This window comes from Heptranchias perlo, unplaced genomic scaffold (assembly GCF_035084215.1).
Source record: "Heptranchias perlo isolate sHepPer1 unplaced genomic scaffold, sHepPer1.hap1 HAP1_SCAFFOLD_321, whole genome shotgun sequence".
NCBI lineage: Eukaryota > Metazoa > Chordata > Chondrichthyes > Hexanchiformes > Hexanchidae > Heptranchias > Heptranchias perlo.
The window spans coordinates 84,978-329,421 of record NW_027139333.1 but is presented as its reverse complement, the minus strand read 5'-3'; the positions used below and the strand labels follow the sequence as shown (position 1 = coordinate 329,421).

General features: G+C 47.7%; 3 protein-coding genes across 3 annotated transcripts; 2 read left to right on the top strand and 1 right to left on the bottom strand.

The window, feature by feature from the left end:
- The first annotated feature begins 1,176 nt into the window (after nucleotides 1–1,176).
- LOC137311295 (tetraspanin-2-like) lies at nucleotides 1,177–150,902 on the top strand. Its single transcript, XM_067978585.1, has 5 exons — nucleotides 1,177–1,239; nucleotides 3,774–3,869; nucleotides 122,113–122,184; nucleotides 123,825–123,908; nucleotides 150,652–150,902. The coding sequence occupies exons 1-5, from the start codon at nucleotides 1,177–1,179 to the stop codon at nucleotides 150,715–150,717; spliced, it is 381 nt and encodes a 126-aa protein (XP_067834686.1). The 3' UTR covers nucleotides 150,718–150,902.
- A 22,890-nt stretch (nucleotides 150,903–173,792) lies between these two features.
- LOC137311294 (potassium voltage-gated channel subfamily A member 10-like) lies at nucleotides 173,793–227,132 on the bottom strand. The gene is made up of 2 exons (XM_067978584.1): nucleotides 226,971–227,132; nucleotides 173,793–175,346 (listed from the first exon to the last, which is right to left on the bottom strand). The coding sequence occupies exons 1-2, from the start codon at nucleotides 227,130–227,132 to the stop codon at nucleotides 173,793–173,795; spliced, it is 1,716 nt and encodes a 571-aa protein (XP_067834685.1).
- LOC137311293 (uncharacterized) lies at nucleotides 227,131–230,556 on the top strand. Its single transcript, XM_067978583.1, has 4 exons — nucleotides 227,131–227,295; nucleotides 227,392–227,727; nucleotides 228,688–229,023; nucleotides 229,093–230,556. The coding sequence occupies exons 1-4, from the start codon at nucleotides 227,131–227,133 to the stop codon at nucleotides 230,554–230,556; spliced, it is 2,301 nt and encodes a 766-aa protein (XP_067834684.1).
- The last annotated feature ends 13,888 nt before the right edge of the window (nucleotides 230,557–244,444 follow it).

Sequence of the window (244,444 nt, the reverse complement as noted above, 5' to 3'; positions counted from 1 at the left end):
AGCAAATAACAGGTACCAGCTACCTTTAAGAGATTTCTAAGAAACATCCACCCTTTAAGAGATTGAGCTCCCCCCCTGGTGGTGGAAAGTGTGAATTGCATTGATTCCACTGCAAGGCCTGGAATGGAACGCTGATTGAAGGAGAGTCCTCGGGCCGGAGGAAACTCACGTCCTGCCTGCACAGGGTCACTGGGTGTGGGGTAAGAGTGCATCACGCTACCCGCGCCCAAAAACGGCCCTTATCCAATTCTTTCCCGTTGTGTTTTCGGATGATGTCGCCGAGGGGCAGCTTGTAGATGAGAAATAGGAGGGGGCCAAGGATAGATCCTTGGGGGACTCCAGAGGTAACGGTGCAGGAGCGGGAAGAGAAGCCATTGTAGGAGATTCTCTGGCTACGACTGGACAGATAGGAATGGAACCAGGCGAGGTCAGTCCTGCCCAGTTGGACGACGGAGGAGAGGTGATGGAGGAGGACGGTGTGGTCAATGGCTGCAGACAGGTGGAGAAGGATGAGGAGGGATAGTTTACCATCGTCACAGTCACAGAGGATGTCATTTGTGACTTTGATGAGGGTCGTTTCAGTACTGCGGCAGGGGCGGAAACCTGATTGGAGGGATTCAAACATGGCTTTGTGGGAAAGATGGGCACGGATTTGGGAGGCGACAACACATTGAAGGACTTTGGAGAGGAAAGGGAGGTTGGAGATGGGGGGGGTAGTTTGCAATGACAGAGGGGTTAAGGGTGGGTTTTCTGAGGAGGGGGTTGATGACGGCAGATTTGAAGGGGAGGGAGACCTGAGGAGAGAGAACCGTTGACAATATCAGCTAACATGGGGGCCAGGATGGGAAGTTGGGTGGTCAGCAGTTTAGCAGGAATAGGGTCGAGGGAGAAGGAGGTGGGTCTCGGGTCTCGGGAGCAGGAGGTTGGTCTCATTGTCAAGATGAGCTCGGAGAGGGCACGAGGGGAGATAGGAGAGAAACTAGAGAAAGATGCGAGTTCAGTGCTCGGACAGGGGGAACCGCATGGGAGGTTTGGCTCGGTGGGCTAGGGAAAGGGAGGAAGCAGCAGAGGCAGCTGAACGAATGATCTCAATCTTAGTGACAAAGAATCCACGAGCTCCTCGCACTTGTTGTTGGAAGTGAGGTTGGAGGGGTCAGGGGAGAGGGGTTTCAGAAGATGGCTTGGAGTGGAGAAGAGAGGCCGGGGGTTATCTTTGCATTCCAGGATGATCCTGGAATAGTGAGCAGTTTCGGAAGAGGAGAGCAGGACCCGATAGTGCTGTATGTGGTCCAGCCAGATCTGGCCCTGAATGGCTAAACCAGTTGTCTGCCATAAACGTTCAAGTCTGTGTCCCTTGGACTTAAGGGAGTGGAGATGAGAGCCAAACCAGGGGGAACGACCAGGGTGAGAGAGAGAAATGGTTTTAATGGGGACAAGGGCATCAGAGGTGGAGGTGAGGGTGTGATGGAGCAGAAATGTCGTGGTGAATGGAGGGCCAAAGATAGAGAGTCAGGAATTTGAAAGTGCCGTTGTAAGTGACCTGGGGGAGAGTTTTTTCCAGGGACGGACACAGAAGGAAGTGGGGTTGGGGGGAGGGGGGAGGGGGGAGGGGGATGTGGGTGGAGAGGGATACAAGGAAGTGATCAGAGATGGCCTTATCCGTGATTGACACGATGGGAGTAGAGAGGCCACGTGAGATGGCACGGTCGAGGGGGTGGCTGTGAATATGGGGAGGGGGGTTTATACGGAGGGAGAGATTAAGGGAGGATAGGAGGGCAGTGAACTCAGAGGAGAGAGAACATGATGAGTTGAGATGGAGGTTGAAATCACCGAGGATGAGAAGTCGCTCGGTGCAGAGGGTGAGGGAGGAAAACAGTGAAGATATCTCGGTGAGAAACTTGGCCTGGTCCTTGGGCGGGCGGCAGAGAACGAGGATTTTAAAGGAGAGGCGAGAGAGGTGGAACAAGCTGAGATTTGGTGATAACGGCCTCACCACCACCACGGCAGTCTGGGCAGGGCAGGTGGTGAAAGATATCGCCAGGTGGGAAGGCTTCATTTAGGGGGAGGGTGTCATCACTCCTCAGCCCAGGTTTCCATCGAGGCCATGATATCGATGTAATCACCCACAATAAGCTCATGGGCAGCAAGGACCTTGTTCACAAGTGAATGGCCATTCTGGAGAGAGGCGGAGAGAGGCGGTGAGAGCTGATCACAGGATCAGTGCTGGAAGGGGTGAGTGGGGCGGGAATGAGATTGGCAAGATTGGGCGGGCTGGGCTGGAAGGTTGGTGAGAAAGTACGATGGGGCAGTTGGGGTTGCTGTTCGTAAGATGATCCCACTTTCTGTCTCTCTCCCTCCCACTTCCACTCTCTCTATCAACTCCCTATCTCTCCCCCTTCCTGTCTCTCCCTCTCTCCCTCTTCCTGTCTCTCCCTCTCTCCCTCTTCCTGTCTCCCTTTCCCCTTCCTGTCTCTCTCTCTCCCTCTTCCTGTCTCTCTCTCTCCCTCTTCCTGTCACTCCCTCTCTCACCTCCTGCCTGCCTCTCCAGTTTTCTCTCTCTCTCTCTCCACCTACCCCTCTCTCTCTCTCTCTCTCTCCACCTACCCCCCTCTCTCTCTCTCCCCCCCACCTACCCCTCTCTCGCTCTCTCTCTCTCCACCTACCCCTCTCTCTCTCTCCACCTACCCCTCTCTCTCTCTCCACCTACCCCTCTCTCGCTCCCTCTCTCTCGACCTACCCCTCTCTCTCTCTCTCTCTCCACCTACCCCCCCTCTCTCTCTCTCTCTGCACCTACCTCTCTCTCGCTCCCTCTCTCTCCACCTACCCCCCCTCTCTCTCTCTCTCTCTCTCCACCTACCCCCCCTCTCTCTCTCTCTCTCTCTCTCCACCTACCCCTCTCTTGCTCTCTCTCTCTCTCCACCTACCCCTCTCTCGCTCCCTCTCTCTCGACCTACCCCTCTCTCTCTCTCTCTCTCCACCTACCCCCCCTCTCTCTCTCTCTCTCTCTCTCCACCTACCCCTCTCTCGCTCTCTCTCTCTCCACCTACCCCTCTCTCTCTCTCTCTCTCCACCTACCCCTCTCTCTCTCCCTCTCTCTCTCCACCTACCTCTCTCTCTCTCTCTCTCTCCACCTACTCCTCTCTCTCTCCCTCTCTCTCTCCACCTACCCCTCTCTCTCTCTCTCTCTCTCCACCTACCTCTCTCTCTCTCTCTCTCCACCTACCCCTCTCTCTCTCTCTCTCTCTCTCCACCTACCCCTCTCTCTCTCCCTCTCTCTCTCCACCTACCCCTCTCTCTCTCCCTCTCTCTCTCCACCTCCCCCTCTCTCTCTCCCTCTCTCTCTCCACCTACCCCTCTCTCGCTCCCTCTCTCTCTCCACCTACCCCTCTCTCTCTCTCTCTCTCCACCTACCCCTCTCTCTCTCTCTCTCTCCACCTACCCCTCTCTCTCTCCCTCTCTCTCTCCACCTACCCCTCTCTCTCTCCCTCTCTCTCTCCACCTACCCCTCTCTCTCTCCCTCTCTCTCTCCACCTACCCCTCTCTCGCTCCCTCTCTCTCTCCACCTACCCCTCTCTCTCTCTCTCTCTCCACCTACCCCTCTCTCTCTCTCTCTCTCCACCTACCCCTCTCTCTCTCCCTCTCTCTCTCCACCTACCCCTCTCTCTCTCTCTCTCTCTCTCCACCTACCCCTCTCTCTCTCTCTCTCTCTCCCCCCCATATTTGGTTGTGGAAATCCCTGTTTAAGGGATTTGTTTGTTCTGGTTCCTTGATAGATTCTGCAAGAGATGAGCGTGTACTACAGCAGCTCTCTGCACACCTATCGAACAACTGGCACTGGCAATAGGACGCTGCGTGCCATTCACAGTGTGGTGAGTACACACCTTACACACCCAGTCCCACAAACAGTCACAGTGTGGTGAGCACACACCTTACACACCCAGTCCCACAAACAGTCACAGTATGGTGAGCACACACCTTACACACCCAGTCCCACAAACAGTCACAGTATGGTGAGCACACACCTTACACACCCAGTCCCACAAACAGTCACAGTGTGGTGAGCACACACCTTACACACCCAGTCCCACAAACAGTCACAGTGTGGTGAGTACACACCTTACACACCCAGTCCCACAAACAGTCACAGTATGGTGAGCACACACCTTACACACCCAGTCCCACAAACAGTCACAGTGTGGTGAGTACACACCTTACACACCCAGTCCCACAAACAGTCACAGTGTGGTGAGTACACACCTTACACACCCAGTCCCACAAACAGTCACAGTGTGGTGAGCACACACCTTACACACCCAGTCCCACAAACAGTCACAGTGTGGTGAGCACACACCTTACACACCCAGTCCCACAAACAGTCACAGTGTGGTGAGCACACACCTTACACACCCAGTCCCACAAACAGTCACAGTGTGGTGAGTACACACCTTACACACCCAGTCCCACAAACAGTCACAGTGTGGTGAGCACACACCTTACACACCCAGTCCCACAAACAGTCACAGTGTGGTGAGTACACACCTTACACACCCAGTCCCACAAACAGTCACAGTATGGTGAGCACACACCTTACACACCCAGTCCCACAAACAGTCACAGTGTGGTGAGCACACACCTTACACACCCAGTCCCACAAACAGTCACAGTGTGGTGAGCACACACCTTACACACCCAGTCCCACAAACAGTCACAGTGTGGTGAGTACACACCTTACACACCCAGTCCCACAAACAGTCACAGTGTGGTGAGCACACACCTTACACACCCAGTCCCACAAACAGTCACAGTGTGGTGAGCACACACCTTACACACCCAGTCCCACAAACAGTCACAGTGTGGTGAGTGCACACCTTACACACCCAGTCCCACAAACAGTCACAGTGTGGTGAGCACACACCTTACCCCCTGCCCTGCCCTGTCCCCTTCAATGATTTGTGTACATACACCCCAGATCACTCTTTTCCTGTACCCCTTTTAGAGTGGTGCCCTCTAGTTTATCTAACTTGATAGAGTTTTTTGATGAGTAACACAGAGGGTAGATGAGGGCAGTGCAGTTGATGTGGTGTATATGGACTTTCAAAAGGCGTTTGATAAAGTGCTGCACGGTCGGCTTATCATCAAGATTGTGGCCCATGGAATAAAGGGGGCAGTAGCAACATGGATACAGAATTGACTAAATGACAGGAAACAGAGAGTAGTGGTGAACGGTTGTTTTTCGGACTGGAGGGAGGTGTACAGTGGTGTTCCCCAGGGGTCAGTGCTGGGACCACTGCTTTTCTTGATATATATTAATGACTTGGACTTGGGTGTACAGGGCACAATTTCAAAATTTACAAATGACACAAAACTTGGATGGGTAGTGAACAGTGAGGAGGATAGTGATAGACTTCAAGAGGAGAGACACAGGCTGGTGGAATGGGCGGACACGTGGCAGATGAAATTTAACGCAGAAAAATGCAAAGTGATACATTTCAGTAGGAGGATCGAGGAGAGGCAATATAAACTTGTGTGTAGAAATGTTTCCCAACTTCACTCCTGAAAGTCCTGACTCTAATTTTTACGCTCTCTCCCCTCGTCCTCGACTCCCCAACCAGCGGAAATAGTTTCTCTCTCTCTACCCTATCAGTTTCCCTTAGGATATTGAAAACTTTGATCAAATCAGCCCTTAATCTTCTAAATTCCAGGGAATACAACCCTAGTTTGTGTAATCTCTCCTCATAATTTAACCCTTGAAGTCCGGGTATCATTCCAGTAAATCTGGTGGTTAAGAAGTTATATGGAATGCTTTCCTTTATTAGCTGAGGCATAGAATATAAAAGCAGGGAGGTTATGCTGGAACTGTATAAAACACTAGTTAGGCCACAGCTTGAGTACTGTGTACAGTTCTGGTCACCACATTACAGGAAGGATGTAATTGTACGAGAGAGGGGACAGAGGAGATTTACGAGGATGTAAATCTCACCCCTGACCGAGCTGGCCGAGTCCTGAAGGACATAGCTGCTGGACTTGGGACTATGACAGGTGGTGAGCGAACCAACACGAGAGCAAAACTTACTTGACCTCGTCCTCACCAATCTACCTGTCACAAATGCATCTGTCCATGACAGTATTGGTAGGAGTGACCACCGCACAGTCCTCGTGGAGATGAAGTCCCGTCTTCGCACTGAGGACACCATCCAACGTGTTGTGTGGCACTATCACCGTGCTAAATGGGATAGATTCAGAACAGATCTAGCAGCTCAAAACTGGGCATCCATCAGGCGCTGTGGGCCATCAGCAGCAGCAGAATTGTATTCCAGCACAATCTGTAACCTCATGGCCCGGCATATTCCTCACTCTACCATTACCAACAAGCCAGGGGATCAACCCTGGTTCAATGAGGAGTGTAGAAGAGCATGCCAGGAGCAGCACCAGGCGTACCTAAAAATGAGGTGCCAACCTGGTGAAGCTACAACTCAGGACTACATGCATGCTAAACAGCGGAAGCAACATGCTACAGACAGAGCTAAGTGATTCCACAACCAACGGATCAGATCAAAGCTCTGCAGTCCTGCCACATCCAGTCGTGAATGGTGGTGGACAATGAAACAACTAACGGGAGGAGGAGGCTCCGTGAACATCCCCATTCTCAATGATGGCGGAGTCCAGCACGTGAGTGCAAAAGACAAGGCTGAAGCGTTTGCAACCATCTTCAGCAAGAAGTGCCGAGTGGATGATCCATCTCAGCCTCCTCCCGATATCCCCACTATCACAGAAGCCAGTCTTCAGCCAATTCGATTCACTCAACGTGATATCAAGAAACGGCTGAGTGCACTGGATACAGCAAAGGCTATGGGCCCCGACAACATCCCGGCTGTAGTGCTGAAGACTTCTGCTCCAGAACTAGCTGCCCCTCTAGCCAAGCTGTTCCAGTACAGCTACAACACTGGCATCTACCCGACAATGTGGAAAATTGCCCAGGTATGTCCTGTCCACAAAAAGCAGGACAAATCCAATCCGGCCAATTACCGCCCCATCAGTCTACTCTCAATCATCAGCAAAGTGATGGAAGGTGTCATCGACAGTGCTATCAAGTGGCACTTACTCACCAATAACCTAATCACCGATGCTCAGTTTGGGTTCCGCCAGAACCACTCGGCTCCAGACCTCATTACAGCCTTGGTCCAAACATGGACAAAAGAGCTGAATTCCAGAGGTGAGGTGAGAGTGACTGCCCTTGACATCAAGGCAGCATTTGACCGAGTGTGGCACCAAGGAGCCCTAGTAAAATTGAAGTCAATGGGAATCAGGGGGAAAACTCTCCAGTGGCTGGAGTCATACCGAGCACAAAGGAAGATGGTAGTGGTTGTTGGAGGCCAATCATCTCAGCCCCAGGCATTGCTGCAGGAGTTCCTCAAGGCAGTGTCCCAGGCCCAACCATCTTCAGCTGCTTCATCAATGACCTTCCCTCCATCATAAGGTCAGAAATGGGGATGTTCGCTGATGATTGCACAGTGTTCAGTTCCATTCGCAACCCCTCAGATAATGAAGCAGTCCGAGCCCGCATGCAGCAAGACCTGGACAACATCCAGGCTTGGGCTCATAAGTGGCAAGTAACATTCGCGCCAAACAAGTGCCAGGCAATGACCATCTCCAACAAGAGAGAGTCTGACCACCTCCCCTTGACATTCAACGGCATTACCATCGCCGAATCCCCCACCATCAACATCCTGGGGGTCACCATTGACCAGAAACTTAACTGGACCAGCCATATAAATACTGTGGCTACGAGAGCAGGTCAGAGGCTGGGTATTCTGTGGCGAGTAACTCACCTCCTGACTCCCCAAAGCCTTTCCACCATCTACAAGGCACAAGTCAGGAGTGTGATGGAATACTCTCCACTTGCCTGGATGAGTGCAGCTCCAACAACACTCAAGAAGCTCGACACCATCCAAGATAAAGCAGCCCGCTTGATTGGCACCCCATCCACCACCCTAAACATTCACTCCCTTCACCACCGGCGCACTGTGGCTGCAGTGTGCACCATCCACAGGATGCACTGCAGCAACTCGCCAAGGCTTCTTCGACAGCACCTCCCAAACCCACGACCTCTACCACCTAGAAGGACAAGAGCAGCAGGCGCATGGGAACAACACCACCTGCACGTTCCCCTCCAAGTCACACACCATCCCGACTTGGAAATATATCGCCGTTCCTTCATCGTCGCTGGGTCAAAATCCTGGAACTCCTTCCTAACAGCACTGTGGGAGAACCTTCACCACACGGACTGCAGCGGTTCAAGAAGGCGGCTCACCACCACCTTCTCAAGGGCAATTAGGGATGGGCAATAAATGCCGGCCTCGCCAGCGACACCCACTCCCCACACATTCACAGTACAGTGTGTACACACCTTACACACCCACTCCCCAAACAGTCACAGTGCAGCGAGTACACACCTTACACACTCACCTCAAACATTCATAGTGCGGGGCGTACCACCTGTGCACACTCACCCCAAACATTCACAGTACGATGAGTACACACCTTACACACTCACCCCAAACACTCAGTGTAATGAGTACATGCCTAACACACACACATCAAACATTCATAAGATGGCAGGGGGATGGGAACCTGAGCATTGGGACAGAGGAGGGGGAAACAAGGATAGAAACAAAAGACAGAAAGGGAAGAAGCAATAGTGGAAGGCAGAGAAAAGAAGGGTGAAAAGCAAATAGGGCCAGAGTGCAAAATAAAACTAAGACTAGCAATCTTAAAAAGACAAGTCTAAAGGCATTGTGTCTTAATGCGCGGAGCATTCGCAATAAGCTCGATGAATTAACAGCGCAGATAGATATTAACGGGTATGATATCGTTGCGATTACGGAGACATGGCTGCAGGGTGACCAAGGATGGGAACTGAACATCCAGAGGTATTCAATATTTAGGAAGGACAGGCAAAAAGGGAAAGGAGGTGGGGTAGCATTGTTAGTAAAGGAGGAAATCAATGCAATAGTGAGGAAGGATATTGGCTCGGAAAATCACCATGTGGAATCTGTATGGGTGGAGCTAAGAAACACCAAGGGGCAGAAAACATTGGTGGGGGTTGTCTATAGGCCCCCAAACAGTAATGGAGATGTAGGGGAGGGCGTTAAATAGGAAATTAGAGACGCATGCAAGAAGGGTACAACTATAATCATGGGTGACTTTAATCTACATATAGATTGGTCAAACCAAATTAGCAATAATACTGTGGGGGAGGAATTCCTGGAGTGTGTCCGTGATGGTTTTATAGAAAGGATATTATTAAACTAGAAAGAGTGCAGAAAAGATTTACTAGGATGCTACCGGGACTTGATGGTTTGACTTACAGGGAGAGGTTAGACAGACTGGGACTTTATTCCCTGGAGAGTAGGAGGTTAAGGGGTGATCTTATAGAAGTCTGTAAAATAATGAGAGGCATAGATAAGGTAGATAGTCAAAATCTTTTCCCAAAGGTAGGGGAGTCTATAACGAGGGGGCACAGATTTAAGGTGAGAGGGGAGAAATACAAAAGGATCCAGAGGGGCAATTTTTTCACTCAAAGGGTGGTGAGTGTCTGGAACGAGCTGCCAGAGGCAGTAGTAGAGGCGGGTACAATTTTGTCTTTTAAAAAGCATTTGGACAGTTACATGGGGAAGATGGGTATCGAGGGATATGGGCCAAGTGCAGGCAATTGGGACTAGCTTAGTGGTATAAACTGGGCGACATGGACATGTTGGGCCGAAGGGCCTGTTTCCATGTTGTAACTTCTATGATTCTATGATTCTATATTGAGGACCCAACTAGAGAACAGGCGATCCTAGACTGGGTATTGTGCAATGAGAAAGGATTAATTAACAATCTTGTTGTGCGGGGTCCCTTAGGGAAGAGTGACCATAACATGATAGAATTCCTCATTAAGATGGAGAGTGAAGTAGTTGTATCCGAAACTAGGGTCCTGAATCTAAATAAAGGAAATTATGAAAGTATGAGGTGTGAGTTGGCTATGATAGATTGGGGAACTTTACTGAAAGGGATGACAGTGGACAGGCAATGGCTAATATTTAAAGAACGTGTGCAGGAATTACAACAATTATTCATTCCTGTCTGGTGCAAAAATAAAACAGGAAAGGTAGCTCAACCGTGGCTTACAAAAGAAATTAGGGATAGTATTAGATCCAAAGAGGAGATATATAAAATTGCCAGAAAAAGCAGCAAGCCTGAGGATTGGGAGCAGTTCAGAATTCAGCAAAGGAGGACAAAGAGATTGATTAAGAGGGGGAAAATAGAGTATGTGAGTAAATTAGCAGGGAACATAAAAACTGACTGTAAAAGCTTCTATACATATGTCAAGAGAAAAAGATTAGTGAAGACAAATGTAGGTCTCTTGCAGTCAGAAATGGGGGAAATTATAATGGGGAACAAAGAAATGGCAGAACAATTAAAAACAATTAAACACATACTTTGGTTCTGTCTTCACAAAGGAGGACACAAATAACCTCCCAGAAATGTTAGGGAACCAAGGATCTAGTGAGAGGGAGGAACTGAAGGAAATCAGTATTAATAAATAAATAGCGCTAGGGAAATTAATGGGGCTAAAGGCTGACAAATCCCCAGGGCCTGATAATCTGCATCCCAGAGTACTAAAGGAAGTGGCCCTGGAAATAGTGGATGCATTGGTGATCATCTTCCAAAATTCTATAGATTATGGAACAGTTCCTACAGATTGGAGGGTGGCAAATGTAACCCCACTATTTAAAAAAGGAGGGAGAGAAAAAACAGGGAATTCCAGACCAGTTAGCCTAACATCAGTAGTGGGGAAAATGCTAGAGTCTATTTTAAAAGATGTGATAACAGAACACTTGGAAGGCATTAACGGGATTGGACCAAGTCAGCATGGGTTTATGAAAGGGAAATCATGCTTAACAAATCTACTGGAGCTTTTTGAGGATGTAACTAGTAGAATAGATTGGGGAGAACCAGTGGATGTGATGTATTTGGATTTTCAGAAGGCTTTTGATAAGGTCCCACACAAGAGGTTAGTGTGCAAAATTAAAGCACATGGGATTGGGGGGAATATACTGGCATGGATTGAGAATTGGTTGACAGGCAGGAAACAGAGAGTAGGAATAAACGGGTCTTTTTCCGGGTGGCAGGCAGTGACTAGTGGGGTACCGCAGGGATCAGTGCTTGGGCCCCAGCTATTCACAATATATATCAATGATTTGATGAGGGAACTGAAAGTAATATTTCCAAGTTTGCAGATGACACAAAGCTGGGGTGGAATGTGAGCTGTGAGGAGGATGCAAAGAGGCTCCAATGTGATTTAGACAAGTTGGGTGAGTGGGCAAGAACATGGCAGATGCAGTATAATGTGGATAAATGTGAGGTTATCCACTTTGGTTGTAAAAACAGAAAGGCAGATTATTATCTGAATGGTGATAGATTGGGAAAAGGGGAGGTGCAACGAGACCTGGGTGTCCTTGTACACCAGTCGCTGAAAGCGAGCATTCAGGTGCAGCAAGCAGTTAGGAAGGCGAATGGTATGTTGGCCTTCATTGCAAGAGGATTTGAGTACAGGAGCAGGGATGTCTTTCTGCAGTTATACAGGGCCTTGGTGAGACCACATCCGGAGTATTGTGTGCAGTTTTGGTCTCCTTATCTGAGGAAGGATGTCCTTGCCATGGAGGGAATACAACGAAGGTTTACCAGACTGATTCCTGGGATGGCAGGACTGACGTATGAGGAGAGATTGGGTCGACTAGGCCTATATTCACTAGAGTTTAGAAAAATGAGAGATGATCTCATCGAAACATATAAAATTCTAACAGGACGAGACAGACTAGATGCAGGGAGGATGTTCCCGATGGCTGGGGAGTCCAGAACCAGGGGTCACAGTCTCAGGATACGGGGTGTGCCAATTAGAACCGAGCTGAGGAGAAATTTCTTCACTCAGAGGGTGGTAAACCTGTGGAATTCTCTACCACAGAAGGCTGTGGAGGCCAAGTCATTAGATGTATTCAAGAAGGAGATAGAAATATTTTTTAACGCTAAAGGGATCAAGGGATATGGGGAAAAAGCTGGAACAGGGTACTGAGTTAGACGATCAGCCATGATCATTTTGAATGGCGGAGCAGTCCCGAAGGGCCGAATGGCCTACTCTTGCTCCGATTTTCAATGTTTTTAAGACTGCACACCTTCCAAACCCAACTCCCCCAAACATTCACACGTGGTGTGTACATAACTTGCACACTCATGGCCCCAAATATTCACAGTGCGGAGAGGACACACCTTACACACACAATCCCCCAAATATTCACAATGTGGTGAGTACACACCTTACACACACAATCCCCCAAATATTCACAATGTGGTGAGTACACACCTTGCACACACAATCCTCCAAACATTCACAATGTGGTGAGTACACACCTGACACACACAATCCTCCAAACATTCACAATGTGGTGAGTACACACCTTACACACACAATCCCCCAAACATTCACAATGTGGTGAGTACACACCTTACACACACAATCCCCCAAACATTCACAATGTGGTGACTCATTGAACACGGTCTCACACTCACTCAAAGTTTCACACACTGCACACGGCCTCACACTCACACAATGATTCACACACTGCACACGGTCTCACACTCACTCAATGATTCACACACTGCACAAGGTCTCACACTCACTCAATGATTAACACACTGCACACGGTCTCACACTCAATGATTCACACATTGCACACGATCTCACACTCACTCAATGATTCACACATTGCACACGGTCTCACACTCACTCAATGATTCATACACTGCACACGGTCTCACACTCATTCAATGATTCACACACTGCACACGGTCTCACACTCACTCAATGATTCACACACTGCACATGATCTCACATTCAATGATTCACACATTGCACACGGTCTCACAATCACTCAGTGATTCACACATTGCACACGGTCTCACACTCACTCAATGATTCACACATTGCACAAGGTCTCACACTCACTCAATGATTCGCACACTGCACATGGTCTCACACTCACTCAATGATTCACACACTGCACACGGCCTCACACTCACTCAATGATTCACACACTGCACATGGTCTCACACTCAATGATTCACACACTGAACACGGCCTCACACTCACTCAATGATTCACACACTGCACATGGTCTCACACTCAATGATTCACACACTGCACACGGTCTCACACTCACTCAATCATTCACACATTGCACACGGCCTCACACTCACTCAATGATTCACACATTTCACATGGTCTCACACTCACACAATGATTCACACACTGCACACAGTCTCACACTCACTCAATGATTCACACATTGCACACGGTCTCACACTCACTCAATGATTCACACACTGCACACTATCTCACACTCACTCAATGATTCACACGTTCCTCACGGCCTCACACTCACTCAATGATTCAAACACTGCACATGGTCTCACACTCAATGATTCACACATTGCACACGGCCTCACACTCACTCAATGATTCACACATTGCACACGGTCTCACACTCACTCAATGATTCACACATTGCACACGGTCTCACACTCACTCAATGATTCACACACTGCACACGGTCTCACACTCACTCAATGATTCACAAATTGCACACGGTCTCACACTCACTCAATGATTCACATACCGCACACGGTCTCACTCAATGATTTACACACTGCACACGGTCTCACACTCACTCAATGATTCACACATTGCACACGGCCTCACACTCAATGGTTCGCACATTGCACACGGTCTCACACTCACTCAATGATTCACACACTGCACACGGTCTCACACTCACTCAATGATTCACACATTGCACAAGGTCTCACACTCAATGGTTCGCACATTGCACACGGTCTCACACTCACTCAATGATTCACACACTGCACACGGTCTCACACTCACTCAATGATTCACACACTGCACATGGTCTCACACTCAATGATTCACACATTGCAGACGGTCTCACAATCACTCAGTGATTCACACATTGCACACGGTCTCACACTCACTCAATGATTCACACATTGCACACGGTCTCACAATCACTCAGTGATTCACACATTGCACACGGTCTCACACTCACTCAATGATTCACACATTGCACACGGTCTCACAATCAATGGTTCGCACATTGCACACGGTCTCACACTCACTCAATGATTCACACATTGCACACGGTCTCACACTCACTGAATGATTCACACACTGCACACGGTCTCACATTCACTAAATGATTCACACACTGCACATGGTCTCACACTCAATGATTCACACATTGCACACGGTCTCACAATCACTCAGTGATTCACACAATGCACACGGTCTCACACTCACTCAATGATTCACACATTGCACAAGGTCTCACACTCACTCAATGATTCGCACACTGCACATGGTCTCACACTCAATGATTCACAAACTGCACACGGCCTCACACTCACTCAATGATTCACACATTGCACACGGTCTCACACTCACTCAATGATTCACACACTGCACATGGTCTCACACTCACTCAATGATTCACACATTGCACACGGCCTCACACTCTCTCAATGATTCACACATTTCACACGGTCTCACACTCACTCAATGATTCACACACTGCACACGGTCTCACACTCACTCAATGATTCACACATTGCACACGGTCTCACACTCACACAATGATTTACACACTGCACACTATCTCACACTCACTCAATGATTCACACATTGCACACGGTCTCACACTCACTCAATGAGTCACACACTGCACACGGTCTCACACTCACTCAATGATTCACACACTGCACACTGTCTCACACTCACTCAATGATTCACACACTGCACATGGTCTCACACTCAATGATTCACACATTGCACACGGCCTCACACTCACTCAATGATTCACACACTGCACACGGTCTCACACTCACTCAATGATTCACGCACTGCACATGGTCTCACACTCACTCAATGATTCACACACTGCACACGGTCTCACACTCACTCAATGATTCACACACTGCACACGGCCTCACACTCACTCAATGATTCACTCATTGCACACGGTCTCACACTCAATGATTCACACATTGCACACGGCCTCACACTCACTCAATGATTCACACACTGCACACGGTCTCACACTCACTCAATGATTCACGCACTGCACATGGTCTCACACTCAATGATTCACACACTGCACACGGCCTCACACTCACTCAATGATTCACATACTGCACACGGTCTCACTCAATGATTCACACACTGCACACTGTCTCACACTCACTCAATGATTCACACATTGCACACGGTCTCACACTCAATGGTTCGCACATTGCACACGGTCTCACACACACTCAAAGATTCACACACTGCACACGGTCTCACACTCACTCAATGATTCACACACTGCACATGGTCTCACACTCAATGATTCACGCACTGCACACGGCCTCACAATCACTCAGTGATTCACACATTGCACACGGTCTCACACTCACTCAATGATTCACACACTGCACACGGTCTCACACTCACTCAATGATTCACACATTGCACACGGTCTCACTCTCAATGGTTCGCACATTGCACACGGTCTCACACTCATTCAATGATTCACACACTGCACACGGTCTCACACTCAATGATTCACACATTGCACACGGTCTCACAATCACTCAGTGATTCACACATTGCACACGGTCTCACACTCACTCAATGATTCACAAACTGCACACGGCCTCACACTCACTCAATGATTCACACATTGCACATGGTCTCACACTCACTCAATGATTCACACACTGCACACAGTCTCACACTCACTCAATGATTCACACATTGCACACGGCCTCACACTCACTCAATGATTCACACATTTCACACGGTCTCACACTCACTCAATGATTCACACACTGCACACGGTCTCACACTCACTCAATGATTCACACATTGCACATGGTCTCACACTCACTCAATGATTTACACACTGCACACTATCTCACACTCACTCAATGATTCACACATTGCACACGGTCTCACACTCACTCAATGAGTCACACACTGCACACGGTCTCACACTCACTCAATGATTCACACACTGCACACTGTCTCACACTCACTCAATGATTCACACACTGCACATGGTCTCACACTCAATGATTCACACATTGCACACGGCCTCACACTCACTCAATGATTCACACACTGCACACGGTCTCACACTCACTCAATGATTCACGCACTGCACATGGTCTCACACTCAATGATTCACACACTGCACACGGCCTCACACTCACTCAATGATTCACACACTGCACACGGTCTCACACTCAATGATTCACACATTGCACACGGCCTCACACTCACTCAATGCTTCACACACTGCACACGGTCTCACACGCAATGATTCACACATTGCACATGGTCTCACACTCACTCAATGATTCACACACTGCACACGGTCTCACACTCACTCAATGATTCACACACTGCACACGGTCTCACACTCAATGATTCACACATTGCACATGGTCTCACACTCACTCAATGATTCACACACTGCACACGGTCTCACACTCACTCAATGATTCACACACTGCACATGGTCTCACACTCAATGATTCACACATTGCACACGGTCTCACTCACTCAATGATTCACACACTGCACAAGGTCTCACACTCACTCAATGATTCACACACTGCACACGGTCTCACACTCACTCAATGATTCACACATTGCACACGGTCTCACACTCACTCAATGATTCACACATTGCACACGGTCTCACACTCACTCAATGATTCACACATTGCACACGGTCTCACACTCACTCAATGATTCACACATTGCACACGGTCTCACACTCACTCAATGATTCACACATTGCACACTGTCTCACACTCACTCAATGATTCACACATTGCACACGGTCTCACACTCACTCAATGATTCACACATTGCACACGGTCTCACAATCAATGGTTCGCACATTGCACACGGTCTCACACTCACTCAATGATTCACACATTGCACACGGTCTCACACTCACTCAATATATCACAAACTGCACACGGCCTCACATTCACTCAATGATTCACACATTGCACACGGTCTCACACTCACTCAATGATTCACACACTGCACATGGTCTCACACTCAATGATTCACACATTGCACACGGTCTCACACTCACTCAATGATTCACACATTGCACATGGTCTCACACTCACTCAATGATTCACACACTGCACACGGTCTCACACTCACTCAATGATTCACACATTGCACACGGTCTCACACTCACTCAATGATTCACACATTGCACAAGGTCTCACACTCACTCAAAGATTCACACACTGCACACGGTCTCACACTCATTCAATGATTCACACATTGCACACGGTCTCACACTCACTCGATGATTCACACACTGCACACGGTCTCACACTCACTCAATGATTCACACATTGCACACGGTCTCACACTCACTCAATGATTCACACATTGCACACTGTCTCACACTCGCTCAATGATTCACACACTGCACACGGTCTCACACTCACTCAATGATTCACACATTGCACACGGTCTCACAATCACTCAATGATTCACACATTGCACACAGTCTCACACTCACTCAATGATTCACACACTGCACACGGTCTCACTTAATGATTCACACATTGCACACGGTCTCACACTCACTCAATGATTCACACACTGCACACGGTCTCACACTCACTCAATGATTCACACACTGCACATGGTCTCACACTCAATGATTCGCACATTGCACACGGTCTCACACTCACTCAATGATTCACACACTGCACACGGTCTCACACTCACTCAATGATTCACACACTGCACACGGTCTCACACTCACTCAATAATTCAGACACTGCACACGGTCTCACACTCACTCAATGATTCACACATTGCACACGGCCTCACACTCACTCAATGATTCACACATTGCACACGGTCTCACACTCACTCAATGATTAACACACTGCACACGGTCTCACACTCACTCAATGATTCACACATTGCACACGGTCTCACACTCACTCAATGATTCACACATTGCACACTGTCTCACACTCGCTCAATGATTCACACACTGCACACGGTCTCACACTCACTCAATGATTCACACATTGCACACTGTCTCACACTCACTCAATGATTCACACATTGCACACGGTCTCACACTCACTCAATGATTCACACATTGCACACGGTCTCACACTCACACAATGATTTACACACTGCACACTGTCTCACACTCACTCAATGATTCACACACTGCACATGGTCTCACACTCAATGATTCACACATTGCACACGGCCTCACACTCACTCAATGATTCACACACTGCACACGGTCTCACACTCACTCAATGATTCACGCACTGCACATGGTCTCACACTCAATGATTCACACACTGCACACGGCCTCACACTCACTCAATGATTCACACATTGCACACGGTCTCACACTCAATGATTCACACATTGCACACGGCCTCACACTCACTCAATGATTCACACACTGCACACGGTCTCACACTCACTCAATGATTCACGCACTGCACATGGTCTCACACTCAATGATTCACACACTGCACACGGCCTCACACTCACTCAATGATTCACATACTGCACACGGTCTCACTCAATGATTCACACACTGCACACGGTCTCACACTCACTCAATGATTCACACATTGCACACGGTCTCACTCTCAATGGTTCGCACATTGCACACGGTCTCACACTCACTCAATGATTCACAAACTGCACACGGCCTCACACTCACTCAATGATTCACACATTGCACATGGTCTCACACTCACTCAATGATTCACACACTGCACACAGTCTCACACTCACTCAATGATTCACACATTGCACACGGCCTCACACTCACTCAATGATTCACACATTTCACACGGTCTCACACTCACTCAATGATTCACACACTGCACACGGTCTCACACTCACTCAATGATTCACACATTGCACATGGTCTCACACTCACTCAATGATTTACACACTGCACACTATCTCACACTCACTCAATGATTCACACATTGCACACGGTCTCACACTCACTCAATGAGTCACACACTGCACACGGTCTCACACTCACTCAATGATTCACACACTGCACACTGTCTCACACTCACTCAATGATTCACACACTGCACATGGTCTCACACTCAATGATTCACACATTGCACACGGCCTCACACTCACTCAATGATTCACACACTGCACACGGTCTCACACTCACTCAATGATTCACGCACTGCACATGGTCTCACACTCAATGATTCACACACTGCACACGGCCTCACACTCACTCAATGATTCACACACTGCACACGGTCTCACACTCAATGATTCACACATTGCACACGGCCTCACACTCACTCAATGCTTCACACACTGCACACGGTCTCACACGCAATGATACACACATTGCACATGGTCTCACACTCACTCAATGATTCACACACTGCACACGGTCTCACACTCACTCAATGATTCACACACTGCACACGGTCTCACACTCAATGATTCACACATTGCACATGGTCTCACACTCACTCAATGATTCACACACTGCACACGGTCTCACACTCACTCAATGATTCACACACTGCACATGGTCTCACACTCAATGATTCACACATTGCACACGGTCTCACTCACTCAATGATTCACACACTGCACAAGGTCTCACACTCACTCAATGATTCACACACTGCACACGGTCTCACACTCACTCAATGATTCACACATTGCACACGGTCTCACACTCACTCAATGATTCACACATTGCACACGGTCTCACACTCACTCAATGATTCACACATTGCACACGGTCTCACACTCACTCAATGATTCACACATTGCACACGCTCTCACACTCACTCAATGATTCACACATTGCACACTGTCTCACACTCACTCAATGATTCACACATTGCACACGGTCTCACACTCACTCAATGATTCACACATTGCACACGGTCTCACAATCAATGGTTCGCACATTGCACACGGTCTCACACTCACTCAATGATTCACACATTGCACACGGTCTCACACTCACTCAATATATCACAAACTGCACACGGCCTCACATTCACTCAATGATTCACACATTGCACACGGTCTCACACTCACTCAATGATTCACACACTGCACATGGTCTCACACTCACTCAATGATTCACACACTGCACACGGTCTCACACTCACTCAATGATTCACACATTGCACACGGTCTCACACTCACTCAATGATTCACACATTGCACAAGGTCTCACACTCACTCAAAGATTCACACACTGCACACGGTCTCACACTCATTCAATGATTCACACATTGCACACGGTCTCACACTCACTCGATGATTCACACACTGCACACGGTCTCACACTCACTCAATGATTCACACATTGCACACGGTCTCACACTCACTCAATGATTCACACATTGCACACTGTCTCACACTCGCTCAATGATTCACACACTGCACACGGTCTCACACTCACTCAATGATTCACACATTGCACACGGTCTCACAATCACTCAATGATTCACACATTGCACACAGTCTCACACTCACTCAATGATTCACACACTGCACACGGTCTCACTTAATGATTCACACATTGCACACGGTCTCACACTCACTCAATGATTCACACACTGCACACGGTCTCACACTCACTCACTGATTCACACACTGCACATGGTCTCACACTCAATGATTCGCACATTGCACACGGTCTCACAGTCACTCAATGATTCACACACTGCACACGGTCTCACACTCACTCAATGATTCACACACTGCACACGGTCTCACACTCACTCAATAATTCAGACACTGCACACGGTCTCACACTCACTCAATGATTCACACATTGCACACGGCCTCACACTCACTCAATGATTCACACATTGCACACGGTCTCACACTCACTCAATGATTAACACACTGCACACGGTCTCACACTCACTCAATGATTCACACATTGCACACGGTCTCACACTCACTCAATGATTCACACATTGCACACTGTCTCACACTCGCTCAATGATTCACACACTGCACACGGTCTCACACTCAATGATTCACACACTGCACATGGTCTCACACTCAATGATTCGCACATTGCACACGGTCTCACACTCACTCAATGATTCACACATTGCACACGGTCTCACACTCACTCAATGATTCACACACTGCACACGGTCTCACACTCAATGATTCACACATTGCACACGGTCTCACAATCACTCAGTGATTCACACATTGCACACGGTCTCACACTCACTCAATGATTCACACATTGCACACGGTCTCACACTCCCTCAATGATTCACAAACTGCACACGGCCTCACACTCACTCAATGATTCACACATTGCACACAGTCCCACACTCACTCAATGATTAACACACTGCACACGGTCTCACACTCAATGATTCACACACTGTACAAGGTCTCACACTCACTCAATGATTCACACAGTTCACACGGTCTCACACTCACTCAATGATTCACACACTGCACACGGTCTCACACTCACTCAATGATTGACACACTGCACACTATCTCACACTCACTCAATGATTCACACATTGCACACGGTCTCAGACTCACTCAATGATTAACACACTGCACACGGTCTCACACTCAATGATTCACACACTGCACACGGTCTCACACTCACTCAATGATTAACACACTGCACACGGTCTCACACTCAATGATTCACACACTGCACACTGTCTCACCCTCACTCAATAATTCACACACTGCACATGGTCTCACACTCAATGATTCACACATTGCACACGGCCTCACACTCACTCAATGATTCACACACTGCACACGGCCTCACACTCACTCAATGATTCACACACTGCACACGGTCTCACACTCACTCAATGATTCACGCACTGCACATGGTCTCACACTCAATGATTCATACACTGCACACGGCCTCACACTCAATCAATGATTCACACACTGCACATGGTCTCACACTCAATGATTCACACATTGCACACGGTCTCACACTCTCTCAATGATTCACACACTGCACAAGGTCTCACTCACTCAATGATTCACACACTGCACATGGTCTCACACTCACTCAATGATTCACACACTGCACACGGTCTCACACTCACTCAATGATTCACACACTGCACACGGTCTCACACTCACTCAATGATTCACACACTGCACACGGTCTCACACTCACTCAATGATTCACACACTGCACATGGACTCACACTCAATGATTCACACATTGCACACGGCCTCACACTCACTCAATGATTCACACACTGCACATGGTCTCACACTCACTCAATGATTCACACACTGCACATGGTCTCACACTCAATGATTCACACATTGCACACGGTCTCACACTCACTCAATGATTCACACATTGCACAAGGTCTCACACTCACTCAATGATTCGCACACTGCACATGGTCTCACACTCAATGATTCACACATTGCACACGGTCTCACACTCACTCAATGATTCACACACTGCACACGGCCTCACACTCACTCAATGATTCACACATTGCACACGGTCTCACACTCACTCAATGATTCGCACACTGCACATGGTCTCACACTCAATGATTCACATATTGCACATGGTCTCACAATCACTCAATGATTCACACACTGCACAAGGTCTCACACTCACTCAATGATTCACACACTGCACACGGTCTCACACTCACTCAATGATTCACACACTGCACACGGTCTCACACTCACTCAATGATTCACACACTGCACACGGACTCACACTCACTCAATGATTCACACATTGCACACGGCCTCACACTCACTCAATGATTCACACATTGCACATGGTCTCACACTCACTCAATGATTCACACATTGCACAAGGTCTCACACTCACTCAATGATTCACACACTGCACATGGTCTCACACTCAATGATTCACACACTGCACACGGTCTCACACTCACTCAATGATTCGCACATTGCACACGGTCTCACACTCACTCGATGATTCACACATTGCACACCGTCTCACACTCACTCAATGATTCACACACTGCCCACGGTCTCACACTCACTCAATGATTCACACACTGCACATGGTCTCACACTCAATGATTCACACATTGCACACGGCCTCACACTCACTCAATGATTCACACACTGCACACGGTCTCACACTCACTCAATGATTCACGCACTGCACATGGTCTCACACTCAATGATTCACACACTGCACACGGTCTCACACTCACTCAATGATTCACACACTGCACACGGTCTCACACTCACTCAATGATTCACACATTGCACATGGTCTCACACTCAATGATTCACACATTGCAGACGGTCTCATACTCACTCAATGATTCACACACTTCACAAGGTCTCACACTCACTCAATGATTCACACACTGCACACGGTCTCACACTCACTCAATGATTCACACACTGCACACGGTCTCACACTCACTCAATGATTCACCATGCACACGGTCTCACACTCACTCAATGATTCACACATTGCACACGGCCTCACACTCACTCAATGATTCACACATTGCACACGGTCTCACACTCACTCAATGATTCACACATTGCACAAGGTCTCACACTCACTCAATGATTCACACACTGCACACGGTCTCACACTCAATGACTCACACATTGCACACGGTCTCACACTCACTCAATGATTCACACACTGCACACGGTCTCACACTCACTCAATGATTCACACACTGCACACGGTCTCACACTCACTCAATGATTCACGCACTGCACATGGTCTCACACTCAATGATTCACACACTGCACACGGTCTCACACTCACTCAATGATTCACACACTGCACACGGTCTCACACTCACTCAATGATTCACACATTGCACATGGTCTCACACTCAATGATTCACACACTGCACACGGTCTCACACTCACTCAATGATTCACACACTGCACACGGTCTCACACTCACTCAATGATTCACCATGCACACGGTCTCACACTCACTCAATGATTCACACATTGCACACGGCCTCACACTCACTCAATGATTCACACATTGCACACGGTCTCACACTCACTCAATGATTCACACATTGCACAAGGTCTCACACTCACTCAATGATTCACACACTGCACACGGTCTCACACTCAATGACTCACACATTGCACACGGTCTCACACTCACTCAATGATTCACACACTGCACACGGTCTCACACTCACTCAATGATTCACACATTGCACACGTTCTCACACTCACTCAGTGATTCACACATTGTACACGGTCTCACACTCACTCAATGATTAACACACTGCACATGGTCTCACACTCAATGATTCACACATTGCACACGGTCTCACACTCACTCAATGATTCACACACTGCACACTGTCTCACACTCACTCAATGATTCACACACTGCAGACGATCTCACACTCACTCAATGATTCACACACTGCACACGGCCTCACACTCACTCAATGATTCACACACTGCACACGGACTCACACTCACTCAATGATTCACACATTGCACACGGCCTCACACTCACTCAATGATTCACACATTGCACATGGTCTCACACTCACTCAATGATTCACACATTGCACAAGGTCTCACACTCACTCAATGATTCACACACTGCACATGGTCTCACACTCAATGATTCACACACTGCACACGGTCTCACACTCACTCAATGATTCACACATTGCACACGGTCTCACACTCAATGATTCGCACATTGCACACGGTCTCACACTCACTCAATGATTCACACATTGCACACTGTCTCACACTCGCTCAATGATTCACACACTGCACACGGTCTCACACTCACTCAATGATTTACACATTGCACACTGTCTCACACTCACTCAATGATTCACACACTGCACACGGTCTCACACTCACTCAATGATTCACACATTGCACACGGTCTCACACTCACTCAATGATTCACACACTGCACACGGCCTCAATCTCACTCAATGATTCACACACTGCACACGGTCTCACACTCAATGATTCACACACTGCACACGGTCTCACACTCAATGATTCACACATTGCACACTGTCTCACACTCACTCAATGATTCACATATTGCACATGGTCTCAAACTCAATGATTCACACATTGCACACGGTCTCACACTCACTCAATGATTCACACACTGCACATGGACTCACACTCAATGATTCACACATTGCACACGGTCTCACACTCACTCAATGATTCACACACTGCACACGGTCTCACACTCGCTCAATGATTCACACATTGCACACTGTCTCACACTCGCTCAATGATTCATACACTGCACACGGTCTCACACTCACTCAATGATTCACACATTGCACACTGTCTCACACTCGCTCAATGATTCACACATTGCACACGGTCTCACACTCACTCAATGATTCACACATTGCACACTGTCTCACACTCACTCAATGATTCACATACTGCATACGGTCTCACACTCACTCAATGATTCACACATTGCACGCTGTCTCACACACAATGATTCACACACTGCACACGGTCTCACACTCACTCAATGATTCACACACTGCACACGGTCTCACACTCAATGATTCACACACTGCACACGGTCTCACACTCACTCAATGATTCACACACTGCACATGGTCTCACACTCAATGATTCACACATTGCACACGGTCTCACACTCACTCAATGATTCACACACTGCACACGGTCTCACACTCACTCAATGATTCACACACTGCACATGGTCTCACACTCAATGATTCACACATTGCACACGGTCTCACAATCACTCAGTGATTCACACATTGTACACGGTCTCACACTCACTCAATGATTAACACACTGCACATGGTCTCACACTCAATGATTCACACATTGCACACGGTCTCACACTCACTCAATGATTCACACACTGCACACTGTCTCACACTCACTCAATGATTCACACACTGCAGACGATCTCACACTCACTCAATGATTCACACACTGCACACGGTCTCACACTCACTCAATGATTCACACACTGCACACGGACTCACACTCACTCAATGATTCACACATTGCACACGGCCTCACACTCACTCAATGATTCACACATTGCACATGGTCTCACACTCACTCAATGATTCACACATTGCACAAGGTCTCACACTCACTCAATGATTCACACACTGCACATGGTCTCACACTCAATGATTCACACACTGCACACGGTCTCACACTCACTCAATGATTCACACACTGCACACGGTCTCACACTCACTCAATGATTCACACATTGCACACGGTCTCACACTCAATGATTCGCACATTGCACACGGTCTCACACTCACTCAATGATTCACACATTGCACACTGTCTCACACTCGCTCAATGATTCACACACTGCACACGGTCTCACACTCACTCAATGATTTACACATTGCACACTGTCTCACACTCGCTCAATGATTCACACACTGCACACGGTCTCACACTCACTCAATGATTCACACATTGCACACGGTCTCACACTCACTCAATTATTCACATATTGCACACGGTCTCACACTCATTGATTCACACATTGCACACTGTCTCACACTCACTCAATGATTCACACACTGCACATGGTCTCACACTCACTCAATGATTCACACACTGCACACGGTCTCACTCAATGATTCACACATTGCACACGGTCTCACACTCACTCAATGATTCACACTCTGCACACGGTCTCACACTCACTCAATGATTCACACATTGCACACGGTCTCACACTCAATGATTCGCACATTGCACACGGTCTCACACTCACTCGATGATTCACACATTGCACACGGTCTCACACTCACTCAATGATTCACACATTGCACACGGTCTCACACTCACTCAATGATTCACACACTGCACATGGTCTCACACTCAATGATTCACACATTGCACACGGCCTCACACTCACTCAATGATTCACACACTGCACACGGTCTCACACTCACTCAATGATTCACGCACTGCACATGGTCTCACACTCAATGATTCACACACTGCACACGGTCTCACACTCACTCAATGATTCACACACTGCACACGGTCTCACACTCACTCAATGATTCACACATTGCACATGGTCTCACACTCAATGATTCACACACTGCACACGGTCTCACACTCACTCAATGATTCACACACTGCACACGGTCTCACACTCACTCAATGATTCACCATGCACACGGTCTCACACTCACTCAATGATTCACACATTGCACACGGCCTCACACTCACTCAATGATTCACACATTGCACACGGTCTCACACTCACTCAATGATTCACACATTGCACAAGGTCTCACACTCACTCAATGATTCACACACTGCACACGGTCTCACACTCAATGACTCACACATTGCACACGGTCTCACACTCACTCAATGATTCACACACTGCACACGGTCTCACACTCACTCAATGATTCACACATTGCACACGTTCTCACACTCACTCAGTGATTCACACATTGTACACGGTCTCACACTCACTCAATGATTAACACACTGCACATGGTCTCACACTCAATGATTCACACATTGCACACGGTCTCACACTCACTCAATGATTCACACACTGCACACTGTCTCACACTCACTCAATGATTCACACACTGCAGACGATCTCACACTCACTCAATGATTCACACACTGCACACGGTCTCACACTCACTCAATGATTCACACACTGCACACGGACTCACACTCACTCAATGATTCACACATTGCACACGGCCTCACACTCACTCAATGATTCACACACTGCACACGGACTCACACTCACTCAATGATTCACACATTGCACACGGCCTCACACTCACTCAATGATTCACACATTGCACATGGTCTCACACTCACTCAATGATTCACACATTGCACAAGGTCTCACACTCACTCAATGATTCACACACTGCACATGGTCTCACACTCAATGATTCACACACTGCACACGGTCTCACACTCACTCAATGATTCACACATTGCACACGGTCTCACACTCAATGATTCGCACATTGCACACGGTCTCACACTCACTCAATGATTCACACATTGCACACTGTCTCACACTCGCTCAATGATTCACACACTGCACACGGTCTCACACTCACTCAATGATTTACACATTGCACACTGTCTCACACTCACTCAATGATTCACACACTGCACACGGTCTCACACTCACTCAATGATTCACACATTGCACACGGTCTCACACTCACTCAATGATTCACACACTGCACACGGCCTCAATCTCACTCAATGATTCACACACTGCACACGGTCTCACACTCAATGATTCACACACTGCACACGGTCTCACACTCAATGATTCACACATTGCACACTGTCTCACACTCACTCAATGATTCACATATTGCACATGGTCTCAAACTCAATGATTCACACATTGCACACGGTCTCACACTCACTCAATGATTCACACACTGCACATGGACTCACACTCAATGATTCACACATTGCACACGGTCTCACACTCACTCAATGATTCACACACTGCACACGGTCTCACACTCGCTCAATGATTCACACATTGCACACTGTCTCACACTCGCTCAATGATTCATACACTGCACACGGTCTCACACTCACTCAATGATTCACACATTGCACACTGTCTCACACTCGCTCAATGATTCACACATTGCACACGGTCTCACACTCACTCAATGATTCACACATTGCACACTGTCTCACACTCACTCAATGATTCACATACTGCATACGGTCTCACACTCACTCAATGATTCACACATTGCACGCTGTCTCACACACAATGATTCACACACTGCACACGGTCTCACACTCACTCAATGATTCACACACTGCACACGGTCTCACACTCAATGATTCACACACTGCACACGGTCTCACACTCACTCAATGATTCACACACTGCACATGGTCTCACACTCAATGATTCACACATTGCACACGGTCTCACACTCACTCAATGATTCACACACTGCACACGGTCTCACACTCACTCAATGATTCAAACACTGCACATGGTCTCACACTCAATGATTCACACATTGCACACGGTCTCACAATCACTCAGTGATTCACACATTGTACACGGTCTCACACTCACTCAATGATTAACACACTGCACATGGTCTCACACTCAATGATTCACACATTGCACACGGTCTCACACTCACTCAATGATTCACACACTGCACACTGTCTCACACTCACTCAATGATTCACACACTGCAGACGATCTCACACTCACTCAATGATTCACACACTGCACACGGTCTCACACTCACTCAATGATTCACACACTGCACACGGACTCACACTCACTCAATGATTCACACATTGCACACGGCCTCACACTCACTCAATGATTCACACATTGCACATGGTCTCACACTCACTCAATGATTCACACATTGCACAAGGTCTCACACTCACTCAATGATTCACACACTGCACATGGTCTCACACTCAATGATTCACACACTGCACACGGTCTCACACTCACTCAATGATTCACACACTGCACACGGTCTCACACTCACTCAATGATTCACACATTGCACACGGTCTCACACTCAATGATTCGCACATTGCACACGGTCTCACACTCACTCAATGATTCACACATTGCACACTGTCTCACACTCGCTCAATGATTCACACACTGCACACGGTCTCACACTCACTCAATGATTTACACATTGCACACTGTCTCACACTCGCTCAATGATTCACACACTGCACACGGTCTCACACTCACTCAATGATTCACACATTGCACACGGTCTCACACTCACTCAATTATTCACATATTGCACACGGTCTCACACTCATTGATTCACACATTGCACACTGTCTCACACTCACTCAATGATTCACACACTGCACATGGTCTCACACTCACTCAATGATTCACACACTGCACACGGTCTCACTCAATGATTCACACATTGCACACGGTCTCACACTCACTCAATGATTCACACTCTGCACACGGTCTCACACTCACTCAATGATTCACACATTGCACACGGTCTCACACTCAATGATTCGCACATTGCACACGGTCTCACACTCACTCGATGATTCACACATTGCACACGGTCTCACACTCACTCAATGATTCACACATTGCACACGGTCTCACACTCACTCAATGATTCACACACTGCACATGGTCTCACACTCAATGATTCACACATTGCACACGGCCTCACACTCACTCAATGATTCACACACTGCACACGGTCTCACACTCACTCAATGATTCACGCACTGCACATGGTCTCACACTCAATGATTCACACACTGCACACGGTCTCACACTCACTCAATGATTCACACACTGCACATGGTCTCACACTCAATGATTCACACATTGCAGACGGTCTCACACTCACTCAATGATTCACACACTTCACAATGTCTCACACTCACTCAATGATTCACACACTGCACACGGTCTCACACTCACTCAATGATTCACACACTGCACACGGTCTCACACTCACTCAATGATTCACCATGCACACGGTCTCACACTCACTCAATGATTCACACATTGCACACGGCCTCACACTCAATGATTCACACATTGCACACGGTCTCACACTCACTCAATGATTCACACACTGCACACGGTCTCACACTCAATGATTCACACATTGCACACGGTCTCACACTCACTCAATGATTCACACACTGCACACGGACTCACACTCACTCAATGATTCACACATTGCACATGGTCTCACACTCACTCAGTGATTCACACATTGCACACTGTCTCACACTCGCTCAATGATTCACACACTGCACACGGTCTCACACTCACTCAATGATTCACACACTGCACACGGTCTCATACTCACTCAATGATTCACACATTGCACACGGTCTCACACTCACTCAATGATTCACACATTGCACACTGTCTCACACTCACTCAATGATTCACATACTGCACACGGTCTCACACTCAATGATTCACACATTGCACACGGTCTCACACTCATTCAATGATTCACACACTGCACACGGTCTCACAATCACTCAATGATTCACACATTGCACGCTGTCTCACACTCACTCAATGATTCACACACTGCACATGGTCTCACACACAATGATTCACACACTGCACACGGTCTCACACTCACTCAATGATTCACACACTGCACATGGTCTCACACTCAATGATTCACACATTGCACACGGTCTCACACTCACTCAATGATTCACACACTGCACACGGTCTCACTCAATGATTCACACATTGCACACGGTCTCACACTCACTGAATGATTTGCACACTGCACACGGTCTCACACTCACTCAATGATTCACACACTGCACCTGGTCTCACACTCAATGATTCGCACATTGCACACGGTCTCACACTCACTCAATGATTCACACAGTGCACACTATCTCACACTCACTCAATGATTCACACATGGCACACGGTCTCACACTCACTCAATGATTCACACATGGCACACGGCCTCACACTCACTCAATGATTCACACATTGCACACGGTCTCACACTCACTCAATGATTTACACACTGCACACTATCTCACACTCACTCAATGATTCACACATTTCACACGGTCTCACACTCAATCAATGATTCACACACTGCACACGGCCTCAAACTCACTCAATGATTCACACACTGCACACGGTCTCACACTCAATGATTTACACACTGCACACTATCTCACACTCACTCAATGATTCACACATTGCACACGGTCTCACACTCAATCAATGATTCACGCACTGCACACTATCTCACACTCACTCAATGATTCACACATTGCACACGGTCTCACACTCACTCAATGATTCACACACTGCACACGGTCTCACACTCAATCAATGATTCACACACTGCACACGGCCTCAAACTCACTCAATGATTCACACACTGCACACGGTCTCATACTCAATGATTCACACATTGCACACTGTCTCACACTCACTCAATGATTCACATATTGCACATGGTCTCAAACTCAATGATTCACACATTGCACACGGTCTCACACTCACTCAATGATTCACACACTGCACACGGTCTCACACTCAATGATTCACACATTGCACATGGTCTCACACTCGCTCAATGATTCACACACTGCACACGGTCTCACACTCAATGATTCACACATTGCACATGGTCTCACACTCACTCAATGATTCACACACTGCACACGGTCTCACACTCAATGATTCACACATTGCACATGGTCTCACACTCACTCAATGATTCACACACTGCACACAGTCTCACACTCACTCAATGATTCACACATTGCACACTGTCTCACACTCACTCAATGATTCACACATTGCACACGGTCTCACACTCACTCAATGATTCACACATTGCACACTGTCTCACACTCACTCAGTGATTCACATACTGCATACGGTCTCACACTCAATGATTCACACACTGCACACGGTCTCACACTCACTCAATGATTCACACATTGCACGCTGTCTGACACTCACTCAATGATTCACATACTGCACACGGTCTCACACACAATGATTCACACACTGCACACGGTCTCACACTCACTCAATGATTCACACACTGCACACGGTCTCACACTCAATGATTCACACACTGCACACGGTCTCACACTCACTCAATGATTCACACACTGCACATGGTCTCACACGCAATGATTCACACATTGCACACGGTCTCACACTCACTCAATGATTCACACACTGCACACGGTCTCACACTCACTCAATGATTCACACACTGCACACGGTCTCAAACTCACTCAATGATTCACACACTGCACATGGTCTCGCACTCAATGATTCACACATTGCACACGGTCTCACAATCACTCAGTGATTCACACATTGCACACGGTCTCACACTCACTCAATGATTCACACACTGCACACGGTCTCATACTCAATGATTCACACATTGCACACTGTCTCACACTCACTCAATGATTCACATATTGCACATGGTCTCAAACTCAATGATTCACACATTGCACACGGTCTCACACTCACTCAATGATTCACACATTGCACAAGGTCTCACACTCACTCAATGATTCACACACTGCACACGGTCTCACACTCAATGATTCACACATTGCACACGGTCTCACACTCACTCAATGATTCACACACTGCACACGGTCTCACACTCACTCAATGATTCACACATTGCACACGGTCTCACACTCACTCAATGATTCACACATTGCACACTGTCTCACACTCGCTCAATGATTCACACACTGCACACGGTCTCACACTCACTCAATGATTCACACATTGCACACTGTCTCACACTCACTCAATGATTCACACATTGCACACGGTCTCACACTCACTCAATGATTCACACATTGCACACGGCCTCACACTCACTCAATGATTCACACACTGCACACGGTCTCACTCAATGATTCACACATTGCACACGGTCTCACACTCACTCAATGATTCACACTCTGCACACGGTCTCACACTCACTCAATGATTCACACATTGCACACGGTCTCACACTCAATGATTCGCACATTGCACACGGTCTCACACTCAATCAATGATTCACACACTGCACACGGTCTCACACTCACTCAATGATTCACACACTGCACACGGTCTCACACACACTCAATGATTCACACACTGCAAAACGCCTCACACTCACTCAATGATTCACACATTGCACACGGTCTCACACTCACTCAATGATTCACACACTGCACATGGTCTCACACTCAATGATTCACACACTGTACAAGGTCTCACACTCACTCAATGATTCACACATTGCACACGGCCTCACACTCACTCAATGATTCACACATTTCACACGGTCTCACACTCACTCAATGATTCAAACACTGCACACTGTCTCACACTCACTCAATGATTCACACACTGCACACGGTCTCACACTCACTCAATGAATCACACATTGCACACGGCCTCATACTCACTCAATGATTCACACATTGCACATGGTCTCACACTCACTCAATGATTCGCACATTGCACAAGGTCTCACACTCACTCAATGATTCACACACTGCACACGGTCTCACACTCAATGATTCACACATTGCACACGGTCTCACACTCACTCAATGATTCACACACTGCACACGGTCTCACACTCACTCAATGATTCACACATTGCAAACGGTCTCACACTCAATCAATGATTCACACATTGCACACTGTCTCACACTCGCTCAATGATTCACACACTGCACACGGTCTCACACTCACTCAATGATTCACACATTGCACACTGTCTCTCACTCACTCAATGATTCACACGTTGCACACGGTCTCACACTCACTCAATGATTCACACATTGCACATGGTCTCACACTCAATGATACACACACTGCACACGGTCTCACACTCACTCAATGATTCACACACTGCACACGGTCTCACACTCACTCAATGATTCACACACTGCACACGGTCTCACACTCAATGATTCACACACTGCACACGGTCTCACACTCACTCAATGATTCACATACTGCACACGGTCTCACACTCACTCAATGATTCACACACTGCACACGGTCTCACACTCAATGATTCACACACTGCACACGGTCTCACACTCACTCAATGATTCACACACTGCACACGGTCTCACACTCACTCAATGATTCACATACTGCACACGGTCTCACACTCACTCAATGATTCACACACTGCACACGGTCTCACACTCAATGATTCACACACTGCACACGGTCTCACACTCACTCAATGATTCACACATTGCACACGGCCTCACAATCACTCAATGATTCACACACTGCACACGGTCTCAAACTCACTCAATGATTCACACATTGCACACGGTCTCACACTCACTCAATGATTCACACTCTGCAGACGGTCTCACACTCACTCAATGATTCGCACATTGTACACGGTCTCATACTCACTCAATGATTCACACATTGCACACGGTCTCACACTCACTCAATGATTCACACACTGCACATGGTCTCACACTCACTCAATGATTCACACACTGCACAAGGTCTCACACTCAATGATTCACACATTGCACACGGTCTCACAATCACTCAATGATTCACACATTGCACACGGTCTCACACTCACTCAATGATTCACACACTGCACACGGTCTCACTCAATGATTCACACACTGCACACGGTCTCACACTCACTCAATGATTCACACACTGCACACGGTCTCACACTCACTCAATGATTCACACACTGCACACGGTCTCACACTCACTCAATGATTCGCACATTGCACACGGTCTCACACTCACTCAATGATTCACACATTGCACACGGTCTCACACTCACTCAATGACTCACACACTGCACATGGTCTCACACTCAATGATTCGCACATTGCACACGGTCTCACAATCACTCAGTGATTCACACATTGCACACGGTCTCACACTCACTCAATGATTCGCACACTGCACACGGTCTCACACACAATGATTCACACATTGCAGAAGGTCTCGCACTCACTCAATGATTCACACACTGCACACGGTCTCACACTCACTCAATGATTCACACACTGCACACGGTCTCACACTCAATGATTCACACATTGTACACTGTCTCACACTCACTCAATGATTCACACACTGCACATGGTCTCACACTGAATGATTCACACATTGCACACGGTCTCACAATCACTCAATGATTCACACATTGCACACGGTCTCACACTCACTCAATGATTCACACACTGCACACGGTCTCACTCAATGATTCACACATTGCACACGGTCTCACACTCACTCAATGATTCACACACTGCACATGGTCTCACACTCAATGATTCGCACATTGCACACGGTCTCACACTCAATCAATGATTCACACACTGCACACAGTCTCACACTCACTCAATGATTCACACACTGCACACGGTCTCACACTTCCTCAATGATTCACACACTGCACACAGCCTCACACTCACTCAATGATTCACACATTGCACACGGTCTCTCACTCAATGATTCACACACTGCACATGGTCTCACACTCAATGATTCACACACTGCACATGGTCTCACACTCACTCAATGATTCACACACTGCACACGGTCTCACACTCACTCACTGATTCACACATTGCACACGGCCTCACACTCAGTCAATGATTCACACATTTCACACGGTCTCACACTCACTCAATGATTCAAACACTGCACACGGTCTCACACTCACTCAATGATTCACACACTGTACACGGTCTCACACTCACTCAATGATTCACACATTGCACACGGCCTCACACTCACTCAATGATTCACACATTGCACATGGTCTCACACTCACTCAATGATTCACACACTGCACACGGTCTCACACTCAATGATTCACACATTGCACACGTTCTCACACTCACTCAATGATTCACAAACTGCACACGGTCTCACACTCACTCAATGACTCACACATTGCACACGGTCTCACACTCACTCAATGATTCACACATTGCACACTGTCTCACACTCGCTCAAAGATTCACACACTGCACACGGTCTCACACTCACTCAATGATTCACACGTTGCACACTGTCTCACACTCACTCAATGATTCACACATTGCACACGGTCTCACACTCACTCAATGATTCACACATTGCACACTGTCTCACACTCACTCAATGATGCACATACTGCACACGGTCTCACACTCAATGATTCACACACTGCAAACGGTCTCACACTCACTCAATGATTCACACATTGCACAAGGTCTCACACTCACTCAATGATTCACACACTGCACACGGTCTCACACTCAATGATTCACACACTGCACACGGTCTCACACTCACTCAATGATTCACACACTGCACACGGTCTCACACTCAATGATTCACACATTGCACACTGTCTCACACTCACTCAATGATGCACATACTGCACACGGTCTCACACTCAATGATTCACACACTGCAAACGGTCTCACACTCACTCAATGATTCACACATTGCACGCTGTCTCACACTCACTCAATGATTCACACACTGCACACGGTCTCACACTCAATGATTCAAACACTGCACAAGGTCTCACACTCACTCAATGATTCACACATTGCACACGGTCTCACACTCAATGATTCACACATTGCACACGGTCTCACACTCAATGATTCGCACATTGCACACGGTCTCACACTCACTCAATGATTCACACATGGCACACGGTCTCACACTCACTCAATGATTCACACATGGCACACGGCCTCACACTCACTCAATGATTCACACATTGCACACGGTCTCACACTCACTCAATGATTTACACACTGCACACTATCTCACACTCACTCAATGATTCACACATTGCACACGGTCTCACACTCAATCAATGATTCACGCACTGCACACTATCTCACACTCACTCAATGATTCACACATTGCACACGGTCTCACACTCAATCAATGATTCACACACTGCACACGGCCTCAAACTCACTCAATGATTCACACATTTCACACGGTCTCACACTCACTCAATGATTCAAACACTGCACACTGTCTCACACTCACTCAATGATTCACACACTGCACACGGTCTCACACTCACTCAATGAATCACACATTGCACACGGCCTCATACTCACTCAATGATTCACACATTGCACATGGTCTCACACTCACTCAATGATTCGCACATTGCACAAGGTCTCACACTCACTCAATGATTCACACACTGCACACGGTCTCACACTCAATGATTCACACATTGCACACGGTCTCACACTCACTCAATGATTCACACACTGCACACGGTCTCACACTCACTCAATGATTCACACATTGCAAACGGTCTCACACTCAATCAATGATTCACACATTGCACACTGTCTCACACTCGCTCAATGATTCACACACTGCACACGGTCTCACACTCACTCAATGATTCACACATTGCACACTGTCTCTCACTCACTCAATGATTCACACGTTGCACACGGTCTCACACTCACTCAATGATTCACACATTGCACATGGTCTCACACTCAATGATACACACACTGCACACGGTCTCACACTCACTCAATGATTCACACACTGCACACGGTCTCACACTCACTCAATGATTCACACACTGCACACGGTCTCACACTCAATGATTCACACACTGCACACGGTCTCACACTCACTCAATGATTCACATACTGCACACGGTCTCACACTCACTCAATGATTCACACACTGCACACGGTCTCACACTCAATGATTCACACACTGCACACGGTCTCACACTCACTCAATGATTCACACACTGCACACGGTCTCACACTCACTCAATGATTCACATACTGCACACGGTCTCACACTCACTCAATGATTCACACACTGCACACGGTCTCACACTCAATGATTCACACACTGCACACGGTCTCACACTCACTCAATGATTCACACATTGCACACGGCCTCACAATCACTCAATGATTCACACACTGCACACGGTCTCAAACTCACTCAATGATTCACACATTGCACACGGTCTCACACTCACTCAATGATTCACACTCTGCAGACGGTCTCACACTCACTCAATGATTCGCACATTGTACACGGTCTCATACTCACTCAATGATTCACACATTGCACACGGTCTCACACTCACTCAATGATTCACACACTGCACATGGTCTCACACTCACTCAATGATTCACACACTGCACAAGGTCTCACACTCAATGATTCACACATTGCACACGGTCTCACAATCACTCAATGATTCACACATTGCACACGGTCTCACACTCACTCAATGATTCACACACTGCACACGGTCTCACTCAATGATTCACACACTGCACACGGTCTCACACTCACTCAATGATTCACACACTGCACACGGTCTCACACTCACTCAATGATTCACACACTGCACACGGTCTCACACTCACTCAATGATTCGCACATTGCACACGGTCTCACACTCACTCAATGATTCACACATTGCACACGGTCTCACACTCACTCAATGACTCACACACTGCACATGGTCTCACACTCAATGATTCGCACATTGCACACGGTCTCACAATCACTCAGTGATTCACACATTGCACACGGTCTCACACTCACTCAATGATTCGCACACTGCACACGGTCTCACACACAATGATTCACACATTGCAGAAGGTCTCGCACTCACTCAATGATTCACACACTGCACACGGTCTCACACTCACTCAATGATTCACACACTGCACACGGTCTCACACTCAATGATTCACACATTGTACACTGTCTCACACTCACTCAATGATTCACACACTGCACATGGTCTCACACTGAATGATTCACACATTGCACACGGTCTCACAATCACTCAATGATTCACACATTGCACACGGTCTCACACTCACTCAATGATTCACACACTGCACACGGTCTCACTCAATGATTCACACATTGCACACGGTCTCACACTCACTCAATGATTCACACACTGCACATGGTCTCACACTCAATGATTCGCACATTGCACACGGTCTCACACTCAATCAATGATTCACACACTGCACACAGTCTCACACTCACTCAATGATTCACACACTGCACACGGTCTCACACTTCCTCAATGATTCACACACTGCACACAGCCTCACACTCACTCAATGATTCACACATTGCACACGGTCTCTCACTCAATGATTCACACACTGCACATGGTCTCACACTCAATGATTCACACACTGCACATGGTCTCACACTCACTCAATGATTCACACACTGCACACGGTCTCACACTCACTCACTGATTCACACATTGCACACGGCCTCACACTCAGTCAATGATTCACACATTTCACACGGTCTCACACTCACTCAATGATTCAAACACTGCACACGGTCTCACACTCACTCAATGATTCACACACTGTACACGGTCTCACACTCACTCAATGATTCACACATTGCACACGGCCTCACACTCACTCAATGATTCACACATTGCACATGGTCTCACACTCACTCAATGATTCACACTTTGCAAACGGTCTCACACTCACTCAATGATTCACACACTGCACACGGTCTCACACTCAATGATTCACACATTGCACACGTTCTCACACTCACTCAATGATTCACAAACTGCACACGGTCTCACACTCACTCAATGACTCACACATTGCACACGGTCTCACACTCACTCAATGATTCACACATTGCACACTGTCTCACACTCGCTCAAAGATTCACACACTGCACACGGTCTCACACTCACTCAATGATTCACACGTTGCACACTGTCTCACACTCACTCAATGATTCACACATTGCACACGGTCTCACACTCACTCAATGATTCACACATTGCACACTGTCTCACACTCACTCAATGATGCACATACTGCACACGGTCTCACACTCAATGATTCACACACTGCAAACGGTCTCACACTCACTCAATGATTCACACATTGCACAAGGTCTCACACTCACTCAATGATTCACACACTGCACACGGTCTCACACTCAATGATTCACACACTGCACACGGTCTCACACTCACTCAATGATTCACACACTGCACACGGTCTCACACTCAATGATTCACACATTGCACACTGTCTCACACTCACTCAATGATGCACATACTGCACACGGTCTCACACTCAATGATTCACACACTGCAAACGGTCTCACACTCACTCAATGATTCACACATTGCACGCTGTCTCACACTCACTCAATGATTCACACACTGCACACGGTCTCACACTCAATGATTCAAACACTGCACAAGGTCTCACACTCACTCAATGATTCACACATTGCACACGGTCTCACACTCAATGATTCACACATTGCACACGGTCTCACACTCAATGATTCGCACATTGCACACGGTCTCACACTCACTCAATGATTCACACATGGCACACGGTCTCACACTCACTCAATGATTCACACATGGCACACGGCCTCACACTCACTCAATGATTCACACATTGCACACGGTCTCACACTCACTCAATGATTTACACACTGCACACTATCTCACACTCACTCAATGATTCACACATTGCACACGGTCTCACACTCAATCAATGATTCACGCACTGCACACTATCTCACACTCACTCAATGATTCACACATTGCACACGGTCTCACACTCAATCAATGATTCACACACTGCACACGGCCTCAAACTCACTCAATGATTCACACACTGCACACGGTCTCACACTCAATGATTTACACACTGCACACTATCTCACACTCACTCAATGATTCACACATTGCACACGGTCTCACACTCAATCAATGATTCACGCACTGCACACTATCTCACACTCACTCAATGATTCACACATTGCACACGGTCTCACACTCACTCAATGATTCACACACTGCACACGGTCTCACACTCAATCAATGATTCACACACTGCACACGGTCTCATACTCAATGATTCACACATTGCACACTGTCTCACACTCACTCAATGATTCACATATTGCACATGGTCTCAAACTCAATGATTCACACATTGCACACGGTCTCACACTCACTCAATGATTCACACACTGCACACGGTCTCACACTCAATGATTCACACATTGCACATGGTCTCACACTCACTCAATGATTCACACACTGCACACGGTCTCACACTCACTCAATGATTCACACATTGCACACTGTCTCACACTCACTCAAAGATGCACACATTGCACACGGTCTCACACTCACTCAATGATTCACACATTGCACACTGTCTCACACTCACTCAATGATTCACATACTGCATACGGTCTCACACTCAATGATTCACACACTGCACACGGTCTCACACTCACTCAATGATTCACACATTGCACGCTGTCTCACACTCACTCAATGATTCACATACTGCACACGGTCTCACACACAATGATTCACACACTGCACACGGTCTCACACTCACTCAATGATTCACACACTGCACACGGTCTCACACTCAATGATTCACACACTGCACACGGTCTCACACTCACTCAATGATTCACACACTGCACATGGTCTCACACGCAATGATTCACACATTGCACACGGTCTCACACTCACTCAATGATTCACACACTGCACACGGTCTCACACTCACTCAATGATTCACACACTGCACACGGTCTCACACTCACTCAATGATTCACACACTGCACATGGTCTCGCACTCAATGATTCACACATTGCACACGGTCTCACAATCACTCAGTGATTCACACATTGCACACGGTCTCACACTCACTCAATGATTCACACATTGCACAAGGTCTCACACTCACTCAATGATTCACACACTGCACACGGTCTCACACTCAATGATTCACACATTGCACACGGTCTCACACTCACTCAATGATTCACACACTGCACACGGTCTCACACTCACTCAATGATTCACACATTGCACACGGTCTCACACTCACTCAATGATTCACACATTGCACACTGTCTCACACTCGCTCAATGATTCACACACTGCACACGGTCTCACACTCACTCAATGATTCACACATTGCACACTGTCTCACACTCACTCAATGATTCACACATTGCACACGGTCTCACACTCACTCAATGATTCACACATTGCACACGGCCTCACACTCACTCAATGATTCACACACTGCACACGGTCTCACTCAATGATTCACACATTGCACACGGTCTCACACTCACTCAATGATTCACACTCTGCACACGGTCTCACACTCACTCAATGATTCACACATTGCACACGGTCTCACACTCAATGATTCGCACATTGCACACGGTCTCACACTCAATCAATGATTCACACACTGCACACGGTCTCACACTCACTCAATGATTCACACATTGCACACGGTCTCACACTCACTCAATGATTCACACACTGCACATGGTCTCACACTCAATGATTCACACACTGTACAAGGTCTCACACTCACTCAATGATTCACACATTGCACACGGCCTCACACTCACTCAATGATTCACACATTTCACACGGTCTCACACTCACTCAATGATTCAAACACTGCACACTGTCTCACACTCACTCAATGATTCACACACTGCACACGGTCTCACACTCACTCAATGAATCACACATTGCACACGGCCTCATACTCACTCAATGATTCACACATTGCACATGGTCTCACACTCACTCAATGATTCACACATTGCACAAGGTCTCACACTCACTCAATGATTCACACACTGCACACGGTCTCACACTCAATGATTCACACATTGCACACGGTCTCACACTCACTCAATGATTCACACATTGCAAACGGTCTCACACTCAATCAATGATTCACACATTGCACACGGTCTCACAATCACTCAATGATTCACACACTGCACACGGTCTCACTCAATGATTCACACACTGCACACGGTCTCACACTCACTCAATGATTCACACACTGCACACGGTCTCACACTCACTCAATGATTCACACACTGCACACGGTCTCACACTCACTCAATGATTCGCACATTGCACACGGTCTCACACTCACTCAATGATTCACACATTGCACACGGTCTCACACTCACTCAATGACTCACACACTGCACATGGTCTCACACTCAATGATTCGCACATTGCACACGGTCTCACAATCACTCAGTGATTCACACATTGCACACGGTCTCACACTCACTCAATGATTCGCACACTGCACACGGTCTCACACACAATGATTCACACATTGCAGAAGGTCTCGCACTCACTCAATGATTCACACACTGCACACGGTCTCACACTCACTCAATGATTCACACACTGCACACGGTCTCACACTCAATGATTCACACATTGTACACTGTCTCACACTCACTCAATGATTCACACACTGCACATGGTCTCACACTGAATGATTCACACATTGCACACGGTCTCACAATCACTCAATGATTCACACATTGCACACGGTCTCACACTCACTCAATGATTCACACACTGCACACGGTCTCACTCAATGATTCACACATTGCACACGGTCTCACACTCACTCAATGATTTGCACACTGCACACGGTCTCACACTCACTCAATGATTCACACATTGCACACGGTCTCACACTCACTCAATGATTCACACACTGCACACGGTCTCACACTCACTCAATGATTCACACATTGCACACGGTCTCACACTCACTCAATGATTCACACATTGCACACTGTCTCACACTCGCTCAATGATTCACACACTGCACACGGTCTCACACTCACTCAATGATTCACACATTGCACACTGTCTCACACTCACTCAATGATTCACACATTGCACACGGTCTCACACTCACTCAATGATTCACACATTGCACACGGCCTCACACTCACTCAATGATTCACACACTGCACACGGTCTCACTCAATGATTCACACATTGCACACGGTCTCACACTCACTCAATGATTCACACTCTGCACACGGTCTCACACTCACTCAATGATTCACACATTGCACACGGTCTCACACTCAATGATTCGCACATTGCACACGGTCTCACACTCAATCAATGATTCACACACTGCACACGGTCTCACACTCACTCAATGATTCACACACTGCACACGGTCTCACACACACTCAATGATTCACACACTGCAAAACGCCTCACACTCACTCAATGATTCACACATTGCACACGGTCTCACACTCACTCAATGATTCACACACTGCACATGGTCTCACACTCAATGATTCACACACTGTACAAGGTCTCACACTCACTCAATGATTCACACATTGCACACGGCCTCACACTCACTCAATGATTCACACATTTCACACGGTCTCACACTCACTCAATGATTCAAACACTGCACACTGTCTCACACTCACTCAATGATTCACACACTGCACACGGTCTCACACTCACTCAATGAATCACACATTGCACACGGCCTCATACTCACTCAATGATTCACACATTGCACATGGTCTCACACTCACTCAATGATTCACACATTGCACAAGGTCTCACACTCACTCAATGATTCACACACTGCACACGGTCTCACACTCAATGATTCACACATTGCACACGGTCTCACACTCACTCAATGATTCACACATTGCAAACGGTCTCACACTCAATCAATGATTCACACATTGCACACGGTCTCACAATCACTCAATGATTCACACACTGCACACGGTCTCACTCAATGATTCACACACTGCACACGGTCTCACACTCACTCAATGATTCACACACTGCACACGGTCTCACACTCACTCAATGATTCACACACTGCACACGGTCTCACACTCACTCAATGATTCGCACATTGCACACGGTCTCACACTCACTCAATGATTCACACATTGCACACGGTCTCACACTCACTCAATGACTCACACACTGCACATGGTCTCACACTCAATGATTCGCACATTGCACACGGTCTCACAATCACTCAGTGATTCACACATTGCACACGGTCTCACACTCACTCAATGATTCGCACACTGCACACGGTCTCACACACAATGATTCACACATTGCAGAAGGTCTCGCACTCACTCAATGATTCACACACTGCACACGGTCTCACACTCACTCAATGATTCACACACTGCACACGGTCTCACACTCAATGATTCACACATTGTACACTGTCTCACACTCACTCAATGATTCACACACTGCACATGGTCTCACACTGAATGATTCACACATTGCACACGGTCTCACAATCACTCAATGATTCACACATTGCACACGGTCTCACACTCACTCAATGATTCACACACTGCACACGGTCTCACTCAATGATTCACACATTGCACACGGTCTCACACTCACTCAATGATTTGCACACTGCACACGGTCTCACACTCACTCAATGATTCACACACTGCACATGGTCTCACACTCAATGATTCGCACATTGCACACGGTCTCACACTCAATCAATGATTCACACACTGCACACAGTCTGAAACTCACTCAATGATTCACACACTGCACACGGTCTCACACTTACTCAATGATTCACACACTGCACACAGCCTCACACTCACTCAATGATTCACACATTGCACATGGTCTCACACTCACTCAATGATTCACACATTGCACAAGGTCTCACACTCACTCAATGATTCACACACTGCACACGGTCTCACACTCAATGATTCACACATTGCACACGGTCTCACACTCACTCAATGATTCACACACTGCACACGGTCTCACACTCACTCAATGATTCACACATTGCAAACGGTCTCACACTCAATCAATGATTCACACATTGCACACTGTCTCACACTCGCTCAATGATTCACACACTGCACACGGTCTCACACTCACTCAATGATTCACACATTGCACACTGTCTCTCACTCACTCAATGATTCACACGTTGCACACGGTCTCACACTCACTCAATGATTCACACATTGCACATGGTCTCACACTCAATGATACACACACTGCACACGGTCTCACACTCACTCAATGATTCACACACTGCACACGGTCTCACACTCACTCAATGATTCACACACTGCACACGGTCTCACACTCAATGATTCACACACTGCACACGGTCTACCACTCACTCAATGATTCACATACTGCACACGGTCTCACACTCACTCAATGATTCACACACTGCACACGGTCTCACACTCAATGATTCACACACTGCACACGGTCTCACACTCACTCAATGATTCACACACTGCACACGGTCTCACACTCACTCAATGATTCACATACTGCACACGGTCTCACACTCACTCAATGATTCACACACTGCACACGGTCTCACACTCAATGATTCACACACTGCACACGGTCTCACACTCACTCAATGATTCACACATTGCACACGGCCTCACAATCACTCAATGATTCACACACTGCACACGGTATCAAACTCACTCAATGATTCACACATTGCACACGGTCTCACACTCACTCAATGATTCACACTCTGCAGACGGTCTCACACTCACTCAATGATTCGCACATTGTACACGGTCTCATACTCACTCAATGATTCACACATTGCACACGGTCTCACACTCACTCAATGATTCACACACTGCACATGGTCTCACACTCACTCAATGATTCACACACTGCACATGGTCTCACAATCAATGATTCACACATTGCACACGGTCTCACAATCACTCAGTGATTCACACATTGCACACGGTCTCACACTCACTCAATGATTCACACACTGCACAAGGTCTCACACTCAATGATTCACACATTGCACACGGTCTCACAATCACTCAATGATTCACACATTGCACACGGTCTCACACTCACTCAATGATTCACACACTGCACACCGTCTCACTCAATGATTCACACACTGCACACGGTCTCACACTCACTCAATGATTCACACACTGCACACGGTCTCACACTCACTCAATGATTCACACACTGCACACGGTCTCACACTCACTCAATGATTCGCACATTGCACACGGTCTCACACTCACTCAATGATTCACACATTGCACACGGTCTCACACTCACTCAATGACTCACACACTGCACATGGTCTCACACTCAATGATTCGCACATTGCACACGGTCTCACAATCACTCAGTGATTCACACATTGCACACGGTCTCACACTCACTCAATGATTCACACACTGCACACGGTCTCACACTCAATGATTCACACATTGTACACTGTCTCACACTCACTCAATGATTCACACACTGCACATGGTCTCACACTGAATGATTCACACATTGCACACGGTCTCACAATCACTCAATGATTCACACATTGCACACGGTCTCACACTCACTCAATGATTCACACACTGCACACGGTCTCACTCAATGATTCACACATTGCACACGGTCTCACACTCACTCAATGATTTGCACACTGCACACGGTCTCACACTCACTCAATGATTCACACACTGCACATGGTCTCACACTCAATGATTCGCACATTGCACACGGTCTCACACTCAATCAATGATTCACACACTGCACACAGTCTCACACTCACTCAATGATTCACACACTGCACACGGTCTCACACTTACTCAATGATTCACACACTGCACACAGCCTCACACTCACTCAATGATTCACACATTGCACACGGTCTCTCACTCAATGATTCACACACTGCACATGGTCTCACACTCAATGATTCACACACTGCACATGGTCTCACACTCACTCAATGATTCACACACTGCACACGGTCTCACACTCACTCACTGATTCACACATTGCACACGGCCTCACACTCACTCAATGATTCACACATTTCACACGGTCTCACACTCACTCAATGATTCAAACACTGCACACGGTCTCACACTCACTCAATGATTCACACACTGCACACGGTCTCACACTCACTCAATGATTCACACATTGCACACGGCCTCACACTCACTCAATGATTCACACATTGCACATGGTCTCACACTCACTCAATGATTCACACATTGCAAACGGTCTCACACTCACTCAATGATTCACACACTGCACACGGTCTCACACTCAATGATTCACACATTGCACACGTTCTCACACTCACTCAATGATTCACACACTGCACACGGTCTCACACTCACTCAATGACTCACACATTGCACACGGTCTCACACTCACTCAATGATTCACACATTGCACACTGTCTCACACTCGCTCAAAGATTCACACACTGCACACGGTCTCACACTCAATGATTCACACATTGTACACGGTCTCACAATCACTCAATGATTCACACATTGCACACGGTCTCACACTCACTCAATGATTTGCACATTGCACACGGTCTCACACTCACTCAATGATTCACACACTGCACACGGTCTCACACTCACTCAATGATTCACACACTGCACACGGTCTCACACTCACTCAATGATTCACACACTGCACACGGTCTCACACTCACTCAATGATTCACACATTGCACACGGCCTCACACTCACTCAATGATTCACACATTGAACACGGTCTCACACTCACTCAATGATTCACACATTGCACAATGTCTCACACTCACTCAATGATGCACATACTGCACACGGTCTCACACTCAATGATTCACACACTGCAAACGGTCTCACACTCACTCAATGATTCACACACTGCACACGGTCTCACACTCAATGATTCACACACTGCACACGGTCTCACACTCACTCAATGATTCACACACTGCACACGGTCTCACACTCAATGATTCACACATTGCACACTGTCTCACACTCACTCAATGATGCACATACTGCACACGGTCTCACACTCAATGATTCACACACTGCAAACTGTCTCACACTCACTCAATGATTCACACATTGCACGCTGTCTCACACTCACTCAATGATTCACACACTGCACACGGTCTCACACTCAATGATTCACACACTGCACACGGTCTCACACTCACTCAATGATTCACACACTGCACACGGTCTCACACTCAATGATTCACACATTGCACACTGTCTCACACTCACTCAATGATTCACACACTGCACATGGTCTCACACTCAATGATTCACACATTTCACACGGCCTCACAATCACTCAATGATTCACACATTGCACACGGTCTCACACTCACTCAATGATTCACACACTGCACACGGTCTCACTCAATGATTCACAAATTGCACACGGTCTCACACTCACTCAATGATTCAAACACTGCACAAGGTCTCACACTCACTCAATGATTCACACATTGCACACGGTCTCACACTCAATGATTCGCACATTGCACACGGTCTCACACTCACTCAATGATTCACACATTGCACACGGTCTCACACTCACTCAATGATTCACACACTGCACACGGTCTCACTCAATGATTCACACACTGCACACGGTCTCACACTCACTCAATGATTCACACATTGCACAAGGTCTCACACTCAATGATTCACACATTGCACACGGTCTCACAATCACTCAATGAGTCACACATTGCACACGGTCTCACACTCACTCAATGATTCACACACTGCACACAGTCTCACTCAATGATTCACACATTGCACAAGGTCTCACACTCAATGATTCGCACATTGCACACGGTCTCACAATCACTCAATGATTCACACATTGCACACGGTCTCACACTCACTCAATGACACACACACTGCACATGGTCTCACACTCACTCAATGATTCACACATTGCACACGGTCTCACAATCACTCAGTGATTCACACATTGCACACGGTCTCACACTCACTCAATGATTCACACATTGCAGAAGGTCTCACACTCACTCAATGATTCACACACTGCACACGGTCTCACACACAATGATTCACACACTGCACACGGTCTCACACACAATGATTCACACACTGCACACGGTCTCACACTCACTCAATGATTCACACACTGCACACGGTCTCACACTCAATGATTCACACATTGTACACGGTCTCACAATCACTCAATGATTCACACATTGCACACGGTCTCACACTCACTCAATGATTTGCACATTGCACACGGTCTCACACTCACTCAATGATTCACACACTGCACACGGTCTCACACTCACTCAATGATTCACACACTGCACACGGTCTCACACTCACTCAATGATTCACACACTGCACACGGTCTCACACTCACTCAATGATTCACACATTGCACACGGCCTCACACTCACTCAATGATTCACACATTGCACACGGTCTCACACTCACTCAATGATTCACACACTGCACACGGTCTCACACTCAATGATTCACACATTGCACACGGTCTCACACTCACTCAATGATTCACACACTGCACACGGTCTCACACTCAATGATTCACACACTGCACACGGTCTCACACTCGCTCAATGATTCACACGCTGCACACGGTCTCACACTCAATGATTCACACACTGCACACGGTCTCACACTCAATGATTCACACATTGCACACTGTCTCACACTCACTCAATGATTCACACATTGCACACGGTCTCACACTCACTCAATGATTCACACATTGCACACTGTCTCACACTCACTCAATGATTCACACACTTCACATGGTCTCACACTCAATGATTCACACATTGCACACGGCCTCACAATCACTCAATGATTCACACATTGCACACGGTCTCACACTCACTCAATGATTCACACACTGCACACGGTCTCACTCAATGATTCACACATTGCACACGGTCTCACACTCACTCAATGATTCACACTCTGCACACGGTCTCACACTCACTCAATGATTCACACACTGCACATTTTCTCACACTCAATGATTCACACATTGCACACGGTCTCACAATCACTCAATGATTCACACATTGCACACGGTCTCACACTCACTCAATGATTCACACACTGCACACGGTCTCACTAAATGATTCACACACTGCACACGGTCTCACACTCATTCAATGATTCACACACTGCACATGGTCTCACACTCAATGATTCGCACATTGCACACGGTCTCACACTCACTCAATGACTCACACACTGCACATGGTCTCACACTCAATGATTCACACATTGCACACGGTCTCACAATCACTCAGTGATTCACACACTGCACACGGTCTCACACTCACTCAATGATTCACACACTGCACACGGTCTCACACTCACTCAATGATTCACACATTGCACACTGTCTCACACTCACTCAATGATTCACACACTGCACATGGTCTCACACTCAATGATTCACACATTGCACACGGTCTCACACTCACTCAATGATTTGCACACTGCACACGGTCTCACACTCACTCAATGATTCACACACTGCACACGGTCTCACACTCAATGATTCACACATTGCACACGGTCTCACACTCACTCAATGATTCACACAGTGCACACGGTCTCACACTCACTCAATGATTCACACATTGCACACGGTCTCACACTCACTCAATGATTCACACATTGCACACTGTCTCACACTCGCTCAATGATTCACACACTGCACACGGTCTTACACTCACTCAATGATTCACACATTGCACACTGTCTCACACTCACTCAATGATTCACACATTTCACACGGTCTCACACTCACTCAATGATTCACACATTGCACACGGTCTCACACTCACTCAATGATTCACACACTGCACACGGTCTCACACTCAATGATTCACACATTGCACACGGCCTCACACTCACTCAATGATTCACACATTTCACACGGTCTCACACTCACTCAATGATTCACACATTGCACACGGTCTCACACTCACTCAATGATTCACACACTGCACACGGTCTCACACTCAATGATTCACACATTGCACACGGTCTCACACTCACTCAATGATTCACACAGTGCACACGGTCTCACACTCACTCAATGATTCACACATTGCACACGGTCTCACACTCACTCAATGATTCACACATTGCACACTGTCTCACACTCGCTCAATGATTCACACACTGCACACGGTCTTACACTCACTCAATGATTCACACATTGCACACTGTCTCACACTCACTCAATGATTCACACATTGCACACGGTCTCACACTCACTCAATGATTCACACATTGCACACTGTCTCACACTCACTCAATGATTCACATACTGCACACGGTCTCACACTCAATGATTCACACACTGCACACGGTCTCACACTCACTCAATGATTCACACATTGCACACTGTCTCACACTCACTCAATGATTCACACACTGCACACGGTCTCACACACAATGATTCACACACTGCACACTGTCTCACACTCACTCAATGATTCACAAATTGCACATGGTCTCACACTCAATAATTCACACATTCCACACGTTCTCACAATCACTCAGTGATTCTCACATTGCACACGGTCTCACACTCACTCAATGATTCACACACTGCACACGGTCTCACACTCACTGAATGATTCACACATTGCACAAGGTCTCACACGCACTCAATGATTCGCACACTGCACATGGTCTCACACTCAATGATTCACACATTGCACACGGTCTAACACTCACTCACTCAATGATTCACACATTGCACACGGTCTCACACTCACTCAATGATTCACACATTGCACACTGTCTCACACTCGCTCAATGATTCACACACTGCACACGGTCTCACACTCACTCAATGATTCACACATTGCACACTGTCTCACACTCACTCAATGATTCACACATTGCACACGGTCTCACACTCACTCAATGATTCACACATTGCACACTGTCTCACACTCACTCAATGATTCACATACTGCACACGGTCTCACACTCAATGATTCACACACTGCACACGGTCTCAAACTCACTCAGTGATTCACACATTGCACACGGTCTCACACTCACTCAATGATTCACACACTGCACACGGTCTCACTAAATGATTCACACACTGCACACGGTCTCACACTCACTCAATGATTCACACACTGCACATGGTCTCACACTCAATGATTCGCACATTGCACACGGTCTCACACTCACTCAATGACTCACACACTGCACATGGTCTCACACTCAATGATTCACACATTGCACACGGTCTCACAATCACTCAGTGCTTCACACACTGTACACGGTCTCACACTCACTCAATGATTCACACACTGCACACGGTCTCACACTCAATGATTCACACATTGCACACTGTCTCACACTCACTCAATGATTCACACACTGCACATGGTCTCACACTCAATGATTCACACATTGCACACCGTCTCACAATCACTCAATGATTCACAAATTGCACACGGTCTCACACTCACTCAATGATTTGCACACTGCACACGGTCTCACACTCACTCAATGATTCACACACTGCACACGGTCTCACACTCACTCAATGATTCACACACTGCACACGGCCTCACACTCACTCAATGATTCACACATTGCACACGGTCTCACACTCACTCAATGATTCACACACTGCACACGGTCTAACACTCACTCAATGATTCACACATTGCACACGGCCTCACACTCACTCAATGATTCACACATTTCACACGGTCTCACACTCACTCAATGATTCACACATTGCACACGGTCTCACACTCACTCAATGATTCACACACTGCACACGGTCTCACACTCAATGATTCACACATTGCACACGGTCTCACACTCACTCAATGATTCACACAGTGCACACGGTCTCACACTCACTCAATGATTCACACATTGCACACGGTCTCACACTCACTCAATGATTCACACATTGCACACTGTCTCACACTCGCTCAATGATTCACACACTGCACACGGTCTTACACTCACTCAATGATTCACACATTGCACACTGTCTCACACTCACTCAATGATTCACACATTGCACACGGTCTCACACTCACTCAATGATTCACACATTGCACACTGTCTCACACTCACTCAATGATTCACATACTGCACACGGTCTCACACTCAATGATTCACACACTGCACAAGGTCTCACACTCACTCAATGATTCACACATTGCACACTGTCTCACACTCACTCAATGATTCACACACTGCACACGGTCTCACACACAATGATTCACACACTGCACACTGTCTCACACTCACTCAATGATTCACAAATTGCACATGGTCTCACACTCAATAATTCACACATTGCACACGTTCTCACAATCAGTCAGTGATTCTCACATTGCACACGGTCTCACACTCACTCAATGATTCACACACTGCACACGGTCTCACACTCACTCAATGATTCACACATTGCACAAGGTCTCACACGCACTCAATGATTCGCACACTGCACATGGTCTCACACTCAATGATTCACACATTGCACACGGTCTCACACTCACTCAATGATTCACACATTGCACACGGTCTCATACTCACTCAATGATTCACACATTGCACACGGTCTCACACTCACTCAATGATTCACACATTGCACACTGTCTCACACTCACTCAATGATTCACACATTGCACACGGTCTCACACTCACTCAATGATTCACACATTGCACACTGTCTCACACTCACTCAATGATTCACATACTGCACACTGTCTCACACTCAATGATTCACACACTGCACACGGTCTCAAACTCACTCAATGATTCACACATTGCACACGGTCTCACACTCACTCAATGATTTGCACACTGCACACTATCTCACACTCACTCAATGATTCACACATTGCACATGGTCTCACACTCACTCAATGATTAACACACTGCACACGGTCTCACACTCAATGATTCACAAACTGCACACGGTCTCACACTCACTCAATGATTCACACACTGCACACTGTCTCACACTCACTCAATGATTCACACACTGCACATGGTCTCACACTCAATGATTCACACATTGCACACGGCCTCACACTCACTCAATGATTTACACACTGCACACTGTCTCACACTCACTCAATGATTCACACATTGCACATGGTCTCACACTCACTCAATGATTAACACACTGCACACGGTCTCACACTCAATGATTCACAAACTGCACACGGTCTCACACTCACTCAATGATTCACACACTGCACACTGTCTCACACTCACTCAATGATTCACACACTGCACATGGTCTCACACTCAATGATTCACACACTGCACACGGCCTCACACTCACTCAATGATTCACACACTGCACACGGTCTCACACTCACTCAATGATTCACGCACTGCACATGGTCTCACACTCAATGATTCACACACTGCACACGGCCTCACACTCACTCAATGATTCACACACTGCACACGGTCTCACACTCAATGATTCACACATTGCACACTGTCTCACACTCACTCAATGATTCACACATTGCACATGGTCTCACACTCACTCAATGATTCACACATTGCACACGGTCTCACACTCACTCAATGATTCACACACTGCACATGGTCTCACACTCAATGATTCACACATTGCAAACTGTCTCACACTCACTCAATGATTCACAGACTGCACAAGGTCTCACACTCACTCAATGATTCACACACTGCACACGGTCTCACACTTACTCAATGGTTCACACACTGCACACGGTCTCACACTCAATGATTCACAAACTGCACACGGTCTCACACTCACTCAATGATTCACACACTGCACACTGTCTCACACTCACTCAATGATTCACACACTGCACATGGTCTCACACTCAATGATTCACACACTGCACACGGTCTCACACTCACTCAATGATTCACGCACTGCACATGGTCTCACACTCAATGATGCACACACTGCACACGGCCTCACACTCACTCAATGATTCACACACTGCACACGGTCTCACACTCAATGATTCACACATTGCACACTGTCACACACTCACTCAATGATTCACATACTGCACATGGTCTCACACTCACTCAATGATTCACACATTGCACACGGTCTCACACTCACTCAATGATTCACACATTGCACACGGTCTCACACTCACTCAATGATTCACACACTGCACATGGTCTCACACTCAATGATTCACACATTGCACACTGTCTCACACTCACTCAATGATTCACACACTGCACAAGGTCTCACACTCACTCAATGATTCACACACTGCACACGGTCTCACACTCACTCAATGATTCACACACTGCACACGGTCTCACACTCACTCAATGATTCACACATTGCACACGGCCTCACACTCACTCAATGATTCACACATTGCACATGGTCTCACACTCACTCAATGATTCACACATTGCACAAGGTCTCACACTCACTCAATGATTCACACACTGCACACGGTCTCACACTCAATGATTCACACATTGCACACGGTCTCACACTCACTCAATGATGCACACACTGCACACGGTCTCACACTCACTCAATGATGAACACATTGCACACGGTCTCACACTCACTCAATGATTCACACATTGCGCACTGTCTCACACTCGCTCAATGATTCACACACTGCACACGGTCTCACACTCACTCAATGATTCACACATTGCACACTGTCTCACACTCACTCAATGATTCACACATTGCACACGGTCTCACACTCACTCAATGATTCACACATTGCACAAGGTCTCACACTCACTCAATGATTCACACACTGCACACGGTCTCACACTCATTCAATGATTCACACACTGCACATGGTCTCACACTCAATGATTCGCACATTGCACACGGTCTCACACTCACTCAATGATTCACACATTGCACACGGTCTCACAATCACTCAGTGATTCACACATTGCACACGGTCTCACACTCACTCAATGATTCACACATTGCACACGGTCTCACAATCACTCAGTGATTCACACATTGCACACGGTCTCACACTCACTCAATGATTCACACATTGCACACGGTCTCACAATCACTCAGTGATTCACACATTGCACACGGTCTCACACTCACTCAATGATTCAAACACTGCACACGGTCTCACACTCACTCAATGATTCACACACTGCACATGGTCTCACACCCAATGATTCACACACTGCACAAGGTCTCACACTCACTCAAAGATTCACACACTGCACACGGTCTCACACTCACTCAATGATTCACGCACTGCACATGGTCTCACACTCAATGATTCACACACTGCACACGGCCTCACACTCACTCAATGATTCACACACTGCACACGGTCTCACACTCAATGATTCACACATTGCACACTGTCTCACACTCACTCAATGATTCACATACTGCAAATGGTCTCACACTCACTCAATGATTCACACATTGCACACGGTCTCACACTCACTCAATGATTCACACACTGCACACGGTCTCACACTCAATGATTCACACATTGCACACGGTCTCACACTCACTCAATGATTCACACATTGCACACGGTCTCACACTCACTCAATGATTCACACATTGCACACTGTCTCACACTCGCTCAATGATTCAAACACTGCACACTGTCTCACACTCACTCAATGATTCACACATTGCACACTGTCTCACACTCACTCAATGATTCACACATTGCACACTGTCTCACACTCGCTCAATGATTCACACACAGCACACGGTCTCACACTCACTCAATGATTCACACATTGCACACTGTCTCACACTCACTCAATGATTCACACACTGCACACGGTCTCACACTCGCTCAATGATTCACACACTGCACACGGTCTCACACTCACTCAATGATTCACACACTGCACACGGTCTCACACTCACTCAATGATTCACACACTGCACACGGTCTCACACTCACTCAATGATTCACACATTGCACACGGCCTCACACTCACTCAATGATTCACACATTGCACATGGTCTCACACTCACTCAATGATTCACACATTGCACAAGGTCTCACACTCACTCAATGATTCACACACTGCACACGGTCTCACACTCAATGATTCACACATTGCACACGGTCTCACACTCACTCAATGATGCACACACTGCACACGGTCTCACACTCACTCAATGATTAACACATTGCACACGGTCTCACACTCACTCAATGATTCACACATTGCACACTGTCTCACACTCGCTCAATGATTCACACACTGCACACGGTCTCACACTCACTCAATGATTCACACATTGCACACTGTCTCACACTCACTCAATGATTCACACATTGCACACGGTCTCACACTCACTCAATGATTCACACATTGCACAAGGTCTCACACTCACTCAATGATTCACACACTGCACACGGTCTCACACTCATTCAATGATTCACACACTGCACATGGTCTCACACTCAATGATTCGCACATTGCACACGGTCTCACACTCACTCAATGATTCACACATTGCACACGGTCTCACAATCACTCAGTGATTCACACATTGCACACGGTCTCACACTCACTCAATGACTCACACATTGCACACGGTCTCACAATCACTCAGTGATTCACACATTGCACACGGTCTCACACTCACTCAATGATTCACACATTGCACACGGTCTCACAATCACTCAGTGATTCACACATTGCACACGGTCTCACACTCAATGATTCACACATTGCACACGGTCTCACACTCACTCAATGATTCAAACACTGCACACGGTCTCACACTCACTCAATGATTCACACACTGCACATGGTCTCACACCCAATGATTCACACACTGCACAAGGTCTCACACTCACTCAAAGATTCACACACTGCACATGGTCTCACACTCACTCAATGATTCACGCACTGCACATGGTCTCACACTCAATGATTCACACACTGCACACGGCCTCACACTCACTCAATGATTCACACACTGCACATGGTCTCACACTCACTCAATGATTCACGCACTGCACATGGTCTCACACTCAATGATTCACACACTGCACTCGGTCTCACACTCACTCAATGATTCACACACTGCACACGGTCTCACACTCAATGATTCACACATTGCACACGGTCTCACACTCACTCAATGATTCACACATTGCACACGGTCTCACACTCACTCAATGATTCACACATTGCACACTGTCTCACACTCACTCAATGATTCACACATTGCACACTGTCTCACACTCGCTCAATGATTCACACACAGCACACGGTCTCACACTCACTCAATGATTCACACATTGCACACTGTCTCACACTCACTCAATGATTCACACATTGCACACGGTCTCACACTCGCTCAATGATTCACACACTGCACACGGTCTCACACTCACTCAATGATTCACACACTGCACACGGTCTCACACTCACTCAATGATTCACACACTGCACACGGTCTCACACTCACTCAATGATTCACGCATTGCACACGGCCTCACACTCACTCAATGATTCACACATTGCACATGGTCTCACACTCACTCAATGATTCACACATTGCACAAGGTCTCACACTCACTCAATGATTCACACACTGCACACGGTCTCACACTCAATGATTCACACATTGCACACGGTCTCACACTCACTCAATGATGCACACACTGCACACGGTCTCACACTCACTCAATGATTCACACATTGCACACTGTCTCACACTCACTCAATGATTCACACATTGCACACGGTCTCACACTCACTCAATGATTCACACATTGCACACTGTCTCACACTCGCTCAATGATTCACACACTGCACACGGTCTCACACTCACTCAATGATTCACACATTGCACACTGTCTCACACTCACTCAATGATTCACACATTGCACACGGTCTCACACTCACTCAATGATTCACACATTGCACAAGGTCTCACACTCACTCAATGATTCACACACTGCACACGGTCTCACACTCATTCAATGATTCACACACTGCACATGGTCTCACACTCAATGATTCGCACATTGCACACGGTCTCACACTCACTCAATGATTCACACATTGCACACGGTCTCACAATCACTCAGTGATTCACACATTGCACACGGTCTCACACTCACTCAATCATTCACACATTGCACACGGTCTCACAATCACTCAGTGATTCACACATTGCACACGGTCTCACACTCACTCAATGATTCACACATTGCACACGGTCTCACAATCACTCAGTGATTCACACATTGCACACGGTCTCACACTCACTCAATGATTCAAACACTGCACACGGTCTCACACTCACTCAATGATTCACACACTGCACATGGTCTCACACCCAATGATTCACACACTGCACAAGGTCTCACACTCACTCAAAGATTCACACACTGCACACGGTCTCACACTCACTCAATGATTCACGCACTGCACATGGTCTCACACTCAATGATTCACACACTGCACACGGCCTCACACTCACTCAATGATTCACACACTGCACACGGTCTCACACTCAATGATTCACACATTGCACACTGTCTCACACTCACTCAATGATTCACATACTGCAAATGGTCTCACACTCACTCAATGATTCACACATTGCACACGGTCTCACACTCACTCAATGATTCACACACTGCACACGGTCTCACACTCACTCAATGATTCACACACTGCACATGGTCTCACAGTCAATGATTCGCACATTGCACACGGTCTCACACTCACTCAATGATTCACACATTGCACACGGTCTCACACTCACTCAATGACTCACACACTGCACATGGTCTCACACTCAATGATTCACACATTGCACACGGTCTCACACTCACTCAATGACTCACACACTGCACATGGTCTCACACTCAATGATTCACACATTGCACACGGTCTCACACTCACTCAATGATTCACACATTGCAGAAGGTCTCACACTCACTCAATGACTCACACACTGCACATGGTCTCACACTCAATGATTCACACATTGCACACGGTCTCACAATCACTCAATGATTCACACACTGCACACGGTCTCACAATCACTCAGTGATTCACACATTGCACACGGCCTCACACTCACTCAATGATTCACACATTGCACACGGTCTCACACTCACTCAATGATTCAAACACTGCTCACGGTCTCACACTCACTCAATGATTCACACACTGCACATGGTCTCACACTCACTCAATGATTCACGCACTGCACATGGTCTCACACTCAATGATTCACACACTGCACACGGCCTCACACTCACTCAATGATTCACACACTGCACATGGTCTCACACTCACTCAATGATTCACGCACTGCACATGGTCTCACACTCAATGATTCACACACTGCACTCGGTCTCACACTCACTCAATGATTCACACACTGCACACGGTCTCACACTCAATGATTCACACATTGCACACGGTCTCACACTCACTCAATGATTCACACATTGCACACGGTCTCACACTCACTCAATGATTCACACATTGCACACTGTCTCACACTCGCTCAATGATTCAAACACTGCACACTGTCTCACACTCACTCAATGATTCACACATTGCACACTGTCTCACACTCACTCAATGATTCACACATTGCACACTGTCTCACACTCGCTCAATGATTCACACACAGCACACGGTCTCACACTCACTCAATGATTCACACATTGCACACTGTCTCACACTCACTCAATGATTCACACATTGCACACGGTCTCACACTCGCTCAATGATTCACACACTGCACACGGTCTCACACTCACTCAATGATTCACACACTGCACACGGTCTCACACTCACTCAATGATTCACACACTGCACACGGTCTCACACTCACTCAATGATTCACACATTGCACACGGCCTCACACTCACTCAATGATTCACACATTGCACATGGTCTCACACTCACTCAATGATTCACACATTGCACAAGGTCTCACACTCACTCAATGATTCACACACTGCACACGGTCTCACACTCAATGATTCACACATTGCACACGGTCTCACACTCACTCAATGATGCACACACTGCACACGGTCTCACACTCACTCAATGATTCACACATTGCACACGGTCTCACACTCACTCAATGATTCACACATTGCACACTGTCTCACACTCGCTCAATGATTCACACACTGCACACGGTCTCACACTCACTCAATGATTCACACATTGCACACTGTCTAACACTCACTCAATGATTCACACATTGCACACGGTCTCACACTCACTCAATGATTCACACATTGCACAAGGTCTCACACTCACTCAATGATTCACACACTGCACACGGTCTCACACTCATTCAATGATTCACACACTGCACATGGTCTCACACTCAATGATTCGCACATTGCACACGGTCTCACACTCACTCAATGATTCACACATTGCACACGGTCTCACAATCACTCAGTGATTCACACATTGCACACGGTCTCACACTCACTCAATGATTCACACATTGCACACGGTCTCACAATCACTCAGTGATTCACACATTGCACACGGTCTCACACTCACTCAATGATTCACACATTGCACACGGTCTCACAATCACTCAGTGATTCACACATTGCACACGGTCTCACACTCACTCAATGATTCAAACACTGCACACGGTCTCACACTCACTCAATGATTCACACACTGCACATGGTCTCACACCCAATGATTCACACACTGCACAAGGTCTCACACTCACTCAAAGATTCACACACTGCACACGGTCTCACACTCACTCAATGATTCACGCACTGCACATGGTCTCACACTCAATGATTCACACACTGCACACGGCCTCACACTCACTCAATGATTCACACACTGCACACGGTCTCACACTCAATGATTCACACATTGCACACTGTCTCACACTCACTCAATGATTCACATACTGCAAATGGTCTCACACTCACTCAATGATTCACACATTGCACACGGTCTCACACTCACTCAATGATTCACACACTGCACACGGTCTCACACTCAATGATTCACACATTGCACACGGTCTCACACTCACTCAATGATTCACACATTGCACACGGTCTCACACTCACTCAATGATTCACACATTGCACACTGTCTCACACTCGCTCAATGATTCAAACACTGCACACTGTCTCACACTCACTCAATGATTCACACATTGCACACTGTCTCACACTCACTCAATGATTCACACATTGCACACTGTCTCACACTCGCTCAATGATTCACACACAGCACACGGTCTCACACTCACTCAATGATTCACACATTGCACACTGTCTCACACTCACTCAATGATTCACACATTGCACACGGTCTCACACTCGCTCAATGATTCACACACTGCACACGGTCTCACACTCAATGATTCACACATTGCACACTGTCTCACACTCACTCAATGAATCACATACTGCACATGGTCTCACACTCACTCAATGATTCACACATTGCACACGGTCTCACACTCACTCAATGATTCACACATTGCACACGGTCTCACACTCACTCAATGATTCACACATTGCACACGTTCTCACACTCACTCAATGATTCACACACTGCACACGGTCTCACACTCACTCAATGATTCACACATTGCACACGGTCTCACACTCACTCAATGATTCACACATTGCACACGGTCTCACACTCACTCAATGATTCACACATTGCACACGGTCTCACACTCACTCAATGATTCACACATTGCACACGGTCTCACACTCACTCAATGATTCACACATTGCACACGGTCTCACACTCACTCAATGATTCACACATTGCACACGGTCTCACACTCACTCAATGATTCACACATTGCACACGGTCTCACACTCACTCAATGATTCACACACTGCACACGGTCTCACACTCACTCAATGATTCACACACTGCACACGGTCTCACACTCACTCAATGATTCACACATTCCACACGGCCTCACACTCACTCAATGATTCACACATTGCACATGGTCTCACACTCACTCAATGATTCACACATTGCACAAGGTCTCACTCACTCAATGATTGACACACTGAACACGGTCTCACACTCAATGATTCACACATTGCACACGGTCTCACACTCACTCAATGATGCACACACTGCACACGGTCTCACACTCAATGATTCTCACACTGCACACGGCCTCACACTCACTCAATGATTCACACACTGCACATGGTCTCACACTCAATGATTCACACATTGCACACGGTCTCACACTCACTCAATGATTCACACACTGCACACGGTCTCACACTCACTCAATGATTCACACACTGCACATGGTCTCACACTCAATGATTCACACATTGCACACGGTCTCACACTCACTCAATGATGCACACACTGCACACGGTCTCACACTCACTCAATGATTCACACATTGCACACGGTCTCACACTCACTCAATGATTCACACATTGCACACTGTCTCACACTCGCTCAATGATTCACACACTGCACACGGTCTCACATTCACTCAATGATTCACACATTGCACACTGTCTCACACTCACTCAATGATTCACACATTGCACACGGTCTCACACTCACTCAATGATTCACACATTGCACACTGTCTCACACTCACTCAATGATTCACACACTGCACACGGTCTCACACTCACTCAATGATTCACACACTGCACATGGTCTCACAGTCAATGATTCGCACATTGCACACGGTCTCACACTCACTCAATGATTCACACATTGCACACGGTCTCACACTCACTCAATGACTCACACACTGCACATGGTCTCACACTCAATGATTCACACATTGCACACGGTCTCACACTCACTCAATGACTCACACACTGCACATGGTCTCACACTCAATGATTCACACATTGCACACGGTCTCACACTCACTCAATGATTCACACATTGCAGAATGTCTCACACTCACTCAATGACTCACACACTGCACATGGTCTCACACTCAATGATTCACACATTGCACACGGTCTCACAATCACTCAATGATTCACACACTGCACACGGTCTCACAATCACTCAGTGATTCACACATTGCACACGGCCTCACACTCACTCAATGATTCACACATTGCACACGGTCTCACACTCACTCAATGATTCACACATTGCACACGGTCTCACACTCACTCAATGATTCACACATTGCACACTGTCTCACACTCGCTCAATGATTCACACACAGCACACGGTCTCACACTCACTCAATGATTCACACATTGCACACTGTCTCACACTCACTCAATGATTCACACATTGCACATGGTCTCACACTCGCTCAATGATTCACACACTGCACACGGTCTCACACTCAATGATTCACACATTGCACACTGTCTCACACTCACTCAATGAATCACATACTGCACATGGTCTCACACTCACTCAATGATTCACACATTGCACACGGTCTCACACTCACTCAATGATTCACACATTGCACACGGTCTCACACTCACTCAATGATTCACACATTGCACACGTTCTCACACTCACTCAATGATTCACACACTGCACATGGTCTCACACTCAATGATTCACACATTGCACACTGTCTCACACTCACTCAATGATTCACACACTGCACATGGTCTCACACTCAATGATTCACACATTGCACACGTTCTCACACTCACTCAATGATTCACACACTGCACATGGTCTCACACTCAATGATTCACACATTGCACACTGTCTCACACTCACTCAATGATTCACACATTGCACACGGTCTCACACTCACTCAATGATTCACACACTGCACACGGTCTCACACTCACTCAATGATTCACACACTGCACACGGTCTCACACTCACTCAATGATTCACACATTCCACACGGCCTCACACTCACTCAATGATTCACACATTGCACATGGTCTCACACTCACTCAATGATTCACACATTGCACAAGGTCTCACTCACTCAATGATTCACACACTGAACACGGTCTCACACTCAATGATTCACACATTGCACACGGTCTCACACTCACTCAATGATGCACACACTGCACACGGTTTCACACTCAATGATTCACACACTGCACACGGCCTCACACTCACTCAATGATTCACACACTGCACATGGTCTCACACTCAATGATTCACACATTGCACACGGTCTCACACTCACTCAATGATTCACACACTGCACACGGTCTCACACTCACTCAATGATTCACACACTGCACATGGTCTCACACTCAATGATTCACACATTGCACACGGTCTCACACTCACTCAATGATGCACACACTGCACACGGTCTCACACTCACTCAATGATTCACACATTGCACACGGTCTCACACTCACTCAATGATTCACACATTGCACACTGTCTCACACTCGCTCAATGATTCACACACTGCACACGGTCTCACACTCACTCAATGATTCACACATTGCACACTGTCTCACACTCACTCAATGATTCACACATTGCACACGGTCTCACACTCACTCAATGATTCACACATTGCACACTGTCTCACACTCACTCAATGATTCACACACTGCACACGGTCTCACACTCACTCAATGATTCACACACAGCACACGGTCTCACACTCACTCAATGATTCACACACTGCACATGGTCTCACACTCAATGATTCACACATTGCACACGGTCTCACACTCACTCAATGATGCACACACTGCACACGGTCTCACACTCACTCAATGATTCACACATTGCACACGGTCTCACACTCACTCAATGATTCACACATTGCACACTGTCTCACACTCGCTCAATGATTCACACACTGCACACGGTCTCACACTCACTCAATGATTCACACATTGCACACTGTCTCACACTCACTCAATGATTCACACATTGCACACGGTCTCACACTCACTCAATGATTCACACATTGCACACTGTCTCACACTCACTCAATGATTCACACACTGCACATGGTCTCACAGTCAATGATTCGCACATTGCACACGGTCTCACACTCACTCAATGATTCACACATTGCACACGGTCTCACACTCACTCAATGACTCACACACTGCACATGGTCTCACACTCAATGATTCACACATTGCACACGGTCTCACACTCACTCAATGACTCACACACTGCACATGGTCTCACACTCAATGATTCACACATTGCACACGGTCTCACACTCACTCAATGATTCACACATTGCAGAAGGTCTCACACTCATTCAATGACTCACACACTGCACATGGTCTCACACTCAATGATTCACACATTGCACACGGTCTCACACTCACTCAATGATTCACACATTGCAGAAGGTCTCACAATCACTCAATGATTCACACACTGCACACGGTCTCACAATCACTCAGTGATTCACACATTGCACACGGCCTCACACTCACTCAATGATTCACACATTGCACACGGTCTCACACTCACTCAATGATTCACACATTGCACACGGTCTCACACTCACTCAATGATTTACAAACTGCACACGATCTCACACTCACTCAATGATTCACACACTGCACATGGTCTCACACTCAATGATTCACACACTGCACACGGTCTCACACTCACTCAATGATTCACACACTGCACACGGTCTCACACTCACTCAATGATTCACACACTGCACACGGTCTCACACTCACTGTAACACACACCGTACACAGTCTCACACTCACTGTAATAAACACTGTACACAGTCTCACACTCACTGTAACACACACCATGCACAGTCTCACTCACTGTAACACACACCGTACACAGTCTCACACTCACTGTAACACACACCGTACACAGTTTCACACTCACTGTAACACACACCGTACACAGTCTCACACTCACTGTAACACACACCGTACACAGTCTCACACTCACTGTAACACACACCGTACACAGTCTCACACTCACTGTAACACACACCGTACACAGTCTCACTCTCACTAACACAACCGTACACAGTCTCACACTCACTGTAACACACACCGTACAGAGTCTCACACTCACTGTAACGCACACAGTACACAGTCTCACACTCACTGTAACACACACCGTACAGAGTCTCACACTCACTGTAACACACACAGTACACAGTCTCACACTCACTGTAACACACACAATACACAGTCTCACACTCACTGTAAATCACACCGTACACAGTCTCACACTCTAAAATACACACACCGTTCACAGTCTCACACTCACTGTAACACACACCATACACAATCTCACACTCACTGCAACACACACTGTACAAAGTCTCACACTCACTGTAACACACACCATACAGAGTCTCACACTCACTGTAAGACACACTGTACACAGTCTCACACTCACTGTAACACACACTGTACACAGTCTCACACTCACTGTAACACACACCGTACACAGTCTCACACTCACTGTAACACACACAGTACACAGTCTCACACTCACTGTAACACACACCGTACAAAGTCACACACTCACTGTAACACACACTGTACACAGTCTCACACTCACTGTAACACACACCGTACACTGTCTCACACTGACTGTAACACACACTGTACACAGTCTCACACTGTAACACACACGGTACACAGTCACACACTCACTGTCACCACACTGTACACAGTCTCACACTTACTGTAACACACACCGTACACAGTCTCACACTCACTGTAACACACACCATGCACAGTCTCACACTCACTGTAACACACACTGTACACAGTCTCACACTCACTGTAACACACACCATGCACAGTCTCACACTCACTGTAACACACACCGTGCACAGTCTCACACTCTAAAATACACACACTGTCCACAGTCTCACACTCTAAAACACACACAGTACACAGTCTCACTCTCTAAAATACACACACCGTGCACAGTCTCACACTCAAAAATACACACAGTACACTGTCTCACACTCTAAAATACACACCGTGCACAGGCTCACACTCTAAAATACACACACCGTGCACAGGCTCACACACCAAAATACACACACCGTACACAGTCTCACACTCTAAAATACACATACAGTACACAGTCTCACACTCTAAAAGACACACACCGTACACAGTCTCACACTCTAAAATACACATACAGTACACAGTATCACACTCAAATGCACACACCGTACACAGTCTCACACTCTAAATTACACACACAGTACACTCACACTCTAAAATACACACACTGTGCACAGTCTCACACTCTAAAATACACACACCGTGCACAGTCTCACACTCTAAAATACACACACCATGCACAGTCTCAAACTCTAAAATACACAGACCGTGCACAGTCTCACACTCTAAAATACAAACACCGTACACAGTCTCCCACTCTAAAATACACACAGTACACAGTCTCACACTCTAAAATACACACACTGTGAACAGTCTCACACTCTAAAATACACACACCGTGCACAGTCTCACACTCTAAAATACACACACCGTGCACAGTCTCACACTCTAAAATACAAACACCGTACACAGTCTCAAACTCTAAAATACACACACCATGCACAGTCTCAAATTCTAAAATACACAGACCGTGCACAGTCTCACACTCTAAAATACAAACACCGTACACAGTCTCCCACTCTAAAATACACACAGTACACAGTCTCACACTCCAAAATACACACACCGTGCACAGTCTCAAACTCTAAAATACACACAACGTGCACAGTCTCACACACTAAAATACACACACCGTGCACAGTCTCAAACTCTAAAATACACACACCGTGCACAGTCTCACACTCTAAAATACACACACCGTGCACAGTCCCACACTCTAAAATACACACACCGTACACAGTCTCACACTCTAAAATACACACACTGTCCACTGTCTCACACTCTAAAACACACACCGTACACAGTCTCACACTCACTGTAACACACACCGTACACAGTCTCACACTCACTGTAACACACACCGTACACAGTCTCGCACTCACTGTAACACACACCGTACACAGTCTCACACTCACTGTAACACACACCGTACACAGTCTCACACTCACTAACACAACCATACACAGTCTCACACTCACTGTAACACACACCATACAGAGTCTCACACTCACTGTAACACACACAGTACACAGTCTCACACTCACTGTAACACACACCGTACAGAGTCTCACACTCACTGTAACACACACAGTACACAGTCTCACACTCACTGTAACACACACCGTACACGGTCTCACACTCACTGTAACACACACAGCACACAGTCTCACACTCACTGTAAATCACACCGTACACAGTCTCACACTCTAAAATACACACACCGTTCACAGTCTCACACTCACTGTAACACACACGGTACACAGTCTCACACTCAGTGTAACACACACCGTACACAGTCTCACACTCACTGTAACACACACCATACACAGTCTCACACTCACTGCAACACACACTGTACACAGTCTCACACTCACTGTAACACACACCATACAGAGTCTCACACTCACTGTAACACACACTGTACACAGTCTCACACTCACTGTAACACACACCGTACACAGTCTCACACTCACTGTAACACACACAGTACACAATCTCACACTCACTGTAACACACACCGTACAAAGTCACACACTCACTGTAACACACACTGTACACAGTCTCACACTCACTGTAACACACACCGTACACTGTCTCACACTGACTGTAACACACACTGTACACAGTCTCACACTGTAACACACACGGTACACAGTCACACACTCACTGTCACCACACTGTACACAGTCTCACACTCACTGTAACACACACCGTACACAGTCTCACACTCACTGTAACACACACCATGCACAGTCTCACACTCACTGTAACACACACTGTACACAGTCTCACACTCACTGTAACACACACCATGCACAGTCTCACACTCACTGTAACACACACCGTGCACAGTCTCACACTCTAAAATACACACACTGTCCACAGTCTCACACTCTAAAACACACACAGTACACAGTCTCACTCTCTAAAATACACACACCGTGCACAGTCTCACACTCAAAAATACACACAGTACACTGTCTCACACTCTAAAATACACACCGTGCACAGGCTCACACTCTAAAATACACACACCGTGCACAGGCTCACACTCACTGTAACACACACCATGCACAGTCTCACACTCACTGTAACACACACCGTGCACAGGCTCACACACCAAAATACACACACCGTACACAGTCTCACACTCTAAAATACACATACAGTACACAGTCTCACACTCTAAAATACACACACCGTACACAGTCTCACACTCTAAAATACACACACCGTGCACAGTCTCACACTCTAAAAAACACACACCGTGCACAGTCTCACACTCTAAAATACAGACACAGTACACAGTCTCACACTCTAAAATACACACACCGTGCACAGTCTCACACTCTAAAATACACAAAGTACACAGTCTGACACTCTAAAATACACACACTGTGCACAGTCTCACACTCTAAAATACACACAGTACACAGTCTGACACTCTAAAATACACACACCGTGCACAGTCTCACACTCTAAAATACACACAGTACACAGTCTGACACTCTAAAATACACACACAGTACACAGTCTCATACTCTAAAATACACACACCGTGCACAGTCTTAAACTCTAAAATACACACACCGTGCACAGTCTCACACTCTAAAATACACACACTGTCCACAGTCTCACACTCTAAAACACACACAGTACACAGTCTCACTCTCTAAAATACACACACCGTGCACAGTCTCACACTCAAAAATACACACAGTACACTGTCTCACACTCTAAAATACACACCGTGCACAGGCTCACACTCTAAAATACACACACCGTGCACAGGCTCACACTCTAAAATACACATACAGTACACAGTATCACACTCAAATGCACACACCGTACACAGTCTCACACTCTTAAAATACACACACAGTACACAGTCTCACACTCTAAAATGCACACACCGTGCACAGTCTCACACTCTAAAAAACACACACCGTGCACAGTCTCACACTCTAAAATACAGACACAGTACACAGTCTCACACTCTAAAATACACACACCGTGCACAGTCTCACACTCTAAAATACACAAAGTACACAGTCTGACACTCTAAAATACACACACTGTGCACAGTCTCACACTCTAAAATACACACAGTACACAGTCTGACACTCTAAAATACACACACCGTGCACAGTCTCACACTCTAAAATACACACACCGTGAACAGTCTCACACTCTAAAATACACACACCGTGCACAGTCTCACACTCTAAAATACACACACCATGCACAGTCTCACACTCTAAAATACACACAGCGTGCACAGTCTCACACTCTAAAATACGAACACCGTACACAGTCTCACACTCTAAAATACACACAGTACACAGTCTCACACTCCAAAATACACACACCGTGCACAGTCTTAAACTCTAAAATACACACACCGTGCACAGTCTCACACTCTAAAATACACACACCGTGCACAGTCTCAAACTCTAAAATACACACACCGTGCACAGTCTCAAACTCTAAAATACACACACCGTGCACAGTCTCACACTCTAAAATACACACACCGTGCACAGTCTCACACTCTAAAATACAAACACCGTACACAGTCTCACACTCTAAAATACACACACCATGCACAGTCTCACACTCTATAATACACACCGTGCACAGTCTCACACTCTAAAATACACAAACTGTCCACAGTCTCATACTCTAAAACACACACAGTACACAGTCTCACTCTCTAAAATACACACACCGTGCACAGTCTCACACTCTAAAATACACACAGTACACTGTCTCACACTCTAAAGTACACACCGTGCACAGGCTCACACTCTAAAATACACACACCGTGCACAGGCTCACACTCCAAAATACACACACCGTACACAGTCTCACACTCTAAAATACACATACAGTACACAGTCTCACATCTAAAATACACACACCGTACACAGTCTCACACTCTAAAATACACATACAGTACACAGTCTCACACTCTAAAATACACACACCGTACACAGTCTCACACTCTAAAATACACACACAGTACACAGTCTCACACTCTAAAATACACACACCGTGCACAGTCTCACACTCTAAAATACACACACCGTGCAAAGTCTCACACTCTAAAATACACACACCATGCACAGTCTCACACTCTAAAATATACACACCGTACACAGACTCACACTCTAAAATACACACAGTACACTGTCTCACACTCTAAAATACACACACCGTGCACAGTCTCACACTCTAAAATACACACAGTACACTGTCTCACACTCTAAAATACACACACCGTGCACAGGCTCACACTCCAAAATACACATACCGTGCACAAGCTCACACTCCACTCACACTCTAAAATACACATACAGTACACAGTTTCACACTCTAAAATACACACACCGTGCACAGTCTCACACTCTAAAATACACACAGTACACAGTCTGACACTCTAAAATACACACAGTGTGCACAGTCTCACACTCTAAAATACGAACACCGTACACAGACTCACACTCTAAAATACACACAGTACACTGTCTCACACTCTAAAATACACACACCGTGCACAGTCTCACACTCTAAAATACACACAGGACACTGTCTCACACTCTAAAATACACACACCGTGCACAGGCTCACACTCCAAAATACACATACCGTGCACAAGCTCACACTCCACTCACACTCTAAAATACACATACAGTACACAGTTTCACACTCTAAAATACACACACGGTGCACAGTCTCACACTCTAAAATACACACACCGTGCAGAGTCTCACACTCTAAAATACACACAGCGTGCACAGTCTCACACTCTAAAATACACACACCGTGCACAGTCTCACACTCTAAAATACACACACCGTACACAGTCTCACACTCTAAATTACACACACAGGACACTCACACTCTAAAATACACACACCGTGCAGAGTCTCACACTCTAAAATACACACACCGTGCACAGTCTCACACTCTAAAATACACACACGGTGCACAGTCTCACACTCTAAAATACACACACCGTGCACAGTATCACACTCTAAAATACACACACCGTACACAGTCTCACACTCTAAAATACACACACCGTAACCAGTCTCACACTCCAAAATACACACACTGTACACAGTCTCACACTCTAAATTACACACACAGTACACTCACACTCTAAAATACACACACTGTGCACAGTCTCACACTCTAAAATACACACACCGTGCACAGTCTCACACTCTAAAATACACACACTGTGAACAGTCTCACACTCTAAAATACACACACCGTGCACAGTCTCACACTCTAAAATACACACACCGTGCACAGTCTCACACTCTAAAATACAAACACCGTACACAGTCTCAAACTCTAAAATACACACACCGTGCACAGTCTCAAACTCTAAAATACACAGACCGTGCACAGTCTCACACTCTAAAATACAAACACCGTACACAGTCTCACACTCTAAAATACACACAGTACACAGTCTCACACTCCAAAATACACACACCGTGCACAGTCTCAAACTCTAAAATACACACACCGTGCACAGTCTCACACTCTAAAATACACACACCGTGCACAGTCCCACACTCTAAAATACACACACCGTGCACAGTCTCACACTCTAAAATACAAACACCGTACACAGTCTCACACTCTAAAATACACACACTGTCCACTGTCTCACACTCTAAAACACACTCAGTACACAGTCTCACTCTCTAAAATACACACACCGTGCACAGTCTCACACTCTAAAATATACACAGTACACTGTCTCACACTCTAAAATACACACCGTGCACAGTCTCACACTCTAAAATACACACACTGTGCACAGGCTCACACTCCAAAATACACACACCGTACACAGTCTCACACTCTAAAATACACATACAGTACACAGTCTCACACTCTAAAATACACACACCGTACACACACCGTACACAGTCTCACACTCTAAAATACACACACCGTACACAGTCTCACACTCTAAAATACACATACAGTACACAGTCTCACACTCTAAAATACACACACCGTACACAGTCTCACACTCTAAAATACACACACAGTACACAGTCTCACACTCTAAAATACACACACCCTGCACAGTCTCACACTCTAAAATACACACACCGTGCACAGTCTCACACTCTAAAATACACACACCGTGCACAGTCTCACACTCTAAAATACACACATCGTGCAGAGTATCACACTCTAAAATACACACACCGTACACAGTCTCACGCTCTAAAATACACACACCGTAACCAGTCTCACACTCCAAAATACACACACTGTACACAGTCTCACACTCTAAATTACACACACAGTACACTCACACTCTAAAATACACACACTGTGCACAGTCTCACACTCTAAAATACACACACCGTGCACAGTCTCACACTCTAAAATACACACACTGTGAACAGTCTCACACTCTAAAATACACACACCGTGCACAGTCTCACACTCTAAAATACACACACCGTGCACAGTCTCACACTCTAAAATACAAACACCGTACACAGTCTCAAACTCTAAAATACACACACCGTGCACAGTCTCACACTCTAAAATACAAACACCGTACACAGTCTCAAACTCTAAAATACACACACCGTGCACAGTCTCAAACTCTAAAATACACAGACCGTGCACAGTCTCACACTCTAAAATACAAACACCGTACACAGTCTCACACTCTAAAATACACACAGTACACAGTCTCACACTCCAAAATACACACACCGTGCACAGTCTCAAACTCTCAAATACACACACCATGCACAGTCTCACACTCTAAAATACACACACCGTGCACAGTCTCAAACTCTAAAATACACACACCGTGCACAGTCTCAAACTCTAAAATACACACACCGTGCACAGTCTCACACTCTAAAATACACACACCGTGCACAGTCCCACACTCTAAAATACACACACCGTGCACAGTCTCACACTCTAAAATACAAACACCGTACACAGTCTCACACTCTAAAATACACACACTGTCCACTGTCTCACACTCTAAAACACACACAGTACACAGTCTCACTCTCTAAAATACACACACCGTGCACAGTCTCACACTCTAAAATATACACAGTACACTGTCTCACACTCTAAAATACACACGGTGCAGAGTCTCACACTCTAAAATACACACACTGTTCACAGGCTCACACTCCAAAATACACACACCGTACACAGTCTCACACTCTAAAATACACATACAGTACACAGTCTCACACTCTAAAATACACACACCGTACACAGTCTCACACTCTAAAATACACACACCGTACACAGTCTCACACTCTAAAATACACATACAGTACACAGTCTCACACTCTAAAATACACACACCGTACACAGTCTCACACTCTAAAATACACACACAGTACACAGTCTCACACTGTAAAATACACACACCCTGCACAGTCTCACACTCTAAAATACACACACCGTGCACAGTCTCTCACTCTAAAATACACACACGGTGCACAGTCTCACACTCTAAAATACACACACCGTGCACAGTCTCACACTCTAAAATACACACACCGTGCACAGTCTCACACTCTAAAATACACACACCGTGCACAGTCTCACACTCTAAAATACACACAGCGTGCACTGTCTCACACTCTAAAATACGAACACCGTACACAGTCTCACACTCTAAATTACACACACAGTACACTCACACTCTAAAATACACACACGGTGCTCAGTCTCACACTCTAAAATACACACACCGTGCACAGTCTCACATTCTAAAATACACACACCGTGCACAGTCTCACACTCTAAAATACACACACCGTGCACAGTCTCACACTCTAAAATACACACCATGCACAGTCTCACACTCTAAAATACACACACCGTACACAGTCTCACACTCTAAAATACACACAGCGTGCACAGTCTCACACTCTAAAATACGAACACCGTACACAGTCTCACACTCTAAATTACACACACAGGACACTCACACTCTAAAATACACACACGATGCACAGTCTCACACTCTAAAATACACACACCGTGCACAGTCTCACACTTTAAAATACACACACCGTACACAGACTCACACTCTAAAATACACACAGTACACTGTCTCACACTCTAAAATACACACACCGTGCACAGTCTCACACTCTAAAATACACACAGTACACTGTCTCACACTCTAAAATACAGACACCGTGCACAGGCTCACACTCCAAAATACACACACCGTACACAGTCTCACACTCTAAAATACACGTACAGTACACAGTCTCACACTCTAAAATACACACACCGTGCACAGTCTCACACTCTAAAATACACACAGTACACAGTCTGACACTCTAAAATACGAACACCGTACACAGTCTCACACTCTAAATTACACACACAGTACACTCACACTCTAAAATACACACACGGTGCACAGTCTCACACTCTAAAATACACACACCGTACACAGTCTCACACTCGAAAATACACACACTGTGCACAGTCTGACACTCTAAAATACACACACCGTGCACAGTCTCACAGTCTAAAATACACACAACGTGCACAGTCTCACACTCTAAAATACACACACCGTGCACAGTCTCACACTCTAAAATACACACACCGTACACAGTCTCACACTCTAAAATAAACACACCGTAACCAGTCTCACACTCCAAAATACACACACTGTACACAGTCTCACACTCCAAAATACACACACCGTACACTGTCTCACACTCTAAATTACACACACAGTACACTCACACTCTAAAATACACACACTGTGCACATTCTCACACTCTAAAATACACACACCGTGCACAGTCTCACACTCTAAAATACACACACCGTGCACAGTCTCAAACTCTAAAATACACACACCGTGCACAGTCTCAAACTCTAAAATACACACACCGTGCACAGTCTCACACTCTAAAATACACACACCGTGCACAGTCCCACAATCTAAAATACACACACCGTGCACAGTCTCACACTCTAAAATACAAACACCGTACACAGTCTCACACTCTAAAATACACACACCTTGCACAGTCTCACACTCTATAATACACACCGTGCACAGTCTCACACTCTAAAATACACAAACTGTCCACAGTCTCATACTCTAAAACACACACAGTACACAGTCTCAAACTCTAAAATACACACACCGTGCACAGTCTCACACTCTAAAATACACACACCTTGCACAGTCCCACACTCTAAAATACACACACCGTGCACAGTCTCACACTCTAAAATACAAACACCGTAAACAGTCTCACGCTCTAAAGTACACACACTGTCCACTGTCTCACACTCTAAAACACACACAGTACACAGTCTCACTCTCTAAAATACACACACCGTGCACAGTCTCACACTCTAAAATATACACAGTACACTGTCTCACACTCTAAAATACACACCGTGCACAGTCTCACACTCTAAAATACACACACTGTGCACAGGCTCACACTCCAAAATACACACACCGTACACAGTCTCACACTCTAAAATACACATACAGTACACAGTCTCACACTCTAAAATACACACACCGTACACAGTCTCACACTCTAAAATACACACACCGTACACAGTCTCACACTCTAAAATACACATACAGTACATAATCTCACACTCTAAAATACACACACAGTACACAGTCTCACACTCTAAAATACACATACAGTACACAGTCTCACACTCTAAAATACACACACCGTGCACAGTCTCACACTCTAAAATACACACACGGTGCACAGTCTCACACTCTAAAATACACACACCGTGCACAGTCTCACACTCTAAAATACACACACCGTGCAGAGTATCACACTCTAAAATACACACACCGTAACCAGTCTCACACTCCAAAATACACACACTGTACACAGTCTCACACTCTAAATTACACACACAGTACACTCACACTCTAAAATACACACACTGTGCACAGTCTCACACTCTAAAATACACACACCGTGCACAGTCTCACACTCTAAAATAGAAACACTGTGAACAGTCTCACACTCTAAAATACACACACCGTGCACAGTCTCACACTCTAAAATACACACACCGTGCACAGTCTCACACTCTAAAATACAAACACCGTACACAGTCTCAAACTCTAAAATACACACACCGTGCACAGTCTCACACTCTAAAATACAAACACCGTACACAGTCTCAAACTCTAAAATACACACACCGTGCACAGTCTCAAACTCTAAAATACACAGACCGTGCACAGTCTCACACTCTAAAATACAAACACCGTACACAGTCTCACACTCTAAAATACACACAGTACACAGTCTCACACTCCAAAATACACACACCGTGCACAGTCTCAAACTCTAAAATACACACACCGTGCACAGTCTCACACTCTAAAATACACACACCGTGCACAGTCTCAAACTCTAAAATACACACACCGTGCACAGTCTCAAACTCTAAAATACACACACCGTGCACAGTCTCACACTCTAAAATACACACACCGTGCACAGTCTCACACTCTAAAATACACACACCGTGCACAGTCCCACACTCTAAAATACACACACCGTGCACAGTCTCACACTCTAAAATACAAACACCGTACACAGTCTCACACTCTAAAATACACACACTGTCCACTGTCTCACACTCTAAAACACACACAGTACACAGTCTCACTCTCTAAAATACACACACCGTGCACAGTCTCACACTCTAAAATATACACAGTACACTGTCTCACACTCTAAAATACACACCGTGCACAGTCTCACACTCTAAAATACACACACTGTTCACAGGCTCACACTCCAAAATACACACACCGTACACAGTCTCATACTCTAAAATACACATACAGTACACAGTCTCACACTCTAAAATACACACACCGTACACAGTATCACACTGTAAAATACACACACCGTACACAGTCTCACACTCTAAAATACACATACAGTACACAGTCTCACACTCTAAAATACACACACCGTACACAGTCTCACACTCTAAAATACACACACAGTACACAGTCTCACACTCTAAAATACACACACCCTGCACAGTCTCACACTCTAAAATACACACACCGTGCACAGTCTCACACTCTAAAATACACACACGGTGCACAGTCTCACACTCTAAAATACACACACCGTGCACAGTCTCACACTCTAAAATACACACACCGTGCACAGTCTCACACTCTAAAATACACACACCGTGCACAGTCTCACACTCTAAAATACACACAGCGTGCACTGTCTCACACTCTAAAATACGAACACCGTACACAGTCTCACACTCTAAATTACACACACAGTACACTCACACTCTAAAATACACACACGGTGCTCAGTCTCACACTCTAAAATACACACACCGTGCACAGTCTCACATTCTAAAATACACACACCGTGCACAGTCTCACACTCTAAAATACACACACCGTGCACAGTCTCACACTCTAAAATACACACCATGCACAGTCTCACACTCTAAAATACACACACCGTACACAGTCTCACACTCTAAAATACACACAGCGTGCACAGTCTGACACTCTAAAATACGAACACCGTACACAGTCTCACACTCTAAATTACACACACAGGACACTCACACTCTAAAATACACACACGATGCACAGTCTCACACTCTAAAATACACACACCGTGCACAGTCTCACACTTTAAAATACACACACCGTACACAGACTCACACTCTAAAATACACACAGTACACTGTCTCACACTCTAAAATACACACACCGTGCACAGGCTCACACTCCAAAATACACACACCGTACACAGTCTCACACTCTAAAATACACGTACAGTACACAGTCTCACACTCTAAAATACACACACCGTGCACAGTCTCACACTCTAAAATACACACAGTACACAGTCTGACACTCTAAAATACGAACACCGTACACAGTCTCACACTCTAAATAACACACACAGTACACTCACACTCTAAAATACACACACGGTGCACAGTCTCACACTCTAAAATACACACACCGTACACAGTCTCACACTCGAAAATACACACACTGTGCACAGTCTAACACTCTAAAATACACACACCGTGCACAGTCTCACAGTCTAAAATACACAAACCGTGCACAGTCTCACACTCTAAAATACACACACCGTGCACAGTCTCACACTCTAAAATACACACACTGTCCACTGTCTCACACTCTAAAACACACACAGTACACAGTCTCACTCTCTAAAATACACACACCGTGCACAGTCTCACACTCTAAAATATACACAGTACACTGTCTCACACTCTAAAATACACACCGTGCACAGTCTCACACTCTAAAATACACACACTGTGCACAGGCTCACACTCCAAAATACACACACCGTACACAGTCTCACACTCTAAAATACACACACCGTACACTGTCTCACACTCTAAAATACACACCGTGCACAGTCTCACACTCTAAAATACACACACTGTGCACAGGCTCACACTCCAAAATACACATACAGTACACAGTCTCACACTCTAAAATACACACACCGTACACAGTCTCACACTCTAAAATACACACACCGTACACAGTCTCACACTCTAAAATACACATACAGTACATAGTCTCACACTCTAAAATACACACACCGTACACAGTCTCACACTCTAAAATACACACACAGTACACAGTCTCACACTCTAAAATACACATACAGTACACAGTCTCACACTCTAAAATACACACACCGTGCACAGTCTCACACTCTAAAATACACACACGGTGCACAGTCTCACACTCTAAAATACACACACCGTGCACAGTCTCACACTCTAAAATACACACACCGTGCAGAGTATCACACTCTAAAATACACACACCGTAACCAGTCTCACACTCCAAAATACACACACTGTACAGAGTCTCACACTCTAAATTACACACACAGTACACTCACACTCTAAAATACACACACTGTGCACAGTCTCACACTCTAAAATACACACACCGTGCACAGTCTCACACTCTAAAATAGACACACTGTGAACAGTCTCACACTCTAAAATACACACACCGTGCACAGTCTCACACTCTAAAATACACACACCGTGCACAGTCTCACACTCTAAAATACAAACACCGTACACAGTCTCAAACTCTAAAATACACACACCGTGCACAGTCTCACACTCTAAAATACAAACACCGTACACAGTCTCAAACTCTAAAATACACACACCGTGCACAGTCTCAAACTCTAAAATACACACACCGTACACAGTCTCACACTCTAAAATACACACACCGTAACCAGTCTCACACTCCAAAATACACACACTGTACACAGTCACACACTCGAAAATACTCACAGCGTAAACAGTCTCACACTCCAAAATACACACACCGTGCCCAGTCTCACACTCTAAAATACACACAGTACACAATCTGACACTCTAATACACACACAGTACACAGTCTCACACTCTAAAATACACACACCGTGCACAGTCTCACACTCCAAAATACACACACCGTGCACAGTCTCAAACTCTAAAATACACACACCATGCACAGTCTCACACTCTAAAATACACACACCGTGCACAGTCTCACACTCACTGTAACACACACCGCATACAGTCTCACACTCACTGCAACACACACCGTACACAGTCGCACACTCTAAAATACACACACCATGCACAGTCCCACACTCTAAAATACACACACTGTACACAGTCTCACACTCTAAAATACACACACCATGCACAGTCCCACACTCTAAAATACACACACTGCACACAGTCTCACACTCACTGTAACACACACCGTCAACAGTCCCACACTCTAAAACACACACAGTACACAGTCTCACACTCTAAAATACACAAACCGTGCACAGTTTCACACTCTAAATTACACACACAGTACACAGTCTCACACTCTAAAATACACACACCGTGCACAGTCTCATACTCTAAAATACACACACTGCACACAGTCTTACACTCTAAAATACACACACCGTGCACAGTCTCACACTCTAAAATACACACACCGTGCACAGTCTCACACTCTAAAATACACACTCTGTACACAGTCTCACACTCACTGTAACACACACGGTACACAGTCTCACACTCACTGTAACACACACCGTACACATTCTCACACTCACTGTAACACACACAGTACACAGTCTCACTCTCTAAAATACACACACCGTGCACAGGCTCACACTCCAAAATACACACACCGTACACAGTCTCACACTCTGAAATACACATACAGTACACAGTCTCACACTCTAAAATACACACACCGTGCACAGTCTCACACTCTAAAATTAACACACCGTGCACAGTCTCACACTGTAAAATACACACAGTACACAGTCTGACACTCTAAAATACACACACCATGCACAGTCTCACACTCTAAAATACACACAGCGTGCACAGTCTCACACTCCAAAATATGAACACCGAACACAGTTTCACACTCTAAATTACACACACAGTACACATTCTCACACTCTAAAATACACACACGGTGCACAGTCTCACACTCTAAAATACACACACTGTGCACAGTCTCACACTCTAAAATACACACACCGTACACAGTCTCACACTCGAAAATACTCACAGCGTACACAGTCTCACACTCCAAAATACACACACCGTGCACAGTCTCACACTCTAAAATACACACAGTACACAATCTGACACTCTAAAACATGCAGTACACAGTCTCACACTCTAAAATACACATACCGTGCACAGTCTCACACTCTAAAATACACACACCGTGCACAGTCTCACACTCTAAAATACACACACGCTACACAGTCTCACTCTAAAATACACACACCGTGCACAGTCTCACACTCTAAAATACACACAGTACACAGTCTGACACTCTAAAATACACACACCGTACACAGTCTCACACTCTAAAATACACACAGCGTGCACAGTCTCACACTCTAAAATACACACACCGTGCACAGTCTCACACTCTAAAATACGCACACGGTGCACAGTCTCACACTCTAAAATACACACACCGTGCACAGTCTCACACTCTAAAATACACACACCGTACACAGTCTCACACTCTAATTTACACACACAGTACACAGTCTCACACTCTAAAATACGCACACGGTGCACAGTCTCACACTCTAAAATACACACACCGTGCACAGTCTCACACTCTAAAATACACACACCGTGCACAGTCTCACACTCTAAAATACACACACTGTACACAGTCTTACACTCCAAAATACACAGACCGTACACAGTCTCACACTCGAAAGTACTCACAGCGTACACAATCTCACACTCCAATATACACACACCGTGCACAGTCTCACACTCTAAAATACACACAGTACACAATCTGACACTCTAAAACACACAGTACACAGTCTCACACTCTAAAATACACACACCGTGCAGTCTCACAATCTAAAATAAACACAGTACACAGTCTCACACTCTAAAATACACACAGTACACTGTCTCACACTCTAAATTACACACACCGTACACAGTCTCACACTCTAAAATACACACACAGTACACAGTCTGACACTCTAAAATACACACAGTACACAGTCTCAAACTCTAAAATACACACACCGTGCACAGTCTCACACTCTAAAATACACACACCATGCACAGTCTCACACTCTAAAATACACACACCATGCACAGTCTCACACTCTAAAATGCTCACACAGTACACAATCTGACACTCTAAAACACACACAGTGCACAGTCTCACACTCTAAAATACACACACCGTGCACAGTCTCACACTCGAAAATACACACACCCTACGCAGTCTCATTCTGAAATACACACACCATACACAGTCTCACACTCTAAAATACACACAGTACACAGTCTGACACTCTAAAATACACACACCGTACACAGTCTCACACTCTAAAATACACATAGCGTGCACAGTCTCACACTCTAAAATACGAACACCGTACACAGTCTCACACTCTAAATTACACACACAGTACACAGTCTCACACTCTAAAATACACAAACTGTACACAGTCTTACACTCTAAAATACACACACCGTACACAGTCTCACACTCTAAAATACACACAGCGTGCACAGTCTCACACTCCAAAATACGAACACCGAACACAGTTTCACACTCTAAATTACACACACAGTACACATTCTCACACTCTAAAATACACACACGGTGCACAGTCTCACACTCTAAAATACACACACTGTGCACAGTCTCACACTCTAAAATACACACACCGTACACAGTCTCACACTCGAAAATACTCACAGCGTACACAGTCTCACACTCCAAAATACACACACCGTGCACAGTCTCACACTCTAAAATACACACAGTACACAATCTGACACTCTAAAACATGCAGTACACAGTCTCACACTCTAAAATACACATACCGTGCACAGTCTCACACTCTAAAATACACACACCGTGCACAGTCTCACACTCTAAAATACACACACGCTACACAGTCTCACTCTAAAATACACACACCGTGCACAGTCTCACACTCTAAAATACACACAGTACACAGTCTGACACTCTAAAATACACACACCGTACACAGTCTCACACTCTAAAATACACACAGCGTGCACAGTCTCACACTCTAAAATACGCACACCGTACACAGTCTCACACTCTAATTTACACACACAGTACACAGTCTCACACTCTAAAATACGCACACGGTGCACAGTCTCACACTCTAAAATACACACACCGTGCACAGTCTCACACTCTAAAATACACACACCGTGCACAGTCTCACACTCTAAAATACACACACTGTACACAGTCTTACACTCCAAAATACACACACCGTACACAGTCTCACACTCGAAAGTACTCACAGCGTACACAATCTCACACTCCAATATACACACACCGTGCACAGTCTCACACTCTAAAATACACACAGTACACAATCTGACACTCTAAAACACACAGTACACAGTCTCACACTCTAAAATACACACACCGTGCAGTCTCACAATCTAAAATAAACACAGTACACAGTCTCACACTCTAAAATACACACAGTACACTGTCTCACACTCTAAAATACACACACCGTACACAGTCTCACACTCTAAAATACACACACAGTACACAGTCTGACACTCTAAAATACACACAGTACACAGTCTCAAACTCTAAAATACACACACCATGCACAGTCTCACACTCTAAAATACACACACCGTGCACAGTCTCACACTCTAAAATACACACACCATGCACAGTCTCACACTCTAAAATGCTCACACAGTACACAATCTGACACTCTAAAACACACACAGTGCACAGTCTCACACTCTAAAATACACACACCGTGCACAGTCTCACACTCTAAAATACACACACCCTACGCAGTCTCATTCTGAAATACACACACCATACACAGTCTCACACTCTAAAATACACACAGTACACAGTCTGACACTCTAAAATACACACACCGTACACAGTCTCACACTCTAAAATACACATAGCGTGCACAGTCTCACACTCTAAAATACGAACATCGTACACAGTCTCACACTCTAAATTACACACACAGTACACAGTCTCACACTCTAAAATACACAAACTGTACACAGTCTTACACTCTAAAATACACACACCGTGCACAGTCTCACACTCTAAAATACACACACCGTGCACAGTCTCACACTCTAAAATACACACACCGTAACCAGTCTCACACTCCAAAATACACACACTGTACACAGTCTCACACTCGAAAATACTCACAGCGTACACAGTCTCACACTCCAAAATACACACACTGGACACAGTCTCACACTCTAAAATACACACACCGTGCACAGTCTCACACTCCAAAATACACACACTGTACACAGTCTCACACTCGAAAATACTCACAGCGTACACAGTCTCACACTCCAAAATACACACACTGGACACAGTCTCACACTCTAAAATACACACACCGTGCACAGTCTCACATTCCAAAATACACACACTGGACACAGTCTCACACTCTAAAATACACACAGCGTGCACAGTCTCACACTCCAAAATACACACACCGTACACAGTCTCAAACTCCAAAATACACACACTGTACACAGTCTCACACTCACTGTAACACACACCGTACACAGTCTCACACTCACAGTAACACACACCGTACACAGTCTCACACTCACTGTAACACACACCGTACACAGTCTCACACTCACTGTAACACACACCGTGCACAGTCTCACACTCACTGTAACACACACCATGTACAGTCTCACACTCACTGTAACACACACCGTGCACAGTCTCACATTCACTGTAACACACACCGTACACAGTCTCACACTCACTGTAACACACACCGTACACAGTCTCACAATCACTATAACACACACCGTACACAGTCTCACACTCACTGTAACACACACCGTACACAGTCTCACACTCTAAAATACACACACCGTAACCAGTCTCACACTCCAAAATACACACACAGTACACAGTCTCACACTCCAAAATACAAACACCGTATACAGTCTCATACTCTAAAATACACACACCGTAACCAGTCTCACACTCCAAAATACACACACAGTGCACAGTCTCACACTCTAAAATACACACACTGGACACAGTCTCACACTCCAAAATACACACCGTGCACAGTCTCACACTCCAAAATACACACACTGTACACAGTCTCACACTCTAAAATACACACACCGTGCACAGTCTCACACTCTAAAATACACACACCGTAACCAGTCTCACACTCCAAAATACACACACAGTACACAGTCTCAGACTCCAAAATACACACACCGTACACAGTCTCACACTCTAAAATACACACACCGTAACCAGTCTCACACTCCAAAATACACACACAGTACACAGTCTCACACTCACTGTAACACACACCGTGCACAGTCTCACACTCACTGTAACACACACCGTGCACAGTCTCACACTCACTGTAACACACACCGTGTACAGTCTCACACTCACTGTAACACACACCGTACACAGTCTCACACTCACTGTAACACACACCGTACACAGTCTCACACTCACTGTAAAACACACCGTACACAGTCTCACACTCACTGTAACACACACCGTACACAGTCTCACACTCACTGTAACACACACCGTACACAGTCTCACACTCTAAAATACACACACTGTACACAGTCTCACACTCACTGTAACACACACTGTACACAGTCTCACACTCACTGTAACACACACCGTGCACAGGCCCACACTCTAAAACACACACAGTACACAGTCTCACTCTCTAAAATACACACACCGTGCAGTCTCACACTCCAAAATACACACACCGTGCACAGTCTCACACTCTAAAATACACATAGAGTACACAGTCGCACACTCTAAAATACACACACTGTGCACATTCTCACACTCACTGTAACACACACAGTACACAGTCTCACTCTCTAAAATACACACACCGTGCACAGGCTCACACTCCAAAATACACACACCGTGCACAGTCTCACACTCTAAAATTAACACACCGTGCACAGTCTCACACTCTAAAATACACACAGTACACAGTCTGACACTCTAAAATACACACACCATGCACAGTCTCACACTCTAAAATACACACAGCGTGCACAGTCTCACACTCCAAAATACGAACACCGAACACAGTTTCACACTCTAAATTACACACACAGTACACAGTCTCACACTCTAAAATACACACACGGTGCACAGTCTCACACTCTAAAATACACACACTGTACACAGTCTCACACTCGAAAATACTCACAGCGTACACAGTCTCACACTCCAAAATACACACACTGGACACAGTCTCACACTCTAAAATACACACACCGTGCACAGTCTCACACTCCAAAATACACACACTGTACACAGTCTCACACTCGAAAATACTCACAGCGTACACAGTCTCACACTCCAAAATACACACACTGGACACAGTCTCACACTCTAAAATACACACACCGTGCACAGTCTCACATTCCAAAATACACACACTGGACACAGTCTCACACTCTAAAATACACACAGCGTGCACAGTCTCACACTCCAAAATACACACACCGTACACAGTCTCAAACTCCAAAATACACACACTGTACACAGTCTCACACTCACTGTAACACACACCGTACACAGTCTCACACTCACAGTAACACACACCGTACACAGTCTCACACTCACTGTAACACACACCGTACACAGTCTCACACTCACTGTAACACACACCGTGCACAGTCTCACACTCACTGTAACACACACCATGTACAGTCTCACACTCACTGTAACACACACCGTGCACAGTCTCACATTCACTGTAACACACACCGTACACAGTCTCACACTCACTGTAACACACACCGTACACAGTCTCACAATCACTATAACACACACCGTACACAGTCTCACACTCACTGTAACACACACCGTACACAGTCTCACACTCTAAAATACACACACCGTAACCAGTCTCACACTCCAAAATACACACACAGTACACAGTCTCACACTCCAAAATACAAACACCGTATACAGTCTCATACTCTAAAATACACACACCGTAACCAGTCTCACACTCCAAAATACACACACAGTGCACAGTCTCACACTCTAAAATACACACACTGGACACAGTCTCACACTCTAAAATACACACCGTGCACAGTCTCACACTCCAAAATACACACACTGTACACAGTCTCACACTCTAAAATACACACACCGTGCACAGTCTCACACTCTAAAATACACACACCGTAACCAGTCTCACACTCCAAAATACACACACAGTACACAGTCTCAGACTCCAAAATACACACACCGTACACAGTCTCACACTCTAAAATACACACACCGTAACCAGTCTCACACTCCAAAATACACACACAGTACACAGTCTCACACTCACTGTAACACACACCGTGCACAGTCTCACACTCACTGTAACACACACCGTGCACAGTCTCACACTCACTGTAACACACACCGTGTACAGTCTCACACTCACTGTAACACACACCGTACACAGTCTCACACTCACTGTAACACACACCGTACACAGTCTCACACTCACTGTAAAACACACCGTACACAGTCTCACACTCACTGTAACACACACCGTACACAGTCTCACACTCACTGTAACACACACCGTACACAGTCTCACACTCTAAAATACACACACTGTACACAGTCTCACACTCACTGTAACACACACTGTACACAGTCTCACACTCACTGTAACACACACCGTGCACAGGCCCACACTCTAAAACACACACAGTACACAGTCTCACTCTCTAAAATACACACACCGTGCAGTCTCACACTCCAAAATACACACACCGTGCACAGTCTCACACTCTAAAATACACATAGAGTACACAGTCGCACACTCTAAAATACACACACTGTGCACATTCTCACACTCACTGTAACACACACAGTACACAGTCTCACTCTCTAAAATACACACACCGTGCACAGGCTCACACTCCAAAATACACACACCGTACACAGTCTCACACTCTGAAATACACATACAGTACACAGTCTCACACTCTAAAATACACATAGAGTACACAGTCGCACACTCTAAAATACACACACTGTGCACATTCTCACACTCACTGTAACACACACAGTACACAGTCTCACTCTCTAAAATACACACACCGTGCACAGTCTCACACTCTAAAATTAACACACCGTGCACAGTCTCACACTCTAAAATACACACAGTCCACAGTCTGACACTCTAAAATACACACACCATGCACAGTCTCACACTCTAAAATACACACAGCGTGCACAGTCTCACACTCCAAAATACGAACACCGAACACAGTTTCACACTCTAAATTACACACACAGTACACAGTCTCACACTCTAAAATACACACACCGTGCACAGTCTCACACTCTAAAATACACACACTGTGCACAGTCTCACACTCTAAAATACACACATCGTACACAGTCTCACACTCGAAAATACTCACAGCGTACACAGTCTCACACTCCAAAATATACACACCGTGCACAGTCTCACACTCTAAAATACAAACAGTACACAATCTGACACTCTAAAACACACAGTACACAGTCTCACACTCCAAAATACACACACTGGACACAGTCTCACACTCTAAAATACACACACCGTGCACAGTCTCACACTCCAAAATACACACACTGTACACAGTCTCACACTCGAAAATACTCACAGCGTACACAGTCTCACACTCCAAAATACACACACTAGACACAGTCTCACACTCTAAAATACACACACCGTGCACAGTCTCACATTCCAAAATACACACACTGGACACAGTCTCACACTCTAAAATACACACAGCGTGCACAGTCTCACACTCCAAAATACACACACCGTACACAGTCTCAAACTCCAAAATACGCACACTATACACAGTCTCACACTCACTGTAACACACACCGTACACAGTCTCACACTCACAGTAACACACACCGTACACAGTCTCACACTCACTGTAACACACACCGTACACAGTCTCACACTCACTGTAACACACACCGTGCACAATCTCACACTCACTGTAACACACACCATGTACAGTCTCACACTCACTGTAACACACACCGTGCACAGTCTCACATTCACTGCAACACACACCGTACACAGTCTCACACTCTAAAATACACACACTGTCCACAGTCTCACACTCCAAAATACACACAGTACACAATCTGACACTCTAAAACACACAGTACACAGTCTCACACTCTAAAATACACACACCGTGCAGTCTCACACTCTAAAATAAACACAGTACACAGTCTCACACTCTAAAATACACACAGTACACTGTCTCACACTCTAAAATACACACACCGTACACAGTCTCACACTCTAAAATACACACAGTACACAGTCTCAAACTCTAAAATACACACACCATGCACAGTCTCACACTCTAAAATACACACAGCGTGCACAGTCTCACACTCCAAAATACGAACACCGAACACAGTTTCACACTCTAAATTACACACACAGTACACAGTCTCACACTCTAAAATACACACACGGTGCACAGTCTCACACTCTAAAATACACACACTGTGCACAGTCTCACAGTCTAAAATACACACACCGTGCACAGTCTCACACTCTAAAATACACACAGTACACAATCTGACACTCTAAAACACACAGTACACAGTCTCACACTCTAAAATACACACACCGTGCAGTCTCACACTCTAAAATAAACACAGTACACAGTCTCACACTCTAAAATACACACAGTACACTGTCTCACACTCTAAAATACACACACCGTGCACAGTCTCACACTCTAAAATACACACACCGTACACAGTCTCACTCTAAAATACACACACCGTGCACAGTCTCACACTCTAAAATACACACACCCTAAACAGTCTCACACTCTAAAATACACACAGTACAGAGTCTCACACTCTAAAATACACACACCATGCACAGTCTCACACTCTAAAATACACACACCGTGCACAGTCACACACTCTAAAATACACACACTGTCCACAGTCTCACACTCTAAAATACACACACAGTACACAGTCTCACACTTTAAAATACACACACAGTACACAGTCTGACACTCTAAAATACACACAGTACACAGTCTCACACTCTAAAATACACACACCATGCACAGTCTCACACTCTAAAATACACACACTGTCCACAGTCTGACACTCTAAAATACACACACCATGCACAGTCTCACACTCTAAAATACACACAGCGTGCACAGTCTCACACTCCAAAATACGAACACCGAACACAGTTTCACACTCTAAATTACACACACAGTACACATTCTCACACTCTAAAATACACACACGGTGCACAGTCTCACACTCTAAAATACACACACTGTGCACAGTCTCACACTCTAAAATACACACACCGTAAACAGTCTCACACTCGAAAATACTCACAGCGTACACAGTCTCACACTCCAAAATACACACACCGTGCACAGTCTCACACTCTAAAATACACACAGTACACAATCTGACACTCTAAAACATGCAGTACACAGTTTCACACTCTAAAATACACATACCGTGCACAGTCTCACACTCTAAAATACACACACCGTGCACAGTCTCACACTCTAAAATACACACACCCTACACAGTCTCACTCTAAAATACACACACCGTGCACAGTCTCACACTCTAAAATACACACACCGTACACAGTCTCACACTCTAAAATACACACACTATGCACAGTCTCACACTCTAAAATACTCACACAGTACACAATCTGACACTCTAAAACACACACAGTGCACAGTCTCACACTCTAAAATACACACACCGTGCACAGTCTCACACTCTAAAATACACACACCCTACGCAGTATCATTCTGAAATACACACACCATACACAGTCTCACACTCTAAATTACACACACAGTACACAGTCTCACACTCTAAAATACACACAGCGTACACAGTCTCACACTCTAAAATACACACAGCGTGCACAGTCTCACACTCTAAAATACGAACACCGTACACAGTCTCACACTCTAAATTACACACACAGTACACAGTCTCACACTCCAAAATACACACACTGTATACAGTCTTACACTCGAAAATACTCACAGCGTACACAGTCTCACACTCCAAAATACACACACTGGACACAGTCTCACACTCTAAAATACACACACCGTGCACAGTCTCACACTCCAAAATACACACACTGTACACAGTCTCACACTCGAAAATACTCACAGCGTACACAGTCTCACACTCCAAAATACACACACTGGACACAGTCTCACACTCTAAAATACACACACCGTGCACAGTCTCACATTCCAAAATACACACACTGGACACAGTCTCACACTCTAAAATACACACAGCGTGCACAGTCTCACACTCCAAAATACACACACCGTACACAGTCTCAAACTCCAAAATACACACACTGTACACAGTCTCACACTCACTGTAACACACACCGTACACAGTCTCACACTCACAGTAACACACACCGTACACAGTCTCACACTCACTGTAACACACACCGTACACAGTCTCACACTCACTGTAACACACACCGTGCACAGTCACACACTCACTGTAACACACACCATGTACAGTCTCACACTCACTGTAACACACACCGTGCACAGTCTCACATTCACTGTAACACACACCGTACACAGTCTCACACTCACTGTAACACACACCGTACACAGTCTCACACTCACTATAACACACACCGTACACAGTCTCACACTCACTGTAACACACACCGTACACAGTCTCACACTCTAAAATACACACACCGTAACCAGTCTCACACTCCAAAATACACACACAGTACACAGTCTCACACTCCAAAATTCAAACACCGTACACAGTCTCATACTCTAAAATACACACACCGTAACCAGTCTCACACTCCAAAATACACACACAGTACACAGTCTCACACTCTAAAATACACACACTGGACACAGTCTCACACTCTAAAATACACACCGTGCACAGTCTCACACTCCAAAATACACACACTGTACACAGTCTCACACTCTAAAATACACACACCGTGCACAGTCTCACACTCTAAAATACACACACCGTAACCAGTCTCACAGTCCAAAATACACACACAGTACACAGTCTCAGACTCCAAAATACACACACCGTACACTGTCTCACACTCTAAAATACACACACCGTAACCAGTCTCACACTCCAAAATACACACACAGTACACAGTCTCACACTCACTGTAACACACACCGTGCACAGTCTCACACTCACTGTAACACACACCGTGCACAGTCTCACACTCACTGTAACACACACCGTGTACAGTCTCACACTCACTGTAACACACACCGTACACAGTCTCACACTCACTGTAACACACACCGTACACAGTCTCACACTCACTGTAAAACACACCGTACACAGTCTCACACTCACTGTAACACACACCGTACACAGTCTCACACTCACTGTAACACACACCGTACACAGTCTCACACTCTAAAATACACACACTGTACACAGTCTCACACTCACTGTAACACACACTGTACACAGTCTCACACTCACTGTAACACACACCGTGCACAGGCCCACACTCTAAAACACACACAGTACACAGTCTCACTCTCTAAAATACACACACCGTGCACAGTCTCACACTCTAAAATACACACACCGTACACAGTCTCACTCTAAAATACACACACCGTGCACAGTCTCACACTCTAAAATACACACACCCTAAACAGTCTCACACTCTAAAATACACACAGTACAGAGTCTCACACTCTAAAATACACACACCATGCACAGTCTCACACTCTAAAATACACACACCGTGCACAGTCTCACACTCTAAAATACACACACTGTCCACAGTCTCACACTCTAAAATACACACACAGTACACAGTCTCACACTTTAAAATACACACACAGTACACAGTCTGACACTCTAAAATACACACAGTACACAGTCTCACACTCTAAAATACACACACCATGCACAGTCTCACACTCTAAAATACACACACTGTCCACAGTCTGACACTCTAAAATACACACACCGTGCACAGTCTCACACTCCAAAATACGAACACCGAACACAGTTTCACACTCTAAATTACACACACAGTACACAGTTTCACACTCTAAATTACACACACAGTACACAGTCTCACACTCTAAAATACACACACCGTGCACAGTCTCACACTCTAAAATACACACACTGTGCACAGTCTCACACTCTAAAATACACACACCGTACACGGTCTCACACTCGAAAATACTCACAGCGTACACAGTCTCACACTCCAAAATATACACACCGTGCACAGTCTCACACTCTAAAATACAAACAGTACACAATCTGACACTCTAAAACACACAGTACACAGTCTCACACTCCAAAATACACACACTGGACACAGTCTCACACTCTAAAATACACACACCGTGCACAGTCTCACACTCCAAAATACACACACTGTACACAGTCTCACACTCGAAAATACTCACAGCGTACACAGTCTCACACTCCAAAATACACACACTAGACACAGTCTCACACTCTAAAATACACACACCGTGCACAGTCTCACATTCCAAAATACACACACTGGACACAGTCTCACACTCTAAAATACACACAGCGTGCACAGTCTCACACTCCAAAATACACACACCGTACACAGTCTCAAACTCCAAAATACACACACTGTACACAGTCTCACACTCACTGTAACACACACCGTACACAGTCTCACACTCACAGTAACACACACCGTACACAGTCTCACACTCACTGTAACACACACCGTACACAGTCTCACACTCACTGTAACACACACCGTGCACAATCTCACACTCACTGTAACACACACCATGTACAGTCTCACACTCACTGTAACACACACCGTGCACAGTCTCACATTCACTGTAACACACACCGTACACAGTCTCACACTCTAAAATACACACACTGTCCACAGTCTCACACTCCAAAATACACACAGTACACAATCTGACACTCTAAAACACACAGTACACAGTCTCACACTCTAAAATACACACACCGTGCAGTCTCACACTCTAAAATAAACACAGTACACAGTCTCACACTCTAAAATACACACAGTACACTGTCTCACACTCTAAAATACACACACCGTACACAGTCTCACACTCTAAAATACACACAGTACACAGTCTCAAACTCTAAAATACACACACCATGCACAGTCTCACACTCTAAAATACACACACCGTGCACAGTCTCACACTCTAAAATACACACACCATGCACAGTCTCACACTCTAAAATACTCACACAGTACACAATCTGACACTCTAAAACACACACAGTGCACAGTCTCACACTCTAAAATGCACACACCGTGCACAGTCTCACACTCTAAAATACACACACCCTACGCAGTATCATTCTGAAATACACACACCATACACAGTCTCACACTCTAAAATACACACAGTACACAGTCTGACACTCTAAAATACACACACCGTACACAGTCTCACACTCTAAAATACACACAGCGTGCACAGTCTCACACTCTAAAATACGAACACCGTACACAGTCTCACACTCTAAATTACACACACAGTACACAGTCTCACACTCTAAAATACACAAACTGTACACAGTCTTACACTCTAAAATACACACACCGTGCACAGTCTCACACTCTAAAATACACACACCGTGCACAGTCTCACACTCTAAAATACACACACCGTAACCAGTCTCACACTCCAAAATACACACACTGTACACAGTCTTACACTCGAAAATACTCACAGCGTACACAGTCTCACACTCCAAAATACACACACTGGACACAGTCTCACACTCTAAAATACACACACCGTGCACAGTCTCACACTCCAAAATACACACACTGTACACAGTCTCACACTCGAAAATACTCACAGCGTACACAGTCTCACACTCCAAAATACACACACTGGACACAGTCTCACACTCTAAAATACACACACCGTGCACAGTCTCACATTCCAAAATACACACACTGGACACAGTCTCACACTCTAAAATACACACAGCGTGCACAGTCTCACACTGCAAAATACACACACCGTACACAGTCTCAAACTCCAAAATACACACACTGTACACAGTCTCACACTCACTGTAACACACACCGTACACAGTCTCACACTCACAGTAACACACACCGTGCACAGTCACACACTCACTGTAACACACACGATGTACAGTCTCACACTCACTGTAACACACACCGTGCACAGTCTCACATTCACTGTAACACACACCGTACACAGTCTCACACTCACTGTAACACACACCGTACACAGTCTCACACTCACTATAACACACACCGTACACAGTCTCACACTCACTGTAACACACACCGTACACAGTCTCACACTCTAAAATACACACACCGTAACCAGTCTCACACTCCAAAATACACACACAGTACACAGACTCACACTCCAAAATACAAACACCGTACACAGTCTCACACTCTAAAATACACACACCCTACACAGTCTCACTCTAAAATACACACACCGTGCACAGTCTCACACTCTAAAATACACACACCGTACACAGTCTCACACTCTAAAATACACACACCATGCACAGTCTCACACTCTAAAATACTCACACAGTACACAATCTGACACTCTAAAACACACACAGTGCACAGTCTCACACTCTAAAATACACACACCGTGCACAGTCTCACACTCTAAAATACACACACCCTACGCAGTATCATTCTGAAATACACACACCATACACAGTCTCACACTCTAAATTACACACACAGTACACAGTCTCACACTCTAAAATACACACAGCGTACACAGTCTCACACTCTAAAATACACACAGCGTGCACAGTCTCACACTCTAAAATACGAACACCGTACACAGTCTCACACTCTAAATTACACACACAGTACACAGTCTCACACTCCAAAATACACACACTGTATACAGTCTTACACTCGAAAATACTCACAGCGTACACAGTCTCACACTCCAAAATACACACACTGGACACAGTCTCACACTCTAAAATACACACACCGTGCACAGTCTCACACTCCAAAATACACACACTGTACACAGTCTCACACTCAAAAATACTCACAGCGTACACAGTCTCACACTCCAAAATACACACACTGGACACAGTCTCACACTCTAAAATACACACACCGTGCACAGTCTCACATTCCAAAATACACACACTGGACACAGTCTCACACTCTAAAATACACACAGCGTGCACAGTCTCACACTCCAAAATACACACACCGTACACAGTCTCAAACTCCAAAATACACACACTGTACACAGTCTCACACTCACTGTAACACACACCGTACACAGTCTCACACTCACAGTAACACACACCGTACACAGTCTCACACTCACTGTAACACACACCGTACACAGTCTCACACTCACTGTAACACACACCGTGCACAGTCACACACTCACTGTAACACACACCATGTACAGTCTCACACTCACTGTAACACACACCGTGCACAGTCTCACATTCACTGTAACACACACCGTACACAGTCTCACACTCACTGTAACACACACCGTACACAGTCTCACACTCACTATAACACACACCGTACACAGTCTCACACTCACTGTAACACACACCGTACACAGTCTCACACTCTAAAATACACACACCGTAACCAGTCTCACACTCCAAAATACACACACAGTACACAGTCTCACACTCCAAAATTCAAACACCGTACACAGTCTCATACTCTAAAATACACACACCGTAACCAGTCTCACACTCCAAAATACACACACAGTACACAGTCTCACACTCTAAAATACACACACTGGACACAGTCTCACACTCTAAAATACACACCGTGCACAGTCTCACACTCCAAAATACACACACTGTACACAGTCTCACACTCTAAAATACACACACCGTGCACAGTCTCACACTCTAAAATACACACACCGTAACCAGTCTCACAGTCCAAAATACACACACAGTACACAGTCTCAGACTCCAAAATACACACACCGTACACTGTCTCACACTCTAAAATACACACACCGTAACCAGTCTCACACTCCAAAATACACACACAGTACACAGTCTCACACTCACTGTAACACACACCGTGCACAGTCTCACACTCACTGTAACACACACCGTGCACAGTCTCACACTCACTGTAACACACACCGTGTACAGTCTCACACTCACTGTAACACACACCGTACACAGTCTCACACTCACTGTAACACACACCGTACACAGTCTCACACTCACTGTAAAACACACCGTACACAGTCTCACACTCACTGTAACACACACCGTACACAGTCTCACACTCACTGTAACACACACCGTACACAGTCTCACACTCTAAAATACACACACTGTACACAGTCTCACACTCACTGTAACACACACTGTACACAGTCTCACACTCACTGTAACACACACCGTGCACAGGCCCACACTCTAAAACACACACAGTACACAGTCTCACTCTCTAAAATACACACACCGTGCACAGTCTCACACTCTAAAATACACACACCGTACACAGTCTCACTCTAAAATACACACACCGTGCACAGTCTCACACTCTAAAATACACACACCCTAAACAGTCTCACACTCTAAAATACACACAGTACAGAGTCTCACACTCTAAAATACACACACCATGCACAGTCTCACACTCTAAAATACACACACCGTGCACAGTCTCACACTCTAAAATACACACACTGTCCACAGTCTCACACTCTAAAATACACACACAGTACACAGTCTCACACTTTAAAATACACACACAGTACACAGTCTGACACTCTAAAATACACACAGTACACAGTCTCACACTCTAAAATACACACACCATGCACAGTCTCACACTCTAAAATACACACACTGTCCACAGTCTGACACTCTAAAATACACACACCATGCACAGTCTCACACTCTAAAATACACACAGCGTGCACAGTCTCACACTCCAAAATACGAACACCGAACACAGTTTCACACTCTAAATTACACACACAGTACACAGTCTCACACTCTAAAATACACACACCGTGCACAGTCTCACACTCTAAAATACACACACTGTGCACAGTCTCACACTCTAAAATACACACACCGTACACAGTCTCACACTCGAAAATACTCACACCGTGCACAGTCTCACACTCTAAAATACAAACAGTACACAATCTGACACTCTAAAACACACAGTACACAGTCTCACACTCCAAAATACACACACTGGACACAGTCTCACACTCTAAAATACACACACCGTGCACAGTCTCACACTCCAAAATACACACACTGTACACAGTCTCACACTCGAAAATACTCACAGCGTACACAGTCTCACACTCCAAAATACACACACTAGACACAGTCTCACACTCTAAAATACACACACCGTGCACAGTCTCACATTCCAAAATACACACACTGGACACAGTCTCACACTCTAAAATACACACAGCGTGCACAGTCTCACACTCCAAAATACACACACCGTACACAGTCTCAAACTCCAAAATACACACACTGTACACAGTCTCACACTCACTGTAACACACACCGTACACAGTCTCACACTCACAGTAACACACACCGTACACAGTCTCACACTCACTGTAACACACACCGTACACAGTCTCACACTCACTGTAACACACACCGTGCACAATCTCACACTCACTGTAACACACACCATGTACAGTCTCACACTCACTGTAACACACACCGTGCACAGTCTCACATTCACTGTAACACACACCGTACACAGTCTCACACTCTAAAATACACACACTGTCCACAGTCTCACACTCCAAAATACACACAGTACACAATCTGACACTCTAAAACACACAGTACACAGTCTCACACTCTAAAATACACACACCGTGCAGTCTCACACTCTAAAATAAACACAGTACACAGTCTCACACTCTAAAATACACACAGTACACTGTCTCACACTCTAAAATACACACACCGTACACAGTCTCACACTCTAAAATACACACAGTACACAGTCTCAAACTCTAAAATACACACACCATGCACAGTCTCACACTCTAAAATACACACACCGTGCACAGTCTCACACTCTAAAATACACACACCATGCACAGTCTCACACTCTAAAATACTCACACAGTACACAATCTGACACTCTAAAACACACACAGTGCACAGTCTCACACTCTAAAATGCACACACCGTGCACAGTCTCACACTCTAAAATACACACACCCTACGCAGTATCATTCTGAAATACACACACCATACACAGTCTCACACTCTAAAATACACACAGTACACAGTCTGACACTCTAAAATACACACACCGTACACAGTCTCACACTCTAAAATACACACAGCGTGCACAGTCTCACACTCTAAAATACGAACACCGTACACAGTCTCACACTCTAAATTACACACACAGTACACAGTCTCACACTCTAAAATACACAAACTGTACACAGACTTACACTCTAAAATACACACACCGTGCACAGTCTCACACTCTAAAATACACACACCGTGCACAGTCTCACACTCTAAAATACACACACCGTAACCAGTCTCACACTCCAAAATACACACACTGTACACAGTCTTACACTCGAAAATACTCACAGCGTACACAGTCTCACACTCCAAAATACACACACTGGACACAGTCTCACACTCTAAAATACACACACCGTAACCAGTCTCACACTCCAAAATACACACACTGTACACAGTCTCACACTCGAAAATACTCACAGCGTACACAGTCTCACACTCCAAAATACACACACTGGACACAGTCTCACACTCTAAAATACACACACCGTGCACAGTCTCACATTCCAAAATACACACACTGGACACAGTCTCACACTCTAAAATACACACAGCGTGCACAGTCTCACACTGCAAAATACACACACCGTACACAGTCTCAAACTCCAAAATACACACACTGTACACAGTCTCACACTCACTGTAACACACACCGTACACAGTCTCACACTCACAGTAACACACACCGTGCACAGTCACACACTCACTGTAACACACACGATGTACAGTCTCACACTCACTGTAACACACACCGTGCACAGTCTCACATTCACTGTAACACACACCGTACACAGTCTCACACTCACTGTAACACACACCGTACACAGTCTCACACTCACTATAACACACACCGTACACAGTCTCACACTCACTGTAACACACACCGTACACAGTCTCACACTCTAAAATACACACACCGTAACCAGTCTCACACTCCAAAATACACACACAGTACACAGACTCACACTCCAAAATACAAACACCGTACACAGTCTCATACTCTAAAATACACACACCGTAACCAGTCTCACACTCCAAAATACACACACAGTACACAGTCTCACACTCTAAAATACACACACTGGACACAGTCTCACACTCTAAAATACACACCGTGCACAGTCTCACACTCCAAAATACACACACTGTACACAGTCTCACACTCTAAAATACACACACCGTGCACAGTCTCACACTCTAAAATACACACACCGTAACCAGTCTCACACTCCAAAATACACACACAGTACACAGTCTCAGACTCCAAAATACACACACCGTACACAGTCTCACACTCTAAAATACACACACCGTAACCAGTCTCACACTCCAAAATACACACACAGTACACAGTCTCACACTCACTGTAACACACACCGTGCACAGTCTCACACTCACTGTAACACACACCGTGCACAGTCTCACACTCACTGTAACACACACCGTGTACAGTCTCACACTCACTGTAACACACACCGTACACAGTCTCACACTCACTGTAACACACACCGTACACAGTCTCACACTCACTGTAAAACACACCGTACACAGTCTCACACTCACTGTAACACACACTGTACACAGTCTCACACTCACTGTAACACACACCGTGCACAGGCCCACACTCTAAAACACACACAGTACACAGTCTCACTCTCTAAAATACACACACCGTACACAGTCTCACTCTAAAATACACACACCGTGCACAGTCTCACACTCTAAAATACACACACCCTAAACAGTCTCACACTCTAAAATACACACAGTACAGAGTCTCACACTCTAAAATACACACACCATGCACAGTCTCACACTCTAAAATACACACACCGTGCACAGTCTCACACTCTAAAATACACACACTGTCCACAGTCTCACACTCTAAAATACACACACAGGACACAGTCTCACACTTTAAAATACACACACAGTACACAGTCTGACACTCTAAAATACACACAGTACACAGTCTCACACTCTAAAATACACACACCATGCACAGTCTCACACTCTAAAATACACACACTGTCCACAGTCTGACACTCTAAAATACACACACCATGCACAGTCTCACACTCTAAAATACACACAGCGTGCACAGTCTCACACTCCAAAATACGAACACCGAACACAGTTTCACACTCTAAATTACACACACAGTACACAGTCTCACACTCTAAAATACACACACGGTGCACAGTCTCACACTCTAAAATACACACACTGTGCACAGTCTCACACTCTAAAATACACACACCGTACACAGTCTCACACTCGAAAATACTCACAGCGTACACAGTCTCACACTCCAAAATATACACACCGTGCACAGTCTCACACTCCAAAATACACACACTGTACACAGTCTCACACTCGAAAATACTCACAGCGTACACAGTCTCACACTCCAAAATACACACACTAGACACAGTCTCACACTCTAAAATACACACAGCGTGCACAGTCTCACACTCCAAAATACACACACCGTGCACAGTCTCACATTCCAAAATACACACACTGGACACAGTCTCACACTCTAAAATACACACAGCGTGCACAGTCTCACACTCCAAAATACACACACCGTACACAGTCTCAAACTCCAAAATACACACACTGTACACAGTCTCACACTCACTGTAACACACACCGTACACAGTCTCACACTCACAGTAACACACACCATACACAGTCTCACACTCACTGTAACACACACCGTACACAGTCTCACACTCACTGTAACACACACCGTGCACAGTCTCACACTCACTGTAACACACACCATGTACAGTCTCACACTCACTGTAACACACACCGTGCACAGTCTCACATTCACTGTATCACACACCGTACACAGTCTCACACTCACTGTAACACACACCGTACACAGTCTCACACTCACTATAACACACACCGTACACAGTCTCACACTCACTGTAACACACACCGTACACAGTCTCACACTCTAAAATACACACACCGTAACCAGTCTCACACTCCAAAATACACACACAGCACACAGTCTCACACTCGAAAATACACACACTGGACACAGTCTCACACTCTAAAATACACACACTGTACACAGTCTCACACTCTAAAATACACACACCGTGCACAGTCTCACACTCTAAAATACACACACCGTAACCAGTCTCACACTCCAAAATACACACACAGCACACAGTCTCACACTCGAAAATACACACACTGGACACAGTCTCACACTCTAAAATACACACACAGCACACAGTCTCACACTCGAAAATACACACACTGGACACAGTCTCACACTCTAAAATACACACACTGTACACAGTCTCACACTCTAAAATACACACACCGTGCACAGTCACACACTCCAAAATACACACACTGTACACAGTCTCACACTCTAAAATACACACACCGTGCACAGTCTCACACTCTAAAATACACACACCGTAACCAGTCTCACACTCCAAAATACACACACAGTACACAGTCTCAGACTCCAAAATACACACACCGTACACAGTCTCACACTCTAAAATACACACACCGTAACCAGTCTCACAATCCAAAATACACACACAGTACACAGTCTCACACTCACTGCAACACACACCGTGCACAGTCTCACACTCACTGTAACACACACCGTGCACAGTCTCACACTCACTGTAACACACACCGTGTACAGTCTCACACTCACTGTAACACACACCGTACACAGTCTCACACTCACTGTAACACACACCGTACACAGTCTCACACTCACTGTAAAACACACCGTACACAGTCTCACACTCACTGTAACACACACCGTACACAGTCTCACACTCACTGTAACACACACCGTACACAGTCTCACACTCTAAAATACACACACTGTACACAGTCTCACACTCACTGTAACACACACTGTACACAGTCTCACACTCACTGTAACACACACCGTGCACAGGCCCACACTCTAAAACACACACAGTACACAGTCTCACTCTATAAATACACACACCGTGCAGTCTCACACTCCAAAATACACACACCGTGCACAGTCTCACACTCTAAAATACACATAGAGTACACAGTCGCACACTCTAAAATACACACACCGTGCACAGTCTCACACTCTAAAATACACACACCGTACACAGTCTCACTCTAAAATACACACACCGTGCACAGTCTCACACTCTAAAATACACACACCGTGCACAGTCTCACACTCTAAAATACACACACTGTCCACAGTCTCACACTCTAAAATACACACACAGTACACAGTCTCACACTTTAAAATACACACACCTTAAACAGTCTGACACTCTAAAATACACACAGTACACAGTCTCACACTCTAAAATACAGACACCATGCACAGTCTCACACTCTAAAATACACACACTGTCCACAGTCTGACACTCTAAAATACACACACCATGCACAGTCTCACACTCTAAAATACACACAGCGTGCACAGTCTCACACTCCAAAATACGAACACCGAACACAGTTTCACACTCTAAATTACACACACAGTACACAGTCTCACACTCTAAAATGCACACACGGTGCACAGTCTCACACTCTAAAATACACACACTGTGCACAGTCTCACACTCTAAAATACACACACCGTACACAGTCTCACACTCGAAAATACTCACAGCGTACACAGTCTCACACTCCAAAATACACACACCGTGCACAGTCTCACACTCTAAAATACACACAGTACGCAATCTGACACTCTAAAACACACAGCACACAGTCTCACACTCCAAAATACACACACTGGACACAGTCTCACACTCTAAAATACACACACCGTGCACAGTCTCACACTCCAAAATACACACACTGTACACAGTCTCACACTCGAAAATACTCACAGCGTACACAGTCTCACACTCCAAAATACACACACTGGACACAGTCTCACACTCTAAAATACACACACCGTGCACAGTCTCACATTCCAAAATACACACACTGGACACAGTCTCACACTCTAAAATACACACAGCGTGCACAGTCTCACACTCCAAAATACACACACCGTACACAGTCTCAAACTCCAAAATACACACACTGTACACAGTCTCACACTCACTGTAACACACACCGTACACAGTCTCACACTCACAGTAACACACACCGTACACAGTCTCACACTCACTGTAACACACACCGTACACAGTCTCACACTCACTGTAACACACACCGTGCACAGTCTCACACTCACTGTAACACACACCATGTACAGTCTCACACTCACTGTAACACACACCGTGCACAGTCTCACATTCACTGTAACACACACCGTACACAGTCTCACACTCACTGTAACACACACCGTACACAGTCTCACACTCACTATAACACACACCGTACACAGTCTCACACTCACTGTAACACACACCGTACACAGTCTCACACTCTAAAATACACACACCGTAACCAGTCTCACACTCCAAAATACACACACCGTAACCAGTCTCACACTCCAAAATACACACACAGTACACAGTCTCACACTCTAAAATACACACACAGTACACAGTCTCACACTCCAAAATACACACACTGTACACAGTCTCACACTCTAAAATACACACACCGTGCACAGTCTCACACTCTAAAATACACACACCGTAACCAGTCTCACACTCCAAAATACACACACAGTACACAGTCTCAGACTCCAAAATACACACACCGTACACAGTCTCACACTCTAAAATACACACACCGTAACCAGTCTCACACTCCAAAATACACACACAGTACACAGTCTCACACTCACTGTAACACACACCGTGCACAGTCTCACACTCACAGTAACACACACCGTACACAGTCTCACACTCACTGTAACACACACCGTGCACAGTCTCACACTCACTGTAACACACACTGTGCACACTCTCACACTCACTGTAACACACACCGTGCACAGTCTCACACTCACTGTAACACACACCGTGCACAGTCTCACACTCACTGTAACACACACCGTGTACAGTCTCACACTCACTGTAACACACACCGTGCACAGTCTCACACTCACTGTAACACACACCGTACACAGTCTCACACTCACTGTAAAACACACCGTACACAGTCTCACACTCACTGTAACACACACCGTACACAGTCTCACACTCACTGTAACACACACCGTACACAGTCTCACACTCTAAAATACACACACTGTACACAGTCTCACACTCACTGTAACACACACTGTACACAGTCTCACACTCACTGTAACACACACCGTGCACAGGCCCACACTCTAAAACACACACAGTACACAGTCTCACTCTCTAAAATACACACACCGTGCAGTCTCACACTCCAAAATACACACACCGTGCACAGTCTCACACTCTAAAATACACATAGAGTACACAGTCGCACACTCTAAAATACACACACCGTGCACAGTCTCACACTCTAAAATACACACACCGTACACAGTCTCACTCTAAAATACACACACCGTGCACAGTCTCACACTCTAAAATACACACACCCTAAACAGTCTCACACTCTAAAATACACACAGTACAGAGTCTCACACTCTAAAATACACACACCGTGCACAGTCTCACACTCTAAAATACACACACCGTGCACAGTCACACACTCTAAAATACACACACTGTCCACAGTCTCACACTCTAAAATACACACACAGTACACAGTCTCACACTTTAAAATACACACACAGTACACAGTCTGACACTCTAAAATACACACAGTACACAGTCTCACACTCTAAAATACACACACCATGCACAGTCTCACACTCTAAAATACACACACTGTCCACAGTCTGACACTCTAAAATACACACACCATGCACAGTCTCACACTCTAAAATACACACAGCGTGCACAGTCTCACACTCCAAAATACGAACACCGAACACAGTTTCACACTCTAAATTACACACACAGTACACAGTCTCACACTCTAAAATACACACACGGTGCACAGTCTCACACTCTAAAATACACACACTGTGCACAGTCTCACACTCTAAAATACACACACCGTACACAGTCTCACACTCGAAAATACTCACAGCGTACACAGTCTCACACTCCAAAATACACACACCGTGCACAGTCTCACACTCTAAAATACACACAGTACACAATCTGACACTCTAAAACACACAGTACACAGTCTCACACTCCAAAATACACACACTGGACACAGTCTCACACTCTAAAATACAAACACCGTACACAGTCTCACACTCTAAAATACACACACCTTGCACAGTCGCACACTCTAAAATACACACAGTACACTGTCTCACACTCTAAAATACACACACCGTACACAGTCTAACACTCTAAAATACACACACCATGCACAGTCTCACACTCTAAAATACACACTCCGTGCACAGTCTCACACTCTAAAATTCACAAACTGTCCACAGTCTCACACTCTAAAATACACACAGCGTGCACAGTCTCACACTCCAAAATACACACACCGTACACAGTCTCAAACTCCAAAATACACACACTGTACACAGTCTCACACTCACTGTAACACACACCGTACACAGTCTCACACTCACAGTAACACACACCATACACAGTCTCACACTCACTGTAACACACACCGTACACAGTCTCACACTCACTGTAACACAGACTGTGCACAGTCTCACACTCACTGTAACACACACCGTGTACAGTCTCACACTCACTGTAACACACACCGTGCACAGTCTCACATTCACTGTAACACACACCGTACACAGTCTCACACTCACTGTAACACACACCTTACACAGTCTCACACTCACTATAACACACACCGTACACAGTCTCACACTCACTGTAACACACACCGTACACAGTCTCACACTCTAAAATACACACACCGTAACCAGTCTCACACTCCAAAATACACACACAGTACACAGTCTCACACTCCAAAATACACACACCGTACACAGTCTGATACTCTAAAATACACACACCGTAGCCAGTCTCACACTCCAAAATACACACACAGTACACAGTCTCACACTCTAAAATATACACACTGGACACAGTCTCACACTCTAAAATACACACCGTGCACAGTCTCACACTCCAAAATACACACACTGTACACAGTCTCACACTCTAAAATACACACACCGTGCACAGTCTCACACTCTAAAATACACACACCGTAACCAGTCTCACACTCCATAATACACACACAGTACACAGTCTCACACTCACTGAAACACACACCGTGCACAGTCTCACACTCACTGCAACACACACAGTACACAGTCTCACACTCACTGTAACACACACCGTGCACAGTCTCACACTCACTGTAACACACACCGTGTACAGTCTCACACTCACTGTAACACACACCGTACACAGTCTCACACTCACTGTAACACACACCGTACACAGTCTCACACTCACTGTAACACACACCGTACACAGTCTCACACTCACTGTAACACACACCGTACACAGTCTCACACTCACTGTAACACACACCGTACACTGTCTCACACTCTAAAATACACACACTGTACACAGTCTCACACTCACTGTAACACACACTGTACACAGTCTCACACTCACTGTAACACACACCGTGCACAGGCCCACACTCTAAAACACACAGAGTACACAGTCTCACTCTCTAAAATACACACACCGTGCAGTCTCACACTCCAATATACACACACCGTGCACAGTTTCACACTCTAAAATACACATAAAGTACACAGTCGCACACTCTAAAATACACACACCGTGCACAGTCTCACACTCTAAAATACACACACCGTACACAGTCTCACTCTAAAATACACACACCGTGCACAGTCTCACACTCTAAAATACACAAACCGTGCACAGTCTCACACTCTAAAATACACACAGTACACTGTCTCACACTCTAAAATACACACACCGTACACAGTCTCAAACTCTAAAATACACACACCCTAAACAGTCTCACACTCTAAAATACACACAGTACACAGTCTCACACTCTAAAATACACACAGTACACAGTCTCACACTCTAAAATACACACACCATGCACAGTCTCACACTCTAAAATACACACACTGTCCACAGACTGACACTCTAAAATACACACACTGTACACAGTCTCACACTCTAAAATACACACACTGTCCACAGTCTCACACTCTAAAATACACACACCATGCACAGTCTCACACTCTAAAATACACACAGTACACAATCTGACACTCTAAAACACACACAGTACACAGTCTCACACTCTAAAATACACACACCATGCACAGTCTCACACTCGAAAATACTCACAGCGTACACAGTCTCACACTCCAAAATACACACAGTACACAGTCTCACACTCTAAAATACACACACAGTACAAAGTCTGACACTCTAAAATACACACACTGTACACAGTCTCACACTCTAAAATACACACACCGTGCACAGTCTCACACTCTAAAATACACACACTGTACACAGTCTTACACTCTAAAATACACACACCGTGCACAGTCTCACACTCTAAAATACACACAGCGTACACAGTCTCACACTCTAAAATACACACACGGTGCACAGTCTCACACTCTAAAATACACACACCGTGCACAGTCTCACACTCTAAGATACACACTCTGTACACAGTCTTACACTCTAAAATACACACACCGTGCACATTCTCACACTCTAAAATACACACACCGTGCACAGTCTCACACTCTAAAATACACACACCGTACACAGTCTCACACTCTAAAATACACACACCGTGCACAGTCTCACATTCTAAAATACACACACTGGACACAGTCTCACACTCTAAAATACACACACCGTGCACAGTCTCACACTCCAAAATACACACACTGGACACAGTCTCACACTCTAAAATACACACACCGTACACAGTCTCACACTCCAAAATACACACACTGGACACAGTCTCACACTCTAAAATACACACACCGTAACCAGTCTCACACTCCAAAATACACACACTGTACACAGTCTCACACTCTAAAATACACACACCGTACACAGTCTCACACTCCAAAATACACACACTGTACGCAGTCTCACACTCACTGTAACACACGACGTGCACAGTCTCACACTCACTGTAACACACACCGTACACAGTCTCACACTCACTGCAACACACACCGTGCACAGTCTCACACTCACTGTAACACACACCGTGTACAGTCTCACACTCACTGTAACACACACCGTACACAGTCTTACACTCACTGTAACACACACCGTACACAGTCTCACACTCTAAAATACACACACAGTACACAGTCTGACACTCTAAAATACACACATTACACAGTCTCACACTCTAAAATACACACACCGTGCACAGTCTCACACTCTAAAATACACACACTGTCCACAGTCTCACACTCTAAAATACACACACCGTGCACAGTCTCACACTCTAAAATACACACACCGTGCACAGTCTCACACTCTAAAATACATACACTGTCCACAGTCTCACACTCTAAAATACACACACCGTGCACAGTCTCACACTCTAAAATACACACACCGTACACAGTCTCACTCTCAAATACACACACAGTACAAAGTCTGACACTCTAAAATACACACAGTACACAGTCTCAAACTCTAAAATAAACACACCATGCACAGTCTCACACTCTAAAATACACACACGGTGCACAGTCTCGCACTCTAAAATACACACACCGTGCACAGTCTCACACTCTAAAATACACACACCGTGCACAGTCTCACACTCTAAAATACACACACCGTACACAGTCTCACACTCTAAAATACACACATGGTGCACAGTCTCACACTCTAAAATACACACACCGTGCACAGTCTCACACTCTAAAATACACACACCGTACACAGTCTCACACTCTAAAATAGACACACGGTGCACAGTCTCACACTCACTGTAACACACACCGTGCACAGTCTCACACTCACTGTAACACACACCGTACACAGTCTGACACTCACTGCAACACACACCGTGCACAGTCTCACACTCACTGTAACACACACCGTGTACAGTCTCACTCACTGTAACACACACCGTACACAGTCTGACACTCACTGTAACACACACCGTGCACAGTCTCACACTCACTGTAACACACACCGTACACAGGCTCACACTCACTGTAACACACACCGTGCACAGTCTCACACTCACTGTAACACACACCGTGTACAGTCTCACACTCACTGTAACACACACCGTACACAGTCTCACACTCACTGTAACACACACCGTACACAGTCTCACACTCACTGTAACACACACCGTACACAGTCTCACACTCACTGTAACACACACCGTACACAGTCTCACACTCTAAAATACACACACTGTACACAGTCTCACACTCACTGTAAAACACACTGTACACAGTCTCACACTCACTGTAACACACACCGTGCACAGTCCCACACTCTAAAACACACACAGTACACAGTCTCACTCTCTAAAATACACACACCGTGCAGTCTCACACTCCAAAATACACACACCTTGCACAGTCTCACACTCTAAAATACACACACAGTACACAGTCTCACACACTAAAATACACAAAGAGGACACAGTCGCACACTGTAAATTACACACACCGTGCACAGTCTCACACTCTAAAATACACACACCGTACACAGTCTGACACTCTAAAATACACACAGTACACAGTCTCACACTCTAAAATACACACACCATGCACAGTCTCACACTCTAAAATACACACACCGTGCACAGTCTCACACTCTAAAATTCACAAACTGTCCACAGTCTCACACTCTAAAATACACGCACCGTACACAGTCTCACACTTTAAAATACACACACAGTACACAGTCTGACAGTCTAAAATACACACAGTACACAGTCTCACACTCTAAAATACACACACCATGCACAGTCTCACACTCTAAAATACACACACTGTACACAGTCTCACACTCTAAATTACACACAGTACACAATCTGACACTCTAAAACACACACAGTACACAGTCTCACACTCTGAAATACACACACCGTACACAGTCTCACTCTCAAATACACACACAGTACAAAGTCTGACACTCTAAAATACACACAGTACACAGTCTCAAACTCTAAAATAAACACACCATGCACAGTCTCACACTCTAAAATACACACACGATGCACAGTCTCGCACTCTAAAATACACACACCGTGCACAGTCTCACACTCTAAAATACACACACTGTACACAGTCTTACACTCTAACACACACCGTGCACAGTCTCACACTCAACGTAACACACACCGTACACAGTCTCACACTCACTGTAACACACACCGTGCACAGTCTCACACTCACTGTAACACACACTGTGTACAGTCTCACACTCACTGTAACACACACCGTACACAGTCTCACACTCACTGTAAAACACACTGTACACAGTCTCACACTCACTGTAACACACACCGTGCACAGTCCCACACTCTAAAACACACACAGTACACAGTCTCACTCTCTAAAATACACACACCGTGCAGTCTCACACTCCAAAATACACACACCGTGCACAGTCTCACACTCTAAAATACACACACAGTACAGAGTCTCACACACTAAAATACACATAGAGGACACAGTCGCACACTCTAAATTACACACACCGTGCACAGTCTCATTCTAAAATACACACACCGTGCACAGTCTCACACTCTAAAATACACACACCGTACACAGTCTCACTCTAAAATACACACACCGTGCACAGTCTCACACTCTAAAATACAAACACCGTACACAGTCTCACACTCTAAAATACACACACCGTGCACAGTCTCACACTCTAAAATACACACAGTACACTGTCTCACACTCTAAAATACACACACCGTACACAGTCTAACACTCTAAAATACACACACCGTACACAGTCTGACACTCTAAAATACACACACAGTACACAGTCTGACACTCTAAATTACACACAGTACACAGTCTCACACTCTAAAACACACACAGTACACAGTCTCACTCTCTAAAATACACACACCGTGCACAGGCTCACACTCCAAAATACACACAGCACACAGTCTCACACTCTAAAATACACACACCGTGCACAGGCTCACACTACAAAATACACACACCGTACACAGTCTCACACTCTAAAATACACATACAGTACACAGTCTCACACTCTAAAATACACACACCGTGCACAGTCTCACACTCTAAAATACACACACCGTGCACAGTCTCACACTCTAAAATACACACACCGTGCACAGTCTCACACTCTAAAATACACACACTGTACACAGTCTGACACTCTAAAATACACACACCGTGCACAGTCCCACACTCTAAAACACACACAGTACACAGTCTCACTCTCTAAAATACACACACCGTGCACAGTCTCACACTCTAAAATACACACACTGTCCACAGTCTCACACTCTAAAATACACACACAGTACACAGTCTCACACACTAAAATACACATAGAGGACACAGTCGCAAACTCTAAATTACACACACCGTGCACAGTCTCACACTCTAAAATACACACACCGTACACAGTCTCACTCTAAAATACACACACCGTGCACAGTCTCACACTCTAAAATACACACACCATGCACAGTCTCACACTCTAAAATACACACACCGTGCACAGTCTCACACTCTAAAATACACACAGTACACTGTCTCACACTCTAAAATACACACACCGCACACAGTCTAACACTCTAAAATACACACACAGTACACAGTCTGACACTCTAAAATACACACAGTACACTGTCTCACACTCTAAAATACACACACCATGCACAGTCTCACACTCTAAAATACACACACCGTACAGAGTCTCACACTTTAAAATACACACACAGTACACAGTCTGACACTCTAAAATACACACAGTACACAGTCTCACACTCTAAAACACACACAGTACACAGTCTCACTCTCTAAAATACACACACCGTGCACAGGCTCACACTCCAAAATACACACAGTACACAGTCTCACTCTCTAAAATACACACACCGTGCACAGGCTCACACTCCAAAATACACACACCGTACACAGTCTCACACTCCAAAATACACATACAGTACACAGTCTCACACTCTAAAATACACACACCGTGCACAGTCTCACACTCTAAAATACACACACCGTGCACAGTCTCACACTCCAAAATACACACACCGTGCACAGTCTCACACTCTAAAACACACACAGTACACAGTCTCACTCTCTAAAATACACACACCGTGCACAGTCTCACACTCTAAAATACACACACTGTCCACAGTCTCACACTCTAAAATACACACACCGTGCACAGTCTCACACTCTAAAATACACACACTGTCCACAGTCTCACACTCTAAAATACACACACAGTACACAGTCTCACACACTAAAATACACATAGAGGACACAGTCGCAAACTCTAAATTACACACACCGTGCACAGTCTCACACTCTAAAATACACACACCGTACACAGTCTCACTCTAAAATACACACACCGTGCACAGTCTCACACTCTAAAATACACACACCATGCACAGTCTCACACTCTAAAATACACACACCGTGCACAGTCTCACACTCTAAAATACACACAGTACACTGTCTCACACTCTAAAATACACACACCGTACACAGTCTAACACTCTAAAATACACACACAGTACACAGTCTGACACTCTAAAATACACACAGTACACAGTCTCACACTCTAAAATACACACACCATGCACAGTCTCACACTCTAAAATACACACACCGTACAGAGTCTCACACTTTAAATACACACACAGTACACAGTCTGACACTCTAAAATACACACAGTACACAGTCTCACACTCTAAAACACACACAGTACACAGTCTCACTCTCTAAAATACACACACCGTGCACAGGCTCACACTCCAAAATACACACAGTACACAGTCTCACTCTCTAAAATACACACACCGTGCACAGGCTCACACTCCAAAATACACACACCGTACACAGTCTCACACTCCAAAATACACATACAGTACACAGTCTCACACTCTAAAATACACACACCGTGCACAGTCTCACACTCTAAAATACACACACCGTGCACAGTCTCACACTCCAAAATACACACACCGTGCACAGTCTCACACTCTAAAATACACACACTGTACACAGTCTGACACTCTAAAATACACACACCGTGCACAGTCCCACACTCTAAAACACACACAGTACACAGTCTCACTCTCTAAAATACACACACCGTGCACAGTCTCACACTCTAAAATACACACACTGTCCACAGTCTCACACTCTAAAATACACACACCGTGCACAGTCTCACACTCTAAAATACACACACTGTCCACAGTCTCACACTCTAAAATACACACACCATGCACAGTCTCACACTCTAAAATACACACAGCACACAATCTGACACTCTAAAACACACACAGTACACAGTCTCACACTCTGAAATACACACACCGTGCACAGTCTCACACTCTAAAATACACACACCGTACACAGTCTCACTCTCAAATACACACACAGTACAATGTCTGACACTCTAAAATACACACAGTGCACCGTCTCAAACTCTAAAATACACACACCATGCACAGTCTCACACTCTCAAATACACACACGGTGCACAGTCTCACACTCTAAAATACACACACCGTGCACAGTCTCACACTCTAAAATACACACACTGTACACAGTCTTACACTCTAAAATACACACACGGTGCACAGTCTCACACTCTAAAATACACACACCGTGCACAGTCTCACACTCCAAAATACACACACAGGACACAGTCTCACACTCTAAAATACACACACCGTGCACAGTCTCACACTCCAAAATACACACATTGTACACAGTCTCACACTCTAAAATACACACACCGTACACAGTCTCACACTCCAAAATACACACACTGTGCACAGTCTCACACTCACTGTAACACACACCGTACACAGTCTCACACTCACTGTAACACACACCGTGCACAGTCTCACACTCACTGTAACACACACCGTGTACAGTCTCACACTCACTGTAACACACACCGTACACAGTCTCACACTCACTGTAAAACACACTGTACACAGTCTCACACTCACTGTAACACACACCGTGCACAGTCCCACACTCTAAAACACACACAGTACACAGTCTCACTCTCTAAAATACACACACCGTGCAGTCTCACACTCCAAAATACACACACCGTGCACAGTCTCACACTCTAAAATACACACACAGTACACAGTCTCACACACTAAAATACACATAGAGGACACAGTCGCACACTCTAAATTACACACACCGTGCACAGTCTCACACTCTAAAATACACACACCGTACACAGTCTCACACTCTAAAATACACACACTGTACACAGTCTCACACTCTAAAATACACACACCGTGCACAGTCTTGCACTCACAGATACACACATCATACATGGCCTCACACGCACTGATAAGCACACTGCATGCAGACTCAGACTGACTCAGACACACACTGCACACAATCACATGCTCCCTGATACACACACTGCACATGATCTCGTACTCACTGTTTTGTACATTGCATACTGACACACACACGCTGATACACACACTGCACATGGTTTCACACTCACTGATACACGCACTGCACATTGTCTCACACACACTAATATGCCGACTGGATATGGTCTCTCACACTCAGTGCTTCATACACTGAAAATTCTCATACTGTCTGATACAAACACTGCACACAGTCGCACACTTACTGATACGAACATTGTGTCTGGTCTTATACTGTCATGCTCACTGCAGATGGTCTCACACTCACTGATACACACACTACACACATTTTCACACCTACTGATGCAGCCACTGCTCATGGTTTTGTACTCAGTGCTGCACACACTGCATGCAGTCTCACACTGCTGCACGCACTGTACACAGTTTCACACTCACTGCTATAAAACATGGTACACAGTCTCACACTCACTGATATACACACTGTACACAGTCTCACACTCACTGATACACACACTGCACACAGTCTCACACTCACTGCTGCACACACTGCACACAGTCTCACACCCACTGCTGCACACACTGCACACAGTCTCACACCCACTGCTGCACACACGCTCACACTCACTGCTGCACACACTGCACACAGTCTCACACACACTGATACACACACTGTACACAGTCTCACACCCACTGCTGCACACACTGTACACAGTCTCACACCCACTGCTGCACACACTGCACACAGTCTCACACCCACTGCTGCACACATGCTCACACTCACTGCTGCACACACTGCACACAGTCTCACACACACTGATGCACACACTGTACACAGTCTCACACTCACTGCTGCACACACTGCACACAGTCTCACACACACTGATACACACACTGTGCACAGTCTCACACTCACTGCTGCACACACTGCACACAGTCTCACACACACTGATACACACACTGCACACAGTCTCACACTCACTGCTGCACACACTGCACACAGTCTCACACTCACTGCTGCACACACTGCACACAGTCTCACACTCACTGCTGCACACACTGCACACAGTCTCACACCCACTGCTGCACACAGTCTCACACTCACTGCTGCACACACTGTACACAGTCTCACACTCACTGCTGCACACACTGCACACAGTCTCACATACACTGATACACACACTGCACACAGTCTCACACTCACTGCTGCACACACTGCACACAGTCTCACACCCACTGCTGCACACACGCTCACACTCACTGCTGCACACACTGTACACAGTCTCACACTCACTGCTGCACACACTGCACACAGTCTCACACTCACTGCTGCACACACTGCACACAGTCTCACACTCACTGTAACACACACTCCACACATTTTCACACTCATGTACAGTACATTCATAGTCTCACATTCACTGATACACAATCTACACGCAGTCGTACACACACTGTAACACAGTGCACATGGTCTCACACTCACTGATGCAATACTGTACACAATCTCACACTGATACACACACTGCACACAGTCTCACACTCACTGCTGCACACACTGCACACAGTCTCACACCCACTGCTGCACACACGCTCACACTCACTGCTGCACACACTGTACGCAGTCTCACACTCACTGCTGCACACACTGTACACAGTCTCACACTCACTGCTGCACACACTGCACACAGTCTCACACTCACTGCTGCACACACTGCACACAGTCTCACACTCACTGTAACACACACTCCACACATTTTCACACTCATGTACAGTACATTCATAGTCTCACATTCACTGATACACAATCTACACGCAGTCGTACACACACTGTAACACAGTGCACATGGTCTCACACTCACTGCTGCACACACTGTACACAGTCTCACACTCACTGCTGCGCACACTGCACACAGTTTCACACTCACTGCTGCACACACTGCACACAGTCTCACACTCACTGTAACACACACTCCACACATTTTCACACTCATGTACAGTACATTCATAGTCTCACATTCACTGATACACAATCTACACGCAGTCGTACACACACTGTAACACAGTGCACATGGTCTCACACTCACTGATGCAATACTGTACACAGTCTCACACTGATACACAAATTGTACGCATTCTCACACTCACTATAACGCACACTGCACATGGTCTCACATCCAATGCTGCAGGCACTGCACACAGTTTCACACTCAAAAATGCACACAATGTGCACAGTCTCACACTCACAGATACACACACTGCACATGGCCTCACACACACTGATAAGCACACTGCATGCAGATTCACACTGATTGATATACACACTGCACTCGATCTCGCACTCACTGTTTTGTACATTTCACACTGATTCACACTCACTCATACACGCACTGCACATTGTCTCACACACACTGACATGCCGACTGGATATGGTCTCTCACACTCAGTGCTACTTACACTGAAAACTGTCTCATACTGTCTGATACAAACACTGCACACAGTCGCACACTTACTGATACAAACATTGTGTCTGGTCTCATACTCACTGACACTACACTGCACTCTTTATCACACTGATTGATACACACACAGCACACAGTTTCACATTCACTGATACACACAATGCACACTTTCTCACACTCACTGACAGGTAGCGGGTGTGGTGAGTTGGGCAGATTTTGATGTGACCGTGTCTCTCTCTCTCTCTCTCTCTCTCACTAGCTGCAGTGTTGTGGAGACTCGTTCCCGGACCCTGTCATCCAGGTCCTCTGTCCCACAAGCCATTTATCTCCGGTGAGTTCCTAGTTTCTCACCTAATGTTACTTGTAATTCTGTCACACCCGTGTCAGCCTCATCACTCCTTGCACACTGACCCCAGCACCGATCCCGAGCCTGCCCTCTGACCTGGTGCTGACCCCAGCACCGATCCCGAGCCTGCCCTCTGACCTGGTGCTGACCCCAGCACTGATCCCGAGCCTGCCCTCTGACCTGGTGCTGACCCCAGCACTGATCCCGAGCCTGCCCTCTGACCTGGTGCTGACCCCAGCACTGATCCCGAGCCTGCCCTCTGACCTGGTGCTGACCCCAGCACTGATCCCGAGCCTGCCCTCTGACCTGGTGCTGACCCCAGCACTGATCCCGAGCCTGCCCTCTGACCTGGTGCTGACCCCAGCACTGATCCCGAGCCTGCCCTCTGACCTGGTGCTGACCCCAGCACTGATCCCGAGCCTGCCCTCTGACCTGGTGCTGACCCCAGCACTGATCCCGAGCCTGCCCTCTGACCTGGTGCTGACCCCAGCACTGATCCCGAGCCTGCCCTCTGACCTGGTGCTGACCCCAGCACTGATCCCGAGCCTGCCCTCAGTTTCACAAAGGTCAAAAAGACAAGGAATAATGAGGGAAGCCATTCAGCCCATCTATTTACAATCCACTCCATTTCAGAACCTAATTGACTCTTGATGATTCCACTTAGTATTCGAAAAAGCTCAATAAAAACCCTTAAATTTCACCGCCTTTTAAGAGTCAAATTGAACACTGTGTTCAAGATGGAGTCTGAGGGGAGAATTGTACAGTTTATAGACTCACACTTATACCCAACTGAGCTTCTAATATTCCCCCAACACCGATCTCTGGGACACCCCAATTTTACATCTCTCCACCACCGATCCCTGGGACTCAGTCCATCTCCTCACTCCGATCCCTGGGACTCAGTCCATCTCCTCGCTCCGATCCCTGGGACTCAGTCCATCTCCTCGCTCCGATCCCTGGGACTCAGTCCATCTCCACCACCGATCCCTGGGACTCAGTACATCTCCTCGCTCCGATCCCTGGGACTCAGTCCATCTCCTCGCTTCTATCCCTGGGACTCAGTCCATCTCCTCACTCCGATCCCTGGGACTCAGTCCATCTCCTCACTCCGATCCCTGGGACTCAGTCCATCTCCTCACTCCGATCCCTGGGACTCAGTCCATCTCCACCACCGATCCCTGGGACACCCCACAGCACTGACATTGACCACAATAATTGTTAGGTGTGACTCAGTGGGCAGCACTCTCCCCTCAGTCAGAAGGTCATTGGTAAAAACCCCACTCCAGAGACTTGATCTCATAATCCAGGCGGACACTCCAGCGCTGCACTGTGGGAGGTCCTGTCTTTCTGATAAGACATTAAATTGAGGCCCTGTCTGCACTGATGGGTGGGTGTAAAAGATCCCATCCCACTATTTGGAGAAGAGCAGGGGAGTTCTCCCCGGAGTCTTGACCGATATTTACCCCTCAACCAGGAAAGTGGGGAATACAGCGTTTGGGGGAATTGATTTTATATCATGAGTGCAGTGTACTCACCCTGTGGTTCATGAGAAAACACTGTACAGAATCTGAGACTTGACCCTGGACACTGACCCCCAAATTGCCTCCTGTTTACTGTCTCCACAGAACTGCACATCGAAATTAAAGGACTTCTTCAGTTGGAAGCTGTATATGATTGGAGTGGTGGGAATCGGCATTGCTGGAGTGATGGTGAGGGCACTGAGCTGACATGTCCTGGTGTGATGGTGAGGGCACTGAGCTGACATGTCCTGGTGTGATGGTGGGGACACTGAGCTGACATGTCCTGGTGTGATGGTGGGGGCACTGAGCTGACATGTCCTGGTGTGATGTGGAGAACAGCTCAGGTTAAATACTCCCCGGGGCCTGCAGTGCCCAAGGGTTTCTGGTACCAGACGCCCAGCCCAGAGGTGCTGACTTCAGATCCCACTGTCACACCTTGTTAAACTGATCATTAACTCATTATTCCAGGCCTGCACCAGGCATTGAATACTGACAGGATTAGTGAAGGGAGAGAGACTGCTGACTCTACCCAGTCTGCCCCATGTGACTCCAGTCCCACACTGAGTGTCTCACTGTCCTCAGGGCAATCAGCGACAAGGCATTAAACAATGCACACCCAAAGTCACCACATTAGGAGAAAAACTCATTTAAACACAAGCAGCTCGACCATGATAAAGTCCCAATCACAGGATGTGAGGGAACAGATTCTCTGTGAAGGTTCAACCCTTGATCGATGGGTGGGATAAATCCAGATTGCACACGGACTGTGGGTGATCAATGGGTGGGGGACACCCCTATTGTACATGGGCTGTGGATGGAGATTGATGGGTGGGGGACACCCCTATTGTACATGGGCTGTGGATGGAGATTGATGGGTGGGGGACACCCCTATTGTACATGGGCTGTGGATGGAGATTGATGGGTGGGGGACACCCCTATTGTACATGTGCGTAGATGGAAATTAATGGGTGGTGTAGATCCATATTGCACATTCCCTGAGCATATAGATGATTGGATATTCTGGATCCATATTGTACATGGACTGTGGACAGAGATTAATTGCTGGGGCAGATCCATATTTTACATTGAGCTGTGGGTGAAGGTTACTGAGTGCGAGAGATTGATGTTGTACACAGGCTTGGTGGAGATTAATGGGTGGGGTAGATCCATATTGTACAGTGACTGTGGGTGATTAATGTTTGGGTGGATCCATATTGTACACGGTCTGTGGGTGATTAATGATTGGGAGGATCCATATTGTACAGTGACTGTGGGTGATTAATGATTGGGAGGATCCATATTGTACAGTTACTGTGGGTGATTAATGATTGGGTGGATCCATATTGTACAGTGACTGTGGGTGATTAATGATTGGGTGGATCCATATTGTACACAGACTGTGGGTGATTAATGATTGGGAGGATCAATATTGTACAGTTACTGTGGATGATTAATGATTGGGTGGATCCATATTGTACAGTGACTGTGGGTGATTAATGATTGGGAGGATCCATATTGTACACGGACTGTGAATGATTAATGATTGGGAGGATCCATATTGTACAGTTACTGTGGGTGATTAATGATTGGGGAGGATCCATATTGTACACGGACTGTGGGTGATTAATGATTGGGAGGATCCATATTGTACACGGACTGTGGGTGATTAATGATTGGGAGGATCCATATTGTACAGTGACTGTGGGTGATTAATGATTGGGTGGATCCATATTGTACATGGACTGTGGGTGATTAATGATTGGGAGGATCCATATTGTACAGTGACTGTGGGTGATTAATGATTGGGAGGATCCATATTGTACACGGACTGCGGGTGATTAATGATTGGGTGGATCCATATTGTACACGGATTGTGGGTGATTAATTATTGGGAGGATCCATATTGTACACGGACTGTGGGTGATTAATGTTTGGGTGGATCCATATTGTACACGGACTGTGGGTGATTAATGATTGGGAGGATCCATATTGTACACGGACTGTGGATGATTAATGATTGGGAGGATCCATATTGTACAGTGACTGTGGGTGATTAATGATTGGGTGGATCCATATTGTACACGGACTGTGGGTGATTAATGATTGGGTAGATCCATATTGTACAGTGACTGTGGGTGATTAATGATTGGGAGGATCCATATTGTACAGTGACTGTGGGTGATCAATGATTGGGAGGATCCATTTTGTACAGTGACTGTGGGTGATTAATGATTGGGAGGATCCATATTGTACAGTGACTGTGGGTGATTAATGATTGGGAGGATCCATATTGTACAGTGACTGTGGGTGATCAATGATTGGGAGGATCCATATTGTACAGTGACTGTGGGTGATCAATGATTGGGAGGATCCATTTTGTACAGTGACTGTGGGTGATTAATGATTGGGAGGATCCATATTGTACAGTGACTGTGGGTGATCAATGATTGGGTGGATCCATATTGTACAGTGACTGTGGGTGATTAATGATTGGGTGGATCCATATTGTACAGTGACTGTGGGTGATTAATGATTGGGAGGATCCATATTGTACACGGACTATGGGTGATTAATGATTGGGTGGATCCATATTGTACAGTGACTGTGGGTGATTAATGATTGGGAGGATCCATATTGTACACGGTCTGTGGGTGATTAATGATTGGGTGGATCCATATTGTACACGGTCTGTGGGTGATTAATGAATGGGTGGATCCATATTGTACACGGTCTGTGGGTGATCAATGATTGGGTGGATCCATATTGTACAGTGACTGTGGGTGATTAATGATTGGGTGGATCCATATTGTACAGTGACTGTGGGTGATTAATGATTGGGTAGATCCATATTGTTCACGGTCTGTGGGTGATCAATGATTGGGTGGATCCATATTGTACAGTGACTGTGGGTGATTAATGATTGGGTGGATCCATATTGTACAGTGACTGTGGGTGATTAATGATTGGGTGGATCCATATTGTACAGTGACTGTGGGTGATTAATGATTGGGTGGATCCATATTGTACAGTGACTGGGTGATTAATGATTGGGTGGATCCATATTGTACACGGTCTGTGGGTGATTAATGATTGGGTGGATCCATATTGTACAGTGACTGGGTGATTAATGATTGGGTAGATCCATATTGTACACGGTCTGTGGGTGATTAATGATTGGGAGGATCCATATTGTACAGTGACTGTGGGTGATTAATGATTGGGTGGATCCATATTGTACAGTGACTGTGGGTGATTAATGATTGGGTGGATCCATATTGTACACGGACTGTGGGTGATCAATGATTGGGAGGATCCATATTGTACACGGTCTGTGGGTGATTAATGATTGGGAGGATCCATATTGTACAGTGACTGTGGGTGATCAATGATTGGGAGGATCCATATTGTACAGTGACTGTGGGTGATTAATGATTGGGAGGATCCATATTGTACAGTGACTGTGGGTGATTAATGATTGGGAGGATCCATATTGTACAGTGACTGTGGGTGATCAATGATTGGGAGGATCCATATTGTACAGTGACTGTGGGTGATTAATGATTGGGAGGATCCATATTGTACAGTGACTGTGGGTGATTAATGATTGGGTGGATCCATATTGTACAGTGACTGTGGGTGATTAATGATTGGGTGGATCCATATTGTACAGTGACTGTGGGTGATTAATGATTGGGTAGATCCATATTGTACACGGTCTGTGGGTGATTAATGATTGGGTGGATCCATATTGTACAGTGACTGTGGGTGATTAATGATTGGGTGGATCCATATTGTACAGTGACTGTGGGTGATTAATGATTGGGTAGATCCATATTGTACACGGTCTGTGGGTGATTAATGATTGGGTGGATACATATTGTACAGTGACTGTGGGTGATTAATGATTGGGAGGATCCATATTGTACACGGACTATGGGTGATTAATGATTGGGTGGATCCATATTGTACAGTGACTGTGGGTGATTAATGATTGGGAGGATCCATATTGTACACGGTCTGTGGGTGATTAATGATTGGGTGGATCCATATTGTACACGGTCTGTGGGTGATTAATGAATGGGTGGATCCATATTGTACACGGTCTGTGGGTGATCAATGATTGGGTGGATCCATATTGTACAGTGACTGTGGGTGATTAATGATTGGGTGGATCCATATTGTACAGTGACTGTGGGTGATTAATGATTGGGTAGATCCATATTGTTCACGGTCTGTGGGTGATCAATGATTGGGTGGATCCATATTGTACAGTGACTGTGGGTGATTAATGATTGGGTGGATCCATATTGTACAGTGACTGTGGGTGATTAATGATTGGGTAGATCCATATTGTTCACGGTCTGTGGGTGATTAATGATTGGGTGGATCCATATTGTACACGGTCTGTGGGTGATTAATGATTGGGTGGATCCATATTGTACAGTGACTGGGTGATTAATGATTGGGTAGATCCATATTGTACACGGTCTGTGGGTGATTAATGATTGGGAGGATCCATATTGTACAGTGACTGTGGGTGATTAATGATTGGGTGGATCCATATTGTACAGTGACTGTGGGTGATTAATGATTGGGTGGATCCATATTGTACACGGACTGTGGGTGATCAATGATTGGGAGGATCCATATTGTACACGGTCTGTGGGTGATTAATGATTGGGAGGATCCATATTGTACACGGTCTGTGGGTGATTAATGATTGGGAGGATCCATATTGTACAGTGACTGTGGGTGATCAATGATTGGGAGGATCCATATTGTACAGTGACTGTGGGTGATTAATGATTGGGAGGATCCATATTGTACAGTGACTGTGGGTGATTAATGATTGGGAGGATCCATATTGTACAGTGACTGTGGGTGATTAATGAATGGGAGGATCCATATTGTACAGTGACTGTGGGTGATCAATGATTGGGAGGATCCATATTGTACAGTGACTGTGGGTGATTAATGATTGGGTGGATCCATATTGTACAGTGACTGTGAGTGATTAATGATTGGGTGGATCCATATTGTACAGTGACTGTGGGTGATTAATGATTGGGTGGATCCATATTGTACAGTGACTGTGGGTGATTAATGATTGGGTAGATCCATATTGTACACGGTCTGTGGGTGATTAATGATTGGGTGGATCCATTTTGTACAGTGACTGTGGGTGATTAATGATTGGGTAGATCCATATTTTACACGGTCTGTGGGTGATTAATGATTGGGTGGATCCATATTGTACAGTGACTGTGGGTGATTAATGATTGGGTGGATCCATATTGTACAGTGACTGTGGGTGATTAATGATTGGGTGGATCCATATTGTACACGGACTGTGGGTGATCAATGATTGGGAGGATCCATATTGTACACGGTCTGTGGGTGATTAATGATTGGGAGGATCCATATTGTACACGGTCTGTGGCTGATTAATGATTGGGAGGATCCATATTGTACACGGTCTGTGGGTGATCAATGATTGGGAGGATCCATATTGTACAGTGACTGTGGGTGATTAATGATTGGGGAGGATCCATATTGTACAGTGACTGTGGGTGATTAATGATTGGGGAGGATCCATATTGTACAGTGACTGTGGGTGATTAATGATTGGGTGGATCCATATTGTACAGTGACTGTGGGTGATCAATGATTGGGAGGATCCATATTGTACAGTGACTGTGGGTGATTAATGATTGGGTGGATCCATATTGTACAGTGACTGTGGGTGATTAATGATTGGGTGGATCCATATTGTACAGTGACTGTGGGTGATTAATGATTGGGTGGATCCATATTGTACACGGTCTGTGGGTGATTAATGATTGGGTGGATCCATATTGTACACGGTCTGTGGGTGATTAATGATTGGGAGGATCCATATTGTACACGGACTGTGGGTGATTATTGATTGGGTGGATCCATATTGTACAGTGACTGTGGGTGATTAATGATTGGGAGGATCCATATTGTACACGGACTGTGGGTGATTATTGATTGGGTGGATCCATTTTGTACAGTGACTGTGGGTGATTAATGATTGGGTGGATCCATATTGTACAGTGACTGTGGGTGATTAATGATTGGGTGGCTCCATATTGTACATGGACTGTGGGTGATTAATGATTGGGAGGATCCATATTGTACAGTGACTGTGGGTGATTAATTATTGGGAGGATCCATATTGTACACGGACTGTGGGTGATTAATTATTGGAAGGATCCATATTGTACACGGCCTGTGGGTGATTAATGATTGGGAGGATCCATATTGTACACGGACTGTGGGTGATTAATGATTGGGAGGATCCATATTGCACACGGACTGTGGGTGATTAATGATTGGGAGGATCCATATTGTACACGGACTGTGGGTGATTAATAATTGGGAGGATCCATATTGTACAGTGACTGTGGGTGATTAATGATTGGGTAAATCCATATTGTACACGGTCTGTGGGTGATTAATGATTGGGAGGATCCATATTGTACAGTGACTGTGGATGATTAATGATTGGGAGGATCCATATTGTACAGTGACTGTGGGTGATTAATGATTGGGAGGATCCATATTGTACAGTGACTGTGGGTGATTAATGATTGGGAGGATCCATATTGTACACGGTCTGTGGGTGATTAATGATTGGGAGGATCCATATTGTACACGGACTGTGGGTGATTAATGATTGGGGAGGATCCATATTGTACAGTGACTGTGGGTGATTAATGATTGGGTGGATCCATATTGTACAGTGACTGTGGATGATTAATGATTGGGTGGATCCATATTGTACAGTGACTGTGGGTGATTAATGATTGGGAGGATCCATATTGTACACGGACTGTGGGTGATTAATGATTGGGGAGGATCCATATTGTACAGTGACTGTGGGTGATTAATGATTGGGTGGATCCATATTGTACAGTGACTGTGGATGATTAATGATTGGGTGGATCCATATTGTACAGTGACTGTGGGTGATTAATGATTGGGTGGATCCATATTGTACACGGTCTGTGGGTGATTAATGATTGGGTGGATCCATATTGTACACGGTCTGTGGGTGATTAATGATTGGGTGGATCCATATTGTACACGGTCTGTGGGTGATTAATGATTGGGTGGATCCATATTGTACAGTGACTTTGGGTGATTTCTGATTGGGTGGATCCATATTGTACAGTGACTGTGGATGATTAATGATTGGGTGGATCCATATTGTACAGTGACTGTGGGTGATTAATGATTGGGTGGATCCATATTGTACAGTGACTGTGGGTGATTAATGATTGGGTAGATCCATATTGTACACGGTCTGTGGGTGATTAATGATTGGGTGGATCCATATTGTACACGGTCTGTGGGTGATTAATGATTGGGTGGATCCATTTTGTACAGTGACTGTGGGTGATTAATGATTGGGTGGATCCATATTGTACACGGACTGTGGGTGATTAATGATTGGGTGGATCCATATTGTACAGTGACTGTGGGTGATTAATGATTGGGTAGATCCATATTGTACACGGTCTGTGGGTGATTAATGATTGGGAGGATCCATATTGTACAGTGACTGTGGGTGATTGATGATTGGGTGGATCCATATTGTACAGTGACTGTGGGTGATTAATGATTGGGTGGATCCATATTGTACACGGACTGTGGGTGATCAATGATTGGGAGGATCCATATTGTACACGGTCTGTGGGTGATTAATGATTGGGAGGATCCATATTGTACACGGTCTGTGGGTGATTAATGATTGGGAGGATCCATATTGTACAGTGACTGTGGGTGATCAATGATTGGGAGGATCCATATTGTACAGTGACTGTGGGTGATCAATGATTGGGAGGATCCATATTGTACAGTGACTGTGGGTGATTAATGATTGGGAGGATCCATATTGTACAGTGACTGTGGGTGATTAATGATTGGGAGGATCCATATTGTACAGTGACTGTGGGTGATCAATGATTGGGAGGATCCATATTGTACAGTGACTGTGGGTGATTAATGATTGGGAGGATCCATATTGTACAGTGACTGTGGGTGATTAATGATTGGGGAGGATCCATATTGTACACGGACTGTGGGTGATCAATGATTGGGAGGATCCATATTGTACAGTGACTGTGGGTGATTAATGATTGGGAGGATCCATATTGTACAGTGACTGTGGGTGATTAATGATTGGGTGGATCCATATTGTACAGTGACTGTGGGTGATTAATGATTGGGTGGATCCATATTGTAAAGTGACTGTGGGTGATTAATGATTGGGAGGATCCATATTGTACAGTGACTGTGGGTGATTAATGATTGGGAGGATCCATATTGTACACGGTCTGTGGGTGATTAATGATTGGGTGGATCCATATTGTACACGGTCTGTGGGTGATTAATGATTGGGTGGATCCATTTTGTACAGTGACTGTGGGTGATTAATGATTGGGAGGATCCATATTGTACAGTGACTGTGGGTGATTAATGATTGGGTGGATCCATATTGTACAGTGACTGTGGATGATTAATGATTGGGTGGATCCATATTGTACAGTGACTGTGGGAGATTAATGATTGGGTGGATCCATATTGTACAGTGACTGTGGGTGATTAATGATTGGGAGGATCCATATTGTACAGTGACTGTGGGTGATTAATGATTGGGTGGATCCATATTGTACAGTGACTGTGGATGATTAATGATTGGGTGGATCCATATTGTACAGTGACTGTGGGAGATTAATGATTGGGTAGATCCATATTGTTCACGGTCTGTGGGTGATTAATGATTGGGTGGATCCATTTTGTACAGTGACTGTGGGTGATTAATGATTGGGCAGATCCATATTGTACACGGTCTGTGGGTGATTAATGATTGGGTGGATCCATATTGTACAGTGACTGGGTGATTAATGATTGGGCAGATCCATATTGTACACGGTCTGTGGGTGATTAATGATTGGGAGGATCCATATTGTACAGTGACTGTGGGTGATTAATGATTGGGTGGATCCATATTGTACATTGACTGTGGGTGATTAATGATTGGGTGGATCCATATTGTAAAGTGACTGTGGGTGATTAATGATTGGGTGGATCCATATTGTACACGGTCTGTGGGTGATTAATGATTGGGTGGATCCATATTGTACACGGTCTGTGGGTGATTAATGATTGGGTGGATCCATTTTGTACAGTGACTGTGGGTGATTAATGATTGGGTGGATCCATATTGTACACGGTCTGTGGGTGATTAATGATTGGGTGGATCCATTTTGTACAGTGACTGTGGGTGATTAATGATTGGGTGGATCCATATTGTACACGGTCTGTGGGTGATTAATGATTGGGTGGATCCATATTGTACACGGTCTGTGGATGATTAATGATTGGGAGGATCCATATTGTACACGGACTGTGGATGATTAATGATTGGGTGGATCCATATTGTACAGTGACTGTGGGTGATTAATGATTGGGTGGATCCATATTGTACAGTGACTGTGGGTGATTAATGATTGGGTGGATCCATATTGTACACGGTCTGTGGATGATTAATGATTGGGTGGATCCATATTGTACAGTGACTGTGGGTGATTAATGATTGGGTGGATCCATATTGTACAGTGACTGTGGGTGATTTCTGATTGGGTGGATCCATATTGTACAGTGACTGTGGGTGATTAATGATTGGGTGGATCCATATTGTACAGTGACTGTGGGTGATTAATGATTGGGTAGATCCATATTGTACACGGTCTGTGGGTAATTAATGATTGGGTGGATCCATATTGTACAGTGACTGTGGGTGATTAATGATTGGGTAGATCCATATTGTACACGGTCTGTGGGTGATTAATGATTGGGAGGATCCATATTGTACAGTGACTGTGGGTGATTAATGATTGGGAGGATCCATATTGTACACAGACTGTGGGTGATTAATGATTGGGTGGATCCATATTGTACACGGACTGTGGGTGATCAATGATTGGGAGGATCCATATTGTACACGGTCTGTGGATGATTAATGATTGGGAGGATCCATATTGTACAGTGACTGTGGGTGATTAATGATTGGGAGGATCCATATTGTACACAGACTGTGGGTGATTAATGATTGGGTGGATCCATATTGTACAGTGACTTTGGGTGATTAATGATTGGGAGGATCCATATTGTACACAGACTGTGGGTGATTAATGATTGGGTGGATCCATATTGTACAGTGACTGTGGGTGATCAATGATTGGGTGGATCCATATTGTACACGGACTGTGGGTGATTAATGATTGGGTGGATCCATATTGTACAGTGACTGTGGGTGATCAATGATTGGGAGGATCCATATTGTACACGGTCTGTGGATGATTAATGATTGGGAGGATCCATATTGTACAGTGACTGTGGGTGATTAATGATTGGGAGGATCCATATTGTACACAGACTGTGGGTGATTAATGATTGGGTGGATCCATATTGTACAGTGACTGTGGGTGATTAATGATTGGGAGGATCCATATTGTACACAGACTGTGGGTGATTAATGATTGGGTGGATCCATATTGTACAGTGACTGTGGGTGATCAATGATTGGGTGGATCCATATTGTACACGGACTGTGGGTGATTAATGATTGGGTGGATCCATTTTGTACAGTGACTGTGGGTGATTAATGATTGGGTGGATCCATATTGTACACGGTCTGTGGGTGATTAATGATTGGGTGGATCCATTTTGTACAGTGACTGTGGGTGATTAATGATTGGGTGGATCCATATTGTACACGGTCTGTGGGTGATTAATGATTTGGAGGATCCATATTGTACAGTGACTGTGGGTGATTAATGATTGGGTGGATCCATATTGTACACGGTCTGTGGGTGATTAATGATTGGGTGGATCCATTTTGTACAGTGACTGTGGGTGATTAATGATTGGGTGGATCCATATTGTACACGGTCTGTGGGTGATTAATGATTGGGAGGATCCATATTGTACAGTGACTGTGGGTGATTAATGATTGGGAGGATCCATATTGTACACGGACTGTGGGTGATTAATGATTGGGAGGATTCATATTGTACATTGACTGTGGGTGATTAATGATTGGGTGGATCCATATTGTACACGGACTATGGGTGATTAATGATTAGGTGGATCCATATTGTACACGGACTGTGGGTGATTAATGATTGGGAGGATCCATATTGTACACGGACTGTGGGTGATTAATGATTGGGAGGATCCATATTGTACACGGTCTGTGGGTGATTAATGATTGGGAGGATCCATATTGTACACGGACTGTGGGTGATTAATGATTGGGAGGATCCATATTGTACACGGACTGTGGGTGATTAATGATTGGGAGGATCCATATTGTACACGGACTGTGGGTGATTAATGATTGGGTGGATCCATATTGTACACGGTCTGTGGGTGATTAATGATTGGGAGGATCCATATTGTACAGTGACTGTGGGTGATTAATGATTGGGAGGATCCATATTGTACAGTGACTGTGGGTGATTAATGATTGGGTGGATCCATATTGTACAGTGACTGTGGGTGATTAATGATTGGGTAGATCCATATTGTACACGGTCTGTGGGTGATTAATCATTGGGTGGATCCATATTGTACATTGACTGTGGGTGATTAATGATTGGGTGGATCCATATTGTACAGTGACTGTGGGTGATTAATGATTGGGTAGATCCATATTGTACACGGTCTGTGGGTGATTAATGATTGGGAGGATCCATATTGTACAGTGACTGTGGGTGATTAATGATTGGGTAGATCCATATTGTACACGGTCTGTGGGTGATTAATGATTGGGAGGATCCATATTGTACAGTGACTGTGGGTGATTCATGATTGGGAGGATCCATATTGTACAGTGACTGTGGGTGATTCATGATTGGGTGGATCCATATTGTACACGGACTGTGGGTGATTAATGATTTGGTGGATCCATATTGTACAGTGACTGTGGTGATTAATGATTGGGAGGATCCATATTGTACAGTGACTGTGGGTGATTAATGATTGGGAGGATCCATATTGTACAGTGACTGTGGGTGATTAATGATTGGGTGGATCCATATTGTACAGTGACTGTGGGTGATTAATGATTGGGAGGATCCATATTGTACAGTGACTGTGGGTGATTAATGATTGGGTGGATCCATATTGTACAGTGACTGTGGGTGATTAATGATTGGGTGGATCCATATTGTACAGTGACTGTGGGTGATTAATGATTGGGGAGGATCCATATTGTACAGTGACTGTGGGTGATTAATGATTGGGTGGATCCATATTGTACAGTGACTGTGGGTGATTAATGATTGGGTGGATCCATATTGTACACGGACTGTGGGTGATTAATGATTGGGTGGATCCATATTGTACAGTGACTGTGGGTGATTAATGATTGGGAGGATCCATATTGTACAGTGACTGTGGGTGATTAATGATTGGGTGGATCCATATTGTACAGTGACTGTGGGTGATTAATGATTGGGTGGATCCATATTGTACAGTGACTGTGGGTGATTAATGATTGGGAGGATCCATATTGTACAGTGACTGTGGGTGATTAATGATTGGGAGGATCCATATTGTACAGTGACTGGGTGATTAATGATTGGGAGGATCCATATTGTACAGTGACTGTGGGTGATTAATGATTGGGAGGATCCATATTGTACAGTGACTGTGGGTGATTAATGATTGGGAGGATCCATATTGTACAGTGACTGTGGGTGATTAATGATTGGGTGGATCCATATTGTACAGTGACTGTGGGTGATTAATGATTGGGTGGATCCATATTGTACAGTGACTGTGGGTGATTAATGATTGGGAGGATCCATATTGTACAGTGACTGTGGGTGATTAATGATTGGGAGGATCCATATTGTACAGTGACTGGGTGATTAATGATTGGGAGGATCCATATTGTACAGTGACTGTGGGTGATTAATGATTGGGAGGATCCATATTGTACAGTGACTGTGGGTGATCAATGATTGGGAGGATCCATATTGTACAGTGACTGTGGGTGATCAATGATTGGGAGGATCCATATTGTACAGTGACTGTGGGTGATTAATGATTGGGAGGATCCATATTGTACAGTGACTGTGGGTGATTAATGATTGGGTGGATCCATATTGTACAGTGACTGTGGGTGGTGAGTAATGGATGCAGTTTGAACATACAGACATACGAACAATGAGGTTCAGGAAACGACCCTCTGGTCCATCCAGCCTGTCCCACACAATCGTGATTCCTTGTGTGTCACAATATATACACTCCCCAGCCCACACCATGTGATCTCTTGGGAGAGGCGCAAAACCAGACAAAAACTCTGGCGAATTTGGGAGGAAATGTTCTGGGAAATTCCTCTCCGACCATTTTGGCGATTGGAACTCGTCCAGGAGCTCAGTCTGGCCCTGATAACTCGATACTTTGCCTACCTTGTGTGAGAGCTGATCTCCGGCCCAGCCAGAAACAGGCCCAGCTCTCGCTTCAAGGAATTCCGCCAATCAGTGTCCATCGCATGAGCCGGCAGCCTGTTCCAGAGGCCCACTATTCTCTGGGAAAAGAACCACCTCCTGACATCAAACCTCAATCTGGCCTCGTACAACTTCATATGGTGACCCTGCTCCTCCCCAATGTATTTAATTGGAACAAATTGTCATCTCAAGCACAATCCATTCCCTTTATCTTATAAACCTCGATCAGATCACCCATTAGTCTCCGTTTCTTTAAAGTGTACAGTCCCATCTCTTTTAGCCTATCTTGATCACTAAGATGCTTTAAGCTGGGAATTAGTCGAGTGGCCCTCCTCGGCACCCTTTCGAAAGCCTCGATATCACCCAACATGTGAGGAGACCAAAACTGGGCACTATTCTAACTGAGGCCTGACTGAGGTGTTGTACAAGGACAAAAGTCATCTTTGTCTTATAGAGAATTGTCCTATTCGACATGAACCTTTAGAGATCTATACACGAGAACAGCCAGATCTTGTTTTAATGCTTTTCCCTGAAGGGTGTGTGTATGTTCAACATTCATCCTTCCCACGTGTATAAAACTCCTCTTTTCCAAATTAAACCTCATTTGCCAGTCATGAGCCCAATCCCCCAACACATCAAGATCCACCTGAAACCTATGAGCATCGCATACAGACTCGCACAGACTCAAATCCATTCACAACTACTTTCTGCCTACGTCTAAGATGAGGACTGCATGAGTCTCCATCCAGCCCATGGGAAATGTCCCAGAGCCAATGAATTATTGAAAATATAGGAGAGGTCTCGCACAGCACGTGTCCCGTCTCCCTGAGTAGCCTCGTGTGGCGATCTTCTGGCCTGGCTACTCCATCTACTTTTAGGTTCTTAATTCTATCTAAAACAATATGTTCATCTATGTTAATATTATTAATTTTATTATTAACATCATGAAATTGTAACAGCTGAGTCAATCAACAAAACTCCCAGTTCAGGTGAGAGTTTATCAACAAAACTCCCAGTTCAGGAGAGAGTTTATCACCAACATTCCCAGTTCAGGTGAGAGTTTCTCACCAACATTCCCAGTTAAAGTGAGAGTTTCTCACCAACATTCCCAGTTCAGGTGAGAGTTTCTCACTAACATTCCCAGTTCAGGAGAGAGTTTATCACCAACATTCCCAGTTCAGGTGAGAATTTATCACCAACATTCCCAGTTCAGGTGAGAGTTTATCACCAACATTCCCAGTTCAGGAGAGAGTTTCTCATCAACATTCCCAGTTCAGGAGAGAGTTTATCACCAACATTCCCAGTTCAGGTGAGAGTTTCTCACCAACATTCCCAGTTCAGGAGAGAGTTTATCATCAACATTCCCAGTTAAAGTGAGAGTTCATCACCAGAACTTCCTGTTCAGGTGAGTGTTTATCCCGAACCATCCCAGTTGATCCGTGAGTTAATCACCAAATTTCCCACTTCAGTTGAGAGTTTATCAACAATATTCACAATTCAGGTAAGAGTTTATCACCAAAACTTCCTGTTCAGCTGAGAGTTCATCACCAACAATTACAGTTGAAGGAGAGTTTGTCACCAAAATTCCCAGTTCAGCTGAGAGTTCATCACCAAAACCATGGAACCAAAGAACCATAGAACCACAGAAAGAGATATAGCACAGAAGGGGCCATTCGGCCCATCGTGTCTGCGCTGGCTCGAAGAACAACCAATGCCCATTCTAATCCCACCTTCCAGCACCCGGTCCGGAGCCCTGCAGCTTACAGCACTTTAGGTGCTGGTCCAGGTACTTTTTAAAAGAGTTGAGGGTCCCTGCCTCGACCACCAATTCGGGCAGCGAATTCCATACACCCACCGCCCTCTGGGTAAAAAAGTTTTTCCTCATGTCCCCTCGAATCCTTCCGCCAATCAGCTTAAATCTATGTCCTCTAGTTCTTGAACTGTCTGCCAGGTGAAACAGGTACTTCCTGTCTACTCTATCTGGGCCCCTCATAATTTTGTACACCTCAATCCAGTCACCCCTCAGCCTCCTCTGCTCCAAGGAAAACAACCCCAGCCTATCCAATCTCTCCTCGTAGCTGCAATTTTCAAGCCTTGGCAACATTCTTGTAAATCTTCTCTGCACTCTCTCCAGAGCAATTACATCCTTCCTGTAATGTGGTGACCAGAACTGCGCACAATACTCCAGCTGTGGCCTTACCAGCGTTTTATACAGTTCCATCATTACATCCCTGCTTTTGTATTCTGTACCTCGGCTAATAACGGAGAGCATTCCGTATGCCTTCTTCACAACCTTATCTACCTACCTGTACTGCCACCTTCAGGGACCTGTGCACATGCACTCCAAGGTCTCTCACTTCCTCTACCCCCAGGAACAAAGGAACATAGGAACAGGAGTAGGCCATTCAGCCCCTCGTGCCTGCTCCACCATTTGATAAGATCATGGCTGATCTGTGATCTAACTCCATATACCCGCCTTTGGCCCATATCCCTTAATTGGCAAAAAGCTATCTATCTCAGATTTAAAATTAGCAATTGAGCTAGTATCAATTGCCATTTGCAGAAGAGAGTTCCAAACTTCAACCACCCTTTGTGTGTAGAAATGTTTTCTAATCTCACTCCTGAAAGGTCTGGCTCTAATTTTTAGTCTGTGCCCCCTACTCCTAGAATCCCCAACCAGCGGAAATAGTTTCTCTCTATCCACCCTATCTGTTCCCCTTAATATCTTATAAACTTCGATCAGATCACCCCTTAACCTTCGAAACTCTGGAGAATACAACCCCAATTTGTGTAATCTCTCCTCGTAACATAACCCTTGAAGTCCGGGTATCATTCCAGTAAACCTACGCTGCACTCCCTCCAAGGCCAATATGTCCTTCCGAAGGTGCGGTGCCCAGAACTGCTCACAGTACTCCAGGTGCGGTCTAACCAGAGTTTTGTATAGCTGCAGCATAACTTCTGCCCCCTTGTACTCTAGTCCTCTAGATATAAAGGCCAGCATTCCATTAGCCTTCTTGATTATTTTCTGCACCTGTTCATGACACTTCAATGATCGATGTACCTGAACCCTTAAGTCCCTTTGGACATCCACTGTTTTTAACTTTTTACCATTTAGAAAGTACCCTGTTCTATCCTTTTTTAATCCAAAGTGGATGACCTCACATTTGTCTGCATTAAATTCCATTTGCCACAGTTTTTCCCATTCACCTAATCTATCAATATCACTTTGTAATTTTATGTTTTCATCCACACTGCTTACAATGTCACCAATCTTTGTGTCATCAGCAAACTTAGATATGAGACTTTCTATGCCTTCATCTAAGTCGTTAATAAATATTGTGAATAATTGAGGCCCCAAGACAGATCCCTGCGGGACTCCACTAGTCACATCCTGCCAATGTGAGTACCGACCCATTATCCCTACTCTCTGTCGTCTTTCGCTCAGCCAACTTCCTAACCAAGTCCGTACTTTTCTCTCGATTCCATGGGCTTCTATCTTAGCTAACAGTCTCTTATGTGGGACCTTATCAAATGCCTTCTGGAAGTCCATATAAATAACATCCATTGACATTCCCCTGTCCACTACTTTAGTCACCTCTTCAAAAAATTCAATCAGGTTTGTCAGGCATGACCTACCTTTCCCAAATCCATGCTGGCTCTCTCTGATTAACTGAAAATTCTCGAGGTGTTCAGTCACCCTATCCTTAATTATAGACTCCAGCATTTTCCCCACAACAGATGTTCGGCTAACTGGTCTATAATTCCCCGGTTTCCCTCTCTCATCTTTCTTAAAAAGTGGAGTGACATGTGCAATTTTCCAATCTAGAGGGACAGTTCCTGAATCTAGAGAACTTTGAAAGATTATAGTTGGGGCATCTGCAATGTGCTCACCTACTTCCTTTAAAACCCTGGGATGGAAACCATCTGGTCCTGGGGATTTGTCACTCTTTAGTGCTATTATTTTGTTCATTACTGTTGTTTTACTTATGTTAATTTTATCGAGTCCCTGTCCCTGATTCAATATTAGTTTTCTTGGGATTTCCGGCATGCTATCCTCTTTTTCTTCTGTAAATACTGACGCAAAGTAATTGTTCAACATGTCCGTCATTTCCCCATTGTCAATGACAATATCCCCACTTTCAGTTTTTAAGGGGCCAACACTGCTCCTGACCACCCTCTTTTTCCTAATATAACTATAAAAGTTCTTCGTATTGGTTTTGATATCCCTGGCAAGTTTCTTTTCATACTCTCTTTTTGTAGCTCTTACTATCTGTTTTGTGACCCTTTGTTGATCTTTGTATCTTTCCCATTCGCCAGGATCTGTGCCATTTTTTGCCTTTTTGTATGCCCTTTCCTTATGTCTTATACTGTCCCTTACCTCTTTAGTTGTCCATGGCTGTGTTTTTTTTGGCAAGTAGAGTTCTTGCCCCTCAGGGGTATAAACCGATTCTGTATCACGTTAAATGTTTCTTTAAACATTTCCCACTGATCATCAGTCATTTTACCCATTAACAGATTTGCCCAGTTTACTGTGGACAGTCTCTGTCTCATCCCATTGAAGTCGGCCTTACCCAAGTCTAGAATCTTAGCAGCTGATTCACTTTTTTCCCTTTCAAACACTACATTGAACTCGATCATGTTATGATCACTATTGGATAGATGTTCACGCACAGTTAAGCCGTTAACTAAATTTGGTTCATTACTCATTACTAAATCTAGTATGGCTTGCCCCCTTGTTGCCTCTCGGACATACTGCTGTAGAAAACTATCCCGGACACACTCAAGAAATTCATTACCTTTCTGACAGTTGCTAGTCTGCTTTTCCCAATCTATGTGAGGGTTAAAGTCCCCCATTAAGACCACTATGCCTTTCTTACACACTTGTCTAATCTCTGCATTCATACAATCTAGCACTTCAGAGCTGCTGCCAGGGCTCCAATACACAACTCCCACTGTAGTCTTAGATCCTTTCCTATTTCTCAATTCAACCCATAAGGTCTCTGTTGGCTGCTTACCTCTCGTTATATCCTCCTTTATCATTGAATTGATTTCATCTCTAATCATTAAGGCGACTCCTCCCCCTCTTCCATTTTCCCTATCTCTCCTGTAGATCTTCTAACCTGGTATATTTATTCCCAATCCTGACCATCCTGCAGCCATGTCTCAGTAATAGCCATCATGTCATACCCTCCAATTTGAATTTGAACCTGTAGTTTATTTAATTTATTCCTTATACTCCGTGCATTTGTATATAGAACTCTTAGTTGGGCCACACACCCTCTCAATATATTCCCGTTTACTGCGTATTCCCTTTTACTGTTTGCCCTCCCTAAGTGCATTACCTCACACTTTTCCGGGTTGAACTCCATTTGCCACTTTTCCGCCCACTCCACCAACCCATTGATATCTTCTTGGAGTCTACAGCTATCCTCTTCACTATCAACTACACGGCCAATTCTTGTGTTGTCTGCAAATTTTCCAATCGTGCCCCCTATATTCAAGTCCAAATCATTAATATATACCACAAACAGCAAGGGACCCAACACTGAGCCCTGTGGCACACCACTGGAAACGGATTTCCATTCGCAAAGACATCCATTGACTTTTACCCTTTGTTTCCTGTTACTGAGCCAATTTTGGATCCAATTCACCACATTTCCCTGTATCCCATGGGCTTTTACCTTTCTGACCAGTCTGCCATGTGGGACCTTGTCAAATGCCTTACTAAAATCCATGTAGACAACATCCACTGCACTACCCTCATCAATCCTCCTCGTCACTTCCTCAAAGAATTCAATCAGATTTGTAAGGCATGACCTTCCCTGAACAAATCCATGCTGACTATCCCTGATTAAACCATGCCTTTCCAAGTGACAGTTTATCCTTTCTCTCAGTATTGATTCTAATAGTTTGCCCACCACCAGAGGTAAGACTGACCGGTCTATAATTGTTCGGCCTTTCCCTCGTACCCTTTTTAAACAATGGTATTATGTTTGCAGTCTTCCAGTCCTCCGGTACCTCCCCTGTATTTAGTGAGGATTGGAAAATGATCCTCAGAGCATCCGCTATTTCCTCCCTGGCCTCCTTCAATAGTCCAGGAAACAATCCATCCAGCCCTGGTGACTTATCAACTTTCAAGGATTCCAGTCTCTCCAGTACTTCCTCTCTCGTTATGTTTACCTTATCCAATATTTCACATCTCTCCTCTTTAACTACTACATTCGGATTTCCTTTGTGAATATGGAGACAAAATATTCATTTAAAACCCTACCCACATCCTCTGCTTCGACACACAAGTTACCCTTATCATCCCTGATAGGTCCCACCTTTTCCTTAGCTATCCTCTTGTTCAGGTGAGAGTTTCTCACCAATATTCCCAGTTCAGCTGAGAGTTTATCACCAACATTCCCAGTTCAGCTGGGAGTTTCTCACCAATATTCCCAGTTCAGCTGAGAGTTTCTAACCAAAACTTTCTGTTCAGCTGAGATTTGATCACCAACACTGAGATCTGGGGAGAGTTGTCACCAAAATGGCTATCAATTGGGGACTCTCTCATACCCATTTATAGGAGGGAGCTTATCTTGGGGATGCATGATGTTTAATGGGGAGCTCTGAGAATAAAGGTTTGGAAGCAACTGAAGACTGGGCTCTAATATACTACCGTTCAACAACTGGCTATCTGACTTTTTACAATCACCAGCAATCCCATTCAGGAGAGAATTTATCACCAACATTCCCAGTTCAGGTGAGAGTTGGGGGCCAATTTAAGGAATGGCCGAGCGGGTGCGTTGGGGGCGGGGAGCTCCTTTAATGGCGGAATCCCAGAGCGGCTTCGGAGCCCGGCTCCAACCCACTGACTTCCGGGTTCCCCAGTGACACTGGGTGTGCGCGCAGCTCCCGAATGCGGGACTCCCACCGGCAATTAAAGCCGTCGGGATGCTGCTCGAGACAGGTAGTCACATAATATTGTGCGCAGTTCTGGTCACCACATTGCAGGAAGGATGTAATTGCTCTGGAGAGAGGTCAGAGAAGATTTACAAGAATGTTGCCAGGGCTTGAAAATTGCAGCTACGAGGAGAGATTGGACAGGCTGGGGTTGTTTTCCTTGGAGCAGAGGAGGCTGAGGGGAGACTTGATTGAGGTGTACAAAATTATGAGGGGCCTAGATAGAGTAGACAGGAAGTACCTGTTTCCCCTAGCGGAGAGTTCAAGAACTAGATGACATAGATTTAAACTGATTGGCGGAAGCATTCGAGGGGACATGAGGAAAAACTTTTTTACCCAGAGGGCAGTGGGTGTATGGAATTTGCTGCCCGACTTGGTGGTAGAGGCAGGGACCCTCAACTCTTTTAAAAAGTACCTGGACCAGCACCTAAAGTGCTGTAAGCTGCAGGGCTACGGACCGGGTGCTGGAAGGTGGGATTAGAATGGGCACCTGGTTGTTCGTCGAGCCGGCGCGGACACGATGGGCCGAATGGCCCCCTTCTGTGCTATATCTTTTCTATAGGCACTGGACAGGTCTCTTTGAGTGGAGATTTTGGCAGGGGTGCAATTTTGAAGGATCCTCAGCATGTTCCCGTGCTGTGGGAAACACTCCCTGTTGGAGCAGATGCCTTTCAGCCAGCAGCCAGTGGGAGATGCAAAGGATTATTTGACAGTTGGGGGGAAAACCTCATTTATTGCAGCAGGGCACTCTGTCACTTCAGACAAAGTTTTGGCTGCAACACCTTTGTCTTTCCACTCAAAATTATTAATTTATACCCTAAACTCTGCTGTGCAAACACATTTACCTACTTTGCGCACCCCCTCAAACTCACACCGTCAGGTTGGGGGGTCACCATGGCTGCATTCATCACTTCATCCGAGGACGAGCAACATCACCAGCCTCGCCAGGCACGGTGTCCACCTCCGCCACGTGGAGCTCCACAACACAGTGCTGCACCACAGGCACCTGCACAAAACAGTCGTGCAACTTCACATACACCCACTGTAGAGTGACCCAATGGGTGGCATCAAGTGTGGGTGTTCATGGAGAACCTCATGAAAGGGACTTATTACACAAACCAGTCAAGAATGGCCAAGACGTTGCAGTAGTGGTGACAATATAATATTTAATATGCCATTAACAAAAATCAAATATAAATAAAAGACATGACCAACCATCAAACACCCTTGTGCATCCCCTTCGTGCTCACAAAACCTTCACCTTTCTCTTCCGACTACTCCTACGTGGTGCTTCCCCTGTGACTGCAGCAGAGGTAGTGACAGGTTACTCTTGTTCATGCCCTGACCCATTAGATGTTTTGGGCCGACATCCTCTGGGTTTCGGTGCCCGTGAGGGCCCCTTCAAAGACTCCTCCACCTGCACCTGTGCAGGTCAGACTCGGCCACCTGGAGAGGGGGCAGCATTGTAGGTACTGGTTGAGAGGGGGGCAACGGGTGAGACGTGGGAGCACTTTGAGTGGCGTCCCCACTTCCGTGTCCCCTTTCGCCATCATCCCTCTCCTGGGCCAGGCCCACACCACTCCCACCACTCTGCTGGATGACAGTTTGGAGAACATGTGTGAAGCCTTATAAGGCCAGTGCTAGTGTATCTGCCTGCCTGTTTAAGGCGGCAAAAGTTGCTCACCTCGAGTCTGAATGGCCGTTGTCAGGGCCTCAGTGGACTCATTTGTGAGCCGTGCTTGAAGCTCCATGTTGGCCATCCTTCCCTCCATCGCAGACATTCCCGCACTTACCCACGACACTATCTCAGAGATGCCCTCACGTCCCTGTGACAGTATCTCAGAGGTTCCCTCCTGTACCTGTGCCACCATTTCACTCATGCAGGAGTTGGACTCCTCCATCCTCTGCGCGATTGTGGAGACTGCGCGTGGCACCTGTTCCAGCACCTCGCAAATGTGCTGCTGCCCTTTGATCATTCTCCTTTAAAAGGATGGCCCCCAGGGTTCAGCATCTGTGTCCAGCCGAGCAGAGCCTGGAGAGGAGTGCTCCCACCTTCGCAGACTCTCCACAGCTGCCCCTACCACCAGTGTCTGCTCGTGCTCACGTGTGTGGTGACTCACCAGGTGCGACCCCAACTAACTGAGGACTGGGACCCACCGAGGTGTGAGTACCTGCGCTGGTGGATGGCTCGCTCAGATGTGACGGTGCCTCCTCAGAGGCCGGCAGGTCCTCTGAAGAATTGCCCTCCGTGGTCACGGCGGTCGCTGAAGGCCTTGTAAGAGAACAGAAGGCAATATTAAGCACCATCACAGATGTTGAGGTGCTGAAGATGGCAAGGCATGTTAACATCATTTTCTATTGTGAGTGCTGAATGTTAAAGTTCTGTCACCAGCCGTTTGTCGGGTGGCAGTCTCGGCGTCCCCGATGGACAGGCACTCGAGGGTGTGGCTCAATTCGAGAGCCTCCTGCTCCACATCTGTGAGGACGACCTGATGTTGCGGTCTCCCCTCCGGTCCCCGCCCTTTCCCGTGCATTCTGGGCTCTCCTCCTATAAGGGGAGAAAGTACAGACGCGTGAGTGAGGGACGGTGACGTGGCCAACCGATGAATGCATTGGTTTGGGTGAGGCTGACCGTGAAAGAGATGCATCAGAGGGTGAGTATGAGACAGAGCCATGACATTGGATGAGGATTGGGTTGAGTGGGAGTGGTGGGATGAGTACTGGGGAGGTGAGGAATTGCAGGTAAGTTGAGGATGAGCTTTGAGTGGGTGTGAGGGGTGATGTGATAGAGTTGTGTTGGCAGTGCAGAAGGAGTTGTGGGGTGGGGGCGGTGATGTGGAAGACAGAGTGTAGGAGAATGAGTAAGTGTACTCACTTTTGCTGACCTAGTTCGGTCATTAAAACCCTTCCTGCACTGGATCCAGGTGCGGGAGACGTTGCTGCTGCTGGTGACCTCCTCTGCCACCTCGAGCCAGGCCTTCTTGGTGGCAGAGGCAGGCCACTTCCTCCCGTCCGCTGGGTAGAAGACATCCCTCCTCCTCCTCACCCCATCCAGTAGGACCAGGAGTGAGGCATCACTAAATCTGGGAGCAGCCTTTTCCCTGGGCTGCTCCATTGTGCTGTGTGGTCATTGGAGGACTGCCCCTTTAAATAGAGCTCCTCCAGCTGGCAGCCTGTGATGCGGGTGCGCAGTCCGCCCGCTGCGCAGATTTCCAACGGCAAACCCGAAAGCCACGGTAAGTGGCACCAATTTACCCGCGATCACGTCTGGAATGGGCCAATTTCATTGGGCGGGTTACCCACCCCCCTTCTCCCGCTGCCATCCCGACTCCCTGGTAATATTGGGGCCTTTATCACCAACATTCCCAGTTCAGGAGAGAGTTTATCACCAACATTCCCAGTACAGGAGAGAATTTATCACCAACATTCCCAGTTCAGGAGAGAGTTTATCACCAACATTCCCAGTACAGGAGAGAATTTATCACCAACATTCCCAGTTCAGGAGAGAATTTATCACCAACATTCCCAGTACAGGAGAGAGTTTATCACCAACATTCCCAGTACAGGAGAGAATTTATCACCAACATTCCCAGTTCAGGAGAGAATTTATCACCAACATTCCCAGTTCAGGAGAGAATTTATCACCAACATTCCCAGTTCAGGAGAGAATTTATCACCAACATTCCCAGTTCAGGAGAGAGTTTATCACCAACATTCCCAGTTCAGGAGAGAATTTATCACCAACATTCCCAGTTCAGGAGAGAATTTATGACCAACATTCCCAGTTCAGGAGAGAGTTTATCACCAACATTCCCAGTACAGGAGAGAGTTTATCACCAACATTCCCAGTTCAGGAGAGAATTTATCAACAACATTCCCAGTTCAGGAGAGAATTTATGACCAACATTCCCAGTTCAGGAGAGAGTTTATCACCAACATTTCCAGTTAAGGAGAGAGTTTATCACCAACATTCCCAGTTCAGGAGAGAATTTATCACCAACATTCCCAGTTCAGGAGAGAATTTATCACCAACATTCCCAGTTCAGGTGAGAGTTTATCACCAACATTCCCAGTTGAAGTGGGAGTTATCACCAAAATTCCCAGTTCAGGAGAGAGTTTATCACCAAAATTCCCAGTTCAGGAGAGAATTTATCACCAACATTCCCAGTTCAGGAGAGAGTTTATCACCAAAATTCCCAGTTCAGGAGAGAATTTATCACCAACATTCCCAGTTCAGGAGAGAATTTATCACCAACATTCCCAGTTCAGGAGAGAATTTATCACCAACATTCCCAGTTCAGGAGAGAGTTTATCACCAAAATTCCCAGTTCAGGAGAGAATTTATCACCAACATTCCCAGTTCAGGAGAGAATTTATCACCAACATTCCCAGTTCAGGAGAGAGTTTATCACCAAAATTCCCAGTTCAGGAGAGAATTTATCACCAACATTCCCAGTTCAGGAGAGAATTTATCACCAACATTCCCAGTTCAGGAGAGAATTTATCACCAAAATTCCCAGTTCAGGAGAGAATTTATCACCAACATTCCCAGTTCAGGAGAGAATTTATCACCAACATTCCCAGTTCAGGAGAGAATTTATCACCAACATTCCCAGTTCAGGAGAGAATTTATCACCAACATTCCCAGTTCAGGAGAGAGTTTATCACCAACATTCCCAGTTAAGGAGAGAGTTTATCACCAACATTCCCAGTTCAGGAGAGAATTTATCACCAACATTCCCAGTTCAGGAGAGAATTTATCACCAACATTCCCAGTTCAGGTGAGAGTTTATCACCAACATTCCCAGTTGAAGTGGGAGTTATCACCAAAATTCCCAGTTCAGGAGAGAGTTTATCACCAAAATTCCCAGTTCAGGAGAGAATTTATCACCAACATTCCCAGTTCAGGAGAGAGTTTATCACCAAAATTCCCAGTTCAGGAGAGAATTTATCACCAACATTCCCAGTTCAGGAGAGAATTTATCACCAACATTCCCAGTTCAGGAGAGAATTTATCACCAACATTCCCAGTTCAGGAGAGAATTTATCACCAACATTCCCAGTTCAGGAGAGAGTTTATCACCAAAATTCCCAGTTCAGGAGAGAGTTTATCACCAACATTCCCAGTTCAGGAGAGAGTTTATCACCAACATTCCCAGTTCAGGAGAGAGTTTATCACCAACATTCCCAGTTCAGGAGAGAGTTTATCACCAACATTCCCAGTTCAGGAGAGAGTTTATCACCAACATTCCCAGTTCAGGAGAGAGTTTATCACCAACATTCCCAGTTCAGGTGAGAGTTTATCGCCAACATTCCCAGTTCAGGTGAGAATTTATCACCAACATTCCCAGTTCAGGAGAGAGTTTATCACCAACATTCCCAGTTCAGGTCAGAGTTTATCACCAACATTCCCAGTTCAGGTGAGAATTTATCACCAACATTCCCAGTTCAGGAGAGAGTTTATCACCAACATTCCCAGTTCAGGAGAGAATTTATCACCAAAATTCCCAGTTCAGGAGAGAGTTTATCACCAACATTCCCAGTTGAAGTGGGAGTTTATCACCAAAATTCCCAGTTCAGGAGAGAATTTATCACCAACATTCCCAGTTCAGGAGAGAGTTTATCACCAAAATTCCCAGTTCAGGAGAGAATTTATCACCAACATTCCCAGTTCAGGAGAGAATTTATCACCAACATTCCCAGTTCAGGAGAGTATTTATCACCAACATTCCCAGTTCAGGAGAGAATTTATCACCAACATTCCCAGTTCAGGAGAGAGTTTATCACCAAAATTCCCAGTTCAGGAGAGAATTTATCACCAACATTCCCAGTTCAGGAGAGAATTTATCACCAAAATTCCCAGTTCAGGAGAGAATTTATCACCAAAATTCCCAGTTCAGGAGAGAGTTTATCACCAACATTCCCAGTTCAGGAGAGAATTTATCACCAACATTCCCAGTTCAATGGAGAGTTTATCACCAACATTCCCAGTTCAGGAGAGAGTTTATCACCAACATTCCCAGTTCAGGAGAGAGTTTATCACCAACATTCCCAGTTCAGGAGAGAGTTTATCACCAACATTCCCAGTTCAGGAGAGAGTTTATCGCCAACATTCCCAGTTCAGGTGAGAATTTATCACCAACATTCCCAGTTCAGGTGAGAGTTTATCACCAACATTCCCAGTTCAGGTGAGAATTTATCACCAACATTCCCAGTTCAGGTGAGAATTTATCACCAACATTCCCAGTTCAGGAGAGAGTTTATCACCAACATTCCCAGTTGAAGTGGGAGTTTATCACCAACACATCGAGTTTTCCGATTCTGAGTGTTTTCACTCACAGTCTCCGGTGTTTTTAAGTTCCCAGTGTTGATTTTTCTAAGTCTTTCCTCTAAAATCTGCGATGTGTTTTTAAATCTGTTTTGTTTTTTCTTGGCAGATTTTCGGAATGATTTTCAGTCTGGTTTTATGTTGTGCAATTCGCAATTCCCCGGATGAGATGTGATGGGATGTGAGAATGTGACGATGTACCCAGACTCTCCCAGTGCTCTGCACACCTTTCAAACCGGAAATCTAGGAATTATCTGGTTGCTTGTTGGTTAATTTAATTAGATGCAAGTTATTTTTCTGTATTTTATAGAACCTGCTCTGGTTCACCACCTTGTAATGCTTCAGTTATTTCATATAAACTCGTGGAACTTCATTGAAAACTGGTTTTAAAAATTTGGTATCATTTTAGGAATCTGGTTGACTGTGTCGGAGGTGTGTGCTGACCTGGTGGTGATATCTGGTTACCGGTATGATGCGAACTAGTTACCGATACGGTGAGCTCTGGTTACCGGTACCGTAACGCCTGGTTACTGGTACAGTGAGGTCTTTTACCGGTACAGTGAGGTACTGTAACCCATACAGTGAGTTCTTGTTACTAACACTGTGAGGCCTGGTCATCGATACAGTGAGGTCTAGCTACCTGTTAGTTGACCTGGTTACCGGTACAGTGACGCCTGGTTCCCGGTACAGTGAGATCTGGTTATTGGTACATTGAGACTTGGCTACTGGTACGGTGAGCTCTCGTTACCAGTATGGTGCCATCGGGTTACAGGTATGGTGTGATCTGGTGCCCAGTACGGTGAGTTCTAGTTATCGGTGCAGTGCGGACTGGTAACTGGTAAGATGAGGTCTAATTCCAGGCACGGTGAGCTCTGGTTACTAGTACGGTGATGCCTGATTGGGCGAGGCCTGGTTACCTTTATGGTATGCTGTGGTTACTGGTATGGTGAGCTCGAGTTATAGTATGCTAAGGTATGGTTACCGGTATGGTGGGGTCTGGTTACCGGTATGGTGGGGTCTGGTTACCGGTAAGGTGAGGCCTGGTTACCGGTACAGTGAAGTCTGATTAATTGTATGGTATGGTCTGCTTATTGGTGCCATGAGTTCTGGTTATCGGTATGGTGAGCCTGGTCACCATATGGTGAGGTGTGGTTACTGGTACAGTGAACTCTGGCTATGGTATGCTGAGGCATGGCTACCAGTACAATAAGGTCTGGTTACTGATACTGTGAGCCCTGGTTACCGATATGCTGAGGTCTCATTGCTGGCACTGTGTGGACTGATTACTGTAATGGTGAACTCTGGTTACTGGCAAGTTGAGGCCTGGTTCAGGTACGGTGAGCTCTTGTTACTTGTGCAGTGAGGCCTGGTGACCAGTACTGTGATCTCTGGTTACGGGTACGGTGAGGTCTGGTAACCGGTAAAGTGAGGTCTAACTGCTGGTTTGAGGAGGCCTGGTTTCCGGTATGGTTAGGACTGGTTACCGGTACAGTAAGGCCTGGAAACCAGTAAGGTGAGGTCTGGTAACTGGTAAGGTGAGGACTGGTTACTGGTATGAAGAGGCCTGGTAACCGTACAGTGAGCTCTGGTTACTGGTAAAGTGATGCCTGGTTGCTGATACAGTGAGCTTTGGTTACTGGTATGGTGAGATCGGTTTACCAGTATGGTGTCATCGGGTTACTGGTACGGTGAGGCCTGATTACCTGTATGGTGAGATCTAGTTACCGGTTCTGTGAGGCCTGGTTACCATTATGCTGAAGTTTCATTACCGGTATTGTAAGGACTGGTTACCGGTACGGTGAATTCTGGTTACTGGCAAGGTGAGGCCTGGTAACTGGTACAGTGAGCTTTGGTTACCATATGGTGAGGTCTGGTTACCGGTACATTGAGGCCTGGTAACCGGTAAGGTGAGATCTAACTACCGGTTTGAGGAAGCCTAGTTTCCAGTATGGTTAGGACTGGTTACCGGTACATTAAGGCCTGGTAACCAGTAAGGTGAGCTCTGGTAACTAGAAAGGTGAGATTTGGTTATTGGTATGGTGAGGACTGATTAGCAGCGTAGAGTGCTCTGGTTACAGGTATGATGAGGCCTGGTAACCAATGCTGTGTACTGGTTATTGGTACGGGGATCTCTGGTTACTGGTATGGTGAAGCCTGTTTATTGGTACGCTGAGGTCTGGTTACTGCTATGTGAGCTCTGGTTTACGTTACAGTGAGGCCTGGTTACTGGTATGGTGATTACTGTTCAGTGAGATCTGGTTACCAGTACAATGAAACCTGGTAACCAGTAAGGTGAGTTCTAGTTACCAGTATGGAGAGGCCTAGTTACTGGTACTGTGAGCACCAGTTCCTGAGCTCTGGTTACTGGTACAGTGAGGCCTGGTTACTGGTGAGGTCTGATTACCGGGAGGATGAGCTCTTGTTAGCAGTACAACGAGACCTGGAATTGGTATGGTGAAGTCTGGTTACCTGTGAGATCTAGTATCATATCATAGTATCATAGTATGTTACAGCACAGGAGGAGGCCATTCGGCCCATTGTACCTGTGCTGGCTCTTTGTAAGATCTATCCAATTAGTCCCATCCCCCTGCTCTTTCCCCAGAGCCCTGTCAATGATTTCCCTTCAAGTTTTTATCCAATTCCCTTTTGAAAGTTACTATTCAATCTACTTCCACCGCCCTTTCAGGCAGTGAATTCCAGATCATAACAAATCGCTGCGTAAAAAAATGTTTCCTCATGTCGTCTCTGGCTCTTTTGCCGATCTCCTTAAATCTGTGCCCTCTGGTTATCGACCCTCCTGCCACTGGAAACAGTTTCTCCTTATTTACTCTATCAAAACTGTTCATGATTTTGAACACCTCGATCAAATCTCCCCTTAACCTTCTCTGCTCGAAGGAGAACAATCCCAGCTTCTCCAATCTCTCCACATAACTGAAGTCCCTCATCCCTGGTACCGTTCTAGTAAATCTCCTCTGTACCCTCTCTAAGGCCTTCACATCCTTCCTAAAGTGTGGTGCCCAGAATTGAACACAATACTCCAGCTGAGACCTAAGCAGTATTTATAAAGGTTTAGAATAACTCACTTGCTTTTGGACTCTATGCCTCTATTAATAAAGCCCAGGATCCCATGTGCTTTTTTTAACAGCCTTCTCAACTTGTCCTGCCACCTTCAATGATTTGTGTACATTCATTCCCCAGGTCTCTCTGTCCCTGAACCCCTTTAAAATTGTACCATTTAGTTTATTTTGCCTCTCCTCATTCTTCCTACCAAAATGCACCATTTCTCACTTCTGTGTTAAATTTCATCTGCCATGTGTCTGCCCATTTCACCAGTCTGTCTCTGTCCTCCTGAAGTCTGTTACTATCTCCACATTGTTCACTACATTTCCGAGTTTCGTGTCATTTTCAAATTTTGAAATTATTCCCTGTATATCCAAGTTCAGGTCATTAATATATATCAAAAAGAGCAGTGGTCCTAATCCTGACCCCTGGGGAACACCACTGTATACTTCCCTCCAGTCTGAAAAACAGCCGTTCACCACTACTCTCTGCTTTCTATCCTGTAGCCAATTTTGTATCCACTCTGCCACTGTCCCTTTAATCTCACGGGCTTTAATTCTGCTTACGAGTCTATTATGTGACACTTTATCAAATGCCTTTTGAAAGTCCATATACACAACATCAGCTGCACTACCCTCATCAACCCTCTCCGTTACTTCATCAAACAACTCAGTCTAGTTAACCAAACACAATCTTTCTTTTAACAAATCCGTGCTGACTTTCATCGACTATCCCAGACTTTTCCAAGTGCCAATTAATTTTGTCCTGGATTATTGTCTCTAAAAGTTTCCCCACCACCGACATTAGGCTGACTGGCCTGTAATTGCCGGATTTAGCCCTCTCCCCTTTTTTGAACAGGGGTGCAACATTTGCAATCCTCCAGTCCTCCGGCACCATCCCCATGTCGAAGGAGGATTGGAGGATCAGAGAATCATAGAATCATAGCAGGTTACAGCACAGAAGGAGGCCATTCAGCCCGTCAAGCCCATGCTGACTGCTTGCAAGAGCAATCCAGTTAGTCCCACTCCCCCGCCCTTTCCCTGCAACCCCACAAATTTTTTCCTTTCAAGTATTTATCCAGTTCCCTTTTGAAGGCCATGATTGAATCTGCCTCCACCACCCCCTCGGGCAGTGCATTCCAGATCCTAACCACTCGCTGGGTAAAAAAGTTTTGGTTCTTTTGCCAATCAGCTTAAATCTATGCCCTCTGGTTCTCGACCCCTCCACCAATGGGAACAGTTTCTCTCTATCTATTCTGTCTGGACCCTTCATGATTTTGAACACCTCGATCAAATCTCCTCTCAACCGTCTCTGTTCCAAGGAGAACAACCCCAGCTTCTCCAGTCTATCCACGTAACTAAAGTCCCTCATCCCTGGAATCATTCTAGTAAATCTCTTCTGCACCCTCTCTGAGGCCTTCACATCCAACACCAAATACCAGTTTGTGAGTGCCACACTCCCAGGGGACCTCTGCATTGCCTGCCTGTTTCTCCTAGTCTGTCCGGTGCTCACCCACTCCCTCTCTGCCTGAACTCTGCAGCTGCAGGATGACCACCTCCTGAAACTTGCTTTCCATGAGACTCTCAGCTTCCCGTATGCACTGTAGTGACACCAGCCGCTGCTCAAGCTCAGGAACTCTGAGCCCGTCACATGCACTTCCTGCACATGTGGTTTCCCCGGACACACAAAGTGTCATGGAGTTCCCACATGGTACAGGATGTGGATGTGACGGGCCCTGACTGTCCTGCCATGTTAGCTCACAGTTATTTCAACTGTTTGTTAGTGGTACAATGATGCCTGGTTACTGGTGAGGTGACTTCTAGTTACAGGTATGAGGAGGCCAGGTTACTGATGCCATGAGCTCTGGTTACCAATATGGTGAGGTCGGTTACATCTGGTTACCACAGTGACATCTGGTTACTGGTATGGTGACATCTGGTGAGGCCTGTGTGCTGGTACAGTGAGCTCTGGTTATTGGAATGATGAGGCCTGCTTACTGGTACAGTAAGGCCTGTTAACCCGTAAGGTGAGGTCTGGTAACTGATATGGTGAGATCTGTTTACCAGTGCAGTTCCATTGAGTTACTGGTACTGTAAGGCCTGGTTATCGGTAAGGTGAGTTCTAATTACTGGTATGGTGAGCTCTTGTTACTAGTACTCACTGGAAGTTATGATGAACCTTTATAAAACACTGGTTCAGCCACAACTGGAGTTTTGTGTCCAGTTCTGGGCACCGCACTTTAGGAAAGATGTGAAGGCCTTGGAGAGGGTGCAGAAGAGATTTACCAGAATGATTCCAGGGATGAGGGACTTTAGTTACGTGGATAGACTGGAGAAGCTGGGGTTGTTCTCCTTGGAACAGAGACGGTTGAGAGGAGATTTGATCGAGGTGTTCAAAATCATGAAGGTTCTAGACAGAGTAGATAGAGAGAAACTGTTCCCATTGGTGGAAGGTCAAGAACCAGTGGACAGAGATTTAAGTTGATTGGCAAAAGAACCAAAGGTGACATGAGGAAAATCTTTTTTACCCAGCGAGTGGTTAGGATCTGAAATTCACTGCCCGAGGGGGTGGTGGAGGCAGATTCAATCATGGCCTTCAAAAGGGAACTGGATAAATACTTGAAGGGAAAAAATTTGCAGGGTTACAGGGAAAGGGCGGAGGAGTGGGACTAACTGGATTGCTCTTGCAAAAAGCCTGGATGGGCTCGATGGGTCGAATGGCCTCTTTCTGTGCTGTAACCATTCTATGATCCTATGATTCTACAGTGAGATCTAGTGACCAGTACAGTGTGGCCTGGTAACCGGTAATGTGAGGTGTAATTACCATTGCAGTGAGCTGTGGTCACTGGTATAACATGGCCTGGTAACTGGTACGGTGAGATCTGTTTATTGGGTCGGTGAACTCTGGTTACTGGAACGGTAATGTCAGGTTACCAGAACGATGAGATCAGGTTAGCAGTACGCTGAGGCCTGGTTACCTGTAGGGTGAGGCCTGGTTACCAGTATGGTGAGCACTAGTTACCGGTATCTTGAGGCCTGGTTACTGTTACAGTGAGGCCTGGTCACGAGTACAGTGAAGTCTGTTACAGGTATGGTATCGCCTGGTCACCAGTACAGTTTGTCCTGATTACATGTTCAGCGAGGCCTTGTTACAGGTACAGAGAGTCCTGGTTACCAGTACAGTAAGCACTGGTTAACTGTACGGTGAGATCTAGTTACTGGTACAATGAGGCCTGGTAATTGGTAAGGTGATGTCTAATTACTGGTATGAGGAGGCCTGGTTACTGATGCAGTGAGCTCTGGTTACCAGTACAGTGAGTTCTGGTTACTGGAACGGTGAGGCCTGGTAACCGTAGGGTGAGCTCTGGTAACCAGTAAGGTGATATCTAGTTACCAATATGGTGAGATCTGTTTATCGATACTGTGCCATCAGGTTACTAGTGCTGTAAAACCTGCTTACTGGTAAGGTGAGTTAGAATTACCAGTACGGAGAACTGTGGTTATTCGGTACAGTGAGGCCTGGGATCGGTACGATGAGGTTTGATTACCGGTAAAGTAAGGTCTGGTTACTGGTACAGTGAGTGCTAGAGAAGAGGATGTTGCCAATATAACAGTAAAGGAGGAGGTAGTAACAATATTGGCACTTAGACATGTGTTAATGGACAGAAAGCAGAGAGTAGTGGTGAACGGTGTTTTTCAGACTGGAGGGAAGTATACAGTGGTGTTCCCCAGGGGTCAGGATTAGGACCACTGCTCTTTTTGATATATATTAATGACCTGAACTTGGATACAGAGGGAATAATCTCAAAATTTGCAGATAACACAAAGCTCGGAAATGTAGTGAACAATGTGGAGATAGTAACAGACTTCAGGAGGACAGAGACAGACTGGTGAAATGGGCAGACACATGGCAGATGAAATTCAACACAGAGAAGTGTAAAGGAGAAATAGAGATAAATGGGTTTGATCTAGTAAACATTACTGATACTTGGTTGCAGGGTGACCAAGGTTGGGAACTAAATATTCCAGGGTACTTGACTTTTAGAAAAGATAGGCAAAATGGAAAGGGGGGGCGGGTAGCCCTGATAATAAAGGATGAGATAAAGGCAGTAGTGAGAAAGGGTCTTAGCTCAGAAAATCAGGATGTGGAATTAGTATGGGTGGAGCTAAGAAATAAGAAGGGGCAGAAAACACTGGTGGGAGCAGTTTATAGGCCCCCGTAACAGTAGTTGTAGTGTTGGACAGAGTGTAAATCAGGAAATTAGAGGAGCATGTAACAAGGGTAATGCAATAATCGTGAGGGACGTTAATCTTGATATAGACTGGACAAACCAAATTGGCAAAAGTAGTTTGGAGGACGAATTCATGGAAAGCATTCGAGACAGTTTTCTAGAACAATATGTTGAGGAACCAACTAGGGAACAGGGTATTTTAGATCTAGTGTTGTGTAATGAGACAGGGTTAATTAGTAATCTTATAATAAAGGATCCTCTGGGGAAGATTGATCATAATATGATAGAATTTCATATTGAGTTTGAGAGTGATATAGTTATGTCCGAAACGAGGGTCTTAAATTTAAACAAAGCCAATTACATAGGTATGAGGGGTGAGTTGGCTCAGGTAGATTGGGAAATTAGATTAAAAGATATGATAGTAGATAACCAAGAAATAATTCTTAATTCTCAATTCATATACATTCCCTTGAGGAATAAAAGCTCCACTGGAAAAGCGATCCAACCGTGGCTAACTTGAGAAGTTAAGGATAGTATTACATAAAAACATAGAAAATTGGAGCAAGAGTAGGCCATTCGGCCCTTCGGGCCTGCTCTGCCATTCAAAATGATCATGGCTGATCGTCTAACTCAGTACCCTGTTCCCGCTTTTTCCCCATATCCCTTGATCCCTTTAGCATTAAGAAATATATCTATCTCCTTCTTGAATATATTTAATGACTTGGCCTCCACTGCCTTCTGTGGTAGAGAATTCCACAGGTTCACCACCCTCTGAGTGAAGAAATTTCTCCTCAGCTCGGTTCTAATTGGCACACCCCGTATCCTGAGACTGTGACCCCTGGTTCTGGACTCCCCAGCCATCGGGAACATCCTCCCTGCATCTAGTCTGTCTCGTCCTGTTAGAATTTTATATGTTTCGATGAGATCATCTCTCATTCTTCTAAACTCTAGTGAATATAGGCCTAGTCGACCCAATCTCTCCTCATACGTCAGTCCTGCCATCCCAGGAATCAGTCTGGTAAACCTTGATTGCACTCCCTCCATGGCAAGGATATCCCTCCTCAGATAAGGAGACCAAAACTGCACACAATACTCCAGATGTGGTCTCACCAAGGCCCTGTACAACTGCAGTAAGATATCCCTGCTCCTGTACTCAAATCCTCTTGCAATGAAGGCCAACATACCATTCGCCTTCCTAACTGCTTGCTGCACCTGAATGCTCGCTTTCAGCGACTGGTGTACAAGGACACCCAGGTCTCGTTGCACCTCCCCTTTTCCCAATCTATCACCATTCAGATAATAATCTGCCTTTCTGTTTTTACAACCAAAGTGGATAACCTCACATTTATCCACGTTATACTGCATCTGCCATGTTCTTGCCCACTCACCCAACTTGTGTAAATCACATTGGAGCCTCTTTGCATCCTCCTCACAGCTCACATTCCACCCCTGCTTTGTGTCGTCTTCCAACATTGGAAATATTACTTTCAGTTCCCTCATCAAATCATTGATATATATTGTGAATAGCTGGGGCCCAAGCACTGATCCCTGCGGTACCCCACTAGTCACTGCCTGCCACCCGGAAAAAGACCCGTTTATTCCTACTCTCTGTTTCCTGCCTGTCAACCAATTCTCAATCCATGCCAGTATATTCCCCCCAATCCCATGTGCTTTAATTTTGCACACTAACCTCTTGTGTGGGACCTTATCAAAAGCCTTCTGAAAATCCAAATACATCACATCCACTGGTTCTCCCCGATCTATTCTACTAGTTACATCCTCAAAAAGCTCCAGTAGATTTGTTAAGCATGATTTCCCTTTCATAAACCCATGCTGACTTGGTCCAATCCCGTTAATGCCTTCCAAGTGTTCTGTTATCACATCTTTTATAATAGACTCCAGCATTTTCCCCACTACTGATGTTAGGCTAACCGGTCTGTAATTCCCTGTTTTTTCTCTCCCTCCTTTTTTAAATAGTGGGGTTACATTTGCCACTCTCCAATCTGTAGGAACTGTTCCATAATCTATAGAATTTTGGAAGATGATCACCAATGTCTCCATTATTTCCAGGGCCACTTCCTTTAGTACTCTGGGATGTAGATTATCAGACCCTGGGGATTTGTCAGCCTTCAGCCCCATTAATTTCCCCAGCACTATTTATTTATTAATACTGATTTCCTTCAGTTGCTCCCTCTCACTGGATCCTTGGTTCCCTAACATTTCTGGCAGGTTATTTGTGTCCTCCTTTGTGAAGACAGAACCTAAATGGTAAAAAGTTAAAAACAGTGGATGTCCAAAGGGACTTAAGGGTTCAGGTACATCGATCATTGAAGTGTCATGAACAGGTGCAGAAAATAATCAAGAAGGCTAATGGAACGCTGGTCTTTATATCTAGAGGACTAGAGTACAAGGGGGCAGAAGTTATGCTGCAGTTATACAAAACCCTGGTTAGACCGCACCTGGAGTACTGTGAACAGTTCTGGACACCGCACCTTCGGAAGGACATATTGGCCTTGGAGGGAGTGCAGCGTAGGTTTACTAGAATGATACCCGGACTTCAAGGGTTAAGTTACGAGGAGAGATTACACAAATTGGGGTTGTATTCTCTAGAGTTTCGAAGGTTAAGGGGTGATCTAATCGAAGTTTATAAGATATTAAGGGGAACGGATAGGGTGGATAGAGAGAAACTATTTCCACTGGTTGGGGATTCTAGGAGTAGGGGGCACAGTCTAAAAATTAGAGCCAGACCTTTCAGGAGTGAGATTAGAAAACATTTCTACACACAAAGGTTGGTAGAAGTTTGGAACTCTCTTCCACAAACGGCAATTGATACTCGTTCAATTGCTAAATTTAAATCTGAGATAGATAGCTTTTTGGCAACCAAAGGTATTAAGGGATATGGGCCAAAGGCAGGTATATGGAGTTAGATCACAGATCAGCCATGATCTTATCAAATGGCGGAGCAGGCACGAGGGGCTGAATGGCCTCCTCCTGTTCCTATGTTCCTATGTTCCTAACCAAAGTATGTGTTTAATTGTTCTGCCATTTCTTTGTTCCCCATTATAATTTCCCCCATTTCTGACTGTAAGGGACCTACATTTGTCTTCACTAATCTTTTTCTCTTTACAGTCAGTTTTTATGTTCTCTGTTAGTTTACTCTCATACTCTATTTTCCCCTCTTAATCAATCTCTTTGTCCTCCTTTGCTGAATTCTGAACTGTTCCCAATCCTCAGGCTTGCCGCTTTTTCTGGCAATTTTATATGTCTCCTCTTTGGATCCAATACAATCCCTAATTTCTTTTGTAAGCCATGGTTGAGCTACCTTTCCTGTTTTATTTTTGCGCCAGACAGGAATGAATAATTGTTGTAATTCCTGCACACGTTCTTTAATTATTAGCCATCGCCTATCCACCGTCATCCCTTGTAGTAAAGTTCCCCAATCTATCATAGCCAACTCACACCTCATACTTTCATAATTTCCTTTATTTAGATTCAGGACCCTAGTTTCGGATACAACTACTTCACTCTCCATCTTAATGTGGAATTCTATCATGTTATGGTCGCTCTTCCCTAAGGGACCCCGCACAACAAGATTGTGAATTAATCCTTTCTCATTGCACAATACCCAGTCTAGGATCGCCTGTTCTCTAGTTGGGTCCTCAATATATTGGTCTCGAAAACTATCACGTACACACTCCAGGAATTCCTCCCCCACAGTATTATTGCTAATTTGGTTTGACCAATCTATATGTAGATTAAAGTCACCCATGATTATAGTTGTACCATTCTTGCATGCGTCTCTAATTTCCTGTTTAATGCCCTCCCCGACATCTCCATTACTGTTTGGGGGCCAATAGACAACCCCCACCAATGTTTTCTGCCCCTTGGTGTTTCTTAGCTCCACCCATACAGATTCCACATGGTGATTTTCCGAGCCAATATCCTTCCTCACTATTGCATTGATTTCCTCCTTTACTAACAACGCTACCCCACCTCCTTTCCCTATTTGAGTATAAGACGAGGCTTACAATGTTGCCAAAAAGAGTAGTAAACCTGAGAATTGGGAAGGTTTTAGAAATCAGCAAAGGATGACCAAAAAATTGACAAAGAGGGAGAAAATTGAATATGAGAGTAAACGAGCAAGAAATATAAAAACAGATTGTAAGAGCTTCTACAAGAATGTAAAAAGGAAGAGATTAGCGAAAGTAAATGTGGATCCCTGAGAGGCTGAGACAGGAGAAATTATAATGGGGAATGAGGAAATGGCAGAGACTTTAAACAAATATTTTGTATCAGTCTTCACAGTAGAAGACACAAAAAACATATCGGTAATAGTGGGGAACCGAAGGGCTAATGAGAGTGAGGAACATAAAGCAATTAATATCAGTAAAGAAAATGTACTGGAGAAATTAATGGGACTAAAAGCCGACAAATCCCCTGGACCGGATGGCCGACATCCTAAGGTTCTAAAAGAGGTGGCTGCAGAGACAGTGGATGCATTGGTTGTGATCTTCCAGAATTCTCTATATTCTAGAACGGTCCCAGTGGATTGGAAGGTAGCGAATGTAATCCTGCTATTCAAAAAAGGAGGGTGAGAGAAAACAGGGAATTACAGGCCAGTCAGCCTGACATCAGTCGTCAGGAAAATGCTAGAATCTATTATTGAGGCTGTAGTAACAGGGCACTTAGAAAATCAGAATATGATTAGGCGGAGTCAACATGGATTTACAAAAGGGAAATCGTGTTTGACAAATCTATTAGAGTTTTTTGAGGGTGTAACTAGCAGGGCAGGTAAAGGGGAACCAGTGGATGTAGTATATTTCGATTTTCAATAGGCATTCGATAAGGTGCCACACAAGAGGTTGTTACACAAGAGCTCATGGGGTTGGGGTGATATATTAGCATGGATTGAGGATTGGTAAACGGACAGAAAACAGAGAGTAGGGATAAACGGGTCATTCTCAGGTTGTCAGGCTGTAACTAGTGGGGTGCCACAAGGATCAGTGCTTGGGCCTCAGCTATTTACAATCTACATTAATGACTTAGATGAAGGGACCGAGTGTAATGTATCCAAGTTTGCTGATGATACAAAGCTAGGTGGGAAAGTAAGCTGTGAGGAGGACACAAAGAGTCTGCAAAGGGATTGACAGGTTAAGTGAGTGGGCAAGAAAGTGGCAGATGGAGTATAATGTGGGGAAATGTGAGGTTATTGGGGCTGATTTTCGGGTGAAGGAGTGGGTGCTTGGGGGCAGGTGGGCTCCGAAAATTGCTAAAATGCCGAGTGGGTTTGGAGCCCGGCTCCAACCCGCCAACTTCCGGATTCCCCAGTGACCCGTTCGGTGTGCGTGTGCCTCCCAAGTGTGGAAGTCCCACCGGCAATTAAAGCTGTCGGGGTGATAGTTTGACAGATAGTTAAAGTAGTTGAAGTACTCGACTGACCCAGCATTTTGGCAGGGGTGCGATTTTGAAGGATCCTCAGCGTGTTTCCCGTGCTGTGGGAAACACTCCCTGTTGGAGCAGACGTGTTTCATCCAGCAGCCAGTGGGAGATGCAAAGGATTATTTGACAGTTGGGGGGAAAACCTCATTTATTGCAGCAGGGCACTCTGTCACTTCAGACAAAGTTTTGTCTGCAACACCTTTGTGTTTTCACTCAAAATTCTTACTTTCCACCCAAAACTCTGCTGTTCAAACATATTTAACTACTTGGCGGACCCCCTCAGACTCACACCGTCAGGTTGGGGGGTCACCATGGCTGCATTCACCACTACATCCAAGGACGAGCAACATCATCAGCCTCACCAGGCACGGTGTCCACCTCCGCCACGTGGAGCTCCACAACACAGTGCTGCACCACAGGCACCTGCACAACAGCACGGAGGGCAACAACAGAGAGAGCGAAGTCGCAGGAGGCACTACCCTCGCCACAGGTTCTACAGACCGAGGCTCAGCTTCCTGGACCTCTCTGAGGAGCAGTGCATACGGAGGCTCAGAGTCAGTCACCAGGTAGTCGCAGACATCTGCAGCTTCCTTCATGCCGAGCTGTTCCCGGCTGGGCCGAGCAGCATTTCCCTACCTGTCGCTGTCAAAGTAACCACTGCCCTCAACTTCTTCGCCTCCGCATCATTCCAGGGTGCCACCGGGGACATCGCCGGGGTCTCTCAGTTGTCTGCACACAAGTGCATAAGGCTGGTCACCGACAGCTTGTTTCGCAGGGCCTCGCACTACGACCTCAGCCAGACGGAGAGGGCAGTGGGATTCCACACTGTGTCTGGCTTCCCACGGGTGCAGGGTGTAATCGATTGCACCCACATAGCAATACGAGCACCTCCACACGAGCCAGGACTGTTCATCAACAGGAAGGACTATCACTCCATCAACACTCAGCTCGTTTGAGACCACAAGAGATTCCTTCACGTGTGCCCCAGATTCCCTGGCAGCTGCCACAATTCCTTCATCCTCTGGGAGTCCAACATCCTGCCCCTCTTGTACGCACCGAACACCCGCAAGGGCTGGCTCTTCGGAGACAAGGGATACCCCCTGCACACATGGCTCATGACACCTCTGAGGAACCCCATCACTGAGCAACAGCGTCGATATAACGACAGCCACATCGTCACCAGGTCTACAATTGAGCATGTTATAGGGCTGCTCAAGATGCACTTCAGGCGCCTTGATCGTTCTGGGGGAGCGTTTCAATATGCACCAGACAGAGTGGGTCGCATTATAGTCATGTGTTGTGCCCTGCACAATATGGTAAAACATAAGAACATAAGAAATAGGAGCAGGAGTAGGCCAATCGGCCCCTCGAGCCTGCTCCGCCATTCAATAAGATCATGGCTGATCTGATCCTAACTTCAAATCTAAATTCATGTCCAATTTCCTGCCCACTCCCCGTAACCCCTAATTCCCTTTACTTCTAGGAAACTGTCTATTTCTGTTTTAAATTTATTTAATGATGTAGCTTCCACAGCTTCCTGGGGCAGCAAATTCCACAGACCTACTACCCTCTGAGTGAAGAAGTTTCTCCTCATCTCAGTTTTGAAAGAACAGCCCCTTATTCTAAGATTATGCCCCCTAGTTCTAGTTGCACCCATCCTTGGGAACATCCTTACCGCATCCACCCGATCAAGCCCCTTCACAATCTTATATGTTTCAATAAGATCGCCTCTCATTCTTCTGAACTCCAATGAGTAGAGTCCCAATCTCCTCAACCTCTCCTCATATGTCCGCCCCCTCATCCCCGGGATTAACCGAGTGAACCTTCTTTGTACTGCCTCGAGAGCAAGTATGTCTTTTCTTAAGTATGGAAACCAAAACTGTATGCAGTATTCCAGGTGCGGTCTCACCAATACCTTATATAACTGCAGCAATACCTCCTTGTTTTTATATTCTATCCCCCTAGCAATAAAAGCCAACATTCCGTTGGCTTTCTTGATCACCTGCTGCACCTGCATACCAACTTTTTGATTTTCTTGCACTCGGACCCCCAGATCCCTTTGTACTGCAGTACTTTCCAGTCTCTCGCCATTAAGATAATAACTTGCTCTCTGATTTTTCCTGCCAAAGTGCATAACCTCACATTTTCCAATATTATATTGTATCTGCCAAATCTCCGCCCACTCACCCAGCCTGTCCATATCCCCTTGTCGGTTTCTAATGTCCTCCTCACTCTCCACTTTCCCTCCCATCTTTCTATCATCTGCAAATTTTGATATGTTGCACTCGGTCCCCTCCTCCAAATCGTTAATATAGATTGTAAAGAGTTGGGGACCCAGCACCAACCCCTGCGGAACACCACTGGTTACTGGTTGCCAACAGAGAGGGGTGCCGCTGGAGGAGGCCGCACGCACATCTGCCATCAATATTGAGGAGGAGGAGGAGGAGGAGGAGGCAGAGGGGGAGGAGCAACCCATGGGCAGAACAGCGGCTCACCTGGCTGCTCGTGAGGCCAGGGAGTCACTGATATGTGAACAGTTCTCCTAACGTCAGACAGTGTGAAGAGTCCAGTCCTCACCACCTGGACAGAGCAGCGCCCACACCAGTGCCCCCACCCCGCACAAAACACTCCTTCAACTACACATACACCCACTCTAGAGTGACCCAATGGGTGGCATCAAGTGTCGCCGTTTATGGTGAACCTCATGAAAGGCCTTATTACAGAAGCCAGTCAAGAATGGGCAAGACGTGGCAGTAGTGGTGACAATAATAATATTTAATGTGAGTTTAACAAAAAGCAAATATAAATAAAAAACATGACCAACCATCAAACACCCTTGTGCATCCCCTTCGTGCTCACAAAACCTTCACCTTTCGCTTCCGACTACTCCTACGTGGTGCTTCCCCTGTGACTGCAGCAGAGGTAGTGGCAGGTTACTCTTGTTCATGCCCTGACCGATTAGATGTTTTGGGCTGACATCCTCTGGGTTTTGGTGCCCGTGAGGGCCCCTCCAAAGACTCCTCCACCTGCACCTGTGCAGGTCAGACTCGGCCACCTGGAGGGGAGGCAGCATTGCGGGTACTGATTGGACACTTCCATGTCCCCTTTCGCCATCATCCCTCCCCGGGGCCAGGCCCACACCACTCCTACCACTCTGCTGGACGACAGTTTAGAGGACATGTGTGAAGCCTTGTAAGGCCAGTGCCCGTGTATCTGCCTGCTTGTTTAAGGCGGCAAATGTTGCTCACGCTGAGTCTGAACGGCCGTTGTCAGGGCCTCAGTGGACTCGTTGTCGAGCCGTGCTTGAAGCTCCCTGGAGGCCATCCTTCCCTCCATCGCAGACATTCCCGCACTTACCCGCGACACTATCTCAGAGATTCCCTCAATTCCCTGTGACAGTATCTCAGAGATTCCCTCCTGTACCTGTGCCACCATTCCACTCATGCAGGAGTTGGACTCCTCCATCCTCTGCGCGATTGTGGAGACTGCGCGTGGCACCTGTTCCAGCACCTCGCAAATGTGCTGCTGCCCCTCGATCATTCTCCTTTTAAAGGATGGCCCCCAGGGTTCAGCATCTGTGTCCAGCCGAGCAGAGCCTGGAGAGGAGTGCTCCCACCGACACGGACTCTCCACAGCTGCCCCTACCACCAGTGTCTGCTCGTGCTCACGTGTGTGGTGACTCACCAGGTGCGACCCCAACTAACTGCGGACTGGGACCCACCGAGGTGTGAGTACCTGCGCTGGCGAATGGCTCGCTCAGATGTGACGGTGCCCCCTCAGAGGCCGGCAGGTCCTCTGAGGAATCGCCCTCTGCTGTCACAGTGGTCGCTGAAGGCCCTGTAAGAGAACAGAAGGCAATATTAAGCACCATCACAGATGTGTCATATTGCGATGAGCATACTGAGGTGCTGAAGATGGCAAGGCATGTTAACATCAATTCATATTGTGTCTGCTGAATGTTAAAGTTCTGTCACCAGACGTTTGTCGGGTGCCAATCTTAGCGTCCCAGACGGACAGGCACTCGAGGGTTCGGCTCAGCTCCAGCGTCTCCTGCTCCACGTCTGTGAGGATGGCGATTTGTTGTGGCCCTCCTCCGGTCCTCGCCCTCTCCAGTGTATTCTGGACTCTCTTCTCCTATTAGGGGAGAAAGTACAGACGCGTGAGTGAGTGATGGTGACATGGCCAACCGATGAATGCAATGGTTTGGGTGAGACTGACCGTGAAAGAGATGCATCAGAGGGTGAGTATGAGACAGAGCCATGACATTGTATGAGGATTGGGTTTGTTTCCGCCAGGGCCACTCGGCTCCAGACCTCATTACAGCCTTGGTCCAAACATGGACAAAAGAGCTGAATTCCAGAGGTGAGGTGAGAGTGACTGCCCTTGACATCAAGGCAGCATTTGACCGAGTGTGGCACCAAGGAGCCCTAGTAAAATTGAAGTCAATGGGAATCAGGGGGAAAACTCTCCAGTGGCTGGAGTCATACCTGACACAAAGGAAGATGGTAGTGGTTGTTGGTGGCCAATCATCTCAGCCCCAGGACATTGCTGCAGGAGTTCATCAGGGCAGTGTCCTAGGCCCAACCATCTTCAGCTGCTTCATCAATGACCTTCCCTCCATCATAAGGTCAGAAATGGGGATGTCCGCTGATGATTGCACAGTGTTCAGTTCCATTCGCAACCCCTCAGATAATGAAGCAGTCCGTGCCCGCATGCAGCAAGACCTGGACAACATCCAGGCTTGGGCTGATAAGTGGCAAATAACATTCGCGCCAGACAAGTGCCAGGCAATGACCATCTCCAACAAAAGAGAGTCTAACCACCTCCCCTTGACATTCAACGGCATTACCATCGCCGAATCCCCCACCATCAACATCCTGGGGGTCACCATTGACCAGAAACTTAACTGGACCAGCCATATAAATACTGTGGCTACGAGAGCAGGTCAGAGGCTGGGTATTCTGCGGCGAGTGACTCACCTCCTGACTCCCCAAAGCCTTTCCACCATCTACAAGGCACAAGTCAGGAGTGTGATGGAATACTCTCCACTTGCCTGGATGAGTGCAGCTCCAACAACACTCAAGAAGCTCGACACCATCCAGAACAAAGCAGCCCGCTTGATTGGCACCCCATCCACCACCCTAAACATTCACTCCCTTCACCACCGGCACACTGTGGCTGCAGTGTGCACCATCCACAGGATGCACTGCAGCAACTCGCCAAGGCTTCTTCGACAGCACCTCCCAAACCCGCGACCTCTACCACCTAGAAGGACAAGGGCAGCAGGCGCATGGGATCAACACCACCTGCACGTTCCCCTCCAAGTCACACACTATCCCGACTTGGAAATATATCGCCGTTCCTTCATTGTCGCTGGGTCAAAATCCTGGAACTCCCTTCCTAACAGCACTGTGGGAGAACCTTCACCACACAGACTGCAGCGGTTCAAGAAGGCGGCTCACCACCACCTTCTCAAGGGCAATTAGGGATGGGCAATAAATGCCGGCCTCGCCAGCGATGCCCACATCCCATGAACGAATTTAAAAAAATAGTTGAGGCCCCAGCACTGATCCCTGTGGCACTCCACTCGTTACATCCTGCCAACCTGAAAATGAAAGATGTGATGGCCTTGGAGAGGGTGCAGTAGAGATTTACTAGAATGGTACCAGGGATGTGGGACTTCAGTTATGTGGAGAGATTGGAGAAGCTGGGATTGTTCTCCTTAGAACAGAGAAGGTTAAGGGGAGATTTGATCGAGGTGTTCAAAATCATGATGTGGAGATGCCGGTGATGGACTGGGGTTGACAATTGTAAACAATTTTACAACACCGTTATAGTCCAGCAATTTTATTTAAAATTGCTGGACTATAACTTGGTGTTGTAAAATTGTTTACAATTCAAAATCATGAACAGTTTTGATAGAGTAAATAAGGAGAAACTGTTTCCAGTGGCAGGAGGGTCGATAACCAGAGGACACAGATTTAAGGAGATCGGCAAAAGAACCAGAGACGACATGAGGAAACATTTTTTTTACACTGTGAGTTGTTATGATCTGGAATTCACTGCCTGAAAGGGCGGTGGAAGCAGATTCAATAATAACTTTCAAAAGGGAATTGGAATATAAACTTGAAGGTAAAAAAATGACAGGGCTCTGGGGAAGGAGCGGGGGATGGGACTAATTGGATAGATCTTACAAAGAGCTGGCACAATGGGTCAAATGGCCTCCTACTGTTACTATGGTTACCAGTACAGTGAGGCCTGGTTACCAATATGGTGAAGCCTGGTTACTGATATGGTTAAGTCTGGTTACCAGAATAGTGATGTCTGGTTAAACAGTGAGGTCTGGTGGTGTCGCCACACTACAGGAAGGATGTGATCGCTTTGGAGAGGGTGCAGAGGAGATTCACCAGGATGTTACCAGGGCTGGAGCGCTTCAGCTATGAAGAGAGACTGGGAAGATTGGGTTTGTTTTCCTTGGAGCAGAGGAGGCTGAGGGGGGACATGATTGAGGTGTACAAAATTATGAGGGGCACAGATAGGATGGATACTAAGGAGCTTTTTCCCTTCGTTGAAGGTTCTATAACAAGGGGACATAGATTCAAGGTAAAAGGCGGGAGGTTTAGAGGGGATTTGAGAAAGAACTTTTTCACCCAGAGGGTGGTTGGAGTCTGGAACTCACTGCCTGAAAGGGTTGTGGAGGCAGGAACCCTCACAACATTCAAGAAGCATTTGGATGAGCACTTGAAATGCCATAGCATACAAGGCTACGGACCAAATGCTGGAATATGGGATTAGAGTAGACAGGGCTGATGGCCGGCGCGGACACGATGGGCCGAAGGGCCTCTATCCGTGCTGTATAACTCTATGACTCTATGACTCTATGCTTATGTGGTTCAATCTGTTTAACAAAACTGTGAGGTCTGGTTACTGATATGGTGAGACCTGGTTACCGGTACAGTGAGGCCTAGTTACTGGTACAGTGAGGTCTGTTTACAGGTTCAATAAGGCCTGGTTACCAGCATGATTTGGCCTGGTTACCAGTACAGCGAGGCCTGGTCACTGGTACAGTGAAGTCTAGTTACAGGTATGGTTTGACCTGGTTACACGTACAGTGAGGCCTGGTTACTGATATGATTAGTTCAGATTAGCAATACAGTAAAGTCCAGTTACTGATACAGTGACGTCTGGTTACTGAAATGGTGAGGTCTGGTGGCCATAGGGTGAGATCTGGTTACCGGTACGGTGAGGCCTGGTTATCGGTTCAATGAGGTCTTGTTACTGATATGGTGATACCTGGTTACTCGCACTATGAGGTCTGGTTACTTGTATAATGAGGCCTGGTTACCGGTATGGTTTGGCCTGGTTACAGCTACAGTGAGTCCTTGTTTCTTGTACAGTGATGTCTGGTTACTAATATAGTAAGGCCTGGTTACTGATATGGTGCGGCCTGATTACTTGTACAGTAAGGCCTGGTTACTGAGACGGTGAGGCCTGGTTACTGAGACGGTGAGGCCTGGTTACTGAGACGGTGAGGCCTGGTTACTGAGACGGTGCGGCCTGGTTACTGAGACGGTGAGGCCTGGTTACTGAGACGGTGAGGCCTGGTTACTGAGACGGTGCGGCCTGGTTACTGAGACGGTGCGGCCTGGTTACTGAGATGGTGAGGTCTGGTTGTCACGGTGAACTTTCTCTTTGGGTTCAGCATCATTCTGCACATCTGACGTCAGTTCCCAAAGCAGAATGTCCCTATTTATTTGGTAAATGGAATGAGACACAAGGGCTGAACAGTAAAACCATTCCAACTGTACTCGGTTAATGGAATAGACCATAAACTGCCAAATAATCCTCTTACTCTCAATAACCAGAATAGCCAAGGCTCAGACTCTAAATGAACAGTTTATTTAACATTAAACAGCTAAATCAACAATATTCAATACAAACAATATATTTAATCGGGACAAACTCCTCCCTGTCAAAATCAAAAACACTAAAATTGATCTTCAAAACACTCACTTGTCACGTGGCAAAATGTTCCCATGGAGCCACTTGTTGAACCGAGACTCTCCGCTGACTCCACACTGTCTCGTGGGCTGAGCACAGAGCGTCACAGAGCTGCCTGTTGAAGGGGGTATAAAGAATCATCATTCCTGCCCCCATCACAGACGTGACCCCAAACATCAACCCCGACCCCCAACTCCACCCCGACCACTGACCCTGAACACTGACCCCTGACCCCGACCCAGACATCGGCCCAGACCCCCAACTCCACCCCGAACACTGACCCTGAACACTGACCCTTGACCCCGACCCAGACATCGGCCCAGACCCCCAACTCCACCCCGAACACTGACCCTGAACACTGACCCCTGACCCCGACCCAGACATCGGCCCCGACCCCCAACTCCACCCCGACCACTGACCCTGAACACTGACCCCTGACCCCGACCCAGACATCGGCCCAGACCCCCAACTCCACCCCGACCACTGACCCTGAACACTGACCCCTGACCCCGACCCAGACAACGGCCCAGACCCCCAACTCCACCCCGAACACTGACCCTGAACACTGACCCCTGACCCCGACCCAGACATCGGCCCAGACCCCCAACTCCACCCCGAACACTGACCCTGAACACTGACCCCTGACCCCGACCCAGACATCGGCCCAGACCCCCAACTCCACCCCGAACACTGACCCTGAACACTGACCCCTGACCCCGACCCAGACATCGGCCCAGACCCCCAACTCCGATCCCGATCCCTGGCTCCTGACCCCGACCTGGACATCGGCTCCGACCCCGACCACTGACTACGACCCCCTACTCCATACCAATCACTGACCCTGAACACTGCCCCCTGACCCCGCTCTCAACCACCAACCCCGATCCTCGACCTTATCCCACGACCTCCGACCCCGAACTCAAGACTCTCACAGGCTCCAACCCCAGCCCCTGATTCCAAGCCATGACCCTCGACCCCCAACTCCGACCATCATCCGAACCTATCCCAACCTGACCCTCTCACAGGCTGACCCTGAACCCGATCTCAGACACGACCCATGACCCCCGAAACCGAGCAACTCACAGACCCTGACCCCGAACCCTGAACCCAACCACGAGCCTTGACATGACCCCTGACCCCGACCCCAACTCACGACCTCCGACCCTGAACTCGAGCCTCTCATGGACCCCAAACCCCTGATCCTGACCCACGATGTCCGACACTCAAACCCGAACCTAACCCCAACCCCAACCCCCAACTAACCCCCGAACCCAACCGTCACCCCTGACCCCTTGACCCCCCGACCCCAGCCCCACAAAATCTGACCCCGACCCCGACCCATGACCCTGAACCTGACCACGACCCCATCACCGATCCCTGATACCGAGTCCTTTCACAGATTCGACCCATAACCTGACCCCTGATTCCAATTCTGCCCCAGACCTCGACCCTTGACCCTGACCTCACCCTGACTCCACCCCGACCCCCTCATTTAGGTCAACCATTAATCTTCTATACTCAAGGGAATACAAGCTTAGTCTGTGCAACCTGTCCTCGTAATTTAACCCTTTTTAGCCCCAGTATCATTCTGGTGAATTTGCGCTGCCCCCCCTCCAAGGCCAATATATCCTTCCTGAGGTGTGGTGCCCAGAACTGAACGATGTACTCTAAATGGGGCCTAACCAGAGCTCTGTACAGCTGTAACATAACCCCCACCCCTTTGTATTCCAGCCCCCTTGTGATAAAGGCCAACATTCCATTAGCCTTTTTAATTATTTTTCGTAACTGTCCACTACCATTTAGTGATTTCTGTACTTGGACCCCTAAATTTCTCTGCTCATATACAGTTACGAGCTTCTCGCCATTTAGAAAATACTCTGATCCCCAAAATGGATGATCTCACACTTCCCCACATTGAACTCCATCTGCCACAGTTTTGCCCACTCATTTAATCTGTAATGTTATTTGCAACTTTCTGCTCCCATCTACATTATTTACAGTGCCACCTAACTTAGTGTCATCAGCAAATTTGGATATAAGGCTCTCTATTCCTTCATCCAAGTTATTTATAAATATAGTGAAAAGCTGAGGCCCCAGTACAGATCCCTGGGGGACACCACTAGTCACATCCTGCCAATTCGAGTACCTGCCCATTATCCCTACTCTCTGTCTCCTACCTCCTAACCGAGTCCTTATTCGTCAATAAGTTGCCTCCAATTCCATCCACTCTCATTTTTGTTAACAGTCTCTTATGTGGAACTTTATCAAATGCCTTCTGGTAATCCATATAAATAACATCCATAGACACTCCCTTATCTACCATGTTAGTTACCTCCTCAAAAAAATCAACCAGGTTTGTTAGACGTGACTCACCCGTTACCAATCCACATTGCTCTCTCTGGTCAGCTCATATTGTCCTAATACTCTGCCGCAATAATAGATTCTAATAACTTAGTAAGTTGCGAGCCTGGTTTAAGAGAGTGAATGGAAGGGGATATACCTGGTGAGCAGGGCTGGTGTTATGAGCTGCCCTTGCTGGGGGAAGATACATTGGTTTTGTTGATGGAAACGATGCAGTCCTGCGGGACAGTTGCTGCTGAGAGCAGGCCCTGATGCTCAGTGCTGTCTGGGCTGTGCTGCTTCTCCTCATTCTCTGTCTCCCGGTGGTAGAAGTAGTTAAAGTTGGAGACGATAACGGGCACAGGGAGCGCGACGGTCAGCACACCCGCGATGGCGCACAGAGTCCCCACGATCTTGCCCCCTATGGTCACGGGGCACACGTCTCCGTAACCCACCGTTGTCATGGTCACCACCGCCCACCAGAAGGCGTGAGGGATGCTGGAGAACTGGGTCTCGGGCTCGTCCACCTCGGCGAAGTAGACAGCACTGGAGAAGAGGATGACTCCGATGAAGAGGAAGAAGATGAGGAGCCCCAGCTCCCTCATGCTGGCCTTCAGGGTCTGCCCGAGGATCTGCAGCCCTTTGGAGTGTCTGGAGAGCTTGAAGATCCTGAAGACCCTGACCAGCCGGATGATGCGGAGGATGGCCAGAGACATGGCCTGCTGCCCTTTGCCCTCTTCCTGCTGCTCTACCTGCTCGGTGATGAGAGTTACAAAGTAAGGGATGACAGAAATCACATCAATCACATTCATTATGTTCCTGAAAAAGTCGGGTTTGCTGGGACATGTGGTGGACCTGACCAGCAGCTCAAAGGAAAACCAAAGCATACAAGTGGTCTCAATGAGAAAGAAGGGATCGGTGAAGGCATTGGGACTGGGGGCAATGCTTTGGCTGGTGTTCACTGACCTGCTGGGAATGCCCAGGTCAGACTCTTCCCTGAACTCGGGCAGGGTCTCCAGGCAGAAGATGAAGATTGAGATGATGATGACAAACACGGAGATGAGGGCCACCCCCCGTGCTGCCCCCGAACTCTCGGGGTATTCGAAGAGGAGCCAGAGCTGTCTGGAGGTCTCCTGGATGGGGAGCTGCACCTCCATCTCCTTGATGAAACCCTCCTCCTCCCTAAACTGCTCCATGGCGTCAGATCCCAGCTGGTAGAAGATGATCTCGTCTGTAAAGATGTCCAGAGGCACATTGACAGGCCTCCGGATCTTACCCCCCGAATGGTAGTAATAGAGAATTCCATCAAAACTGGGCCGGTTCCTGTCGAAGAAATACTCATTGGCCAGGGGGTCAAAGTAGGGCAAGCGACGAGGGGGGTCTCCCAGCAGGGTGTCAGGGAACTGGGCCAGGGTCTTCAGCTGAGTCTCGAACCTCAGGCCAGCCACATTGATGATAACTCTCCGACTGCCCTCCTGTTCCAACAGCTCGGCCATTTCCTGCCGGTGCTCCAAGACAAGGCAGCTCAGCAGGCTCTCGGTAGGGATGTCCGAGCCCAGCGGGCGCATCCACGGACACAGCAGGCTCGCACAGCTGGAACGAGGCTTGGGACCACTCGCCGGGGACACATCTGTCCCAACCTCATCAAAATTCACCAATGCTACCTCCATCTCACGCTTGGACATTGCGGAGCCCTCTGCCTCACACCTCACAGCCCATTCACCCTCCGAGAGCTGGGGAAAAGCAGAGGAAGAAAATATCTCACATAGAGCAAGACAAAGGGTGGAAGAGCTTGGGAACAGAGGGAGAGAGGTGAGGGAGAGAGAGAGAGAGGTGAGGGAGCGAGGGGGAGAGAGAGAGAGAAGTGGGGGAGAGAGAGAGAGAGGTGGGGGAGAGAGAGAGAGAGAGGTGGGGGAGAGAGGGAGAGAGGTGGGGGAGAGAGAGAGAGAGGTGGGTGAGAGAGGGAGAGAGAGGTGGGGGAGAGAGAGAGAGAGGTGGGGGAGAGAGGGAGAAAGGTGAGGGAGAGAGGGAGAGAGGTGGGGGAGAGAGAGAGAGAGGTGGGTGAGAGAGGGAGAGAGAGGTGGGGGAGAGAGAGAGAGAGGTGGGGGAGAGAGAGAGAGAGGTGGGTGAGAGAGGGAGAGAGAGGTGGGGGAGAGGTAGAGAGAGGTGGGGGAGAGAGGGAGAAAGGTGAGGGAGAGAGAGAGAGAGATGGGGGAGAGAGGGAGAGAGATGGGGGTGAGAAGGAGAGAGATGGGGGAGAGGGGGAGAGGTGGGTGGAGAGGGAGAGAGGGGGTGGAGAGGGAGAGAGGGGGTGGAGAGGGAGAGAGGGGGTGGAGAGGGAGAGAGGAGGTGGAGAGGGGGAGAGGTGAGTGGAGAGGGCGCGAGGGGGTGGAGAGGGGTGGAGGTGGGTGGAGAGGGAGCGAGGGGGTGGAGAGGGAGAGCGGGGGTGGAGAGGGAGAGAGGTGGGTGGAGAGGGAGAGAGGGGTGGAGAGGGGGAGAGGTGGGTGGAGAGGGAGAGAGGGGGTGGAGAGGGGGAGAGGTGGGTGGAGAGGGGGAGAGGTGGGTGGAGAGGGAGAGAGGTGGGTGGAGAGGGAGAGAGGGGTGGAGAGGGGGAGAGGGGTGGAGAGGGGGAGAGGTGGGTGGAGAGGGAGAGAGGTGGGTGGAGAGGGAGAGAGGTGTGGGGGAGAGGGGCCGATTGGCCTACTCCTGCTCCTATTTCTTATGTAAAATGGTGGTTAGATAGGGCAAGATGTATGGGGGAAGAGAGGGAGAGAATTGGGGGAGAGTGAGGAAGAGAGGTGGGGTGGAGAGGCGGGGGAGACAGAGGGAAGAGGGGGAGAGAGGGAGAAGGGCAAGAGAGAGGGGAAGAGATGAGAGAAAGAAGGAGAGAGATGGGGAGGGAGGGAGAGGGAGCAGAGGAGAGAGGGGTAGAGAGAGAGGAAAGCAAGAGATAATGTGAGAAGGGGTGAGAAGAAGAGAGTAGAGAGGGGGAGTGGGGAGATGGGTGAGAGGGGGGTGAGTATAGAGGAGAAAAGGGGAGGGAGGAGATGGGGAGAGGGAAGAGAGGGGAAGAGACGAAGTGAGGGGTTGAGGGAAGAGGGGGAGAGAGGAGAGAGGGGAGGGAGAGAGCGGGATAGAGAGAGAATGGAGAGAGGGGAGAGAGCAAGATAGGGGAGAGAGGGGAGAGATGGGGAGAGAGGGGAGAGATGGGAAGGGGAAGAGAGAGGGAGAGTGAGGGGAGAAGAGGGAGATGGAAAGAGGTGAGAGAGGGGAGGGGGTCAGAGAGAGGGGAGAGACGTAGAGGGGAGAGTAAGCAAGAGCAGTGATGGAGAGGGGTGGGGGAGAGAAGAGAGGGGCAGGGGAGAGAGTGAGAGGGGTGGGGGGAGAGAAGAGAGGGGCAGGGGAGAGAGGGAGAGGAGAGAGGGAGAGGAGAGAGGGAGAGGAGTGGGGGAGAGGAGAGAGATGGGGAAGGTGATAGGGGAGGAAGAGAGAGGGAAGAAAGAGGAGATAGGTAGAGAGAAGGAGAGGCAGAGAGGGGAGAAGGGAAGTGAGAGACGGAGAGGGGAGACTGGAAGTGAGAGGGGGAGAGGGGAGAAGGGAAGTGAGAGGGGGAGGGGAGAAGGGAGGTGAGAGGGGAGAAGGGAAGTGAGGGGGGAGAGGGGAGAAGGGAAGTGAGAGACGGAGAGGGGGAGAAGGGAAGTAAGGGGGGAGAGGGGAGAAGGGAAGTGAGGGGGGAGAGGGGAGAAGGGAAGTGAGAGGGGGAGGGGAGAAGGGAGGTGAGAGGGGAGAAGGGAAGTGAGAGACGGAGAGGGGAGAAGGGAAGTGAGGGGGGAGAGGGGAGAAGGGAAGTGAGAGACGGAGAGGGGAGAAGGGAAGTGAGAGACGGAGAGGGGAGAAGGGAAGTGAGGGGGGAGAGGGGAGAAGGGAAGTGAGAGGGGAGAAGGGAAGTGAGAGACGGAGAGGGGAGAAGGGAAGTGAGAGTCAGAGAGGGGAGAAGGGAAGTGAGAGGGGGAGGGGAGAAGGGAGGTGAGAGGGGAGAAGGGAAGTGAGAGACGGAGAGGGGAGAAGGGAAGTGAGAGGGGGAGAGGAGATGGGGCAGAGGGAGAGGAGTGGGATGGGGGAGAGGAGAGAAACAGAGAGAGCAGACAGAGGGGATGGGAGAGGGAAGAGGGAGAGAGATGGGGAGGGGAAGAGAGGGAGAGGAGAGAGGGAGAGTAGTGGTGGAGAGGGAGAGAGATGGAGAGAAGGTCCTAGGAGTGGGAGAGAGAGGGGAGAGAGGGCTGGAGAGAGAGAGGAGAGAGGGCGACAGAGGTGGGAGAGAGGGGGAGAGGAAGAGAGTGGGTTGAGAGGGAGTGGAGGGGAGAGGGGGCCAGGAGTGAGAGGGAGAGGAGAAAGGGGAGAGAGAGGGGAGAGATGGGAAAGAGGGAGAGAGAAGAATAATAGAAACAACTAAAGAGGTAAGGGACAGTATAAGACATAAGGAAAGGGCAGACAAAAAGGCAAAAAATGGCACAGATCCTGGCGAATGGGAAAGATACAAAGATCAACAAAGGGTCACAAAACAGATAGTAAGAGCTACAAAAAGAGAGTATGAAAAGAAACTTGCCAGGGATATCAAAACCAATACGAAGAACTTTTATAGTTATATTAGGAAAAAGAGGGTGGTCAGGAGCAGTGTTGAAAGGATCGAGACCATAAAGTGATGCGGGAGAGCAGGACCTGAGCGAGACTGTAAATCTGTGCAAGAGCAGAGAGTGTGAACCAGGGAGCAAAATCCAACAGCGATGTCATAACACATAAGTCGGATGTCATAGGTCAGATTAGCGGGGCTGAGTTACAGATCAGTATTTAGTTGATTAGTTAATTTTTTTTTCGTGATTAGACACTTGGGGGAAAAAAAATTGGATAAGGGCCGTTTTTGGGCGCGGGTAGCGTGATGCACTCTTACCCCACACCCAGTGACCCTGTGCAGGCAGGACGTGAGTTTCCTCCGGCCCGAGGACTCTCCTTCAATCAGCGTTCCATTCCAGGCCTTGCAGTGGAATCAATGCAATTCACACTTTCCACCACCAGGGGGGGAGCTCAATCTCTTAAAGGGAGACTGTTTCTTAGAAATCTCTTAAAGGTAGCTGGTACCTGTTATTTGCTGAAAATAACAGTCAACTGTCTGCACCGAGTCTGAACAGAGATCAGACATCGCACACCCGATCCCTTTGTTTACACACTGATGAGTTATGTTAAAATATTGAATAAAGGTTGCGCAGCACTAAATCCCACATCCTCCAATCTGCACGCCTGACCTCACCAATCTGCCGATCTGAGTTGGTACCAGGCCTGTGAGAGTGCATGCACCAAGGGTCTCTGCTGATGGACTAGAGACCTTGGTACAAGAGGTGGACGGATGGAGGGACATCCTATATCCGTGGGGGTGGGGGGGGGGGCAAGAGGCCCTCCAGACACATACTCAAAAGACAGTGGGAGGCAGAGGGGGATGAAGTCAATGCCAGGCTCACAGCACCATGAACATGGATGCAGTGCAGGAAGAAGTTCAATGCTCTGACACGAGTGGTCAAGGTGAGTGAGGTCAACTGTCAAGTGGCGTCTCCCACCAACTGCACCACTAGCCACATCCACTGCTCCGTGCACTACACCCCCATCACCCACATACCAACAAACTCTTTCCATCAGTACTCAACTCTTCCAATCAGATGCTTCCTCCCACCCTTACACATTACCACTGTTTCAAGCCGCCCACCCACAACTCACAGACCACACACACTGGCAGCTATTCAACCATGACAGGCACATCACCCAGACACACGTCCCGCTTTCTTGCAGGAGAAGGTGGCGCATATCAGGAGGCAGCAAGTGGCCGTGGCATTTAGCCCCTCGAGCCTGTTCCGCCATTCAATGAGATCATGGTGGACCTGTGACCTCACTCCATGTACCTGCCTTAGCCCCATATCCCTTAATACCCTTGGTTCACAGAAATCTATCAATCTCAGATTTAACATTCACAAGTGAGCTGGCATCAACTGCCGTCTGCAGAAGAGCGTTCCAAACATCTCCCACCCTTTGTGTGTAGAAGCATTTCCTAACTTCACTCCTGCACGTTCTGGCTCTAAATGTTAGGCTATGTCCCCGTGTCCTAGTACATGAATCACAAAAAATTAGTCTGCAGGTACAGCAAGTGATTAGGAAGGCAAATGGAATGTTGTCATTTATTGCAAGGGGAATGGAATATAAAAGTCGAGATGTTTTGCTCCAGTTGTACAGGGCATTGGTGAGAGCACATCCAGAATACTGTGTGCAGTTTTGGTCTCCTTATTTAAGAAAGGACATAATTGCTTTGGAGGCGGTTCAGAGTAGGTTCACTCGACTGATTCCTGGGATGAGGGGGTTATCTTCTGAGGAAAGGTTGGACAAGTTGGGCCTGTATACACTGGAGTTTAGAAGAATGTGAGGTGATCTTATTGAAACATAGAAGATCCTGAGGGGACCAGAAGGGGTAGATGCTGAGAGGATGTTTCCCCTTGTGGGAGAGACTAGAACTAGGGGCCACAGTTTAAAAATAAGGGGTCTCCCATTTAAGATGGAGATGAGGAGAAATGTTTTTTCTCTCAGAGGGTCGTGAGTCTGTGGAACTCCCTTCCCCAGAGAGCGGTGGAGGCAGAGTATTGAATATTTTTAAGGCTGAGTTAGATAGATTCCTGATTAACAAGGGAGTCAAAGGTTATAGTCGGTAGACGGGAAAGTAGAGTTGAGGTAACAATCAGATCAGGCATGATCTCATCAAATGGCAGAGCAGAGAGGGGCCGAATGGCCTAATCCTGCTCTTAATTTGTATGTTTGTATGTCCCCGTGTCCTAGTATTCAAGTGTAGGAGACCTCCAAAAACAGTTACAAATGTCTCGGCAGCCAGATTCAATAATCCAGCCACTAACCTGTAAATCCTGCATGGTCCCTGTAAATAGCGCTGGTGGGGGGTCCTCCAGGCACTCGAAGACATGTTCAGATGGTCGGGGTTAAGACTGTGCGTTGAGTTGAGCGTTAAGTCCCAAAATGGTGTCTATCACTTTAAATCAGTATTGTACACTGATTGTGTCCATTTTCTCCCTACTTTACATGATTCCAGCGTTCGTTATCTGCGCCTGCGCGAACTCCTATACCAAGATGGCGTCCGGTACATATCACACTGGAAACCTGCGTGCGCAGACAAGATGCCATCTTGGATGTCGGAGAGGCCGTGTAACGCTGAAACAACGGGCGTTACACGGCCCAATTTAGCGCCCAAATTTCAGTGAATTAAAGAGGGATCATGCCCTGGTGGATTGGAATCAAGAATTGATCAGCAAAGCAATAACTGATCAATGGGAGGCCTTCGAGGAGGAGATGATTGAGGGGTACAAAAAAAAGAGAGGGATCACTGCTGGATCCGGGAATGGGAAATTAACCAGGACAGAGAAGAACAGTAAACATGGGGAACATCTGGGCAATAGCGATCACAACATAATAAGGTTTACTATAAAGATTGAGAAAGACATAAGTAAGACAAAGACCAAAGTAACAGATTGGAAAAAGCTGATTTTTGGGGGATGAGAATGGAAACAGGGAAAACACACTGGAAAAATGTACTGACAAACAAAGAAATAGAAGAGCAGTGGGAAACATTTAAAACTGTGATCAATAGAGTCCAGGAGAAATATATCCCACGAAAAAACAAGGACAAACTAGCCAGTAACGACACACCATGGATAAATAAAGAAATAAGGGTAAAATTGAAACTAAAGAAAAAGGCACACACTGAGTACATAGACAACAAAGGAGAGGATGACAGAGGGGAATATGAAAGAAGAAAGTCAAAAAATAATTAGGAAGGCAATAAGAAACCACAAAATTAAATTATCAAGGAATATCAAAAAGAAATAATAAAGAATTCTACAGACAGAAATAAATCAGGATAGGGATAGGGACACTAACACAGGATAAACTCACAGGTAATGACAGGGAAATGGCAGAAATATGAAATAATTTCTTTGCCTCAGTATTTACCGGGGAGACTAACATGGTGGACAGGACATTAGAGGAAGAGATCAAAAAAATGTAAAGATATTTAAGATAGAAAGGGGGGAGATAATTGATAAACTAATTAAATTTATAGAGGGTAAGACCCCTGGTCCGGATGGATTGTATCCGCGAATATTACAAGAAGTTAGGGTGGAGATAGCAGAGGCACTATTCCATATAGATAAAAATTCATTAGGAAAGGGAATATTGCCAGAGGACTGGCGGACTGATAATGTGATTCTTATATTTAAAAAGAGAGCGAGAACAAGTCCAGGGAACTACAGACCAATTAGCTTAACATAAGTGGTAGGAAAGATAATGGAATCTTTACTCAAAGATTTAATGGAAAAACATCTAGAAACTGAAAATATAATGAAGAATAGTCAGCACAGATTTCAGAAGGGAAAGTCATTCTTGACCAAGCTTATTGAATTCTTTGAAGAAGTAACGGAAAGGGTAGAGTCATAGAGTCATAGAGTTATACAGCACGGATAGAGGCCCTTCGGCCCATCGTGTCCGCGCCGGCCATCAGCCCTGTCTACTCTAATCCCATATTCCAGCATTTGGTCCGTAGCCTTGTATGCTATGGCATTTCAAGTGCTCATCCAAATGCTTCTTGAATGTTGTGAGGGTTCCTGCCTCCACAACCCTTTCAGGCAGTGAGTTCCAGACTCCAACCACCCTCTGGGTGAAAAAGTTCTTTCTCAAATCCCCTCTAAACCTCCCGCCTTTTACCTTGAATCTATGCCCCCTTGTTATAGAACCCTCAACGAAGGGAAAAAGCTCCTTAGTATCCATCCTATCTGTGCCCCTCATAATTTTGTACACCTCAATCATGTCCCCCCTCAGCCTCCTCTGCTCCAAGGAAAACAAACCCAATCTTCCCAGTCTCTCTTCATAGCTGAAGCGCTCCAGCCCTGGTAACATCCTGGTGAATCTCCTCTGCACCCTCTCCAAAGCGATCACATCCTTCCTGTAGTGTGGCGACCAGAACTGCACACAGTACTCCAGCTGTGGCCTAACCAGTGTTTTATACAGCTCCATCATAACCTCCTTGCTCTTATATTCTGTGCCTCGGCTAATAAAGGCAAGTATCCCATATGCCTTCTTTACCACCTTATCTACCTGTTCCGCCGCCTTCAGGGATCTGTGAACTTGCACACCAAGATCCCTCTGACCCTCTGTCTTGCCTAGGGTCCTCCCATTCATTGTGTATTCCCTTGCCTTGTTAGTCCCTCCAAAGTGCATCACCTCTCACTTTTCCGGGTTAAATTCCATTTGCCACTGTTCCACCCATCTGACCAACCCATCTATATCGTCCTGCAGACTGAGGCTATCCTCCTCGCTATTTACCACCCTACCAATCTTTGTATCATCAGCGAACTTACTGATCATACCTTTTACATTCATATCCAAGTCATTAATGTAGACCACAAACAGCAAGGGACCCAGCACCGATCCCTGTGGTACCCCACTGGCCACAGGCTTCCAGTCACAAAAACAACCTTCGGCCATCACCCTCTGCCTTCTGCCACTAAGCCAGTTTTGTATCCAAAGTGCCAAGGCACCCTGGATTCCATGGGCTCGTACCTTCTTGACCAGTCTCCTGTGGGGGACTTTATCGAAGGCCTTACTGAAATCCATGTATACCACATCCACTGCGTTACCCTCATCCACACGCCTAGTCACCCCCTCAAAAAATTCAATCAAATTAGTCAGACATGATCTTCCCTTGACAAAGGGTAATGTAGTAGATGTAATATATTTGGATTTTCAAAAGGCCTTTGATAAGGTACCACATTGTAGACTCATGACTAAGGTCAGAGCGTGTGGAGTCAGGGGACAGGTAGCAGAATGGATAGCAAACTGGCTACAAAACAGAAAACAGAGAGTAGGTGTTGAAGGTCGTTACTCAGACTGGCAAAAGGTGGGAAGTGGTGTTCCCCAGGGATCGGTGCTGGGACCACTGTTGTTCACCATTTACATCAACGCTTTAGACTTGGGAATCGGAAATACAATTTCAAAATTTGGAGATGACACCATATGAGGACTGTGAGTAAATTCAGGAAGATATTAATAAACTCACAGAATGGGATGTAATTGGCAAATGAATTTCAGTACAGATAAAATAAAAACAGAAAATGCTGGAAATACTCAGCATGTCTTGACTTACTAGGTATTTCCAGAATTTTCTATTTTTAGTTCAGATTTCCAGCATCTGCAGTATTTTGCTTTTGATTCAATATAGATGAATATGAGGTGGTGCATTGTGGTAGGAAGAATAAGGAGGCTTCATACTGCTTGAAAAATAAGAGTCTAATTGGAGGAGAGGAGCAGAGGGATCGGGGGTACAGATAATACACAAATCACTAAAAGTAGTGACACAGGTTAATAAGGTCATAAAAAAATCAAATCAACACTGGGGGTCATTTCTGGAGGGATAGAATTGAAAAGCAGAGAAGTTATGTTAAACTTGTATAGAACCTTGGTTAGACCACACTTCGAGCACTGTGAACAGTTCTCGTCTCCATAATTATAGAAAAAGGATATAGAGGCACTGGAGAAGGTGCAAAAAAGATTTACAAGGATGATACCAGAACTGAGAGGATATCCTTATCAGGAAAGATTGAACAGGCTGGAGCTCTTTTCTCTAGAAAAGAGAAGGCTGAGGGGTGACCTGATCGAGGTCTTTAAGATTATGAAAGGGGTTTGATAAGGTAGATGTAGGGAAGATGTATCCACTTGTGGGGGAGACCAGGACTAGGGGGCCATAAATACAGGACAGTCATTAATAAATCCAATGGGGAATTCAGGAGAAACTTCTTTACCAGAGGGTGGTGAGAATGTGGAGCAGTTAAGGTGACTAGCATCGATGCATTTAAGGGGAAGCTAGATGAGGGAGAAGGGAATAGAAGGATATGTTGAGAGGGTGAGATGGAGTCGGGTGGGACGAAGCTGAGGTGGAGCATAAACACCAGCATAGACCAGTTGGGCCGAATGGCCTGCTTCTGTGCTGTAAATTCTTTGTAATTCTTTGTAATGGTTCGGGTACAGAGTCGACACATTCCCATGAGGGAGAAAGAAAGGGCATCCAAAGCTAGAGCTCCATGGATGACTAAAGATACAGAGATTAAAATGAAAGAGAGAAAGGAGGCTTATGACAAATGTAAGGTTCGTAATACAGTAGAGAACCAGGCTGAATACAGAAAGTACAGAGGAGATCTAAAAGAGGGAATAAGAGGGACAAAGAGAGAGTATGAGAATAGATTAGCGGCTAACATAAAAGGGAACCCAAAAGTCACATAAATATATAAATAGTAAAAAGGTAGTCAAAGGAAGGGTGGGACCGATTCGGGACAAAAAAGGAGATTGTCCTGTGGAGGCAGAGGGCACGGCTGAGGTACTAAATGATACTTTGCATCGGTCTTCACTAGAGTCATAGAAAGGTTACAGCACCGAGGGAGGCCATTCGGCCCATCAAGTCTGTGCCGGGGCTCCAGTTAGTCCCACTCCCCCGCCCTTTCCCCATAGCCCTGCACATTTTTTCCTTTCAAGTATTTATCCAGTTCCCTTTTGAAGGCCATGATTGAATCTGCCTCCACCACCCCCTCGGGCAGTGCATTCCAGATCCTAACCACTCGCTGGGTGAAAAAGTTTTTCCTCATGTCAACTTTGGTTCTTTTGCCAATCTATGTCCTCCGTTTCTTGACCCTTCCACCAATGGGAACAGTTTCTCTATATCTACTCTGTCTAGACCGTCTAAGAGAGGGTGCTGCCATTGTAGCAGTAAAGGAGGAGGTAGTAGCGATATTGGAGAGGATAAAAATAGATAAAGAGGGACTTAAAAGATTGGCAGTACTCAAAGTAGAAAAGTCACCCGGTCCAGATGCGATGCTTCCTGGTTACTGAGGGAAGTGAGGGTACAAATTGCGGTGGTGCTGGCCATAATCTTCCAATCCTCCTTAGATATGGGGACTGGAGGATTGCAAATGTTACACCCCTGTTCAAAAAAGGGGAGAGGGCTAAATCCGGCAATTACAGGCCAGTCAGCCTAATGTCGGTGGTGGGGAAACTTTTAGAGACAATAATCCAGGACAAAATTAATTGGCACTTGGAAAAGTCTGGGATAGTCGATGAAAGTCAGCACGGATTTGTTAAAGAAAATAAATGACTTCTCCCACCTAGAAGGACAAGGGCAGCAGGCGCATGGGAACAACACCACCTGCACGTTCCCCTCCAAGTCACACACCATCCCGACTTGGAAATATATCGCCGTTCGTTCATCGTCGCTGGGTCAAAATCCTGGAACTCCCTTCCTAACAGTACTGTGGGAGAACCGTCACCACACGGACTGCAGCGGTTCAAGAAGGCGGCTCACCACCACCTTCTCAAGGGCAATTAGGGATGGGCAATAAATGCCGGCCTCGCCAGCGACGCCCACATCCCATGAACAAATTTTTAAAAAGTACCTCACTTGTCCTGAATACAGTCCCTCACCTGTCCTGAACAGTGCCCCACCTGTCCTGAATGCAGTTTGACTAACTTAATTGAGTTCTTTGATGAAGTAACGGAGAGGGTTGATGAGGGTAGTGCAGCTGATGTTGTGTATATGGACTTTCAAAAGGCATTTGATAAAGTGTCACATTTTAGATTTGTTAGCAAAATTAAAGCCCATGGGATTAAAGGGACAATGGCAGAGTGGATACAAAATTGGCTACAGGATAGAAAGCAGAGAGTAGTGGTGAACGGCTGTTTTTCAGACTGGAGGGAAGTATACAGTGGTGTTCCCCAGGGGTCAGGATTAGGACCACTGCTCTTTTTGATATATATTAATGACCTGGACTTGGATATACAGGGAATAATTTCAAAATCTGCAGATAACACAAAACTCGGAAATGTAGTGAACAATGTGGAGATAGTAACAGACTTCAGGAGGACAGAGACAGACTGGTGAAATGGGCAGACACATGGCAGATGAAATTTAACACAGAGAAGTTAGAAATGGTGCATTTTGGTAGGAAGAATGAGGAGAGGCAAAATAAATTAAATGGTACAATTTTAAAGAGAGTGCAGGAACAGAGAGACCTGGGGATGTATGTACACAAATCTTTGAAGGTGGCAGGACAAGTTGAGAAGGCTGTTAAAAAAAGCAGATGGGATCCTGGGCTTTATTAATAGAGGCATAGAGTCCAAAAGCAAGGAAGTTATTCTAAACCTTTATAAAACACTGGTTAGGCCTCAGCTGGAGTATTGTGTTCAATTCTGGGCACCACACTTTAGGAAGGATGTGAAGGCCTTAGAGAGGGTACAGAGGAGATTTACTAGAACGGTACCAGGGATGAGGGACTTCAGTTATGTGGAGAGATTGGAGAAGCTGGGATTGTTCTCCTTAGAGCAGAGAAGGTTAAGGGGAGATTTGATCGAGGTGTTCAAAATCATGAACAGTTTTGATAGAGTAAATAAGGAGAAACTGTTTCCAGTGGCAGGAGGGTCGATAACCAGAGGGCACAGATTTAAGGAGATCGGCAAAAGAGCCAGAGACGACATGAGGAAACATTTTTTTACACAGCGAGTTGTTCTGATCTGGAATTCACTGCCTGAAAGGGCGGTGGAAGCAGATTCAATAATAACTTTCAAAAGGGAATTGGATAAAAACTTGAAGGGCAGTCATTGACAGGGCTCTGGGGAAAGAGCAGAGGAGTGGGACGAATTAGATAGATCTTACAAAGAGCCAGCACAGGCACAATGGGCCGAATGATCTCATGTTGTGCTGTAACATACTATGATATTATGATGCTATGATAGAGGGAGAGAGGAAGACAGGGGCACATGGGAGTGGGGGAGAGGAGAGTTGGATAGAGGGGGGAAGGGAAGAGAGAGTTGGTGAGGGGGCAGGGGAGAGGGAGATAGAGAGGACAGAGGGGAGAGGATAGAGGGAGAGGAGACAGAGGATAGAGGGAGAGTAAGGGGGAGAGGTGAGAGAGATGGAGAAAAGGTGATCGGGGAAGGGGAGAAGGTGAGCAAGGAGAGGAGAGAGAGGGTGAGAGAGGGCAAGAGAGGATGGGGAGGGGAGGGATAGAGAAGAGAGAAGGGAGAGAGAGGGACTGGAGGGAGGGAGAGGCATGGGAGCAGGGAGAGTGGGAGAGAAGAGAGGGATAGAGAGTGGGGAGGGTGAGGGGGGGGGAAGAGAGCACAGGGAAAGAGAGAGTGGAGATAGAGGGGAGAGTAAGGAAGGGTGGAGAATTGGAGAGAGGGAAAGGGGAGAGTGTGGGAGAAGGGAAAGAGGGAGAGGTGCAAGTCAGAGAGAGGGATAAGAGAGAAGAAAAGAGGGGAGAGAAGGAGAGAGAAAGGGGGTGAGGGGAGAATGGGTGAGAGGGGTGAGTGGGGAAGGTGGAAAGTTGGGGAGAGGGAGACCGGACAGTGAGGGAGAGGAGAGAGAGGAGAATGGGGGAGTTGGGAGAGTAGAGTTGTGGGGAGAGGGGAGAGAGAGGGGGCAAGGAAGGGGGGAGAATGAGAGAGAGGGTTGAGTGGGATAGAGGGGAGAGAGAGGGGGAGAGAGGGGGGGAGAGAGAGGGGGGGAGAGAGTGGGCAAGGAAGAGGGGAGAATGAGAGAGAGGGTTGAGTGGGATAGAGGAGAGAGAGTAGATGTTGTGAGAATGGAGGGGTGGGGAGACCAAAATATTGGAGAGTGAGGGAGGGCGACAGGGTTGTATAGAGGGTGAGAGGGAGAGGGGTGAGAGTGAGAGATGCGGTGAGATGGAACAAAGGGAGCAATGGGGAAGGGAGGGGTGTGGGAGAGAGAGTGAGAGGGAGAGGTGTTGAGGGGTGAGTGGGGGAGAGGGGAAGAAGAGAGAGAGGAGAGATAAAAGGGAGAGGGAGAGTGGGGGAGAGGGGAGAGTGGGGGAGAGGGAGAGAGGAGGGGAGAATGGGAGAATGGGGGGCGAGGGAAGAGAAGAGTGTGCAGAGAGGGAGAGAGAGAGGGAGAGAGAGGGGGAGAGTGAGTGGGAGAAAGAGGGGGAGAGAGAGAGAGGGGACAGTGAGGGGGCGAGTGAGGGGGAGAGAGAGAGGGAGAGAGATAGAGAGAGAGAGAGAGACAGGGAGAATGAGAGGGTGAGAGAGAGGGATAGAGAGGGACCCAACACTGAGCCCTGTGGCACACCACTGGAAATGGATTTCCATTCGCAAAGACATCCATTGACTTTTACCCTTTGTTTCCTGTTACTGAGCCAATTTTGGATCCAATTCACCACATTTCCCTGTATCCCATGGGCTTTTACCTTTCTGACCAGTCTGCCATGTGGGACCTTGTCAAATGCCTTACTAAAATCCATGTAGACAACATCCACTGCACTACCCTCATCAAACCTCCTCGTCACTTCCTCAAAGAATTCAATCAGACCTTCCCTGAACAAATCCATGCTGACTATCCCTGATTAAACCATGCCTTTCCAAATGACAGTTTATCCTTTCTCTCAGTATTGATTCTCATAGTTTGCCCACCAGAGGTAAGACTGACCGGCCTATAATTGTTTGGCCTTTCCTTCGTACCCTTTTTAAACAATGGTACTACGTTTGCAGTCTTCCAGTCCTCTGGTACCTCCCTTGTATTTAGTGAGGATTGGAAAATGATCCTCAGAGCATCCGCTATTTCCTCCCTGGCTTTCTTCAATAGTCCAGGAAACAATCCATCCGGCCCTGGTGACTTATCAACTTTCAAGGATTCCAGTCTCTCCAGTACTTCCTCTCTCGTTATGTTTACCTTATCCAATATTTCACACCTCTCCTCTTTAACTACTACATTCGGATCATCCCTTTCCTTTGTGAATACGGAGACAAAATATTCATTTAAAACCCTACCCACATCCTCTGCTTCTACACACAAGTTACCCTTATCATCCCTGATAGGTCCCACCTTTTCCTTAGCTATCCTCTTGTTCTTAATGTACTGATAAAACATCTTTGGGTTTTCTTTAATCTTACTAGCTAATATTTTTTCATGCCCTCTCTTTGCTTTCCTTATTTCCTTTTTTACGTCATCCCTGTACTTTCTATACTCCTCTAGGCTTTCTGCAGTATTTAGTTTTCTGTGACAGTCATAAGCTTTCTCCTGTTTTATCTTGCCCCGTATATTTCTGGACAACCAGGGGGCTGTAAATTTGGCAGTGCCACCCTTTTTCTTTGAGGGGACGTGTCTGCATTGTACCCGTAGAATTTCACTTTTTAGTGCCTCCCACTGGCTTGCCACTGATTTCTCCTCAAGTAGTTGTGTCCAGTCCACTTCTGCCAAATCACCTCTTAGTTCTGTAAAATTTGCCTTCCCCCAATTTAAAACGTTTACTCCTGATTTAACTCTGTCCTTTTCCATAATAATGCTAAATCTAACTGAATTGTGGTCACTATCCCCAATATGGTCACCCACTGTCACTTCACCCACTTGCCCATCTTCATTTCCCAGGGCTAAATCTAGAATTGCATCCCCTCTTGTTGGGCTTGTCACGTACTGGCTAAAAACGTTCTCCTGGACACCGATCAAGAATTTTGCGCCCTCTGTGCCCCTCACACTATTTGAATCCCAGTTGATGTTAGCGTCGTTGAAGTCCCCGACTATTATTGCCCTCTTATTTTTGCACTCAGAAATTTGCCTACATATTTGTTCTTCTATCTCCCTTTCGCTATTCGGGGGTCTATAGTACACTCCTCGTAGTGTGACTGCCCCTTTTTTATTTCTTAGCTCAACCCATATGGCCTCGATTGATGATCGATTTAGCATATCATCCCTCCTCACAACTGGAATTGATTCTTTAACCAGTAATGCTACCCCCCCTCCTTTTTTATCACTCACTCTATCCTGCCTGAAAACTCTATATCCAGGGATATTGAGCTGCCAATTATTCCCCTCTTTAAGCCGGGTTTCCGTTATAGCAATGATATCATGCTGCCGTGTGTCTATCTGAGCCCTTAGCTCATCTGCTTTGTTTGTAATACTCCTTGCATTGAAGTATATTCCCTTTAACCCCATCAAATACCTGTGCTGAACACGATTTAACCTTTGCTTCTTTTGCCTTTCTGAGTCACTAACTACGTCACTAATTGCTTTTCTGCTTCTTGTTTCCTGGTCTGAATTTGTCCTGTCTGTACCTGCCCTTTGGTTCCCATCCCCCCGCCATACTAGTTTAAACCCTCCCCAACAGAACAACAAATGCCCCCGCGAGGATATTGGTCCCGGTTCTGTTTGGGTGCAACCCGTCCAGCTTGGACTGTTCCCGCCTTTCCCAGAATCGGTCCCAATGCCAACTTTCCTGAACACAGACCCTCGCCTGACCTGAACACAGTCCCTCGCCTGTCCTGAACACAGACCCTCACCTGACCTGAACACAGACCCTCACCTGACCTGAACACAGACCCTCGCCTGACCTGAACACAGTCCCTCACCTGACCTGAACACAGACCCTCACCTGACCTGAACACAGACCCTCGCGTGACCTGAACACAGACCCTCGCCTGACCTGAACACAGTCCCTCACCTGTCCTGAACACAGTCCCTCACTGGTCCAGAAGATAGTGACTCACCTGTCCGAATCCCAGGGCATCACCTGTCCAGAACACAGTGCCTCTCCTGTTGAACACAGACCCTCACCATTTGTGAACAAAGACCCTCACTTGACCTGAACACAGACCCGCACATGTCCTGAACACAGACCCTCACCTGTCCTGAACACAGACCATCACCTGACCTGAACACAGACCCTCACCTGTCCTGAACACAGACCCTCACCTGTCCTGAACACAGACCCTCACCTGTCCTGAACACAGACCATCACCTGACCTGAACACAGACCCTCACCTGTCCTGAACACAGACCATCACCTGACCTGAACACAGACCCTCACATGTCCTGAACACAGACCCTCACCTGACCTGAACACAGACCCTCACATGTCCTGAACACAGACCCTCACCTGTCCTGAACACAGACCATCACCTGACCTGAACACAGACCCTCACCTGTCCTGAACACAGACGCTCACATGTCCTGAACACAGACCCTCACCTGACCTGAACACAGTCCCTCACCTGTTGAACACAGACCCTCACCATTCGTGAACACAGACCCTCACCTGACCTGAACACAGACCCTCACCTGTCCTGAACACAGACCCTCGACTGTCCTGAACACAGACCCTCGCCTGTCCTGAACACAGACCCTCGCCTGTCCTGAACACAGACCCTCAACTGACCTGAACACAGACCCTCACTTGTCCTGAATACAGACCCTCACCTGTCCTGAACACAGACACTCACCTGTCCTGAACACAGACCCTCACCTGACCTGAACACAGACCCTCAACTGTCCTGAACACAGACCCTCACCTGTCCTGAACACAGACACTCACCTGTCCTGAACACAAACCCTCACCTGACCTGAACACAGACCCTCACCTGTCCTGAACACAGACCCTCACCTGACCTGAACACAGACACTCACCTGTCCTGAACACAGACCCTCACCTGAACTGAACACAGACCCTCACTTGTCCTGAACACAGACCCTCACCTGTCCTGAACATAGACCCTCACTTGTCTTGAACACAGACCCTCACCTGTCCTGAACACAGACCCTGACCTGTCCTGAACACAGACACTCACCTGTCCTGAACACAGACCCTCACCTGTCCTGAACACAGACCCTCGCCTGTCCTGAACACAGACCCTCGCCTGACCTGAACACAGACCCTCACCTGTCCTGAACACAGACCCTCACATGTCCTGAACATAGACCCTCACCTGACCTGAACACAGTCCCTCACCTGTTGAACACAGACCCTCAACATTCGTGAACACAGACCCTCACCTGACCTGAACACAGACCCTCACCTGTCCTGAACACAGACCCTCGACTGTCCTGAACACAGACCCTCACCTGTCCTGAACACAGACCATCACCTGACCTGAACACAGACCCTCACCTGTCCTGAACACAGACGCTCACATGTCCTGAACACAGACCCTCACCTGACCTGAACACAGTCCCTCACCTGTTGAACACAGACCCTCACCATTCGTGAACACAGACCCTCACCTGACCTGAACACAGACCCTCACCTGTCCTGAACACAGACCCTCGACTGTCCTGAACACAGACCCTCGCCTGTCCTGAACACAGACCCTCGCCTGTCCTGAACACAGACCCTCACCTGACCTGAACACAGACCCTCACCTGTCCTGAACACAGACCCTCACCTGTCCTGAACACAGACACTCACCTGTCCTGAACACAAAACCTCACCTGACCTGAACACAGACCCTCACCTGTCCTGAACACAGACCCTCACCTGACCTGAACACAGACCCTCACCTGTCCTGAACACAGACCCTCAGCTGAACTGAACACAGACCCTCACTTGTCCTGAACACAGACCCTCACCTGTCCTGAACATAGACCCTCACTTGTCCTGAACACAGACCCTCACCTGTCCTGAACACAGACCCTGACCTGTCCTGAACACAGACACTCACCTGTCCTGAACACAGACCCTCACCTGTCCTGAACACAGACCCTCGCCTGTCCTGAACACAGACCCTCACCTGTCCTGAACACAGACACTCACCTGTCCTGAACACAAACCCTCACCTGACCTGAACACAGACCCTCACCTGTCCTGAACACAGACCCTCACCTGACCTGAACACAGACACTCACCTGTCCTGAACACAGACCCTCACCTGAACTGAACACAGACCCTCACTTGTCCTCTACACAGACCCTCACCTGTCCTGAACATAGACCCTCACTTGTCCTGAACACAGACCCTCACCTGTCCTGAACACAGACCCTGACCTGTCCTGAACACAGACACTCACCTGTCCTGAATACAGACCCTCACCTGTCCTGAACACAGACCCTCGCCTGTCCTGAACACAGACCCTCGCCTGACCTGAACACAGACCCTCACCTGTCCTGAACACAGACCCTCACATGTCCTGAACACAGACCCTCACCTGACCTGAACACAGTCCCTCACCTGTTGAACAAAGACCCTCAACATTCGTGAACACAGACCCTCACCTGACCTGAACACAGACCCTCACCTGTCCTGAACACAGACCCTCGACTGTCCTGTACACAGACCCTCTCCTGTCCTGAACACAGACCCTCGCCTGTCCTGAACACAGACCCTCAACTGACCTGTACACAGACCCTCACTTGTCCTGAACACAGACCCTCACCTGTCCTGAACACAGACCCTCACCTGTCCTGAATACAGACCCTCACCTGACCTGAACACAGACCCTCACCTGTCCTGAACACAGACCCTCACCTGTCCTGAACACAGACACTCACCTGTCCTGAACACAAACCCTCACCTGACCTGAACACAGACCCTCACCTGTCCTGAACACAGACCCTCACCTGACCTGAACACAGACCCTCACCTGTCCTGAACACAGACCCTCACCTGACCTGAACACAGAGCGTCACCTGACCTGAACACAGACCCTCACCTGTCCTGAACACAGACCCTCACCTGTCCTGAACACAGACCCTCACCTGACCTGAACACAGACCCTCACCTGTCCTGAACACAGACCCTCGACTGTCCTGAACACAGACCCTCACCTGTCCTGAACACAGACCATCACCTGACCTGAACACAGACCCTCACCTGTCCTGAACACAGACGCTCACATGTCCTGAACACAGACCCTCACCTGACCTGAACACAGTCCCTCACCTGTTGAACACAGACCCTCACCATTCGTGAACACAGACCCTCACCTGACCTGAACACAGACCCTCACCTGTCCTGAACACAGACCCTCGACTGTCCTGAACACAGACCCTCGCCTGTCCTGAACACAGACCCTCACCTGACCTGAACACAGACCCTCACCTGTCCTGAACACAGACACTCACCTGTCCTGAACACAAAACCTCACCTGACCTGAACACAGACCCTCACCTGTCCTGAACACAGACCCTCACCTGACCTGAACACAGACCCTCACCTGTCCTGAACACAGACCCTCAGCTGAAATGAACACAGACCCTCACTTGTCCTGAACACAGACCCTCACCTGTCCTGAACATAGACCCTCACTTGTCCTGAACACAGACCCTCACCTGTCCTGAACACAGACCCTGACCTGTCCTGAACACAGACACTCACCTGTCCTGAACACAGACCCTCACCTGTCCTGAACACAGACCCTCGCCTGTCCTGAACACAGACCCTCACCTGTCCTGAACACAGACACTCACCTGTCCTGAACACAAACCCTCACCTGACCTGAACACAGACCCTCACCTGTCCTGAACACAGACCCTCACCTGACCTGAACACAGACACTCACCTGTCCTGAACACAGACCCTCACCTGAACTGAACACAGACCCTCACTTGTCCTCTACACAGACCCTCACCTGTCCTGAACATAGACCCTCACTTGTCCTGAACACAGACCCTCACCTGTCCTGAACACAGACCCTGACCTGTCCTGAACACAGACACTCACCTGTCCTGAATACAGACCCTCACCTGTCCTGAACACAGACCCTCGCCTGTCCTCAACACAGACCCTCGCCTGACCTGAACACAGACCCTCACCTGTCCTGAACACAGACCCTCACATGTCCTGAACACAGACCCTCACCTGACCTGAACACAGTCCCTCACCTGTTGAACAAAGACCCTCAACATTCGTGAACACAGACCCTCACCTGACCTGAACACAGACCCTCACCTGTCCTGAACACAGACCCTCGACTGTCCTGTACACAGACCCTCACCTGTCCTGAACACAGACCCTCGCCTGTCCTGAACACAGACCCTCAACTGACCTGTACACAGACCCTCACTTGTCCTGAACACAGACCCTCACCTGTCCTGAACACAGACCCTCACCTGTCCTGAATACAGACCCTCACCTGACCTGAACACAGACCCTCACCTGTCCTGAACACAGACCCTCACCTGTCCTGAACACAGACACTCACCTGTCCTGAACACAAACCCTCACCTGACCTGAACACAGACCCTCACCTGTCCTGAACACAGACCCTCACCTGACCTGAACACAGACCCTCACCTGTCCTGAACACAGACCCTCACCTGAACTGAACACAGACCCTCACCTGAACTGAAAACAGACCCTCACTTGTCCTGAACACAGACCCTCACCTGTCGTGAACATAGACCCTCACTTGTCCTGAACACAGACCCTCACCTGTCCTGAACACAGACCCTGACCTGTCCTGAACACAGACACTCACCTGTCCTGAACACAGACCCTCACCTGTCCTGAACACAGACCCTCGCCTGTCCTGAACACAGACCCTCGCCTGACCTGAACACAGAACCTCACCTGACCTGAACACAGACCCTCACCTGACCTGAACACAGATCCTCACCTGACCTGAACACAGTCCCTCACCTGTTGAACACAGACCCTCACAATTCGTGAACACAGACCCTCACCTGGCCTGAACACAGACCCTCACCTGTCCTGAACACAGACCCTCGCCTGTCCTGAACACAGACCCTCAACTGACCTGATCACAGACCCTCGCCTGTCCTGAACACAGACCCTCAACTGACCTGAACACAGACCCTCACCTGACCTGAACACAGACCCTCACCTGACCTGAACACAGACCCTCACCTGTCCTGAACACAGACCCTCAACTGGCCTGAACACAGTCCCTGACCTGTTGAACACAGACCCTCAACATTCGTGAACAAAGACCCTCACCTGACCTGAACACAGACCCTCACCTGTCCTGAACACAGACCCTCGCCTGTCCTGAACCCAGACCCTCGCCTGTCCTGAACACAGACCCTCGCCTGTCCTGAACACAGACCCTCGCCTGTCCTGAATACAGACCCTCAACTGACCTGAACACAGACCCTCACTTGTCCTGAACACAGACCCTCACCTGTCCTGAACACAGACCCTCACCTGTCCTGAATACAGACCCTCACCTGACCTGAACACAGACCCTCACCTGTCCTGAACACAGACCCTCACCTGTCCTGAACACAGACCCTCACCTGTCCTGAACACAGACACTCACCTGTCCTGAACACAGACACTCATCTGTCCTGAACACAAACCCTCACCTGACCTGAACACAGACCCTCACCTGTCCTGAACACAGACCCTCACCTGACCTGAACACAGACCCTCACCTGTCCTGAACACAGACCCTCACCTGAACTGAACACAGACCCTCACTTGTCCTGAACACAGACCCTCACCTGTCGTGAAGATAGACCCTCACTTGTCCTGAACACAGACCCTCACCTGTCCTGAACATAGACCCTCACTTGTCCTGAACACAGACCCTCACCTGACCTGAACACAGACCCTCACCTGTCCTGAACACAGACCCTCACCTGAACTGAACACAGACCCTCACCTGAACTGAACACAGACCCTCACCTGAACTGAACACAGACCCTCACTTGTCCTGAACACAGACCTTCACCTGTCCTGAACATAGACCCTCACTTGTCCTGAACACAGACCCTCACAATTCGTGAACACAGACCCTCACCTGTCCTGAACACAGACCCTCACCTGTCCTGAACACAGACCCTCACCTGTCCTGAACACAGACCCTCAACTGACCTGAAAACAGACCCTCACCTGTCCTGAACACAGACCCTCGCCTGTCCTGAACACAGACCCTCAACTGACCTGAACACAGACCCTCACCTGTCCTGAATACAGACCCTCACCTGACCTGAACACAGACCCTCACCTGTCCTGAACACAGACCCTGACCTGTCCTGAACACAGACCCTGACCTGTCCTGAACACAGACCCTCACCTGTCCTGAATACAGACCCTCACCTGACCTGAACACAGACCCTCACCTGTCCTGAACACAGACCCTCACCTGTCCTGAACACAGACACTCACCTGTCCTGAACACAAACCCTCACCTGACCTGAACACAGACCCTCACCTGTCCTGAACACAGACCCTCACCTGACCTGAACACAGACCCTCACCTGTCCTGAACACAGACCCTCACCTGAACTGAACACAGACCCTCACCTGAACTGAAAACAGACCCTCACTTGTCCTGAACACAGACACTCACCTGTCCTGAACATAGACCCTCACTTGTCCTGAACACAGACCCTCACCTGTCCTGAACACAGACCCTGACCTGTCCTGAACACAGACACTCACCTGTCCTGAACACAGACCCTCACCTGTCCTGAACACAGACCCTCGCCTGTCCTGAACACAGACCCTCGCCTGACCTGAACACAGACCCTCACCTGACCTGAACACAGACCCTCACCTGACCTGAACACAGATCCTCACCTGACCTGAACACAGTCCCTCACCTGTTGAACACAGACCCTCACAATTCGTGAACACATACCCTCACCTGGCCTGAACACAGACCCTCACCTGTCCTGAACACAGACCCTCGCCTGTCCTGAACACAGACCCTCAACTGACCTGATCACAGACCCTCACCTGTCCTGAACACAGACCCTCGCCTGTCCTGAACACAGACCCTCAACTGACCTGAACACAGACCCTCACCTGTCCTGAATACAGACCCTCACCTGACCTGAACACAGACCCTCACCTGTCCTGAACACAGACACTCAACTGGCCTGAACACAGTCCCTGACCTGTTGAACACAGACCCTCACCATTCGTGAACAAAGACCCTCACCTGACCTGAACACAGACCCTCACCTGTCCTGAACACAGACCCTCGCCTGTCCTGAACACAGACCCTCGCCTGTCCTGAACACAGACCCTCGCCTGTCCTGAACACAGACCCTCGCCTGTCCTGAATACAGACCCTCAACTGACCTGAACACAGACCCTCACTTGTCCTGAACACAGACCCTCACCTGTCCTGAACACAGACACTCACCTGTCCTGAACACAGACACTCATCTGTCCTGAACACAAACCCTCACCTGACCTGAACACAGACCCTCACCTGTCCTGAACACAGACCCTCACCTGACCTCAACACAGACCCTCACCTGTCCTGAACACAGACCCTCACCTGAACTGAACACAGACCCTCACTTGTCCTGAACACAGACCCTCACCTGTCCTGAACATAGACCCTCACTTGTCCTGAACACAGACCCTCACCTGACCTGAACACAGACCCTCACCTGTCCTGAACACAGACCCTCACCTGAACTGAACACAGACCCTCACCTGAACTGAACACAGACCCTCACCTGAACTGAACACAGACCCTCACCTATCCTGAACACAGACCCTCACCTGTCCTGAACACAGACCCTCGCCTGTCCTGAACACAGACCCTCAACTGACCTGAACACAGACCCTCACCTGTCCTGAATACAGACCCTCACCTGACCTGAACACAGACCCTCACCTGTCCTGAACACAGACCCTGACCTGTCCTGAACACAGACCCTGACCTGTCCTGAACACAGACCCTCACCTGTCCTGAATACAGACCCTCACCTGACCTGAACACAGACCCTCACCTGTCCTGAACACAGACCCTCACCTGTCCTGAACACAGACACTCACCTGTCCTGAACACAAACCCTCACCTGACCTGAACACAGACCCGCACCTGTCCTGAACACAGTCCCTCACCAGTCCTGAACACAGTCCCTCAACTGTCCTGAACACAGTCCCTCAACTGTCCTGAACACAGTCCCTCACCTGTTCTGAACACAGTCCCTCACCTGTCCTGAACACAGTCCCTCAACTGTCCTGAACACAGTCCCTCACCTGTCCTGAACACAGTCCCTCACCTGTCCTGAACACAGTCCCTCAACTGTCCTGAACACAGTCCCTCACCTGTTCTGAACACAGTCCCTCACCTGTCCTGAACACAGTCCCTCACCTGTCCGGAACACGGTCCCTCACCTGTCCGGAACACAGTCCCTCACCTGTCCTGAACACAGTCCCTCACCTGTCCTGAACACAGTCCCTCACCTGTCCGGAACACGGTCCCTCACCTGTTCTGAACACAGTCCCTCACCTCTCCTGAACACAGTCCCTCACCTGTCCTGAACACAGTCCCTCACCTGTCTGGAACACAGTCCCTCACCTGTCCTGAACACAGTCCCTCACCTGTCCTGAACACAGTCCCTCACCTGTCCTGAACACAGTCCCTCACCTGTCCGGAACACGGTCCCTCACCTGTTCTGAACACAGTCCCTCACCTCTCCTGAACACAGTCCCTCACCTCTCCTGAACACAGTCCCTCACCTGTCCTGAACACAGTCCCTCACCTGTCCTGAACACAGTCCCTCACCTGTCCTGAACACAGTCCCTCACCTGTCCTGAACACAGTCCCTCACCTGTCCGGAACACGGTCCCTCACCTGTTCTGAACACAGTCCCTCACCTCTCCTGAACACAGTCCCTCACCTGTCCTGAACACAGTCCCTCACCTGTCTGGAACACAGTCCCTCACCTGTCTGGAACACAGTCCCTCACCTGTCCTGAACACAGACCCTCAACTGTCCTGAACACAGACCCTCACCTGTCCTGACACAGACCCTCACCTGACCTGAACACAGACCCTCACCTGACCTGAACACAGACCCTCACCTGTCCTGAACACAGACCCTCACCTGTCCTGAACACAGACCCTCACCTGTCCTGAACACAGACCCTCACCTGTCCTGAACACAGACCCTCACCTGTCCTGAACCCAGAACCTCACCTGTCCTGAACACAGACCCTCACCTGACCTGAACACAGACCCTCACCTGTCCTGAACACAGACCCTCACCTGACCTGAACACAGACCCTCACCTGTCCTGACACAGAACCTCACCTGACCTGAACACAGACCCTCACCTGACCTGAACACAGACCCTCACCTGTCCTGAACACAGACCCTCACCTGTCCTGAACACAGACCCTCACCTGTCCTGAACACAGACCCTCACCTGACCTGAACACAGACCCTCACCTGTCCTGAACCCAGAACCTCACCTGTCCTGAACACAGACCCTCACCTGACCTGAACACAGACCCTCACCTGTCCTGAACACAGACCCTCACCTGTCCTGAACACAGACCCTCACCTGACCTGAACACAGAGCGTCACCTGACCTGAACACAGACCCTCACCTGTCCTGAACACAGACCCTCACCTGTCCTGAACACAGACCCTCACCTCTCCTGAACACAGACCCTCACGTGACCTGAACACAGACCATTGCCTGTCCTGAACACAGACTCTCGCCTGTCGTGAACACAGACCCTGACCTGACCTGAAGACAGACCTGTACCTGTCCAGAACACAGTCCCTCACCTGTCCAGAACACAGTGCCTCATCATTTCTGGATGCAGTCACTCAACTTTCCTGAGCACAGTCCCTCTGCACTGCTGAACACATTCTCTCCGCTGTCGTGAACCGAGTGCCTCACCTGTCCTGAACACAGATCCTCAACCGTCCTGAACACAGTCCCTTACCTCTGAACACAATGTCCCCTCAGCTGTACTGCACACAGGGCCTCACCTGTCCTGAACACAGTCCCTCAACTGTCTAGAACACAGTCCCTCAACTGTCCATAACACAGTCCCTCAACTGTCCAGAACACAGTCCCTCACCTGTCCTGAACACAGTCCCTCACCTGTCCTGAACACAGTCTCTCACCTGTCCTGAACACAGTCCCTCACCTGTCCTGAACACAGTGCCTCACCTGTCCTGAACACAGTCCCTCACCTGTCCTGAACACAGTCCCTCACCTGTCCTGAACACAGTCCCTCACCTGTCCTGAACACAGTCCCTCACCTGTCCTGAACACAGTCCCTCAACTGACCTGAACACAGACATTCACCTGTCCTGAACACAGACGCTTACCTGACCTGAACACAGACCCTCACCTGTCCTGAACACAGACCCTCACCTGTCCAGAACACAATCCATCACCTGTCCTGAACACAGACCCTCACCTGTCGTGAACACAGACCCTCACCTGTCCTGAACACAGACCCTCACCTGAGCTGAACACAGACCCTCACCTGACCTGAACACAAACCCTCGCCTGACCTGAACACAGACCCTCGCCTGACCTGAACACAGACAAGCACCTGACCTGAACACAGAACCTCACCTGACCTGAACACAGACCCTCACCTGTCCTGAACACAGACCCTCACCTGTCCTGAACAGCGACCCTCAACTGGCCTGAACACAGACCCTCACCTCACCTGAACACAGAGCCTCACCTGACCTGAACACAGTCCCTCATCTGTTGAACACAGACCCTCACCTGACCTGAATACAGACCCTCACCTAACCTGAACACAGAGCCTCACCTGTCCTGAACACAGACCCTCACCTGTCCTGAACACAGACCCTCGCCTGTCCTGAACACAGACCCTCACCTGACCTGAACACAGACCCTTACCTGACCTGAACACAGACCCTCACCTGTCCTGAACACAGACCCTCACCTGTCCTGAACACAGTCACTCACCTGTCCTGAACACAGTCACTCACCTGTCCAGAACACAGTCCCTCACCTGTCCCGAACACAGTTCCGCACCTGTCCCGAACACAGTCCCTCGCCTGTGCAGAACACAGTCCCCCACCTGTCCAGAACAAAGTCCCTCACCTGTCCAGCACACAGTATCCCCTCAGCTGCACTGCACACAGGGCCTCACCTGCCCTTAATACAGTCCATCACCTGTCCAGAACACATTCCCTCACCTGTCCAGAACACATTCCCTCACCTGTCCAGAACACAGTCCTTCACCTGTCCAGAACACAGTCCCTCACCAGTCCTGAACACAGTCCCTCACCTGTCCAGAACACAATCCATCACCTGTCCAGAACACAGTCCTTCACCTGTCCAGAACACAGTCCCTCACCTGTCCTGAACACAGTCCCTCACCAGTCCTGAACACAGTCCCTCACCTGTCCAGAACACAGTGCCTCATCATTTCTGGATGCAGTCACTCAACTTTCCTGAGCCCTGTCCCTCTGCACTGCTGAACACATTCTCTCCTCTGTCGTGAACCTAGTGCCTCACCTGTCCTGAACACAGATCCTCAACCGTCCTGAACACAGTCCCTTACCTCTGAACACAGTCCCTCACCTGTCCAGAACACAGTCCCTCAACTGACCTGAACACAGACATTCACCTGTCCTGAACACAGAACCTTACCTGACCTGAACACAGTCCCTCAACTGTCCTGAACACAGTCCCTCAACTGTCCCGAACACAGTCCCTCAACTGACCTGAACACAGACATTCACCTGTCCTGAACACAGACCCTCGCCTGTCCTGAACACAGACCCTCACCTGACCTGAACACAGACTCTCACCTGACCTGAACACAGACCCTCACCTGTCCTGAACACAGAACCTCGCCTGTCCTGAACACAGACCCTCACCTGACCTGAACACAGACTCTCACCTGACCTGAACACAGACCCTCACATGTCCTGAACACAGAACCTCACCTGTCCTGAACACAGTCCCTCACCTGTCCAGAACACAGTCCCTCACCTGTCCAAAACACAGTCCCTCACCTGTCCAGAACACAGTGCCTCATCATTTCTGGATGCAGTCACTCAACTTTCCTGAGCCCTGTCCCTCTGCACTGCTGAACACATTCTCTCCTCTGTCGTGAACCTAGTGCCTCACCTGTCCTGAACACAGATCCTCAACCGTCCTGAACACAGTCCCTTACCTCTGAACACCGTCCCTCACCTGTCCAGAACACAGTCCCTCAACTGACCTGAACACAGACATTCACCTGTCCTGAACACAGACCCTTACCTGACCTGAACACAGTCCCTCAACTGTCCTGAACACAGTCCCTCAACTGTCCCGAACACAGTCCCTCAACTGACCTGAACACAGACATTCACCTGTCCTGAACACAGACCCTAGCCTGTCCTGAACACAGACCCTCGCCTGTCCTGAACACAGACCCTCACCTGACCTGAACACAGTCCCTCAACTGACCTGAACACAGACCCTCACCTGACCTGAACACAGACCCTCACCTGTCCTGAACACAGACCCTCACCTGTCCTGAACACAGTCACTCACCTGTCCTGAACACAGTCACTCACCTGTCCAGAACACAGTCCCTCACCTGTCCCGAACACAGTTCCGCACCTGTCCCGAACACAGTCCCTCGCCTGTGCAGAACACAGTCCCCCACCTGTCCAGAACAAAGTCCCTCACCTGTCCTGAACACAGTCCCTCACCCGTTCTGAACACAGTCCCTCACCTGTCCTGAACACAGTCCCTCACCTGTCCTGAACACTGTCCCTCACCTGTCCTGAACACAGTCCCTCACCTGTCCTGAACACAGTCCCTCACCTGCCCTGAACACAGTCACTCACCTGCCCTGAACACAGTCCCTCACCTGTCCTGAACACAGTCCCTCACCTGTCCTGAACACAGTCCCTCACCTGTCCAGAACACAGTGCCTCATCATTTCTGGATGCAGTCACTCAACTTTCCTGAGCCCTGTCCCTCTGCACTGCTGAACACATTCTCTCCTCTGTCGTGAACCTAGTGCCTCACCTGTCCTGAACACAGATCCTCAACCGTCCTTAATACAGTCCCTAATCTCTGAACACAGTCCCTCACCTGTCCAGAACACAGTCCCTCAACTGACCTGAACACAGACATTCACCTGTCCTGAACACAGAACCTTACCTGACCTGAACACAGTCCCTCAACTGTCCTGAACACAGTCCCTCAACTGTCCTGAACACAGTCCCTCAACTGACCTGAACACAGACATTCACCTGTCCTGAACACAGACCCTCACCTGTCCTGAACACAGACCCTCACCTGACCTGAACACAGTCCCTCTCCCATTTGAACACAGTCTCTCACCCGTCCTGAACACAGTCCCTCACCCGTCCTGAACACAGTCCCTCACCCGTTCTGAACACAGTCCCTTACCTGTCCTGAACACAGTCCCTCACCTGTCCTGAACACAGTCCCTCACCTTTCCTGAACACAGTCCCTCACCTGTCCTGAACACAGTCCCTCACCAACCCTGAACATAGTCACTCACCTGCCCTGAACACAGTCCCTCACCTGTCCTGAACACAGTCCCTCACCTGTCCTTAACACAGTCCCTCACCTGCCCTGAACACAGTCACTCACCTGCCCTGAACACAGTCCCTCACCTGTCCAGAACACAGTCCCTCATCTGTCCTGAACACAGTCCCTCACCTTTCCTGAACACAGTTCCTCACCTGTCCTGAACACAGTCCCTCACCTGTCCTGAACACAGTTCCTCACCTGTCCTGAACACAGTCCCTCACCTGTCCTGAACACAGTTCTCTCACCTTTCCAGAACACAGTCCCTCACCTGTCCTGAACACAGTCCCTAACTTGTCCTGAACACAGTCCCTCTCCTGTCCTGAACACACACCCTCGCCTGTCCTGAACACAGTCCCTCACTTGTCCAGAACACAGTCCCTCACCTGCAATGAAAACAGTCCCTCACCTGTCCTGCACACTGGCCCTCTCCTGTCCTGAACACAGAACCTCACCTGTCCTGAACACAGTCCCTCACCGGTCCTGAGCACAGTCCCTCACTTGTCATCAACACAGTCCCTCACCTGTCCTTAACACAGTCCCGCACCTGTCCTGAACACAGTCCCTCACCTGCCCTGAACACAGTCCCTCACCTGCCCTAAACACAGTCCCTCACCTGCCCTAAACACAGTCCTTCACCTGTCCTGAACACAGTCCCTCACCTGTCCTGAACACAGTTCCTCACCTGTCCTGAACACAGCCCCTCACATGTCCTGTACACAGTCCTTCACCTGTCCTGGACACGTTCTCTCACCTTTCCAGAACACAGTCCCTCACCTGTCCTGAACACAGTCCCTAACTTGTCCTGAACACAGTCCCTCTCCTGTCCTAAACACACACCCTCACCTGTCCTGAACACAGTCCCTCACTTGTCCAGAACACAGTCCCTCACCTGCAATGAAAACAGTCCCTCACCTGTCCTGCACACTGGCCCTCTCCTGTCCTGAACACAGACCCTCACCTGTCCTGAACACAGTCCCTCACCGGTCCTGAGCACAGTCCCTCACTTGTCATCAACACAGTCCCTCACCTGTCCTTAACACAGTCCCGCACCTGTCCTGAACACAGTCCCTCACCTGCCCTGAACACAGTCCCTCACCTGCCCTAAACACAGTCCCTCACCTGCCCTAAACACAGTCCCTCACCTGTCCTGAACACAGTCCCTCACCTGCCCTGAACACAGTCCCTCACCTGCCCTGAACACAGTCCCTCACCTGCCCTAAACACAGTCCCTCACCTGCCCTAAACACAGTCCTTCACCTGTCCTGAACACAGTCCCTCACCTGCCCTGAACACAGTCCCTCACCTGTCCTGAACATAGTCCTTCACCTGTCCTGGACACATTCTCTCACCTGTCCAGAACACAGTCCCTCACTTGTCCTGAACGCAGTCCTTCACCTGTCCTGAGCACAGTCCCTCACCTGTCCTGAACACAGTCCCTCACCTGTCCTGAACACAGTCACTCACCTGTCCTGAACACAGTCCCTCACCTGCCCTGACAACAGATCCTCACCTGTCCAGAACACAGTCCCTCACCAGTCCAGCACACAGCCCCTCACCTGTGCAGCACACGGTCCCTCACCTGTCCTGAACACAGTTCCTCATCTGTCGTGAACACAGACCCTCACCTGTCCTGAGCACAGTCCCTCACCTGTCCTGAACACATTCCCTCACCTCTCCTGAACACAGTCCCTCAACTGTCCAGAACACAGTCCCTCACCTTTCCAGAACACAGTCCCTCACCTGGCCAGAACACAGTTTCTCACCAGTCCTAAACACAGTCCCTCACCTGTCCAGCACACATTCCCTCACCTGTCCTAAACACAGTCTCTGACCTGTCCTAAACACAGTCTCTGACCTGTCCAGCACACCGTCCCTCACCTGTCCTGAACACAATCCCTCACCTGTCCTGAACACAGTCCCTCACCTATCCTGAACACAGTCCCTCACCTATCCTGAACACAGTCCCTCACCTGTCCAGAACACAGTCCCTCACCTGTCCAGAACACAGTCCCTCACCAGTCCTAAACACAGTCCCTCACCTGTCCAGAACACAGTGCCTCATCATTTCTGGATGCAGTCACTCAACTTTCCTGAGCACAGTCCCTCTGCACTGCTGAACACATTCTCTCCTCTGTCGTGAACCTTGTGCCTCACCTGTCCAGAACACAGTCCCTCACCTGTCCAGAACACAGTGTCTCACCTGTCCAGAACAGAATGCCTGAACATTTCTGGATGCAGTCCCTCACCTGTCCAGCACACAGTCCCTCACCTGTCCTAAACACAGTCTCTGACCTGTCCTAAACACAGTCTCTGACCTGTCCAGCACACCGTCCCTCAGTTGTCCTGAACACAATCCCTCACCTGTCCTGAACACAGTCCCTCACCTGTCCAGAACACAGACCCTCACCTGTCCTGAACACAGTCCCTCACCTGTCCAGAACACAGTCCCTCACCTGTCCAGAACACAGACCCTCACCTGTCCTGAACACAGTCCCTCACCTGTCCAGAACACAGTCCCTCGCCTGTCCAGAACACAGTCCCTCACCTGTCCAGAACACAGTGTCTCACCTGTCCAGAACAGAATGCCTGAACATTTCTGGATGCAGTCCCTCACCTGTCCAGCACACAGTCCCTCACCTGTCCTAAACACAGTCTCTGACCTGTCCTAAACACAGTCTCTGACCTGTCCAGCACACCGTCCCTCACTTGTCCTGAACACAATCCCTCACCTGTCCTGAACACAGTCCCTCACCTGTCCAGAACACAGTCCCTTACCTGTCCAGAACACAGTCCCTCACCTGTCTTGAACACAGTCTCTCACCTATCCTGAACACAGCCCCTCAAATGGCTTTAGCACAGTCCCTCACCTGTCCCGAACACAGTCCCTCACCTGTCCAGAACACAGACCCTCACCTGTCCAGAACACATTCCCTCACCTGTCCTGAACACAGTCCCTCACCTGTCCTGAACACAGTCCCTCACCTGTCCTGAACACAGTCCCTCACCTATCCAGAACACAGTCCCACACCTGTCCTGAACACAGTCCCTCACCTGTCCAGAACACAGTCCCTCACCTGTCCAGAACACAGTTTCTCACCATACCAAAACACAGCCCTTCACCTGTCCAGAACACAGTCCCTCACCTGTCCAGAACACAGTTTCTCACCAGCCCTAAACACAGTCCCTCATCTGTCCAGAACACAGTGCCTCATCATTTCTGGATGCAGTCACTCAACTTTCCTGAGCACAGTCCCTCTGCACTGCTGAACACATTCTCTCCTCTGTTGTGAACCGGGTGCCTCACCTGTCCTGAACACAGATCCTCAACCATCCCGAATACAGTCCCTCACCTCTGAACACAGAGTCCCCTCAGCTGTACGACACGCAGGGCCTCACCTGTCCTGAACACAGTCACTCACCTGTCCTGAACACAGTCACTCACCTGTCAAGAACACAGTCCCTCACCTATCCAGAACACAGTCCCTCACCTGTCCTGAACACAGTCCCTCACCTGTCCAGAACACAGTCCCTCACTTGTCCTGAACGCAGTCCTTCACCTGTCCTGAGCACAGTCCCACACCTGTCCTGAACACAATCCCTCACCTGTCCTGAACACAGTCCCTCACCTGTCCTGAACACAGTCCCTCACTTTTCCTGAACACAGTCCCTCACCTGTCCTGAACACAGTCCCTCACCTGTCCTGAAAACAGTCCCTCACTTGTCCTGAACACAGTCCCTCACCTGTCCTGAACACAGTCCCTCACCTGCCCAAAACAGTCCCTCACCTGTCCTGAACACAGTCCCTCACCTGCCCTGAACACAGTCCCTCACCTGTCCTGAACACAGTCCCTCAACAGTCCGAAACACAGTCCCTCACCTATCCTGAACACAGTCCCTCACCTGCCCTGAACACAGTCCCTCACTTGCCCTAAACACAGTATCTCACCTGTCCTGAACACAGTCCCTCACCTGCCCTGAACACAGTCCCACACCTGCCCTAAACACAGTCCCTCACGTGTCCTGAACGCAGTCCTTCACCTGTCCTGAACGCAGTCCTTCACCTGTCCTGAACACAGTCCCTCACCTGTCCTGAACACAGTCCCTCACCTGTCCTGAACACAGTCCCTCAACAGTCCGAAACACAGTCCCTCACCTATCCTGAACACAGTCCCTCACCTGCCCTGAACACAGTCCCTCACTTGCCCTAAACACAGTATCTCACCTGTCCTGACCGCAGTCCTTCACCTGTCCTGAACACAGTCCCTCACCTGTCCTGAACACAGTCCCTCACCTGCCCTGAACACAGTCCCTCACCTGCCCTAAACACAGTCCCTCACCTGCCCTAAACACAGTCCCTCACCTGTCCTGAACACAGTCCCTCACCTGCCCTGAACACAGTCCCACACCTGCCCTAAACACAGTCCCTCACGTGTCCTGAACGCAGTCCTTCACCTGTCCTGAACGCAGTCCTTCACCTGTCCTGAACACCGTTCCTCACCTGTCCTGAACACAGTCCCTCACCTGTCCTGAACACAGTCCCTCACCTGCCCTCAACACAGTCCCTCACCTGTCCATAACACAGTCCCTCACCTGTCCTGAACACAGTCCCTCACCTGCCCTGAACACAGTCCCTCACCTGCCCTGAACACAGTCCCTCACCTGCCCTAAACACAGTCACTCACCTGTCCAGCACACCGTCCCTCACCTGTCCTGAACACAGTCCCTCACCTGCCCTAAACACAGTCCCTCACCTTTCTTGAACACAGTCCCTCACCTGCCCTGAACACAGTCCCTCACCTGTCCTGAGCACACTCCTTCACCTGTCCTGAACACAGTCCCTCACCTGTCTTGAACACAGTGCCTCACCTGTCCAGAACAAAGTCCCTCACCAGTCCTAAACACAGTCCCTCACCTGCCCTAAACACAGTCCCTCACCTGCCCTAAACACAGTCCCTCACCTGTCCTGAACGCACTCCTTCACCTGTCCTGAACACAGTCCCTCACCTGTCTTGAATACAGTCCCTCACCTGTCCAGAACAAAGTCCCTCACCAGTCCTAAACACAGTCCCTCACCTGTCCTGAACACAGTCCTTCAACTGTCCTGAATAAAGTCCCTCACCTGTCCTGAACACAGTCCCTCACCTGCCCTGAATGCAGTCCCCCACCGGTCCTGAACGCAGTCCTTCACCTGTCCTGGACACATTATCTCACCTGTCCAGAACACAGTCCCTCACTTGTCCTGAACGCAGTCCTTCACCTGTCCTGAGCACAGTCCCTCACCTGTCCTGAACATAGTCCCTCACCTGTCCTGAACACAGTCACTCACCTGTCCTGAACACAGTCCCTCACCTGCCCTGAACACAGTTCCTCACCTGTCCAGAACACAGTCCCTCACCAGTCCAGCACACAGCCCCTACCTGTGCAGCACACAGTCCCTCACCTGTGCAGCACACGGTCCCTCACCTGCCCTAAACACAGTCACTCACCTGTCCAGCACACCGTCCCTCACCTGTCCTGAACACAGTCCCTCACCTCTCCTGAACACAGTCCCTCACCAGTCCTAAACACAGTCCCTCACCTGCCCTAAACACAGTCACTCACCTGTCCAGCACACCGTCCCTCACCTGTCCTGAACACAGTCCCTCACCTGCCCTGAACACAGTCCCTCACCTGCCCTAAACACAGTCCCTCACCTGTCTTGAACACAGTCCCTCACCTGCCCTGAACACAGTCCCTCACCTGTCCTGAACACACTCCTTCACCTGTCCTGAACACAGTCCCTCACCTGTCTTGAACACAGTCCCTCACCTGTCCTGAACACAGTCCCTCACCTGCCCTAAACACAGTCCCTCACCTGTCCTGAACACACTCCTTCACCTGTCCTGAACACTGTCCCTCACCTGTCTTGAACACAGTCCCTCACCTGTCCAGAACAAAGTCCCTCACCAGTCCTGAACACAGTCCCTCACCTGCCCTGAACACAGTCCCTCACTTGCCCTAAACACAGTATCTCACCTGTCCTGACCGCAGTCCTTCACCTGTCCTGAACACAGTCCCTCACCTGTCCTGAACACAGTCCCTCACCTGCCCTGAACACAGTCCCTCACCTGCCCTAAACACAGTCCCTCACCTGCCCTAAACACAGTCCCTCACCTGTCCTGAACACAGTCCCTCACCTGCCCTGAACACAGTCCCACACCTGCCCTAAACACAGTCCCTCACGTGTCCTGAACGCAGTCCTTCACCTGTCCTGAACGCAGTCCTTCACCTGTCCTGAACACCGTTCCTCACCTGTCCTGAACACAGTCCCTCACCTGTCCTGAACACAGTCCCTCACCTGCCCTCAACACAGTCCCTCACCTGTCCATAACACAGTCCCTCACCTGTCCTGAACACAGTCCCTCACCTGCCCTGAACACAGTCCCTCACCTGCCCTGAACACAGTCCCTCACCTGCCCTAAACACAGTCACTCACCTGTCCAGCACACCGTCCCTCACCTGTCCTGAACACAGTCCCTCACCTGCCCTAAACACAGTCCCTCACCTGTCTTGAACACAGTCCCTCACCTGCCCTGAACACAGTCCCTCACCTGTCCTGAGCACACTCCTTCACCTGTCCTGAACACAGTCCCTCACCTGTCTTGAACACAGTGCCTCACCTGTCCAGAACAAAGTCCCTCACCAGTCCTAAACACAGTCCCTCACCTGCCCTAAACACAGTCCCTCACCTGCCCTAAACACAGTCCCTCACCTGTCCTGAACACAGTCCCTCACCTGCCCTAAACACAGTCCCTCACCTGTCTTGAACACAGTCCCTCACCTGCCCTGAACACAGTCCCTCACCTGTCCTGAGCACACTCCTTCACCTGTCCTGAACACAGTCCCTCACCTGTCTTGAACACAGTGCCTCACCTGTCCAGAACAAAGTCCCTCACCAGTCCTAAACACAGTCCCTCACCTGCCCTAAACACAGTCCCTCACCTGCCCTAAACACAGTCCCTCACCTGTCCTGAACGCACTCCTTCACCTGCCCTGAATGCAGTCCCCCACCGGTCCTGAACGCAGTCCTTCACCTGTCCTGGACACATTATCTCACCTGTCCAGAACACAGTCCCTCACTTGTCCTGAACGCAGTCCTTCACCTGTCCTGAGCACAGTCCCTCACCTGTCCTGAACATAGTCCCTCACCTGTCCTGAACACAGTCACTCACCTGTCCTGAACACAGTCCCTCACCTGCCCTGAACACAGTTCCTCACCTGTCCAGAACACAGTCCCTCACCAGTCCAGCACACAGCCCCTACCTGTGCAGCACACAGTCCCTCACCTGTGCAGCACACGGTCCCTCACCTGCCCTAAACACAGTCACTCACCTGTCCAGCACACCGTCCCTCACCTGTCCTGAACACAGTCCCTCACCTCTCCTGAACACAGTCCCTCACCAGTCCTAAACACAGTCCCTCACCTGCCCTAAACACAGTCACTCACCTGTCCAGCACACCGTCCCTCACCTGTCCTGAACACAGTCCCTCACCTGCCCTGAACACAGTCCCTCACCTGCCCTAAACACAGTCCCTCACCTGTCTTGAACACAGTCCCTCACCTGCCCTGAACACAGTCCCTCACCTGTCCTGAACACACTCCTTCACCTGTCCTGAACACAGTCCCTCACCTGTCTTGAACACAGTCCCTCACCTGTCCTGAACACAGTCCCTCACCTGCCCTAAACACAGTCCCTCACCTGTCCTGAACACACTCCTTCACCTGTCCTGAACACTGTCCCTCACCTGTCTTGAACACAGTCCCTCACCTGTCCAGAACAAAGTCCCTCACCAGTCCTAAACACAGTCCCTCACCTGTCCTGAACACAGTCCCTCAACCGTCCTGAATGCAGTCCCTCACCTGTCCTGAACACAGTCCCTCACCTGCCCTGAACGCAGTCCCTCACCTGTCCTGAACGCAGTCCTTCACCTGTCCTGGACACATTCTCTCACATGTCCAGAACACAGTCCCTCACTTGTCCTGAACGCAGTCCTTCACCTGTCCTGAGCACAGTCCCTCACCTGTCCTGAACATAGTCCCTCACCTGTCCTGAACACAGTCACTCACCTGTCCTGAACACAGTCCCTCACCTGCCCTGAACACAGTTCCTCATCTGTCCAGAACATAGTCCCTCACCAGTCCAGCACACAGCCCCTCACCTGTGCAGCACACAGTCCCTCACCTGTGCAGCACACGGTCCCTCACCTGCCCTAAACACAGTCACTCACCTGTCCAGCATACCGTCCCTCACCTGTCCTGAACACAGTCCCTCACCTGTCCTGAACACAGTCCCTCACCTGTCCTGAACACAGTCCCTCACCTGCCCTAAACACAGTCCCTCACGTGTCCTGAACACACTCCTTCACCTGTCCTGAACACAGTCTCTCACCTGTCTTGAACACAGTCCCTCACCTGTCCAGAACAAAGTCCCTCACCAGTCCTAAACACAGTCCCACACATGCCCTAAACACAGTCCCTCACCTGTCCTGACCGCAGTCCTTCACCTGTCCTGAACACAGTCCCTCACCTGTCCTGAACACAGTCCCTCACCTGCCCTGAACACAGTCCCTCACCTGCCCTAAACACAGTCCCTCACCTGCCCTAAACACAGTCCCTCACCTGTCCTGAACACAGTCCCTCACCTGCCCTGAACACAGTCCCACACCTGCCCTAAACACAGTCCCTCACGTGTCCTGAACGCAGTCCTTCACCTGTCCTGAACGCAGTCCTTCACCTGTCCTGAACACAGTCCCTCACCTGTCCTGAACACAGTCCCTCACCTGTCCTGAACACAGTCCCTCACCTGTCCTGAACACAGTCCCTCAATAGTCCTAAACACAGTCCCTCACCTGTCCAGAACAAAGTCCCTCACCAGTCCAAAACACAGTCCCTCACCTGTCCATAACACAGTCCCTCACCTGTCCTGAACACAGACCCTCACCTGCCCTGAACACAGTCCCTCACCTGCCCTAAACACAGTCACTCACCTGTCCAGCTCACCGTCCCTCACCTGTCCTGAACACAGTCCCTCACCTGTCCTGAACACAGTCCCTCACCTGTCCTGAACACAGTCCCTCACCTGCCCTAAACACAGTCCCTCACCTGTCCTGAACACAGTCCCTCACCTGCCCTGAACACAGTCCCTCACCTGTCCTGAACACACTCCTTCACCTGTCCTGAACACAGTCCCTCACCTGTCTTGAACACAGTCCCTCACCTGTCCAGAACAAAGTCCCTCACCAGTCCTAAACACAGTCCCTCACCTGCCCTAAACACAGTCCCTCACCTGTCCTGAACACAGTCCCTCACCTTCCCTGAACACAGTCCCTCACCTGTCCTGAACACACTCCTTGACCTGTCCTGAACACAGTCCCTCACCTGTCTTGAACACAGTCCCTCACCTGTCCAGAACAAAGTCCCTCACCAGTCCTAAACACAGTCCCTCACCTGTCCTTATCACAGTCCCTCAACTGTCCTGAATGCAGTCCCTCACCTGTCCTGAACACAGTCCCTCACCTGCCCTGAACGCAGTCCCTCACCTGTCCTGAACGCAGTCCTTCACCTGTCCTGGACACATTCTCTCACCTGTCCAGAACACAGTCCCTCACTTGTCCTGAACGCAGTCCTTCACCTGTCCTGAGCACAGTCCCTCACCTGTCCTGAACACAGTCCCTCACCTGTCCTGAACACAGTCACTCACCTGTCCTGAACACAGTCCCTCACCTGCCCTGAACACAGTTCCTCACCTGCCCTGAACACAGTCCCTCACCAGTCCAGCACACAGCCCCTCACCTGTGCAGCACACAGTCCCTCACCTGTGCAGCACACGGTCCCTCACCTGCCCTAAACACAGTCACTCACCTGTCCAGCACACCGTCCCTCACCAGTCCTGAACACAGTCCCTCACCTGTCCTGAACACAGTCCCTCACCTGTCCTGAACACAGTCCCTCACCTGCCCTAAACACAGGCCCTCACCTGTCCTCAACACAGTCCCTCACCTGCCCTGAACACAGTCCCTCACCAGTCCTAAACACAGTCCCTCACCTGCCCTAAACACAGTCCCTCACCTGTCCTGAACACAGTCCCTCACCTGCCCTTAACACAGTCCCTCACCTCTCCTGAACACACTCCTTCACCTGTCCTGAACACAGTCCCTCACCTGTCCTGAACACAGTCCCTCAACTTTGCAGAACACAGTCCCTCACCTGTCCAGAACACAGTCCCTCACCTGTCCTGAACAAATTCCCTCACCTGTCCTGAACACAGTCCCTCACCTTTCCAGAACACAGTCCCTCACCTGTCCAGAACACAGTTTCTCACCAGTCCTAAACACAGTCCCTCATCTGTCCAGAACACAGTGCCTCATCATTTCTGGATGCAGTCACTCAACTTTCCTGAGCACAGTCCCTCTGCACTGCTGAACACATTCTCTCCACTGTCGTGAACCGAGTGCCTCACCTTTCCTGAACACAGACCCTCACCTGTCCTGAACACAGTCCCACACCTGTCGTGAACACAGACCCTCACCTGTCCTGAACACAGACCCTTACCTGTGCAGAACACAGACCCTCACCTGTCCTGAACACAGTCCTGAACACAGACACTCACCTGTCCTGAACACAGTCCCTCACCTGTCCTTAACACAGTACCTAACCCGACCTGAACACAGTCCCTCAACTGTCCTGAACACAGTCCCTCACCTGTCCTGAACACAGTGTCTCACTTGTCCAGAACACAGTCCCTCACTTGTCCAGAACACAGTCCCTCACTTGTCCAGAACACAGTCCCTTACCTGTCCTGAACACAGTCCCTCACCTGTCCTGAACACAGTCCCTCACCTGTCCTGAACACAGTCCCTCACCTGTCCTGAACACAGTCCCTCACCTGTCCTGAACACAGTCCCTCACCTTTCCTGAACACAGACACTCACCTGTCCTTAACAATGACCCTCACCTGTCCTGAACACAGTCCTGAAGACAGACCCTCACCTGTCCTGAACACAGTCCTCACCTGTCCCGAACACAGTCCCTCACCCGTCCCGAACACAGTCACTCTCCTGTCCCGAACACAGTCACTCTCCTGTCCCGAACACAATCGCTCACCAGTCCTGAACACAGTCCCTCACCTGTCCAGAACACAGTCCCTCACCTATCATGAACACAGTCCCTCACCTGTCATGAACACAGTCCCTCACCTGTCATGAACAGAGTCCCTCAGCTGTTCTGAACACAGTCACTCACCTGTCCTGAACACAATCCCTCACCTGTCGTGAACACAGTCCCTCACCTGTGCTGAACACAGTCCCTCACCTGTCCTGAACACAGTCCCTCACTTGTCCTGAACACAGTCCCTCAACTGTCCTGAACACAGTCCCTCACCTGTCCTGAACACAGTCCCTCACCTGTCCTGAAATTAGTCCCTCTTCTGTCATGAACACAGTCCCTCACCTGTCCTGAACACAGTCCCTCAACTGTCCTGAAATTAGTCCCTCTTCTGTCCTAAACACAGTCCCTCTCCTGTCCCGAATACAGTCCCTCACCTGCATGAACACAGTCCCTCAGCTGTCCAGAACACAGTCCCTCACCTCTCATGAACACAGTCCCTCACCTCTCATGAACACAGTCCCTCACCTGTCCTGAACACATTCCCTCACCGACCACCATCCCTCAACTCTCCAGAACACAGTCCCCCATGGCCCTGGATATAGACCCTCATCAGTCCTGAACACTGCCTCTCAACTGTCCAGAACACAGTCCCACACCCGTCCAGAACACAGTCCCTCACCAGTCCTGCACGCAGTGGCTCACCTGTCCTGAACACAATCCCTCACCCATCCAGAACACAGTCCCTCACCCGTCCAGAACACAGTCCCTCACCTGTCCTGCACACAGTCCCTCACCTGTCCTGAAGACAGTACCTCACCTGTCCAGAACACAGTCCCTTAACTGTCCTGAAGCCAGTCCTTGACCTGTCCTGAACACAGTCCCTCACCTGTCCTGAACACAGCCCCTCACATGTCCTGAACACAGTCCCTCACCTGTCCTGAACACAGTCCCTCACCTGTCCTGAACACTGTCCCTCTCCTGTCCTGAACATTCACCCTCACCTCTCCTGAACACAGTCCCTCACTTGTTATGAACACAGTCCCTCACCTGTCCTGAACACAGAACCTAACCTGTCCTGAACACAGTCCCTCACCTGTCCTGAACACAGTCCCTCACCTGTCCTGAACACAGTCCCTCACCAGTCCTAAACACATTCCCTCACCTGTCCTGAACACAGTTCCTCACCTGTCCAGAACACAGTTTCTCACCAGTCCTAAACACAGTCCCTCATCTGTCCAGAACACAGTGCCTCATCATTTCTGGATGCAGTCACTCAACTTTCCTGAGCACAGTCCCTCTGCACTGCTGAACACATTCTCTCCTCTGTCGTGAACCTAGTGCCTCACCTGTCCTGAACACAGATCCTCAACTATCCTGAATACAGTCCCTCACCTCTGAACACAGATTCCCCTCAGCTGTACTACACGCAGGGCCTCACCTGTCCTGAACACAGTCACTCACCTGTCCTGAACACAGTCACTCACCTGTCCTGAACACAGTCCCTCACCATTCCAAAACACAGTCCCTCACCTGTCCAGAACACAGTCCCTCACCTGTCCAGAACACAGTTCCTCACCAGTCCTAAACACAGTCCCTCACCTGTCCAGAACACAGTCCCTCACCTGTCCAGAACACAGTCCCTCACCAGTCCTAAACACAGTCCCTCACCTGTCCAGAACACAGTGCCTCATCATTTCTGGATGCAGTCACTCAACTTTCCTGAGCACAGTCCCTCTGCACTGCTGAACACATTCTCTCCTCTGTCGTGAACCTTGTGCCTCACCTGTCCTGAACACAGATCCTCAACCGTCCTGAACACAGTCCCTCACCTGTCCAGAACACAGTGTCTCACCTGTCCAGAACAGAATGCCTGAACATTTCTGGATGCAGACCCTCACCTGTCCTGAACACAGTCCCTCACCTGTCCTGAACACAGTCCCTCACCTGTCCTGAACACAGTCCCTCACCTGTCCTGAACACAGTCCCTCACCTGTCCAGAACACAGTCCCTTACCTGTCCAGAACACAGTCCCTCACCTGTCCAGAACACAGTCCCTCGCCTGTCCAGAACACAGTCCCTCACCTGTCCAGAACACAGTCCCTCGCCTGTCCTGAACACAGTCCCTCACCTATCCTGAACACAGCCCCTCAAACGGCTTTAACACAGTCCCTCACCTGTCCTGAACACAGTCCCTCACCTGTCCAGAACACAGTCCCTTACCTGTCCAGAACACAGTCCCTCACCTGTCCTGAACACAGTCCCTCACCTGTGCTGAACACAGTCCCTCACCTGTCCAGAACACAGTCCCTCGCCTGTCCTGAACACAGTCCCTCACCTATCCTGAACACAGCCCCTCAAACGGCTTTAACACAGTCCCTCACCTGTCCTGAACACAGTCCCTCACCTGTCCAGAACACAGTCCCTTACCTGTCCAGAACACAGTCCCTCACCTGTCCTGAACACAGTCCCTCACCTATCCAGAACATAGTCCCTCACCTGTCCAGAACACAATTTCTCACCAGTCCTAAACACAGTCCCTCATCTGTCCAGAACACAGTGCCTCATCATTTCTGGATGCAGTCACTCAACTTTCCTGAGCACAGTCCCTCTGCACTGCTGAACACATTCTCTCCTCTGTCGTGAACCGAGTGCCTCACCTGTCCTGAACACAGACCCTCACCTGTCCTGAACACAGTCCCACACCTGTCCTGAACACAGACCCTTACCTGTCCTGAACACAGACCCTTACCTGTCCAGAACACAGACCCTCACCTGTCCTGAACACAGTCCCACACCTGTCCTGAACACAGACCCTTACCTGTCCTGAACACAGACCCTTACCTGTCCAGAACACAGACCCTCACCTGTCCTGAACACAGTCCTGAACACAGACACTCACCTGTCCTGAACACAGTCCCTCAACTGTCCTTAACACAGTACCTAACCCGACCTGAACACAGTCCCTCAACTGTCCTGAACACAGTCCCTCACCTGTCCTGAACACAGTGTCTCACTTGTCCAGAACACAGTCCCTCACTTGTCCAGAACACAGTCCCTCACCTGTCCTGAACACAGTCCCTCACCTGTCCTGAACACAGTCCCTCACCTGTCCTGAACACAGTCCCTCACCTGTCCAGAACACAGACCCTCACCTGTCCTTAACACAGACCCTCACCTGTCCTGAACACAGACCCTCACCTGTCCTGAACACTGTCCTCACCTGTCCCGAACACAGTCCCTCACCCGTCCCGAACACAGTCACTCTCCTGTCACGAACACAGTCACTCTCCTGTCCAGAACACAGTCCCTCACAGTCCTGAACACAGTCCCTCACCTGTCCAGAACACAGTCCCTCACCTGTCATGAACACAGTTCCTCACCTGTCATGAACACAGTCCCTCACCTGTCATGAACAGAGTCCCTCAGCTGTTCTGAACACAGTCACTCACCTGTCCTGAACACAATCCCTCACCTGTCGTGAACACAGTCCCTCACCTGTCCTGAACACAGTCCCTCACCTGTCCTGAACACAGTCCCTCACTTGTCCTGAACACAGTCCCTCAACTGTCCTGAACACAGTCCCTCACCTGTCCTGAACACAGTCCCTCACCTGTCCTGAAATTAGTCCCTCTTCTGTCATGAACACAGTCCCTCACCTGTCCTGAACACAGTCCCTCACCTGTCCTGAACACAGTCCCTCACCTGTCCTGAAATTAGTCCCTCTTCTGTCCTAAACACAGTCCCTCTCCTGTCCCGAATACAGTCCCTCACCTGCATGAACACAGTCCCTCACCTGTCCAGAACACAGTCCCTCACCTCTGATGAACACAGTCCCTCACCTGTCCTGAACACATTCCCTCACCTACCACCATCCCTCAACTCTCCAGAACACAGTCCCCCATGGCCCTGGATATAGACCCTCATCAGTCCTGAACACTGCCTCTCAACTGTCCAGAACACAGTCCCACACCCGTCCTGAACACAGTCCCTCACCAGTCCTGCACGCAGTGGCTCACCTGTCCTGAACACAATCCCTCACCCGTCCAGAACACAGTCCCTCACCCGTCCAGAACACAGTCCCTCACCTGTCCTGCACACAGTCCCTCACCTGTCCTGAAGACAGTACCTCACCTGTCCAGAACACAGTCCCTTAACTGTCCTGAAGCCAGTCCTTGACCTGTCCTGAACACAGTCCCTCACCTGTCCTGAACACAGCCCCTCACATGTCCTGAACACAGTCCCTCACCTGTCCTGAACACAGTCCCTCACCTGTCCTGAACACTGTCCCTCTCCTGTCCTGAACATTCACCCTCACCTCTCCTGAACACAGTCCCTCACTTGTCATGAACACAGTCCCTCACCTGTCCTGAACACAGGACATCACCTGTCCTGAACACAGTCCCTCACCTATCCTGAACACAGTCCCTCACCTATCTAGAACACAGTCCCTCACCAGTCCTAAACACATTCCCTCACCTGTCCAGAACACAGTCCCTCACCTGTCCTGAACACAGACACTCAACTATCCTGAATACAGTCCCTTACCTCTGAACACAGATTCCCCTCAGCTGTACTACACGCAGGGCCTCACCTGTCCTGAACACAGTCACTCACCTGTCCTGAACACAGTCACTCACCTGTCCTGAACACAGTCACTCACCTGTCCTGAACACAGTCCCTCACCTGTCAAGAACACAGTCCCTCACCTGTCCAGAACAGAGTCCCTCACCTGTCCAGTACACAGTCCCTCACCTGTCCAGAACACAGTCCCTCACCTGTCCTGAACACAGTCCCTCACCTGTCCAGTACACAGTCGCTCAACTGTCCAGAACACAGTCCCTCACCTGTCCAGAACACAGTCCCTCACCTGTCCTGAACACAATCCCTCACTTGTCCAGAACACAGTCCCTCACCTGTCCAGAACACAGTCCCTCACCTGTCCAGAACACAGTCCCTCACCTGTCCAGAACACAGTCCCTCACCTGTCCTGAACACAGCCCCTCACATGTCCTGAACACAGTCCCTCACCTGTCCTGAACACAGTCCCTCACCTGTCCTGAACACAGTCCCTCACCTGTCCTGAACACAGTCCCTCACCTGTCCAGAACACAGTCCCTCACCTGTCCAGAACACAGTCCCTCACCTGTCCTGAACACAGTGCCTCATCATTTCTGGATGCAGTCACTCAACTTTCCTGAGCACAGTCCCTCTGCACTCCTGAACACATTCTCTCCTCTGTCGTAAACCTAGTGCCTCACCTGTCCTGAACACAGAAACTCAACCGTCCTTAATACAGTCCCTAATCTCTGAACACAGTGTCCCCTTAGCTGTACTGCACACAGGGCCTCACCTGTCCTGAACATAGTCCCTCACCTGTCCTGAACACAGTCCCTCACCTGTCCTGAACACAGTCCCTCACCTGTCCTGAACACAGTCCCTCACCTGTCCTTAACACAGTACCTTACCCGATCTGAATACAGTCCCTCAACTGTCCTGAACACAGGGCCTCACCTGTCCTGAACATAGTCCCTCACCTGTCCCGAACACAGTCCCTCACCTGTCCTTAACACAGTACCTTACCCGATCTGAATACAGTCCCTCAACTGTCCTGAACACAGTGCCTCACCTGTCCAGAACCCAGTCCCTCAGCTGTCCTGAACACAGTCCCTCACCTGTCCTGAACACAGTCCCTCACCTGTCCTGAACACAGTCCGTCACCTGTCCTGAACACAGTCCCTCAACTGTCCAGAACACAGTCCCTCACCTGTCCAGAACACAAACCCTCACCTGTCCTGAACACAGTCCTGAACACAGACCCTCACCTGTCCTGAACAAAGTCCCTCACCTGACCTTAACACAGTACCTTACCCGACCTGAACACAGTGCCTCACCTGTCCAGAACACAGTCCCTCAACTGTCCTGAACACAGTCCTTCACCTGTCCAGAACACAGTCCCTCACCTGTCCTGAACACAGTCCCTCACCTGTCCTGAACACAATCCCTCACCTGTCGTGAACACAGTCCCTCACCTGTCATGAACACAGTCCCTCACCTGTCCTGAACACAGTCCCTCACCTGTCCTGAACACAGTCCCTCACCTGTCCAGAACACAGTCCCTCAACTGTCCTGAACACAGTCCTTCACCTGTCCTGAACACAGTCCCTCACCTGTCCTGAACACAATCCCTCACCTGTCGTGAACACAGTCCCTCACCTGTCATGAACACAGTCCCTCACCTGTCCTGAACACAGTCCCTCACCTGTCCTGAACACAGTCCCTCACCTGTCCAGAACACAGTCCCTCAACTGTCCTGAACACAGTCCTTCACCTGTCCAGAACACAGTCCCTCACCTGTCCTGAACACAGTCCCTCACCTGTCCTGAACACAATCCCTCACCTGTCGTGAACACAGTCCCTCACCTGTCATGAACACAGTCCCTCACCTGTCCTGAACACAGTCCCTCACCTGTCCTGAACACAGTCCCTCACCTGTCCTGAACACAATCCCTCACCTGTCGTGAACACAGTCCCTCACCTAACACCATCCCTCAACTCTCCAGAACACAGTCCCCCATGGCCCTGGATATAGACCCTCACCAGTCCTGAACACTGCCTCTCAACTGTCCAGAACACAGTCCCTCACCAATCCTGCACGCAGTGCTCACCTGTCCTGAACACAGTCCCTCACCCGTCCAGAACACAGTCCCTCACCCGTCCAGAACACAGTCCCTCACCTGTCCTGCACACAGTACCACACCTGTCCTGAACACACACCCTCACCTGTCCTGAACACAGTCCCTCAACTGTCCTGAACACAGTACCTCACCTGTCCTGAACACAGTCCCTCACCTGTCCTGAAGCCAGTCCTTGACCTGTCCTGAACGCAGTCCCCCACCTGTCCTGAACGCAGTTCCTCACCTGTCCTGAACGCAGTCCCTCACCCGTCCTGAACACAGTCCCTCACCCGTCCTGAACGCAGTCCCTCACCCGTCCTGAACGCAGTCCCTCAGCTGCTCTGAACACAGTCCCTCAGCTGCTCTGAACACAGTCCCTCAGCTGCTCTGAACACAGTCCCTCAGCTTCCCTGAACACAGTTCCTCACCCGTCCTGAACACAGTCCCTCTCCCGTCCTGAACACAGTCCCTCACCCGTCCTGAACACAGTCCCTCACCCGTCCTGAACACAGTCCCTCACCCGTCCTGAACACAGTCCCTCACCCGTCCTGAACACAGTCCCTCACCCGTCCTGAACACAGTCCCTCACCTGTCCTGAACACAGTCCCTCACCTGTCCTGAACACAGTCCCTCACCTGTCCTGAACACAGTCCCTCACCTTTCCTGAACACAGTCCCTCACCTGCCCTGAACACAGTCCCTCACCTGTCCTGAACACAGTCCCTCACCTGTCCTGAACACAGTCCCTCACCTTTCCTGAACACAGTCCCTCACCTGTCCTGAACACAGTCACTCACCTGCCCTGAACACAGTCACTCACCTGCCCTGAACACAGTCCCTCACCTGTCCTGAACACAGTCCCTCACCTGCCCTGAACACAGTCCCTCACCTGTCCTGAACACAGTCCCTCACCTGCCCTGAACACAGTCACTCACCTGCCCTGAACACAGTCCCTCACCTGTCCTGAACACAGTCCCTCACCTGTCCTGAACACAGTCCCTCACCTGTCCTGAACACAGTCCCTCACCTTTCCTGAACACAGTCCCTCACCTGTCCTGAACACAGTCCCTCACCTGCCCTGAACACAGTCCCTCACCTGTCCTGAACACAGTCCCTCACCTGTCCTGAACACAGTCCCTCACCTGTCCTGAACACTGTACCTCACCTTTCCTGAACACAGTCCCTCACCTGTCCTGAACACAGTCCCTCACCTGCCCTGAACACAGTCACTCACCTGCCCTGAACACAGTCCCTCACCTGTCCTGAACACAGTCCCTCACCTGTCCCGAACACAGTCCCTCACCTGCCCTGAACACAGTCCCTCACCTGTCCTGAACACAGACCCTCACCTGTCCTGAACACAGTCCCTCACCTTTCCTGAACACAGTCCCTCACCTGTCCTGAACACAGTCCCTCACCTGCCCTGAACACAGTCACTCACCTGCCCTGAACACAGTCCCTCACCTGTCCTGAACACAGTCCCTCACCCGTCCTGAACACAGTCCCTCACCTGCAATGAAAACAGTCCCTCACCTGTCCTGCACACTGTCCCTCTCCTGTCCTGAACATTCACCCTCACCTGTCCTGAACACAGTCCCTCACTTGTCCTGAACACAGTCCCTCACTTGTCATGAACACAGTCCCTCACCTGTCCTGAACACAGTCCCTCACTTGTCCTGAACACAGTCCCTCACCTGTCCTGAACACAGTCCCTCACCTGCCCTATGCACAGTCCCTCACCTGTCCTGAACACAGTCCCTCACCTGCCCTGAACACAGTCCCTCACCTGCCCTAAACACAGTCCCTCACCTGTCCTGAACGCAGTCCTTCAACTGTCCTGAACACAGTCCCTCACCTGTCCTGAACACAGTCCCTCACCTGTCCTGAACGCAGTCCCTCACCTGTCCTGAACACAGTCCCTCACCTGTCCTGAACACAGTCCCTCACCTGCCCTGAATACAGTCCCTCACCTGCCCTGAACACAGTCCCTCACCTGTCCTGAACACAGTCCCTCACCTGCCCTGAACACAGTCCCTCACCTGTCCTGAACGCAGTCCTTCACCTGTCCTGGACACATTCTCTCACCTGTCCAGAACACAGTCCCTCACTTGTCCTGAACGCAGTCCTTCACCCGTCCTGAACACATTCCCTCACCTGTCCTGAACACAGTCCCTCACCTGCCCTGAACACAGTCCCTCACCTGTCCTGAACGCTGTCCTTCACCTGTCCTGGACACATTCTCTCACCTGCCCTGAACACAGTCCCTCACCTGTCCTGAACACAGTCCCTCACCTGTCCTGAACACAGTCCCTCACCTGTCCTGAACACAGTCCCTCACCTGTGCTGAACACAGTCCCTCACCTGTGCTGAACACAGTCCCTCACCTGTCCTGAACACAGTCCTTCACCTGTCCTGGACACATTCTCTCACCTGTCCTGAACACAGTCCCTCACCTGCCCTGAAAACAGTCCCTCACCTGCCCTGAACACAGTCCCTCACCTGCCCTGAACACAGTCCCTCACCTGCCCTGAACACAGTCCTTCACCTGTCCTGGACACAGTCCTTCACCTGCCCTGAACACAGTCCCTCACCTGCCCTGAACACAGTCCTTCACCTGTCCTGGACACAGTCCCTCACCTGTCCTGATGACTGCCCGTTTAGTGTCCTGACCACGATCCTGTGAGTGATGCTCTTGTTGAATTGATCAGAGGTAAGGATGTCTGAATGTGGATTAGGATGAGTTACGTCTGACAAGGCTGCATCACAGAAACCCAATCCACCAGGAAACAAATAGCTTCTGAATACTGAAAAGGATTTAGTACATGTTTTTGTGAAAGGCCAAGGAGGGTGGAGTGAGAACTCACTGCTCTGACCGCCTGGAATGTCATTTAACTTTTGGCAATCGAATGTAGAATGGGCAATATCTGATTGTCTGCATGTTATGCATCTCTCCTGATCAATGGAAGCAAAATTAGTGACCTGTGTCTCACGGCCTCCTCAGACAGCTCCTGGTCTCAAAGTTCTTTAAGGATGTGGGTGTCGTTGGCAAGGCCGGCATTTATTGGGCATCTTTAGTTGCCCTGAGAAGGTGGTGATGAGCCTTCTTCAAGCTCTGTCATCTTTGTGGATTCTTTGCAATTGTTTTGATACCACTGGGTTTCTCGCTAGGTCCCTTCAGAAGGCAGGTGACTCCAGTCCCGCACCATGTTGGTGTGGGACTGGAGTCACCTATAGGCCCAGACCGGGTAAGGACGGCAGGTTTCATTCCCTGAAGGACATTATTGAACCAGTTGGGTTTTTATGACAATCCGACAGCCTCACGGTCACTGTTACTGAGACCAGCCTCACGGTCACTATTACTGAGACCAGCTTCACGGTCACTGTTACTGAGACCAGCCTCACGGTCACTATTACTGAGACCAGCCTCACGGTCACTATTACTGAGACCAGCTTCACGGTCACTGTTACTGAGACCAGCCTCACGGTCACTGTTACTGAGACCAGCCTCACGGTCACTATTACTGAAACCAGCTTCACGGTCACTGTTACTGAGACCAGCTTCACGGTCACTGTTACTGAGACCAGCTTCACGGTCACTATTACTGAGACCAGCCTCACGGTCACTGTTACTGAGACCAGCCTCACGGTCACTATTACTGAGACCAGCTTCACGGTCACTGTTACTGAGACCAGCCTCACGGTCACTATTACTGAGACCAGCTTCACGGTCACTGTTACTGAGACCAGCCTCACGGTCACTGTTACTGAGACCAGCCTCACGGTCACTGTTACTGAGACCAGCTTCACGGTCACTGTTACTGAGACCAGCTTCACGGTCACTGTTACTGAGACCAGCTTCACGGTCACTATTACTGAGACCAGCCTCACGGTCACTGTTACTGAGACCAGCCTCACGGTCACTGTTACTGAGACCAGCTTCACGGTCACTGTTACTGAGACCAGCTTCACGGTCACTATTACTGAGACCAGCCTCACGGTCACTATTAATGAGACCAGCCTCACGGTCACTGTTACTGAGACCAGCTTCACGGTCACTATTACTGAGACCAGCCTCACGGTCACTGTTACTGAGACCAGCCTCACGGTCACTATTACTGAGACCAGCTTCACGGTCACTGTTACTGAGACCAGCTTCACGGTCACTGTTACTGAGACCAGCTTCACGGTCACTATTACTGAGACCAGCCTCACGGTCACTATTACTGAGACCAGCCTCACGGTCACTGTTACTGAGACCAGCTTCACGGTCACTATTACTGAGACCAGCTTCACCGTCACTATTACTGAGACCAGCTTCACAGTCACTATTACTGAGACCAGCCTCACGGTCACTATTACTGAGACCAGCCTCACGGTCACTATTACTGAGACCAGCCTCACGGTCACGATTACTGAGACCAGCCTCACGGTCACTATTACTGAGACCAGCTTCACGGTCACTATTATTGAGACCAGCCTCACGGTCACTATTACTGAGACCAGCCTCACGGTCACTATTATTGAGACCAGCTTCACCGTCACTATTACTGAGACCAGCCTCATGGTCACTACTTCTGAGACCAGCCTCACGGTCACTATTACTGAGACCAGCTTCACGGTCACTATTACTGAGACCAGCCTCACGGTCACTATTATTGAGACCAGCTTCACCGTCACTATTACTGAGACCAGCTTCACAGTCACTATTACTGAGACCAGCCTCACGGTCACTAGTACTGAGACCAGCCTCACGGTCACGATTACTGAGACCAGCCTCACGGTCACTATTACTGAGACCAGCCTCACGGTCACTATTACTGAGACCAGCTTCACGGTCACTATTATTGAGACCAGCCTCACGGTCACTATTACTGAGACCAGCCTCACGGTCACTATTATTGAGACCAGCTTCACCGTCACTATTACTGAGACCAGCCTCATGGTCACTACTTCTGAGACCAGCCTCACGGTCACTATTACTGAGACCAGCTTCACGGTCACTATTACTGAGACCAGCCTCACGGTCACTATTATTGAGACCAGCTTCACCGTCACTATTACTGAGACCAGCCTCATGGTCACTACTTCTGAGACCAGCCTCACGGTCACTATTACTGAGACCAGCTTCACGGTCACTATTACTGAGACCAGCCTCACGGTCACTATTACTGAGACCAGCTTCACGGTCACTGTTACTGAGACCAGCCTCACGGTCACTGTTACTGAGACCAGCCTCACGGTCACTATTACTGAAACCAGCTTCACGGTCACTGTTACTGAGACCAGCTTCACGGTCACTGTTACTGAGACCAGCTTCACGGTCACTATTACTGAGACCAGCCTCACGGTCACTGTTACTGAGACCAGCCTCACGGTCACTATTACTGAGACCAGCTTCACGGTCACTGTTACTGAGACCAGCCTCACGGTCACTATTACTGAGACCAGCTTCACGGTCACTGTTACTGAGACCAGCCTCACGGTCACTGTTACTGAGACCAGCCTCACGGTCACTGTTACTGAGACCAGCTTCACGGTCACTGTTACTGAGACCAGCTTCACGGTCACTGTTACTGAGACCAGCTTCACGGTCACTATTACTGAGACCAGCCTCACGGTCACTGTTACTGAGACCAGCCTCACGGTCACTGTTACTGAGACCAGCTTCACGGTCACTGTTACTGAGACCAGCTTCACGGTCACTATTACTGAGACCAGCCTCACGGTCACTATTAATGAGACCAGCCTCACGGTCACTGTTACTGAGACCAGCTTCACGGTCACTATTACTGAGACCAGCCTCACGGTCACTGTTACTGAGACCAGCCTCACGGTCACTATTACTGAGACCAGCTTCACGGTCACTGTTACTGAGACCAGCTTCACGGTCACTGTTACTGAGACCAGCTTCACGGTCACTATTACTGAGACCAGCCTCACGGTCACTATTACTGAGACCAGCCTCACGGTCACTGTTACTGAGACCAGCTTCACGGTCACTATTACTGAGACCAGCTTCACCGTCACTATTACTGAGACCAGCTTCACAGTCACTATTACTGAGACCAGCCTCACGGTCACTATTACTGAGACCAGCCTCACGGTCACTATTACTGAGACCAGCCTCACGGTCACGATTACTGAGACCAGCCTCACGGTCACTATTACTGAGACCAGCTTCACGGTCACTATTATTGAGACCAGCCTCACGGTCACTATTACTGAGACCAGCCTCACGGTCACTATTATTGAGACCAGCTTCACCGTCACTATTACTGAGACCAGCCTCATGGTCACTACTTCTGAAACCAGCCTCACGGTCACTATTACTGAGACCAGCTTCACGGTCACTATTACTGAGACCAGCCTCACGGTCACTATTATTGAGACCAGCTTCACCGTCACTATTACTGAGACCAGCTTCACAGTCACTATTACTGAGACCAGCCTCACGGTCACTAGTACTGAGACCAGCCTCACGGTCACGATTACTGAGACCAGCCTCACGGTCACTATTACTGAGACCAGCCTCACGGTCACTATTACTGAGACCAGCTTCACGGTCACTATTATTGAGACCAGCCTCACGGTCACTATTACTGAGACCAGCCTCACGGTCACTATTATTGAGACCAGCTTCACCGTCACTATTACTGAGACCAGCCTCATGGTCACTACTTCTGAGACCAGCCTCACGGTCACTATTACTGAGACCAGCTTCACGGTCACTATTACTGAGACCAGCCTCACGGTCACTATTATTGAGACCAGCTTCACCGTCACTATTACTGAGACCAGCCTCATGGTCACTACTTCTGAGACCAGCCTCACGGTCACTATTACTGAGACCAGCTTCACGGTCACTATTACTGAGACCAGCCTCACGGTCACTATTACTGAGACCAGCCTCACGGTCACGATTACTGAGTCCAGCCTCACGGTCACTATTACTGAGACCAGCTTCACGGTCACTATTATTGAGACCAGCCTCACGGTCACTATTACTGAGACCAGCCTCACGGTCACTATTATTGAGACCAGCTTCACCGTCACTATTACTGAGACCAGCCTCATGGTCACTACTTCTGAGACCAGCCTCACGGTCACTATTACTGAGACCAGCTTCACGGTCACTATTACTGAGACCAGCTTCACGGTCACTGTTACTGAGACCTGCCTCACGGTCACTATTATTGAGACCAGCTTCACCGTCACTATTACTGAGACCAGCCTCATGGTCACTACTTCTGAGACCAGCCTCACGGTCACTATTACTGAGACCAGCTTCACGGTCACTATTACTGAGACCAGCCTCACGGTCACTATTATTGAGACCAGCTTCACCGTCACTATTACTGAGACCAGCCTCATGGTCACTACTTCTGAGACCAGCCTCACGGTCACTATTACTGAGACCAGCTTCACGGTCACTATGACTGAGACCAGCCTCACGGTCACTATTACTGAGACCAGCCTCACGGTCACGATTACTGAGTCCAGCCTCACGGTCACTATTACTGAGACCAGCTTCACGGTCACTATTATTGAGACCAGCCTCATGGTCACTATTACTGAGACCAGCCTCACGGTCACTATTATTGAGACCAGCTTCACCGTCACTATTACTGAGACCAGCCTCATGGTCACTACTTCTGAGACCAGCCTCACGGTCACTATTACTGAGACCAGCTTCACGGTCACTGTTACTGAGACCTGCCTCACGGTCACTATTATTGAGACCAGCCTCACGGTCACTATTATTGAGACCAGCCTCACGGTCACTATTACTGAGACCAGCTTCACCGTCACTATTATTGAGACCAGCCTCACGGTCACTATTATTGAGACCAGCCTCACGGTCACTATTACTGAGACCAGCTTCACCGTCACTATTATTGAGACCAGCTTCACCATCACTATTACTGAGACCAGCCTCACGGTCACTATTACCGAGACCAGCTTTTTATTTCCAGGGTTTTTATACTGAACTCAAATTCTCCATCTGCTCTGCTGTGATTTGATCTGACATTCCCTGGGTCTTTGTTCCAGTATCAGAACAACTACACGGCTGGACTCAAACTATCACCATCCATTAAAATTAACCTGACTCAGTCTCTGGGCACACACTCCCGGCCTGATTTTAACCCTCCCTGCCTGCTGGGAATGCTGGGGGCGCTTGGTTAAAATGGCAATCGGGTGCTGCATTCCCCAGAGGGCATCTGGGCCAAGAAAGGGGATCTCCACACTCGCCCTGAGGCAACAATGGAGTATCTGCTCGCTCTCCCTGAGCCAAGCGGTAATGCCAACTCCCCACTGCAAGGCTTTCCTGCGAGACCTGGGTGTAGATATTTAGCAGGACATCCCATAACAGCAGGTTCAAAGAAACTATTCTCGCACTGGAAAGGGATGATGTAGTTGAGGGTCAAAGAGGGAATCTATTTGGTTAGAATTAAGGAACAATAGAGGATCTATTATGTTACTGGGTGTGTACTATAGGCCACCAAATAGTGGGAAGGAGATGGAGGAGAAAATTTGCAGGCAAATTTCAGAAAGATGCAAGAACTATAGAGTAATGATAATGGGGGACTTCAATTATCCCAATATAGACTGGGACAGTAACAGTGTAAAGGGTGAAGAAGGGGAGGAATTCCTGAAATGAGTACAAGAGAACTTTCTTATAGAATCATAGAATGGTTACAGCACAGGATGAGGCCATTTGTCCCATCGAGCCCATATCGGCTTTTTGTAAGAGCAATCCAGTTAGTCCCACTCCCCCGCTCTTTCCCTGTAACCCTGCAAATTTTTTCCCTTCAAGTATTTATCCAGTTCCCATTTGAAGGCCATGATTGAATCTGCCTCCACCACCCCCTCGGGCAGTGCATTCCAGATCCTAACCACTCGCTGGGTAAAAAAGTTTTTCCTCATGTCACCTTTGGTTCTTTTGCCAATCATCTTAAATCTATGACCTCTGGTCCTTGACCCTTCCACCAATGGGAACAGTTTCTCTCTATCTACTCTGTCTGGACCCTTCATGATTTTGAACACCTCGATCAAATCTCCTCTCAACTGTCTCTGTTCTAAGGAGAACAACCCCAGCTTCTCCAGTCTATCCACGTAACTAAAGTCCCTCATCCCTGGAATCATTCTAGTAAATCTCTTCTGCACCCTCTCTAAGGCCTTCACATCTTTCCTAAAGTGCAGTGCCCAGAACTGGACACAATACTCCAGTTGTGGCCGAACCAGTGTTTTATAAAGGTTCATCATGACTTCCTTACTTTTCTACTCTATGCCTCTATTTATAATGCCCAGGATCCCGAATGCTTTCTCAACCTGCTCTGCCACCTTCAGCGATTTGTGCACATATACCCCCAGATCTCTCTGTTCCTGCATCCCCTTTAGAATTACACCATTTAGTTTATATTACATGGAGGGCACTGGTCAGCTGTGCCAGTGTTAGCACAAGCCTTGAGGTACCCACCGCGCCCACTTCAGCAGTTCCACCCACAGAACTCCGAGGGCATCCTCGCTGACGGATCCAGAGGGAAAAGAGCCTCTGAACTGGCATGGGCTCTGCAGATAAATCTCTCTGAATCCAAAAAAAGGGATCCATCATCAGCCAGGCAGAGTCAACATGGTTTAAGAAAGGGAAATCGTGTTTGACAAATCTATTAGAGTTTTTTGAGGATGTAACTAGCAGGGCAGATAAAGGGGAACCAGTAGATGTAGTATATTTGGATTTTCAAAAGGCATTCGATAAGGTGTCACATAAAAGGTTGTTACACAAGATAAGGGCTCATGGGGTTGGGGGTAATATATTAGCATGGATAGAGGATTGGTTAATGGACAGAAAACAGAGAGTGGGGATAAACGGGTCATTCTCAGGTTGTCAGGCTGTAACTAGTGGGTTGCTGCAAGGATCAGTGCTTGGGCCTCAGCTATTTACAATCTATATTAATGACTTGGATGAAGGGACCGAGTGTAATGTATCCAAGTTGAATGGTGGAGCAGGCTCGGGAGGCCGTATGGCCTACTCCTGCTCCCATTTCTTATGGAGCCCAAAAGGACCCGATGGATCACAGGGCCCCTCCCCCTGCAGGGCGCTTACCCCTCCCCCTCACAGTACCCCTCCCCCCGCAGGGCCCCTACCCCTCCCCCTCACAGAACCCCTCCCCCCAGGGCCCTGCCCTCCTCCCAGGGCCCCTCCCACCCCCAGGGCCCCTCCCATCCCCAGACCCTCAGGATTCCAGACTGAGAACCTCCTTCTCCAACTTACATCAATGATTTGGACTCGGGAATCGGAAGTACAATTTCAAAATTTACTGATGACTCCAAATTGGGGGAAGTTGTTCATACAAAGAAAGAATGGCTGGAAATGCAAGAGGATATTAGTAAACTTGTAGAATGGGAGTGTAATTGGAAAATTAATTTCAATACAAGTAAGTGTGAGGTGATGCATTTTGATAGGCCAGATACAACTTGGATAATAAGAGTCTAATTGGAGGAGAGGAGCAGAGGGATCGGGGGTACAGATAATACACAAATCACTAAAAGTAGTGACACAGGTTAATAAGGTCATAAAAAAATCAAATCAACACTGGGGGTCATTTCTGGAGGGATAGAATTGAAAAGCAGAGAAGTTATGTTAAACTAGTATAGAACCTTGGTTAGACCACACTTGGAGCACTGTGAACAGTTCTCGTCTCCATATATTTAGGAAAGATGTGAAGGCCTTAGAGAGGTTGCAGAAGAGATTTACTAGAATGATTCCAGGGATGAGGGACTTTAGTTACGTGGATAGACTGGAGAAGCTGGGGTTGTTCTCCTTGGAACAGAGACGGTTGAGAGGAGATTTGATCGAGGTGTTCAAAATCATGAAGGGTCTAGACAGAGTAGATAGAGAGAAACTGTTCCCATTGGTGGAAGGGTCAAGGACCAGAGGACATAGATTTAAGGTGATTGGCAAAAGAACCAAGGGCGACATGAGGAAAAAGTTTTTTCCCCAGCGAGTGGTTAGGATCTGGAATTCACTGCCCGAGGGGGTGGTGGAGGCAGATTCAATCATGGCCTTCAAAAGGGAACTGGATAAATACTTGAAGGGAAAAAATTTACAGGGCTACGGGGAAAGGGCGGGGGAGTGGGACTAACTGGATTGCTCTTGCAGAGAGCCAGCATGGACTCGGTGGGCCGAGTGGCCTCTTTCCATGCTGTATCCCATGATTCTATTATAAAAAGGATATAGAGGCATTGAAGAAGCTGCAAAAAAAGATTTACTAGGATGATACCAGAACTGAGAGGTGATACCCATCAGGGAAGATTGAACAGACTGGGGCTCTTTTCTCGAGAAAAGAGAAGACTGAGGGGTGACCTGATAGAGGTCTTAAAGATCATGAAAGAGAAAATCTTTCCACTTGTGGGGAGTCCAAAACTGGAGGTCATAAATATAAAATAGTCGCTAATAAATCCAATAGGGAATTCAGGAGAAATTTCTTCACCCAGAGAGTGGTTAGAATGTGGAACTCACTCCCACAAGGAGTAGTTGAGGTGAATAGAATAGATGCGTTTAAGGGGAATCTGGATAAACACATGAAGGAGAAAGGAATAGAAGGATTTGTCCAGAAAAAGTAGGACAAATCCAATCCGGCCAATTACCACCCCATCAGTCTACTCTCAATTATCAGCAAAGTGATGGAAGGTGTCATCGAAAGTGCTATCAAGCGGCACTTACTCACCAATAACCTGCTCACCGATGTTCAGTTTGGGTTCCGCCAGGACCACTCGGCTCCAGACCTCATTACAGCCTTGGTCCAAACATGGACAAAAGAGCTGAATTCCAGAGGTGAGGTGAGAGTGACTGCCCTTGACATCAAGGCAGCATTTGACCGAGTGTGGCACCAAGGAGCCCCAGTAAAATTGAAGTCAATGGGAATCAGGGGGAAAACTCTCCAGTGGCTGGAGTCATACCTGGCACAAAGGAAGATGGTAGTGGTTGTTGGAGGCCAATCATCTCAGCCCCAGGGCATTGCTGCAGGAGTTCCTCAGGGCAGTGTCCTAGGCCCAACCATCTTAAGCTGCTTCATCAATGACCTTCTCTCCATCATAAGGTCAGAAATGGGGATGTTCGCTGATGATTGCACAGTGTTCAGTTCTATTCACAACCCCTCAGATAATGAAGCAGTCCGAGCCCGCATGCAGCAAGACCTGGACAACATCCAGGCAAGTAACATTCGTGCCAGACAAGTGCCAGGCAATGACCATCTCCAACAAGAGAGAGTCTAACCACCTCCCCTTGACATTCAACGGCATTACCATCGCCGAATCCCCCACCATCAACATCCTGGGGGTCACCATTGACCAGAAACTGAACTGGACCAGCCACATAAATACTGTGGCTACAAGAGCAGGTCAGAGGCTGGGTATTCTGCGGTGAGTGACTCACCTCATAACTCCCCAAAGCCTTTCCACCATCTACAAGGCACAAGTCAGGAGTGTGATGGAATACTCTCCACTTGCCTGGATGAGTGCAGCTCCAACAACACTCAAGATGCTCGACACCATCCAGGACAAAGCAGCCCGCTTGATTGGCACCCCATCCACCACCCTAAACATTCACTCCCTCCACCACCGGCGCACCGTGGCTGCAGTGTGTACCATCCACAGGATGCACTGCAGCAACTCGCCAAGGCTTCTTCGACAGCACCACCCAAACCCACGACCTCTACCACCGAGAAGGACAAGAGCAGCAGGAACAAGGGAACAACACCACCTGCACGTTCCCCTCCAAGTCACACACCATCCCGACTTGGAAATATATCGCCGTTCCTTCATTGTCGCTGGGTCAAAATCCTGGAACTCCCTTCCTAACAGCACTGTGGGAGAACCTTCACCACACGGACTGCAGCGGTTCAAGAAGGCGGCTCACCACCACCTTCTCGAGGGCAATTAGGGATGGGCAATAAATGCCGGCCTCGCCAGCGACGCCCACATCCCATGAATGAATTAAAAAATATGCTGATAGGGTGAGATGGAGTAGGGAGGGAAGAGGCTTGTGTGGAGCATAAAAAATGGCATCGACCTGTTGGCCGAATGGCCTGTTTCTGTGCAGCAGACTCGATGTAACTCGATGCAACTGCATGATTCAGGACTCCCGCCCGTTGGTTGAACTCTTCGCAGACTCGTGACAGGAGGAAGAGACTGAGCGTTGCCCAGGTACCACCACAGTCTCCAGGAGAAGACACCAACTCCTTCCTTCTCCAATGGATCAATGGGACAATTCCTAGAACTGCTCATCTTCCAACAGTAAGTTGGAGCATTGACAGTGCAGGGAAACAAAGCTCCCTCAGAGTAAAGCAAACTGCATCCCATCCCCGAGCAAAGCAAACTGCATCCCATCCCCGAGTAAAGCAAACTCCATCCAATCCCCGAGTAAAGCAAACTCCATTCCATCCCCGAGTAAAGCAAACTCCATTCCATCCCCGAGTAAAGCAAACTCCATCCCATCCCCGAGTAAAGCAAACTCCATCCCATCCCTGAGCAAAGCAAACTCCATCCAATCCCCGAGGAAAGCAAACTCCATCCCATCCCCGAGTAAAGCAAACTCAATCCCATCCCTGAGCAAAGCAAACTCCATCCCATCCCCGAGTAAAGCAAACTCAATCCCATCCCCGAGTAAAGCAAACTCCATCCCATCCCCGAGTAAAGCAAACTCCATCCCATCCCCGAGTAAAGCAAACTCCATCCCATTCCGGAGTAAAGCAAACTCCATCCCATCCCCGAGGAACGCAAACTCCATCCCATCCTCGAGTAAAGCAAACTCCATTCCATCCCGGAGTAAAGCAAACTCCATCCCATCCCCGAGTAAAGCAAACTCCATTCCATCCCGGAGTAAAGCAAACTCCATCCCATCCTCGAGTAAAGCAAACTCCATTCCATCCCCGAGTAAAGCAAACTCCAGCCAATCTCCGAGTAAAGAAAATTCTATCCCATCCCCGAGTAAAGCAAAATCCATTCCATCATGGAGTAAAGCAAACTCCATCCCATCCTCGAGTAAAGCAAACTCCATTCCATCCCGGAGGAAAGAAAATTCCATCCCATCCCCTGAGTAAAGCAAACTCCATCCCATTCCCGAGTAAAGCAAACTCCATTCCATCCCGGAGTAAAACAAACTCCATCCCATTCCCGAGTAAAGCAAACTCCATTCCATTCCCGAGTAAAGCAAACTCCATTCCATCCCGGAGTAAAACAAACTCCATCCCATTCCCGAGTAAAGCAAACTCCATTCCATCCCGGAGTAAAACAAACTCCATTCCATCCCGGAGTAAAACAAACTCCATCCCATCCCCGAGTAAAGCAAACTCAATCCCATCCCCGAGTAAAGCAAACTCCATCCCATCCCCGAGTAAAGCAAACTCCATCCCATCCCCGAGTAAAGCAAACTCCATCCCAACCCCAAGGAACGCAAACTCCATCCCATCCTCGAGTAAAGCAAACTCCATCCCATCCCCGAGTAAAGCAAACTCCATCCCATCCCCGAGGAAAGCAAACTCCATCCCATCCCGGAGTAAAGCAAACTCCATCCCATCCCCGAGGAAAGCAAACTCCATTCCATCCCGGAGTAAAGCAAACTCCATCCCATCCCCGAGGAAAGCAAACTCCATACCATCCCCGAGGAAAGCAAACTCCATCCCATCCCCGAGGAAAGCAAACTCCATCCCATCCCCGAGGAAAGCAAACTCCATTCCATCCCCGAGGAAAGCAAACTCCATTCCATCCCGGAGTAAAGCAAACTCCATCCCAACCCCGAGGAAAGCAAACTCCATTCCATCCCGGAGTAAAGCAAACTCCATCCCATCCTCGAGTAAAGCAAACTCCATCCCATCCCCGAGTAAAGCAAACTCCATCCCATCCCCGAGTAAATCAAACTCCATCCCATCCCCGAGGAAAGCAAACTCCATTCCATCCCGGAGTAAAGCAAACTCCATCCCATCCCCGAGGAAAGCAAACTCCATACCATCCCCGAGGAAAGCAAACTCCATCCCATCCCCGAGGAAAGCAAACTCCATCCCATCCCCGAGGAAAGCAAACTCCATCCCATCCCCGAGGAAAGCAAACTCCATTCCATCCCCGAGTAAAGCAAACTCCATCCCATCCCCGAGGAAAGCAAACTCCATTCCATCCCGGAGTAAAGCAAACTCCATCCCAACCCCGAGGAAAGCAAACTCCATCCCATCCCCGAGTAAAGCAAACTCCATCCCATCCCCGAGGAAAGCAAACTCCATTCCATCCCGGAGTAAAGCAAACTCCATCCCATTCCCGAGTAAAGCAAACTCCATTCCATCCCGGAGGAAAGAAAATTCCATCCCATCCCCCGAGTAAAGCAAACTCCATCCCATCCCCGAGTAAAGAAAATTCCATCCCATCCCCCGAGTAAAACAAACTCCATCCGATCCCCGAGGAAAGCAAACTCCATCCCATCCCCGAGTAAAGCAAACTCCATCCCATCCGCGAGTAAAGCAAACTCCATCCCATCCCAGAGTAAAGCAAACTCCATCCCATCCCCGAGTAAAGCAAACTCCATCCCATCCCCGAGTAAAGCAAACTCCATCCCATCCCCGAGGAAAGCAAACTCCATCAAATCCCCGAGTAAAGCAAACTCCATCCCATCCCTCAGAGTAAAGCAAACTCAATCCCATCCCCGAGTAAAACAATCTCCATCCCATCCCAGAGTGAAGCAAACTCCATCCCATCCCCGAGCAGAGCAAACTCCATCCCATTCCCCGAGTAAAGAAAACTCCATCCCATCCCCGAGTGAAGCAAACTCCATCCCATCCCTCAGAGTAAAGCAAACTCCATCCCATCCCCGAGGAAAGCAAACTCCATCCCATCCCCGAGGAAAGCAAATACAATCCCATAACCCGAGTAAAGCAAACTCCATCCCATCCCCGAGTAACGCAAACACCATCCCATCCCCGAGTAACGCAAACTCCATCCCATCCCCGAGTAAAGCTAACTCAATCCCATCCCCCGAGTAAAGCAAACTCCATCCCATCCCCGAGGAAAGCAAACTCCATTCCATCCCGGAGTAAAGCAAACTCCATCCCATCCGCGAGTAAAGCAAACTCCATCCCATCCGCGAGTAAAGCAAACTCCATCCCATCCCCGTGTAAAGCAAACTCCATCCCATCCCCCGAGTAAAGCAAACTCCATCCCATCCCCGAGTAAAGCAAACTCCGTCTCATCCCCGAGTAAAGCAAACTCCATCCCATCCGCGAGTAAAGCAAACTCCATCCCATCCCCTAGTAAAGCAAACTCCATCCCATCCCGGAGTAAAGAAAACTCCATCCCATCCCCGAGTAAAGCAAACTCCATCCCATCCCGGAGTAAAGCAAACTCCATCCCATGCTCGAGTAAAGCAAACTCCATCCCATCCCCGAGTAAAGCAAACTCCATCCCATCCCGGAGTAAAGCAAACTCCATCCCATCCCCGAGTAAAGCAAACTCCGTCCCATCCCCGAGTAACGCAAACTCCATTCCATCCCGGAGTAAAGCAAACTCCATCCCATCCCGGAGTAAAGCAAACTCCATCCCATCCCCGAGTAAAGCAAACTCCATCCCATCCCGGAGTAAAGAAAACTCCATCCCATCCCGGAGTAAAGCAAACTCCATCCCATCCCGGAGTAAAGCAAACTCCATCCCATGCTCGAGTAAAGCAAACTCCATTCCATCCCGGAGGAAAGCTAACTCCATCCCATCCCGGAGTAAAGCAAACTCCATCCCATCCTCGAGTAAAAGAAACTCCATCCCATTCCCCGAGTAAAGCAATCTCCATCCCATCCCCGAGTAAAGCTAACTCCATCCCATTCCCCGAGTAAAGAAAACTCCATCTCTTCCCCGAGTAAAGCAAACTCCATCCCATCCCAGAGTAAAGCAAACTCCATCCCATCCCCCGAGTAAAGCAAACTCCATCCCATTCCCTAGTAACGCAAACTCCATTCCATCCGCGAGTAAAGCAAACTCCATCACATCCCCGAGTAACGCAAACTCCATCCCATCCCTCAGAGTAAAGCAAACTCCATCCCATCCCCGAGTAACGCAAACTCCATCCCATCCCCTAGTAACGCAAACTCCATTCCATCCCCGAGTAAAGCAAACTCCATCCCATCCCCGAGTAAAGCAAACTCCATCCCATCCCCGAGGAAAGCAAACTCCATCCCATCCCCGAGTAAAGCAAACTCCATCCCATCCCCGAGTAAAGCAAACTCCATCCCATCCCTCAGAGTAAAGCAAACTCCATCCCATCCCTGAGTAAAGCAAACTCCATCCCATCCCAGAGTAAAGCAAACTCCATCCCATCCCCGAGTAAAGCAAACTCCATCCCATCCCTCAGAGTAAAGCAAACTCCATCCCATCCCTGAGTAAAGCAAACTCCATCCCATCCCAGAGTAAAGCAAACTCCATCCCATCCCCGAGTAAAGCAAACTCCATCCCATCCCCGAGTAAAGCAAACTCCATCCCATCCCCGAGGAAAGCAAACTCCATCCCATCCCTCAGAGTAAAGCAAACTCAATCCCATCCCCGAGTAAAACAATCTCCATCCCATCCCAGAGTGAAGCAAACTCCATCCCATCCCCGAGCAGAGCAAACTCCATCCCATTCCCCGAGTAAAGAAAACTCCATCCCATCCCCGAGTGAAGCAAACTCCATCCCATCCCTCAGAGTAAAGCAAACTCCATCCCATCCCCGAGGAAAGCAAACTCCATCCCATCCCCGAGGAAAGCAAACTACATCCCATCCCCTAGTAAAGCAAACTCCATCCCATCCGCGAGTAAAGCAAACTCCGTCCCATCCCCGTGTAAAGCAAACTCCATCCCATCCCCCGAGTAAAGCAAACTCTATCCCATCCCCGAGTAAACCAAACTCCATCCCATCCCCGAGTAAAGCAAACTCCGTCTCATCCCCGAGGAAAGCAAACTCCATCCCATCCCTCAGTGTAAAGCAAACTCCATCCCATCCCCGAGGAAAGCAAACTCCATTCCATCCCGGAGTAAAGCAAACTCCATCCCATCCGCGAGTAAAGCAAACTCCATCCCATCCCCGTGTAAAGCAAACTCCATCCCATCCCCCGAGTAAAGCAAACTCTATCCCATCCCCGAGTAAACCAAACTCCATCCCATCCCCGAGTAAAGCAAACTCCGTCTCATCCCCGAGGAAAGCAAACTCCATCCCATCCCGGAGTAAAGCAAACTCCATCCCATCCCCGAGTAAAGCAAACTCCGTCTCATCCCCGAGGAAAGCAAACTACATCCCATCCCCGAGTAAAGCAAACTCCATCCCATCCGCGAGTAAAGCAAACTCCATCCCATCCCCGAGTAAAGCAAACTCCATCCCATCCCGGAGTAAAGCAAACTCCATCCCATCCCCGAGTAAAGCAAACTCCATCCCATCCCCGAGTAAAGCAAACTCCGTCCCATCCCCGAATAAAGCAAATTCCGTCCCATCCCCGAGTAACGCAAACTCCATTCCATCCAGGAGTAAAGCAAACTCCATCCCATCCCGGAGTAAAGCAAACTCCATCCCATCCCCGAGTAAAGCAAACTCCATCCCATCCCGGAGTAAAGAAAACTCCATCCCATCCCCGAGTAAAGCAAACTGCATCCCATCCCGGAGTAAAGCAAACTCCATCCCATGCTCGAGTAAAGCAAACTCCATCCCATCCCCGAGTGAAGCAAACTCCATCCCATCCCCGAATAGAGCAAACTGCATCCCATTCCCCGAGTAAAGCAATCTCCATCCCATCCCCGAGTAAAGCAATCTCCATCCCATCCCCGAGTAAAGAAAACTCCATCCCATCCCCGAGTAAAGCAATCTCCATCCCATCCCCGAGTAAAGCAATCTCCATCCCATCCCCGAGTAAAGAAAACTCCATCTCTTCCCCGAGTGAAGCAAACTCCATCCCATCCCTCAGAGTAAAGCAAACTCCATCCCATCCCAGAGTAAAGCAAACTCAATCCCATCCCCCGAGGAAAGCAAACTCCATCCCATCCCCTAGTAACGCAAACTCCATTCCATCCGCGAGTAAAGCAAACTCCATCCCATCCCTCAGAGTAAAGCAAACTCCATCCCATCCCCTAGTAACGCAAACTCCATTCCATCCGCGAGTAAAGCAAACTCCATCCCATCCCAGAGTAAAGCAAACTCCATCCCATCCCCGAGGAATGCAAACTCCATCCCATCCCCTAGTAACGCAAACTCCATTCCATCCCCGAGTAAAGCAAACTCCATCCCATCCCCGAGGAAAGCAAACTCCATCCCATCCCCGAGTAAAGCAAACTCCATCCCATCCCCGAGTAAAGCAAACTCCATCCCATCCCCGAGTAAAGCAAACTCCATCCCATCCCCGAGTAAAGCAAACTCCATCCCATCCCCGAGGAAAGCAAACTCCATCCCATCCCCGAGTAAAGCAAACTCCATCCCATCCCCGAGGAAAGCAAACTCCATCCCATCCCCGAGTAAAGCAAACTCCATCCCATCCCTCAGAGTAAAGCAAACTCCAGCCAATCTCCGAGTAAAGAAAATTCTATCCCATCCCCGAGTAAAGCAAACTCCATCCCATCCACGAGGAAAGCAAACTCCATCCCATCCCCTGGTAACGCAAACTCCATCCCATCCCCGAGTAAAGCAAACTCCATCCCATCCACGAGGAAAGCAAACTCCATCGCATTCCCGAGTGAAGCAAACTCCATCCCATCCCTCAGAGGAAAGCAAACTCCATCCCATCCCTCAGAGGAAAGCAAACTCCATCCCATTCCCGAGTGAAGCAAACTCCATCCCATCCCTCAGAGGAAAGCAAACTCCATCCCATCCCTCAGAGGAAAGCAAACTCCATCCCATCCCCGAGGAAAGCAAATTCCATCCCATCCCCGAGGAAAGCAAACTCCATTACATCCCCGAGTAAAGCAAACTCCATCCCATCCCTCAGAGTAAAGCAAACTCCAGCCAATCTCCGAGTAAAGAAAATTCTATCCCATCCCCGAGTAAAGCAAACTCCATCCCATCCCTCAGAGTAAAGCAAACTCCATCACATACCGGAGTAAAGCAAACTCCATCCCATCCCGGAGTAAAGCAAACTCAATCCCATCCCCGAGTAAAGCAAACTCCATCCCATCCCGGAGTAAAGCAAACTCCATCCCATCCCGGAGGAAAGCAAACTCCATCCCATCCCCGAGTAACGCAAACTCCATCCCATCCCGGAGTAAAGCAAACTCTGTCCCATCCCCGAGGAAAGCAAACTCCATCCCATCCCGGAGTAAAGCAAACTCCATCCCATCCCCGAGTAACGCAAACTCCATCCCATTCCGGAGTAAAGCAAACTCCATCCCATCCCGGAGTAAAGCAAACTCCATCCCATCCCGGAGTAAAGCAAGCTCCATCCCATCCCCGAGGAAAGCAAAGTCCATCAAATCCCCGTGTAAAGCAAACTCCATCCCATCCCGGAGTGAAGCAAACTCCATCCCATTCCCCGAGTAAAACAATCTCCATCCCATCCCAGAGTGAAGCAAACTGCATCCCATCCCCGAGTAGAGCAAACTCCATCCCATTCCCCGAGTAAAGAAAACTCCATCCCATCCCCGAGTGAAGCAAACTCCATCCCATCCCCGAGTAAAGCAAACTCCGTCCCATCCCCGAGTAAAGAAAACTCCATCCCATCCCCGAATAAAGCAAACTCAATCCCATTCCCCGAGTAAAGCAAACTCCATCCCATCCCCGAATAAAGCAAACTCAATCCCATCCCTCAGTGTAAAGCAAACTCCATCCCATCCGCGAGTAAAGCAAACTCCATCCCATCCGCGAGTAAAGCAAACTCCATCCCATCCCGGAGTAAATCAAACTCCATCCCATCCCCGAGGAAAGCAAACTCCATCCCATCCCCGTGTAAAGCAAACTCCATCCCATCCCCCGAGTAAATCAAACTCCATCCCATCCCCGTGTAAAGCAAACTCCGTCCCATCCCCGAGTAAAGCAAACTCCATCCCATCCCCGAGTAAAGCAAACTCCATCCCATCCCCGAGTAAAGCAAACTCCATCCCATCCCCGAGTAAAGCAAACTCCATCCCATCCCCGAGAAAAGCAAACTCCGTCCCATCCCCGAGGAAAGCAAACTCCATCCCATCCCCGAATAAAGCAAACTCCATCCCATCCCGGAGTAAAGCAAACTCCATCCCATCCACGAGTAAAGCAAACTCCATCCCATCCCCGAGTAAAGCAAACTCCATCCCATCCCCGAGAAAAGCAAACTCCATCCCATCCCTCAGAGTAAAGCAAACTCCATTACATCCCCGAGTAAAGCAAACTCCATCCCATCCCTCAGAGTAAAGCAAACTCCAGCCAATCTCCGAGTAAAGAAAATTCTATCCCATCCCCGAGAAAAGCAAACTCCATCCCATCCCCGAGGAAAGCAAACTCCATCCCATCCCTCAGAGTAAAGCAAACTCCATTACATCCCCGAGTAAAGCAAACTCCATCCCATCCCTCAGAGTAAAGCAAACTCCATCCCATCCACGAGGAAAGCAAACTCCATCCCATTCCCGAGTAAAGCAAACTCCATCCCATCCCTCAGAGTAAAGCAAACTCCATCCCATCCCTCAGAGTAAAGCAAACTCCATCACATACCGGAGTAAAGCAAACTCCAGCCAATCTCCGAGTAAAGCAAACTCCATCCCATCCCGGAGTAAAGCAAACTCCATCCCATCCCGGAGGAAAGCAAACTCCATCCCATCCCCGAGTAACGCAAACTCCATCCCATCCCGGAGTAAAGCAAACTCTGTCCCATTCCCGAGGAAAGCAAACTCCATCCCATCCCCGAGTAAAGCAAACTCCAT

Coding starts and splice junctions, on each gene's coding strand:
- LOC137311295 (XM_067978585.1), top strand. CDS start 1,177: ATGGCTTGGAGTGGAGAAGAGAGGCCGGGGGTTATCTTTGCATTCCAG. Junction 3,870..122,112: donor TGCGTGCCATTCACAGTGTG/GTGAGTACACAC, acceptor CTCTCTCACTAG/CTGCAGTGTTGTGGAGACTC. Junction 122,185..123,824: donor CCACAAGCCATTTATCTCCG/GTGAGTTCCTAG, acceptor CTGTCTCCACAG/AACTGCACATCGAAATTAAA.
- LOC137311293 (XM_067978583.1), top strand. CDS start 227,131: ATGGTCACTACTTCTGAGACCAGCCTCACGGTCACTATTACTGAGACC. Junction 227,728..228,687: donor TTACTGAGACCAGCCTCACG/GTCACTATTACT, acceptor ACTATTACTGAG/ACCAGCCTCACGGTCACGAT. Junction 229,024..229,092: donor TTACTGAGACCAGCCTCACG/GTCACTAGTACT, acceptor ACTATTACTGAG/ACCAGCCTCACGGTCACTAT.
- LOC137311294 (XM_067978584.1), bottom strand. CDS start 227,132: ATGAGGCTGGTCTCAGTAATAGTGACGGTGAAGCTGGTCTCAATAATA. Junction 175,347..226,970: donor TGGTCTCAGTAATCGTGACC/GTGAGGCTGGTC, acceptor GCTTTTCCCCAG/CTCTCGGAGGGTGAATGGGC.